Source organism: Mauremys reevesii, linkage group 4 (genome assembly GCF_016161935.1).
Source record: "Mauremys reevesii isolate NIE-2019 linkage group 4, ASM1616193v1, whole genome shotgun sequence".
In the NCBI taxonomy this organism is placed as follows: Eukaryota; Metazoa; Chordata; order Testudines; family Geoemydidae; genus Mauremys; species Mauremys reevesii.
The window spans coordinates 67463972-67707764 of record NC_052626.1 but is presented as its reverse complement, the minus strand read 5'-3'; the positions used below and the strand labels follow the sequence as shown (position 1 = coordinate 67707764).

The following is a 243793-nucleotide window of genomic DNA, read 5'->3' as shown; positions in this document are numbered from 1 at the left end:
CCAGGAGTCCTAGCAGAAAAAGGAGATGCACCAGGACATAATGGGGCTTCTCCAGCAGCAAAACACAGATGCTGCAGAATCTTGTGGACTTACTGGTTCAACAATTACAGCTTGGACGACTCCATTTTTTAGCACCTACCTGTATCCTGCCCTCCTCAACATTCCAGATGGTTTCAGGGACCGCATTCCTACCCCTACTACACCATACCAAGGGACAGAAAGGACAACCACAGCTTCACATATGCTGACCTGTGAGAGCCACGGTTGCTGTAGGTGTAGCCAAAATTGACGTGAATGTTCTTTCCCTTTAAGTTCTGTTCCATTAGTTTTTAATTTGCTTTTAACTTGCACAGATGTATTTTTTGTAGTGGTTTATTATTATTTTTTTTTAAATAATCTTTGAGTTCAACATATGCTGCAGAATACCTAGTGGTACTGAAAGCACCCACTTATTTGCTATTGTATAGTGTGACAACTCTCAGGATCAGTGACCAACACAGAGTAATAATCATAAATATGCAAAAAGAACAGGAGTACGTGTGGCACCTTAGAGACAAACATTTATTTGAGCATAAGCTTTTGTGGGCTACAGCCCACTTCATAGGATGCATAGACTGTCTATTCCCACGAAAGCTTATGCTCAAATAAATGTGTTTGTCTCTAAGGTGTCACAAGTACTCCTGTTCTTTTTGTGGATACAGACTAACACGTCTGCTACTCCGAAACCTGTCATAAATATACAGCAAGCACCACAAAATAGGTGCACTGACAGTGTTTTATTCAAACATACACCCAGCACCACACAATTCTTAACAGGCCCCAAAACTGTCAGGCCAGATAGAGCACAGTCCACAATGCTTTACCATGGCTCACTGTTACAGTGATCTTTCAGGGCATCCCTGAGTTGTATAGTTCTGCATTGAGCTCTTCTGATAGTCCTTGAGTCAGTTGGTCTCAGCAGACAGCCACAGCAACTTTTCCCCTTTTGCTTTACAGCTATTATGCAGGACACAGCAGGCATTTATAACCATTGGGATTTTTTTTCCACCGATATCCAATCTTGTAAGTAAACAACGCCAACGTCCCCTTCAATCTACCAAAAGAGCATTCAACGGTCATTCTACACCTGTGGATCCAGTTGTTGAATCTTTCCTTGGTGCTGGTGAGGTGGCTAATGTTCAGCATTATGAGTCAGAGAAGCAAGGGATAAGCTGGGTCCCCCAGGATCACTATTGGCATTTTAACATCATCAATGGTAATCCACTGGTTCAGAAAGTCAGTCCCGCTTGTAGCTTTCTGAACAGTCCTGTGTTCTTAAACAGTCCTGTGACATCATCATGTATCTTCCCTGACCAGTCACCATTAGTGTTGGTAAAGCATCCCTGGTGATCCACCAATGCTTGAACAGCGATAGAAAAATAGCCCTTTCTATTGCTGTACTCTGGGGCGAGGTGGGCTGGTGCCAAATTAGGGATATGCATGCCATTTATCACACCACATCACAGTTTGGGAACCCCATTGCCAAGAGTCACAGTCCTATGTAGCAGGAGACAATTAATGGCTCTGCACATTTACATGACAATGGCCTCCCACAGTGGATTTTCCAACTCTAAAATGATTTCCCATTGCAGATTTCCCCCGTGCGATCACCACTCACTTCTCCACTGTCAGTGCAGCTTTCAGGGGTAAACTCGACACACAGATCCAAGAACACAGCCTTGCACATCTGAAATTTCTGCAGACACTGCTTGTTGTTCCAAACCTGCAGTATGATGCAATCCCATCGAGTCAGTGCTTGGGCCCAGAAGCAGCGCTCCACCATCATCAGCTACTCTGTGAATGCCATCAATAACCTTGAATTCAATTTGTCTGTGTACCACAGCAATCTGTCCTCCACAAAATCATCATGTTCCCCCTGATTTGGTTCTTCTTGTGACTTTGTAAATACCGGAGGATCATGAGCCCTGCGCTTGCATCACTCATGAACATATTGCAGAGCTGTGCAGATTCCATGCTTCCATCAGAGATGGCAGACAGTGAGTAGGGCGGCCCAAGTTCATGTTTTTTTCAAAAAGATGTGAAAATGATGGGATATGGATGAGATTATGGGGATGGAGAAAGTTGCATGCTGGGAAGTTGACTCCTTGCTCCCAGTCACCCCGGTATGACTTTTCTGCCCTACTCAGCCTTGCCAAAATACAGTGCGCTGGATGGTGAACTGCACACTGGGATACCTACCCATGGTGCACCGCACCATGCATTGACAAAAGCACTCCATGGTAAGTGCAGTGCCGATGCAAGAAGCCAGGTATGCACACACAATATACTAACTGCAGCAGCTTTATGACAATGTAATTTGCATTAACCAAAGTTGGTAGACATGGCCTTAGAGAAAGTTAAACTTCACTGGTACTTTTCTTTGTTAGTTTGACAACTAGGTTAGCTTTGGCGCTAAAGCTGTGAAAGGGGAAGTCTGAAGATGGCAAACGTAACCTGTGGATTCATAGATGAGCGTCAGGAGGTCACCCATTAGAGAAGATTACACTATGAGGAGATAGAAAAGGGGATTCCTTTTTCTCACCCCCCCATGAAGATTCTTGGAGACAAAATGTAGCTAACTGAATAGCAAAAAGTGAAGGGTAGTAGTTGCTAACAAGGTAAAAAAATATTGATGTAGCACCTTTTATCCCAAAGCACACAGTAGAGCTGACTAGAAAAGATGTAAAATCTTTAGATGAAAATGTTTTAAGTTACATTTTCATAAAGATTTTCCATTTTACACTAAAAATAGGATAAAATGCTCTTGAACAGGTCTCTCATATACATAGTACAGCACTAAAATTCTGGGGTGCAGGGCAGAAGTCAGGGATGCAGCAAACCAATGTAGGCTCTGAGACCGGCCTCTGACAGAAAGTGTTTTATTTGTTAATGTCCATGCAGAGCAGACAGGACCTGGATTTTTTTAAAAAAGGTCTTGGCCAGGAAATGCACCATCCTGGTAGTAAAATATATCCCGCTTGGAAGGATGGAGAGCTGAACTGATTATACTGGATTTGAAGGTGTGGTCCTAATGAACAGCCATGCTATCTAATCCCTGGTGAACAAGGGGTTAAATCTCAGCCTAATTTCCCCCTCCCCTAGAGCAAGTGCTCAGATGAAGGGCTGAACGTGTGAAGGTTAGGGAATCATTGGACAGTGCACATCTTTGGGAAGATGTAGTGAGTCCCCATGGAGTGAAGTTATAAGACAGCTGAACTTCAAGCCCTGGGAAGCTTTTCTTCTGTTTATAGTAAGAAAATAAATTAGAAAGTAACACACTAAGCATTCAAAGAAAAGACCTTCCTTATTGTAATACTTTTCAGCGGAGTATTTGGTCAGGAATTCCAGGTATTTCATAGCACATGCACAGGAGGGGGAAAAAAGTGACTATAAAAGGATAAAAAAAAGTTTCCAATTTAATGAACTTTAAAAGATAGATTTTTTGCTTTTGCAACCTTAAGATTTGGGCTTACAAAACCAGGATTTACAACAGTTTTTTTTTTTAAAGTATAAACAAAGACACTCTAAGAAGCCATCTCGATTACAGCAATCTGAGTCCCACTATTACAGAAATGTTTTTCCACTGGTAAGATAGCAAAATATTAACACTTCCTTGTTGCTACTTACACTTGTTTTGAAAACATTTTCCCCCTCCAACCTTCTTACATGCTCGCTAAATATTGTATCACTCACCGTTGGAGTTTTCCCTTAGAAAAGCAGACTCTGACCGGGAGAGAGGAAATCTATGGCACGTCATTGCTCTCTCCTCCTAATTCGTCAAGGTTTTTCAGTTCCCACAAGGGTAACACATTCTTCTCCTGTCTCCTTCCCTCTCTCCTCTTTCCTTTCATCATCCTTTCAAAGCTCTCTACGTCTTTCATTTTCTTTTTTCAGGGCATTTTACCTGTCCCCCAGGTACAGTGTATCTGTGAGGCAGTTATACTGAAACCAATGCTGAACCACAAGCTGAACAGAATGGTTGAGATTGCAAAAAATGTCTTCCCAGGCAGAGTTCCTTATTCCTGAAAAATCAGGCAGCCTTTGCTAGCACTTTCTAGCAACTACTAGATTCAGCACAAGCATTTTTCTTTTATCAATACTATCAGAACCAAACAAGTAATTTTTAGTCTCTATGTATCTGTTTTCTCTTTCCTCCCTAGATTCCTCTCATCTAATTGTGTGGGCAATAGTACCACTGCCCCAAAACACCTAGTGTGTCAGGGCTGTTGGACTACTGCACTCTAGTAAAAACAGGGCCCAGCCAACATTACCCATCATTCCAGGATGATATACCAGCGTCACAGCGACAAGCCGCAAAGGCACCCTTCTCTGACACAAGACACCTCCTAAGTTTCAGTGTAGCCATATTTAGGGTAAATAGCTCATACATAGAAATACTTGTTGAGCTGGAAACCACAGGTCCAGTTGCAATTTCAATATTGCTGCATGGCAGAGGGGAAAAAAAAACAAACAAAAAAACCAACCATGTAGTCTAATACCAGCCTATTTGCACAAGCTCCCTAGTGTGATGAATAGGACCAATTTTGATACAAATGAACAGCAAAATTGGAAAGGCTTGAAAAGCTGTGTCAGATACCTTATACATCCTTCCCTCCCTCTCATCTATAATCAATAACCATCTTCTTTCTTTAACGGATTGCCTCTTGTAAGTATGCACACAGAAGGTAATGCTTTTGTTACACATCGCTGCATTCAGGGTCACGTTCCAGTGACAATGAACCAAAGTATGCCAGGCACATTCAAGGATATATTTCTGTGCCATATCTGAATGGCCTTTGACTGGAGCTGGGTCTACATCAATTCACACTTCTAAACACCAAACATCAATATTTCAGCATAACGATGCAACTGTATTAACTTTTTTTTAAAAAGCTAAAAGGTATCATAGGAACAGCCTCAGCTGATTTTGGAAAGTGGCCTGTTTCCTACACTTTTGTATTCATATTAAAATGACTTCACTGAAGTACATCAACGTAAGTGCTTTATGACGTATCTCCACATACATAAACAAGGAGGATATTTTCAAAACATATCTGACACTTCTTTACTTTCTGAAGTAGAATACAGGGCCAGAGCGCTTCTTCCCATTTGCTCCCATTTTCCTTAAAGAACACACTGCACAGCACTATCAGTGTGGTCTAATTCAATCATTCTTCATGAGACTGTAAAGCCTGCAATGTAGAATAACTATCAGTATGCAAAAACTCCTCTTCAGCAGAATAATTACATTAACACCAGTCATATTAGGTGGCTGGCTGAACAAACAACACACGTTCACACAAGAATAAGTCAACCGTCTTAATAAGGATTTACTTTAACAGACCCTTGAAGGGTACACTCTACTCAGTCTCATTATCAGAGTTGATTGGATTTTTATACAGCACAAGCCATAGGCAATCTAAAATAGACCCACTGAAGAATGGAATGGAGAGTCAGAAAAGCAACATTTTAGACCCCCGGCTCTAGGTGCCTTTAATACTTCCTGTTCATCTTTTGTTAAGGGGAGAGCGAGCACGCACGCAAGAGAGAGAGAGAGTGCGCTAAACAGATATTTTCATTTATCATGTTTTTAACTTCTTTTCTGATGAAGAATTCTCTGAATCTGTGTCTTCAAACTCTGCTCTGTGCCTTTTCAGTCCTCCAAGAGCTTGAGAGCTCTCACTGTCTGTCAGATGCAAGTTGCTGATATCCTCTTTCGTACCTACACTGTAACTGTTGGAGTCCATTTCAGACAGGCAACAGTCTTTGTGCAAGGTCACACCTGTCTGTACAACGTTGCCATTATCAGCATTTAAGTGTGATTGTAGTCCTTGGGTTACAGTCTCCTGCTCAACAATGGACAGAGATTTGGAGAAGTATGAAGGGCAAGGATGTAAGTGGCCATTATTGTGATTTACACAGGATGTCTCAAGGTTCCTGTCCTCACTGTCATCAGTTTGGTTTCTGGAGTAATTACCAGATCCACTGCAGATGGCGGCAGCAGAGAGTGAATCCTTGGAAATAGCCAGTAAGTGGTTGCTTGATGCTGGTTGACAGTTCTGGCTGTTTTTCTGTTCTAGAAGTCCTGCAGTTTGAGTGCATGGCTCTTCGGTACGACTACTTAGCCCTTTGCAGATGGCTTTTCCATTGAGCTTTTTTGTATCAAAAGAATGTTCTACAGACCCACTGCTGGTGTCTTGGGATGTGCTTTCTTGATCCTCCGTCCGTCGCTGATTGTCGTGTTCATGATCTTGACCATTACTAGAGTTTTCTACCGTACCATATTCCTTTAAAGTTTCTTTGCTGGGGCTTTCAGTAGAAATATCTTGGGCACCTTGAGGAACTAATAAACTCAAGTTACTAGCATCTTCCTTATTTAATGAGGGTGCTGTACCGTGTCTTCCACTAGTTCCTGGTCTCCCCTCATCATTCTCCCCCTCTTCATGAGAGGATTCACCATCTTTACCAGTTGAATAGGATATATAAGAATACTGAAGCCATTTGTAAGCCTTGTAAATCTTTCTCTCTACTGATTCACTATCTGAGCAAGGAGAGGCCCTTTCTTTGAGGACTTCCATATTAGTGGAACTTCTTCCAGGTGAAGAAGCTGGAGAAGAAGAAAGGTCATCTACTTTGATCTGTGGGTAATCATAGATATCCTCACCTATGTAGGTGCTCACATTTTCTGGATTTGTACTAGTCCTCTCTTCCCTTTGCATTTTCTGTCGTCGTCTCAATGCATTGCGTTGACGTGTCGATGCACGTCGTTCATTCAATTCCTCTTCATCATCTGTGCTGCTGCTACTGCTAGAACTGCTAGATTCATTCTCCCCAGGACTTGGGGACCTTGGCCGTGGGAAAAGGTCTGTGTCCAGTTCTGCCTCACAGGTATTCTCATCAGAATCAGACTCATTGGAAAGAGCCAGGAGACGTTTATCCTGATATCTTCTAAGCGCAGATAGCCTCTGTTGACGAGAAGCCACATCTTCTCTTGCTGGCGGAGATTCTGTTGATCTTAAGGTCCCTAAGTTATAGGCTGTTTCGTCTGATTCTTCTGCCATTTGCGGTGGGGAGTGATGCAGAGAGGCAGAGGACTCTGATTCACTATACCCGGAGCGTTCACTTACTCCAGCATGGAGCTGCAAGATGGTGCTTTCACTAAGGTCGCTGTCGGAGTCAGAACTCCAGCCTTCAATCTCCCGGCGCACGAGGGAGTCAAAGAATGCCATCATTCGTGGATCTTCCTGGACAGACTGGTTGGCATAATCATGGGACAGACCACTGCCACTGTTCAGCACAAGACTAATGTACTCTTCATGAGTGTAGAGGCAACGTGAATCATCCTCAATTCTACCATCCAGATCTCCTGTGCAGTCAGGCTGCTTATAAGGACTCCAGATCTGCAAGAGTAAAACAGAAGAATACATTGCTTTTTATATATACAATGTGTAACACACACTTTTAAATGTATACTATTTAAAAGCAGTTCAAATACTATAGCAATACAAATGCAAAGATTATCTATAAAAGGCCATGTTTTAGACATAACTGCCCCCCACCTCCCAAACAAGAACTTATAGTACTTGGAGAACTGTTCCTTTCACCCCATTCCAGATTTTTTTTAAAGGAGTATTTCTCCTCCCTTGGCGGCTCACATCACAAATCTCCAATAGTTTCAGTATTTCAGACTGTAATATTTCTTGCAAATATCAGTGTTCTATTTTTGTATAAATAGGTGTTGCTTACTCACTATGGGTAAGAATAGTTTGTTGCCTACAGTACAGTCTAAACAATAATGAAGGCACTTGTTTCCCAGGAAACTAGGATCACTTGTAATGATGATGTGCAGTCCAGTTGCGCATTATATATTATATATCTTCTCAGTGATCAGGATGCTGAATGCATGCAGGTAAAAAGTTGGATATTACTAGTACATCTGCTAAACAGTCCTGAATTAAAAAGGTTATGTGAGAGATTGACTTCCCCGTACCTTGATGCACCTGATGTCAAGGGACTGCAGTAGATCTAATCAAAAAGATCCCCCACTCCTGCATTCCCATGAAAGAGAGGGAAGTAAGAATGTTTAGATATTTATTTATGCTGCTACTTTTGAAGGGGAGCTGGGCAGTGATGTTGGGAAATTGAGTCAGTCAATGTCAACAGTCTTGGCTATGCTACTGATGCAGAGCCCAGTGCTGCTAGAGGTTTCTCGATGAAAGAACAAAATACCAATGCTCTGTAGGGATCATGGGATGCACTAGCTAATGCAATACTTAGATCCTCTTTATTTTATTTCCAGATGGCCTCTGGGAACTATCCCAGAGTACTCCATTGTGACTGCTCTGGACAGCACTTTGAACTTCGATGCACTAGTCAGGTATACAGGAAAAGCCCCAGGAACTTTTGAATTTCATTTACTGTTTGGTCAGCATGGCAAACTCAGCAGCACAGGTTACCATACAGTCCCCCCAGAATCGTAGAATGTTTCTACGCTCCTCCTATCATCTCCGTCCCTGAGGTTATCGCAGATTAGAAGGCAGAGAAAAAAAACCACACTCGCGATGACATGTTTTCCAAGCTCATGCAGTCCTCCTGCACTGATAAGGCACAGCTTAATGCATGGAGGCATTCAGTGGCAGAGTCCAGGAAAGAATTAAGTGAGCGCGGAGGCAGGATGCGATGCTGAGGCTAATGGGGGGAGCAAACAGACATGATGAAGCGTCTGTTGGGGGAGTAAATGGACATGATGAAGCACCTGTTGGAGCGGCAGGAAAGCCAAAAAGAGCACAGACCCCCCCCCCACTGCATCCACTGTATAACCACCTACCCTCCTCCCCATGTTCCATAGCCTCCTCACCCAGATGCCCAAGAACGCCGGGGGGTGGAGGGGGAAGGCTCTGGGCGCCCTGCCACTCCACTCCAGAGGATGGCCCAAGCAACAGAAGGCTGTCATTCGAGCAGTTTGATTTTTAGTGTGGCTACAATAAGCAATGTGGCCTTGTCCTCCTCCTCAACCCCACCCAGGCTACCTTGTCCATTATCTCATTTAAAAAAAAATTTAAATAAAGAAAGAATGCATGGTTTCAAAACAATAGTTACTTTATTTCGAAGGGGGGAGGGTGTTTGGCTTACAGGGTATTAAAATCAACAAAGAGGCCAGGTTTGCATCAAGGAGAAACACACAACTGTCACACCGAAGCCTGGCCAGTCATGAAACTGGTTTTCAAAGCCTCTCTGATGTGCAGCGCGCCTTGCTGTGATCTTCTAATCACCCTGGTGTCTGGCTGCTCAAAATCGGACACCAGGCGATTTGCCTCAACCTCCCACCCCACCATAAATGTCTCCCCCTTACTCTCACAGATATTATGGAGCACACAGCAAGCAGCAATAACAATGGGAACGTTGGTTGTGCTGAGGTCTGACTTAGTCAGCAAACAGCGCTAGCAAACTTTTAAATGTACAAAGGCACATTCTACCACCATTCTGCACTTGCTCAGCCTATAGTTGAACTGCTCCATACTACTGTCCAGGCTTCATGAGCCATGGGAGCAAGGGGTAGGCCGGGGTAGGTGTGACCATGCGGTGCTGCCGGCTGGGAGAGCAGCCTGAGGCAGAAGCCTTCAGCTTGCATGATATTCCAGGCAGGACTGAATCTCCATGAGAAGAAACTTAAAGAAGAGAATAACCTGGAGTCTCTGGCTCCCATTCGGTGCTCTAAGAGGAGGATAGCTATGTCTGTCCAGACGCCCCGATCGACCTCACCGAGGTCTGCCAGGAGCACCCAGGAGATGACTATCAGTCCTATTGCACCATCTGCCACAAAGGCAAGGAGCTGCTGTGGTGTAACAATGCAGTACTGCATCTGCCAGCAGCACCCAGAAGACGTACGGTGATGGTGAGCTGAGCGGGCTCCATGCTTGCTGTGGTAAGGCATCTGCATGGGTAACCCAGGAAAAAAGGTGCAAAATGATTGTCTGCCGTTGCTTTCACGGAGGGAGGCCTGACGACATGTACCCAAAACCAATCGTGACAATGTTTTTGCCCCATCAGGCATTGGGAGCTTAACCCAGAATTCCAATGGGCAGTGGAGACTGCGGGAACTGTGGGATAGCTACCCACAGTGCACCGCTTTGTAAGTCAATGCTAGCCACGGTAGCGAGGACGCACTCCGCCGACTTAATGCGCTTAGCGTGGACATACGCAATCGACTGTATAAAATCGGTTTCTAAAAATTGACTTCTATAAAATCAACCTAATTTCGTAGTGTAGACATACCCTCAGGGTTGCCAAATGCTTCCATTATAAAGACCCAATTTTCAGTCCCTTAGAACGTTGCCAAACTAATTATTGGGGCTGCAAGTTTCCATGCTGGGTGTCTGCCTCAGACTGACTTTATAGGAGTTATAAGAAAAAATGGGTGAGCCATTTCCCAGAAAGAACAGAAAAAACTATACTGGTTTTGCCCATGTTAAAAAAAATGTTTACAACCATAATTTCATTGAGAAACTTGGGAGTCTACATGCTTAGCAGCAAGAATTTTAAATTTGTCAAGGAGGGAGGCTCCGTCAGGGATGTGCCTTTTGCTGTTCCTGTGAAAAGTGTCCAAATTTGGCCAAGTTATGAGCTTTTGAAATATTTCAGTTTGTAAATGCTCAGTAGAGACTAGTTAGAATTTGGCTGCTAAATTCTCTGCAGAGTCCATCTGTACTAAGCATGTTCCATCCTGTCTCACATGCCTACTGGAGTGCCATGGGCATTGGGTGTCAGAGGCTGGGGGAGGCTGTGCCTCCCCAAACAGCGTGACCCTGCCCACACTCTGCCCCCAGGCCTTCCCCCTCCTGCTTCCCATTCTGCATGGCTCCAGTCTCCCTGTGTGGTAGTCCTGGCTTGGGCCACGTCACCTGCCTTCCCTCCCGGTGCTCTGGGACTGAGGGGCCTGGGACCATGCTGACAACTCTCCTGGCACTCCTTGGATGGGGCCACGCCACCCCCCTCCCAGGGCTAGGGGCGTTAGCCTGGGGCAGGGCCTGCAGCCACAGTGAAAAGGACTCTGGGCTCCAGCGGGGGGATTGGGGGAAACACAGAAGGGGCAGGGCCTTGGGTGCAAGGGATGGGGCTGAGGGCTAACCTCCCCCAGCTGGCGGTTCACATGCCACCCATGCAAACTGCATATGTGCCATTCCACATAGAGCAACTGAGCATCCAAGAACTGCTTCTCCTAGCAGGCAAGGGCCACTGGAACTGGCAGCAGGGAGACTGAGGGTATGTCTACACAGCAAAAAAAACCCTGCAGTTGGCCCATGCCAGCCAACTTGGGTTCGCATGGCTCGGGCTGTGGGACTGCTTCACTGCTGTGTAGACTTCCGGGCTTAGGCTGGAGCTGGGGTTCTCTAGGACCTCCCAGAGCCTGGGCTCCTGCCTGAGCCCAGAAGGCTACACAGCAATGACACAGCACTATAGTTTTGAATTTTTGTATTTCTTCCCCAAAAATATGCCTGATTGTAAAGAACAGGAACTAGGTCCCAAGCACTGAAAGAAAACTGATCTGGCCTGCTCCTGTGAAAGCATCTCTGGAGGAGTCTCTCCTGGTTTGGGAGCAACTGGGGCAGTTTCCCTTGGAGGAACCTGAACTGGGTTTCTTCATAAACAAAATGTCTTGGCCTTTTGCCTGTCCTGTCTGGGTGACCACCACACTGAGGGATGTGGAACAAATGGAGATAATAAGCTTGGTAGCTAACAATCCCTAAAATAATTCATCTCCTGGTAGAAAGAGGAGAGGCGACAAACACTACTTCCACTTGTCCCAAATTCTGGTTTTATAACCTGGGATGGCAACAGATATCTGCGTGCAGAATTATCTGCCTGGTCAGAGACAAGGATGCTTGGATGATCATGCAAGTGAGTTGCCTTTGTAATTCACAGGAAGAGAAATGCAGCCCCAAGTGTCTCAGACTTGGGGAGAGGTCATAATCCAGGAAAATCCATGAGGTACTGCACATAATTTATATACCATGTCAAAATAACTGAAAAAAAGTTATGCTCTCAATGTAAGTGAAAATAATTAGAGCCACCTGACTACATCAGATTATCCTGCCAAGCAGCAGCAGATAGCCCATGTAGACATTGTCTTGTCACCATAGAAACAAGGGTGAAATTTTTTTCCTATATTTGATACACTGGTAATTTTCAAACAAATGGAACAACATCACTCATCTTCAAACTCCAAAGCTGCTATTCATTTTAGAATTTAATGCAAAATGGCTTTCATTCTTAAAACTCTCCCTGGACTTGCTTTAGTTTGTGTCCTATGAACATGCTCTCTGTACTCTCAGCATCCCCTGCCCAGATGCACAGACCTCTCTCTGTGTAAGACAATTATTTCATTCTATCATTTAATTGTAAAAGATTTTGCAATGCAGTTTGTAGGAAAGATGTTAAACTAAATAAAACTGCAAAGGGCAGCTATGACACCAGTACCTTAACTCACTTCTAAAGGTAATAAAGGTAATAATTGGAGATATACCAATCTCCTAGAACTGGAAGGGACCTTGAAAGGTCATCTAGTCCAGCCCCCTGCCTTCACTAGCAGGACCAATTTTTGCCCCAGATCCCTAAGTGGTCTCCTCAAGGATTGAACTCACAACCCTGGGTTTAGCAGGCCAATGCTCAAACCATTGAGCTATCCCACCCCCATTGAGCTATCCCACCCCCATTGAGCTATCCCACTTCTACACTCTTCAAAACCATGTCCTCCTTTCAGAAGCCTGCACTTGGAAAGAGAGAGCGAGCTATACCCGGGGTTAATGCATCCAACATTTCCTCTCTGGTAATATGGATTCAAACACACTTTAATCCTGAGCAAAATGAGCATGATGGGGCTCAATGTTTGAAGTACTCTGGGTTTAACTATACCCTCAAAATAAACATCCAGATTTGAATTTAAAGCTTCTCACATGCCATGTTTTCAGGTCTGGTGAACATCAGAAGTCCAAGCCAATGAGATATATTCATGTGGGTTCATTTTAAAAATCAAAGGCCAAAGCCACCCCTGGAGTAAGACCACTGATTTTATTAGAGTTAAGCCAGAGATTAATTTCATCTTAATTTGGGACCCAGCACTAAAATAGCAAGTGTGTTGACAGAAGTGCGTGGGAATTTCAAATAGCTTGTCTGTTTTATACCTAGATGTTGGTGCTAGCAGTGTCTGTCTTCAATAAGTGCTAAATTTAGTAAAGCTAGTCTAAAAATTAAAACCCAAACAATTGCTTGTATCCACACTTTTAGCTCATCACAGACCTCGTATAGCTGAGGAAATGGAACACTAGTCAATAGCTGAATGGTTGTCTTTATATCTTCATTTAAAAAAAATAAAAAGGATTTTTTCGAGTGGCAGTAAAGGGAAGATGAGAGCTTTTAAGAAAGTGATTTGAAAACTAGCTGTAGAGGTCCATTGTGCATCTCCCCTCTCACTTACAATATCATGACATCCCTGGGGCAGCTACAGCAATTGCTTACATGAAAAAGCTACATTAGGAAAGGATATACATTTTGAGAGGCTTTAATGCAATAAAAAGCCATCTCCTGTTGCTCTTCATCTCATCTTTTCCGTCCACCTGTTCTGTCTCCGGCTGCCCTCCACATGCATCTCTGCCACCTGGTCCTTTTCTTCCTCTTTTCCATGGACATCATTCCCTCTCATACTTCCTGAATCCTCTCATCCAAATACATAGCATGGACCCTGAGCAGAGGCAGCTAACTTCTACCTTCTTACAAGCAGCTGCTTTTATTGGCCGCCAGACTTTTCCTTGCAATGAAGAGCACTGGACACTTGTAACAGGAACTGCAAACGAAGAGAAGCAGCCAGCACCATGTAACCTACCTACTTCCCATGACGAGCAATTGCTCTGCAGATCAGTTTGGTAACTGCTGCTATTCAAGATGGTACCTCTAATAGGTTAGGAACCTTCACCTGCAGTACTGCAGTGCAGAGCTCAACACTGGAAATGAGCTCAAATGCTGGCAACAGACTTGAACTCAAGACATGCTGGCCCCTAAATGAGAAGCATAATTAGCTGAGCCAGACCGATGATGTACAACAACCAAAGGGCAAGAAGTTCTGCCACTTTCATGTGTGGAGTTGCCTGGATTTTATTAAATTTTTCCCCCCACTGATTTGTTTCCAGCTTGTGATCTTGAAGACTTCAGTTGTTTCAAAGCAGATAAGCAAGTTCCATCACACACACTGAGACAACAGAAATTGTCTTTTAAAGGAAGCGCTGGAGCAGAGTGGTTTTCAAAAGTTACACAACCTATGAATGAACACTTAACTGAACCAAGCTTTTAATCATTAGACAAAGAGGAAAAGAAAAAAAAATAAAGAGTACACAAAAGCAACACAGGGGATGTGTTTATGCCAAAGTTAATCCAACAGACTAAGCACAGTCATGCAGGAAGGATTCACAGGGTAAAGGGTCAATATAACCAAAATCCAAAGAGAGAGACTTTAGACTGCATGAATTAAGTTCACAGAGCCAAAAATTCCTCTGGCAGAATTGTATTTAAATAGAAACAGGCAGTCTGTTAGAAATTGAAAGTCAATAAGCTTCTAAAGACTATACAACACACTTTGTCAAAATCCATACTTAGGATGATGCAAGCCAGATATTTTCTTTTGTTTTAAAAACATACACAAGACTCTTGGGAGAATATAAATGAAAATGGAAAGAAAGAAGAGGAAGAAAGTGGAGATGCAAAACTAATGTGTCAGAGGAAGACTCGAAGAAGAAAGTGGAACTAGGATAATATTCTAAAGGCTGTTAATAGTTGGAATGTGAATGAAGCAGATGGGCATTGGGCCATGTTCCCAAGGATTTGGGCCACGTCTCATCCCTAAGTTGCAGACTATTAAAACATTCCTTGGCAGGGTAAAGGTCAATTTCTAACTGACTAAAAGCATTTAGTTATACTCAAACAACATCCTTTACAGCCATGTGCACTCAAGAATCTTACAAAGCCATTCAAGCAAATGGTTTGAAGCAGGATCAGTTTTCATGGTTAGAAATTTGGTCAGTCTAGGTCTGTCAACAGGAACAGTGAAACAGAATTACTTATTTCCGTTGCAGTGGCATGCAAAGCATGGTAGGTGCTGTACAAACACCTAGGACAACTCAGGAACAGAAGCCAACTCATCTTACGCCCTCAAGAGAAGTACTTGATAGCAAAATAGGATATACCTCTGCATTCCATGTAGTTTCTGGTAGTCACTGGTCTTCTGAAAATTCTGCACATTTTAAAATGCAGAATACAGAGAAGAGACAATTCTGACATCTAGCAATGTCCATCCCCTCTTGAATACATACAAAGATATGGTAACTTATACAGCTCCACTTATTCACGTCGTCATGTACAAGCATCTTAATACGCTTTTGTGAAAAATTAGAAATGGACCCAGGAGGTAGTACTTGGGTCAGGTATAGGCTAAGGTTCAGTTGTACTGAAGTCTTCCAGGATGTTTCAGCCCAAAATGTCAGAAATCACATGAGATAACTGTCAGAGGGGTAGCCGTGTTAGTCTGGATCTGTAAAAGCAGCAAAGAGTCTTGTGGCACCTTATAGACGTTTTGGAGCATGAGCTTTCGTGGGTGAATACCCACTTCATCGGATGCATGAGATAACTGATCTTACTACATTTCCGCCAGTTCGGGCCAAAATCTCATGAGACTTTAGATATGCTCAAAATGAAACTGGAAAACAGGTTCCTTTTCCTTCAGGCCCAAGCAGGAAACAAACCATGGGGAAGATTCAAATCCACAAAATTCAGATCTGACCGTATGCCCCCACACCATTTGAAATTCAAAGGGGTTTAGATTGAAAATTCTACTTTTGCCAAACACTATATTTAACTGAAAAAATCTGCTATTAAAAATGTATATATATAAAAAGGGAAAAACGTCTAACATCAGGAACATGGCACTGGTGTAATATGGATTCAAATATATGGAAAAAATAGGTTGCCCAAATTAAAGAGTTGGGTAAGAGACAAATGATGTCCACTTGATAGGCTAGCGGCTAGCCAACTTGAGCCACTGCCGTCAGAATACTGCTGCCAAACAGCAGCACTTGCTGATGATCAGTTAAGGGCTGCAGGTCATGTGGTGCTAACTCTTAGCATCTGGATACAGAACAAATTAAATTATATATTAAAAAAAAAAAAAAGCTAAAAAACCACACAGACATTTTCCTAATGTTACTTTTCTATGTATGCAATTTCTGTTGTTGCCACAGGAATATGATTGCAAATGGTAGGGTATTATGAAAGGGAGAGAGTGTCTACAAGACATACATTAAAAACATAGTCCATACTATGAGAGACTATGCTGCTATGAAGTCATGACAACTCATGGGACACACACCCTGTTTGGGGCCAGACAGATAAAAGGGACTAGCCCCCTTGGCATCAAACCATTTTTTTGGGGGGTGGGGTGGGGAAGTGAGTCATTAACAAAACAAAGGTGCTGTTTCAATATCAGTTGTTAAAGGAAAAATGTATTTATGACAATGATTGTTCTCTTACCTTTATAATCTTTTCAACGCCAGAGGAGCAAATCATGTAGGTATGGGGATTAAACCGAACCTGGTTTACAATTGACCGATGACCTTTCAACACCATAAAGGCACCATTAACAACCCTGCCGATCCCACCTAGGCAAACAGAAGAAAGAAGAAGGGAACTGAATTGTAGCATACTATATTTAACAGTACATCTTAACTACATTCTGTAACTCCTGTGTTGACAATAGAATATCAAATATGCACATAAAATTACTACAGAAAGAATGCAGCTCCGATGAGGACTATACCTCCAGCGAATCTGTACTTGGAGACTACACACTTCAACCTCCTAAATAAAAACATAGGCAGTTTTAGAACCCCGGGATAAGTGATAAACGTATGCATCTCATAAAATAACAGCAACATATTTAATTGAACTGCAAGTGAAGCTGGCTTGTTTGAAGCAGAAGACCTACTAGAGTCTAAATTTGAGGCAGAGAAATTCACAGGTTGGTTCCCCAATCATTGTGGCTTCCTTTATCAGGGGTAAAGATTGCAAGATAATTTGTGGGTAATGAAATGTAGCAAAAGAGCATTGTTCCATGGGGTGTGATTCCTTGTCACGAGGCAAAGGCAGTAATCCACACTGTATATATAAAGGGGAGTGCCAGAAAACAATGGTAGTACCTGTAAGGCCCTGCATTAGTGACTCCAATTTAAGTGTGAGAAGCTCTCTGTATTTTATTAGGTCTATTTCCCAATGACAACTTTTCACACAATTGATTCTTCAATGTATTTATATGCAAGTACAATTTGTTTGAGAACATGCACTTGCATGTTTAAATAAGGAAACATCATAATGAAGAATGTGAGCAAAAACAGCACTGTTCTTTAAAAGTCAAAAATGAAAACAACTACAGAGGAAGGAAAATGATCTATCAAAATATAACTCCTGAGGTCAAAATACATCTTTTAGAAAGCTGAAGGCGGTTTACTGAGCTATGCTGCCTGCAGCAATCCTAAACTTAAAAAAAAAAAAAAACACCACACCACACAAAGCTTGCTTGTTAGGTTAAACTGAACTGCTTTTCCCCCAAGTGGCTCTGCTCATCAGGTTTCATTCCCCCTTTGTCCCCATACTTGAGCTACTTCAGAACAAAGATGGTACTGTAGTTCGATTCCTATGTTGTCCTAATTAACTAGCAACATTTTCTCCTGAAATGGAGAGCAGTGAAATTTCCATCAAATGGCCATTTCCTGTAGGAAAAGCTGCACTGACACTAAATGACAGCCGGGTAAGGGGAAAAAATACCAAAAACCGAAACCAGACGTCTCAAATACAGCTTTTATAGCAGCCTTCCTTTGTAGCTCACATGAATAGCGTGAAACATGTAATCTACCAATTCCTCAACCTTTCTCCCTTAGTGAAAGCTTTCATCAGCTGATTTCTACTCCACTCCTCTACCCCTGAAAGCTCACCTCTCAACCTGGCAATGCATAAATGAGGGACACAATGTGTGACAAGAACCCAAAATGAGAGGGACACAAATTTACTTGATTTAAAATGTAGGACTTCTTCCTTTTATGTAAATAACTCTTTCCAGAACTTCAGTTTCATGGTACTTTATTTCTGGCAGAAGGACTTTTCAATGGTAAAAGAGAAGGGATGCTAAATCTGCATGGGACACAACTAACTTTGGGACTTGAATGAACATACCACATTTGAGATGTATGCATGAAAGAAAGAGGGAAGAGAGGAGGCCATAAATTATATTATAAAAAAAAAAAAAAAAGGCAAAACAGCAAGGGAGAGAGAGCCTGGCCAAATGCTTCAAAAACTAACAAAATGAAAAGACCCCCAGTAACCTCTGAGAAATTTGGGAAGTTCTTTTCCCTCTCCTACATCTCTTCTTGGGCAGTAACCAAGATTGAACCAGGTGACAATTTCAACTAATTTGGGCAAGTCTCCACCAAAAATGCCAGTTATACAAATGGAATCCCACTGGCTAAGTGGGGTTGGTACGGGTATAACTGGAAGCAGAACAGGACCTAAATCCTTAATTTCACACCAGAGTTTGACTCCTCACCTTTTCATGCTATTGTCCATGCTAAACGTTCATGATCACATTCATTCATGGCAACTTGCCTTACTTCTACGGCATTCTTTCCAACCAAATCACAACTGTCAATTAGCAGCATGCATCAGGCCAACTGTGCAAGGTTACACCAAATGCATTTCTTGAAGTTCTTTTCTTAGCTTGGTGGAGAAACATTCCAGGAAAAAGCCTTAGGAGTAAGAAGGCAGAAGCTGTTCAGTAAATGTTTCCAATACAAGTGATGCCTGGAAGGCAAGTTTTAAACCATCCACTGATTCTACACACTGGCTATTTGAACACACTGTAGTACAAGACTCAGGTCTGATATTGGGATGGAATGCTCCTAAGAGTCAGGCACTAGAAATAAAATGGGAAAAAGAAGGATGATCTTGTGGTTAAAGCACAGGCTTACAAGTCAGACACCTTGGGCTCTATTCCCAGATTTGTCACAGGCTTCTTGCATGCCCTTGAGCAAGGCACTTCACCATGAGCCCCAGTTTCCTCATCTGTAATATGGTTATAACAGTTATTTACCTCAGAGTTATCCTGAAGATTAGTATTTGTAAAGTACATTGAGAGCTCTGGATAGAGAACAACATGTAAATGCAAAAGATCTTAAATACGTGGGCATCCAGAACTTCACAGCTGTCACTATGCTGCAAAGTGTGGCCACTCAGAAATTCAGCGACAATGGGAAAGGATCTCCAAACATTCTGCTCCAAAACTGGAGGTTCTTATCATTTCAGCTAACAGAGACTCCACTTGCCGGACCAGACTCATCCGGCTAATCTAGTCCAGTATCCTGTGGCCAGTATCAAATGCTTCAGAGGAAGATGAAAGAAAACCTAAAATGGACAATTACAGAAAAATCTCCCTATAAGCAGGTTATTCTAACCCTATCAGTTAATGGTGATCTTATGCTTCCAAACACAAGTGTTTATATCCCTTACAGTAATTTTTTTATACTCTCTAATGTTACTGATGAGATTCTTACCCCTTGTGACTTATGTGGCTAGCCAAAAATTCAGGGTCTTTTAGGTTGTTCCAGTTAGGGTGAGACATTGGTAAGAGTCATGTATTTCTTTGATGCAATTTTAATTTATTTACAAAAAAATATACATAAAGTACTGTTTCTCTGAATACAGGAGAAATCAAACAAGAGAATAGCGAACTGTCTAAGCCTTCCTTTCCAAAAAGGGTGACATTATCAAGACTTTTGTTACTGTTTGCTTGGGTTTCTCTCTGCTTCTCTCACTGTTCTGTTTTTCAATCTCACGTACACACACTTACTCAAACAATGCCTAGCTGAGCTCCTACCCATATAATTCAAATTCTTGAGTGGCCTTGGATGTGCCTTCATTTTGACAGGAGACATGGGCCTGTGTTTCGGGTAGTGGCCACTTAACGGTTTCAGTCACCTGATTACAATGGCTTCTTCACATTTGTCCTGAATGTAAAATGGCGGTTATACTGGACCCATAACAAGGTTTAATTCAACCCATAAGAATAGCCATACTGCGTCAGACCAAAGGTCCATCTAGCCCAGTATCCTGTCTTTGACAGTGGCCTATGCCAGGGCCACAGAGGGAATGAACAGAACAGGTAACCATCAAGTGATCCATTCCTAGCTTCTGGCAAAACCCATAACAGTACGACAAGTAAATGGATGAGAATACATGTCAGTTTGCTCCGGCACTTTGTTTTCAGACACCTCAGTCTCTGACAGTGGTGAAGGCTAATGCAAACAAGTTATTTAGCTTTACTGTAATGTGCTAATGCTCTAACCACTTACTCCATAGTGATCTGGCAGACTCATTCTAATAGGGTTTCATCTTCCAATATATTTAGATTTTGGGAGGTTTTGGTGATTAGTGGTTCAAATTCCTAAGTCCATCTTCAGTTTTATTTGCCATAGTTTGCTTCTTTCTATTGGCTTCACTTAGACTGAACTTCCATTTTATGGAGGACAACTGTTTGGCCAGAATAATCTCTTGTATTAGGCCATTTGACTACACAGATTTTATTTTTTCCCTTGCTGCCCTTTTTTTTTTTTTGTTCACTTTTGACTTTAGGGTATTTTTGATTAGCTGCTGCTTTTTTTTTTAAATCCTCTTTTCCGAAAGTTTAGAATCAAAAAGTTTATTTAAACTTACTTTTTATATGATTCTTCCCATGAAGACAGTAAGTTTAGTTGTACTGTCATCACTGTTACTCAGTGGCTTAACAGGGGTGGTAGCTACTTTTTGATCTACTTCTACTTCCTACATGTTGCTCAAAAATCGAGACCATAATAGGTCTCCTTTTGTATGCACCAAAACTAGCTGCTCCAAAGGAAGAAATGTTTAATGTGTTTTATGATTAATTATTATTTGTATTAGCATAGCACCTAGGAGCTACAGTGTCCCAACATATCTGACTCATTTCTGAGAGTGGTGCAAGTACAGGGCTTATGAGACAGAGCTAGGTATTTCCGATTACATCCAGCAGAAAGCAGAGGCAAATGGACTAACCTGTTTGGTTTAATTTTACATTATTATAGCAGAGTCTAATTCTTCTAGCATTGAGTTAATTTCTCTATGCTAGAGATCCTGGATTACAAATCTGAACAAAACAAAATTCCACAGGCTAATTATAGTTGTATTTAAATATCTTCAATTTCCTAGACTGTTTTTAAATGGCTAACACAATAATAGTTTATGAAATAGGTCTGGACTCTAGTTGTAGACAAAAGGTAATGATAACCTGCAATGTTAAGATGTAGGTGTCTAACACCACAACAAAGGGGTTAGAATTAGGCCTGTTTTTATAATCTGTACTAATTATCTGGAAGCAGGGGTTTAACAGTAGGGAAATAAAATCCACTGATAATAAATTATGCAGTGCTGCAAATATCAGTTTGGACAGAACCACCACAAACAGGGCATGAAATACCAAAGTGAGATTACACTTAGAAACATGCATGCCAATACATTCAGGAAATGCTGTTAAACATATTGAAGGGAAGAGCTATACTTGGACAGCAGTAATGCCAACCAAGATCTACAGGTGGTAGTACCCAGCCAATTAGATAGGAGTTTGAAATGCCACATAGCATTGGGAGGGAATTAAGATTTTTGGACCACACAACCAGAGGTATCACTGAGGAATTCTGGAATGGAGAGGAGTTGCTCAGGTGTAATGGGATGAATATAAATAACAGATTGTCTGATTAGCTGGAAAAATGCCCTAGTGTTGGAAGTCTACTGAGATGTGGAATAGTCTGAAAAGTAATGGAAGCCTCATTACTCAAATCATTTAAAATTGGACAAGGCTCTGGAGAACTTACTGCAGGGAACAATCCTCCACTGGCCTCCTGAGGACAAACTGAGTGACCTAACAAAGTCTCTTCCATCTAAAAGTTCAAAAATAAATAAATAAAAAAATCCACTCATTCATATAAGGTAGTGGAAGTTTCAGAGACAAACATGTAACTTCATACAAGCCTTGTGAATTATTCAAAGTGCTGAAAACTAGTGAGAAGGGCCAGATGTTCACAGCTGCTGCCAGTTTGACACAAAACACCATTAATCTGTAATACATGGCACTGCAGTAGCAAGCCAATTTAAATTAATTTGTTTTTCCATTAATAATATTCTGGGCCACGTAGTGCCTTTAGGGCACAGCCCTGTATTTGAGTTGTATAATGCTAGGGGGAATCCATGGAGGGCTTGTACCTCAGGAAAGTCATGTGGTGTGGGGAATGGTGATGGTAATGAAAGACCATGGCCTTGCCTCAATTCCTCCCCATGAATAAGTAGGACACAGGTAATGAGATTAAACATGTTTCCTACAAGGGGGGAGAAGAGAAGTCCAGGTAAAACATCCTAAATTCTTCCTTCTCCCCACTCCTTTGTGCACCCATGCAAAGGACAGGCACAGTCTGGCTCTCTGTATGTTAGCAAACACCTCTGTTTCTAGTTTTTAAAATACATGGCTTCCCATTTGTAAAAAAAACCCAAGCAAACACACACAAACAAACAACAAACAAACCACAGATACACACAGCATGGACCAGACCCTTAAACAAACAAACAAACATACAACCCAAAACCAGACCACCACACAAAGCTAAAGTTAAGCAAAAAACTGGGGTTTCTATTCTATCCCTTCTAGAGAGTGGGGTTGAATAGTCTATAATGTGGACAAAGTGGAGGCCTGGAGATGTTTTGAAATCCACAAGGAAATCTCAGACTGAAACATCCATAGAGAGTGGAGGCTTCTGCACAGAGGGTCAGTCCCTGTGTAATACTGTACCCTGCCGTGGGAGCAGGGTTTCCTCTGGGATATTGGTGCTGGAGGCTCCCCACCAGTCTTTGAACATCTAACCCACCCCCCAACAAACCACATGCTTGACAGTCTGCAGGTGCAGAGCAGGACTTGAAGGAACGAACGCTGACAGTCAATGTTAATTCCTTGGGATATTTCCTCATGGGTTTGCCAGGGGGACTGACATGTGGAGCAGCCCCCCCCCCCCCATCACTAGAATACCAAAACATCTAAATTGCACTTGCCATACCTGGGATGGGGAGGGGGAGTATGATGCTACATAAGATCAGCTTCTCCCTCCAACAAATTTTATGGCCAATTATTCAAGATTTCTACACATTTTATCCCCTCCGTAGGGGAAGTTGCAGGTGATAACATGGACCTAGCATGAGTTGTAAGTATCTCTTGGGAACAGCTCTTGTGAAACAAGCAAACATTAATAGGTTTTGTTTTTTTTACTGATTAGTGTGACTGGAATGTAGGTGGGATGGATAATTTGATGATGAAAATTCTTACTTGAAATGTCCCGGGGGGGGGAGTAAGTTCCACCCTAAATGATCCAACATTCTTCATTAATGCAATTAGCAATTTTCATTTTAAATGGTTAAGTCGCTGAAATCACTTCCTAGACTCTAGGGGAAGGGCCATGCCTATGAATCAAGATATGCTAGAAAGTTAACTTTCTATAGCACAATGGAATTTGATTTAAGTACCAAGGAGTTACTGTCGGCCTCTTACTGTCAAATTGATTGAGAAACTCCAGCATCACTTGCCAGCAAAAACATGTGATTTAAAAATGTTACAGTAAAAATCACTGTCTAAATTCAGGGCTGTCTACCTCAGGATTCTTTGTTGCTAAAAGCTGTCAGCGCCTCATCTACCCTAGCCTCTTGTTGCTATACTGGTGGAGTTGAACAAGCAGACAAGGCCAGAGTAACTACTGAAATAAATTGGAAACAATTTGGAAAAACAACACACCCTTTACATTTACTCTTCTCTTCTGTCAGGAGAAACACCGTCTGCTGGTGCTTTTAGCTATACAGTTCTCAAAAAAGTGTCTAGCACATTGTTGGCACCATAAAATTTAACAATGATCAATAGTCCTCCAGGATGCTCTTCCCAAAGTTAAAGGAACAAATCTTGTGATGTTATAAGGTGGAAAATAAATTATTTTTCTTGGATGTGGACGTGCCAAAGACTCTGAGCATTAAGGCAAATGGACATATTACAGCCACACATAGTAGTTGCCAAAGAATTCAGCACAATGAAGAGAAAAGGACAGGAGACTGAATACTGGGGCAACCAAAATGGTCATTGTTGGGTATTTATGTTTCTTTTCCCTTTCTGTTCTCAGCGTTATCCCCACTTTTGAAAATATGCATTAAAATTATTTTAATGCTGGTGAAAGGACCTAGAATGACAATCCTGGATGCTGAAACTTAGAATCATAGAATATCAGGGTTGGAAGAGTCCTCAGGATGTCATCTAATCCAACCACCTGCTCAAAGCAGGACCAATCCCCAACTAAATCACCGCAGCCAGGGCTTCATCATGCCTGACCTTAAAAGCTCTAAGGAAGGAGATTCCACCACCTCCCTAGGTAACCCATTCCAGTGCTTCACCACCCTCCTAGTGAAGTTTTTCCTAATATTCAACCTAAACCTCCCACACTGCAACTTGAGACCATTACTCCTTGTTCTGTCATCAGGTACCACTGAGAACAGTCTGAGAACACTCTTTGGAACCCCCTTTCAGGTAGTTGAAAGCAGCTATCAAATCCCCCCTCATTCTTCTCTTCTGCAGACTAAACAATCCCAGTTCCCTCAGCTTCTCCTCATAAGTCATGTGCTCCAGCCCCCTAATCATTTTTATTGCCCTCCACTGGACTCTTTCCAATTTTTCCACATCCTTCTTGTAGTGTGGGGCCCAAAACTGGACACAGTACTCCAGATGAGGCCTCACCAATGCCGAATAGAGACTGAATCAATGCCCTCGATCTGCTGGCAATGCCCCTACTTATACAGCCCAAAACGCCGTTAGCCTTCTTGGCAACAAGGGCACACTGTTGACTCATATCCAGCTTCTCATCCACTGTAACCCCTAGGTCCTTTTCTGCAGAACTGCTGCCTAGCCACTCAGTCCCTAGCATGTAGCAGTGCATGGGATTCTTCCTTCCTAAGTGCAGGAGTCTGCACTTGTCTTTGTTGAACCTCATCAGATTTCTTTTTGCCCACTCCTCTAATTTGTCTAGGTTCCTCTGTATCCTATCCCTACCCTCCAGAGTATCTACCACTCCTCCCAGTGTAGCGTCATCTGCAAACTTGCTGAGGGTGCAGTCCACGCCATCCTCCAGATCATTAATGAAGATATTGAACAAAACCGGCCCCAGGACCGACCCTTGGGGCACTCCGCTTGATACTGGTTGCCAACTAGACATGGAGCCATTGATCACTACTCATTGGGCCTGAAGATCTAGCCAGCTTTCTATCCACCTTATACTCCATTCATCCAGCCCATACTTCTTTAATTTGCAGGCAAGAATACTGTGGGAGACCATATCAAAAGCTTTGCTAAAGTCAAGAAATAACACATCCACTGCTTTCCCCTCATCCACAGAGCCAGTTATCTCCTCATAGAAGGCAATTAGGTTAGTCAGGCATGACTTTCCCTTGGTGAATCCATGCTGACTGTTCCTGATCATTTTCCTCTCCTCTAAGTGTATCAGAATTGATTCCTTGAGGACCTGCTCCATGATTTTTCCAGGGACTGAGGTGAGGCTGTTTGGCCTGTAGTTCCACGGATCCTCCTTCTTCCCTTTTTTAAAGATGGGCACTACATTAACTTCTATTGGATACAGCAGTACAAGCTGCCCAACAATGCCTCCACTCTGGAGGATGTCCTCTCTGCATAGCATCTGCCTTCACAGCCCACTCAGGCTTTGCCTTTTCTCCCAAGAAAGCCAACAAGGACTTGTTAATGGTAGTTGAGGTGGTAGTTTGTGCAATATGGACAAGTTTTGGTCACTAGTGACCTTAGGTGGATTCGAACCAGGGTTCTAGAAATGAAGGGATTTATATCCCATCACCAGTCATCTGAGACACAACAGACTTTTTAAGTTTAAAGTGTTCCAGAGTACATTCCCACTGAATTAGATCACTTTCCCCCCAAAAATAAAAATAAAAAAATAAAGCTCCACTAATCATGTTGGGACTTTAAGCTCTCAAAGTACAAACTTGTCTCCAACGCAATAAAATCTTGCCATCTAATACTTCAAGCATGAAGAGCTGTTTGCATTTGCAATGATATTGCAAAAAAGGGAAGAAAAATTGCATAAGTCATGCTGAAAATTGCCATAATTAATTTAGTAACTGGACCACAATGACAGGCCTGTTACTGCCAGCTGTTACAGAGTTACAGTCAAAAGATGGTATTAAGAGAGATTTGGAAATGCAGTTTGCTGTTCTGATTTATTAAGCAGCTCAAAAGTCTGGCAACAGTAATTTCAATTAAATAACTCAGTGATCATCTGATCACCTTCTCCAACCACAAAATAATAATAAAATTCCTGTTGCTAAAACAGCTTCTTGGAGTGATATTTAACACACACACACACACACACACACACACACACACACCTCTCCCACTGTGGTTTTGGTAAATTCTGTTGAAAAACCACGAACAGTTAAACAAGGTTCTAACAGTTTTGCTGAGCAGTATGGGTGGGGCCTACATCTCATCTCACTTCAGCCTTCCTCACTGCCAACAGAAACTTGTAGAAATACTGGATTTGGTTACCCAAACATGACCAATGTCCTTGCCTGGTGCTAGGGTGCCCTGTGCTGCAGGAAATGCTATCCATCAGAAGATAGATAACAGTCTCTGTCCACTTCTACCCTTTGATGAGGAGTCCATAGCTTTAATGAGGGAATTAGCTAAAAAACTCACCAAGCCATTGATGATTTCTGAAAAGTAACAGAACTGGATAGGAACTGGGGATGTGGGGGAAGCATGGGAACAAATGTTCCACCATCTTCAAGGAGGGAGGGAAAAGGGTGAAGGAAGTGTGATCGCTGGCACTTATACATGTATATTACATTATCCCTATTAAAAATAATCAAACATATGGAGAAAGTTGGAAAAACGCTTCTAAGCTTCCTAGCTTTTAAAGAAATATTCTATTGTGACATAAGTTTCTCAAGGTAAGCAATGAAAGCCCCGTTGTGTGGGACATTTAAAACTAGGCTGAACAAATCACTGGAGAGCTTACTGTGGAGTGGGGAATGACCCAGCCTACCCACTGGGAGAATCTCTCTAAACTACAATTATTTGCAAGACAAGCAGAGTTTGTTCCAGAGTCCTGGAAAGATGCCAACACAAGTAGTTACATTCCACATACAGTAGAATCTCAGAATTACAAACACAGGTGGAATTGAGATTGTTTGTAACTGAAATGTTTGTAACTCTGAACAAAACGTTATGGTTGTTCTTTCAAAAGTTTACAACTGAACATTGACTCAATACAGCTCTGAAACTTTACTATGCAGAAGAAAAATGCTCCTTTTAAGCATCTTAATTTAAATGAAACAAACATAGAAAGTTTCCTTAGTTTACAAAAATTTGACAAGGTTTCCCTCCCCCCCGTCCTTTTTTTTTTTAAAAAAAGTAGTTTTACTATTGTTGGTTTTTCTGTTTTTTTTGTTTGTTTGTTTCTGCTGCTTCCCTACTGCGGTTCACCAGTCAGTTCCTAACTCTGAGGTTCTACTGTATGTAAATACAGTTCTATTTGAACAGTGTATCCTTTACTGCCTCCTCTAATTTGTTGTGGGGTGATGCTGTGAGCTGTTAAACAGCTATCATCACTTTCCACCATTGATGTGGCTACATTTTGGTAATGAGTGAAGTTCTCCTTACCTAGTAATTCTGTAAAGCAATTTCAGGCTTGCAAGAAAAAGGTACCATATCATACACAAATCATCAGTACTGTTCCCTTGAATGTGTGTTAATAGAAATATTATGTCTCAAATCAATTGAAGAGGGCTCATAACTCAGCTGTAGTCTTTACTAAAAATACCATTAATTAGAACAGTACAGCACATTATTTGTAAAACTTTAGTTCAGAATATTTATGATCGCCCTCACTCTACCTTATTGGATCATGGGCATACAGACACTTCTTAAGACTCGTATTGGAGGCCAGAAACTGAGCATGAGGGAATTTCCTGTATGAGCTGAGGTGGGGTGAGGTGAAAAAGGCCTCAGCACGCCTGTGGAAGGAGATTTTTTTTAAATGTAAATATCGATAATTTTTGTAGTCAAACCCCACTCACTGGGTTGAAGAAACTGCCTTTCATCACAATAAAGAAGGCTACATAAATTCTGGAGAATTCCCCCACTCCCTCTTCGGTTGGAAGAAGAGGTGAGTGAAGAAAACATAACTACAGATCAGTTCATCCTAGATGAACTGGATGGCTGGCAAATTAGTTATCACAGAAGCCAATATCCATAAAGTGTATAATGGTCCCATTATTACTAATGAAAATCTTGAAGAGTCATTCTCAGATCAAATTCTGGAAATGTTCACTGGGTACATTAAAATGCTTTGGAGTTTAAAAATAGATTAGCTACACAGGATAGTTAAATTGGGCCTCCTCAAGGGAGTGGCAGAATATCAGCAAATAAAGTGATGCCTATATGAGATAGGAATGGTTTACCAGCAAGAGTATGAGCTCAGCTAAATTCTTCCAGAAAGATTACAGGAGATCAAGACATACATACTCTATCTCGTGATTTTTTGATCATTACTGCATTTGACATTAAGCAATTCATTTTGTAACTGAAGTGTTGAAATCTTGTACTACTCCCACCCTCAAGTTCAGTAAGACTGGTCAGGAAAATGTTGACTAACATGACATGTTAATTTGTGCTAACTCTAGGTATCAGTCCTTGTGCACAAGTGCTCATCTGCTCAGCACCAAGTTCAGAATTGCATGGTTCACAGCCAACAGCTGAAGACAACTGACAGAGGGATGGATCCTCTAGATATTAGGGCCATCAGCATCCATTGCCAGATAAATGAAATAGCCTGAATCCAGGAACTGACTGATAAGTAAAGGAAGAGTATACGAACAAGCCTATTTTAGAATATAAAAGTGTAATTTAGAATCTACACATTTTCTCTTACAAATATCAAATAGCCGTTTTAAACCAAAAAGTTACACAGGAAATTGAGGAGAGTGATCTCCTAGAGAAAGGATGAAAAAGTCAAAGGGAAAGGCAGGACAAATCCATACAATCCTGGTAAAGAGATGTTAATGTCTTTAAATTTCTATAGTCTAAAACATAGTCGTCAGTTTTGTATCCCAATAAAATAGATTATTATACAGAATCAAGTTTAATAACCAGTCCAAAATTAAGAGGCCTCATTTTCCCCAAGGTTCTCCAGTTTGCTGAGCCTTTTATGACCTACTCTCCCAACAGCAGCTAGCTCTCATAATTCACTGTACCTGACCAGTTTTTAAGAATAAAATAAAAACTTGGCACTTTATTTTTAAGGCAAGTTATCTGATGCATTACTAGGTAACTGTAGCACAGGAAGTCTTCTTACTAGCGGATGTGCGACGTGTCTCAGGTGGCACGTGACCAGGATTCATCACCGAATTTGGTTCACTGGTTGAATCATTAGCTTCCCCAGCTTGGGTCAAGTACTGACAGGGAGTGCGAGTGAATGCTGATCCGTGTCCCCCAGCACAACAGGTCATACTTAATTGTATTCAGTACAAATAAGGTACACACACATTTTCAACAGCGAGGGTTACTAACTGAAGCAGTTTAATCAAAGGAAGTGGTATATTCTCCAAACACTTGATGTCTTTAAATCAAGAGTCAATATCTTTCCAAAAAAGTTATGTTCTAGATTAAGCACAAGTCATTGGAATCAATGCAATGGAGAGACTGGGTGAAGTTCTAGGGCCTGCATTATGCAGAAGGTCAGGCTAGAACAGAGTATATGAGGGTCCCTTCTGGCCTCAATCTATAATACAGTATGATATTGTGCGATACTTTGAGAGGTAACTAGTATTTAACACTAGTATTCGTCAGATTCCACATATAAACGTACCTGCTTCTGGATCTGGAGGAATTCTCCACATGTATAAGTTGAAGTCGTCAGAGCCAGAGAGGATGTACTATTAGAAATAAAAATAAATAAAGCAAGTTACAGGTGAGGCATCACTTGAATTAGGTTCTCTCTTAAAAGTGAATTGAGAGAATTCCAGCTGTTTGGTCATGACTTTTAGAACTTCTAAGTTTTACTTCTCTGTGTGTCTGGACAGGCTGCTGCCCCAGCTAGGGATCTCAGAACTCTGGACACAAAAGGATGAGAGTTCCAAGCAAGCGTCCGCTGTCCGTGTTTTATTTTTGGTCTGCGATGCAATCTAGCCTCCAAAGCAGAGATGGATCCAGACCAAAATCCCAGACCCAACCACCCTGAACTTTGAGCTCTCACCCTTTCCTAAACTCAAAATTGTTCATCCTCAGATACCACAAGCATCTAGAATGTGGCAGATATTCAACCACCCCTGCACCACTGATACCTTTATGAAGATTACCATGGAAAGTCACTCACTGTTGCCAAGAATCATCTTGCTATTATTCAGCAGAAGGAAAATGACCAAATCTAGCTCTCTCTTCTTAAATTTCAGGCAACGCCGCAAATACGAGTTTATCATACTTTTTTTTAAGCTTATAGTTTTGCTGGGGAGGTGGTTACAAACAGCCCCTCCTTTCAGCATAATGGATGAACAAATGCTTTATATGTACACAAAGGCACAATGCACATTACTTTATGTATTCCCTACTTTGCATAGTGCAGTATGACTGACGTTTCACTCCATATTCTTTATGAAAATATGCTTATGATATGAATAGGACATAACAGATATACTTTATGCAAGATGGCTCATGTGAGATATCATTGGAAAGGTTATAATTTATTGAATGTGATTATCCAGTTTGTATGCCTGTATCATTTCTGTATCTGAAGTTACATAATTAATATTCCTATCTGTATTTCAAATGTGTTACTTTAGGTGTCAACCCCAATTAGCCCTTCAGGTACAACAATGGAAAAGCCAGACAGGGCTAATGGGCCATTAGCAGAGACAACGGACTGTGAAAGAGCTTAGCCTTCCTGCGGACACTCCAGACAGCCTACAAGTAATGGCGGCCACAGCTCTGCAGAGACATGGGCCTGAGTCACCTAGTACTGGACCCACCCTTTGGAATACCAGTGTTCTTCCACTGGGAGACAAAAGGGTTCCCACCATACACAAGAGCTATATAAGGCCGGGGAGTGACATCGAGGTTCTCCTCTGCCTCCTCACCCTAAGAGGCACTGAAAAAGACCTGGAAGCAAGAACTGAACTGAGGGGGAGAAGGGTTGAGCCCAAGCTGGAAGGGAACCCAGCTTATGAGTAATACTAACTGAGGTTTCAAGCTGGAGACCAGTGTGGCTGTCTTTCAAGACTTTCTGTAATCTGCCTGCAACAAAATCTAGGGGAAGAAATTACTATTTATAACAAATTTCTTTAGTGAAACAAGCTTAGTTTGTGTGTTTGGTTTTATATGTTTAGTATTCTGCTTTGTTCTGTTTGCTATCCCTTTAACCACTTAAAATCTGCCTTTTATAGTTAATAAATTTTGTTTTGTTTCTTATTAAACCCAGTTTCTGTAATTTCTAACTGAGGGAAGGGGGCAAGGAGTTATGCATACCTTCCTCCATACTGAGGGAGGAGGTGAATTTCATAATATACCTTTGGGTCTGCACCCCAAGAGAGGTGGACACCTGAGTGCTGGGGCAAGTCCCTTAAACTGAGCATTTCCAGAACTGATCTCAGTGTCTGTTTCATCCTGCAGTTGGGTGTGGCCCTTCCTGTGTGTTGGCTGGAGGAGGCTTAATAGCCTGGCTCAGCAACACAGGTAAAAAGGGTCCCAGGCTGGCATAACAGGTGGGCTCAGTGATATCTCAACACATCAGGTGGCATCCTAAGGAGTCCAACCCAACACAGTGACAAGGGGACATTTGAACAAGAGAACATTTCACTGCCTTCCAGTTGCCAGGGGACACAAAAACTACCTCTTACCATATCTTCCAACAATCTGCTCTGTGACTCATTTACCTTAATCTCAGATAATGGACAACAGGGCATGTAAACTAAGGACAAAGGGGCAGATTCTGATCTCAGTTAGCTTGATGTAAACTGAAAGTTACTCTGTTGGGTCTACTGATTTACGAATCATTTAAATTGGTGAAAATCTGATTAATCTAGCCCCAAAAATCAAACTTTTTTTGTGAGTGAGAGAAAAAGAAAATTTGGCCTTTTCTTGACCCCTGACAGAAGATAAGCTCTACTTGTCTGGCTTGAGTTTAACTGGTTTCCATTCTCCAGGGATAAACAAACTCATCAGGCAGAGTGATAGCAGGCTGTGAAGAGACAGGTCCTGTGATCTTAACACAGGACTAAGAAACAAAAATAAAGCCAAACTACATGGAGAAACACACAACCTTGTAAAAAATTTTAAACAATATGCTAGTTATTTTACAGGTAAAATATGTGCTGCCACAATAATGCAACATCAGACCTCTGGAATCCCCTCAAAGTCCCCACCCACCGACAATGCAACCAACTATTCTTTTCTCCTCACAGCTCCAATTTTAAAACTATATGGGTATGAGTAAGCATCTACAAATGCAAATTGCCTCTTTACTGATGTGAAGGAGCATGGATCAAACACCAGTTGCTTTACAAAACTTGTGTGCACTAGTTCTGTATTGCTTAGAAACCCTTCCTTTCAGTGCCAAGCACTCCAAAGAGTAATTCCTGCAAGCCAACATGTTCAGGCACTTAGGCAGCTTACTAATGCCAAAATGACCTAGTGGTGCCAGGAATATAAGCGGTTCCCTTTCATATGGCAGCTTACAAGTGCTAGCCCACAGCAGGCTAGGCAACTGTGCAGATCTACATGAATTAGGGCTTATGCAGGCAGCCTCCCAAACAAAAACAGTTCAAGAAACAAAGCAGTTCTGCAAATGGTATTTGTTACACAAGAAAAGGCTACATGGAAAGTTTTGTTGTTGTTTTTGTAGTTGTTGTTTGAATTATACAAAGGGTTGCCATCTTATCAAGATTTGCTACCCAGAAGTAATCAAAGTAGAAACTGCTCAGCACAGGGCAAAGATGGCCCTAGTTTGAAAATAAAATGACAAAATATCCCTGAAAATGGTCTAAGAGAAAGTTAAACAAATACTTCTATTAGGAAACATCTGATGCTGGACAATAATGCCCCAAGTTTCCCTCTCTACCAAAATCATTGTCATATCCAGCACCTCATGTCTTGCTTTAGATCATATATTTACTACAAAAGAATAACCAGAAGGAATTAGTTTCAGATTTTTTTTTTTTTTAAAAAGGGGAAAGGGGAAAAAGTAATCAAAAGAAAAACCATTTGTAAAGAATAGAACAGATGCATACAGCCCGCCTGGAAACTTCAAAATGCATCAGGCTGCAGCTATGCTAAGAGTCTGGTTTGGGAGCAAACCTCTTTGGGAACCTAGTAACAAAGAGAAAAACTGAGGCTACGTATGTGGTGGTGGTTAGTTGCACTTTAGTAAGTGGGTGTACATAGGTCTAGCAGTCCAAGTTTTAGGGAGTCTAACTTGCCATAACTTGCATGCCAAGGAGCTGGAAGAGGAAGTTAAAGCTCCACTCCTACTTTTTAAAGTTACTCTTTTTTGAAAAAAACAACAAAACTTTCCCTCTAATCATTCACTTCATGCTACAGTCCTTTCTCCCATTGATGACGCTGCACAAGCTTAAACTTACTTTAGAGTCAGTGGGCCAAATTCCAACGTGAGGCATGTGGGTGCATACATGGTATGATGTAGCCTGTAGCTGCAGAATTTGCCACAGAATTCACTTCTTGCCACAGACATATGTACCCAAGTCCCAGTTTTCATTTTAAATAGTGAGCTGTGCCTAGCGATAGCTGTCAAAAGCTGTTAGTAGGGTAAACTGAGGAGTCACCTGCACAAGTCTGCAGACAGCTTGAACCAATAACTCAGTGATGGGAGATCAGAACCCCATGGACTTTGGGTAGGAGTAAAAAAACCACATTCACATCAACCTCACAGAATTTGCCATTTTGCTGCCATCAAAGCCAGTAACCAACGTTCCCACCTCCCCCTCCTATGGTGACAAGACGTCCTGATAAAATCAGGACTGTCCCAATATTTAGGCGTTTGTCCCTCGTCCCTGACCAATATTTTGCACTTGGGTGTTTAGTTGTTTTTTTTCCCTTTTACTCCGCCGGCGAGCCCCCATATTTTCTTCCTCTCAATTGGTCACCCTACCCCCTCCATATCTCCCTTCCCTGACAGGATCTCCCTGTACTTGTCTCTTGTTTTCCAGCTTTCCTCACAACAGCAGTTAACTGGATTACAGAGCATGCTCCCTGCACTGTTGCATGGAGCCATGTAGCAGGGGTCAGGGAACCAGAACTGGAGTCCATTTTACAGTCACGGACTGGGGAGCAGCCAGGAGTGTAGGCGTGTGAGCTGCACTGGCTGAACAATGCAGCAACTGAAGCTTAAAAAGGAAGATGAGCTGCTGAAGCCATCTACAATCTCCCCGTGTCCCTGGCACATTCAGAGAGGAAAGGAGGTTCTGATCTGTGCCGTCTGTACAAGAGCATTGGCGCCAAAGCCTGGGGCGTGTAAATGGGCCACCTGTCCAGGATTGTTTAGACATCCATTTTTGAAAATAATTTATTTTACTTCAGTTAGTATTTCAATGAACCATAGCTGCATGTGGTATTGGGGGATAGGAATAGGAATGAAGTACATTTCAGGACAGAATGAATTAATACTGTTGTAGAATTTAAAATGTTGTTGCCATGGAGCACAGAGTGCCATGGTTATATGTTGGTAAGTGTCAGAATGCCACTAAGCTGGTTTCAAGAAAGGCACCTATTGAAGGAGCCATATAAGGAATGTTATGTCAGCTTAGACTCCACTTTATATGTGGTTCAAGGATCTTAGGTTGTAAGGGAATGTGCAAGACTAACTCCTAACAGAGTATCTTCTACCAGCTGATTTGTAGAGTAACACTGATGAGGATCATGGAGGTAAGCCAGCAGTGATGAATCATAAGGGTGGTAGGAAATAGTGAAAGGATAAATGGTGGGCTCCCAAACAGAGGATTGGTGAAATAGTGGCGACTTTTGAATCAGGCCAGACACTGAGGGAAGAGCTCAGATGTTTGGGAGGAGAAGACTCCACCAATGTTAAAAACACCTGCTTCATAGTCTGCATTTTTTGCTGCAGTAGCTGATCACTACGGTAGATATTAACATGCAGAATGATCACATGTGCCATTAACAGAAAAGTATTTGCTAAGAATCAGCACATAATTATTTCATTCTATTAAAGGGAATCATTAGGAAAAGAATAGATAATAAGCCAGAAAAATCATATTGCCTCTATATAAATCCATGGTAAGCCCATATCTTGAATACTGTGTGCAGATCTGGTCCCCGCATCTCAAAAAGGATATATTGGAACTGGAAAGTTGCAGAAAAGGGCAACAAAAATGATTAGTGGTATGGAATAGCTTCCATATGTGGAAAGATTAATAAGATTGGGACTTTTCAGCTTGGAAAAGAGCTGACTAAGGTGGGATATGATAGAGGTCTATAAAATCATGACTGGTGTGGAGAAAGTAAATAAGGAAGTGTATTTACTCCTTCTCATAACACAAACTAGAGGTTGACAAATGAAATGAACAGGCACCTGGAATAGGAAGTATTTCTTCACACAACACACAGTCAACTTGTCGAACTCTTTGCCAAAGGATGTTGTGAAGGCCAAAACCATAACAGGGTTCAAAAAATAACTCAATAAATTCATGGAGGATAGGTCCATCAAAGGGTATTAGCCAGAATGGGCAAGGATGTTTGCCAGAAGCTGGAAATGAGCGACGGGGAAAATTGATCACTTGATGATTACCAGTTCTGTTCATTCCCTCTGAAGAACCTGGCATCGGCCACTGTCCTGAAAGACAGGATACTAGGCTAGACTGACCGTTGTTCTGACCCAGTATAGATGTTCTTATGAAGGATCAGCTCCATCTATGCTCTTAGCAACAACAAGAGGAAAAGGCTTCCAGATGACTACATGTTGCTGATTCAGAAGTTCCCTTAGAAGGAAGAAAACTCTCAGGTGTGGTTAATATCTGCTGCTGAAGAACACATGGATTAATTCTCAGAGCTGTAAGTATGCATAAAATGCTTGGAATTAACAATGACTAGGACTTTAGTAGAGTTACTTTTAGACTTGTGTGTTCCTCTTTTGGTCGATTGCAGCTCCTCCCATTGCCTCCACCCCCTACCTCCCTTACTCTCCCTACCTCTCCCAAAGGAAATTACCACAGGCGATACACACAAGTTGAGATCTGATCTGTTGCTGCTGCAGTCACACAACAACAAACATTAGCACATTCTGGAATCCTACTGCCTTCAGGTCTTTATTTTCCTATTGTTGTCTGTTGGAAAGCTCTCAGCATCTTGCAATCTACATTTCCTACATGAAGAATTTGAGAATTCCACTTTCTCTTATCCCCATGAAATGGTTATTCAGCTATACCGATTAAAGCAAAGTATGTGTGTAAGGAAGGCTCACTTGATAAGCAGAATTCTATATCCATCTGAACTCACTTTTTTTTTTGTTAGAACAAAGGAAGATATTTTTCATATGGAGAATATTAATTGACTGACATCTACTTTACAATTTCACTGGAATTATTGTAATAATTCCATGTTTCTTGTGTGTAAAAATATATGCACATGTGCAAGCAACAAGATAATTTGTTATTTATCAAGGACCTGTTTTTTTCAGTACTGTATCATTGTTATGTTAGCAGAATGCCCACTGGCCACAGCTGAGACAAAAATAAGGACATGTCTATGGAAGAAGTTGGGGGAAAATGTCTCCAAAAAAAATAAATGAAAAAAGTAAAACCCTCAGCAAAATACCACTGCCTGACAGGAAAAACAGTTCATATTCTAGGCTCCCCTCTTTCCCTGGAAGACAAGACAAGACCAGACCAGACCAGTTTGTTGACCAAGCCTTCCCTTCCACACACAAGACCGTTGTCTCCATGCCTGGCTGTAGTCCCCAATCCTGTGAACCCAGCTCCCTTTAAGCCTCTCAACATGGCGTTTTCCTCATCAGGGCAGCCACTTCTGAGGCCTCCCTCCTCATAACTGTTCCCTCCCTATTACTAACTCCAGCCAAAGGGCCTGGCTTGACACTTATGATTGTGCAGTAGAGCTGATTTAATACCTGTATCCAGGGCACACTATTAACCCCTTCTTACCCTGGCTCAGTGGGGAGTTCGTATACCCAATCAAAAGTATGGCGAGAGGCGGGTGGAAATTATTCCTAGAAGTATTTGTTAAAATTAGAACAACTTATGAATAGAAATGCTATATGTAGTGTTGTAGCCATGTCAGTCCCAGGATATTTGAAAGACAAGGTGGGTGAGGTAATATCTTTTGTTGGACCAACTTACGTTGGTAAAAGGGACTAGCTTTCCAGCTTATAAAGAGCTCTTCTTCAGGTCTGGGACATGTACTCAGTGCCATAGCTAAAGGCCAGGTCTACACTACACACTTACTTCAGTATAGTTACGTCATTCAGGGGTGTGAAAAACAGTGAGTTATACGAATAGTTATACTGATCTTAACCCCCCATGGGGATTTATACAAGTTTCAGTTCCCAGTCAAGTGAACATTTGTACGTTTTCTACTTAATTAAACTTATCTGTACTCCTGAGGTAACAAGTGCCTTTCTCCCAGCTTCACCATCTCTTTCCTTGAGTCCAGATATCAAATCTACCTTTCCCTCTGGAAGATCAAACAAAAGGAAACCAAGCCATTCTACGTAAAAAGCATATAAACAAACCAAAATAAAAATCATGACTAAGACTAAAAAGACTACAAGCCTGATGACTCTTCCGTGGAGATTTTTGCCTTCCAAGACTCACTTTAGAAAGCAAGACCCTGCCTTTATGAATAAGATATGTAGGATTTATGCAACACACCTATTCTGCCTTTGAAAATTCACAAGCCCCTACTGCCCCCAATCTACTGTACAAGTTTGCCTTGCATCCTAAAATGGCTTTTAATTTTGTTTGGTTAATGTTGAAAATCAATTCCATTAACATGGCTGTGCCACGGGTGTAGACAAGGCACAAGACATACTAAAAATCCTGCAGGCCTATGTAGTGTGACCAAGAGGAGAGAGAGATTTTCAACACACAAATTTGATGATTGTAACCCCCAAGGAGATTACATAGATTCCTGGGATTCTGTCTGCTGGCAGCTCATGGAGGGGGAGCCAAGGCAGACTCAGAGTCCACCCAGCAACCAATAGGGAGGGACAGGCCCTCCCAGGGAGAAGCCATTTTGTAGTCAGCCTGGAGCCAGCCAGGAAAAAAGGGCAGGACTGGTGGAGAGCTGGTGAGTCCCAGGCCTGCAAGCAGGGTTCCCCCTGAGAACAGGCCTCTAGGGACCTGACAGCAGATCCCTCAGCTGGGTTTTTCCTTCCCCACTGATGATTCCCAATTTGTAGCGTTTGCTGGGAAATTTCCCCAGCCAGGCTGGGTTTGCCCTCCAGCTCCCTAGGTGAGACCAGTCACCACATAGTCAGCTCTGCTAGTCCAGGGAAGCTGCCTGCTGAGTGTGTGACTGGAGGCTAGGCTAGGAGGCTACAGTTTGGATGTTAGTGTAGTTGTATAACCTACACCTTGAGCCCTGCATCTCTTTGTGGTGAGGGGAAATCCTGGGACCCAGGCAGCCTCCTTCCTGCTTGAGGAGGATCCCTGCCAGCAGACAGCAACCCCTCTGCAATGACTGAGGAATCCAGCATCATCTTTGAACCTGAGGATCATTCATGGAGTTTGTGAGTGCACCATCTTTTAGTTAGTTGATCAGGGAATGTGTTTTGGGGACCCTCTACTCCCTGAACCGTGTCCTCAAGCCAGGGGGTAAGGGTTTGAGGATTTTATTACCTGCTGCATATTACAACTATGAAGGGATTTACCACCTTCTCCCACTTGTGAGCCCTTTGGGCTGTACTGAACCCAGTCCGCCACACTGCTAAACCACTGCAGAGAAGAATTTTGTGGTTATAGGTCATCAAGGCCCCCAGCAAAGTACGCATACCAACGGGACACTAATTTTACATTTGCTACATCAAGTCATGGGTATTTTCAGTGTGGGCACCGGTGACCCTAAAAATAGTGTTTCACCCTATGATGATGTATTTGTCTCCTGTTTATTGTGTTGAATATATTGTATGTGTCTGTAGTTAGAATTTTCCGCCCAAGGTGCCCTGGTGTCCCTGCCAGGAAGGAGCGAGGGGGGTGGAGGCACCGCCAAATAATTTCATAGAAAAAATAAAGAAGATTCACCCTGCTGAGTGGGTGGCGGGATCCAAAAGAACCCAGACCTGTCCATCAAAACCTGTAAGAAGATTGGCATTAAAGGAGGTAAGCAGGTGGAGAGGGGTGCTACACTATGATTAGGCCGTTGGTGCACAAGACCCACTACTCATAAAGCTGGCCAATATAGTCTTATTGGGTCCTTGTACGCCCCCCATCAATCTGTTTGTATCCATCTGTTGTCTTGTTTCATACTTAGATTGTAAACTTTTAGGGACAGGTACATGTTTTTGTTCAGTGTCCGTATAGTGCCCACCACAGTGCGGCTCCTAAGTGTTATGGTAACAACAAAAACACTGGCTTAAAAGAAAAAAAAGTTATCCTTTTTCACACTAATCAGCACAATTCTATTAACCTGAAACTGTTTTCCAGGCTGGTTCTTTATGCTACAATTTGAGCCACGTTAAGTAATTAAACAGGACTTAAAACCTCCCTTTATCCTCAAGAAGCAAGTCAAGGGCAGAGAAGAATCTTCTCCATTTATAACATTTACATAAATGTTTACAAAGCATACAATGTTTGTCCAATTAAACCTGTTGGAGAAGAAAACATTCATCATCAACTATTGTTGTTAACCATGTGCTGATCAACTTACACAGATCCCCAAAGGCTTTCTCTGCAGTAATTGATCAATTGTTGCCCGGTAAGAGACATGCTGGTCTAATTAACTGTACCGATTGAACAAGAAAAGCCAGATGGCTGTGTAACAGACTAAAGAACTGCACTGAAAATTCAAATCAAACCACTACTCTCACTCCCAACACACACCCCAATCTTAAAAGCAACGGAGTGTCCAAGGGGCAATTTTAAAGACCTGTCATACAAAACTGTCATCAAAACCTATCAATCAATGTTTTGCAGACTCACTGCATAGTAAAACTGAATTTTTAATCACTGGGAGAAGAAAATGAAAATCTATGACTGCAGATTTCTGCAGCAAGGAAAATATTTTCACTACGTTCCAAAGAAAACAAAGACAACGTTTCTATGTACGCAGAGAGGAAGAGGAGTAGATGTAGACTATTTCTGAACATTGCTACAGCTGCAGGCATCCTGCATGCTTTTCCTGCTCTCTTGAACCCACTGAATAGAAAATTCTATTAATTATGAGAATACAAAATTCCTAGCCTTCTTATCACTATCTGTCTAGAAAAGAGCAGATTTTAAGCTTGATTCTGAACACAGTTTGTCAGAGGGTGGAGATGGATGGCAGGAGAGAGATCACTTGATCATTGCCTGTTGGGTTCACTCCCTCTGGAGCACCTGGCATTGGCCACTGTCAGTAGGCAGGATATTGGGCTAGATGGACCTTTGGTCTGACCCAGTACAGCCATTCTTATGTTCTTGTCTACACTTGCAGTTAAACAGCATTCAGTACCAGTTCAGCTGTACCCATTGCTGGCCCCTATTTTGTTAGCAACAGGTCATTATTATTATTATTATTTTTAAATCATAGACCAGACCACACCCATCATCCTGAAGAGACAAGTCCTTACACTGCAGATTTCCTAAAGTGCACATAAAAGAAGCCCCAATTCTGCAAACCTCTGAAAGTACTCAAAATCAGGGCTCCTTGCCTGCAGAGCCTAAAAGTAGCAAAAGGACTACAGCTCCTTTTGTGCTGACCTCAATGTCCGGAGGACTAAAGCTCTCCTACAAAGGTCTGCAGGAAATGAGGGAGAAGAAATGTTCAGGACAGGAGGGTTGCGGGGAGATGAGGGGGAGTCAGCAGAATCAAAGGGGGCATTCTCTATCACTTCTGCTGTGACTCAGATCCCATGAAGTTTCTTTTGGGATGGGATGGGAGGAGGGGAAGGGAAGACAAACACTGAAAGTGAATGTTTGGCGATGGAATTGGATTTCTTCAACTTCTATACTCAAAGCTCAGTTCCAACTGCATTCTTTTAAAATAAATAGATAAAATAAATAAATCGATCTTATTAATGAAGACCAGCCATTGAGCAAGCTGACAGACACCAATTTTATCTCTGTAAAATATATGAGACACTAAATTCTTTTTTATGTAAGGAATTGTCCTAACCCCCACCCCTCCCCCCCCCAAAACAAAAAAACATATTTGCACACTGAGTTCTTTACATTTCAAGACCTGACGTGAGCTACCATTCATACTCCGGCATCCTTTCGCACAGGAAAAGCATACATGTACTCTTTAGAGAGGAAAACTCCCCTTTAATTTTTAAAGAATTAGACACTGATAAGTACCACTGCCTCAAAAAATGTCCTTTTAACTAGAACGCATGCAGGGAAGTACAACAAAAGTTATATTTCCATACCACAGCAACTCCCCCCATTTATGGGGCTTAGCAACCATATAACTAACCCTGTTTGGAAGAAAGCAGTACTGATGTTTTGATTAGTTGATGGGCATAAATCATATTATCCCTAACCAGAGTTTAGTGTGCAGAGTTAAACATAACGAAAGCTGTAACTTTATAGGGAGTTTGAACAGTCTGCAGTACAGCAAGTTGTGCATTCCTGAAACTCCCCTTCGGTGTAATGTCAACAGAAGAGGCTGAGTGGTGATGTAATGTCTGAGGGCATGCCATAGATTCAAGACACTTTTTGTTCTATTCACAGGAAACAAATTAACCCTTTTATTGAAGCAAGCAACAACCAGCTGTATTTTATTACCACAGGCCCTGGAGTGGTTCAAAACATATATAGTGTGGAATAAAAGCTGGTGATTGGTATTCTGTTCATTTGCACCACATATAGCTGGGAATCATGAGCAGGAAGTTTATCTATCTTCAGGTTTTATACCATCACCCAACACTAAGATACAAATGCCTTCCACTAAGGGCTAGTCTACACTTACCTGCCGGGTCGACGCGGTGAGTTCGACTTCTTGGAGTTCGAACTATCGCGTCTAATCTGGACGCGATAGTTCGAACTCCCCGCGCGCTCCGGTCGACTCCGGAACTCCACCACTGCAAACGGTGGTGGCAGCGGAGTCAACCTTGGAGCCGCGGAGTTCGATCCCGCGGCGTCTGAACGGGTAAGTAGTTCGAACTAGGGTACTTCGAGTTCAGCTACGCTATTCACGTAGCTGAACTTGCGTACCCTAGTTCGACCCCCGCCCTTAGTGTAGGCCTGCCCTAAGTGTATATGTACTGGGACAAAGTGTGCTCTTCATTTAAACCCAGGCAGTCCCTCTAAAGTTGATAGGGTGCATTCGTGTAACTAAGGCCAAAGTTGTGCCTGTTCAATCTGCCTTCCCCACATCCCTTATTTTCTTCTGTGGGTGTGTGAGCAGCTAGGCTAGGCTGAGTTGAGCTCCTAATTAAGGCAAACAAGACACTTATATTGTGTTCATTCACTGATCAAGATCAGAGCTCCTGTAAAAGGAAGAGAGGCTTCTTAGTAAGTGGCATGTGAACAGTGTATTCATATTTAATACCTAGGACAAGGGCAGAATTTTGTGTGGATCCAAACGATAAAAGTTTTCATTTGTACTTTGGTCACCATAAGAATCTAGGTATTTGAAGAAGAGTAATACACCACTCAACATGAGTAAGGGTAGCAGAATCTGGCCCTAATATCATTATCAGTTATAATCCAAATAAATGGAAATTCATTATGGATTGATTAAAAAAAAAACTAAAAAGAATGCAGCTATTTAGAGCAAACTAGATTGAGGGTCTGGCATTTCGGGGGAAAATCTTGCATATTCTGTTTATTATTTCAACAGGTTTGTAAGGACAACGGTTATGTTAGTGTTCAGACTTGAATGATTCAGATGCTTTCATAGGAACACAAAGGCCAGTAACCAAGGGCATAGAAAGAAGTACGGCTAGCTAGCCTCTGCCCAACAAAAGGGATATGTTCTTGTCACAGCCTACGTGCCCAAAATATCTGCAAGTCCAAAAGGAACGCAAACCAGTGAAGCACTTTTATAACCTTTCTCTCGATTTCATTAATGATTGAGGTTCAGTTTATATTTTGTATGATTTTTAGTTCAGCAATTTCATAGTGAGGCTAAAGAATGAACATTTCTACTTTTTACAGCTTCAAGGAACAATGATACTAACTCATTGACATTAGGCTTTTATTTTACTAGCAGCAGGCCTGCTTTAATATCATTTGCCTGCATGCAAATCACTTGCAGCAGGTTCCCAGTCTCAATTACAAATATTACAGCATTTTCTATCTCTGTTCCATGGGATGGTTAACAGAGTCTATCAGAGAGAGAGGGATTCCAGAGCTCAAAGCCCTATAAAGAGAGAAATGCAAGAACACCTGTACAGCCTGATGGCCATAAAACTCAAGAGTCTCTATCTTCATCACTGTCTGGACAAATAATCATCTACAAGTTCTGTTAGCCAAAACTACATTCTTAGCAATGTTGGTTATTTAGGACTTTTGCCATACAATGAAGAGTGTATTTTATGCTCTCTAGTGGGAATTAACTTTTATATTCAGCTATCAGCCCAATATATATGTAAAACTAAGCTAAGTAGTGAATAATATAAAGGAGGACAAAGACATGGAAATCTACCTCTTCCCCTATCCCTAAACATTCAATAAAATTTGCCATCCAGGAAATTTACTTTTCTTCCTCCATGTTTTTTCCTGATCACTTGCTAATATGTTTATGACTTGTTCCGTAACTCATGCTTCATCTTTGAGACCCCTTAGAATGGTCTCTTTCCTGCCCCAGCTCCCAAAGACGAAATAAATTTAAAAAGTCACTAGTTTAGTTGACAGAACTCATTTTTCAAGTACAGCCCCCTCAACACAACCCCATCCCATGCCCAACTGAGGTATGCCTTTGGTAACCACGTTTTACATTTAGGAGTATAACTTTTAAATCAAATACAACTTTGTCAGGTGGTCTCAACTTCTGTACAATACTCAGTATTTTTAATTGAAAATTGGAATAGAATATAAGGTATTAATCGCTAGGTCCAATGTAAAATATTAAATCTTGAGTTACTTCCTGAAGATGTCTGGAACATAAAATTAAAAACGAGGCCTGAATCATACATATTGTCTGCTTAGCACATACCAGAAGACAAGAAACGAGAGCTGCAGCCGGAGAACGCCTTTCTATCTTAAGTGACACTCACAAATTTAACATCCCTTTTATTTCCAAGCCCTTCCTCACATCTTCCTACCTCCAAAAACAACCCCTCACCTAAAGCAGAGTTCTGACCCCATAAAGGGAAAAGGTGTCAGACTCCACAAAGCTCATTAGGGACTTTGCTACTGATTTTATGTGGAAGGCACTAAGGTACTACAGTAATTGGATGCAGCATAACACTCCAAGATAAACAGAGGGGAGCAAATTTCCAAGCTCTTTTTCTGTAAATTCTGTAATTTTTCTGGTTTCAAGAATGGACACATATCACACACAAAAAATAAAGAACTCCAACACACCCGCCAAAGTACAGAATTTGTCTTACAAAGAACTGCAGAAGTCTCCTGTCCTGTATCCTTTGTGGATTTGGCTGCAGGTTCCAGCTCTTATCTTCATGTCTAGATATGCCCTACCAGGATGCAATTCCTGTTGGAAGTGACAGCCCCTACATGTCCAATTCCTATCACTGGATATTTTAAAACATATCGAGTTAGTTACTTTTAACTATTGCTGTGTAGTTTCTTGAACTTTCATATTCCAATTCATTATTTTTGGAGTCCTCTAAATCAGTGGTGAAAAAAAGTCATTGCAGTTTTCCTTTAGTTTGGTTGACTGATGTACTAGGTGTGATTAGTATGCTGTTATATTTGACATTTCTGCAGTTAACAGACTTCCCCACACCAAAGATTAAGTTACATGTACATGTTTTGGCACCAGTGAAAGGTTTTACGTAACACCCTAAAATAAGTTTGCCATTTTGGAAGACTGCCCCAATTGTCTCTTGATGTTCCATTTTATGTCTCAGCTTCCCTCTTTCCTTCCCTGCTCTAAATTTCATCAGGAAGTGCATCTCCCATTGCTCAGAGATTCCACATTGTATGTAATGCTTATATAACAGCTTCCTAACTGAACCAGATAACCTGTGTCTATCGGGTTTTTCAAAAAGCAAAGAACAGGCCCAGTGAAGAATGCCCACATTCTTCCCATAAAGTAATGCATGTATCCACCACCCCCCCACCCCGCAAAAACAAACAAACAAACAAAAAGTATAAAAAGCATAATGCTAAAAGGTCTATCTGGGTCCTGATTGTAGTTCTACTCTGACCTCTAGAGGAAAAAGACTAGTGTCATCTTTAGGTTTGTTCATTATGGACCCATAAGTAGTGGCATGTTTCCAAACATATAACGGGTTAATTTGCTTCTGTAATATATTTCTTTGTCCTTTTTAAGTTTCCTTGGGGCAAACTCCTCTAATTTTTAAATTGCCTTCAGTACTGCTTCTGTGCACTCTGATTAGAAATGCACAAACATACCTACTCCCTATGCTTTTTAGTCATATCTACTTACTTCAGTAACAGAAATATGTTTTCATGCCCGAGCCCTTATAGTTACAAGAGGCTCTATTCTATCTCCTGCATGGGAAATTTAAGTTCTGATTACAAAATCTTTATTATTGATATCAGGGGAAATCTCACATGCTGGGCAGGTTTTGTGGTTCCAGTAGTTGTAAACATTTGTTTTTACTTGTAAAATAATGAAATTTGACATGTAAGTTGAGAAAAAAGAAATTTTAAATACCCACAATGTTTGATTTTACCGGCCTGTTTCTCTGGCTTTAAATAAGTAGTTTAATTTTCTGACCTAGACAATATTGTCTAATTCACAGGTGTGAAAACTGATCAAATGGACCTTTCAGAGAGCTAATTTACAAGTTTCCTTTGAAAACACATTTTCTAATTTTAGATTACTTTATTCAGATGTAGTAATGCATTATTTTTCACTTACAATTGTGTAGTATTGCAACAGGAAGAAATTAAGGACAACTCCTCCTCCCTCCCCTCCCCCCGTGTTCTGGATTCAGTAATATCCCCCAAATCAGAGAAGGCTCTTAAAAGTTGTTTTCAAATGCTCACGAAAGCCTCTACTTTTGCACAGAGTAATTAACACATGAGCTTGGGAGGGCACCACTTGCCCGTTACCTGGTCACGGTCGCCTGCAAAACAGCAGCTCTTCATGGTACACGAGTTGAAGTAACCTTGGTTGTCAAATTGGAAGACAGGCAGTCGGGAGTGGATATCGTAGAGGACTGGTGGAAGACGCCGACGCAGTGCCAGCAGCTGGGTTCCATTGCTGTTGAATCGGACACTCATGGCACTTTGAAGGGACAGATTTCCACCATAGCGGAGCAGTGAACTAGGAAAGTAAAGAGAGAATAAGTCAGGCAGGCTGCCCGAAATTTGAAGTGTACATAAAAAGTGAAACACAGTTGATACTCTTAAAATATATATGTGATCTCCCAGTGTAGTTATCAGAGTTTTAAAGAGAAGAGGAAATTCTGCAGAATGATCTTTGTTCCAGGTGTTGTCATTTTCATTATGCTGCAGTATAAAATTGTTTATATATCTGAATAAAGTCTCTCTGCCCAATTTCTGCAGAAAAACCATTCAAAGCACCCATTCCCAAGCAAATTTGAGTCAAAGCTTGAATGACAAGCTATAAAAAGTGCTCAGTTTAGAAAGGTGCCTGGAGATAGAGGCTAGTGCTGCTTGATTAATTGACAGAGATTTTATTCTCCTTCCTACCCCCATGTGCAGCAGATAGAATTTGTCCCATGCAGGGAATTCTAAGACACAGATGATTACAATTGTTAATTTAAAAAAAAAAAAAACAAAAAACCTACTGTTGAAGGGGTTGGGCTATTTGCCTTTACACTACCAGCACTCAGATCTTTTGGTTCATCCAGTGCCTTAACTAGTGTGGGCTAATACTTTTCTGCTACCATGTTGGAGGATGGAGGCTGCAGCTCTTTCTCAGACCATTCCCTCATTCCAGCTTCCATTTACAGTTTACATCTCTACAGCACATCAGGTAATGTTTGTGTTGACTGCTAGTGAGAACAATCAGCTCTAGGTATCTTAAATAAAAGACTACTTTAAAGTTAAGTTATTATGAGAAAGCATAAGATAAGAGTTAGCCAATCGCAAACATGCACCACCAACAAATACTGCTAAGTAGACAAAGCTTATATTATATATATGACACTATTGCCTAAAAGTCTTACATGGTAGAAGTCCATAGCCTCACCCAGCATGCTGACAGTAACCAGTGTATCTATGTCAACTCTTGGTCACGTGTCCAAGACAAAAGTGAATGTTGGTGTTCCCAGACCCTAAAAATTCTTCTTTACAGGAAAGCCAAGCTCTTTGCCTCCCTCAGGTGCCCAGGATTATAGAAACTTGGTTGAAATCCAGTTTGTGAGGCTTGGGTTCCTTTGTACTTCAAAATGCATCCTTACGAATGGGGAAAAATCTTTTGTTTGCTCTGTGTCTGGTTTTAAGGGATTTAATGACTCCAGCCACAACATCTGAGATAGACCTTTTCATTCATGGGTTTGGGGGAGTCCTCACCAGCTGATTTGTACACAGCTGTGAAATCTTGTCCACCTCAGTAGCTAACAGGCATGTGCGTACAGATGTCACATATTTTCAGAGGAAGTTGACTCATAGGTTTTAATGCATCATATTTTCAGATATAGTTCTCTGCCCAAAGCTTTTATAAAAGTGAGTCACTCCCCATGGAAGGGAATCTGCATTCCACAAAGGTTTAAGCATGTCTTGTTTCATGACGTATACTGTAAAACTGAACAGATACTTGCTCTTTGGTTAGAGTCAAGAAGAACCTATTAATGTGTTTTAAATGGGCTCAGTTTTTTCCCCTCCTCAGTGGCCAGAACTGGACTTCCATGAAGAAACTAGAGGCGTTTTTCAAGTGACTAATGACTCTCACATTGGACACCCAAGGTGCTTAAAAGGATCTGATTTTCAGAGAACAGGTGCTCAGCATTTTCTGAAAATCAGCCCCCTGCCCCATAAGATATCAATTTAAGCACCCAAAATCACCAGTCCCTTCTGAAAATTTATCCTGGGTTTTACTCCTAAATATTAAACCTACAAACCCTTGAAAGCCTCCTTTGTAAATGACTTCTTTATGAAGTCTGAGACAATGGTAGTATGGAAACCTAATATCAGAGGCTGAAACCATTTCCAACCTATTTTGAAGGGAACAAATGTGACGGGGGAAAGTTGTTTTTTTAAAAGACAAAAGTACCTAGAAGTGTTACAAGTAACACTTGTAACTATATTCTTGAATTCACTGAGGCCAGGTCTACATTTGGAAGGCTTTGCTCATATAGCTATACCATTATACTGTATCAGCAAAGAGCTCGTAGGCCTGGGTCTACACAGAGATTTTGTACTGGTATAATGTCACTTATGGGTGTGATTTTTTTTTAAACTAATATAGTTATACCAGTGCGGACACAGTTATACTGGTACAAAAATGCCTTATGCCGGTATAGCTTATCCTCCTTTCTGTAAGGGAACAGATATACTGGCATAACTGTGTTCACACTAAGGGGAGTTGTACTGCTTTATCTATGCCAGTATCATTAAAGTGGCACAACTTTCTAGTGTAGACAAGCCCCTAAGGTAGATGCAGTTATACTGGCAAAGCTGTGCTTTTGCCAGTGTAGCTTATCCAAGCCACACATATCACAGAAAAAAAAAAAGCTGTATCTGCAAAAGTGCAGTTTTGCCAGTGTAACTGTGTGTATAATAGGGTTTTTTACCAGCGTAGTTATGTTGGTCACAGATCTTGCCTTGTCATACCCCTAACCAAGATAGCTATGCTGGTAAAAGTCTGTAGCCTAGACCTGGCCTAGCAATGAAAAAGGGTAGGAGGGAGAAAAAAAATGCCTCCCTCCATTTGTTAGTACTGCTTCCCCTGTATAGTCAGTCACCCTTGTTGTTTGTGGGATTGTATTCCCCTCCCTCCACCCCAATAAACTAACTGGGGAGAAAAAAAAATAGATCTCTTGGAAATGGGGGGAGGGGGAAGTAACAGCTTTAAAAAAACCCAACACTCTGACTAGATTTCAAGCTGCATGTGTATGTCAGTGCTAGTTTAAGAAGGAAGAGGGAAAAAAGAGCAGGTTGAGAAATGGGGTGTGTCTGTTTGGTGAAAAATTGCATGAAAATGAGGGGGGAAAAAAAGTCAGCATTTTCTGTAGGAAATTTCAACATTTTGTGGAAAAACTGAAAAATGTTCACCAAAAACCTGAAAAAGAGGTGTTTATTTTTTAAATGAAAACTTGAAATCTACAAAAAGCAGCTCTCTCTCACTCATACACAATCACAAAAGAAAACTGTTGTGTTTTCTTTTTACTAACTAGCCCCAGAAGAAACCTTCATGTTTAAACAGTGTTTTATTGTTAAACATTAAAAGTTTACAAGGCCATTCCATCCATCGTCATGAGGTCATCTCGCCACATCCTCCATTTCATCAGTTCTGGCCATCTCTCTCACTATATCTGTTCCCCCTTACAATCCACACACTCCCTTTTCCCTCTCCCCCTCTTTGATGAGCACAGATGATTCCCCTACACCAGCTCTTTGAACTTTCTCCTTGCATCACTACTGATTTTTTTTTTAAAGAATGTTGCTCAAAACCAACTTCTGTACAACCTAGAAATAATAGTGCCCACCAGTGCCCCATGCCAATACTCATTATCATCAGCCCACTACAATTCTCCCAGTCTACTGTCCCCACCTGTTCTCTTATAGTAACCTTTCCATGGCTGTGACTGCTATGCACTGACAGCTGTATGAAAGACACATTCTAAAAATGCCATTTTATAGTAGTAACGTAACATTAAAGCAGATGGAAACTGGTTTACAGACCTTTGCATTAGTCTCCCATAGTGGTCGCAACATTATTTGACAAAAAACAAAAACAAAAAACTTTGTTAGATTTAATGTTGTGAACGGTTTAGTAACTTCGAGGAAACAAAACTTTAAAAGAATATTTTATCTCAAATGCAAGTCAAGCCCAAAAGAAATTCAGAGTTAAGGTTATACTTAAAAAGAAGTCTGAAGCTATGGAAATGTATATTTAAGGCCCCTCAAAAGCACCAAGCCTCTGCCCTCACATTCCCCCATAATGCAAGCTAACCTTTTAATGTAAATACAGCTCTGATCAGTAGAGTCCCATGTATTCTGCAATTCCATTGCCGTGCAATTGTACTCTAGAATCTCAGTTTTCATTAAGTTTCTCTGGTTGCAGTGAAGCTCAAACACATGAGCTGAATGTAAACTGATTGAATGTTATCTTTCCAAGACTGTCGACAGCTAGAAAAGTACTCAATGGTCCAATCTACCCCATTTCATCTCAATCAGGGCTCCCTGGACTCAGACTTCATGGCCATAGAATTCATTATTTTGTTGCACCAGTTACCTGACATTTTGTTTCTGTCTTCCTGCCAGGACATGCCTGCATCAGATTCTTTGCTCTCCAGCTCCCCACTGCAAGGGTGATTTAATTAGATTACACTGCATACTCCCTGCACAATTCCATGAAGCAAAGCAGCAGGTGGTTGGGGAGTCAAGGGTGGGGGGAGGAGGGAAGAAAGAGGTAAAAGCAGAGATGGCAGAAGTGAGTTAGTGCTTTATAGCCAAATGGGGACCATGTTTGATAATTGTATATAGAAAGTTGGATGGGGATGGACAGGAGTATGCATGGTAAGAGGAGAACTTTTATAGAAGACTCACATAGGGAAGGGTGAAGAAGAGGGTCTGATGGTTAAGGAAGCAGCTGAGGCATACGTCATAGCAGGTGTAGGTAGCGACATCTAAAATCTTGCATACCTTTTTGATTCAACTGTCGACTTTCTAAATGATGCTCAATATGTGGATGATATAAGCCCCTAAAGATTTTGCATAGCCTTGGCCCAAACTTATTGAACAACTCCAAACCTACTAGAACCTTCCCAAGACAGTAAAAGGTATTCCGGAGGGGGAGGGGGGGCTCCCAAGAAGTACAATAAACCAAGTTTGGAATCTCTAGGTCAAACTATTTTAAAGTTATGATGTGGCAAATAGATAAAAGTGTGGTTTTTCAAACTGTCGTAACTGTCACTTTCAGTTTTTGGGACAGGAACAGTGTCTTTCTCCATCAGCTGTGAAGTACACAGCACATCTTTAGTACTAATAATCTGACTAATCACACTGTCTAGATTACTCCCAAAACTTTCCCCAGTTAAAAGTCTCTTCTGGTAGAAAAGCACAAAAAAAATTCAGGTGGTCTAGTTTATAGTGCAAAGCTAGTTAGAATCTTAACTACCTGGTGACTAACAGGTCTTCCAGTAATCTCACTTTTCAGCATTATGGCTGCCCCATGAAGAAAGTTCATAAATGCATATTGAGTTTTTTATTCCAATAATTCAAGATAAAAGGGCTCTTGCTTCTCAGACTTAGATTGCTGGGCTATGAAAAAAATAGGTACAGTTTTCTTTTAAACTTTGATGTTGGGAGATTAGAATTTTCCCTTGTACCATCTGAACTTATACCATAAGGTGCCCCCAATGCCCAGTCCCACAAGGATATACTTGCAATACAAAAACAAAATAGTAGCCATCACATACACAACACCTTTACATATTTTACATATGCAAAAGATAAGTAGTGGGTAAAATGGACTACCAAATACAGCAAGAGAAGCTGCAACCATGAATGCATTCAAAGGAGTTGGATAAATGTTAAACCCTCTGTGCGCTAGAAGATGGAACATTTGTTTTAAAATAGTTTTCAAAACACAGCTCCCTACCCACAAACTTTAAACATTTAGCCAGCAGGAGTAGATCTAGCCAAATCGCAATAGCCACCAGATTTAGAAATAGTAATTCAGTCCTGTAGAAGCAGATTTCAGGTAGGCTTTCTGAGCTGAATACTGCATACTGTTTGGTCCACAAACCTGTATTACATTTGGTTTTGGAGAATATGGGAAAGTGAGGAAAATGCATTTGCAGACTTTTCGGACAGGACCCCATTTTCTGCTATACACAGGGCTTAAGAGGGGGAAAAGGAACATAATGGTACAAACCATAGCTAGGTAATGAATGGATCTAGAGAAGCTGTGAGAAATCCACCATCTGAAGTTCATTTCAACTTTGAAAAGTGACTATAAGAATAGCATCTTCTTACTAAATAGATCAGATTCTTAGCTACTGTATTTAGTGACTAAAAATCAAAGTTGTCACTGTTTTTAATCCTGAAGAACTGAGACAATGAAGAGAGTGATGCACAAGCTGGAATACAATCCCATCTCAATCACATTGTTTACTAAATTCCAATCAGTTACACCTGTGCAAATCCACTGAGACAATGGGGCACCCTAGAACCTTTACTACAGGTGGCGGGGATATTGGAAGAACACAGCTTGCCTCACAAACAAATTTGCAGGACTGGCAGTTAGTGAGAAAAAATATCTGTTTTTACTTGTATGCTATTACATTTGTCCTGGAGTTAGTGAGAGATATCAGTCTTTTAGAGTCACATTTCAGAAAGGAAATCTTAGAGAAGATTTTTTTAGGTGGTTATCGTTGCTGACAAAAGGCCATTCTGTTACTCTGAATTTCCCTCACTTGTTATTTATCACGTCACCTTCTCTGTAGCTAGAAGAGCAGACAAAAAAGTCTCTCTCCAAAACTGGGCAGATGACAATATACCCTCATGGGCCTTTTTATTTTTCCCCTGTGTGAGCCACCAAGTAATAGGAACATAAAACTTTATTCGCTTGTACTCAGTGAAGAGGTGTCACTTCCCTATATATACACACACTGGTGTTGGGGGCAGGGTGAAGAAGTAGAGAACAACAGAGTTATGTGCAATACGGTCATTGCCGTAGCTGGATGCACTGTGTACAGGCAGCACTTACATGTTAACCAAACATGTAGCTCAGATGAAAAATATAAGGCTTTCAATCCAAGATCAGCACCATTAGTGCAAATAAACCAATTTCTGCTGGAAGCTGGGGGGAGGGGGGAGAGAGGAGAACCACAACAGCCAGTATTTGCATCAGCTCAAGGCTTCCTTTCCAGGGAAGGGGGGCAGGGGGAAGGGAGGGGGGAGGGACCACTTGTGCCTGAAACAAAAACCTGCCTTTTTAGAAAAAAGCTGGTTAAATAAACATTCCAAAAAAAGATGGAATGTTTAACATTTGGTTGGTCAGCTAAGCTTGCCTGAGTTGTTCATAAGTTAGCTTAGCCACACTTAGTAGCCACCGACACAGAGAGAATAGCATAGGACCTTGGAGGAAGTTTAAAAAACAAAAAGTGCACCAGGATAGCATTCAATACACATTCCTTTTGATAAGCAACAAACGTTGCACAGTGAAATGTATTACAGTCAATGTCTTTAGGAAATGAGAGTCATTTGTGGGGGACGGAAGGAAGGAAGGGAGAGAAAGTGTTGATAATTTCAAGCAGGGCTGTTTACAATATAATGCAATAAAGAAGACTGACCTTAAAAGGAAAAAAAAATTGAATGCTTGTAACCAATATGAAAACAAAATGCTTAATACACATGATCACATGCCAGCAGGTTTGTCAACATCTCTGTAACCACTAAACTGAGGCACTTCTAACAGTGCAAAAAGAATTTGTATTGGGATAAAACCTGGCAAAAAGAATCTAAGCTTGGGAAAACAGAGAAGGAGAGTTGAACAGATCAGTTAGGCTTTGAAAGAAGGTTGTTTTCAATAGACAAACAAGAAGTTCTCATTTATTATAGATCACCCCCATAGGGGCTGAAAATATTAATGGTATAGAAGAAAACACAAGATGACAGTCTTGGCTTTTGAGACCAGTGGACTTCTCTACTGTATTTACAAAGCCAAAACAAACCTGCTATACATCCAACCTGCTTTGAAAACGTAAGCACGGCCATAGGGAGTCAGACCAGTGGTTCATCTAGCCCAGTACTCTGTCTTCAGACAGTGGCCAGTTCCAGATGCTTCAGAGGGCATGACTAGAACAGGGCAATTATCAAGTGATCTATACTCTGTTGTCCAGTCCCAGCTTCTGGCAGCAGCCAAAGGCTTAGGGACACAGAGCATGGGGTTGTGTCCCTGACCATCTTGGCTAGCCGCCACTGATGGACCTAACTTCATTTTTTTGTTTTTTTAAAACCAGTTATACTTTTGGCCTTCACAACATGCCCTGGAAACAAGTTTCACAGGATGACTGAGTTGTGTGAAGAAGTACTTCCTTATGTTTGTTTTAAACCTGCTATTAATTTCATTGGGTGACCCCTGGTTCTTGTGTTATGTGAAGGGGTAAATAACTTTCTTATTTACTTTCTTGACATCATTCATGATTTCACAGATCTATCCTCTCCACCCTAGTTGTCTCTTTTCTAAGCTGAAAAGTCCCAGTGCTTTAAATTTCTGCTGTTCCTGTCCCTCAATATTTTTTTGTTGCCTTTCTTTGTAAATTTTTTCTAATTCTAATTTTTTTTTTGAGATGGGGCAACCAGACCTGTACGCAATATTCCAGGTGTGAGCGTACAATGGATTTACATAGTGGCATTATGATATTTTCCCTCCTATTATTGATCCTTTTTTTCATGGTGCCTAACAGTTTGCTTTTTTTGACTGCTGCTGCACATTGAGCAGATGTTTTCAGAGAATTATCCATAATAGCTACAAGATCTCTTTCTTGAGTGGTAACAGCTAATTTAGACCCCATAATTTTGTATATATATAATTGAGATGACTTTTCCATTGTGTATTACTTTGCATTTTTCAGCACTGAATTTAATCTATTTGGGTACCCAGTTACCCAGTTTTGTGAGATCCCTTTGTAACTTTTCACAGTCAGCTTTGAACTTAACTATCTTGAGTAGTTTTGTTGTGGCTGTAAACTTGACCATCTCACCCTTTACCCCTTTTTTCAGATCATTTATGAGTAGATGGAACAGCACTGGTCCAAGTACAGAGCTTTGGGGGACCCTGCTATTTACCTCCCTCCATTCTGAGCGCTGACCATTTATTCCTACCTTTTGTTACCTTTCTTGTAACCAGTTATTGATCCATGAGAGGACCTTCCCTCTTATCCCATGACTGCTTACTTGACTTAAGAGCCTCTGGTGAGGGACCTTGTCAAATGCTTTCTGAAAGTCCAAGAAAGCTATATCCACTGGATCACATTTGTCCATGTTTGTTGACAGCCTCAAAGGATTCTAGCACATTGGTGAGGCATAATTTCTCTTTATAAAAGCCATGTTGGCGTTCCCTCAATGTATGTTCATCAGTGTCTGATGATTCCATTTTTTACTATAGTTGCAATGAATTTGCCTGATACTCAAGTTAGGCTTAAATAGCCTGTAATTGCCAGGATCGCCTCTGGAGGAAGCCCCCCTCCCCCTCCTTTTCCTTTTCCTTTAAATAGGCATTACATTAGCTGTCCTCCAGTCATCTGGTACAGGGACTGATTTAAGCAATAGGTTACATACCGCAATTAGTAGTTCTGCAATTTCATATCTGAGTTCCTTCAGAAGTCTTGGGTGAATACCATCTGGTCCTGGTGAATTATTATTGTTTAATCAGTTTCTTAAAAAAAACCTCCTCTACTGACACCTCAACCTGGGATAGTTCCTCAGATTTGCCACCTAAAAAGAATGTCTCAGGTGTGGAAATCTCACTCACATCCTCTGCAGTGAACAGCAATGCAAAGAATTCATTTAGCTTCTCCGCAAGGGCCTTATCTTCCTTGAGTGCGCCTTATGTAGTTCGATCAGCCAGAGGCCCCACTGATTGTTTGGCAGGCTTCCTGCTTATGATGTACTTAGTTTTTGAGTCTTTTGCTAGTTGCTCTTCAAATTATTTTCTGGCCTGCCTAATTATACCTGTACACTTGACTTGGCAGAGTTTATGCTCCTTTCTATTTTCCTCAGTAGGATCTGACTTCCTATTTTTAATAGATGTCTTTTCGTCTCTAACTGCCTCTTACTCTGTTTAGCCATGGTAGCATTTTTTGGACCTTTTTTTTTTTAATTTAGGGGTATACATTTAGTTTGAACTTCTACTACGGTGTTTTAAAGCAATTTCTATGCAGCTTAGAGGCATTTCATTCTTGTGACTGTTCCTTTTAAATTTCTGTTTAACTAGCTTCCTCATTTTTGTGTAGTTCCGCTTTTTGAAGGCAAGCTATTGTGGTTGGTTACTTTGGTATTTCCCTGAAACATATAAAGGGAGGTGAAAACAGCCCATCAGCGTATACAGTACAAAAATTAATCTACACATACAAGATGGTCCTAAGAAGTCTAATATAATTTAATAGTATGTGCACAATGTTCTGAACGCCCTTTAGTATTTCTAATCATAGCAATACTTTGTACTGGTAATTCCTGTAGGACTACACTACCCAGAATCCTTCACAGGAAATTGGGAGTCTTTGTTGGGAGAGTGAAAAAACAAAGCTTGGGCAAAAATTAAGCTTCCAGGTCTGTCTTCCCTTATAAAATTAACCCCACATAAGTATAATACACTACATCCTTCCAGACTGGATAAAGCATGGAGAAATTTAGGGTAAACAGTACTGCAAATCCCAAACATTAAAAAAATAAAAATAAATAATAATAATAAAATCACATGTACTCCTCCCCCACACCAAAATATGTTTTAAAATCATGAGGTTAAATTTTATATTTATAAAATATGACAGGGGGGTGGAGGGGTTGGCTTTCCGGTTCTTGTAGGATTAATTTACGTCTCATTTTCAAGTTTTTCCACCCCAACCAGGAAGGCTAAAAACTTTCATTAAAACAAAACAAAAAACAAAACAAAAAAGTAAATTGAGATTCTCATGTGATAATTGACTTCAGGAGCTAGGACTTTAAAATAAATATCACAAGACTTGTGATAAATTTGTAAGAGTTGGCAAAACTGGGTAAATATCAGGAAGCGTTTCCCTGGGGTTAGATCTGCCCTATCTTCCAGCTCTATTATCTAAAATGGCCATTGAATGATGCCTTTGCCCTGCCAATGAATTCAGCCTTTCATCCTTCTTCAAACCCCTCCTTCAAACTCACCTCCACCATTATGACTACAGAACACAGCCAGATGACAACAGTTAGGCAGCTGAGTCAAGACTACTGCTGATTTTGCAAAATCATGCTTATTTTACTGTTAACTAATCCTCCTCCTATCCCCTCTCCATTTGCTTGTTTCATCCACCAGTCTTCTCATAAACCTGTCCCAGAGAGCTCAACCTCTGAATCATCTTCATGACATATCTGTATAGCACCTAGCAGAATGGAGCCCTGATCCCTCTTTAGGTCCCCTAAGAGCCACTGTACATCTAAATAATAAGTGAGATCTACCAGACTGTAAAATGGTTTTTCAACAGAAACAGAAGACCTTTTGTTTGATTTAAAAAGCCAAGTGGAGAATACAATTTAAAAAAGAATCCTGCTATGACCACAGGGAATGATCTGAATCACCTCATAGACCTCTTCCATCTCTAAATTATCTGATTTAGGATTTTATTATTTAAATTGATCAAAAGTAGCAGTTGTACAGTAAGGTGACGGTGTGTGAAGGGAATATACGTAAGCAGGATTCAAAGTAAAAACAAAAAACAGCAGATTCCACCAGATAGCCAGACTGATGAGACACCAGATATGCCATAGGAAGGCGACCTTCAGACAAAAACAAAGGCACAAATTATTGTTTCTGAAATGAAGCCGATTTAACATCAGTAAAAAGCAAGGTATACAGCTCCCAGGGAAGGCAATGTGTTACTCTGGAAAGGTAATTCATTATGAATTACAAACTGCTGCACTTGAAAAGTGATTCTGTTACTTTAGCAGTTGAGCCAGAGTCAGACTGCAAGGCTATCATGATGTTGGACACACACACACAGAGCTAAGTAAATGAAACAAAGTGCAGCCACACCCCTCTTTGGTATCAAAAGTAATCCCAACTTTCTTAAGTAAGAAGTGATGGAAAGAATAAATCAATCTGATTATGGGGGTAGCATTTTGCTGCTATATTAGTCCTTCCATTAGAGAATCTCAAAGCAGGGATTTACAACTAGCCAACCAGTTAAGCATCACATGCTTTCCTGTAAATGGGTAAACTGAGGTACAGAAAGACAGCGAGATTTGTCCAGCTGACACCATGATAGAGTTGAAAATAGAAGTCAGGTTTTCTGACTCCCAGTCTGTTATGTGAAGATACTTTTATTCTTGGGGGGGGGTGGGGGGGGGGCGGAAACAAGAAAACCCTCTCTCTAAATATCCTTTCAAGGTCCCATTTATTGACTGTTCCATAAAGGATTTCGTGATGCAGTTTTAATGAAAGCTGCTATATAAAAATGAAGCTGAGTAGTACTGAACCAAGGCAGGAAAATATGTATGTTGGAAAGGTCAGACCTTTCACAAAGGCCTTGTACCTATTCACTGCTAACACTATTCTGGAATCAAAGCAGCATTTAATATATAACTGCTGAAAGTGTTACAGGTACCCTTTCACAAAAGATACTCCTAGCACAGGTCACTACCGTTGTAGTACAGAGTGCAGCCCTTTTCTTATGAGAATGCGCTTTGCGTCCCTTCTCAAAACACACCATCCTTACTCAGCCCATCCCTCTGCTGCTTTCCTCAAGCACATGAGAAATGAATATGCACAAGAGAAACACATAATCAAAGCAGTAGATCACTCCACTCCTTTTACACCACCACCACCATGTGACACAGAGGCCCATTGGGTGCCAGCTGCAAAGGGTTTACTATTCTGTAACAGCAGTTTGTAACAGCAGTTCCTAACAGACCTGAAATTCACAACCCATAGCACACCACTTCCAGGGTATTTATCCATAAAGAAGATCATGTGAGGTTTAGACTAAAAGCTGTAAAATGTATGTATTGCGACTAGATACTGGAAATGTGTTCTTATAGCTTGCAACAAAGTGTTAATTCCAGGCAAAAGTGAAAAACTGGTTTCTTGCCAGACCAGATATGTTTACCCATCTATCTGCTGAAATGTAAATTGAGTGTTATCTCATTCACAATCACCTTTATGCAGATGAAGGATTGTGCAATTTATCAGGAAGAACAGAACAGCAAAGGAAAGAGCCTTATCTGGGGGTGCACTTCAAAGGATTACTGGACTAGCTGAGGGACAAGGAAAGCACCTATTATCCTACATCTATGAAGTAAACGAACACTGTTTACACTCATGAAAATGGGATCAAAACCCGCCTTGGCTGGAAATGCTGCAAAAAGCATTGGGGGAGATAAGCCTACTCTAGACAAAAGGTTAGCTTGTTACATTTAGTCTAGTCTCTAGAAATTGTGTATTTTCTTTTATATGTAACCCTTCTGCTTCCCTTATCCTTAACTTACTCTCTCTTGAATCTTGATATTTGATTAGAAACTTATTCTTGCTTTCACTATAGATATATCTCAGGACTGCGGTATTGTACCAGCTATTGATCCTGAGTTGAATCATACAAGCTGGTGTGTACTGTTCCCTTAGGGTACGGCTACACTACCCGCCAGATCAGCGGGTAGCGATTGATCTATCAGGGATCGATTTATCACATGTAGTGTAGACGCGATAAATTGATCCCCGACTGCTTCTGCCTCTCGCCGAGCTGGAGTTGAGCAGTCAACGGGAGAACAAAAGTTGATGGAGGAGCCGCGGCAATTGACCCCGCACTGTGAGGATGCGAGGCAAGTCGAACTAAGATACATCGACTTCAGCTACACTATTCTTTCTCATAGCTGAAGTTGCGTCTCTTAGGTCGATCCCCCACCCCCCACAGTGTAGACCAGGCCTTAGGGACAGCATATCTGGTATTACTAGGAGCATTCAGTGGATAAACCACTGAACACTACAGGGGAATGCTTCAAAAGGGCTCAGGGACCAGGGAGCACCTACTGTTAATCTGCAAGGCAAAGTACGGGCTGGCATAGCCCAGACAAGATTGTTTGGGTGGCTAACATGCTGGAGGAGTCAGGGAGCTGACACAGTTAAGCACACACACGTCTCCCCCCTGCTGGAGGCACAAGTAACAAGGTGACTCTCAGACTTGGGCACCTTGAGAACTGTCAAAGCACCGAACTAAAAACAAACAAGTTCATTAACTATTCACCTGAGTTTCAAGGACAAAGGAAAATAAATCCCTTATAAAAGGACAAGTTATTTTTGAGCCCTTTGAGACAAGGCTGAGACACAAAGGTGCCATTTCACAGCTATCACAAAGCAATAGCTTGTCTAAGGAAGAAATATATCTAGCAAGTGCACTACAGCCATCTTAGGACACACCCCTATGCCAATGAATAGCTCTATTCCCCCCTCCCCTTCCCTCTTGCTTGGCTCATGGCCTGTGTTTTTATGAGTGATTTAGTCTTTGTTCTGCAGGTGTTAAAAACCCTCATTACACACAGACATGGAGGTCATATTTTTACCTATAAACAGAGTTTTTTTATTCCACCTCATTTAACTATGCTTCCGATAGCCAGTCAAAAAGCATTTGCCTTCCTATTTGCAATTGAGAGATCACAGATTGTGTTCACTGCAGTTATTGATGCAAACAATCAGTAACTTCCTTTTAGAGCTCCTTCCCCCAAAAGGCTAGCAGCTCCCTCGCAAGGGGACCCAAAAACAACCCCTTGTGAATAAAGTCCATTCTCTTCTCTCAGACTGAAGAGTTTGTTTTTCCAGACTAGTTCAGCATTGTTATATATATGTATACCTGAATCCCCTAATTTATCTAAGTATTAGAAATATTCATTTTGATACACTTACCTCTGTCACATGGAAACTGAACAGGTCTTAATATCTGTAAAAAGCTTTAAGATCCTTAGCTAAAAGGATCCTTAGCTAAAAGGTTTTGTTACTAATGAGAAGCCATTCAACTCAAAAAAACCCATCAGACTCCTCCCAAGTTTCACTTTGGAGATGGGCCACTATCCCTATTCCATTCCCTTGCCACACTCTCCTCTCCACCCAAAAAAAAGTCGAAGAAGATTCAAATTAAAGAGCAGCCTTGCCTCTTAGACCTGGCACTCCTACATAGAAGAATATGAAGAACCTGCTCAGTGTAAGGTCCAACCACAATTTCTGAATGTGTGTTGGAAATTGTTTGGTCCTGTCTATATTTTAGATTAGTCTGTTTTCACTGCCTCCCTGCAACCATTGAGGACACCAGTTATCAATACCTGGTAAGATTTTTTAGTGTCCACAAGTTGTCTCCTAGCTCTCGGAGCCCATATTAACGTGAAGGAATGGAGGTGGGGGAAGTGACACAACTACAAACATATTGTGCCATTCTCCTTTTGGGCAACTAAAACAGTTTACCACAGTAAGACTTCAGCAGTATCAGCCAGTGCCTATTTCTTGTCAGCTCTGGACCCTCTGACCTGCAGCAGAGCTCAGGCTGCTACAGGTCTCAGGCTTGGGTTCAGAAGACTATGGTCTGGAGCAGGCCAGACCCTACTGGGAGTTTGAGAACACACACTTCAGTGGGAAGGAGGTGCAGCAGCACAGAGCTCAACACAGAAGCTTGTTGCTAATGGACACAGACTGCATAGTTAACTCAAGTGATTGGTACCCAGGTTAGCCTAGCCCAGGTGTGAGCAGCAACATGGTAAAGCCATCCTCAAGTAACTGTGCCCACACTGTTGCCATCCTCACTCATTAGGACTTCTGTGATCAAATTCCATGGTTCTCAGTGCTGCAGTAAGCAGAGATTAGCACTTCAGCGGTTTAGCCTGCAGTCAGACTGCAAAGTGGGCCAGTTACCAGCCCGAGCATAAGCAGCACTCTGGCTTTAGCCTATAACCCAAGACAGACCAACTAGCTCAGGTGTAAAGCACCACCATACTCTGATGAGAGGTTTTTCCATAGACAAAAGCCAGGTTAGAGGCAACATTAAGTAAGATTCTGAGTCCATTGCAAAGTTAAGACAAGCTTTAAAAAGGCAGGGAGTCCAAAGAGAGATGACAGTACCAACCTCAAAAAGCTTGATTTACCTACCAGGTTGTATCCAGCAGAGACTCTTTGGTTATGTCTACACTGCAGCTAGAGGTGCAATTCCCATTGTGGGTAGACAGACTGGTACTACCTCAGCTTGAGATAGCACACTAAAAATAGTAGCATGAACATTACAGCACAGGCTAGCCACTCAAGCTCAGACCATGAGTCTGGTGGGCTTGGACTCACTCAAGCAGCTAGCTAACCCAAGTTGTTACCAGTGTTGCAACATCCACACAGCTCTAGCTCACTAAAAATAGCAAAGTGAAGGAGACTCAGGCTGTCTACCCGGGCTGGGAATCATACTTTCCAGTTGCAGCATAGACATACCTAGTGATAAGCATCTTTAGAAATACCTTAGTAAGTGTGTATGGGTATCTACACCAGCAAATTAGAAAAAAGTGTTCATCTCAGGAATACAAATATTTGGCAACAAATACACCAGCAGTTTGCTGTGCAAATTTTACAGATTTAAGAAGTACCTCTGCTTTTAAACCACTGGAGCACTGCATTTTTCCAAAAACTACCACCAAAGATTAGATGTGCACGTAAAACTTTAGGAAAGAAATGTTCAGCCCTGCAGAAAACAGGATTCAAGGTAAAGTGGTGGATAAAGTCTAAATGAAGTCACAATATCTTCAATACCTGATCCATTTCCAAAACAGTAATTATGCTGAAGGCTCTAAAACCCTCAAAAATAGAACTACCACCACACACACACACACACACACACACACACACACCCTCATCCTACAAAATCTGGAATAGTACCAAAGATCTCCACAAATTCAATGGGCTTCCACTATCAGTTTACTGCATTACTTTTCACAGTGGTAAAAAGCTGTCTTCAGACACAACTGGAAATAAATGCACAGATCTCAATTTAGCATCTAGGCATGTAGGGCATTTGTACTGAATTATGCATTGCCAGGAGGAGCCCAGGAGTGGAACAATAGCCAGTAGTGCAGGTTAAGTGTGAGGTGTGTCAGTTGAGCTGCATGGCAGCACAGAACTAGAGTAAGAGGATGCTACAACTTAGGTCTGAGATGCATTTGTAGAACTGTGGGAGAGGACTGCAAGTCAGATTTGAGGTGCTTTGGTAGAGCTGTGGTGGCAGGAGTTCACACTGCATCTATTTGTCCTGTGCCCGTACTAGCTATCACCAGTAATTTCAACAAGTACAAAATTAGTCAAACTCGCATCAAAAGGCAAAAATGATGGGGAAGTGGAAATGAGTTGACAAAAATGCTGATGAGTAATAGTTGACAAAAATGCATTTATTTATTTTTTGCTGCACACAGCAGCACAACTTTCATTTAGGAAAAAGGCTGGTAGATGTCCCAACACACACACACAAATTATATATATATATATATATATATATATATATATATATCTATCTCGCATATAATTTTACTGTACTGAACTAATTAAACAGTTAGTGCTTTTATAGAGCCAAGCAAAGGGGTGTGGTTTCTTGGCCATTTGAAGGGACTTCTGCAATCCCAAAGCTTGTGAATTAGCATTTATTTGCTTGACCACATTGTCTGCTCTTGAGATTACTAATTTCTTTCTCCCTATTTGAATACCACAGCTCTTATCGCTTGACACTATGGAACATGAGGCTGGTGCCACAACATGGCCACAGAGAAGCACTAACAAACCCCCACAGTTCCTGTACCTCAGAATAGGTCCTTTTATGAACAGAGCTCCACTTAAAGCACAGTCATAAGATCAGACTATGTGCAGATCTTTTACTTCCACAACGAAGGGAGAGCACATTACAGTTGCTGTTTATTTAAGGTTGTCTCGATCCAGCACCAATGCTTAACTAACATTCAAACTCATAAGTGCCCTTTCACAATGGAGGTTTGTGTTACTCACAGCAGGGGGAGAAAAAAAGTACTAGAGAGCCACTGGGAAGTATTATATGAATAAATAGCACCCCATTAATTTTAACTAGGAGAAAAGTCGGTACAGTCCAGACTAGATTTTTTCCTTAAGAATCTAAATTATCCTTACATCTCACTTACATAAGGGATGGGATTCAAATCAAAGGTTCCATAGTAGGCTTATTTGCCAGGTGGGACGGGGGGGGGGGGGGGGGAATGTTGCATTGAATAGCAGAGTGCAGAGGCCTTACATTGGATCCAGCATCATGGAAGTTAACTCTTCAAGTTTCCATTAGCTCACACCCACACAGGTAGGCAGGACTGAGGCAATAAAGGAAAACCAGTCAGGAGTTAAGGGGCTTGGATTTTCATTGGTGCAGACCACCTGAAGTTCCCATCCATTTCACTTGGTGGTGCTGTTGCTCAGCACTTGGAGACGGCAGTTACATTATGTGTGTACCATTGTGAAAGCTTGCAGACAACCAACCAAAGCTTGCCTCAAATAGTGCTTTTCTGGCAAGCTTGTTAAAGATGCTGATTGGGCTACAATAAGAACCAGTCGATATTAACCCAATGTATCTCACACGCACAACTTCCAAACTCTTTGACTTCATTCACAGGAACACCTTGACATGTTAACACCCTGACTGTCAGTATGACACAGTGAGAGCTCTTCCCCAAACCATCTTAGTAGCTTAACTAAGCTACTGCAGAGAAGAAACAGTCTGACTTACTACTTTAGTGCCTTAGTATGTACAAATGATACCTTGCAAAGGTGCATATCTACAGCCGAATGCCATGTGTACCAGTTCACTGAAATCCAGTTGCTTGTAATAGCAAGGGGTTAAGTGGGTCAAGGAGACTACAATATTCTCCTTACTCCCACTAATACATTTAGGATGAGTCCATTCTGTGACTACAGAGGATTCTTTACAAGCTGTTCCACCTTGAGCTACAGAGCCACCTTTCAGTACTTTCTTTGGGGAGACAGGGTAAGAAATGCTCTCTTTTTGACTTTACTGGAGTCTTGAAGACACACTGAATTTTACCCCACTTTACATTTTCCATATGATAGCCCCCACCTTTCCAGGACATTCAGACAGGAAGGAACATCCTTAAAGTCCAAAGGATCTGCTCTTTAATTGGTGGGAAGGTTCACTACTGAACCAAGTGAGGCAATCCCTACCTTACAGAGCTGGAACTTGCTTCCTTAGCTTGGCATACGAGAGAGGCAGTAAGACCAGGCTTCAAACTCAAGATGCTAATATGGATATGATTCATTAGGCCAGCCCTCTTAGCTTTAGTTTTTGTAAGTTCTGTATGAATAGTACTGCATCTTAGGCTCAGCTAAATTTTAGACAATTTATGCAAATAGCTTTTTCTTATCAGAAGAGGCAATATACACTGGAGTACTGTTCTCTTAGCTGAGGAAAGAAGTTCTACAAGACAACTAAGAGCTGATTTGATTTTAGGAGTTGCTTGTTTTGTTTTTAAGAGGTGGTGAAAGCTACTGTCTTAACCTGAACACCCAGCTACTTGAAAGCAGACTGACTTATGTGACAATGGCTAGAAGTCATAGTACGGCCATCAGATGGTAACTTTTGGTTACTACAAATCTTAGTTGGATTTGAAGCAGCTCTCTTATAGGTGAGGAGTTCCGTATCTCACTACCAATCCTCTACGGAAACTATTCAGTTTCTCCCCCTTTCACTCAACCAAACAAGACACTTGTTCCTGGACAGCATTTAACACCTTCACCCTTCAAGAACGAGGCATAATGGTGCAAGCTCAGCATCCCCATCATGAACAGCAGTCACAAAGCACTAATGGGAGTTCATGGGAATGTTTTGTTTGCTGACCATTTCAAAAGTGGAAGATGGTCAAAAAACAAGAGACACCTAAATCCATTCTGATCAAGTGATTTCCAGATTAGTTGACATCGGTAAGAATAAACCTCATCTGACTTTGTTAAAGGGAGAGAACTGAGATGGAGAAAGAATATCCTTTAACAGGTTCCAAGTTTAAAAAAAAAATGGAAAACTTGAGAACTTAAAAATACTGTGTAATTAGACATGTCCAAAGGAGAAAATATGTAATCTGCCTTATTTATTTACTCCAGGCAGTTCTGTACAATACATTCTTCACTCTTGTAAGCAAAGATAATTTTCAAGACACGCACAAACATGTTTTTTGGGTTCACAATATGGATTCTAGACACCATCTAGTGGCACAAAAGTCTTATGACAGCTCAGTCTGAACAGTCATCCTCAAGGATTTGCAAAAGCAGTGTAGCATTTTCCCTATAGAACTCACTAAACTTGGTACTAAGGTATTATTAAAGAAAGGAGGAAAATAAGTAAGGCCTATATGATTTTGGAGATCTGTTTCTTTCGACAAAACAACCTTATGCCCCAGCTAGGCTTCATACAGCGCTGTTTGTGTTTGATCAGCACTTCACATGTTAGCACTCAGGAGCCAAAGCACCATACTCAAGATTCCCAAAATATCAATGCAACAGAAAAATGCACTTGCTGTGTTTCAAAGCCCGGGACAAGTTGTACTCACACAGCAAGAACAAAAATTGAAAACTAGTTTACAGTTTTTAATGGTTAAATTAGAAGAGGTGAGGAGTGCTGCTTCTTATAGTGTCATGGCTGCTAATCTTTAGTGGCTGATGAACAGAAGGTATAAAAGCCTCATTACTGATAGAAATTCTCCTTAGCGCAAATGGCAAAGACATTTGTATTTTGGAACAAAATACAGGTCTGTCGCATCTTAGGTGCATTTAACATGTGTGATTTCAGCTTTACACGGTCGGCAAAAACAAGAAAAAAAAATCACAATTTAAATACTATTCCTATAGTGTTGGCGATTCCGCCCACCATTACACTCAATGTAATTTTGACTATACGCGATTTTCGCTTTACGTGCTGACTGCGGAACGTAACCCCAGGGTAAAATGAGACAGACCTGTAACCTGGGATTACAAGCCAGTTAATTCATAGGGTATAAGGCTAGAAGGGACCACCGATCATCTAGTCTTTCCTCCTGCATAACACAGACCATAGAATTTTTCCAAAATAATTCCTGTTTGAACTAGAGCATATATTTTAAAATCACCAGATATAGGGAAGCCACCACCACAACGTTCTTCCAATGGTTAGTTATCTTCACTGTTAAAAAAAAATTATGCCTTATTTCCAGTCTGAAATTGCCTAGGTTCAACTTCCAGCCTTTGGACTTTGTGATACTTTTGTCTGCTAGACCGTCAAATTTTTGTTCCCCTGTAAGTACTTATAGACTGTGATCAAGTCAGCCCTCAATCTTCTCTGTAAACTAAACAGATGGAGCTCTTTGAGTATCACTATAAGGCAGATGTTTCAATCCTTTCATCATTCTCATGGCTCTTCTATGAACCTTCTCCAGTTTATCAACAGCTTTCTTGAATTGTTGACACCAAAACTGGATGCAGTATTCCAGTGGCAGTCACATTAGTGAAACACATAGGAGGTAATGTAACCACTCTATTCCTTCCCCTGAAACTTTTCCCCTGTTTCTACCTCCAAAGATGACATTAGCCCTTTTGGCCACAGCATCACACTGAGTTCATGTTCAGCTGATTGAAGAAATCTGGGGGGTGATGGTGGATAGAGTCACTGCTTCCCAGGATAGAGTCCCTCACTCTGTATGGCCTACATTCTTTATTCCTAGATGTATATGTTTACAGTCTATTTTGACCCCTTCTCACCATCTTGGGGAGTGGGGGCTGCTATATCACATAACATCCTCCAGTGTACAAGACTAGAACAGCTGAGTCATACTTCTGAAAGTACACAAAAGCCTTGTCTAGATCAGAGTTTAAAGAGGTGATGTTAAGGTGGTTAGCAAGTTGGCCAACACAGCTGAAGAGAGTCTAGTGTAGACAAGGCATCCGGCCTTTAACACATGCTTAACTCATTGAGCTGCTTTAACTTGACCAGTTTAACATGTGCTAAAGGCAGAGTACCTTGTCTACACACTACTCTTAAAATATGCAAGTCTTTGCCAACATATTCCAGTCCAGTCAAAGCCTCAGTGGACTAATCCTGCAGCCCTTAGTCAGTGAAGAAGAACAAAAAACAACTCACAGAAGTCAATTATGGGACTTTTTCCCTTGAGTAAGAGATGCAGAATCTTGCCCTAAATGAGGATTTCATGCATCTGAGATTCAACTTCTCCCTGCAAAGTTTATTATTTTGTTCAACAATAAACCTGTTAAATCCAGAACAATATAAATAGCAGCCAAAAGACAGAACATACTCAGATTGGTGTCTCTTTTTAAAGTGACAATTTTGGGTATCAGCAAGAACAAAGCTATACAAGTATGGATTAAATTAGTGCCCTCTGAAATAATAAGCAAAGTTGGTTATTCCTCCCTTCCGTGCCCCGAGCTCTCCATTCTGCAGTAAGTTACTGCTTACTAAGGCTAAGCAATGGGGCAGAACAGCCCATCCATCTATCTGGGAGAGCACATTTCACTCTATTCTGGCTCATCCAGGAATTTGGTAACTAAGGGCTTATCTACACGGAGCAATTTTCTGGCATAACTATACTGCTGTAACTCCCCATGTGGACACTTATTCTGGAATAGAGAGCTGTGTCATGACACAAGTTAAACTGGAAAAAGGCACTCATTCTGCAATAAGTGTCCATACTGAGAGAGTTATAGCAGTAGAGTTATGCCAGTAAATTTCCCTGCATAGACAAGCCCTGAGTTGCAACCATGGAAGCTTTATTACCACTGATAGGGGTGAGCCAGAAACAAAGAGCCCAGATTGTGTAGAAAAGCCCTAAATAACTACTAACAGTTTAATTGTAGAATTCTGTGTCCCAGTTTCACTGATACAATCAGGTTCCCAGTTCAGTTTTTCCTTTGTCAATACTATAATATATTTTATAGTATTGACAAAGGAAAAACTGAACTGGGAACCTGATTGTATCAGTGAAACTGGGACACAGAATTCTACAATTAAACTGTTAGTAGTTATTTAGGGCTTTTCTACACAAACAGTACACTGCAACCTGGAGTGTAAACATAGTACACAGCAAGCTAGTACAGGGTAAGTGTCCATGTGGATCCTGCTCATGTGCACGAAGAGTTCCCTACTGCACTTTGATCTATTCTGGAAAGCATACTACAGAATTTGTACTGTATGGCAGCAGGATCCACCCAGACACTTAGTGGGCATCAGACTGGTGCAGAGGTGATTTAGACCCTAGCTTGCCTCAAAAAAGAGTGTTTGCATAGAGAAGCCCTTAAACTAGAACTTCATATTAAAAGGATGAGCAAGGACAATAATGCTCATTAAGGGCTAAATAAGTCTCAGTAACTATCAGAAAAGTTACAGTTAGCTTAGCGTTGAAAGTATGGAAAAGATCAGGTAAGGCAATTTAGATACAGATTCTAACTACCCTTTTAGTTCACCCTCTCAACATTTAGATGGTTGACGTGTAACATTACAAGGCAGCCAGTGAGGGACTCTCACAGATCTTCCAAGTGAGAGAGTTCCACAGCCAAGGACCCAGAGCTGGGAAATCCTGACCAAAGCTAGGTACCAAAAAACAAAATCAAGCCATTCAACAATTCACAGTTTAAATAAATCGGAGTCCATCATTCTGTCATCAGTACAATGGATGTCTTAACAGGTTTAAATGAGTTTTCTATAAAAGCCAGTACTAATCTAACTCCATTAGATGAAGATTGGTCTGCCCTACCAGTGGATAAGTAATAAATGCAAGTGCGATGTTGTCTGAGTAAAACTGTAAATCTGGGGCTATGGGCAGTATAAATCACTGTAAATTCATTGTCTTGGAATTCTCTCTTTTCATTTATCTGCAGGTGCCAATTTTCTTTAGTCTCACTGTAATTACATTTGTATATTTCCAATTACAAAACAAGAAAAAACAAAAAGGGAAAATTTGTACATTTACTTGAACAGCCCAAAAGAATTCTCAGATTATGCTGATCAAGAGAGAATTAAATTTAGTTCTAAAGTTAAATTTGTAAAAGGGGAGAAAGAAGAACATTCCTTCCCAAAAAAGCAGCTCCAACAGAAAAAGCCTAAGTGCACATACCACACTCAGATGTTGCACATTAGGGATGTCCTTCATTTTAAAAGGAAGTACATCTCCCCCTCATACTGTGATCTTACTCTCTCATTTTTAAATTGTACATTTTTGCCAGAAAGCAGAATAATGAAGTTGAATTAGACAACAGAAGTCTCACTAGCTATAGGACTTTTTGAATTTCTGAAATCCTTGGATAACTGGGAGTTGCTGCTGAGTCAGCTCACCCAAGGCACACAGACTTTGAAGACTGATGGCTTTTCCTCCAGTTACTCAAAAACAGCTAGCTTCCACTAAGGTTGCGCACTCTACCAGTATTTCAGTGCATCAGTACTGGGTGTAAAGTTAAGATGCAGTGATAATAGCCTGGTGAGCCTTTCAGCTTTCCAAAACTCCTGGGGAGATGAAGCTCCATTATGAATAAAAGGGTTTTTTGTATAAATCAAGGTTCTACTATATACACTAAAAAAAATTAATCCTCCATTATTGCAAAACTTTGAGCCCTAAAATTTTGTATTGTGCCTCTCATTCAGATCCTCTCTCACCACCCCACATTTGGACCACAGCTAGTTGAATGGCATGCCAGCACCTATGAAAAAGAAGATTAGACAACATAATACTCTATATGAATAAAGACAACCAGCTCGTACCTCTGTGGTTTGCGAATATCCCAAAGTCCCACACCCTCTTTAGAGTTGGCAGTAGCCAGTAATCTGGGTTCTACTGGATTAAACATCACACTATGAAAGGCTGACGGGTAGTTTGCCAAGCAGAAGGGCTCTGTTGAAGAAAAAAAAAAATGAAGATTTCAGACATAAGAACAAACAATGCATGCAACTGTTCTGATGCAATGATTTTGCAACTCACTATACTGTTTCCATATAGTGATCTGAAAATACAGACACATTTCCCCGCAGATTCTTAAGTTAAACATGTTCCAAACAACATAACTGATGTTTTGAAATCCACCCACATATATCATCTTTCCCCAGTGTGGAAAAACCCATATATGGGAGTTTATTGTCCACACAAAAGCTTAACAGAAGAGTTTAAGGCCATTACATTATACAGATCCAAAATTTCAATCTCATTAAGATAGAAGGCAAAAGCTGATCAGAGGAATGAATTCCTAAGTCAGTGGGTTCTTAAATCAGAGGTTCTCAAAGTTTCATAGTGCAAACCACATATTTACTAAAGGAATAAATTTCATGGAGCCCTCCCCATTCATACAAGGCAGCTGCAGTACTTGCTTACATGGAAAAGTAACATTACTTAATGAAATTTGGCAGCTAGAAACAAGGGGGAAGAGTCAGAACCATGTGAGAAGCCATCTCTTCACAAATCACTAGCTCACAAATCACTGCAGATCACAAATGCTCTAAAGATCAGTATCAGAGAACCATTGGCTGTTAATTCTAACTGTTATTCAATAGTTTTGTGATTCACAGAGATGTGCTGATGTAGGGATATTAAAGAAGGTTTATATTAAACATGGATTATATGAGAAATGATTTATTGATTTATTGTTAATTAATACTTTATAACTTAAGATTTATGTTAAAAGTAAATTTGTAATTCCCAGCATTTAGCCTCTAACCTGCAAGCCACCAGCTGTGTCTGTGTAAAGCCTGCTCAAAGAGATACTTGGTATAAAACTTGCTAAACATTAATTAACTCTAAGTAAGCCAAAACAGTAGCTGTTATAGTGTATAGAGACCCCCACCCTCTGTAAGTTTTCATCTCACTTTATCTTTGCTTGTTAAAAGACAGGGAGTCTCACATAAATTGGTAACACCCCAAAAAGTAAAGAGACAGTAAAATAGATGTGATTAAGATAGAGAATGTATGTGAATGAATGGTTAGGGAGTCACCAGCCTGAAGAATTCAGTGTCGGCTGAAGAAGGAAGGAAAAACAAAGCATCTGACAACATGGAGCCAGCCACCTGATGATTGATTTAGCAACAGCAAAATGAAGAAACTCTCATGAACTGACATAGGAATAAATTCCTATAAAACTGGACTCTAAAGACTGAGGACTTTGAGTCTATGGTTCTGCTGCCAGCCTCCAGGAGCATTAGATGCATCTGACACAGACTCGGCTCCATCCTCATGGCCAAGATACCTGGCCAGTAACTTGGCATGAGCAACATCTAGGCTGGTAACTATAACATCTATACAGAACCTGAATGAATGATTGTGTGAATGAGAGAGAGAGAGAGAGAGTGTAAAGAATAAGTAGTAATAGAAACAAGTAGAAAAACATTGTTTTTTGTTTTGTTATGGTATTTACAATAAATGTGGCATCTTTGCCTTATCCCTCTTAATAAGATTCTGCTGGTTTTTATTATATTGGTATTACACTGAAGTTCAGAAGAAACATACCTGGTACACGTAACATCACATGTAGGTAAGTTACTTGGTTAAGCATGTTTAAGATTCCAATAGCATAATCTGCATCAGCTTTTTATTCAGTGGACATGAAAAAATTAGTGTAAGTTACATCAATTTTATGTTCTGTGGTGACCGCAATCAGCCCTGGCTGAATATGGGCACAACTCCTATTAAAAATTGTTGGCTAAAGTTCAGACTACCCAGCAGAAGTAGTGTATTACCATGGAGTCATAGTGACAAGAGTACTCTAATTACTTACATTTATTTTTGTAATCACTAAAACTATCTTCAAGTCTTATATACAGAACAATAAAATAAAACCAAATAAAAATACATAAAAACTTTTTAAAGAGAAAGACATGCAACTAACATGACATGTGCCTGCCATCATCTCCATTCTTCTACTTGTATATTACATGTTTTTCTGCCACATTTTTTTGACTCAGCTCTTCAGAGCAAGGACTTTTTCCTTAAATGTCTGTATAGTACCTACTACAAATGTGGCACCTATCCAGTTTGGGACCTCTGAGCAGTGAAGCATTTAAAAGAAACATGATGATCTGCTATCCAGTTTGAAGAGGGGCTACTCTACGATTAGAAGTCACCGGAAATGGAAGAGTAAGTTGTTTTAAACTGACTGACTTTTGGGTCCCACATTTGCAAGCATCCAACATTTTGGAGATCTATAAATATCAGGGCTATTTTCAAGGAAGAGGGGTGGTTTGTTTTTCTTTTAAAAAAGAAGTTTCATGATCTAGTCATTAGAGAGATTGCCTGGACATCATTAACTGATCACTAGGTTTGAGAAGTTATCCCTGTGATTTCCTCCCAAATGATCCCATTATTCATAGTCTACCACAGGGGTTGGCAATCTTTCAGAAGTGGTGTGCCCGAGTCGTCATTTATTTACTCTAATTTAAGGTTTTGCGTGCCAATAATACATTTTAACGTTTTTAGAAGGTCTCTTTCCCTAAGTCTATAATATATAACTAAACTATCGTATGTAAAGTAAATAAGGTTTTTACAATGTTTAAGAAGATTCATTTAAAAATTAAATTAAAATGCAAAGCCCCCTGGACCGGTGGCCAGGACCCGGGCAGCGTGAGTGCCACTGAAAATCAGCTCATGTGCCGTCTTTGGCACGCGTGCCATAGGTTGCCAACCCGTGGTCTACCCTATAGCTACCCATGACTGGCTTTTGGTGCTCGTGAAATTGACTTTTTGGGGGGAATACTTTTAACCAATTTGCAACCCAAGAGGGCTCAATGGTTGCCATTGATGGCACATATCAAATGCCTACAGCTGAGCCAAGTACCTCCACTGAATAGCTAGTGTGACCTCTAACTATATGAAGGGGAAAAGGCGAATAGAAGGCAAATTCATTGAGCACAGGTCAGATAAAGGGACCCTGTGTTTTAATAGAGTCTCCCTTTGTAGCTTTGGTCAGTCTCAGCCTCCAACTGATCTCAGTTTTACAGACAGGGAAACATTTCTATTTTATAGTGCTGTTCTGGTGATTAAAGTTTATGAAAAGCTATTACAAGTGATAAAATTTATTGGAAGGCACACACAACCCTCCAGCGACTGCAGGAGTAACAGCTCCTAAAGCTGAGGTCTAGAGAGCTGTCCCTTAAAACACACTTACCGGGTGACAGCTAGGCACAGGCCCCAACCCACGCAGCAGGCCTAAATTTCTCCCTCCCATTTTTACAGCAGATCAGTTAAATCTGGAGTACCCAAAACTGTCCTATGTGTAGTACTGTGATCAGGAGGGGCAAACATTTGTTTGGCAAGCCCACCCAAAAGCACTAAGGCTGGCTCTAGTCACCAGGCAGTTGCAAAAGCAGACCAACGGGTAGAGCTGATCCTTTCAGTTTATATCATCAAATCAGGTCCCTGCTGGGACATAAATGCTGTATCATTAAAACAGCAGCCCTTGCTGAGAAACACAGACCCCATTCAGCGAATGGAGATACTGGAACAGTGACAGATTGCCAAATGAAGGGTTTTTTTATTTAGTAAATATTCACTTGGCAGAGTTACTGTAACTAAATTGCTGGAGTTTCACCTGCATTAAAGACACACCTACCTTTCAAAGTACAGCACGGTACTTTTCTCCTAATTTACGAAAGTCTGACAACTTGTTTAATTAAAAACAGATTATACCATCCAAATTAGTCAATTTAATTAAGGGATTTAATTTGGTTATTGTTCTCTTCTGCTTTATTTCACACTTGCAGCTCTCACACATAGCAATATGAAAAGGTTTGTTTCTTACAAGAGACGTTCAATACCATCCCTCCCAAAGCTTGAGAAAACAAGTTTTTAAAAGGGAAAGGCTATGCAAGAGATTGAGGGCTTGGGGGAAATGAATTCCACTCTATGGCTGTTAGTTAAAATAGAATATATAATAGCAGCTTATATATGAGATTTGATATTTTAAAAGGAGTTTGCCAGACATTAAGGATTTTGACCCTGCATACATTTACTAGTAGGCATAGTGCTCACTACCACAAATAGTCCCATTGAAATCAGTGAGATTACTTACCGGTACTTACAGTGGTGAGCACTACATCTTGTAGCAAAATGATTACAAGCTTGGGAGTTAAATGTTGAACTGGAGCCGCCATACATATTTGTTTCTATTTAATCACTAGAAAACATGCAGACTTCATACTGAAACCCAATAACCCCTAGACAAAAGGCCATCCTTATCAACCAACCTCTTAAGAAGCTGCCCCAGAACCGTCTCAAATGTATCGAGTGCAATCCTGCTCCACGTTAAGGCCATCTCTTAAATGAGTGTCAGTAACAAGAAGAGCTGAAGCAGTGACAAATATGGTTTAATTGCAAGTATAGGTAAATATAAATGATTTCAGAAGCCTTAGTTAAACCTGAGTGTAGCCATATGATGCTAAATACAGTTTCATCTTTTGCACACTTGCCGATAAACAGTGCTCAGCTCTACTGGTTGCTCACTCCCGTTGTCAGCAACAGGTAGTTTTCCCAGTACAAACAAGGCTTTACAGTCAGTCTTGTCAGAAAGAGACATTAAAGAAGGGTAGGTTTTGTTTGGTTGTTTTTTTTAAGAAAAAACTATTCAGAGACCTACCTGTTTAGTTAGGTGTTCACTCAATATGGTGTATTTTAATAAACCTAATTGTGTACTTACCCAACAGTGGGACTATTAGCGATACACTCTCAAGTAGTTTAGTTCAAAAATTGAGGATTTAAAAAAAAAAAAAAAAGTTTTGCATAGGGCTGTCACTTAATCGCAGCTAACTCACATGATTAACTCAAAAAAAGTAATCATGATTAAAAATATTAATCGCAGTTTTAATCACACTGCTAAACAATACCAATTGAAATTTATTAAATTTCTTGGATGTTTTTCTACATTTTCAATTATATTGATTTTTATTACAACACAAAAAGTGTACAAGTGCTCACTTTATATGATTTTTTATTACAAATATTTGCACTGTAAAAAATGATAAATAGTATTTTTCAAGTCACCTCATACAAGTACTATAGTGTAATCTCTTTGTCCTGAAAGTGCAACTTACAAATGTAGATTTATTTTTTGTCACAACTGCACTCAAAACCAAAACTTTGTAACACTTCAGAGAGACTACAAGTCCACTCAGTCCTACTTCTCCTGCAGCCAATTGTTAAGACAAACAAGTTTGTTTACATTTACAGGAGATACTGCTGCCTGCTTCTTATTTACAATATCACCTGAAAATGAGAACAGGCATTCTCATGGCACTTTTGTAGCCAACATTGCAAGGTATTTGCATGCCAGATATGCTAAACATTCGTATGCCCCTTCCTTCTTTGGCCACCATTCCAGAGGACATGCTTCCATGCTGATGATGCTCGTTAAAAAAATAATGTGTTAATTATATCTGTGACTAAACTCTTTGGGGAAGAATTCTATGTCTCCTGTTCTGTTTTATCAACATTCTGCCATATATTTCATGTTACAGCAGTCTCGGATGATGACCCAGCATATGTTCATTTTAAGAACACTTTCACAGAAGATTTGACAAAAACGCAAAAGGTACCAATGTGAGATTTTTCAAAATAGCTACAGCACTTGACCCAAAGTTTAAGGATCTGAAGTGCCATACAAAATCTGAGAGGGACGAGGTGTGGAGCATGCTTTCAGAAGTCTTAAAAGAGCAACACTCAGATACGGAAACTACAGAACCCGAACCACCAAAAAGGAAAATCAACCTTCTGCTGGTAGCATCTGACTCAGATGATGAAAATGAACATGCGTCGGTCCACTCTGCTTTGGATAGTTATCAAGGAAATCCATCATCAGCATGGACGCAGGTCCTCTGGAATGGTGCTTAAAGCATGAAGGGACATATGAATCTTTAGAGTATCTGGCACGTAAATATCTTGCGACTCCGGCTACAACAGCATCATGCAAACACCTGTTCTCACTTTCAGGTGACATTGTAAACAAGAAGCAGGCAGCATTATCTCCTGCAAACTGTAACCAAACTTGTTTGTCTGAGCAATTGGCTGAACTAGGACTGAGTGGACTTGTAGGCTCTAAAGTTTTACATTGCACTGAAAAATAAAACAAACCATTATTTTTTTGTACATAATTCTACATTTGTAAGTTCAACTTTCATGATAAAGAGACTGCACGACAGTACTTGTATTAGGTGAATTGAAAAATATTATTTCTTTTGTTTTTTTACAGTGCAAATATTTGTAATAAAAATATAAAGTGAGCATTGTACACTTTGTATTCTGTGTTGTAATTGAAATCAATCTATTTGAAAATGTAGAAAACATTCAAAAACAATAAATGATATTCTGTTACTGTTTAACAGCACGATTAATCGAGATTAATTTTTTAAATCTCAACAGCCCTCGTTTTGCGAAATGCAGTAGAAATGTTTTATTAAACTTCACTCTTTCCCCTCCCTTAGACAACATACAAAAGCAGCTTGAGAACTGAACCAAGCCTGGAACGAAATGTTAGATTTCACCACTAACCAAGCTGTGTAGAGCACTCGGCATACACGTCACAGAACATTGTTATATTTGTGTTTGTCTGTCTCTATTCAAACTTCCAAGAAGGATGCTGCCAGTTCCAGGTTCTCTTTCTATACTACAGAATGTACCACCACTGGACATCACAGCTACCCGAGAATTTCTGTTGTAGCCCACAAACAGCAGGGTTCAGAAAAGCTGTGGATTTATTTTAATTAGAGGATGGTTTATTTTTATTGTTTTGCAAAGAATTAAAAGAGAGAAACCCTGTTAAAAAGTACTACATTAAGGCACTTAGTTTCCATATACAGAAAAGAACAAATTTTTCCAGGCAACTAATAAATGTATTTGCCTTCTGTCACATTAATTTAATAGATCACGAAAGAACCTGAACACAAAGTAAGTGCACACCCAAAAAACTCTCCTCATCACATAGAAGAGAGTGTAAATACAGGAGCCGAAAATTTTATAGGAGCCAAATTAATGAATCAGTAACCTCAAAGGTAAATTTTTAATTCATGTTGCATACAGAAACTGGATTTATTATAGGTACTTTTGATGGTCTTTCATGTCTAGTTCAAGAACTCAGTTCATTCTAGGGCCTGAAAATGCAGGCTAGAGGGGTAGTGCCTGCAACCCTGCTAATCACAGACAGCTGCACTAACCCCAGAAGTGGGTGGCACTGACATGTTAGTGGGCAGAGCCAGGACTCCTAGCAGATGACTAATTCAGTGAGGAACCAAAATACTGTGGTTCCAAACAGCAGCTTTATGCCAAATAAAATGTTATATTAGAGGGCAATAAGATGAAACTGATGTAAAGTCAGGGAGGAGAGAGAACGGAAATAATTACTGCAGTGACATGATGAATGTTCTGAATTAAATGTCCAAACAGAAACTATTTTAAAATGGAGTTAAGGGGGAGAATACATACCAGTCATTTAGAGTGATATACTACAGGATATTGTAATTATCTCCAAAATAATCTTTATAATCCCAGGAAATTCAGATTTAAGATATGGAAATGCACAGTTAGGGCACCTAAACAACCTTAACTCTGCTCTATAATGAAACCATACAATAGCCATATGATTATGGATTAAGGCATTTTAATCTCAGACTAGAGTAAATTGAACTTTAGAAGACACTTCTTTTTCTAATGTGTCTTCAAAAAGGGACAAAAGGAGAAAAAGGAGAGCTTAGACACACCAACTGTTAGGAAATGGGATAGGCTTCCTGAATATATGTATGCAGAAAAATGTACATTTAAAACTAAATATGATCTTTGGGGTCTGATATTTGAAGCCATGTAGGCTGGCAATCCTGTGCTATTACTAGGGTTGCCACCTTTCTAATGGCTGGTAACCGGACCCCGAGACCCCATCCCTTCTCCACCTCTTCCCCCAAGTCTCTGCCCCCATCGCAGGCAGGGTCTTCACCTGCACAGCCGAGGCCACCTTACCCACCACCTGTGGGCTGCACAGGGCCTCACAAGCAGCCTGGCCCCAGAGGCAGCTGCAGCAGCTGCTGCACTGCCTCCTCCTTTCTGCTTAGGATTGCAACATTTGCCACAGATAAAAAACAAAAACAAAAAAAACACAGCACCCAGACAGACACACAAGCTGAGTGAAAACAAGATGGGTGGCAACCCTATTACCACAATCCAACGTTAGTACAAGATAGCAAATCACCACCCACAGGAATCATGCACCATACTCCTTCCCCATCCCTCAAATCTACCCCAATAAAGAGCTCTCTCTACATTAATACTCTTTTCTGCCTACAGCTCTCACCTCCATGGGGAGACTCTCGGATATCCCAAATGAGAACCCGGCCATCGTCGGATGAACTGGCAAAGACGTTATCATTCACTGGACTCACTGAAAGGCCATACACTGCATCTTCATGTGCAAACACATCCAAGGTCTCACTGCTGCAAGACAAACATGTATTATTTCCCCTCTTTTTGGTGTACATTGTTTCAGGAGGCAATTGATAGCCATAGTTTTGTCACCTGGCAGTACTGAGAGACAAGATTAACACCGCTCAGACTAGATATGAACAGGGGCGGCTCTACAAATTTGGCCGCCCCAAGCAATCATGCCCGGGAGGCGCCCCCGAGCCGCGGGAGCAGCGGACCTGCCGCGGGCATGACTGCGGAGGGTCCGCTGGTCGCGCGGCTCAGCTGGACCTCCCGCAGCTGCGGACGGTTCGCTGGTCCGGCGGCTCCGGTTGAGCTGCCGCAGTCATGCCTGCGGGAGGTCCAGCCAAGCCGCGGGACCAGCGAACCGTCCGCAGTCATGCCTGCGGTAGGTCCGGTCGTCCCGGGGCTCCGGTGGACCTCCCGCAGGCATGACTGCGGCAGATCCGCCGGCCCAGCCTGCCGCCCCCCTGGGAAAGGGCCACCCCAGGCAGGTGCTTGCCCCGCTGGGCTCTAGAGCCGCCCCTGGATATGAAGTTCTTGTTATGGAGTTAAAAAACAATATTTGCTAACTAGACACCTACATATCTATCACAAAAAGCTTCCAAAGTGTGAAGGTGGTTACAAGAGTGAATTTGCATTAGATAAGTTTTGCAATAAGTGAGCTAGGTTAGTTCCTCTTTCTTTTCAGTCTTTTAAAGGTTACAAGCTACTACTATACTAGTAATTGTAAACAGAATTAATATAAAATAAACAGTTATTCAACTGTGACTTTTTAAGGAAGGGAACATAAGTAAAGTAAGGGGGTAAATTCATATACAACACACCAGGAATGAGTTTGGCCCAACATTGTGCTACTAACAGCACTGAAGCTTATAAAATTGCAAGAACTTCATGAAAGGTGGAGCCAGCAACTTTGACAATAATAGTAAGGGAAAATACATTTTGGGGGTCATATCTGTTTTAAAGAAGCAATGTAACCTTGCTTACATTGTGCTTGTGCTTTTTATTTTATTTGCATTTCTTTAGAGAGTAAAAAAGGTGGTCTCAAAGGGTTCTGATTTTAGTGAAAGTTTTTGTTTGCTTGCTTGTTTTTTTACCTTGAAAGTATTATGAATGTTAACCCTGATTTCCTGTGTTTGAGAGGGGTCTTCCTGGGGCCCTAACAATGGCTAGCTTTCATTTCTTAATTAAAAAGGAACAAGGAGGTGGGAGTGTTGATTCTTTAATATAAGAATTCTTTCACCTAGAGGTTTGCCAATCATTGGAGTTAACTGTTAAAAGAACAACAGTTTTAAGAAGTCCCAGCTACTCAGCTTTCTTCTTGGGATGTCATTTCATTAGTTCTCCAGTCAGTGTCTTCCAGGATAGACCACACCTGAATTTCTAATGCGGAAAACAAGCTGAGAAGTCCCCCCCGCAACCTCCTTTCCTCACATGTAATCTTTATCCAACATACAGCAGCAAAACAATGGTTCAAGCCCAGTTTCCACTCTCCTCCCATTTTTGTAGGTCACTTTGAAAAGGAGCAAGAAAGGAAGAATGCCAAGAAATGACAGGCCATCATGACTACTTTAAGGCTAGACCATCCAGTGTGAGGCTCCTAAATTTGCTGTGTTTCTTGGGAAACAACCTAGATGCACAGTCTGTCTAGCAAAAACTCCAGGATACAGCAAGTCCTTCAAGGAAATCCTGTCTGAAATTAATGCAAGTTTTAGCAATGCCCATGCTAAAACTGCTGATCTAGGAGAGAGATTGAGTAACTGTCTCAGGTGGTGACTAACTTGGAAACCAGTTTTGATAATATAAAGGCTAGAATAGCAGCAGCAGAAAAGTCCCACTTGAGCATATGAAAAAAAAAAAGAATTTGATGGAACTAGTTTACATACAGCCATCATTAAAACATAAAATGTTAAACAGAGTGAAATTTTAGAAAATTAAAATTGAATTCAAAATATCACACTGACTGGGTTCCCCACAGAAGATGGTGCAAACAAGTATTGCAGTATTAGAGGAATGGGACAAATGTGCTGCAATTGGACAGAATAGATCTAAAAATCCAGTATGTAACAAAAGCACATGCCAAAACAAAATCAAAGGAAGGACTGTGCTTAAAACACTCAAGTAAGATATATGGCGAACAATCACTTTCTGTAAAAGATGCCAGTGATAAAGACTTCTTGTCAAATGGGGGTGGGGGAGAGGAGATAAAACAAAACCGTGTACGGTTTTTGTTTTGATTTACATTCCCAGGTGTAAGCCAGAGAACACCTGGCAAGGATTTGTTCTTACTAAGAATGAGTGTGAAGAGCAAGACATACAGTGGTTATATTTTCTCTTCAGTCAAATGTCAGGTCAGACACTCAGGTGAAACATTTATTTTGGGACTTTTATTCAGCATAAAGAGTTTTCAACACGCTTAGCAACAGAGATCCTTCCAAATTATGCTAACCAGGCATCAAGCAACACAGAGATTTAAGGTTTATATTTCTCACTATTCTTACACCCGTTCCTGCCTTGTCTGACTTCGTATTCATTTTTCATTAGTGCACATTACTTAATCTTTATTATTTAACAGTTTGTGGGAGCTAAGCAGCATGTACAGACCAAAACATTAGCCTATAAAGATTACACTCCAGAAATCAAATCCAGATAAGAAGAAACAGTATCCTGATTGTTCAACTCTGATATTTAGACAGGGTAACACTATGATGTTAAATATATTTTGGATAACCTTTCTACCCATGTTATCTCACAATATAACTTCTAGGGCACAATTCCCCACAGCCTCATACTTCTGGTATAAGTGGGTGTAAAATCCTACAGGTGTGAATGACCACTGCCTTGCACCTTGTGTTGTTATTTGTACCTGTAGGATTTCACACTCACTTTGTACCAAAACTGCAAGGCTTTGGGGAATTGGGCCCTTGGAGCCAGATTTTTAAAAAGTATTTAGGCACTTAATTCCCACTGAAGTCAAGGGGAGTTAGGTCTGTAGGTGCTTTTGAAAATCCCACTAGGGCCTCGATACCTTTAAAAATGTGGCCCTTCAACTTTATAATTCCCCATTTGCAACATACTACTGTCTTCATGAGAGTACCTATTCCCCCACCCCAAAATAACAACATGAAACCAAAGGGAAAACCTCCCCACAATGTAATATTTTTACTTCAAAATGTCACTTTTATTAAAAAAAAAAGACAGTACATTTTGGGCTAAAATGTTCTAGAAGAAAAAGTAAAGACCATCAGTTTGGACACCTCCAGTAACTAAGGTTATGAAGCTGAAGCAGCAGTGGAAACAAACTATGCATTTACCTTTCAACATCATGGAGTATAACTTGCTCATCATTGCCTATAAAGAGAAATATAAACACTTAAAATCATGTACTGGTCATTAAGACTTTATAGTGAAGAAAAAAGTTTTTGCAATTTCCATTTTGAAAACAAAAGCATTGTGGAGCGATGACCAGCCTGGTTGCCCAGTGGCGAGCACTCTGCTCGTCTACACAGAGGCTCTGGGTCAATTTCTGGTTGTTGTCTAAGCACCAAGCCTTACAGGAGTGAAGAGTTCTATAGAGGCAGTAAGTCTTAAATAAGGTACGTCTCACATTGCTCAGATACTTCAGTTAATTAAGGAGTGTTGCTGATAATGCTCTGACCAGTCTCAGCCAAAATTTTAGTGCATGCCTGGGTGGAGAAGGTGATGATGAGAAGTTTCAGGTCTCCTACAGAGACACCTATACCCACTGCAATTCACAAGGAAAGGTGTAACTGCTTAAGCTGTTACAACAGAGGAAGGGCAAACTAGATGCTATCATAGTTTTAGCATTTGAATTGTGAGCCCAGTGCACTCTGCATGTTAGAACAACAATGCTCAGTACTGCTGCAGTGACAGCATATTGGGCTACAATCACTGTTATGCAGGTGTGCACTCACTACTGTGACCACAATTATTTTCATATTAAAAATCAGATAGCCTCCCTTGATCATGTTCGTTAAATGCAAGTCAAACTGTCCATATGAATGCAGGCGAAGGGGACTGCATCCATAAAAAATATCCTGGTCCCTCCATGTATCCCCAATCTCTTGTAGCGAAGGTTGTTCCCCCTCCCTCATTCTCTGTACTAAACACTAGCAAATATAGGTTTAGCTTCTTCGGTTTCTGAAAGATTCAACACAGCATTGTGCATGCAGTTACCATTCATTTGCAGTGGAATGAAGAAAGGATACAAAAAAACCCCAAAGAACCTCATCCTTAGTCTAAGTGCATCTATCCATCCCGTAAATATGATGCCAGCTATCAAGTATGTGATGTTCAGGAGAATGAACAAGGGTTCAGAAGGAGCAAGAATCCGTTTATTGATATGCATTTTAAATGTAAAGAGGACTCCAAATTTTGGTTTATCTTGCACATGTTTAAATCTGTTTGCTCCATGGAATAAACATGAGAAATAAGTTTCCATGTAGCTAAGTGGAGGCAAGAAGTGTTTTCCTATGTCTACAAACTCGCTTTAGAGGCTCCTGGCAAATGAGGACACAGAGCAACCATTACTGTGCCAGCATTAGGCTACGTCTACACTTCAGTTTATGCCAGCACAATGTGTGTTGCTCAGGGGTGTGAATAAACAGCCTGTTTAAGCATCATAAGTTACACCGACATCAGCGCTTGTGTGCACAGCGCTATGTCAGCTGGAGAGTTTCTCCTACCAACACGGCTTCTGCCATTCGCAGAGTTGGTGCAGCGTTGTAGATGTAGACACACCCTTAGATTACTGTGTAGCGGCTCTTTTCCATGGTCCCTTAATCAAGCCATTTACACAAAGTGCCTAGTTTAGATCCAATAAAGCCACATTGATTTCTTTGAAATTACACCAATGATGAATCTGGCCTAGTTTTTCCCAAGGACTTCGAACTCCACCCAATATACACAGATGAACTGGAGAGGAAGCCATCACATCAGGCTGACTTCAATCTTCTACCTATTAAGGAACCTGCTTTCCCCTCCCACCACAAGCTGCAGGAGCAGAGTGAGGAAGAAGAGAGAAGTGGGGTGGGAAGGGGAGAATACAAAGTGGCCACGACTTGCCTCTATGTCTGGTTCTATCACTGTGGTGGGAGGAAAAGATAGGGATGTGGCCAGGACCATAAATTGACTGGGTTACACATGGCACCCTAGTAGTTGCTTGCTGTTAAAAGTGTCTCCACCATTCAGGTAAGTAGGGTTCACAATAACTTGACTCTACTGTGATATTTAAAGAAAATTCATACCAAATTATTCTCCACAAATGGTATGAATTGTGTGTGTAACTCTTCCACTTCATTTAGAACATCTCCCCTTTTATACTGGTTATGACAATGAAAGACCAGAAAATGCCCACTATTCTATTCAATTACACTTCTGGGGATGGAATAAAGCATATACAGAAGGGGGTTTGGTAGTCAAAGCCCCAGATTTGTAATAGTGGGACTCCATGGAACCACAAGTTCAGTTCAGCTTTTCATTCACTCAAAGTATGAAGTTGAGTTCAATACAGTTTACTATGAGTATTTAAAAACCATTCATGTTCTCTGTGTTCACTGAACATTAAAGGCTCCATGGCACTCTTCGTAGGAGCAGGGTTTGCCTGGTGTCTTTGGCCAAAGTTTCCCTTCCAAAGTTTGTTCTGCAGAGCACTGTCTACCCAGCTGCTGTCCTCCGCTCTAGAAGTAGCTTCATACAATAAACTTTACCTGTATACATACACACAAAATGCTTTGAGATCTTTTGGACAGAAGACTATATATTTATTTATTTTCACTTTATACTTGTTTTAGGCAACCTGCCTCAATCCATAACAAACACACTATCAAACATTTTCATGATAAGAAGGAATAGTTCTTTCGCTGTTGGTATGAACTAACAGTTCCACTCACTTAATCAAGTTTCCATATTTTAGTTTTTCAACTGCAAAAATAATCTGATTTTCTGTGGTTGAACTTCAACTCAATTCAAATTGCAATATTATACAGGACAGGGAAAAACCCTGACACTTGCACTTCTATCATACCTTTCAAGGATGTCAGACCACTTTATAAAGTATATTTAGCCCCCTTTTATAAAGGGAAATAAAATAGAGAAGGTAAGAGACTTAGTTTACAGCACTGACTATGAAGTTCACAAAGTCTCAGTGGGAGAAGGAAATCAAGAGCTCCAAAAATGTGCTAAAAATAAACAGCAAAGAATCCTGTGGCACCTTATAGACTAACAGACATTTTGCAGCATGAGCTTTCGTGGGTGAATACCCACTTCTTCGGATGCAAGTGGACAACAACTATATATAAACTAAACTAAACTAAACAACTATATCATAGGGTGGGCAGATGAAGGATACATATTTCTTTCCCTTCTTGACTGGTCTCATTAGACTGTAGAAGGAATGCTCTGCATGGATTTTGATACATATGCAAATATTCATTCATTAAACATGTTTCTCCCCCCCCCTTCTCTGAACAAAGTTTCAATACATAAAAAAGGGGGGGGGGAAGAGGAGGGAAATCTAGTACTGATGAAAGGTATCAGACCAAAAATTTTAGAGACCGCAGTCCTCTATACATTTCTCCAGAGCAAGTACATGTTTCTGCCACATAGCTTCTGTCCCAATACCTCAATCCTGAATTTTAAGAATTTAAGTTATTCAGTTTTAACAGCCAGTTTACTACCCAAGTGAAGTAAGACTATCAGCAAGTGGGCCAATCAGTGCCAAGTGTCTGCCCACTGAAATCTGGAATGAGATCCCAAGCTCATTTCAGAGACCACTGAACAGCCATCAGATGGTAACAGCATTTGATCACTACCAACCTGTTCTAAATTTGAACTGGCAACCTATAGCGAAAGCTCTGTATTCCATACATACTTGTGGAACTGTCAGAGATGATTCTGTTGGAGGGTCTGCTCCTTAGCTGAGCCAGAGCTCAAGGAAGGACAAAGGTGGCTTTTAGCCATCTATCCACTTCTTCAATCTCCAAAGGCTGATTTGGATCCAGTGATATCGTTCAGAAGCCTCAGAGTGCTAGGCTGCCTATGCCAGGCTGGGGAGGGGTCAGGAGCAATGGCATAGAGCAGACTATGCCAGCTCAGCAACATTCAAATTTTTTTTTCCCATTTCAGGGGACTTCTCAAGGGCCAAGTTGGAGCAGTTTTGTGCAGGATAGGATCTGCACATTGGATTATAAACTCTTTAGAATAAAAACAGTCTCCTTAAATCAAGTTTCTTTTCCTCCCTTACCTCCAGAGAACACTTTTGTGTTACCACTGTTGAAAGCCAGGCAGAAGATGTTAGAATGATGCTCCCCTTTCAGCTGCACTGGTTTGACTCTGGAGTGGATGGCTTGTTCCATATGCCAAAGCAGGACCCGGCGGTCATCCCCTCCTACAAAAAAAGGAAAGGAAGCCTGTGTGACAGACTGAACTAAATGTCAGCCAGTGGAAGAGAGAGTAAGGTATTTTACATTGTCAACATTCACACAGGCTTTGTTGGGATCCAGATTAATTTACCACACAGCCCCTTCCACCTCCATTGGTTTGGATATGCTAATGGTTATGAACAAAATTATTCACATCAAGAGATAACCAAATGTCCAGGTGTTATTTATGAAATGCAGAGAAGACAGCAGGTTAAGTCTAAAAGATTAACTACTTTCTTTTTGAAAACAAAAAAAACCAAACGTTCTTTCAGCATATACAGACACAATCAGCCTGCAGGGACCAAAAGAACCTACCATAAATTGGGCTGGCTACAGGACAGGGTGTTAAGTATCAAGATTTTAATACAGATGCATCAGCATCAGCATGCCCTCTCAACTACTGTTAAATTAAAGACGTGTAAAGGGTAAAAAATGTATTTCTGTGGTGAATATCTGTCACAGGCCAGTTAATAGTCGCAATCAACAGAGCAATATGGGCTTAAATCCATTTTTTTTTAAATTTGCAGCTCATTGTACTTTTGACCATTAACCTGGTCACCATTTTGAAAGGCAGTAAGCCATCCATAAAATATACTCAAATATTTGCCAGACAGATAAGGCAAAAGTTGGCTAGGAAAGAAATTAGCTGATTTTCAAGCTTCTAAAAACAGTATTAAAACAGCAACAAAGTATTAAAACAGTTATTAGACTTAGGCAGAATAGCATTTGACAATGCCCTTTGAACATAGAGTGCTTTTGAAAAGTACATGTTTGAAGATTTGGATAAGAAAGTATTTTTTTTAAGGAACAGCCAAATAAGTTAGGCTCAAAATAAATGTAGTTGGTAATTTTTATACGTGAACAACAAATTATATTGGAGATAAGACGAGTCATTGCATAGAGAAAAGTTTCAGTTAAAACATTTTAACATTTCCTTGCACAACTGGAAGCCCAAAACAGAGCAAACTTGGGCCAAAAGTGAAACTGACTACAACCAAAATGAAGCTGATTGCTTGGATAATAAAAAAGTCAAACCAAAAAGTCAACTGCATAGAGTTAAAAAAAACCAAAACAAAAAAAACCCCCCACACAATAAAAAGGTTAAATATAATAAGATTTGTTAAAACTTTTTTAGTAACAGAGAAGGGAATTTTTTCATGGAATTGAGTTATATTGAATGTGCCTTAAGTAACCAGTTTCTCAGCTAAGTCAAGTGTTTTGAGGCAATCCTTCTAAAATCTGTTAAACAGCACAGCAGTACTCAAACACTTCTTATACAATAAATTCTTTGGGACAGGGACCATCCCTTCTTCTACTTTTGTACTGCACAGTGCAAGCTGATGATATATGATAGACTTGTAATATGTTTGATAATCACTAGGAATAGAGATGCCAAATAAGTGACATGTCCAGATTAATTATAAATGAACTTCAGTTTATTGGAAACTGATGTGAGCTTGGCTTTCTTGCTGGCTGGAAATGTGGCACAGGAAGTTCACATGTACACTCCAGCTGTTTTAGATGAGTGAGTAATTAATAAGTGAAGGTTTCAGATAAATGCAAGAGGCAGTCATTGAAATACATTAAATTAAGTCTTTAAGCTGAAGAAACCTGGCAGACACTGACACTTTTAATTGGTTACTTTTCAGAGATCAGAGTTATTGTCAAAGTATCAACCTGCTTGTGACAATCATGTCTTTTAGTTGTCACCAGCCAGCAACACCAGCAGTTTAGGCTCAAGCCTTCAATATGTAGGGGAGGTGATCAGCAACATTACTGTACTTCTATCAGATATGTCTTGAGATGTACATTGTAAGAGGGCTTTTTATATAGAGTCAAAATATAATTTAATATTCTATTGTGGGAATAGCATAAGACTGTAAAACCATCACCACATGCCTACATTACCCTAATGCTCCTAGTTCTCAAATGTGACTACCATCAACTAGGATTCCCACAAACTCTGTTAATTCTGTAAAAAGTGCATTTCCTGTCAATGCAATCTTGAAGAGTTAAGGAAGTCACCAAGTAAGGCAACATTTACACCCCCATCAACCTCAGTGCACATTTTACCACCTGAACGACACAATATCCAGGGACACTCAGAATGCTCATCTGTAAAATAAATTCCCTTTGACTTCCAACAGCCATTCAGTCCTGCTCTGACAGAAGTTACGAAGGTTACCCAAGCAAGCATAAGCATTGCACAGCAGGGTTTCCCTGATGCAGAACTTTGTACATTTAGTGCATGTGTTCAGAAGAGGAGGAATTACAATTTGGATGGGATATGCAGTGGGAAAGTCTTATACATGTTACAATTTAACACTTTCAAGTACTGAGAGTGCAACATAGATTCCCTCTCCCTGTCGCCTCTATGCATCCCCTTCTCTTTAATGGGCTCCTGTTCCCTGCAACTCCCCTTTATACCTCCGAGATATATGCAACACTCCCCTGCAAACCTCTGAATAGCCTTTCTGGGCATCCACCCCATCCACAGCCACCTGCAGACTAGCTAAAGTCTGGTACAGAGAGTAGGGATTACCTAGTAGGGTTCAGACTGACGTGCCAGTCTGGAGAGCCATGATCATGGAGGTATGGTCTCCATTTGGCCAACTACAAGCTCCACTTCTCAGGAAAAAAGTGCAACTCCTCCCTATTTCCTGCCCACTCCATGCATCTTATTGCTAATATCTTAGGTATATATATGGCTACTCCATTATGGCACCATTTGAGCATCTCATTATCTGTAATATATACTTATCCTCATATCAACCCTGTAAGATGGAGATAATAGCAATTCTCTATTTTATAGATGGGGACTGAAGCACTGAAAGACTAAGGCCTAGTCTACAATGAAAAATTTTGCTGGAACAGTTATGCCAACTAGCAGGGAAGAGTAATAACAAAAATCGGCACGCCTAACCAGCATCTCTCCGCCTGCAAAAACCCTAGTGTAGAGGCAGCTATACTGCCAAAAAAGTCATTTTGCTGTAGAGCTTATTTCATTCAGGAAACTGTTACAAGCTATACCAGCAAGAGAACTCTTTCGGCAGTACAAGTTGTATCTCCACTAGGAGCGTTTATTAGCAAAGCTATACCCAGAAACCCTTTCTAGTATAGACAAGGCCTAAGAAATTTGTCCACAGGTCATACAAAGTCTTTGGCAGACCCGGGCACTGAATCCAGGTCTCTGAATCATAGGCTAGCACCCGACCCGCTGGACCATCCTTTCTCTAGGACATGGTGGAAGAAGGCAAAGGGATTTTAGATTTGCAGGAAAAGCTGCCTGAGAAGTACAGCTTGTAGCTCCTCTGTGAAGGCAAAGCTCTCATGGCTCACTACAAGAAAGTCCAAGAGTCCCAATCCTTTTGGACTACCACTACCAAAGTTTAAAGTCCAAAAGAACCTATGGTGGCACAGCTGGATGGATGTAGGGGCAGCATAGAGGAAGCTAAAGTGTGAAGTTTGTGTATTACTGACCCCATCCCATCTAGAATGGTGGTTAGAATAACTAGTAGGTGTATCACTGGCAGTGCTTTACAGTGTCATGGTAGCATTAGAGACAAGATTTGAATGACCCATGAAAATTTTTTTGATGAAAATTCCTTCTGAGTTGATATTTGCTATGCTGCTTCTCAGACAGAAAATGAATGGTTCTGAAGTTTTATTTTTTAATAAAATCCATTGCGTCATAATCTGTTGACAATTCCTTGCATTATGATTTTTCCCAGTACTGATAATAAGCTTAGACCTCTATATTACTTGCATCGGCAGGATATCCTTTCTTCAGGATTGGTACAATTATTGCCTTTAATCAGGGGGAAATAATAATGAAAGTAATTTTCAACAGAACAAGTCTAGTTTTAGAGAAACTAGTAGGCACAGAACAATGAGACTTCAAACCAGGCCAAAGTTACACTGATCAAGATATTCACACTCAGAGTTGACAAACGGGGGGGGGAGGGGGGGAAGAGAATGGGGATTAAAGATGTTTGCTGTTTTCATCAACTTGAAGAAGGCATTTGATTTGGTTTGGAGGAAAGCATTAAGAAAAGTAGTAAAATCAAATGGATTTCCAGATAGGATAACTGCAATTGTAAAAGAAAATTATGTACTGAGGCTCCTGCTGTGCCGTAAAAATTGGTGGAAAATTAAGCAACTGGTTCAAGTCAAAATTTAGTGTGAGGCATGGAATCCCCATCGCTCTTCATCATGTTCTTAAATGGGATGTCAGGAATGGTAAACAAGTTGGAGGGCATGGCACTCTAATCTAGAGTTAAGCTATTTACTTATTCCGATGACATCATACAACTGGCAAAGATGTTTGAATTAGTGAGTATACTCTTTGCTACTTTGGAAAATCGGTGTAGTCAATTTGGAATTACAATAAATGCCAAGAAGATGAAGGGGTTTTAATTTTGGAAAAGGGACAATACATAAAGCATTGAAATGCAGCTGCAGTGAAGTTGAAGAACAAGTAAAAATCACACGTGTACCCAGGAAGCTTGATGAGTGCTGATGGTTCCATCAAGGAAGAGGTTAAATGGAGATGCACTTTAGCTACAAGTGCTGCACAGAAGTTGATGAAACCATGAACTGATAAAAACAGTATGTTTGGTACCAAAGTGATAATTCACCAAACATGCATACTACCAGCATTACTCTATGGTCCAGAAGCAGCTGCATTAAATGAAACTATTATCAGAAGGCTGGAGACAGGAGAGATGAGAATTCTTCAGAAGATGGCAGGTGTAAAGTGGAATGATTTTAAGATAAATGAAGTTAGGTGGAGAGCAGATGAGAAATCATGGTGCTGGATTGGCTGCAATAGAAAATATTACAATGGTAGGGAAGAGTGTAGAAGACAAACAGATGACAGGATGCCAAAGAAAATAATGCAAACACAACAGAGGTCAGTTTGACCTAGAGGCTAACCACCAACTAGATGGTGGGACATCGCATGCAGGGACATTATCAGGCTGGACTTAATGGGGGAACAAGCCATGGACAGGAACGAATGGCGACACTTGTACTGCACGTGTAAAGATGCTTTGGGATGAGAAGAGGAGTCATATAAAGGTACATAATGACCCCTCCTCTAAAATGTTGCATCCACTTTCTTTACTCCTACAAATCAGATGGCTCTTGGCCCAAAGTATAGTTTTACTCATAGAAGTAACTATATCAAGATAGCACATTCCTTCTCAAGAGAACTTCTCTCCTTGAGTGTACTCGGATATCCCATCTATTTAGTTTAAATTAGTACCAGCATTTTGGTCATATCAGCACTTGCTGAACCAGTACAGCTAAGATCCACAAGAAGTAAGGGAAATCCAGTGTAACAAAACTGTTTACTAAAATCCCAATCAGTTATACCTGTGCCACTGTAGACAGAGGCATTGAACAGGTGTCAGAGACCTAATTTGGACTGATGAACTTTTATTAATAGTAATGAAGTGCAAAATGGGAAGAACTCAGTTTAACTCACAGATCCTGGATTATGTTTGCAAGATTGACAGTTTGAAAATTGCAAATTGAGCATGAAACCCCACAATGCCATTTTTAGTCATTTTTCAGATAGAATCACATTTTAAAGGCTTTAAACTTGTCCTCATTGAAGACTAAAGTACTTGACAAGGGCCTTTATTCATTATGGGTCAAACTCTGGCTTCTTGCTTCAGCCCCCCATACGAAGCCTTCAGCCATGTAGAGAAATATGCCAAAGAAAAATCCACCTCCAGGACAATCTGGGAAGTGGCCACCCTTTCTACAATCCCAATTCCTCTATATCCACAGTATAAAACAGAACCCCCACATCAGTCGGTATGTTCTCCTTACTCTAAGGCTGCAGTGACTCTAGCACTGGGGAGAGGGATAGGTAGCATTCCTGTGCTCTACTCAAAGGTGTTATACTAAGTAGCATCTACACTAGGTAACTTAACCATTTCCTAGCAGAATTGCAGGACCATATGTTTAAGCAGAAACCATTCACTGCCTTCACGTTAGCCATACTGAACCATTGCAGTTTTGCCCCACATACATTAGTGCTCCCCTGAACTGCTTCAGCTGATGCCTTCTGAGTAGGTACCTATCCAACAGGTCTCAGCATTATGGATTCTGGGCGATGAAAAGCCACTATGCGACAGTAGCAGGAAGGCCATCTAAAATCTTTCAGTACTGTCCACACTAGCCCTAAAATGATCCAGACTGACCCAGTATTTAGCCTTGCTGAAAGCAAATCTACTCTCAACATTTGCCAGGCATTGTAAACCACCTGGATCACTTACGTATGGACACAGAAGTATTATAAAAGCATGCTAGGAAGGACTAAGCAGCTCTTCGCACAGAGTTCCTCTAATGTATACAAAGCCTAAGTGAGCTCCCTGATCCTCTCTACTTCTGGTACACACCAGGACCAATCATTGAGGAACCAGTATCCCAGGGAGGTGACACCCCCAATCCCAATTGCCAAAACCTATTGATCCAACCATTTAGAGCAGAGTGTCCCCATATTTGCAAGGGAATTGCACGCACTTATGCCAGGACTGAATTTGGCCCTTTTTAAATGTACTTAGTAACATGGTAATACTTCACTACTGTTGCTAAGGTCATCTCATTACCCTGCTTCTGATCCACACTCCTTTGGACTTGCCTGGCAACAGAATGAGAGGTGCATTACCAAACACTCTCTCTTATCCCTACAAGCTTCCAATTAAAACTTACGATCATAGGTAGGCCACTTAAATATTATTTGGTGAAGGGAAGAGCAGCAGAGAGGGAAAAAAGAGCAGGAAAATGCAAACAAATATTAAGGAAACCTAGGACCATAATATCCTCCAGAAATTCTCTTGATGATGCAGTTTAAACCAGAAGAAACTATGAGGCACTGATAAACACATACTTGTGTTTATCAAAGATAACATGGACACATGGGGGGAGATGGGCAAATGCACAAACAAGAAAACATACCCAAAAGCAAGGCTTGAAAACACATTATGTAACACCTACTAGCCCAAGAATAAAAGTTCATTAGGATTCCTCTACCACCTCACCTCTTTAAAGCCACACCCTCCAGAAACCTCACCCCTGTAATTTAAAGGAATCAAATAGTTGAGTATAATTTACTGTGTGCTACACTTAACTCTTACATATAGTCAATCAATCTCAATTTTTAAAATGCAACTTGCTCTCAAGAATGGTGGAAAAGCAGGGGGGGGAAATTGTTGAATAAGCTTGCAAACTTTCACATTTATTTGTCCAATAATATATCTACCAAATAATATCTGATGAGCTACAGAGAAAGCAGCCCGCACCACTTCCCACAGCCCCCATTGGCCTGGAGCAGCAAACCGCGGCCAGTGAGAGCTGCGATCGGCCAAACCTGCAGACGCGTCACGTAAACAAACTGGCCCGGCCCGCCAGGGTGCTTACCCCGGCGAGCCGCATGCCAAAGGTTGCCGATCCCTGCACTAGGCCCTGGCCTAGGCAAACATACACTTTTCCTGGTGCAGTGTGGAAGGGAGGTGCGTTGGAGAGTTAGCCTGCCAGCAGTGGTTCCCGTCCCACAGTGCTGGGCCCAGCTCCGAGCATTGTAATGCCATTCACTCAAATTTGGCCCAGGCACCCCTGACAGAGGGGCAGATGGCGAAATCTAAGGCTACGTCTACACTATAGTGGCACAGTTGCACCGCTACAAGATCTCTTGTGTAGCCACTCTATGACAGTGGGAGAGAGCTCTCCCACTGGCATAATTAAACCAAAGAGCGGCAGTAGCTATGTTGGCAGGAAATGCTCTCCAGCCAACATAGCAGCAGCACTTTTGTCAATGAAACTTATGTCGATCAAGGGGGATGTTTTCTTCATACCGTGACCAACAAAAGTGCTAGTGTAGACAAAGCCTGAATGATTAGTGTTGAGAGTCCGTGCGCCAGATCACAATAACTACAGTGAGGAGCCAGGCCAGCCTCACAGGGCAGGAGCCACTGCTTTGGGGTGAACGCGGGGCAGGCTCACCCTCCAGTGCATCCCACCCCTCTGAGCTTCTCCTCCTCACCAGACCATGATTAGGGTTATGACAACAGGGTGAAGGGTACATATATGTAACAGTGAGTTTAAAAAAAAAAATGCAGTTAGTGGGTTGCCTTAGTAAAAAGTGTGGGAATCAATATCTTAAGGCTTTTCCAAGCAGCAGCAATGTGAAACTAACATGATTCGTGTCAGTTTCTCTTGCTACCTACAGGCTTGGTAATAGCAGCAAAACACTCTGGTCATTTGTGTCTCTGCCACAGATTAGGAAAGCTAAGAGCAGCAGCAAAGGCACTTGAGCTGTTGGTGGATTTAGGACTTGTCTACACAGAGACATTTACAAGCAAAACTATATCGCTATAACTGGCCACATGGACACCCTTACTCCAGGGAAAATGTCCACATGAGGAGTTACCATGGTATTATAGCGGTATAGTTATGCTCCTAAATTTCCTTGTGTAGACAAGGAAGGCTCATTGTTCATATTTAGGTTTTCTTTTCTAACCATTATGAATAGAATCAGAGAGGTAGCCATGTTAGTCTGGATCTGTAAAAAGCAACAAAGAGTCCTGTGGCACCTTATAGACTGACAGACGTATTACAGGAGCATAAGCTTTTGTGGGTGAATACCCACTTCTACATGTGTCTGATGAAGTGGGTATTCACCCACAAAAGCTTATGCTTCAATACGTCTGTTAGTCTATAAGATGCCACAGGACTCTTTGTCGCTTTTTACATTATGAACAGAATTTTTCAATTAGTTTCCACAGCAGCTGATGGCATTTGCCTGGGAAAGATTCTTAGTCAGCCCAGTCAAATGGGTTTTTCAAGCACAAGTGTTGCTACCATATACTATGGCTAGGCAAAAAGCACCCATTATGCCCCCTTTCCCCCCCTCTGTGTCTCCAATTACTGTTCACAGCATATCAGATAGTCCCCAGGCAAAACCCTGAACATTTCTCCTGTTTGGAGTATGTTGACTCTTACAAATGAGAATCCATTCTTAAAGCAAAGGCTGCAAGACACACAAATCCCAACGATGTGCATTAGTATATGTGATTATTGCTAGCAGAAGGCCAGAGAGGCAGGAAAAGTCAGTTTCTCTCTTTACCCCATTTTGGAGAAGAGGTATAATCCCCTTTTCCAACCCTATGGGGTGGAGGACCTTTTGCAACACACACACACACACACACGTTTGGAAAACCATGACTGTCAGTAAGGGGAAGTGACACTCCTCTCCTGTCTCTCATAACCCCATTTTGGGAAGCTTGGGGGGTGGGGAAGGAGCTGGGATCCTCCTCCCACACACAGGGAGACAGGTTTAGGTGGGGGTCTGTGACACACTCCAGTCTGGAGAGTCTTGGCGTTCAGTGATCCCTTCCCATCCACCCTTAGTCGGGGGCCCCTGGCTCGGGGGAGGGGGGAACTGCAGGCAGCCCTTTCCTTACATCGGACTGGCGCTGGATCTCCTCCCCAAGGGGTGCTGTGACCCTCCCCCGGGTTGGGAGTCTCGGGCTAGGTAGAGGGAACTGCAACCCCTAGCCCCAACAGGGAGGATCTGGGCGAGCCTGCTCCGGCCTCCCCTCCCCTGGGCGGAATAGGCCATCGATTCCCCGGCCTGTCGCTATGAGGAGCCCAGGAGAGCGAGGCCTGCAGCTCCCAGCAAAGCCCCGGCCTGGAGTTTGCTCCCTGCCCCTCCGCGCGGAAGGGGAGCGAGGCGTGAAGCACCGCAGGGGAAAAGGCACCTGCGGCAGCCCCGGGGGGACCCGGCCCGGCGCCCCGCGGCCGCTCTCCCCCCTCCCCAGGGTAGCGGGTAACGTCAAGCCAGCGCCCCCGGCTACCTGACAGCGCCTGCGCCCCAGCCCGGTACGGGCACCACCACCCGCCCGCGGGGAGATCCACCCAGCGGCTCCATCCCCCTCAGCGCGGCCCAGGAGCGACCCGAGCCTCCCGCACCCGCCCGCCCGAGCAAGGTCCCGCACCACAGCCCCCCACCCCAGCGCACACAGCGTGTACATGGCCCCCAGTAGCCCCCCGCCCTCCCCAGCCCGTGACCCGCTCCACAGCGCCTCCCGGCTCGCCCCGGCCCCGGCTGTTCACTGGGACATGTCACCGGGCTCTGCCAATTTCAGCCCAGCTGGCTCCCAACGCCTTCGCCGCGCAATAAACCCCCTGCACCGCCCCCCCCCCCGTGCCAAACACTTTCCTGCAAACTTTGTTGGGGAGTCACGCCCCCCCCCCCAGAATACAAAAAAAAATGGGATGCGAACCTGTCAACCATTTTAGATCCCTCCTTGGGGAACACTAGTCCCGGGGGGGGGGGGGGAATGGAAACGCCACCACAATCCCTCCCCCCTTCCCTGGGTGAGCGGGGTGGGGGGTGGAGGCGAGATGCTGGGGGGGAGGAAGGATCTTTGCTTTACCTGAGACCAGCCACTGGCCTCCATTGTTGGAGAATTCAATGGCATTGACACAGCCGAAGTGGCCCAGTAGGTCCTTCTTGTAGAGGTTTCTGCAGCCCCGCAGGCGTCTCCTCTGAAAGTCCTGGGTGAGCAGGGGGTCCCCCTGCAAGCCCCGCTGGGACAAGAAGCCCACCACCGACCTCATGCTGCCCCCCGGCCCAGGTCTCCTCTTCATGCTGCTGCCTCTGCTGCTGCTGCTCCCCACCGCCCCCCTCACTCTCTGCCTTCTCCCCTCCCCCCCTTGTTATGGTTATGATGATTTTTCTTTAGCCAGCCATAGCAGAGAGAGGTGTTAGACACTCCGTTGCTTCCTGATCCCCCTTAAACTCCTCCCCCTCCTCCCCCCAGCAGCTGATGCACAGCTGCAGCCTTGTCCTTAATGCAATTCTTCTGCTGCCTGGGTTTGTTTGAATGTTGGTGGTGGTGGCAACGCATTTGGATGTTTAATGGCTAACGCTGGTGTATAATACCTCGCAGACTTACTTAGGAAGGCATCTTGTTTTTGCTCCAGAACTTATTTCAAACACCCTTCCCCCCCCCCGCCCTCCAGAAAATCGCTGCGGAAGTACTTTCTTCTCCCTTTACGGTCGGATCAAGGTGTCGTATCGTTTCCCATTTGAAGGGGGGTTGCCGTGTGAAGGCACTACTAGGTCTTTTGGATGGGGAGGTCAGGAGTGTGTGAGAGGGATGTAAAAGGGGACAGCAGCGCTATGCCTGACGTTGTTATCTGTTGCTTCTCACATGAAGCGTGGTTGCTGATCCTCAGAAAACACTACATTTGCTGAAGTCGAACGTATGTAATAAACCCAGTTGATTTAAAGGTCCCTGGAATTCGTTCCCCTTTGCAGTGACTAGTAGGGGCTTTCTTCTCCATGCAGTTCCTAGTAGTGGGAAATTGCCGAAATACAGCTAATTTTGGGGGTGGGGAAGATAACACCATGGCAATTTCCTGGGTGTCAACACAGCTTCTTCAGGGCTTGGATGGCCCTAAAAAAAAAAGCATTGGGGTTACTCCAAAATGAGCCTGGAGGGAAAAGAATGTTTCTCCAGCAAAGCTGCAAAATAACGCCTTGAGACAGACATCATTACCATTAATGGGGATGCTTTCATAGAAGTTCATCTTGAAGAAAAGGGGGGGGGGGGGAAGTGCCCACTTTCTTTTAAATCTCAAAAAATCTTGAAACTATGGGATTTGAGTATAAGGAATGGGGTTTTTCTAAAGTGGGTTCCAGCCTATTCTGATACTTGCTAAGAACTTGAGATGCAAATGCTGGGACATGTAACCCAGTAACTGGGAAGAAAATGTTTTTTTTGGGGGGGGGGGGGAGGGAGGGGATTGACAGCACCTGTGAAATTTGTACTGGAAAATGCTGGTGAATTTCTGCAGGATTTCCACATGCACCCTTCCCCCACCTCTCAAAATGGTGAAATTCTACAGGACTTTCTTTTATCCATGAATGGTGATTTGGGGGGGGTGTGCCCCTTTTCCTCCTCTTGTCTGCCCTGAAAACTGATGAATTTCTGCAAGGTTTCCCATTTCTAATCTAGTTGATTGCTGTGGATCTATCCTCATGAGATGTGAAATTCGGCAGGATTTCTTTCCCAAATCTGGTGTATCACCTTGCTATGCTGCAGTATGTGTGTGTGCAGGGGGAGAAAACTATTTTTATTTTCTGTTCTACAGAGCCATATTCTTAAATTTTAACACCAGATTACCATTGTAAGACAAAAGGAAAATCATTCTAAAAGCAATTAAAGTACAATATAGACATTCTCTATGGCCCCCATTTTGCAAAGACACACATACACTCAATTTTATACATTGTAAGTAGCCTTAGGATTTTTAGATGCAAAATTCCTAATAGGTACAGGTTAACTCATAGTAGTAGTACCTGTGGACGTTGTAGTTTAGGCAAGGCTCAGAGGGTGGGAAACATCCCTGACCCAGTCTTATCTTTGTAAAGATGCCCATGTTGGGAATTGTGAGTCCCCCAAAACCTAGTGTAGACAAGATAAAAGTTTTGTTTTTCTTTACTTCATGACCAAAACTGTTGTGTAGCATTATTGTGTACTCTTAAATAGCTGCCATGTTCCACCTCAGAGGTGACTGCTTTGCTGTAGAAGATGAAATGATTTTGTTCTATAAAGTCAGTAAAATCTTTGGGATTCTTCTTGGCTAAGATTTATAGAAAGACCATAAAATCCAATAAATCACACTTTTTAGCCAACAACTCTATAAACGCTATTTTAGGTAGCAAACCTTTCAATTATATTAAAAATAAAAATCTGAGATTTGGCTATTTAAAGTGTGCAGCTTTTGTTTCAGACAGCATTCTTTCAAATGAATGAAATGTCAGTATGTGAAAATGTCTCCAAATACACTGTTTAAACCCAAAAGATAATAAATGCATAATAGTAATTTGACAAGAACATCCAACCACAGTGCGTTAGTTGGATGTTACTGCTACAATGCTCACCTTAACAATATTAATATTGAGACAATATATCGGGTTTCATATTTAACACCTGACATTTCTTAGGCCTTGTCTATGCCAAGGATTTGCCCTGTTTGCAGCCATGAGTGGCCAGCCATTAGTGCACTGTACTCGTGCAAATTCCTAGTGTAGACAGACAAACCTGCTAAAAGTCATGATTTGCATGAGTGAAAATAACCCTAGTTTCACAGACATGGGTAAACTGCACTGGTGAAAATGATGGTTTATTGCAGTTTTGCCAGTGTACACTAGAGGCACCTTTTACAGTTGAACTGATGGCTGGTCACTGATGGCTAAAATTCCCTGAGTAGGCAAGACCTTAGTGACATTATTTCAGTCTGTCTGTAGATTCAAAACTGTCCTCATCAGTTTACATTCTATTCTATTGTATTCCATGTTGTTTTTTATACTGCCATCATCATTAGCATCTGATGTTAAACAACATGATTAACTTCTGCACGTATGGTTCATTTTCTGTCTCATCCTCTTCCTAAAGGGGAAATTATGTGGTAAGAGTAAAGTATTGCTAGCTTTTTAGTTTTTTTAAATAAATATGTACATGTACCTTGCATTTGGAGAGGAAGGTGGTGAGGTTTATGGTAGTTCTTAGTTTGTTCCACAGTCTGGGACCAGTCCTGAGAAAAATCTTTGTCCTCTGTACAGATAACGTGTATAAAGGCTATCTTCAAAACCAAAAGTTCCAGAACTTTTTCGTACTACTTAATGGAAGTTTTGATTTGGAGAAAACAATCAGATCTGTGAGTGAAGAGAGGGAAAACATTACATCATAAGAACGTGTGGGTTTCTATTGTCTTTGAAAGAAAAATGATGGCAGAGTTGCACATAAGTGTGACTAAAGGTCATTTTTCACAAAGTCTAAATGCATTATCTATTTGATAAAAATGCTGGTAAAAATGTTAATGAATGTTTTTTTCACCCTGTTTGCTCTTTCTGAATTATTTTACAGATAGAATTATAATCCCTAAATCAATTATCATTACTTATGCCGCTGAGTAGGAGCTGGGCACATTTTGTTTTTTTAAGAAGACTATTCTGCTGTATTTACTCCTGAGTACATCAGTCTGATCAATACAAATATATTACAGGGCTTAATTGTGCAAGCCCCCTAAGAATGGAGCATCTGTTGACTTTAATGGGAGTTCTATGGCATGGGGTTGGGGAGGAGGGGAAACTTCTTGAATCAGGCCCACTGAATTTTATTAGGTTAACATTTTAAGCATTTGAAGAGACAGTGTTTTGGTTTGGGGCTTTTCCTTTCTATTCTCCCTCACCATAACAGACAAACCAATCTTTTTGAGAACTGAAGACTTGAAATATTGTGTAAAAAGAACAAGGAGTACTTGTGGCACCTTAGAAACTAACATATTTATTTGGGCATAAGCTTTCGTGGGCTAAAACCCACTTCATCGGATGCATGCAGTGGAAAATACAATAGGAAGATATATATACACAGAGAACATGAAAAAATGGGTGTTGCCATACCAACTCTAATGAGACTAATCAATTAAGGTGGGCTATTATCAGCAAGAGAAAAAAAAACTTTTGTAGTGATAATCAGGATGGCCCATTTCAAACAGTTGACGAAGGTATGAGTAACTGTAGGGGAAAAATTGGCATGGGGAAATAGTTTATGTAAATTCATCAAATCCCTACACTAGGGAATTAGTGGCAGCTAACATAATGAAGATAGAATGTAATGTTTTCTGCGGGGAAGATTCTTTTTGTGTATTTTGGGCCTGCTCCGGCGGCCAGTGGTCAATGGCACAACTCTCAGTGGCTTAAATAGGTCCAAGTTTGCAGAGATGCCAAGGGTTGACTGTCCTTAAGAATGAGATTTACAGCCTCAAAGGGTACGTCCAGACTACCCGCTGGATCAGCAGGTAGCGATTGATCTATCAGGGATCGATATATCGCATCTTGTAGACGCGATATATCGATCCCCAAACGCGCTCCCGTCGACTCTGGAACTCCACCAGAGCAAGCATCGAAAGCGGAGTCGATGTGGGAGCCACGGCCATCAATCCCATGCTGTGAGGACAGGAGGTAAGTCGAAATAAGATACATCTACTTCCTATTCCCGTAGCTGAAGTTGCATATCTCACATCGACATCCCCCTCCTCCTCCCCCCCCCCAGTGTAGACCAGGCCCAAGAGTGAGATTCAAGGTCAAAGAGTGAGAGTTTCCAGGTGGTGTGTTAAGTGATTGCTTAAGACAGGGACTCTTACCTTTGGTCCTTGGCGACATCCAATAGTCCAGGTTTTTAATCCCAGCAGCACTTATTAGTTTCTTTTAAAATGTACGCTGCTTAATATTGCATATGAAATGCTTAAGTGTCCTAATTCATGCTAAAGTCTAGGGCACGTGAAAATTCTATATGCAATGCAAACCAGTGGATTTTAATAAAAACAATTATTTGCTGGTTGGAACAAAAACCTGTATGGGTGGTGATCCCTGGGGACCAGAGTTAATAATCCCTGGTTTAGGCACACCATCAGTGGACAGAAAAAGAGAGATATTCAATAATAAACTCTTTTTATATAAACCTAACAAAAAAGAAAACTGTTTTATCAATACAACAATGTTTATTTTGCATATCACCTTGTCATAGTGATCATCCATTTGAAAAATACTTTACCGTACAAATATTATTTGATTTGTATATTGTTGCTAACATTATATTTACAGCAAACTAAAATAATCAGATTCCAAAATAAATACATGCAAAATAAATTAAAATAAAATAACTAAAATGAAACACAAACAATACATTAAATGTATGTAAAAATAAAGTAATTAAATTTAATTTTATTAATTTGAAGCTAACAAACCATAGATAAAGGATTCAGATTCCACATTTCTTTTAATATCTAATTTGATTTCACATTTTATTCATGTGCTTTGTTATATTGTCATGTGGCTGCCTTTGCTGTTTTTATAACTTCTTTTGGTGGCTCAAACTTGAATCATAGCTCAGGATTTGCCAACTTCACTTGGATAATAGAGGACAATGTCCCGTATAGCCCAAGGTTAGGTCTGAATGGTGTCTTATTCTTTTGAACAAGACTGAACACTTTCTCTTCTCCTGTATTTGAGGGGGGTAAAACTAAGACAAGCCTGGCAACCCTGGACAGTAATGGGAACTTGAAAAGACCACATTTTAAAAAAAGAAGTCTTACTTGCCACTGGGATGATGACAGGCCATGAATTTGTCCAGTGTGGTTTAATTTCTGAACTGTATTTTGCAGTACTGCAAACTTTCAATCAACTCCTGCTCGTTTTTTGGGCAAACTCATATTTTTTTGACCATCAAGTATTCATACACACACACGAAAAACCTGCATATCCTCCTCTCTTCTCTCCCGCAGGTATAGAACTGTGGGTCTGTAATCTCCATGGTTACCACAGTACCCAAGCTTGGAAAGCGGCTTTCCGAGCTCTAAGCCAGTGGTCCCCAAACTTTTCAGGGTCATGCCTTCCTTATCTGCCCCCCCATTGCCCCTGTCCATGCCCCTCCCCTCGGAATTGGGGCCATGGCTCCTGGGGAGGGGGGCGGACAGGGGCAAGAGGGCCAAGGCTGGGATCACGGCTGGGTGCACAGTTGGGGCCGGGTGCAGAGCCACAGCCAGGCTGCAGTTGAGGGCCGAGGCTGGAGGCGGGACCGGGAGCCAGGGCTGCAGCTGGGTGAGGAGCCAGAGCAGAGCTGGGAGTGGAGCAGGGCTGGGTGGCACTCCCTCCCCGCCCCCCATGGAGGCTGGCCTGGCCCCTGCTGTGCCCCCGCTGAACATTCCTCTGCGTCCCTCTAGGATGGCGCGCCTCACCTTTTGGGGACATCTGCTCTAAGCCCTGTGCCTGAGGCCCTGGATGTATTGTTGTCTCTTTCAGGCACCTGAGTAAAAATATTTTAAATCTTTATATATTTACTAAAAATTAGCGAGAGATGTATATGATTGTGTGAGATAGCATGCTAATGAGTGAGTCTCGCACCCAATAAGTGACACTTGACATGTCTGAGTTTGGGGGCCTTAATGCCTAGAGAATTATAGTTCAAGTGGGGAAGGGTGGATAGTTGGTTAGCTTACTACTAGCCTTTTACTTTTGGAGACCTGGATTTAGATTCATTGGATGATCCTGGCCCCACTGAAATCACAGGCATAGCTCCTATTGATTTCAATGGGGACAGGATTTCACCCGTTACACCTATGTCCACTGCCTAGCACAATGGGAAGCAAATCCCTGATTTACTTTTTAGACCACTGTGATTGAATTGCTTACTCTTCTCTTTCTTATAATTAATGTTTTACTGACAAAATGTATTGTTATACTGTATTATAAATTCTGTAATATTTGGATGAACATATATCATTTCTATACCTTGTATGTAACTAAGCAAAACAATAAAAATAACTCAGAACAACTTTTTAAACAAAAAGCTTTCTTTTAAACATAGCTCCATTCAGAAAAGTGACTGCAAAAATGGCATAGTGAGGTTTTATTCCAGTCTAGTTTATTCAGGTTTTTCATTACCGCAGTATCAGAACACTTTCCAGAAATGCGTTAAGCAATGTGACTAACATTGGCCATGTTTATTATTTCTCTATTATCGCATATCAAATTTGCTCAATTTAGCAGCTAAAGGATTTTTTTCCTAATGGTTCATGGACAGGAAAAAAACCCAGTTTAACTTTTAGATCCCTAGATCACACTTAGACATTTTAAAGTAGGAGATCATTCTAATAATTGCAATTGCACCTATTTCAATGTCAAGAGCAGTCTGAGTACCACACAGCACATTTATATGCCCCTAAGTAATTTTGAATTTATTCTGACCCAGAACCTCTTTCTCCCCACCTGTTTGGGCAATGGAAAAATCCTTTTACTTCTTCCTCCTCCACATCATACAAAAGATCCACCACTTCCTTTCCATCCTGACAGCTGAACAGCTAGGGTTGTGAACCCTCCAGGATTGGCCTGGAGTATCCAGGAATTAAAGATTAATCTTTAATTAAAGATTATGTCATGTGATGAAATTTCCAAGAATACAGCCAACCAAAATTGGCAACTCCTATGAACAGCTTCTCCATATTATTCCATACACTGCCCACAACCCAAGTTGTTGGCATATGAAGCCCCACCCATTTGAAATGCCAGAACAAGATGTCACTCACAGTAGATTGTGCAGATGTTGAAAATATGATAACACATTCTGTGCTAGGTTCTTCCATCTTAGCTTCCTCTTTGGGTATGTCTACACTACAAGAGTAGTTCGATTTAACTTAGGTCGAATTTGTGGATTCGACCTTATGAATTCGAATTTGTGTATCCACACTAAGGACACTAATTCGACTTTGTGAGTCCACACTAACGGGGCAAGCGTCGACATTGGAAGTGGTGCATTCTGGGCAGCTATCCCACAGTTCCCGCAGTCCCCGCTTCCCATTGGAATGCTGGGTAGAGCCCCCAATGCCTGCTGGGGGAAAAATGTGTCGAGGGTGGTTTTGGGTAACTGTTGTCATTCAACCGTCACTCCCACCCTCTCTCCCTGAAAGCGCCGGCGGGAAATCTGTTACCGCACTTTTCTGGTCAGTGACAGCACGGACGCCACAGCACTGCGAGCATGGAGCCCGCTGCAATCATCACTGCACTTATGGCCGTTGTCAACTCCTCACACCTTATCGTCCACCTCTTCCACAGTCAGCTGCTGAGAAATCGGGCGAGGAGGCTCCGGCAGCGCGGTGAGGACATGAAGGGTCAGAGTGGCACAGACCTCTCACAAAGCACGGGATCCCGCGCGGAGATCATGGTGGCAATGGGTCACGTTCATGCTATGGGACGGCGATTCTGGGCCCGGGAAACAAGCACGGACTGGTGGGACCGCATAGTGCTGCAGGTCTGGGATGAATCACAGTGGCTGCGAAACTTCAGGATGCGTAAGGGCACTTTCCTTGAACTGTGTGACGTGCTGGCCCCTGCCCTGAAGCGCCAGGACACCCGGATGCGAGCAGCCCTGACTGTGCAGAAGCGAGTGGCCATAGCCCTCTGGAAACTTGCCACGCCAGACAGCTACCGGTCAGTAGCGAACCACTTTGGCGTGGGCAAATCTACCGTGGGGGTTGCTGTGATGCAAGTAGCCCACGCAATCGTTGACCTACTGCTCTCAAAGGTAGTGACCCTGGGAAACGTCCAGGTCGTCATAGATGGCTTCGCCGTGATGGGATTCCCAAACTGCGGTGGGGCTATAGATGGCACTCACATCCCTATCCTGGGACCGGCCCACCAGGCCAGCCAGTATATTAACCGAAAGGGCTACTTTTCAATGGTGCTGCAAGCACTGGTGGACCATAGGGGACGTTTTACCAACATCTACGTCGGGTGGCCGGGCAAGGTTCATGACGCGCGTGTTTTCAGGAACTCTGGTCTGTTTAGACGCCTGCAGGAAGGTATTTCTTCCCGGACCACAAAGTAAGTGTTGGGAATGTGGAGATGCCTACAGTGATCCTCGGGGACCCAGCCTACCCGCTAATGCCCTGGCTCATGAAGCCCTATACAGGCGCCCTGGACAGTGACAAGGAGCTCTTCAACTACCAGCTGAGCAAGTGCAGAATGGTGGTGGAGTGTGCTTTCGGACGTCTCAAGGGGAGATGGAGGAGCTTACTGACTCGCTCGGATCTCAGCGAAACCAATATCCCCATTGTTATTGCAGCTTGCTGTGTGCTCCACAATCTCTGTGAGAGCAAGGGGGAGACCTTTATGGCGGGATGGGAGGTTGAGGCAAATCGCCTGGCTGCTGATTACGCTCAGCCAGACACCCGTGCGATTAGAAGAGCCCAGCGGGAAGCGCTGTGCATCCGGGAGGCTTTGAAAGCTAGGTTCCTCAGAGAGCAGGGTAACCTATGACTGTCCAGTCTCTTTACACAGAAGCTGAACCTGCCCCTGTTTCAGTTACTATTCACTTTTTTCAGCGGTTACATACCCCGTTCACCGGGTTTCCCCCCTTCCAACAGACGTTTAAAAATAAAGTTATTGGAACATTTTTAATTAACAAAGTTTTCTTTACTAACGAATTCGCGTTCAAGGGTTCAAACAGGGACGCAGACTGTGGTGGGTACGGTGTGCAGTGATGTACAGACCGCTTCTACACTCGAGGACTGACAGGCTCCTGCTCCTACAGCGGTCTCTCGGGAGAGGACGGTTACAGGAGGGTGTGCAGGAAGGGGTGAGGGGTGTGTGGGAAGGGTGAGTAGGTGTGGGGGGATGATGGCTCTGGCTGGGGCTCAGGGCATCGGAGAGGTTCATGGCTAGGGTGGAAGGGCATGGTAAGGGCAGCCTGCCTTGCCATTTGTGGATGCCAGGCGCTCGGACTCTGGGGCAACATACACCTCCCAGACTGACCTGGGGCAGCAGACACCTCGCAGAGTGACCCGGGTGCTTAGTGACTGCACTCTGTGTGTGACCTGCTGTTGATCCTGCCCCCATGTCTGTACCCTGTTAATGGTGGCTGTCCTATGCAATTAACAAACCCCTATCTCCCCTTCACACAAAGTCTTCTGCAAAGAAACATGACGGAAACAGTAATGAACAGCAAACTATTTTTAATACTCAACTACACAGTTGGGGGATGAAACTGGGATTTGGGATCGGGTGAGCCAGGAAGGGAAGCAATTCTCATACTTTAGGGAATGAGAGCTGTTTGGTACATGAGCGCTCTGCTGGGGTGGAGTGACAGTTTTCGCGGTTGCAGATACAGTTCAGGGGGGCTCTCTGCTCCTGCCTGCGGTCCTGCAGAACATCCACAAGGCGCCGGAGCATGTCCGTTTGCTCCCTCATTAGTCCAAGCAGCATTTGAGTCTCCTGCTGGTCTTCCTGCCACCACCTGTCCTCCCGTTCGCTGTGTGAGCACTGCTGCTGAGAGAGGGTCTCCCTCCACTGGCTCTGCTGGGCCGCCTCGGCTCTGGAGCAGGCCATCAGTTCAGCGAACATCTCGTCCCAAGTCTTTTTCTTTCGCCGCCTAATCTGCGCCAGCCTCTGTGAGGGGGATGCCGGGGCAGTTCGGGAAAGAGCCGCAGCTGTGTGATGGGAAAAAGGAAGTGATTTCCTTGCAAAGATACATGTTTGCGAACACTGAACACAGTTTACTCAGTTTCTGTGAACAAGACCATACAGGGCACCTAATCTCATGTGCTCTCAGGACAAGTTCGAATTTTCGGCATTCGCTTTCATTGCCTGGGGTCTTGCACTGGAGATCGGACAAGCGGGGCAGGACAGCAGAATCCGTGTAGCAGCCAGGCCTGGTAAGCTGTAAACTTTAGGCTGCTTAACAGTTAATGGATAGCAGTGCCCTCCTGCTGCAGGCAATCTGGAAAGCATAAAGTCTGACCCTGTTCCAGCCCCTCGCGGCTGTCCCCGGGAAAGATCCCTGTATGCTTTTCCTCTGCAGCCTCCAACACGTGGCTGTTAAACAACGGTCATTGTTATGCAAAGGAAAAGTCAAGCATTCACAATAGTAACATTAAAGTAATTCCCCTAATTAGATGCAGCAGTCGCTGAGCGAGATCACCCTGAGGCGGGTCACCAGGAGAAACAGAGAGCGCATGCTGCGTGAATCCCTGCACTGACCAGGGCCCTATGCTGCCATGCTGGTCGAGGCAATGCTCCCACTATACCTCAGGATGGCCTGGCGCGGAAGAGTGTGCTTCCACGGAGCACCCAATAAGGCACCTCTCCCCAGGAACCTCCTGCGGAGGCTTTTCGAGTACCTCTCCGAGAGCTTCGTGGAACTGTCCCAAGAGGATTTCTGTTCGATCCCTATATGCATTGACCTTCTTTTCATATAGTTTTTATTCCTGTTTTTTAAAAAATAAATGTTTACATGTTTATAGCACTTACCGACTGATCCTTCCCCTGATTCAGAGTCCGGGTTAACGGCCAGGGAGGGTTGGTAGGGGATCTCTGTGAGGGTGATGAAGAGATCCTGGCTGTCGGGGAAAGCAGTATTGTAAGCGCTGTCGCCTGCCTCGTCCTCCACAAACCCTTCCTCATCTTCCCCATCGGCGAACATCACCGAGAAACTGCCCGTCGACACTATCCCATCCTCAGAGTCCACGGTCACTGGTGGGGCAGTGGTGGCAGACCCACCGAGAATGGCATGCAGTGCCTCGTAGAAGTGGCATGTCTGGGGCTGGGCTCTGGAGCGTCCGTTTGCCGCTTTGAATTTTTGGTAGCCTTGTCTCAGGTCCTTGATTTTCACGTGGCACTGCGTTGCATCCCAGCTGTATCCTCTGAGTGCCATGGCTTTGGAGACCTTCTCGTAGGTCTTTGCATTCCGTTTTTTGGAGCGCAGCTCCGAAAGCACAGACTCATCGCCCCACACAGCGATCAGATCCAAGACTTCCCGGTCAGTCCATGCTGGGGCCCTCTTTCTACTCTGAGATTGCATGGACTCCTCTGCTGGAGAGCTCTGCATCGCTGCCAGTGCTGCTGAGCTCGCCCCGATGTCCAACCAGGAATTGAGATTCAAACTGGCCAGACAGGAAAAGGAATTCAAATTTTCCCGGGGCTTTTCCTGTATGACTGATCAGAACATCTGAGCTCAGACTGCTGTCCAGAGCGTTAATACAGTGGTGCACTGTGGGATAGCTCCCGGAGCTACTAAGTTCGATTTGCATCCACACCTAGCCTAATTCGACATAGCCATGTCAAATTTAGCGCTACTCCCCTCGTCGGGGTGGAGTACTGAATTCGAACTAAAGAGCCCTCTAGGTTGAATTAAATGGCTTCCTGGTGTGGACGGGTGCGCGGTTAATTCGAATTAACGCTGCTAAATTCGAATTAAAGTCCTAGTGTAGACCAGGCCTTGGTGTGGTTCAGATATCCTACTAGGCTTTTCTGGGTTCACCTCCTCTTGGTGGGTTTACACAATTTTGGATACAACAGGAGATTAACTGAAAACATAAAAAAATCACTAAGATTCCAAACAGGTCGTATATACACACAACATTCTTTTCGATGGAGTGCACAGGTCCTCCTTTGGGCCCAGCACTACTATGTCCATGCCTTGATTTTTTGAAGGGCCACCCTGTCGGACGCCTCTGTTCTTTGGCCAGAGTTTTTAAACTTTCTTTCATTTGCCATTTTATCAACTACTGCTTGTAACCTCTTGTTGCTTTTGCATGGTTTTACGATGTGGCTGCAGACCCAGCATTTAGAAATATTAAGGTCTGAGCTATCCACACTTGCTGCTGGATAAAAAGATTGTCATTTGTGACTCCCCCAGACCTTCAGACACCAACAGCCGAGGAACAGCCATGTTGGATGCCAGACAGTTTAACAGCAATCTGGGTAGTAAGCAGTGCCTGATGATTCTTTGATACTTCCTTATCTTTTCTGATGCATTTCATTCAACAAGATGAGAATACAAAACAGTGTATATTATATAGAGCAAAAAAAATTGCAAATTGAACTCATAAGTTTAAGTTTTACAAATAATAACAACAACAATTTACATTGAGACAGGCCTTCAAATGTTCTCTCTAATTAACAACACATAGAAGAGAATCCTGTCTCTACTACTACTAAATCTTAAAAAAAAAAAGAGGAGAGAGGGCCCAATTTGTAATGCATATGAAAAACAGAATCTTCTTATAGTCCCAGAGGGTCATTTCTTTCTGCTATTCAAAAAGGGGCTGGTAGGATGAAATCAAATTATACATTCCAGCAACATTAGCCATATCAATTTTTACATACGATGTAACTGTTTTTTTCTTACAGAGTTTTCATGTACCTTTCAAAAAGTGACAGTCTGATTACACAGAGCTATTTTAAGGCTCAATGTTTTAACATTGCTTTTTTTTTAAAAAAAACAACCAAACAAAACAAAAGACTAGAATCTCTCTCTATTCTCCTGATTTTTTGACCTATATTGCAGCCATGACTTTTTTTTTTAAAAAAAAATTTTTTTTTTTTATAAAGAAGAAAGTTACTTAAGGGTTAAATGCTAAAAAAAAAAAAAAAAACAACACTAATTACCTGTGTCTTGCAAAAGGTCTGGTCAGTTTGCAACTTTTGATGAATTAAGAAATGAATTTTTAGTGGCATTAAAAAAAACAAAAACAAAACCAATTTATCTTTACACAAACAGGAGTTTTACAAAGCAGATGTGCTGCTGGCAGCTTTAGAACTTTACATATTTTTTTCACAGACAAATAGATACATCATTTTCTATTCCTTTACACTGCTTGTTTTTTATAGCTCTATATATATTTGGATTATATTTAGGCACTCTTGGAAAAAAAAGGGCCCATTTCCTTCAGAGAATGGAAAAAAAGATTCTCTTCTCTCTCTCTCTTCTTTTTTTTCCTTTTTACATTTTAACAAAGTTTAACTTCTTAATTTTCTTTTTGCCTTTTTTCACTCTTTTTTTAAATCACCTCAAATCATCCCAAAATAACACCTTATCATCTCAGATTTCACCATTTTTTCACATTTTAAGTATTGTTCCAGGGGCTGCCTTACTTACTTCTTACTTGCAACCACTATGCCTCCTTATGCCCCAACCTTTTTTTTCAGTTTTTTTATTTCTCTTTGCCTGCTTTTGCTGCTTTTCTGGGCTGTTTTTCTTTTTGAACTGTTTGTGAGTGATTGTGTATGACATTTTGAAAGGGACCAGGATGTTTAAGGAAAGGGGAGGGGAGTGACCAGGAAGGGTGAGGGCTGAACCTCAGCCAACCCTCCTTGCTGAATTGGTAGTGGAACTGGAAGAATCAGTTTTTCACAGCAGGAACAAAACAAGGGGGAACAAGGGGAGACTTGGATGCCTCATTGAGCTGTGTGGGACTGACTCTTCTTCAAAGGGGCTTGAATATCCCTCTGGGTTTTCTGGGACAGATTTCCCCTTTAATAGGGTTCACAGGGCTGGCCTTACTATGAGGCTAACTGAGGCAGCCGCCTCAGGTGCCAGACTGTGTGTGTGTGTGTGGTGGGGGGGTGCCACTAGGACCCAGAGTGTAGAAAATTGTGTCTGGTGCTGGTGCATATGTATTCTCTTTGCTCTAGATGCACAGAGATGGTGGAGTGCTGTGCTGGAGGAAGGAGGGCACAAGAGACATAACAGACAGGCAGGAGAAAAGGTGAGAGGGAATAACAGAAAGCAGCAGGAGCTGCAGGGAGAAAGAGGAGGAGGAGCCTCTTATGTCCCTCTCTAGCACCCCCAGGAGCCTGGACTGACTAACACCAGCTTTTCAGGGAGCTTCCTGTTTCCTGCTGCTTCCTTGAACCCACTCGAGGAGAACAGGCAGTCAACTGAAGTAGTAGGAGCCAGTTAGGCCCTTAAGACGCTGATATCTTCCCTCACTCGGGCCCTGCTACCAGCTTGCTTATTTGTCCCCTTCAACTGAATGTTGAGAGCCATTACAGCTGGCACAGAACAGCAGTCATGAGTGAAAGAAGAAAACGCCCCTCTGGGGCAGCATTCAGAAAAAGAAAGAAAGCAAAGGAAGCTTTTCTATCTAAGCAGGAAGGAGCTCTCCTGAGATACATAGACACAAATGTTCACGGTGAGCCTTCCGGCCCCAGTGAGGATGTGAGTGGTGAGGAGATGCCTGATCTTCCAGTTAGTCGGAGTGCAGGTGACCTGGCAGCTACTGCAGCATCCATATCGCCATCTCAAATGGATATAATCATGCACATTCCTGAACAAAAGTGTACATCAGAGAAGAGTGTGCTAGAGGCATAAGAAACAGCTGCTGCTGAGTTTAGTTCCTTAAGTCTAGATAATCTAGGACTGTGTACCCACTTGAGCAGTAGCCTGAGGAACTTCCTTGTACTGCATGGGCCACAGCAAGTGAAAAGTTTCATGTTCCCCAAAGTCAATGAAAATAGAAATTTCCATCCAATACATTACTGGCGTGAAATCCCCAATGGTGACAAAGTGGAGAAGCCATGACTTATGTACTCAAAAACCCAGAATTCTGCATACTGTTTGTGTTGCAAACTCTTCCAGTCTAATGTTCCAGCCACATTGGGTTCTACAGGAACAAAGGACTGGAAAAATCAGGCTAGAAATCTGGCATGCCATGAGAAAGCAGCAAATCACCTGAGAGCATTCCATAGGTAGAAAGAGCTTGAGATGAGACTAAGGTTAAAGGCCTTGAGTGGGGAGAGATAGCTCAGTGGTTTGAGCATTGGCCTGCTAAACCCAGGGTTGTGAGTTCAATCCTTGAGGGGGCCACTTAGGGATCTGGGGCAAAAATTGGTCCTGCTAGTGAAGGCAGGGGGCTGGACTCAATGACCTTTCAAGGTCCCTTCCAGTTCTAGGAGATTGGTATATCTCCAATTATTACCTTGCCACCATAGATGATCAGCATCAAGAGAAGATTGCATCAGAGTCTCTTTACTGACAAAATGTTCTGAAAAGGCTCATTGCCATTGTGAGAATGCTTGCTACCCAAAACCTAGCACTGGGTGGCACTTCAGATCAGCTGTATGTGCCAAACAATGGAAACTTCCTTAAAAACATGGAGCTGATGGCTGAGTTTGATGCTGTACTCCAGGAGCATCTAAGAAGAGTCCTCACCCAAGAAATGTTCAGACACCACTACCTTGGAAAAACCATTCAAAATGAGATCATACAGTTACTGGCAACAAAAGTCAAACAGAAGATTGTGGCAGATCTGAAGTCAGCAAGATATTACTCTGTTATTCTGGACTGCACACCTGACATTGGCCATGCAGAACAAATGACTTTAATGGTGCGTTTTGTAACAACAACAGAACCTAGTGAAAATGTCCCTGCAATGGTGACTGTAAGGGAGCATTTTCTAGAATGTATTGACATTGATGATACTACAGGAGCTGGTATGATAAATGTGCTTCTTAAAAAGCTGGATGATACGGGAATTGCGATAGCCGACATGAGAGGTCAGGGCTACGATAATGGTGCCAACATGAGAGAAAAGAACAGAGGAGTGCAGACATGGATCTGAGAGTTAAACCCTCGAGCTTTTTTTGTCCCATGCAGTTCTCATTCACTGAACTTGGTGGTCCGTGATGCAGCTTCTAGTGAGGCTGCTGAATTTTTTAATGTAATTTAAAGCATCTATGTATTTTTCTCTGCATCAACTCATCGAAGGCAAATTTTGAAGCAACATCTGTGAACATCCTCTCTGACACTGAAACCACTGAGTGCCACGCAATGGGAAAGTCAAGTGGAAGCAATAACACCAAATTGGGAAGATAGATGATGCCATAGTTGCCATTATGGAGGATAATGCTATGACAGGAACTGTTTGTGGGAGAACAGCAGCAGAGAGAAATGGACTCACCAGAAACATACATAACTTCAAATTTTTGTGTGGCTTAGTGTTGTGGCATGACATACTGTTTGAAATAAATGTTGTAAGCAAGAGACTCCAAGATGTTGACCTTGATATATCTGGAGCAATGAAACAACTGGACAAAGTAAAGTCATACCTACAGTCTTACTAGTCAGATGAGGGATTTCAAAACGTTCTGAAGAGTGCACAGAAGTTGGCAGAGGAACTTCACATTGAAGCTATTTTCCCACCCATTCAAGAATAGAAGAGTCACAGATGAAGAAGACATTTTGATTATGGGGCACGGGATAATTCCATAAGAGACCCCAAACAACAATTCAAAGTTGAATTCTTTAACCAGGTGCTAGATTATGCAATACTGTCAGTTGAAGAACGTTTCATGCAGCTCAAGGAACATTTGGGATGTATATTTGGGAATGTTGTATGATATTCCAAAACTCCTCACTATACCTGAAGACCTACACCACAAATGCAGGGCACTAGAAACAGTGTTGACGCATGATGATATGCGTGATATTGCAGATCTTCATAAAATGTCCAACCCTCTCATTTCGTACGTGTGCAATTAAATAGTTAACAATGCTGACATTTCAGTAATCCTGAGTGAGATGAATAGGGCACATTTTAGAGCTATTATATTTTCTCTTTAAATCCCAGGCAGACATCACTGCATTAATCACACTCGGTTTACATTTTGACTTAAAAAGCAAGTTACAGTTAACTTAAAATGAGATTTTGGCTTGCATGTGGAGTGCATGATTGGGCCCCAAGCAATATGTATTTTAATTATTGGTGGGCCAGTGGGGGCCACATGTGGCTTTTTGTTCATTGTCTTCTAACAGCACTTTATAACTCTGGATTTGAGTCTCTTCTTTTTGATTATTGGTTACCACTGATTTTCCTTTGAATATTGAGTTGAAATGAGCTAATACTATTATTTAAAAAATTGGGATCTTTGGCTGAAACCTTTGCACAGATATCTCAAATCAAACTACTGAGAGATAGTCCCCTTTAGCTAACTAGGCAGCCCTACTGCTTCCAGATGCAAAGGTTCCCTGTTAACTGCTGAAACAGGTTTCTCATAAATAAGAATGTGTACATTTAATGTTTACTCATTTGGTTACTTTCTCATATTTGACAGCATCCCTGTCAGGCTTTTGTAATCTGTATTTTTGTCAAAATGTACTCATGCAGCAGGTGCTTTCATTTATTTTTAATTTGCCCCTTTTATGTGAATAAACTGCTCTGTAGATGGTTAGATGAGGCGTCAAAGAGAATTGCCATTTACTGGACAATGCTTGTGCAAGTGACAACAGGAAAAATAAAGACTTCAAATTCACTAGATGATATGATTCTGTTCTGGTGGTGAAACTACATTCAGAGCAGACATGGGATTTCCATTATTCTTTACCTCTCTCTACAAATTATCCTCTTTGTAAAAAATATATATTTTTTTTACTTTTAATTTTTTTGAACAAAACTCCAATTGCTTTAGAGAGCCAAATAAACACTTTAAAAGAGAAACTGTCTGTTCCAACCTAGCCAAGTCCCTGTCTCTGAACAGACACTAGTCTGTAGTGATTAGATTCAACCACTGAATCCCATGTGTTTCTAAGCCCCCTAGTAGAGTGACTGATTCTTAGCTCTAGCTCTCCCATTCCTAGGGACAGATTTTGTCTCTGACACCCTTCTTGGGCAGTGGTGCCTCATAGCCTAGCTGCCTTGGACCCCAAAACCCAGTTCCACAACCCTCCTGAGCCCCCAGCTGCTTAGGCACATTCCCCCAAAGTCCACCTCACTGTGGAAGCTCAGGTTTCTCAATTAACCTCTCCAGGGACTACATGGCAGTAGAGCAAGGAACACAGGCTTAGCAAAGGAATGTCTTAATCACAAACACATTACTCTTAAAAAAATAAAATTACAGATCTATGGAAAATGACAAACTCCCAATGCAATTCCCCTTAGTCTGACCTCACCACTTCTGGGATCACTGGTATTGGTCTGAGTCCTTAGGCCAGGCAGCCCTTCCAGCCCTCTTGGCCTGGCCATCTTATTTCTAGTGGTGGAATGGCTTCCCTTGCTTAGAGAAGCACCTTTTTTAAAACCAACTCAGTCCTTACTCCCTAGCTTGCAGGCAGCACCTCAGGAAATGCAGGACAATGTTCCAAGCCTGTCCTCCTTTAGCTTCTGTGTAGAGGGACATTCAAAGTCAATGGCCCCGTGGCGATAGAAAAAAAACGTTGTTCTAGTAACAAAGCATAGTTCAATGTTGATGGCTCTGTCACAGCTTCTCAAGGACAATCTATCCACTATGTCTCACGCCTCTGCCACAAAATGGATGCTCTAATCTACAACGAAAGTTACAATCCCAAATGGTAAAAACAAAATGAAATTCACGTGACAACACATCCCCAAACTGTCACAACGTCAAAGCAATTTTAAGCAACAACTGTCATTGTTTCAGTGTCTCCATACACTGAATGCAGATAGTTGAGATTTTAACCATATAAAAGTTTGGAAATATAAAGCTGAGATTTTCAAAAAAGTTTAAAGAAGTTAGGTGCCCAAATCCTATTGAATTCCAATGGATTTTGGTCACCTACCTTGTTTAGGCCTCTTTGGAAAATCCAGTGGACAACTTAAAGTTCTCACTAAACAACCAGAACTCTGTCCCCTGGCATGTATATATATAGCAGCATTGTCTAATGGTCCCAACCTCATTGTATTGGAGTCTCGTTTTTATTATATATCAGTACTTGTTCCCACCATGTACCCTCTTGCCATGCCTGGGTATGGTTGCTGCTTCTCAATTGGTTTTTGTCCTTTTTCTTTCCTGAGTTTGTCTGTCTCTATCTTTTTTCCAGGTTGTCTCTTAATTTTATATTTATTTTGGGAAGGGTAGAGGTTATTTTCCATTTTATACTTTTCTTCTTGTTCTTTATTTTGTGTTTTTCCCATTGCCTTTTTTTTCTGTCTCATAGTTCCTTCTTTGACTTCCCAATTTTCATCCTACGTTTGCTACGTTTATGTTCCTTTCTACTGGCTTCAGTGGGGATGGATTTCCATTTAATGAAGGATGCCTGTTTGGCTCAGATAAACTTTTGCAGGCTCCATTTAACAGACTGTATTTTGTCTTGCCTTCCTGCTTTCATTTTAGTTTAAGGGTATACATGACTTCTGTTAACCCTGTTGTGGTTTCAAGTAGCCTCCATGCTGAATGTAAATATTTTAATGTCCTCACTTTAAACTTTAGGATCTTTTTAAATAACTTCATTTATTTTAAAAAATCCCCCTTTCTAAAGTTTGGTGTCATTAATTTTTGGTATAATCCCTCCCCCGAGGATGTTGAATTTAATTATGCTGTGATGACTATTGCTTAATGACTCAACTATGGTTACAACTTTTTTTTTAAAGAAAGAAACTTCTCTTTGTTACTTAGTAGTAGGTTGAGAGTATCCTCTCCTCTTCTGTGCTGCAGAACTAACTTTTCCAAGAAACAATAATTTTAAGTGTCAAGAAACTGCCTCTTTTAACCTTGTGACATATGACTAGTTTATATGCAGGCAGCTGACGTCATCCATTTATGCAGGCAGCTGACATCTCCCTCAAGATTTAACACTTGTTATCTTTTTCTTGACCTGGAGGCAGGTAATATAACCATATTGGTATATTAACATTTGTATGAATTTGGATTTGTATCCATACAGATTCTAGTATATGGTCTTCTATACACAGCAATGTTTTTCATAGGTTTCCATGAAATCTTTCAAGTGTAGTGTGATTTTCCAATTTCTACTATGTAATCTATTTTCTCTGTATAGTTTCTACCCAACTAATACAGAATATAGTTTATTTTCCATCATTCCACCATATTTCAAAAATGTTTGTTATGTCAAGGTCCTCTCCAATTACCAGGTACTGTAATTCACCAATTTTTGCTCCTAATTTCTCACACTGGTGTGCAGACATTTATAATGTTTAGTTTTGACTGTGTGCCTAATTTTAAAACAATTGTATATGCCTTCGTGTTCTTCCTCTAATTTATTAACTAGGAAAAAGAAATGAGAGTTATTTAAAGCATGTAAAATACACACAAATGTGTTAGAGTCAGAGATTCCAAAAGGAAACAGGGGCAGCTATATATGCAAGCTTTATATGTCCTGAAGGACTAACCCAAACTAAGCAGTTTGAAGTGCTCAGCAGTTCTGACATCAACAAATTACCTCTTACTGCACAGTGTCACACAATTCATAGAATCATTCAGAAACAAAAGGAATAGGTGCACTGACAATGTTATATTCCTACAGCAGTCACCATATGATTCCTTCCTGATCACAAAAGAGCAGGGCCAGGTAGAGCACACTTTGACAACACACATTACTCTGGTCTCTATTAAAATGGTCTTTCAAAGTCATTCATTGCTGCATTGAGCTCTTCTAATAAACTTATATCCGGTAGTTCAAATTCAGCAGACAGCCGGAGCACCTCTGCCCTCTGCCCCGGTGGCAACTTTTCCCACTTTGTTTCAGAGATGTTGTACAGGACAGAGCAGGCAGTTATAACCACTGGGATTCCCACCAGGCCAGTAGCAATCTGGCATTGCAAGTTTCCACAGTACAATCGCCACTCGCTTCTCCACTGTCAGTGCAGCTCTCATTTTGGTGTCCCTAAGGTGGAGGGCTGGGGCAGGCTCAGCGCACAGATCCAAGAATGTGGCCTTGCACATCTGAAAGTTCTGCAGCCATTGCTTGTCATTCCAAACCTGCATTACAAAGCAACCCAACCAGTCAATGCTTATTTCTTGGGTCCAGAAGCAGCGCTGCACCATCTGCAGCTGCTCTGTGAATGCCACCAACAACCTTGAATTTGTTCTTGCTATGTCCTATGGCAATCTGTCCTCCATGGAATCATCATGTTTCCCACTCATTCGGTTCTTCTTGCAGTTCTGCAAATACTCCAGGATCATAAGATACCTTTTTACTGATATAACTGATCTACGCTAGTGCCGATATAGCTACTGCTGCTCATTGGAGGTGGTTTAATTATGGTTTAATAATTATGTTGATGGCATAGAGTGGCTACTGGAGTGATCTTACTGCAGTATAGATGTGTGGCTCTAAGCTCACTAGTGTAGACATGGCCCTAGCCAGCCCTACATGTAGAACTGGAGGTATTTCAGACAAAGTTACTGTGGAGACCAAGGATTTATGCATTTCACCTAATAATCTCAATTTAGCTTCCACAACCTGGATTCTCTCTTTGACCCCCTATAGATTTGGTACGAACATCCCCACAACCACAGGCTGCTCTCCAGCATAGACAGCAAATGTGAAAAATCAGGACAGGGGGTTGAGGGTAATTAGGGTGACCAGACAGCAAGTGTGAAAAATCGGGACAGGGGGTGGAGGGTAATAGGAGCCTGTATAAGAAAAAGACCCAAAAATCAGGACTGTCCCTATAAAATTGGGACATCTGATCACCTTTCTCCAACATGAACTAGAAAGTTTATCTAGATGTCTTATGACGTGCACGGAGCTTTGCAGCACTGATTTAACCACAGAACAGATATTAACCCGAGCCCCTAGGATAACTGGACTCAGCGCAGCCCCGGCCCAGCCCTACCCAGCCGGACCGCGCTTGCCGTACAAGATGGCCGCGCCCACAGGCCGAGAAGAACGCCAGGCTACACGGGAGGCTCCACCCCAGAGGAGCAGGAGACCGGAAGTGTCCGTCACTGCGGGTGCTCCGGGTGTGTGCCCGCCGGAAGCGTCTGTCGGTGCAGCAGGGTGCGGGGGCTGCAGCGCGGCGGGTTCCTGCTGCCGCAGAGAAGCCAGCGTTCCGCTGCGGGCCCAGGCGCAGACAGGTGGGGGGCAGGGAGGTGGCTGCGGAACCCGGCGCGCGGTTCTCTGTACGGGGGCGGGGGGCTGCTGGAACATGGGGCTGCTGCTGCTTCCCTGCCGCGCCCGGCTGCCGATGGCGCCTCCTCGAGCGCCCAGCCCAGGCAACCCACCGTTGCAGACCCCAAATGTGGCCCCGCCCCAGGAATCTCCGCGGGGGGGTCTCCCCGCGCCCCGCCAGGTGTGCGCGGTGGGGTCGTGCTGCTCCCGGGCTGCGGCAGTGCCGGGCTGGCCGGCTGCCAAGGACAGGGTTTACAAGGGGATGTTTACTCCTCCTGCTTGTGGGGTCTAGAGCAGCCTGCGGGGTGTCTCATGTTGGTCTCTCCATGCTGATGTGTGCAGCTGGTCCCCGGATCTGGGATGGGGGTGGGGTATGGTGCTGCCTGGCTCCTCCCACATGGTTCGGCTTGCAGTATCGGGGCCACAGGCCTCAGTCCTGCAAACAGTTAGACGCGTGTAACCGTGCAGGACGTGAGTCCTTCCAGTGAAGTCAGTGCTGCTCACATCTGCAGGTACTCGCGTGCTTGAAACTGTTTGCAGGACTGGAGTATTAGAACCCCATCCTGCAAATGAGTGGCTTTCCAGGTTTAGCTTTGCACACTCATGGACATAGGACTGGAAGGGACCCTGTGTCATTGCATTCAACCCCTGCCATTATAGGCGGCATCATCAGATGGTCTCATTCATCAAACTCCACCTGAAAATTAGGTTATTTACACTGGAGGACATTGAAGTGAGTGGGGCTACACATGGGTGCATGATTGCCTTGTACTATCAGGACTATATTACCTACAGTTAAAATGCTGCATCGATGCAGCTGCACTGCTGTAGTGCTTAAGTGAAGACGTTCCTGTGCTGATGAGAGAGCTGCTTCTGTCAGTCTAGTTAATCCACCTCCATGACAGGTCGTAGTTGTGTTGACAGGAGAAGCTCTCCTGCCGACATAGCGCTGCCTACACTGGACATTAGGTTGTATAACTACATGACTCAGGTGTGGATTTTTCACACCCCTGACCAATGTAGTTATAAGGTATGCCTGCACATAATATGCTACAGCAATGCAGCTGTGCCACGGTAGCGCTTCAGTGTAGATACTACCTATGCTGACACAAGGGGTTCTCCCATTGGCTTAGGTGATCCACGTCCCTGAGAGTCAGTAACTAGGTTGATGAAAGAATTCTACATGGGGATTTAGGCTGGTTTAACAATGCCGCTCAGAGGTGTGAATTTTTCACATCCCTGAGCAATTTACTTAAACTGACCTAATTTTCTAGTGTAGATCAGGTGTTGGGATCCAAGGAATTACTGCTGTACAAGATCACAGAAGTACTTGTATTCACTGATGAAGTAGAAATAGATGTTCCCCAAGCACATACATTATGGCAGCACTTACCAAAGCTTTGGGCACATCCCTGTCTGTCTAGACCTCCCAGTTGTTTTTTGGAGTCTTCTCTTTGATTTTAAAAACAGGTCAAAGGTGTGAACCTCCCCAATCATTTTAATGGGTGATATACATAGATGCTGGTGTTGAGGCTTTAAATGTCAACTTTGTGAACTATTATGTTGCTCATCACAATAGAAGAATATCATGAGAATTTCAGTTGCTTGGGTCTTTAGCAGCACTTGTTGGGGTTGAAGGAGTGAGACGTGAGCTTTCAGAAGTTTGAGAAATACTGGATTCTGGACCAAATTCTTTTCTTAGTTACACTGATGTAAATGAGTGGAATTACTCTAGATTTTGGTGTAATTAGTGTAACCAAGACCTGAATTTAGACTCATTAGCATTTAACACACCCATGCTCCAGGTTATGTCATTTGCTTTGATTCCTGATTTACTCCTAAACAGAATCCAGTACATTTTAAAAATTCCATAAAAGCAGCAAAGAATCCTGTGGCACCTTATAGACTAACAGACCTTTTGCAGCATGAGCTTTCGTGGGTGAATGCCCACTTCGTCGGATGCAAGCTTTTACAGAACCAGACTAACATGGCTACCTCTCTGATAAAAAATTCCATGTTGCTTTATGATCCTGAGCTGTACTTCGATCTTTGTCTGAATAGTGGCAGTTTGATTTTCTTAATTTTATATTAAAGAAATTTTGAATAAATTCTTAAACATCTATTCATCTGTCCTGCTTTTTTCATTGCAGTCTATAAGAAAATTCTGCAGTGCCATTTTGAGTGGGTGAAGCGGAGGAGGATGAAAAATGCCCAGACAAAGAGCAGTGACAGTTACTGTGGCCACCCTGTTGGGCATTGCAGTAGGGGGTCTGGTTTTGTGGAAAGTAAGCCAGCGTTGGAAAGAAAGGGTCTGTCGTGGTCGTAACCAAGTTGGAGCTCTGAAAAGGTCAGAAGATGAGGAACTGACGGAAGTGGAGGAGAAGGAGTTACATTCATGTGTTAGTTTTTCCACCATTTCCTGGGTAGAAAAGATCCTTGGTGCAGAAATAGTGATAGTTTCAGAGGCAGAGGAGTGGGATCGAGTGGAACCATTACTGAAGAAGGAGTTGCAGAGCTGGCCAGTCCTTGGGATTGACTGCGAGTGGGTAAGTGTTTGATCAAGGAAAATCTGTTCTCCAGCCTCCTAGGGCAAAGGCAGAGAATTGATGAGGCTTTGAATATTTCTTGTGCCAACACCATTGGGTTACCTAGGGAGGTGGAGGAATCTCCTTCCTTAGAGGTTTTTAAGGTCAGGCTTGACAAAGCCCTGGATGGGATGATTTAGTTGGGGATTGGTTCTGCTTTGAGCAGGGGGTTGGACTAGATGACCTCCTGAGGTCCCTTCCAACCCTGATATTCTATGATTCATTTCTGGTTTAAGTAGTTAGAATGGACACACCAGAAATGACTCTTGAAATTGACTGTGCAGTTATCACCAGGGAACCCAATAAAGGTCTATTGATTTTGATTTTAATAAAAACTTAAATTAACTGAGCATGGATTTAAAGTTTATTGAGATCATCATTTGTTAAACTTTTGGAATAACTCTTAACATATTCTATTGATGGAATTATAACTGGTTTTGATTGACTAGATACTATATATTTGTACAGTGTTTCCTTCAAGTTAACTTACTAGAATTGTATTAATTTAGCCTTATATTTTTAAGGAGCTTACATATTTTAAAAACTATAACTAATTAAAAATAAACTAAAAGAGGAGAAATTGCAGTTATTTATAATTGAACATGTAAAATATTGGACCTAACAGAATGTGAAATTCCCAGAAGAGGGCCAGCACAAGCCTATTTAACTGTTCACAACTGGGTTTCAGTGGGGGCCCTCTTCTGAAGGGTGAATTTCACCTACACTGCATACATTAACTAAGCTAAGGGGGAAAAAAGGACCGAATGGTGAAATCTGTTAGGCTGTGAAATAGTCACCCAAGGAAAATGGGGGAAGCCATATTGCTTGTGTCTCTTAAAATTAGACTTGATAATGCACTAGAGAATATACTGTATGAAACAATGCTACAGTGGACGGGTTCTCAGGACAAATTATTTGGTGGCCTCAGAGTGCAGCCACCAACTCTTGCTGGTGGACGCTCTCACACTTTTCTCTAACATACTTAGTTAGCTTTAGGAAAAACAAATAAATATGCACCTATACACATCCAAATCATTGTAATTTATTTATTGCTAGCTAGTAAGTCTCTTGTGAAAAGTGATATTAACAAACATACAAATCCGCTGAGAAAAGTGAGACTTACTCAGCCCCGGCAAGCCTGGGGACGAATTAAGCCCTGGATGGGGGCCAGGGGAGGCAGTAAGTGGGTTGGAGCCTGAAGCCCGGTGTCCAGAGAATGGGGCCTGCTGCTACGCGGCTGGAGCCTGTAGCCCCATGGCCTAAGCCTTACTGCCCCTGGGAAGGTGGGGAACTCACTGGCTGCCTGCTCCTCCAGCATTCTGCCCCAGGTGTCTCCAGAGTTGGGCAGGGCCCAGCCTCAGCAGCCAACACCAAGGCGGTGCATACAGGAGCACCAAGGAGAAGGAGGGGCCACTACTTTGCCCCCTCCCAGTCACAGCCCAGCATGCTGTGGCCGCAAGAAAAGGCTCTGGTGGCCGCATTTGAGATACGCTGGACTAGATCACTTAATAGGTCTTTTCTATCTGTAATGCCTATGATTCTGTTGTGGCTTGTTCTGTACCCAGACACTAATACTCTAACGCCAGTGCTGTTTGGTTCTTTGGTTTCAGGTGTCAGTGGAAGGAAAGGCCAGTCCTGTATCCCTCTTACAGATGGCCTCTTCCAGTGGCTTTTGCATTCTTGTTCGATTGCCCAGGTTGGTCAGCAATGGACAGACTGTCCCAAAGTCTTTACTGAACATCTTGGCAGATAGCACTATATTAAAAGTTGGGGTCGGATGTTGGGAAGATTCTTGCAAGCTACTTCAGGACTATGGCCTTGCCGTCAAAGGGAGCATAGACCTCCGGTACCTCGCAATGAGACAGAGGTGTGTATCCATACACAACAGCAGTGTACTTGAGGTGTACAATTTTAACTGGAAATCTTAAAAAATGAATTTGATTCTGATGAAGGATGCTACATTGGTAGTCCTGGATTTGTCCTCAGAACAGTTATGGCCCGGGTAGCAGTAGTGCAAGCCTCCTCTTTTTTCCCCCTCCCCCCCCCCCCCCCCTTGCAGTATGCCTCAAACTATGACCCAGGCAGACCAACTCTTCCAGGGACAAGGGGGTAGAGTCTCCATGGCCTGTTCAGTCCTTGCACTCTGTGCTGAGGCTGTGAGTATGGAAGCCGAGTAGTGCCATTTGTAGTGGTGGTTTTTGTAATGAGGGCATCTATTAGGAACTCAACTAATACTTCCAAGCAGGGTGTATATATTGTAACTTCTACCCAGTGGCTCACAATTTCAAACTAAACTAGTATTGAATTGTAAGAGAGTCTTGATAATTAAGACAAAGACTTTAAAGAGGCAGAAAGGGAAACACACCTGGTCTCCATATACAGTAGACTGTTTTTTCTCTCCATCTTCTAGGGTGTACTACTCATTTTGTCCTCTCGGAAAGGATCTTGCAGAACCATTCTGAGTGCTTATGGGCTGTTCACCATGGAAAACACTGGTTATATCATAATCAGGTGAACAGCCTTCTCAGACTGGCTCCATATCTAACAGTCAGGATTTGAAACATTGCCTGTCACCATTTACACCATGTACATAAACACAGCAACTTAACTGTTCATTTATCTGCATGGTGACTGGTGAAAGGAAAGTTAAACTTCAAATATTGGAGACCCTATTTTCCTTCCTCCCACCTAAATATTTGGATTTGGCCTACATTGCTTTTGGAGGAGAGGCGGGCAAACTGACATGCATATTGGATATAGTGCTCAGTGATCAAGGAAGACCCACAAACAAATTCTAACTATGTAAATTGAGTGGTCAGCGGATGAGTGGAAAGAGATCATTGTCAGACTTCTTGAGAAATGTACAAAATTAATCAGCTTTTAATTTTCTCCTTTAATAATTCTGTTTCCAGTGAAACATTAAAGATACAACAATATTTTCTAATGCTACTTTCATGTTAAAGAAATAAAGTTATAACCTTTTGCCTAGAAACACTCCTCAATTGCAATATTTTACAGGCCTTTGTCCTGTGTAACTGATTTGGGATGTAGGTCTGTTGACCTTGTGCCACCTCTTTAGCAACTATGATTATTAGAGAACATGGAATCCTTGAGTCTTTCATTGGGCAGTTGAAATGTGTATTTTATGATTCTTCTCCTCTAAAGCAGTGACTGGATCTCTCATTTCTGAGCAAAATGTTGCCCATTCCTGGCCATTTGGTCTAGTGGCATTTCAATTCCATACAACAAGCTTGCCTGTTACTGTAGGATATCTCTCCTTTTCATTCAGAGGCAGACAGCTGATGGAAAGATCCCCACTCTTTCTCTCAAAAAGAAATTCTTAGATTCTGTAATGATCTACTGTCTGTATTATGTGAAAGAGCTTCAAGAGGGAATTGGTAACATTCATGCTGGAGATCTTCTGCTCTAGAACTAACCAGTGACCTAAAGAACCAAGAGCTATGCTAGCTTAGCCAGTAAAGCTTATAGATGAGCAGGTGTCCTGTTCCTATAGTGGTCACTGACACATACATCATCTAATCACACACTTCAGTAGTTCCTCTTGTTCAAATAGATTCGGGGTGGATGCAAACATTTTTCAATTTGATTGGTGCTTTTATCCATGTATTTGCTTTTGTTTGTTAAACTGAAGGAAGGATCTGCTCTGTAGTGGACTCAGCCTCAAATCTCTAGCTGAGAATGTCCTAAACTGCCCTCTCGACAAATCTCTTCACTTGCGCTGCAGCAACTGGGAGGCAGAAGAACTGACTCAAGACCAGGTGTGTCTTCTGATTGTAGTTATTCTTTTGTGAGGAGGAATAGTCTTGTGGCTAAAGGACAGGATTTGGAGTCAAGAGATCTGGGGTCTGTTCCAGCTCTGCCACAAGCTCAGTGTGTGACTGGTCCAGATGTTTCATCTCTCTCTGCCTCAGTTTCCCTCTCTTTAAATGGGGATAATTTCCTGTCTTGGGGGGGGGGGGGAGGGTTTGACATATTTAGATGTAAGAGGATTGAAGTGCCAGGTATTATCTCTGTTCATAGGCAAGCGCCAGGGACCTGGTGATAGTTGATCTGTGAGGGTTTTGTGAGTGGTCTGTATCTGGTTTGGGGGTTGAGCCTTGAAGGTGCTGAGCACGCTCATCCTGATTCAGCAAAGTCCTTGAGCACCTGCTTAACTTCAAGCACATGAGTAATCACATAGACTTGACTGGAAGCACTCATGCTTAACTTTAAGCAGATGCTCAAGGACTTTGCTTGACAAGAGCCTGTGTGCTCAGCCCCTTCAGGACCGAGCCTATAATGAGCAGATTATCATTGAGCTTTTGGAGAGCAGGGAGGTCACTATATAAAGGTGTGTCTACCTTTGAAGTCAGTCTGTCTGTGTGATCATTTTGAGTGGTGTACAACAGACAGGATTACAGTGAGCATATGTTAATATTGTCTTTTGAGCTCTGCTTGTCCTTTACTCTTAACTTGCCTTTGTAGCAATCTACAATATAATACCTTCTGGCTCCCTCTAGGGGTCAGCTGGCTACACTGTAGATTACTGGAAGGGCTTCAGATTGCATAATGAAGAGGAGGGTCTGTGGTTCTAGGTAGGGAACACTAGAGGCTCCCAGACCCTTACTTCAGTGCTGGAACTCAGTGTAAGTTCCTAAGTCAAATAAATGCTGCTCCCTCTTTACCTAGAAATGATGTTTCACATTTGCTGTGTTGGGGGATCTTGTCTCAGTTCCTCACAAGGCGTTAGCCCTCCTTCTGCGCAGTAACACAGAGCTCTGGCTCTTTTCCCCAGGTCACTTATGCTGCCAAGGATGCCCAGGTCTCAATGGCTCTATTTCTCCATCTGCTGGGATTTTTCTTCATCCCTGCTGCATCTGGAGGTGAAAATGCTGTTGTTGCTTGGCAAAAAGTACTGGGCAAGTGCCAGGGCTTGATGGATGTCCCATTCAGAGGAAGAAGTAGCAGCAGTCTAGGAGATGATGGAAATGGAGAGGTGGACTCCCAGCAGAAACCAAGGAATCGGAAGTCTGCAACTAATGGCCAGTCCCCAGTAAATCAACAAGTGAAGGATCCCCGCAAACAGAAGCGAAAGCCCCTCGGTGTGGGATATTCTGCAAGGTAATTGCATGAGCCTTTTTTACTATATGCACTTTAACTAAACTTGCAAGGACAGGATTTTGATTGATACTTCCAGCCCTGCTTATTATGGTTATGCACATTCACTATTGCTGGTGTTCAATAGCTAACCCTGAGAGTTAAATGCAAGATATAAGTGATGGAAAAAATGAGTAAGATACATTTACCAAAGGCTAAAAGAAAACTCAAGATTGTTCTGATGCTATAGAGGTCCTAACCCACTGAGCGCACCTCAGAGCAATAGGACATTTGCCATTCTGCTTTCTAAAATAGGGATATAATCAGGTATAATTTGACTGCCTCAGAGCTCAGGAAGGAAAATCTCTGGCCTGCACCTAAGCAGAGCATTTCACAGTTGGCCAGGCAGGATGGATAATGCTAGACTGAGGGTGTCCTTTTCTTCCCAGGTACCAGCTGTTAACTGTTGCTGGAGGCAGGATATGAGACTTCAACCAATGGTCTGATCTGATCAGGCAAATCCTAAATTCTTATGTAACAATGGAATCTGACAGTCTGAAACTTCAGTTATTTTATTTACAATGTTTTAAAATTAAAAGAAGTTAGATAAACCGTCTTAATCTGAATCCAGCAAGGGGAGATGCAGAATTGATATGCCTGTTTTTAAATTTAATTTGATTATATCAGATTTTATATACACAAACATGGGGAGTTAAACAACTTCAGTCATAGCCAGATGAAAAGGAAAAATAGACATTTCAACATTAACTTTCTCCTTTAAGATTCTCAGGTTAGCTGTGGGGGGAGATAATTTAATGGAGCCGGAAAACTGATTCATTAGTATTTTTTAACAATTAAAATAGAAATAACAGTGTTCTGTTACTTATGGGTGATTTTCTCTGGTCACTTCATATTTTCAGGAAACATTTTGAGCCAACATCAAACAGTCCAAGAAGGGCTCAGCCCCCTAGGAAAAACTAAATAGCTGATCAAACAGAATTCTAAGCTAAATCCAGGCTGTTGTCTGTATTTGATCATCTATTTCAAAACAAAACAAAACAAAACAAGAAGCTCTTTCATTAGAGAGACTTAAAACTAGTCAAGACAAAGTGCTGGAGAACATATTGTAGGGAATAATCCTTCCCTGGTCTCTAGGGTTAGATTAGATGTGATCAAAATGTTTTTTTCTGTTGCTGATTTCTAGGAGAATGTTTGTTTTAATTTGAAGAAAAAAAAAAAAAAAGGATCCATAAATCACTCAGATGACACCTTTGACTGAGCTATTACACCTGCCTCTCCGTTTATTTTCTGTATCCTCTATCCTGGCTGGCCAGGCTAAACAATGTCGCCTTTACTACAAAAAATTCCCACCAGTGCTTACTACCAGTTCACCTGAACTGCTGATAATCACCGATAGGAGCCTTAGAATAGACAAATCCAGTGTCTTCCTGTGGTTTTTTTTTATCACCATGCACTAGTGGGAATATTTTTTCAAATTCCCTGCTGTAGAGACGGTATGAATTACTGAATAATTTAAATTTGTGCAAGAGTTCTTGGCGTGATGCTTCTTGCGGTAGCAGTTCAACTCAGGGAATTCTTGCTGCTGTGATCACACTGTGAGGGGAAGGAGCACTTTGCACTACAACAGTAGCTGTCTATCCCTGCTCCTGAGCAATTACCTAGCTTTGTTGCTGCCGTTCTGCTCAGGGCCTCCTGGCTGGAAGATGCAGCCATCTTCCTCCTCAGGCATTTAGTTTTGTTAAAGGGGTGCTGTCAAAGTAAAGATATTGTTTGGAAAAAAAATAATTCCTTCCCTGTATTGATGAAAACACCGGAGAGCATCCGAACCAGATTTTAAACATATAGGTTACTTTTCACCATTGAGAGTTGCTCACTTTTAATTCTGAAATGTAAGCAAGCCTATTGTCAATGATAGCATCAACAGAGGGTTCAACGTTCCCAGCTTCACGGGTACTGGCTGCTGATCTGGGAAACAGATCCTTCACAGCCAGTAGTTGTAGCCAGAACAGTCAGTCACTAAGGAGTTTGCTGCCCTCCGTGACAGCCTGTTCTGCCAGTATGGTGCTTGGCCCATAAATACAGGTTGCTGAAGGCTAGAAGTGTGTGTACACCTGGGGTCACTCATCTGACGTAAAGGATGCTGCGTGTATGCCCCATGAAATATGTAGATACATAGAGCTCAGTTTCTGGGGGTCCTGTTTATTTTAATTGTCATGATGTTCACCCTGTTTCACAGAAAATCTCCCCTGTATGATAACTGCTTCCTGCATGCACCAGATGGACAGCCTCTGTGCACTTGTGATCGCAAAAAGGCCCAGTGGTACCTGGACAAGGGCATTGGAGGTACGTATGCCAGTCCTCATATTAGTCTGTATCTAGGAAAGAGATCTTTTCTTTGCCATGATATTGTTGGGTGAGAAATGATACTTTTGAGAAGGGGCCCAGGTCTGAACAGAGATCCAATTACTGGAGATGTTGGGGGAAGGAATAAACAGGATGTGTCCGCCGACTTTGTGCATAATTCATTTAGCTTTCCACATGCAACTGTTAAAGGCCTCCCTCTCTGCCTTCACCCTTCCAGAGTTGGTGAGCACAGATCCATTTGTTGTGAAGCTGCAGTTCGAGCCTTCAGGACGTCCTGAGTCACAAGTCGATTACTATCTGACAGTCAAGGAGAACCTGTGCGTGGTGTGTGGCAAGAGAGAGTCCTACATCCGGTGAGTTTTTACACAGTGCAGGGAAGAAAAATACATCTGGTAGAGTAAGACCCAGACCCTGATCAAGTTCAGTCTCTAACATAACTTTGTGTTATTTACCAGTGGGAGGTAAACTGGGACACAGTCATGCTTGTGTAGAATTCAGTGTGTATATCTCGGGTAGGCCATAGCCATTCGAGGCCCACATGATCCTATGTAAGGGCTATGTTTTAGTCACGGGTATTTTTAGTAAACGTCATGGACAGGTTAGTAAACAAAAATTCACGACCTGTGACCTGTCCATGACTTGTACTATATACCCCTAACTAGAACTTGGGCCAGGGCACCACAGGTGCTCCAGGGGAGTGTGGGGGCAGGGCAGGGCGCTGCGGGTGCGCCGTGGGGGAGGGGAGGGGAAGAGAGGGTGGGCTGGGGCGCTGCGGGTGCGCCATGGTGGGAGGAGAGAGGGTGGGCCGGGACGCCGTGGGCGCTCCTTCGGGGGGAGGAGAGGAGAGGATGGGCTGGGGCACCGCAGGTGCTCCATGGGAGGGGAGTGAGGGCGGGCCAGTGTGCAGAGAGGGTGCTCCTTGGGGGGGTTGGGGGAGGAGGAGGGCTGGCAGGCTCCCTACCTGGCTCTGCGCAGCTCCCTGGAACCAGCCAGCATGTCCCAGGAGGTCCTAGGGGGAGGGAAGGCCGGGGGGCTGCGTGTGCTGCCCCCACCACAAGCGCTGGCTCCGCAGCTCCCATTGGCTGGGAACGCGCAGGCAGGGGCAGTGCACGGAGCCCCCTGGTCCCTCCGCCTAGGAACTGCAGGGACATGCCAGCCGCTTCTGGGGAGCCCCCCGAGGTAAGCGCCGCCCCCCACCCTAAACCTCTGCCCCAGCCCTGAGCCCCCTCTCACACCCAAACTACTGCTGCTGCTGGGGCAGGAAGGGAGGGGGACACGGTGGCCCGAGACTTCCCCAGCAGTGGCCGGTGTGGCTGGCCCAGGGGCTGCCCAAGCTGCTCAGGAAGCCCCAGAACCAGCCACACTGGCCTCTGCAAAAGTCATGGAATCCGTGGCAGACTCGCAGCCTTAATCGTATGTCTCTGGACAAGATTGACATGGGAGAGGTTGACATTCCTTCCAGTAGAGAGCAGTTGTGTGTACTCTCACTAGAGAACAAGCTGTGTTCAAACACAGAGTGCAGGCTGCAGTCCAGCCTGGACAGGCTAGTGGTACGCATACCTCCCCAGTTTAACTTTTTTCTCAATGAAAGAGAAGAAAAAACCCTGTGTGATGTTTTGGGAACAACCAAGACCAGTAAGGGGTTCTGTCACTGCCCGTCCTTTAACTTTGGAGGCCTTCGTGCTGTGCAGCTGTGGTTCAGATCCCTGACACCAGTAGCCAGCCCACAAGTGCATACTGTCACCAGTCTAGTTACTCCTTGGAGTGTGACACCAACAGCCCTTCCAGTTCCGACTCTCCCCAAATCTCTACTTCCCGAGTTCTTAACTACCAGATATGCTGACTTTCCGGTTTGTCACCTGAGAAGGTGTAAAACCAGCCCCCTAGATACTTTGGCATGCACATTCCCCACAGCTTGCATGCGAGAGACTTGCTTGTGGTAAAAATAAACAAAAAGTTTATTTAATAACAAAACCACAGATTCGAAGATAAGAATAAGGGAACGCAAACCTATACAGGTGACACAGCAAATAAACATAAAAACAACCTCAGGCTTTTACACTTCCATATTAGATAAAATCCCTTTTATGATATAAGTTACCTTTTGCCATAAGACAGTTTCTCAGCATACGCACTACCTAGAGGTGGGATCCAGCAGCGTTCATGGAGAGCGTCTCACCACAAGCCTGTCCCTCAAGTCTGAATAAAAATCCTGAGTCCCAAGCCTGTTTTTAAAGGCTTTCCATTCCCCTCCCCATCCCCCATCTATGGTGACTCATGTTTATTCAGAATGGGGAAATTCCCTCTTGACTTGATAGCCCGGGTGTCTCAATGTCTTTCTGTTAACTCTAGTGGCCCATCATTGTCTTTCCTGGGCTGGACAATGTATCATGTAAACTTCCAGTTTGAGCGGTGCCCCTCTTTGCTTCACTGCTTAGCCCCCGCTGGGAGGTGTAGCTGAAGCTGTAGTATGGATTATTAACACAGTTTTCTGTATTCACAGATACGTAGCTCCATAACCAGAGTCTGTACACACGTCTCGTAATAACCATCAAGTTCAGAATATTACAAGCTTTCATAAAAGACCTTATTCATTATACTTTTATAGTCGCAATATGCAATCATTTGGTTTAACTGATCATTTTGGGGATTTAAACCATCTGGTTTCCCTGTTGGTGTCCGGACCCTGACTGTCTCACTTTTCTGTATTTAATCCTGTTGTTAGCATTTAAATGGCCCAGGTGAGCTGTGACACCTACATATCCATAAAGCTAATTGGTGTGGAGGAGGGTGAGTTCTAGTCTTTACAGCTGCTATTGTTTAGCTGGGAGCAGTGTCCTGCAAGGCTACATGAACTGACCAGCAGCACAGTCACTTTATAGTGTAGGGTGACCAGATGTCCCAATTTTATAGAGACAGTCTCGACTTTTGGGTCTCTTTCTTATATTGGCTCCTATTACCCCCCCCCCCCCCGTCCCGATTTTTCACACTTGCTGTCTGGTCTCCCTATTATAGTGGGACAGCTGTGCCTTTGTAGCAGAAAAAGACAGACATATTTATTGTTAAATGAAAGCTTCCATTTTCTGAAAAATTCATCCAAATGCATCAGAAACTGTGGAGAGAATCTAAAACCCTTTGTGTGACCGTGGGGCTGTCTGGCTGCAGATTTCTTCTGGGTTAAGGGTGCTTTCTTCATAGATTTTCTGGGAAAGGATGTTGGAATGTTTTTACAGAGGCCTGTACAATCTTGTTGCAAACTTTCCCAGTGGCTTTCCCTCTCCCTTGCAGCCTCCTGAGCCTAGGCCAAGCAGGGCGCATGCACAGTTCTTTTCATCCCTTCAGATGTCATATGAGAGCCCAGGGCTTCATCAGCTTGATAAAAATCCTCATATGTCTACTAAGGCTATGTTTACACTGCCACTTTCAGGGCTAAAACTTTAGTCATTCAGGGGTGTGAAAAAACACCCTCGAGCGACAAAAGTTTTAGCGCTGAAAAGCGCCAGTATAAACAGCACTTTATCGCTGGGAGCTCCTGGCAATAAAGCTACCGCCGCTCATTCAGGGAAGCTCTCCCCCGGCAATAAACCATGACTACACTGGCCAGGTCACAGTGCTGCCGCACTGTAATGTGGGCGGTATAGACATACCCTTGGTGTGCTCAGTAGTGATTTTGCAGTTGCTCATAACTTTATAAAATTTCATTCCACCCCGATGCCCTCATTGAGGGTAACATGCCACAGATTAAGGTTTTGATTAGACATTTTCATAATATTAAAATGACCCAGTATGGCCGTTCTTATGAATTTACACATTTTTGTCTTTAACTATGAATCAGCTCTGAAAAATACCTCTAAAATGGCACTGTGGGGTCATTTTGGTTTGTGGGGTGGGTTGCGATTAATTTTCATTTATTTTTTTTTATATGAAGAAAACAAACAACAGAAAGATAATTGACTTACAGCTTGTATATGTTTCAGTATACTGCATGCTTTATGGGATTGCCCGTAGAATTCTGCAGTCTTACTACTCGTCAGGTCTATGTCTTGCAGATCTAACACATTAGGGTGAGGGTTAGAGAAGTAAAATAGGAGAAGACATGTAACTAGGAAAGGGAGCATTTAGGTGGAATGGAGGTTTGGCTTTCTTTGAATAGTCTCAACATTTTTTATCCAAATGTATCTAAAAGCATGGCCCAAATTTCTTTGACTTCTTACACAGGGTTCCCTGTTGATTGTCTTTCAGTAGCTTCCAGAGAAAACGTACCTAGGTTACAAAGGAGTTTTTTCTAATTGCCCTGCCTGCAAGACTCATGCTGGGATCTGAAGGTCAAGCTGGGCTGCCTCTTACTTGTTCATTATCACAAGTAATAAAGATTCTGTCGGCCATACTTGGCAGTTAGTTACAACTGTGCAATTCCTTTGTGCCCTCTGGGGATGCACAGTGTAGCTGAGGGTAGAATTTGGTCCTGCATTTGGAATTGGGCCCAGTCCTGCAAGCACTGAGGCATGTGCTTTACTTCACACATGAATAGTCCCTTTGAGGTTAATGGGAGCACTCCTAGGAGTATCGTTGAACATATGCATAAGTACATGCGGGATTGGGGCTTTTATTAGGAATTCTTTTGATGCACTGGCCAGGACAGAATCTAGTGATGTCTCTGCAGGGCTAGCAGAAGTAGAAAGCAAAAATACATTTCTGTCAATAAGATTGGCCGTGGAGTACACACAGAGAACTGATCCAATGCTGTCTTTACAGGCGATTTTCTGACTCTCTTAAAAAAAAGCACAGTACACTCCTGAGCTAAGACCAAATGTGGAAAGCTCCAGCTTCTGGAGGGGTTCCTTTTCTATATCAGTCTTCCATCAGGCGTGTAAGTAGTAGTTGATGGCAGCAGCCATCTGAAATCTTAGTTAAGACTGTTGCTATTTCCTTCCCAGGAAGAACATCGTACCTCATGAGTACAGGAGACACTTCCCCATCCAGATGAAGGACCACAACTCCCATGACGTTCTACTGCTTTGCACTTCCTGCCATGCCATCTCCAATTATTACGACAATCATCTCAAGCAGCAGCTGGCCGAGGAGTTTGGTGCCCCCATTGGCTGCGAGGAAGGGGTGCGCCTGCTGGAGGACCCCCTGCGAAGGCAGGTCCGGTCAGGGGCCAGGGCTTTGCTGAATGCAGACAGCTTGCCTGACACCAGGAGGGAGGAGCTGCTGCAAGGAATCAAGGACTTCTTTAACACAGAGACCATTACTTCAGAGATGCTCCAGGAAGCAGCAGGCCTGGAAACCAGGTATTACAAGAGCCCAGTGACTAGGTCTAATGTTTTAGCCGTCTGTGTGCGCACATGTGTATATTTATGTATTTAGACTTCAGTTACAGAAAAAGACACCTAGCCAAGGCCCTAGGTGCCCTGATACATAAATAGTACAACAGCAACAAAAATCCCAGCAGCATTGGTAGAGCTAAGTAATAGGCCTACTTTCCCCCCCGAGCTCCTTTAAAAGTACCTCCTGTTGTTTTAATCTCCCTGTAAAACCAGGGCCGGAGTTTAACAAACTGGATGTTTACACAGTGCGTTACAAACACAGTGCTGCAGAGCTCCGTGCAGGCACAGGGAACCCCCAGCACCGATACACTTGTGAGATTGGGGCTATAGATTACGTGTTTCCTGCAGTGAGACACGTACAGTCTTTCAGGTTATTACTCTGCTACGGGTGTGGGGAGTAGTCGGGTGGACAACTCTGTTGGCCCAGCCTGCCTAGTTGAGCCTTGTGTTTGTCAAGTGCTTTGGGTGTGAGGGCACCCAGCACGTCACGGTATTGGGAGACCGAGAGTCCCATAATGGGCTTGTGTGAAACCAACCCCCCTTGTGTCTTGGCAGGATTTGTAATGAGAGCTACATGCCGCATGGGCTGAAGGTGGTGCAGTGCTTCGCCAAAGGGGGGCTGCGCTCACTCATGGAGCTGGAGAGGCGCTGGCGGCAGCACTTTCTGGACACCATGCAACCGAAGCATCTTCCAAAGCGGTGGTCAGTCAACCACAATCATGGGAAGCTGATTCGAAAATATGGGGAGGACCTTCGGATCGAGCTGTCGTGAAAGTGACTCCAGATAGCGACTGGAAGGACTATTTGACTTTCATCTCCCTGTTGGAACTGCAAGCTCCTGGGTGCAGGATGGCCCAGGGAGACTCCCGTTGTCAGCAGTGGTTCTGCTGGGACTCAACAACTCTACCAATGGTTAAATCATGTGACTTCAATGTTAAAAGATGGTTGGAATTTTTAACCATAGTCTGAATGGAGCTGCTTGGTTCTTCACCATCTTGTTCTACAGAGATGGAGTCCTCATGTATGCAGACATGAGCTCCTCCACTTTTATTAGACTGTTTCAATCCACAGGGGATGTGCTAAGGAGACTTCTCTGCTCAAAGTGACCATACAAAAATTGGCACTTTCCTAAGTGTTCTGACCCCTCTGCCATCTTTGGTGAGAGATGAACAGGGCAGATTCTGCCAGAGAGAGGTTATATCAGCATGAATTTGTGATGACTGGCATCCCCTGAGAGGTGTTTTACATCCAGTTCGTCCACCTAAGCACCATGGAGGGCTTCTTCACATGGGATATGAACCTTTTTGTTGTTTCCAAGCGCTAGTGTGGACCAATCCCCCTCATCCCATGGCTGCACCTCCAAATTAATCCACAATTCCACCCCCACCCCTTGCTTTTGGTGCAGGCCAGCTGCACCCGGGTTAGCTTTTCTTGGAGGAAACCTTCTGTAATGATGCAGGGACTCACCCCTGTGGCACTTCCTGGTGGTCGTCTTAGGAATTAGCTCTCCCACTGCTGCTTGGCCCCCATGTCCCTCCCTGGACTCGGTGCCCCTTATGTTTGGGGTGCTGCCCTCTGGCAATACCCCTGCAGTCTCAGGGTCTCCCCACCCAGGGGAACCCCCACCCCCTATTCCTACCTTGCCTCAGTCATGGGCTAGTGCCAGTCACCATATAGCCCCCTTTCACTGGGGCCAACTGCAGTCTATATAAGCCAGTCAACATAGGCAAGGGAGGTTTTGATCTGCTGCCATTCCCTGCAACCCAGTACCTCCAGGGGCCTTGTACAAGGCCATGCAGCTGGGGAGTTGCTGGCCCAGAGCTCCCCAACTCCTCTGGCTTTCCCCAGCCCTGCTTCACTCCAGGACCTGTTAGCACTCAGGCAGCTAGGTCCATCTCCCTCCCCAGCTAGAGGGAGACTGCTTGCTCCTGGCCCACTGCCCTCTTATAAGGGCCAGCTGGGCCCTCATTAAGCCAGCTACAGCTGTGGCTGCTTTCCCAATCAGCCCAGCATTCCGAACTGCAGCCCTCTCCAGGGCTGCTTTTACCCTTCCAGGGCCGGAGCGGGGTGATTACCCCCCACTACACCTTCCCTAAAGAGACATTCCTGTTTCATGGACAGGATCCCAGTGTGAAGAAACAGCACTTCTGTCTTATTGAGAACTGGGTTAGAATTGCAGACAGATCTCTCAGCCTTCTGATGGCTGCTACTGCATCTTGAGGAAAAGTGACATCATTTGTGACTCTGTCACTGTGGGAGCACGAACAGTCAGAAATCTATTTAAAAACAAAACACCTTTCAGACACACAGCATGTGTCTATAAAAATGTTACTTACCAATTCAATCTTCCTGTGTAGACACTGTGATGAATAGCTTTTGGCAAGCACCCTCTCACATCATTCTGAAATGGGGTCAGCTGTCTAACAGAGGACATGGAGAGAAGAAAAGGCTTTTTCAGAGAAGCAGTATTTTCTAGGCATCTGTGCACATAATTGGAAGCCATGAGCCCCAGAGCACTAATCCTGGCTCTGACACTGACTTGCTGTGTGGCCTTGAACAAGTCACATAACTTATCTGTGCCTCAGTTTCCCATCTGTAAAATGGGGCTAATAATACTTACCTACCTCACAGGGATGTTGAGGCTTAATTCATTAATGTTTGTAAAATGCTTTGAAAATGTAATCTACATCTCTACCCGGATATAACGCGACCCGATATAACACAAATTCGGATATAATGCGGTAAAGCAGTGCTCCAGGGCGGGGGGGAGGGGGGCTGCACACTACGGTGGATCAAAGCAAGTTCGATGTAATGCGGTTTCATCTATAACACGGTAAGATTTTTTGGCTCCCGAGGACAGCATTATATTGAGGTAGAGGTGTATTATGTGAGGGTTAATTATTGCTGTTGATATTTAAATGTTCTTGGCTGTTTCTGTTCAGCATTCATGTTTCTGCCTGGTGCTAGATTTTAGATGTATTTAACTTTTTAAATAAAAAACCCTTTTTCTTAACTGTTCTGACTCCTCTGCTATCTTTGGTGAGAGATGAACAGGGCACATTCTGCCAGAGAGAGGTTATATCAGCATGAATTTGTGATGACCGTGTTTCTCACAAGTGGTGAAGTCCTGCTTGAATTACACAGGTCCTTTCAAACAAGTTTTAATAAAACCTTTATACTGCACCACATTTTTCTGCATATGACCCGCTTCTTGCAGAAAACTAGTCTGGAAAAGTCTGAGGATTTTATTTTTTTTAAGGAGTAAAATCCTGGCCCCATTTAAATCAATGACAAACCTTTAACGGAGACAGGATTTCACCCTCCAGTGGGAGCACTTTATGTAGTAATTCTCCTGTAGGAAGGATGCCCTAGTGGACAGAGCACGACACAGGAGACCATAGTTCAAATCTTGGCTCAGGTACAGGTTTCTTGTGTAACTTGTACAAGTCTCTTAATTTCTCCATCTCTGTTCCCCATCTGTAAAATGGTGATAGTGCTACTTCCCTACCTCACAGGCTCTTTTGAGATTAAGAAATCTTGAATGATGGTGAGGTGCTCAGACACGATGAGGGTAAAGTCAAGCTTCCTTGGTATTGTGTGTTCAACTGTACAGGCCTTGGTGGGAGAGTTAGAACAATAGCTCCAACATTCCAGAGCGAATAGAAGGCTGTATGCCAGTGGAAAGGGGGATTCTTGATGTGAAGTTCCTGCTTCTTGCCCTGATGGGTCATGTGATATTCAATTGTAAACCAGTCATTGGTCCAGAAATTAACATTGTTCATCCCACAACTCAGACTAGTAATTTTGGGAAGAAATTCCACAGTTGAGGGAAAGAAGGAAATATTTCTGGAGCAGGTTGTTTGCAATAAATTGCAATTGCTGAGGTATGGAATGTCAGTAGTAATCCCTGGGGAGCATGGGTGGCAAGTTTGTAGAAATTTTGGTGGTGCCCAGAACCCGCCCCCCAACTCCGCCCCCACCTGCCTAAGGCTCTGGGAGGGGGCTCGGGGGGGGGGAGGTCTGCGGTGAAGATCCTGGGCTGAGGATTAGGGTGCGGGGGAGAGGGGGGTGAAGGGTGCAGGCTTTGGGATGGAGTTGGGTTGGGAAGGGGTGTGTGGGAAGGGGGAGGGGGTGCACCTTCTGGGGAGGGAGTTTGGGGATAGGAGGGAGTACAGGGGTGAGGGCTGTGGGGCTGTGGTGGTGGGCTGCCTGAGGCTGGTGGGGGCTCAGGGCTGGGGCAGAGGTTTAGGGTGCAGGGGGATGAGAGCTCTGGCTGGTGCTGAGGGGTTCATGATGCAGGAGGGGGCTCAGGGCAGAAGGGAGGGGTGTGGGGTGAGGGTTGTGGGGCTGAGGATGAGCGGTTCATGATGAGGGGGGGCTCAGGGCTGGGGCAGAGGATTAGGGTGCGAGGGGATGAGGGTTCAGGCTGGGGATGAGGGGTTCATGATTCATTGGGGGCTCAGGGCTGGGGCAGAGGATTAGGGTGCAGAGGATGAGGTTGGGGCTGAGGATAAGGGGTTAATGATGCGGGGGCTCAGGGCTGAGGAATAGGGTGCAGGAGATGAGGGGTTCATGCTGTGCGGGGGCTCAGGGCTGGGGCAGAGGATTAAGGTGCAGGGGAATGAGGGCTCTGGCTGGGGATGAGGGTTTGGAGCTTTGGAGGCTCAGGGCTAGGGCAGGGTAAGGGCATCCTGCCTTGCCATTAGTGGAGGGCATCCTGCCTTGCCATTAGTGGAGGGCAGCCTGCCTAGCCATTATTTGAGCGCAGGCACTAGGACCCTGCGGCAGCAGACAGCAGTTCTGCGGAGAGCTGATCTCTGCCAGCAGAAGCCGGCAGGGAAGAGGCTCGCGCTGCTTTCTGTCAGTCAGGGACGCGGCGTGGCGGGGGGGGGGGCGACACGAGGGGGTGTGTGTGGCTACAGGTGGGGGCTGAGACCTGCTCCAGGCAGGGATGCGGCGGGGGGGAGGCCCGCGGGGGCCGGGGCCCGATCCTGGCAGGGCCGGGGGAGAGACCCAGCTCCAACTATTGCTGGAGCAGGGCACCTGGTCCTGAATATTCCTAGAGCCCGGGCACCGCAGTTGTATATAACCTGCCGCCCATGCTGGGGAGATGGATTAGTAGGCGGAGGGCAGTCAAAGGTACAGCATAATGCAATTTATCAAAGGGCTGCTAATGAGAGACCTTTGCCATTATAAACCTCATTTTGTGCCTCCCCTATCCCAATCTACAAAGATTAAGATCTCACCAAAAGCTGAGGGGGAAGTGCTAGAGCCCATGGGTTATGTCTCCATCCCCTTTCATAGATCTAATTGTAATATCAATAACCAACCTCCTGTACATAGTGACAGCCCAGGATATGGCCTTGGCCTTGGCCTTGTCCTTTTGTGACATAGACGTGCCCAGGCATGTGTATTATTACCCCTGTGTCCAGCCATCTTCTCAATATTTCACCACAAGGGGTCATATGCGATCTCTGCTGAAAGCTAAGGACTAGCGGACTGTTAGATTTATTGCAAGTTGATTGTATGGGAAGTAGTTTAAGAAATATGTAGACTATTGGGTTTATAGCTGTTGAAACGCAGACACGTCACCTGAGGTGAGGCCTTGGCGAAGTCTTTGAGATTTCTCAGTCAATGCTGAGAACAATGGACATCTGAGGAGAGAGTCTGTGTTTACTGTCTGAGGCGGGTGAAGGCTTAAGGATTTACAAAAACAAAAGAACCCCAAGAAAAGTGTCTGAATAGGGGCCCCCCTGAGGTAAGAAACAATGGTCTGCAGCTGTGTAAGAAAATTGGAAAGGGCACAAGATTTTATCCATTATGGAGGAGGAACTCTGCCAGCAGGGATGTCTCATGGAAGATGGATCCCAGCTCTTGGAACTAGAAGACCACTGCTGCAAGGACTGACCTTTGGGTGAGGGTACAGGAAAGCAGATAAGAAAGTAACTTGTTAATAAGTATAGGCTATAGTTTGCCTCTTATGTTTTCTTTTACCTGTAACTGTATGTTTCCAAACCCTAATACAGTCGAACCCATTTATCTCGACCTCGGTTAACTTGCCAATCGTATTAAGTCGACGTTTTAGAAGTGGAACCGCCAAACTCCCTCTTTGTCTTATCGGTTTCTCATCGGTTATGTCGATTCTTTAATCTCGCCGAACCCTAATATCTCGAGCACAGAAGAGCGCCGAATTTGCCACTTACCGGTAAACTACTAACTCCGGCGGCGGCCCTGCCTGGCTCCTGCCGCATCCCTCCCCGGCCACGCGACTCCTGCCCTGGCCCCGCGTCCCCAGCCGCGCGACTCCTGCCCTGGCCCCGCGTCCCCGGCCGCCCGGCTCCCCGCGTCCCCGACCCCCCAGCTCCCCAGCCCCAGCCGCCCAGCTCCCCGCGTCCCCAGCCGCCCGCTCACCGGCCGCCCAGCCCTGCGTCCCCAGCCCCCGGCCCCCCGGCCCCGGCTCCCCGCGTCCCCGACCCACCGCGTCCCCAGCCGCCCGCTCCCTGCGTCCCGCCGCCGCCCGCCCGCCCGGCCCGCTTCCCGCCCGCCCGGCCCGCTTCCCGGTCCCGCCCGCCCGGCCCGCTTCCCGGTCCCGCTTTGCCTGCCGCCCGCCCGCCTGGCCCGCATACCCGGTCCCGCCTGCCGCCCGCCCGCCCGCTTCCCCATCCGCCCGCTCCCGGCTCCCCCGCCCCGCGTCCCCCGCCCCGGTTCCCAGCGTACCTGCCCGCCCGGCCCGCTTCCCGGTCCCGCCGCGCCCGGCCCGCTTCCCGGTCCCGGCCGCCCGCCTGGCCCGCCGCGCCCGCCCGGCCCTTCGTCCCCGCCGCGCCCACCCGTCCCGCTTCCCGGTCCCGCCGCGCCCGCCCGTCCGCCCGTCCCGCTTCCCCTGTGCCCGCCCGCCCGGCCCGCATACCCGGTCCCGCCGCCGCCCGACCCGCTTCCCGCTCCCGCCGCCTGCCGCCGGCCCGCTTACGGGTCCGCTTCTTTGGCTGCCCGGCTCTGGGTCCCGTCCACGGCCGCCCGGCCCGCTTCCCGTCCCGCCGCGGATCCAGCCACGTGCAGGCAGCGCGGTAAGGGGGCAGGGAGGGTGTTGGAGAGAGGACAGGGAGTTCAGGGGTGGGGGTGTGGGTAGGGGTTAGGGGGGTCAGAAGGCAGGGAACAGGGGGCTTATTCCGTGTATAAGACGGTTATCTCGATTCACTGCGCATGTGCTGAGTTCACATAGCACGTGATCACGGTCCGTATGGTCGTTCACTCCCATGCCAGTTCACTCATTCTTGTTGATCTTGTCTGAAGGATAACATGCTGTAGCTATTCTGTTTATTTTTTCCCTTCTAAAAATGTCTGGAGGTGTTAAGAGAAAACTGGACAATCAGTCAATAGAGAAAAAGTATGAAATCATACTGCAGCTAGAAAAAGGAAAAAAACCGGCAGACCTTAGTCGTCAGCATGGCATTCCAGCAAACACCATTTCAGGATGGAAAAAGAAGGCCGACGTGATAAAGCAAATGTATGAGAAGTCTGTCTTTGATCCAGCAAGAAAAAAACTTAGAGTGGCTGAGCACAAAGATGTCGACGATGCACTGTTTCAATGGTTCACAAATACGCGAGCAACAAAGCTTCCCATCAATGGTCCCTTGCTGATGGAGAAGGCGGACATCCTTGCTGCAAAGCTAGGACACCCTGACTTTAAAGGAAGTCAGGGGTGGGTGGATCGTTTCAAAAATCAAGCGGCGGGAAAATCAAGCCTTACAGATGCTGTCTTGGAAGAGGAGGCACAGGAGTTAGCCATCACTGTCCAGGAATTCTGAGATTACATAGAAATCGACAAAGACGTCGTTACTGATGGTGTGATCACCGATGAAGACATTGTATCAAGTGTGCGGTCAGCACAGGCAAGCACATCTGCATGCGGCAATGACAAAGAAGATGAAGAAGATGCGGACGAAGATTTGGAACCAATTCCCTCAGCTGGTGAGGTGGTAGAAATGCTACAGAAAATTCGACGGTATGGTTCTTTTGTAGGAGATGAAACTGTTTTAGACAGCATAAATAATATTGAAGCATTTGTTTTCAAGCAGACTGTTAAAGGCAAAAAGCAACAAAGCATTTTAGACTTTGTAAAGAAACCATAGTAACCGCGTGTACGATACTTTTCAGAGCTGTGTCAGAGTGAAATGACTCGCAAATTTAATTTTGACACTGGTTAGCTTTTTGTAAAAACGAACTACACCCCGCACGTTTTTTGTGATTTTGTGATTTTGTGAGCGATCTTTGTGTTTGCAGTGTTGGAGAATATAATAAAGGTTTGTATCGAGAATCGACGGTGGTTTGTATTGTATACTGGTAAACAAAAAAACTGCGCTCCAAAAAAACTGAATGCAAAGACCTACGAGAAGGTCTCCAAAGCCATGATACAGACATGTAAACTTTTATTCTTAATATACTGGTAAATCTCTGCTGTTAGTTGGTGCACATATGCCTTTTGTTGTTAGCAAACATGTCTGTACATTTTTATAGCATGCCGATCGCTTCATCAAAGAAATCGCGGCAACGCTGTTGTGTAAAAAAACCTCCAAAAACATGTGCATGTACATTCTCATTTATTAACGCACATCATGTACATAAAGAAATTTCAAGCACATGTTAATGTATTGCCGCCATATTGGTTTTTGTCTCATCCTGTCCCCCACACCTACCCATCCCAGCCCTGTACACCTTACAGCGCTCTCCCACCCATCCTCTCCACCTCCCAGAGCCGCCACCCCCATGTCCCTCACCCCCCGTGCCCTGCACCCCATTCACCTCCGTACACTGCTGCACTCCCATTATGTCCCTATACACTCCTGTGCCCCCCCACCACATCCTCATGTACCTGTAGCCTTCTGCCTTCCCCTGTATATGCATCCACCCCACATACCTCCTCTCCTTCACTGCCCCCCCTCACCCCACCCTGCTCTCGTCCTTGGCCTCTTTCCCTCCCCATCCTCTCTCCTCCACCCCACCCCCCATCTTTTCCCCTCCAGCCCACCCTCCTCCCTTCCCAGCTGAGTGATTTAGGCAGCCCCTGGAAGAGTGGAGTCCTCCCAGGCACCATCGTAACCAGAAAGAGAAAATAAAAAGCCAATAAAATCAGACAATAAAACTCAGCCAGCAGCCCGGGGCCCAGGCAGAGCAGAGCCCCCTCAGTGCCAGGCAGCCAGCCTCCGCCCCCTTCACTCTGGGGCCTAACCTTCATGCCGGGCACGGCAGCACTGCAGCCCCCTGGACGAAGGGCCCACACTTAGGCAGCAGCCGGCAGCAGCAGAGGCAAGGGAGAGAGACACGCTGTCTGCTTCAGGCAGGGAAGCTCCAGCCTCCGGGGTGGGGAGGAGAGGAGGAGAGGGCTGCCGAGCAGGGCCCCCCCCCTCCCCTCCGAGATGCTACAGTCAGCAACAGCAGCTTGCACTCACTGCTGTTATGCTAGGCAGCGGCGGCAAGGAAGAGAGACACGCTGCGTTCAGGCAGGGAAGCTCTGGGGCCGGGCGGGGAGGGGAGGGGGGAAGCTCCAGCCCTGGCGGCGGCGGGGGGGCGCTCCAAGCAGGGGAGAAAACATTGGAGGAGCAGAGCCCCTGCTTGGGAATATTCCTGGGGCTAAAGCCCCAGGGAGCCCATATAAGTTGGCACCTATGTCAGTGATGATGGTGGGGGAGCCAGTTGGCTTATAGCCAGAAGGCAGCAAATCTGAACCTTCAGCTACAGGACTCCATCCATATTCAGCTGCCCTGTGTTCCCAGCAAACGGCACCTTGAAGAGGACTTAAGGCTCTTGGTCTCAATTCAAAGTGAGACTGGAATCCTTCCTTTGGCCTGACTATTTCAATGCAAGTTCTTTAGGGCAGTGTATCTATTGGGTTTCTGGGAAACTGGGTGGGCGGAAGCCCGCCCACTGCTAAGTGATCCCTTTAGGGCAGTGTAGTGGGGTGGTCCCCTACTCCTGTCTGGGAGGGCTGCAGTGGTAAAAGGAAGTGGCCGCAGCTGGGCCATACCCCATCAGGCCACAGCTGGCCTGTACAAAAAGGCTGGGAACCAGAAGCTCAGATACTCTCCTCTGCATTCAGAGAGAGGGAGCCTGGCTGCAGGGAGCTAGACACAGGGTACCTGAGTGGAGCAGGGCTGGGGAAAGGGAGAGGAGCCAGGCGCTCCTGCCTGGAAAGCCCCAGGCTGCGGCCAGCAACAGGCCAATAGGTACTGGGGGTTGCAGAGGGCAGCCCAGGGGTAGGCAAGGCAGCAGGTCCAAACCCAACCTTGCCAGTGATGAGTAGGCTGATACTGCAGTCTGCCCCAGGGGCTAGACAATGACTGGCAGTAGCCTTATACAGAAGCGAGGTGGGAATAATGGGTGGGGTTCCCGGGCGGGGAGACCCTAAGACTGAGGGGTTACTGCCACAGGGCAGCGCCCACATAACAGGGCACCGGGTCCAGGAGGGACATGGGGGGCCAAGTGGCAGGTGGATCACCGGCCTGCAGAGGGCGCTCCGGGCTGGAAATCGAGCTAATTCCCAAGGACAACCAACAGGAGGTGCCGCAGGGATGAGTCCGCACAGTTACAGGCAGGGACTGTGTTTTACTGTGTTCGCTCAGCAACTGGCACGGTGGGGGCCTGAGTGCAGCGAACTAATTAACTAATAACGCCACTCCTCTGCTGAGCAGGAGCGGGTATCAGACCCTACAGGTTGATTTCTCCTCCAGTAGGAAGCCAGTGATATGGAGTCAGGGTACTGGCTTAGTGCCGCTTGTTTAGTTGCTGTGTATAAACCAGTCCTGGGACAGCGGGGGTCAGACCGCAATCAGAATCCTCAGGCCAGACACCAATGCCTACTTCCCAGGGAGCAACTTCGCTCCAAAGAACTGACTCCAGTTAGAGACATTCAAGGCAGAGAAACAACTCTCCTGCTGCTTGCAACAGCTCCCCCATGAAAGAACCCACATCCCAAAGCTAACCAGGACTTCCTAAGCGTGTCTTCCAAGACTGTGTGCCACTCACACCCCAAGAAAAGGGATATCTAGGTCTGTGTATAACAGCACCACCTGCCAGAACAATAAGCCTGGGCTGGCTCTGCTGCAGCATGCCACACAAGGCCAAATTGCCCATCCGGCCTCTTATGGTTTGGGTTGATTTGGGCCAGCTGGGTCACGGCTGGTTAGAATTTGGACTCAGAAACTTTTCCTGGTTTAATCTCCAAGCCATTTCTCGGAGGCGGCAGGGGCAGCCAGGCATTCAGGGCATGGGTGCCAGCTGGGCACAAGGCTGTGAAGGGACAGGATGGGAGTCAGGTCCCTTGTAGGTTGAAGCTGCAGCACAAGGTGTGAGTGGCAGCTATTTCCCTAGACCACAGCAACTTGCTTAATAACTCCAGGGTGAACAGCCACAAGGAGATGAGGAAGGAAACCCACATGAAATGGCTGTGACAGCTCCCCCTTCCAACCTTCCAGCCACAGGCCGGGATTGCAGAGCTCTGGCTCACTCCCCAAACCAACCTGGCCACAAGAATGCCGGGCTTCCCAGCTCCCACCCCAAACCCTCCTCTGAATTTCTACAGTTAGGGGGGAGGGATAGCTCAGTGGTTTGAGCATTAGCTTGCTAAACCCAGCATTGTGAGTTCAATCTTTGAGGGGGCCATTTAGGGATTGGGGGCAAAAATCTGTCTGGGGATTGGTCCTGCTTTGAGCAGGGGGTTGGACCAGATGACCTCCTAAGGTCCCTTCCAACTCTGATATTCTATGATTCTGTCCACTTTCTCCTCCTGATGTCCTGCTCCAGACAGATCTCCTTGATGCCACAGGGATGGAGAGGATCCTCTAAATCATAATATATGGAGATATACCTATCTCATAGAACTGGAAGGGACCCCAAAAGATCATCAAGTCCTGCCTTCACTAGCAGGACCAAGTACTGATTTTGCCCCAGATCCATAAGTGGCCTCCTCAAGGATTGAACTCAGAACCCTGGGTGTAGCAGGCCAATGCTCACTGCCCACTCATCTCCCCTCCATTCCCAGCTCACCCTGAGTCTGGGAGCCTATGACTGGGCTTCACAACATCTCCATAAAGCTGATCGTTGAGTAGAGGACCCCAACCCCAGCCCTAGGTGCGCCACAGAGCCCAGTGGGTGAGCCTCTGCAGGACCCAGCTACCCTGTGCCTTCCAGGGTCACTCGCCCCATGCGGATCTCTCTCTGCAGCCTCCTACCTGGAAGGGAAGTAGCCTCCAACAGCTCTTTTGTTGTAAGTGGCTTCCCAGAGGCCTGGCCAAGTCCTGGCTGCCCCTGTCCAGTGCTGAATCAGTGGAGCATCCCCATCCATGGAGGCAGGTGCAGAGAGCACATGTTTGAGCAGGGGGGTGGGAAATAATCAGCCAATCATGTGGGAACCTGTCTTCAGCATAACCCAAGGGCCAGCCCCATCCCTGGCATTGGTTGGCGAGAAGAGGTGGCGAGGGAGCCCTTGTGAATGAAGCCCCCACACCAGCCTGCATCGATGTGCCTCAGCTCTGAGCCACTGAGACCCACTACTGAGGTCCCAGGGCAGTTCAGTCTCCACAGTCCATGGGTCTCTCTGGTCACAATGCCAACTGGGGTGTGGGGCGAATTAGCACCAGTGGGAGCGTGTAGGGGAGGAAGCTACGCTCCAGCCACCCACACCCTGGGATCCAGGCTGAGCCCCCAGCATCCAGCTGTGCAAAGCCTGGGGGACACCCCATGAAATCACCCCCTGCCCCCCACCTCCACCATTTCATTTCAGGCCTCTTGTAATGATGCTTTCCCCACCCAGCAAGAAGAAGGCCCCCCCATCCACAGCCTAGTCCTTATCGCTGGAGCCCATCTCTAGTCAAGCCCCTCTGCTGGCTCATAGACTGAGCGTTTTACTGCAGAGACGTGGGCAGCAGGCAGGCTCATGGGTGCTTAGGGCAGGGGGTGCCAGGCTACAGGACCTTTGTGGGTCAAAGCAGCAGCAGCGCAAGACCATGCAAGTCAAGGGAGGCTGCTAAGCTGGCACCGAATGCGTGCCTCTGATATTGCCCAACCTCTCCGAAAGAGGCTGTTGCACAAAGCATTGGTTAAATATCACTAGACCCAAGGAAAACATTGCCTAAGAGCCCCAGGCACACGTCCAAAGGATCAGATCATCACAGGCAGTTAGCTGCCCAGAAGGATGCCTCAGCATATCCTGGATCCATCCCCATGTGAATTCCAGCACCATTTGCTTCCCCGCCGGCCTGGTGAATTGGCCAGCATGCTCAGATATTGCAGAGGATCCCCAGACTGGCAATAGCCAGCGTTCTCTTCCCAGTACTGGCCTCCCTACATGCACCGTGCTCCCCCCTCTCACACCACCTGATCCCCAAGGCCCAGAGAGAATGAAAGGGGGAGACAGTTACCAGGCTGAGCAAGCATCACCTCAACCAGCTCTCTCAGCCCAGCTCTGCTGATTCCCCAAAAGCACGACCCATCACCCACTGCTATTCCAACCTGGGTTCCACCCCAACTGTCCACCCCACCCCCTGAGCTCTGCCCATGCCCCTCAATCCCTACCCACACCACAGCCCCAGATTCTCCCGCCGCCATCCCTCAGCTCTGGCAATGCACCCACATCCTGACTCCATTGTCCCAGGGCCAGCTCTATGCAACCATTCCCCAGCCCATTCCCATCCCTGTCTCCCTAAACTGTCCCTCCTGGGTCCATTGATCCTTGTTTCACCACAGTCCACCTTGCCTTAGGAGTCAGTAATGCTCTGAAGTGACCAGGATGTCGTCACAGTGCTGGATAGGCAATGGAAATGCCTGTGGATCCCTGGTAGGACAAGCCAAGACCCCATCACTTGCCAAGGAGGGCAGGTAACCCAAACTCTAGCATGCAGCAGGGAAACAGAAAACAAGTGTCCCTAGAGATAGATACAGGACAGGCCCAACAAGGAAAATATCAGAACACCACTGGCCATCACATACAGCCCCCAGCTAAAACCTCTCCAGCACATCATCAATGATCTACAACTCATCCTGGAAAACGATCCCTCACTCTCATAGACCCGGGAGGGCAGGCAGGCCAGTCCTCACTTACAGACAGCCCCCCAACCTGAAGCAAATACTCACTGCAACACAGAAACACTAACCCAGGAACCATTCCCTATAACAAACCTTGTTGCCTACTCTGCCCCCATATCTACTCTAGCGACACCATCATAGGACCCAACCACATCAGCCGCACCATCAGGGACTCATTCACCTGCACATCTATTAAGACGATATATGCCATCAGGGGCCAGCAATGCCCCTCTGCCATGTACATTGGCCAAACCGGACAGTCTCTATGTAAAAGAATAAATGGACACAAATCGGATATCAGGAATAGTAACATACAAAAGCCAGTAGGAGAGCACTTCAGTCTCCTGGACATTCTATAACAGATTTAAAAGTAGCCATCCTTCAACACAAAAAACTTTAGAAACAGACTTCAAAGAGAAACTGCAGAACTAAAATTCATTTGCAAATTTAACACCATAATTTGGGCTTGAATAGGGACTGGAAGTGGCTAGCTCATTACAAAAGCAACTTTCCCTTCTCCTGGAATTGATACCTCCCCATCAATTATTGGGAGTGGACCACATCCACCTTGATTGTATTGGCCTTGTTAACACTGGTTCTCCACTTGTAAGGTAACTCCCTTCTCTTCATGTGTCAGTATATTTATGTCTGCATCTGTAATTTTCACTCCATGCATCTGAAGAAGTGGGTTTTTTATCCAAGAAAGTTTATGCGCAAATAAATCTGTTAGTCTTTAAGGTGCCACCGGACTCCTCGTGTCATCCCTGGAGCTTCTGGCCATGTGACTGGCAAGTGCAATGGGGACAGATGGAATGGGTCACTCATCACAAGGAGGTTTGCTTTGGTAGAACATCCCATCCAGCCCATGTCCTTCCATGGGTGTTAAGAAGTAAAGATTAGACCCCCCAGCGGGTGTAATTTAAAGTAGCTCAGCTGCCTTCCATGGAGCTTCCCCAGTTGAGGGTCTGGCCATTGGATGCAGTCCTTCATCCCTCTCCTGGAGAAGGCCATCACTTCCAAACGCCTGAATGCCACAGAAGCACATGGCTTGAGGAACCACCAATAGTCTGTGGAGCCTTTTGCCCCAGGTTAGGAGGTACCAGAAGTTGCAACTTTGTGGTGACCCATACCTGAAATGAATTTGGTAGGACTCAGTGCAGTGGCCAGGCATCCCCACCATGGACCCACCTTCCAGAGAGGCCATGGAAAATGGGCCGTGAAACGTGAACTCCCCTTTCAAGCCCAGCTGTGGGCTCTCCAGGCTAGGGCTGAGGTACCTGGGGAGAAGAGGTGAGGCCAGCCCAGTGTCCCTGCCAGGCCAAGCTGTGGAAGACCAGGAGCTTTGGTCTCCAGGACTCTCACCCAGTTCCTTTTACCAGTCCTAGAGCCACTTCATTAAAAGCTGCCTCCCCCCCGCCCCCCAGCCCTCAGATCCCAAGTGCGGAGGAGTCTGTGGCCTGGAGACAGTGCGGGGTGTGGGAGGGAGGATCCAGAGGCTGCAGTACTGATGCGGTCAGGGAGGGAGAGGAGGGCGCCGAGGCTCTGGCATGTGGTGACGGAAAAAAGAGTTTGCGAGACCATCACTGAGGATGGAAATAGTCAGTCGCTCATTCTGGGTAAGAGAAGGAGGAATCCAGGTACCAGCCTGCCAACAGAGGGGTCATCAGCGGTCCTTTGAGCTCATAGCCACAGCGGAGCCATGCTGTCCGGAGAGGAGTCAGCTCCGGCACCTCCTTCGCTCCAGAGGACGGTCTCATTGGTGGAGCCACTGCTCTGGGATGTGGAGGCAGGGGAGGGAGGATGCATGGGCCCAAATGGGGAACATCAATTCTGCCTTTACATCATGAAGCCCAGCTGCCTCCCAGGGTGGTTCAAGGAACCGCAGCTGCCCTTGCCTGGGACATCATGCAGGGTCAGATGCATGGTGTAGATCAGCCTTTCTTCCCCAGGATCCTTTCCCAGCCACTAGCTGGGTTCAGCAGGACTTAGCAGGTGCTGTGGGAGGGGAGATAGCTCAGTGGTTTGAGCATCGGCCTGCTATATCCAGGGTTGCGTGTTCAATTCTTGAGGGGACCACCTCGGGATCTGGGGCAAAAATCAGTACTTGGTCCTGCTAGTGAAGGCAGGGGGCTGGACTCAACAACCTTTCAAGGTCTCTTCCAGTTCTAGGAGATAGGACATGTCTGTTAATTTAAATCTATGATGGCTGACAGGAGTAATGGAGTCACCTCTCTGACTCACCCATGGATTGCAAACGCCTGGCTATGTATAACACCCTCTGGTGCATCCTTCTCTCTGACTCCCACTACTGCAGCCTCTGAGCACTTCCCAGGCAGCTAAAGATAGCACAGTGACAGCCTTCCTTTCTCCATTCCCAGCCCAGAGAGAGGAGGAGCCAGAGTCCTTAACAGAGTTCTGCTGGAAGGCATAAATGGTCCCATCAACCAGTTCTTTGATCTCTAGACAATTGCAGCGATATTGGAGGCTGGGGCTGCGCCAAAGAGCTAGTAGAGGCTCCTTGACCTCCATTTCCTCCCTTTCAGTTTTCTGATTTCCCCCTAGGTCAATCAGGTTCTGGCTGTGGCTGCCTGGAACATTCCTCAGAATGTGGGAATTGATTGGACATGGTGATCCAAATGCCCTCTGTCTGCTGAACAACCAGAGACCATTTTGGGTGAGTCAGGGGCTCTATTTTACTTTATCGCAGTGCAATGCCTTGCCGTTAAATACCAGCGAGGCTGGGAGTGCAGTGAGATTCAGGAAAGGATCCTTCTGCTTGATTCAGGGCATGAGCCGCCTTCTATCAGACAGGAACAGTGGTGGTAGTTGAGGATTCTTAGAGTCACTAGCCGGGGTCTTTCCTTGAACCCATCGCTCACACCGTGCAGCGATTCAGAGACCCAGCACACACAGGGTGGGGTGAAAGCGAATGCCAACTTGGCTTTCTGCTCACATAGACCCTTACTGTTGTGTATTTGGTTGTCATGGTTTTTGGTTCCTATGGTAACTGAGTTAGATTATTAGGGGATAGCTCAGCCAGCTTCAGCCGGCTGGGTGAGTTCTCTGAGTCTGTAAATAAAATGGTGGTTTTGTTAGCTGTCTGCTGTCTGGCCTCAAGTGATTTCTTCCTAAACCGGCTGCCCCCAAGGATATAACACTTACCTCCTTGCTCTATGCCTCCACGGTTAGCTTGGTCAGGCCCCCAGAGCAGCCTCCGTGCACCAGGTACCTACGTGAGGGTGCAGACGCACTTGGCCGAGTCCCGGAGGTCCCACACCTTGATGTAGGAGGTTGAGACGGTGAACACCAGCCCCGAGTGGTTGCAGTACTTGATGGACACCACATTGTTGGGGTGGCCCTTCAGCGAGGCGATTTCCTGGCCCGTCACCAGGTTCCACATTTTGCAGCTCCAGTCTGGGAGAGGAAGCAGGAGCACATGACACTGCAGGACCTTTCTGTCCTCAGCACAGGAACCCCACAGCTCCCCCCATCACTGCCTCCCCCTGCTCCCAGGGGCGAGAGGGGAGCTCAGTCCCCGTGGGCCACCCAGCCCCTGGCACCTGCGCCGGACCTGCCAACGGAGGGAGGGTCTATCAGTGCCAGGTAAACACCTGCCCACTAGAGGCTGGGCAGAGGCCCCAACAACTGGCTTCAGGGATGTCACCACACAGCTGTTCAGCCTAATGACTCATGCAGCATGGCTGCCCTCTGCTGGGGGGAGCCAGAACTGCACCGGCCCGTTGTGGGGCTTGGGGCTCTCAGGCAGGCCGGCGCTGTCCGAGCAGGAGGCTCGTGTCCTGTCCCTGCAGTTCAGGGCGGCTCAGGCACTCCTGGGGTAACAGGCTCACTCCCCAGCGATCACACCCAGAGCTCAGCAGCCAGCCCGCCCCGAGGCGCACCTTTGGATCTGGAGAAGAGCAGCTCGTCAGTGGCATCCACACAGAGAATGGGCTTGGAGTGTCCCTCCGCCAGGAACTGCACTGCAGGGGTCGTCCAGGCACTCCTGGCACCGCCCACGGGGTTAATGAGGCCCCTTCCGTGGGAGAGAAAGGGTGTCAGCAGGGGTCGCTGGCTGGGTGACCCAGGACAAAGCCAGATCCCACCCCGTGAGGCTGCCAGGACCTGCTAGTGGGGCTCCATAAGACCATAAGAACGGCCGTGCAGGTCAGACCAAAGGTCCATCTAGCCCAGTATCTGTCTACTGACAGTGGCCAATGCCAGGTGCCCCAGAGGGAGTGAACCTAACAGGCTATGATCAAGTGATCTCTCTCCTGCCATCCATCTCCATCCTCTGACGAACAGAGGCTAGGGACACCATTCTTACCCATCCTAGCTAATAGCCATTTATGGACTTAGCCACCATGAATTTATCCAGTCCCCTTTTAAACATTGTTATAGTCCTCGCCTTAACAACCTCCTCAGGTAAGGAGTTCCACAAGTTGACTGTGCGCTGCGTGAAGAAGAACTTCCTTTTATTTGTTTTAAACCTGCTGCCTAATAATTTCATTTGGTGACCCCTAGTTCTTGTATTATGGGAATAAGTAAATAACTTTTCCTTATCCACTTTCTCAACATCACTCATGATTTTATATACCTCTATCATATCCCCCCCTTAGTCTTCTCTTTTCCAAGCTGAAGAGTCCTAACTAACCTCTTTAATCTTTCCTCATATGGGACCCTCTCTAAACCCCTAATCATTTTAGTTGCCCTTTTCTGAACCTTTTCTAGTGCTAGAATATCTTTTTTGAGGTGAGGAGACCACATCTGTAAACAGTATTCGAGATGTGGGCGTACCATGGATTTATATAAGGGAAATAATATATTCTCAGTCTTGTTTTCTATCCCCTTTTTAATGATTCCTAACATCCTGTTTGCTTTTTTGACTGCCTTTGCACACTGCGTGGACATCTTCAGAGAACTATCCACGATGACTCCAAGATCTTTTTCCTGACTCGTTGTAGCTAAATTAGCCCCCATCATGTTGTATGTATAGTTGGGGTTATTTTTTCCAATGTGCATTACTTTACATTTATCCACATTAAATTTTGTTGCCCAATCACTTAGTTTTGTGAAATCTTTTTGAAGTTCTTCACAATCTGCTTTGGACTTAACTATCTTGAGCAGTTTAGTATCATCTGCAAACTTTGCCACCTCATTGTTTACCCCTTTCTCCAGATCATTTATGAATAAATTGAATAGGATTGGTCCCAGGACTGACCCTTGGGGAACACCACTAGTTAACCCTCTCCATTCTGAGAATTTACCATTAATTCCTACCCTTTGTTCCCTGTCTTTTAACCAGTTCTCAATCCATGAAAGGACCTTCCCTTTTATCCCATGACAGCTTAATTTACGTAACAGCCTTTGGTGAGGGACCTTGTCAAAGGCTTTCTGGAAATCTAAGTACACTATGTCCACCGGATCCCCCTTGTCCACATGTTTGTTGACCCCTTCAAAGAACTCTAATAGATTAGTAAGACACGATTTCCCTTTACAGAAACCATGTTGACTACTGCTCAACGGTTTATGTTTTCCTATGTGTCTGACAATTTTATTCTTAACTATTGTTTTGACTAATTTGCCCGGTACCGATGTTAGACTTACCGGTCTGTAATTGCCGGGATCACCTCTAGAGCCCTTTTTAAATATTGGCGTTACATTAGGTAACTTCCAGTCATTGGGTACCGATGCCGATTTAAAGGACAGGTTACAAACCTTAGATAATAGTTCCGCAACTTCACATTTGAGTTCTTTCAGAACTCTTGGGTGAATGCCATCTGGTCCCGGTGACTTGTTAATGTTGAGTTTATCAATTAATTCCAAAACCTCCTCTAGTGACACTTCAATCTGTGACAGTTCCTCAGATTTGTCACCTACAAAAGCCAGCTCAGGTTTGGGAATCTCCCTAACATCCTCAGCCGTGAAGACTGAAGCAAAGAATCCATTTAGTTTCTTCGCAATGACTTTATCGTCTTTAAGTGCTCCTTTTGTATTTCGATCGTCAAGGGGCCCCACTGGTTGTTTAGCAGGCTTCCTGCTTCTGATGTACTTAAAAAACATTTTGTTATTACCTTTGGAGTTTTTGGCTAGCCGTTCTTCAAACTCTTCTTTGGCTTTCTTATTACACTCTTGCACTTAAGTTGGCAGTGTTTGTGCTCCTTTCTATTTGCCTCACTAGGATTTGACTTCCACTTTTTAAAGGAAGTCTTTTTATCTCTCACTGCTTCTTTTACATGGTTGTTAAGCCACGGTGGCTCTTTTTTAGTTCTTTTACTGTTTTTCTTAATTTGGGATATACATTGAAGTTGGGCCTCTATTATGGTGTCTTTAAAAAGGGCCCATGCAACTTGCAGGGATTTCACTTTAGTCACTGTACCTTTTAACTTTTGTCTAACTAACCCCCTCATTTTTGTATAGTTCCCCCTTTTGAAATTAAATGCCACAGTGTTGGGCAGTTGAGGTGTTCTTCCCACCACAGGGATGTTGAATGCAATTGTATTATGGTCACTATTTCCAAGCGGTCCTGCTATAGTTACCTCTTGGACCAGCTCCTGCGCTCCAGAGCAAAGCAAACCACAGACAGTGGCTGTGGGGAAGCTGGCTCCCCAGACAGGCACCCCGGGGGCAGGTCACACCCTGTTGGTGCTAATGGCTCAGGGGGTGCAGACCCTACCTTGGCTGGGGGCAGAGGGGGGCGGGTGAGAGCCCAGCTGGGACTGCCGGGACCTAGGGCAGGGTGGGGATGGTAGAGGGGGCATCGAAGGCCCAGCTGGGACTGCCAGCTCTGGGGCCATTCCCGGCGCCAGCCATGGGAGTCACTGTCTGCCATTCACTGCTCTTGGGGCTGGGCTCCCTGGAGATTCACCCAGGGCCGGCTCTAGGCACCAGCAAACCAAGCAAGTGCTTGGGGCGGCACATTTTCAGGGGCGGCATTCTGGACAGCTTTTTTTTCCTGCTTCAGGCGGCAAAAGCCTAGAGCCGGCCCTGGCAGCAGCAGCAGCGCATCGTGCGCAGGGGGTGCCCTGGGGCCGCTGCGGTTCGCGCCTTGGGGGAGCAGCACCCACACCTTGTGGCTGGGCCGGGTGGGCTCCAAGCAGGGGACACTCAGGCTGGGGGCTGCCCTGCGGGCGCACGGAGCCGCCTGCAGGTGCCACAGGCGGCCACCCCCAGCGCCGCAGCCGGAGCTGAGTGAAGCGGCCCGAGCCACCCAGGGACTGCGGCAGGGCAGCCAGAAGCAGCAGGGACGTAGAGGGCAGGGCGCTGCCATGCGGGGCCCACATCCCGCTCTCTGGGGCTCTGCTCTCTGGGGCTACCCTGCCCTGGTTCCTCAGCCCCCTGCCGGGGCGGTCCCCACGCTCTGCCCTCCTGGGTCCCGGCCGGTCCTGGAGGCGGGAGCCCTGGCTGGAGGGACCCTGGGCTGAGGCACAGCCCGGGAGCCCCACTGCATCCCTCGACCCTGCCAGCGCCAGGCCGGCTGGAGCCGAGGGAGGAGAGAGTGGAGTCAGCACTGGTGGTGGAGAGCCCAGGGCTGGGGCGGCAGGGAGTGCGGGTGGGGTGAGGTAGGGGGGATGGGGAGACCCCAGGGCTGGGGCAGCAAGAGGTGCGGGGGGGGGGGGAGAGCCCAGCGCGGGTGCAGAAGGGGGTGTGGATAGGGTGGGGTAGGGGAACAGGGAGAGCCCAACGCTGGGGCAGAAGGGGGTGCATGTAGGGGGGGGAGAGCCCAGGGCTGGGACGGGGGCAGCCAAATTCTTTTTTCCTTGAGGCGGCAAAAAACCTAGAGCCGGCCCTGGATTCACCTTCCCACCCGCTCCTTCCCCCGTGAGGCTCTTACTTGTCCAGCGCGGAGCCCTGGCTCTGGTTGCTGGTGAGGCGAGAGAAGACGTTGTGGTTGTTGCACGGCCTGGTGGGAAAGGATGAGGGAGATGTGAAGCCAACGTCCGAAGTCCTGAACCGGGGTGTTCAGAAAGAGACCCAGGATTACAAGCCTGGTCCAGGGATCTACTACCTGCCCCGCACCTCCACTCAGCACAGGGAGGCCTGCAGTGCTAGCCCATGGCACAGCTGGATCCAGCCCCGGGCACTATACCTGGGCACCGCTGATTGCACAGGCTGATCCCCCCATGGGGCTAGGCCCATGTGCTCTCCAGCCTCTCCCCAGCTCACCTGCATTAGGGGGTGCTGTGCCCTGTGTGTCGAACTGGGAATGTTCTTAATGTGTTCTTTGAATGCTGAGTGGGGAGTGTTGGCCTGGGAAGGTTGCAGGGGAGTTTTGCTGGGACTGTCTGCATTGGGGGATGGGAGACTTTCCTTGAGGGAGGATACCTGAGCAGGTAACATGAGAACCCTGGAAGGGGGTTGGAGGCCAGGTGACACCTCTGCCCGGGAACTGGACAAAGGGTGGGAGAGGAGCCGGGGGGGAGGCTAAGTGAGAGGCTGGAGGGAGTTTCAGTTTGGAGCTGGCTGGGAAAATGGAGAGGAGTCCAGATGGGGCTCTGATCTCCCAACGGGGCTCTGGCCTCCCTGCCCCCGCCCCGCAAGACGGACCTAACTGAGGGGATTCTGTTGTCTGAACCTGCAAGACCTGTCTTGGACTGTGTTCCTGTCGTCTAAATAAACCTTCTGTTTTACTGGCTGGCTGAGAGTCATGGTGAATCACAGGAAGCCTGAGGTGCAGGGCCTTGTCTCCCCCACACTCCGTGGCACTCAGTACCCTACCCATCCTCAGCCTGAGCCCCCCGGCCCAGCGTTAGCGGGCACTGTGCTCTGTACCCTACACCCCGTATCTCCCAGCCCTGCTGCCCAGCATTAGAGGCGCTGTGCTCTGTACCCTACACCCCGCATCTCCCAACCCTGCTGCCCAGCATTAGAGGCGCTGTGCTCTGTACCCTACACCCCGCATCTCCCAGCCCTGCTGCCCAGCATTAGAGGCGCTGTGCTCTGTACCCTACACCGCGCATCTCCCAGCCCTGCTGCCCAGAATTAGGCGCTGTGCTCTGTACCCTACCCCCCGCATCTCCCAGCCCTGCTGCCCAGCATTAGAGGCGCTGTGCTCTGTACCCTACACCCCACATCTCCCAGCCCTGCTGCCCAGCATTAGAGGCGCTGTGCTCTGTACCCTACACCCCGCATCTCCCAGCCCTGCTGCCCAGCATTAGAGGCGCTGTGCTCTGTACCCTACACCGCGCATCTCCCAGCCCTGCTGCCCAGCATTAGAGGCGCTGTGCTCTGTACCCTACACCCCGCATCTCCCAGCCCTGCTGCCCAGCATTAGAGGCGCTGTGCTCTGTACCCTACACCCCGCATCTCCCAGCCCTGCTGCCCAGTATTAGGGGGTGCTGCACTCCATACCTGACACATCACCAGCCCCAACCCCCCTGCCCGGCATTAGGGGTGCTGTGCTCTGTACCCTACACATCTCCCAGCCCCAGACCCCTGCCCGGTGTTAGGCAGTTTCTAGTGTCTGCTCGGAGGCCCAATTCTGCCATTCTGTCCAGCCACATCTCCTCTCATGAGGCTGAATCCTCCCATCTCCCCAGACTCACCATAGCCCAGGACTTGGGGGACACCTGCTGGCAAAGTGGCCTCAATCCCCACCACGCAGGCAGGGGTCATTCAGCCGGCGATAGCCCTTCTCTCGAGCCCTGAGTGCCTGTGTGTCATGGCTGCCTGCAGGGGTTCAGGGCCAGCAACTGCTTCGGGGGAGAGAACAGGGCCTGGCTAGGTAGGGGCTCAAACCGATGAGTGTCAGTTTGGATCCTCAGCGAGCCGTAAGGGTGCAACGCGGGACGGGGGGGCAGGGTGGTCAACCCCAGCCAGTTCATCATAGACCTTGTCCCTGAGGCCTCAGTAGAAATGGGGATGTTCACCTGGCTGCACGCAGATGCGAAGGACTGGAGAGGGAGGTGGCGGACGTGCCCTTTTGATGCCTGTGCCTGAGCACATGGGGAGAGCGGGGGCGCAGGCATCGCTCCATGGTACTGCTGGCAAATGTCTGTGACTCAAGTGCCCTGGGTGCACATGCCCCTACGGTGGAAGATCTACAGGCACGGGATGGTGCCTAAGGGGAGCTACAGAGCCAGTGGTGAGAGGCTTTGGCCTTTGACAGTCTGCTCTGGGTGCCTGGGCTGTCAGATCCCAGCCAGCCACTGGCATTGCCAGACCTCCCTGATCTATGGTGCTGCTGCTCTCCCTGCTTCTAGGAGTCACTGCCTCCCCCTGGGCCAAGATGTGACAGTGCTGCCCGTGGGAGACAGCTGAGGTCACTCAATTAGGGTGAACTGCAAACAGAACGGGGCAGACAAACCCCAGAAGCTGGTGGTTATTCCAATACTTAGATTTACCAAGCCAGCACAGAACAGCTTCTACCATACCCCACTGGTTACTCAGAAGTTCAAACACTGCAGTTCCCTTAAAGTGACCAACCTCAAGCCTCCATCCAGACACACATCAGATATGATGATGATTACTGAAAATCTTATCTCATCATACAAAAGAAAAGGTTCTTCCAATCTCAAAGGATCAGCCACATACCCAGGTCCAATTATAACTAGATCTTACCTAAAATACACGCTATAGCCAATTCTTATTAACTAAGCTAAAGTTTATTACAAAAGAAAAGCGAGAGAGTGTTGGTTAAAAGACCAATATACATACAGACTTGAATTCAGTTCTTGAGGTTCAGATACATAGTAGAGGTGAGCTTGTAGTTGCCAAAAGTCCTTTTAGAAATAGTCCATAGGTTATGGTCCAATGTCCATATTCAGGGTGACTCCAGTCAGTGACTGGGGATCTCAATCCTTATGGCTTAAGGTTCCCCCCTCTTGAAACCCAAAGCAGATCTGAGATGAAGTAGGATCATGTCCTAGGGTTCTTATACATTTCCAGCAGCCTTTTGGCTTGAGAAAACAATAGGCCTAATGCTCCTTCTCCCAAACATCCTGGCAATTAACACAGGGTAATTTAGCCATTAAATAGTTCAGATACAGGTTACCACAACCTTCAAAGAGACACATAGAAAATAATACTATTTCACTCAAGCATCTTCCTAAATGTTAATATTCCTTTTTTGATCTTTAAATTAAAGCCATAGCAATAAACAAGTCTTGTTTGCTTACATCACAAGACCTGAGCAAACACCTACCCTTCTACCTCTAACAATGCAGACCTGCATTTCAAAGCTCTATTCATTTACACATCTTCCTAACCAGTTTCTAAAGTTCAGCCCTGGGTCAGGTTAGTCTGCGAGTTAATTAACTCTTTCTGGCCCTGTTTTTCTTCAGTGAGATATTAGATCAGACTCATAATGTCACACAAGACCCCGCAGCAATCATCTCCTGGGGCTGCCGAGGCACTGAGCAGCTAGCAAGGCCTGAGACTCAGCTGGTGGGGAGGGTAGGAGGCTGCTCTTAAAGCAGCTTGTGCGTTGTTGCCGTGGTGGAAGGGAAGCAGAGATGGGGCCGTTTACATCCCATGGCCAAGGCACCCAGCAGCTTGGGCAGGTGCAAAGAGCCGCCCGCGTGAGCTGGGAATGGGAGCTGGGGGTAAGGAGAGTTCAAGAACCCCCATTCTGCGCTGTCACAAGGAGGAGGAGCCAGGATGGAACTGATGCTCCCACTCGGGGATCTGGGGAACCCCCTGGCTCCAGCTGCATAGATACAAGGAGGGCTCTGGCCTGGGGTCTGCACGAGCTGGGACTAGATGAGCCCAGTGGTCCCTTCTGGCCTAACGTCTGTGACTGTGGGAGAGGAAGGTCCTGTGACGGTACCTCCCATAAGTCTTTATGAAAATAGGACATAGCTGGAATATGTTTTGTGCTGCCTGTGCCATGTAACATATCTCTGTAAAGGTTATGGTCTACTATATCTAGTCATCCTATTTGTACACATCTATCATTTTCTACTTGAGGTTAAGAATATTGGCTGTATACTTGCTTGATTTCTAAGTAAGCTTTGTGAGGCATTTGGTCAGCTTCTTTAGGAAGGAATTCGCAAGGCTAAGTACCCGATCAGGAAACACTTGGGGAACAATGCCTCTTGGAATGCTCCAGTCCACATAAGAAGTCTTCCTGGAGACATACACGATATCACGTGGACAATGGCTTCTACCTGTAAAGACTGTGAGTCATGCATGGACATGTGACTTGCCCAGGTGACTCCAGGACTCCATCTTGGAGCTGGACTTTCCATAGGAGTGAGGAGGGGGATCTCCACCCACAAGAGAAAGTCTATTTAAACCCCTGGGAGACCCCTCCATTTTGTCTTCAGCTGGCTAAAGAGAGCCTCCCCACCCCCAGGATATTTGGACGAAACTGCAACAAAGGGGTGTGAGTGATTGCTGGACCCAGGCTAAAAGGAGATTAGTCTGTAAAAGGGTGCCTTCCGGAACTGGTGAGGATCTTATCAGTATTCAGTGTTTGATTAGACATAGATTTGCGCATTTTATTTTATTTTGCTTGGTGACTTACTTTGTTCTGTCTGTTACTACTTGGAACCACTTAAACCTACTTTCTGTGTTTAATAAAATCACTTTTTACTTATTAATTAACTCAGAGTATGTATTAATACCTGGGGGAGCAAAGAACTGCGCATCTCTCTCTATCAGTGTTATAGAGGGTGAACAATTTATGAGTTTACCCTGCATAAGCTTTATACAAGGTAAAACGGATTTATTTGGGTTTAGACGCCATTGGGAGTTGGGCATCTGAGTGCTAAAGACAAACACACTTCTGTGAGCTGTTTTCAGGTAAACCTGCAGCTTTGGGGCAAGTAATTCAGACCCTGGGTCTTTGTTGGAGCAGACGGGAGTGTCTGGCTTAGCAAGACAGGGTGCTGGAGTCCTGAGCTGGCAGGGAAAACAGGAGCAGAGGTAGTCTTGGCACATCAGGTGGCAGCTCCCGGGGTTTCTGTGATCCAACCCGTCACAGGTCCTCCCATGACCCGGTGGGGAAGGACAGGCTCTTAAACCCTGCGAGGCCAGAACCAGTCTGGGCTGGGGCATCCCATGGCTGGGAGTCACACACTGGCTGGCTTGTGACTCGCCTACCCATTGTGACATGCCCCCTGCTGGCTGGCACAGCCTCATCCCCTCACTGTCAGGCTTGGCTCTGGCAGAGCGAGTGCTTTCACGTGCTGCTGAGAAACGCTGAGCCAGCCGTTTCAGCTCTGCCACCGGCAGCAGAAAGTGGGTGGACCATATACACACCGGCTTTTGCCCACTCCTGACTCCAGGTAGGAGAATCTTCTATTGCCCACCTCTGCTTTTCCATTGCATCGCCAGCCACACCGAGCCTTCTGCGAGCTCCTGGCTGCCAAGTGCCCTGGTGCTGGCTGTCTAGCCCGGTGCCAGTGAGGAAGTGGGCAGCGGCATGTGCACAGGAAGGAGTCTGGGGTGGCTAAACAGAAGGGGTCGCACCAGTCAAGCCCAGAGGGGATGGAGACAAGGAGGAGGGTTTAGCGGGGCTGGTGGCAAGGCACGGGAAGGCGGCACAGGCTGGTAGATGAGGCATTGGGCTGGGACTCTGCTGTAAGTCTTCTGAGTGAGATCAGGTGAGTCCCTGACACTCTGGGCCTGAGCAAAGTAGGGAGAGCAAATCCCTGCTCCATGGTGGGGGGTTTGAGATGCTAAATACAACAACACCCGCATGCTCAGCTGCTGCTGTGATGGGGCCAGGTAAGTGTCCAGATAGGGAGGTAGCTGGTGGCCAACATGGGCCATGTGGGGGTGATGAAAGGCAAATGGGAAGAAGCATAAGAGGTGTGTGTCATGGAGTCCCTGGGCAATACTCTGGAGCTGCTCCCTATGAAGCCAGTCAGGACTCTGGTGAAGTCTCCTCTCTGTGAGCAGGCTCTTCTGGGCCAGAAGCTCACAGGGCTTCCAGCTTCCTGGGTCTGACCTTGGAGCATTCAGCATCCTCTGCCCCTCCTTGCGCTTCCCACAGTGAGTCTGCCCAGGCAGGGTCCTAGAGAAGCCAGAGGGTCCTGCACCCCCACTTCGCAGTCAGACGTGACTCTTAGCCAGCCAGGAAAATAGAGGTTTATTAGATGACAGGAACACGGTCTAAAACAGAGCTTGTAGGTCCAGAGAACAGGACCCCTCAGCCGGGTCCATTTTGGGGGGTAGTGAGCCAGACACCCATGTCTGCACTTCACTCCTCATCCCCAGCCAGCTCCAAAGTGAAACTCTCCAGCCCCTGCTCTCTGGCCTTTGTCTCTTTCCCGAGCCAGGAAGTCACCTGATGCCTTTGTTCTCCAACACCTTTAGCTATCCTCTTGCAGGAGGAAGGGCCCGGCCATTAGCTGCCCGGAAACAGTGTCAGCCATTTATGCACACTGGCCTTTATCCCACCACCTAGAGACTTAAGAAATGCATAGGGGAAACTGAGGCACCCCTACAGTATTCAGAGGCAACATTAAGAACAGTCCCACTTTGTCACAGTGAGGGAGTTGGAGAGTCTGTGGGAAGCCCACTCTCTTGTGAAATCCACCACCCCCAGACAGTGTGGGTCCTTCGCAGGCCTGAGGGTGCTGATCTGGGCTTTGCGCGCTACCCAGGGCTCTAATCCTGGCTCATTCCCAGGAAGCTGGGAATGTGAGTGCTGGAGCTGCCAGCTCTGGGCATCTCCCTTCCCAGCACGAGATTGCCTTGTGGCGGGGGGTAAGCCCACCCCAGGAGCTGGCATTTGTTGGCCTCTTCCACAGAGCACTGGAGTCTCAGCCGCTCCAGATTGGGGGGAGGGGCCAGCTGTGAATTTGGAGCCAGATCCGGGTTTGGATCTGAATCCGCCGGTGCTGCGGAGCGTTCAGATGTGGGGAGCTAGCTCCTGCCCACGCCATAGCACAACGTGCCACTTCAGCCAGCCACCTGCCAGGCTCTGGCAGCGCCCAGTGTGGAACTGCAGCTGGGCCCTCCAGAGCCGAGCTGCTGCTCCTCCTCTCTGCTGGCCAGCCAGCCGCAGCTCCTCAGCACCTGCCCGCTCAGCCCCACCTCAGTGCGCCTGCCTCCCCAATCTCCTCCCTGGCGCTGAACCTCGCCCCCGGCACCTGGCATGTCAGTACCCAGCGGGGCCGGGAGCCAAGCGTCCTGGGAGCCATCTGTAAGGGGCTGAGTCCCTCCTGTGCTGGGCTCCAGCCAATCCACAAGCCAGGAACTGGCCTTGTGACTCCCAGAGCAGCTATATCAGTCTCACAGCAGCAGCTCAGTCTGCTCAACATCACTCCAGGGCCAGGAACTTGCTCCTGCCTGACAAAGGCAAGAGTCTGAGCCTGCTCCAGCCTTGTTCCTAGTCCTACTCCAGTCCTGGTCTCCCTCCAGTCCCCATTCAGGAGACGCAGCGTGGGGGGAATCGGGCTGTGTCTGTACAATGTCTAGCACCGCGGGGCCCTGATCCCGGACTGAGCCCTCTGGGCACTACAGAAATACAAAGGAGAACAGCAGGGCTGGAGGATTTACAGGCTCCTTGTGAGGAGGGCTGGTTGGGTTGAGCCCGCAGTGAGTCCACAGTAACACAGAGCTGTGCTAGTGATGGAAGATCTATTTCATCTTCCCTACCTAGCACAGTTCATAACTTAGCACTGACCAGCTGCAAGGATCATGGTGGGCCCTGGTATGGCTGTAGCAGCAGATTCAATGTTCGGGAAAAGCAAGATCTGTGCAATAGGCAACGTTGTTCCATCTGGGCACCAGCCAGCTCCTGTGCCCCAGAGAGCTCCCACAGCTCACACTGAACCAGGGACAAAGCGGGCAGGAGGTTGGAAGAGACCCAGGAGACCCATGGTCATTTCCCAGCTCTGACACAGATATTCTGCGTGGCCTCGGGCAAGTCCCTTATTCCCTCTGTGCCACAGTTCCCTGTCTGTTCAGTGGGGGGTAGCAGCCAGGCCCTGCCCTGCAGGGGGTGGTTAGATTAAATGCAATCGAGGTTGGGCAGTGCTCTGATGCCATGGGGATGAGGGCCAGGATGGTGCCTAAGACAGACCAAAAGCAAGGGGGAGCTACAGAGCCGGTGGTGAGAGGGTTTTGGCCTTTGACAATCTGCTCTGGGTGCCTGGGCTGTCAGACCCCAGCCAGCCACTGGCATTGCCAGACTTCCCTGAGCTATGGTGCTGCTGCTTTCCCTGCTTCTAGGAGTCACTGCCTTCCCTGGGCTGAGACCCCCGCAACAATCATCTCCTGGGGCTGCTGTGGCACTGAGTGGCTAGCAAGGCCTGAGACTCAGTTGGGCGGGGGGCGGGGGCTGCTCTTAAAGCATGGGCTGGGAGCTGGAGGAGGAGAGAGTTCGGGAACCCCCGTTCTGTACTGTCACGAGGAGGAGGAGCCGGGATGGAAGTGATTCTCCCACTCAGGGATCCATCCGGCAACCTCCTGGCTTCAGCTGCATGGACGCAGGGAGGGGCTCTGGCTTGGGGTCTGCAGGAGCTGGGACTAGACAAGTCCAGCAGTCCCTTCCAGCCGAACGTCTGTGACTGTGGGGAGTGGAAGGTCCCTCCCATGACCCTGGTGGGAAGGACATGCTCTTAATCCCTGCGAGGCCAGAACTAGTCTGGGCTGGGGCATCCCATGGCTGGGGAGTCACACACTGGCTGGCTTGTGACTCACCTGCCCATTGTGACATGTCCCCTGCTGGCTGGCACAGCCTCATCCCCTCACTGCCAGGCTTGGCTCTGGCAGAGCGAGTGCTTTCACGTGCTGCTGAGGAACGCTGAGCCAGCCGTTTCAGCTCTGCCACCGGCAGCAGAAAGTGGGTGGACCATATACACACCAGCTTTTGCCCACTCCTGACTCCAGGTAGGAGAATCTTCTATTGGCCACCTCTGCTCAGCCACTGCCATGATGGGGCCAGGTAAGTGTCCAGACAGGGAGGCAGCTGGTGGCCAACTTGGTCCATGTGGCAGTGATGAAAGGCAAATGGGAAGAAGCATGAGAGGTGAGGGAGCTGGAGAGTCTGTGGGAAGCTCCCTTTCTGGTGAAATCAACCACCCCCAGACGGTGCAGGTCCCTTGCAGGCCTGGGGGTGCTGATCCGGGCTTTGCGTGCTATCCGATGCTCTGATCCTGGCTCATTCCCAGGCAGCTGGGAGCGTGAGTGGTGGAGCTGCCGGCTCTAGGCATCTCCCTTCCCAGCACGAGATTGTCTCTGGGGGAAGCCCACCCCAGGATTTGGCATTTGTTGGTCTCTTCCACAGAGCGCTGGAGTCTCAGCTGCTCCAGATCAGGGGGAGGGGCCCTCTGTGAATTTGGAGCCTGATCTAGGTTTGGATCTGAATCCGCCAGTGTTGCGGAGTGTTCAGATGTGGGGAGCTAGTTCCCGCCCGCGCCACATCACAATGTGCCACTCCTGCCTCCCCAATCTCCTCCCTGGCTCTGCACCTCGCCCCCTGCACCTGGAATGTCATTAGCGAGCTAGGCCTGACCACCTCCATCACCTTTGCTGACCCCATCACTTCCATAGGGAATGGCACTGAGGATGCCAGGGGAACTGGCATTCTCAGGTTGCCAGGAGCCATTGTTCTATTTACCAAGACAGTCCGATGCCAGGACAGTGCCCCTGAGCACTGGACAGGGCTAGCGCTGCATTAGGACACCTGCCGTGCAGCTGCTGTAGAGTCAGCAGGAGACATTGAGTGAGGAATGGAGCCCCCCAGAGCAGGGGCCATTCAGGACACCCATCATGGGGGGAATCAGGCCTGGGATGCTCTCCAGCGGCTGCTGCCACACAGGCCTTGGAGAGATGATCCGTGAAACCCCCAGAAAGCGCGGCCCCTGGCACACAGCTTTGTAGCACTGGGACCCCATACACATAAGCCGCCATCCAGCAGGGCCTTGGGCCAGCCCCACCCTCTCCCACTGCCCCACTCTGGGAGGCCAGGGAACAGTTCACAACTTTGCAATGACCAGCTGCAGGGATCCTGGCGGGCCCTGGTATGGTTTTAGCAGCATTTTCAATGTTCGGGAAAAGTGAGATCTGTGCAATAGGCAACGTTGTTCCATCTGGGCACAAGCCAGCTCCTGTGCCCCAGAGAGCTCCCACAGCTCACACTGAACCAGGGACAAAGGGGGCAGGAGGTTGGAAGAGAAGGTGCCAGCCTGGGACCCAGGAGACCCATGGCCATTTCCCAGCTCTGCCAGAGATAGTCTGCGTAGCCTTGGGCAAGTCCCTTATTCCCTCTGTGCCACAGTTCCCTGTCTGTTCAGTGGGGGTAGCAGCCAGGCCCTGCCCTGCAGGGGGTGGTCAGGATAAAAGCAATTGAGGTTGGGCACGTTGGAAGAGAAGGTACCAGCCTCTCTGCTGCTCTCCCACCTTCTGCTCCTGCCCTTTCACGGGGGGGTGTGAGCAACTCCTGCTGCTCACGAGCCCGCCCCAGCTGCCCCACCCCCCTGGCCTCGCCCACCTGGGAACTGCCATGGCCCCAATATTCCTGGAGGAAGGGATTAGGGTAATTTCCCTGGGCAGGAAGAATCCTGAGTGGCTGGATCCAGCCTGTCTGCTGTGCAGCTTGTGAACCAGCAGAAGGAGAGGTGGGAGTGACACAGGGAGGCCGTTTGGCCTGCGGGATGGGGTGCTGGCTGGGCATAAGGAGACCTGGGTTCTAATCCTGCCTGTCCTGCTGACTGGCTGGGTGACTTTGAGCACATCCCTTCACTTGTTTCTCTGCTGGCTGCCTTGGCTAGTTAGAGTCTGAGCCCTACAGCCCAGCGATTGTCTGCAGCACCTGGTGCAACAGGGCCCTGATCTCAGCTGGCATCTGTAGGCGCTGGTGGAACAGAAATAATTGGGCTGGCCCTGATGCTGAACGGGGCAGTCACCTCTCGTCACTCACAAGCAATGCTTTGTCCTGGCTTCTTGCAGGATGGCTGAAGAAGCCCCCAAGGACCCCTCAAAGCCCATCGGTGCCTGGGAGGAGACGAAACCTCCCCAATGGAAGAGTTGGCAAAAGAGCCCACAGCAGAAGCAGGAGCTGTGTGTGCCTCAGCCCTTCCATGCCGGTGAGTGGGTACCTCCTGCGTGGGCGGAGGGGGCTGCAGAAATGGCCGGGGCCATGGCCCTGCATTGCGGTGGGGCTTGGCCCCTCTGGGGGTTGGGTGGCAGGACTAGGGTGTCACTGGGGGGAGAAGACTCCATAGACCTTGTATTGCTCTGAGCTGCCATGAGATGGAGAGACAGGAAAACCCCGGCAGGGGGGAATGGCCCCTCCTGCTGGCAGCAGCTGCAGCCTCTAGAGCTGATTGGGGCATTAGAAATGGCAGCCGAAGCATGGGGTGGAGACTGACTGAATCGCCCACCCTTATCTGTCACGCTGCAGGGTTGGAAGATATTTTCCACCCATCGAAGGGGCTGCTTGGTGCAGGGTGGGTTGTTAAAGCCTAGGATTGCAGGGCACCGGCCAGAGCATAAGATGCCCCCTGGTGTTGCAGCCCCATCTGCTGGCTCCTTTGTTGCATGTCCCAGCACAGGGCATTTGGGGGGGAGTGTTGACGATGGGAGCCCAGTGCCTGCCCAGGTTACACCCGATGGCTCTGGCTGGCTGTTGGTGGCAGGAGAGGCAGTCAGAACAAGCAGAACGGGCAGGCTCAGGGTCCCCATCTCTCACACAGACTGGGCAACTGTTCCCTCTCCTACACGAGGACCAGACCAATTCACTGCCAGTCCCTCTGCCCCCTCCAGCAATGGCCTGGAGAGTTGGGACACCACTCATGGCCTGACATCATCCCTCCTTCCAGATGTGACGCTCTCCAAATCCCCAGACTGAGCCTGCATGCTGGGCGGGGAAGTGGGGTGGCTGTTGGGAACCAGGGCTCTGACTGGATCTTTGCTGGGCTGGGCAGCAAAGAGGTGAGGAATCCAGGAATCGCTGTGCCAGACCCTGCTGTGCATCGGGGCTGCTCCCCTGCTGGGGCGGAAGTGAGGGGTAAGGGTTTTCTCTAAGATCTCTGTCACCCAGCCTGCAGCTTGGTAGACCCAGGTATTACCACCGCTCTGTCTTTGATCAGATTCACCAGCCTACTGTAACGCCTGCTTGATGAGGCTAGACTCGGAGGAGAAAGAGGCTCTGGATTACATCGAAGCCTTTCTCACGAGCAATGAACAGGTACTAAGAGCCCTCCTCTGACCTGTCAGCTAGTGCCCTGTCCACATGCACCATCCGCCCTTCTCCGGGAGACGCATGGATTCTAAGGCCAGATGGGACCACTGTGACCTCCTGTATAACACAGGCCAGAGACCAGCCCCCGAATAATTCCTGTTTAAACTAAAGCATCTTAAAAATCTCCTGTCTTGAGTTACAAAAGGTCACCCACCATGCCACTTGCTCAGTTGTTCCAATGGTCTATTACTTTCTCAGTTAAAAACGTACATTTCCAGTTTGAATTTGTCTACTTTCAATTTCCAGCCCCTTTGAGGTGCCACCTGATGTATCGGGATACCACTGAGCCCGCCTGTTCTGCCAGCCTGGGCCCCCTTTACCTTGTCTTGCTGGGCTTGGGCAGGGCCACCCAGAGGGGGGGAAAAGTGGGGCAATTTGCACCAGGCCCCGGGCCACGCAGAGGCCCCCACGAGAATGCCGGAGGCTCCCTCCGCCTGCCCCCATCCCCCGGCGCCTCAGCGCACTGCCTCCAGGAGTGGCCCTGGACAGAGCTAAAGCAGCGTGGCTTGGGCGGGGCCTGAGCTCCTCCCACTTGGAGCCACGTGGTAAAGGGGCGGGGCCAGAGCGCCTCCCGCTTGAGCTGCATGGTAAGGGGGCGGGGCCTGAGCACCTCCTGCTCAGAGCCGCATGGTAAGGGGGCGGGGCCTGAGCACCTCCTGCTTGAGCTGCATGGTAAGGGGGCATGGCCTGAGCACCTCCTGCTTGAGCTGCCTGGTAAGGGGGCGGGGCTGAGCTCCTCCCACTCAGAGCTGCGTGGTAAGGAGGCATGGCCTGAGCACCTCCTGCTCAGAACCACATGGTAAGGGGGCGGGGCTGTGAGCTCAGGTCCCGATGGAGCCAGGCTGCTGCAGTGCTGTCCAGGGGCCAGGAAAGCTCCTGGACGCGGCGCGCTCTGAGGCTCTGGGAGAGTGGGGAGGTGGGAGTAAGCAGCATGGTAAGCCCCTCTGAGCTGGACACCCTCCTGACAGGCCCCCCCAGCCCTGAGCCCAGCTCCCCACCCAGCCCTGGGCAACAGCAGCGCCACCCCCAGGCAGCGCCGGCCCATTGGCACCAACCATCACCATCACCCAGCGACAGCCCATTATGTAATTGCAAATGTATACATACTGTCAAGGTTCCTTCCCTACTCTGAACTTTAGGGTACAGATGTGGGGACCTGCATGAACACCTCTAAGCTTAACTATCAGCTTAGATCTGGTTTTGCTGCCACCACTCCTAAATACTAACTCCCTTCCCTAGATAGTCTTGAGAGACTTCTTCACCAAGTCCCTGGTGAACACCGATCCAACCCCTTGGATCTTAACACAAGGAGAATTTAACCATCCCCCCTCCTTTCCCCCACCAATTCCTGGTGAGTCCAGATCCAATCCCCTTGGATCTTAAAACAAGGAAAAATCAATCAGGTTCTTAAAAAGAAGGCTTTTAATTAAAGAAAGAAAGGTAAAACTCATCTCTGTAAAATCAGGATGGAAAATAACTTTACAGGGTAATCAGATTCATAGAGCCCAGAGGAACCCCCTCTAGCCTTAGGTTCAAAGTTACAGCAAACAGAGGTAAATCCTCTTAGCAAAAAGGAACATTTACAAGTTGAGAAAACAAAGTTAAACCTAACACGCCTTGCCTGGCTGTTACTTACAAGTTTGAAATATGAGAGACTTGTTCAGAAAGATTTGGAGAACATGGATTGATGTCCGGTCCCTCTTAGTCCAAAGAGCGAACACCACCAAAACAAAGGGCACAAACAAAAGCCTCCTCCCCGCCGCCAAGATTTGAAAGTATCTTGTCTCCTTATTGGTCCTTTGGGTCAGGTGTCAGCCAGGTTACCTGAGCTTCTTAACCCTTTACAGGTAAAAGGATTTTAGTGTCTCTGCCGAGGAGGGATTTTATAGTATTGTACACAGGAGGGCAGTTCCCTTCCCTTTATAGTTATGACACACACATTAAAGCATTGAATGTTTTAAAATCATGTATTTCGTGTATACCTCTACCCCGATATAACACTACCCAATATAACACGAATTCGGATGTAACGCGGTAAAGCAGTGCTCTGCGGGGGGTGGGGCTGCGCACTCCAGTGGATCAAAGCAAGTTCGATATAATACGGTTTCACCTATAATGCGGTAAGACTTTTTGGCTCCACAGGACAGCGTTATATCGAGGTAGAGGTGTATTTTCAAATTATTAAAAATTATTTTTTGAATGTATTTCACTGGTTATTTTTTACATTTCCAAATACATGACACTATAGTATTGCAACTATTTTTTTATGGAAGGGGCTCCTGAAATTGCTTTGCCCCAGCCCCCCGAATCCTCTGGGCGGCCCTGGGCTTGGCTCACAAGCCACTTTCAGCCATACACTCAGGCAGGGCCATGCCCAGCTGCAGAAAGACACAGACCCTGAGATCAGCTCTGGGAAGACTCAGCTGAAGGGGCTTGTCCCAGTACTCTGGTGCCCACCTCCTTTGGAGTACAGACCCAAAGGTTTTATGAAATTTGCCTCCTCCCTTGATGTGGAGAGAGGCATGCCCAACTCTTTGCCCTCCCCAGTTACTAATTGTACAAACTGGGTTATGGTACAAACAAGAAATAAGATTCTTAACTACAAGAGGTAGATTTTAAGTGGTTCTAAGAGATAGCAAACAGAACAAGACAGATTACCTTAGTAAATAAACACAACATACAAACTAAGCTTTCCACACTAGATAGATAGGATCTACACTAGCAAATTCTCAGGCTGGCAGATTCTTAAGATTCTTTGCTGTGCAGCTTGGATTTCCCAGGTTTTCTTACACAGGTTAGGAATCTCTCTCCAGCCTGAGACCATCACTTCTCATAGTTCAATCTTTGTCCCTCAGGTGTTTCCAGGTGTCTTATTGCAGGGAGCGTGAGGTCCCCGATGTCATTGTTCCCTTTATCTCCTCTTCCCACCTGCTGGAAAACTCTTTTGCTGCGACCTGGGTCCAACAGTTCCCACTGTGTAGCGTTATCTCGAAGAGGTTTCTATGCTGTTTGTGTGCATTTCCTCAAGAAGCCATTGTTTGGCATTTTTACTGTTGTACCTGAAAGGTTGTTTTGAACCTCACAACGTGTTTCAGGAACACATACATAGCTGAACTTCATAACTGCACATACAGCGATAGCACATACAATCCAATGAGACATTAATGTCTAGCAGATAAAGACTTTTACAATACCTTACAATATGTACTTTGTACAAAACATATCCTAATGACATGAGAGTGGTGAATATTGGGGTGTCAGGGTATCCCACCCAGATGTTCCTCCCACTCTGTCAAGCCCCTGCTAACACTGTCTGGCTGCTTAGCTGCCATGTTGCAGTTCCTCTCTGGACACCTACCCTGTGAGATCTGCTCCCTCTCTGGTCCGGTTTCATACAGAGCTGCCCTGCCCTCCCCAGATAGTCACTCCTGTTGCCGGATGAATGGCCTTCGGCCATTTGGCATATCAAAGCCTGAGCAGCACTGGGGGGAAGCTTTCTGACATCTCTCCCACTGGCAGCTCCTTTCCACGCTAACCTTCCTGTTTGTGTCTAATCTCTGCGGGGCGTAGGACGAGGCCAAGAAACTCAAGTTCTTGGATTCCATCAGCACCCTCAGAAGCCTGCCTGCTTTTATGAACAAAGCCCTGCTAATGGAGAAGATAAAGGTGAGTAAAACACACACTGGGGCTGTGTTACTTGGCGGGTTTAGTGATTGTCCTGGAGATCTTTGCAGATTTGTCGAACTTCAGCTGCCAATCATTGGATCGAGTCAGACTGAAGAGCCCATTATCCAGTATTTGCTTCCCTTGTAGGTACTTACAGACTGTCATCAAGTCACCCTGTAACTTTCTCTTTGTTAAGCTGAACTGATTGAGCTCCTTGAGTCTCTCACTATCAGGCATGTTTCCCAGTCCTTCAGTCACTCTTGGGGCTGTTCTCTAACCCCCCTCCAATTTATCAACATTCTCCTTGAATTGTGGGCCCCGGACCTGGACACAGGATCCCAGCAGCGGTCGCACCAGTGCCAAATACAGAGGGAAAATAACCTCTCTAACAACTGGAGATTGCCCTGTTTGTACATCCTGGGATGGCATTAGCCCTTTTGGCCCCAACTTCGCACTGGGCGCTCATGGGCAGCTGATTACCATGACTGCCAAGTCTTTTCCAGAGTCACCGCTTCCCAGGTTAGGACCCCCCATGCTGTGGGTGTGACCTGCCGTCTTTGTTCCTAAACATATAACTGTATTGAAACGTAGATTGTTCCCTTGCACCCAGCTTCCCAAGTCACCGGGTCGCTCTGTGTACGCCAGTCTCCCTGCCCAGAGCCCCAACACTCTGCAGTCAGTGCCCACTAGGGAACTAGCAACAAATCTGCTCCGTAGATTTGGAAAGTCTTTGCTCTCCAGCGCTGCAGAAAGCTTTCCAGAGCTAACCTCCCTTCCCTGAACGTGGGACAGCGTGGGCTGGTGGGTGGTCCAGTGGGCTGGGGCTCAACACACCGGGGTTCTACTCCCAGTTCTGCAGTAAGACCTTGGGCAAGTCACTTCCCCCTCTGTGCCTCAATTTCCCTCCCATGCCTTGTCTCGTCTAGTTAGCTCGTGAGCTCTCTGGGGCAGGGACTGGCTCTCACTGTGTGTGTGCAGCACCGGGCACAAGGGGGCCTGATCTCAGGTGGAGTCCTTGGGTGCTAATGCTGATGGAGCCTTTGCAGAGCACTGGCGCGTGACACTGGGACACTGAGCACAGGCCCTGCACTGCGCTCCCCGGCTGGAGCCCTGCACACCATCAAGCCTGCAGTAGGACGACCTGGCTGCCGAGCCCACGTGTTGCAGGCCCTGCGCTTTGATCCCCTGTCGGAGCCTTGCAGGAGCTTGGAGCCCAGCTGGCATTTCCCCACATTGTCTCCTCAGGAGCTGATTGATCACGAGTCCGTCGACTCCCTGACCGGCGTGATGCGTCAGCAAGCTATGCTCGCCATCATGAAGCTGAGGTACCCAGCCTGCCCGGCCCAGCCCCAGCCAGTGCTACGTGCAGCCAGACACGCCAGCCTCTTGGCATGGCCAGTTTTCCAGGGCATTTCCCCCTCTGCTCCTCCCCCATCTTCTGATTCCCCCAGGAAATGTGGCACCAGATGATGGTGCTGGTGCATGTGGACTGGCACCAGTGGGTAGGTGGTGGAGGATCCTTCGGTGCCTGGTGACCTCTCCACGTGGCCTTATGAAGATATGGTGGAGGGGCGTGGGAGGCAGGACCAGTCCTCTGGGGGAGAGGGGCAGTTAGGTGCTGCTGGAGCGGAGCGACTGGAGTCGGTGCCAGCTGTGCCAGCTGCGTCACACTGGCAGCTCAGCGACTCCCAGTGGCTGAGAGGCTGGGCAGGCTGAGCCCTGGCACTTGGCACTGCCTGTGCCATGGGGGGCTCTCTCTCAGTGCCACTAGCGCCCTGCTCTGAGCTTCCCCTGTCCATCAGGCGTCTGGAAGGTGATGGATGCTGCGGGCTGGAGCTGGGCTCTCGCTGTTGGCTCGATAGGTTTGTGACGGAGCGATTCTGGCGGGACCCAACTGAGAGTGCCAAATCAGGACCAATTGCTCAAACAGGGCAGTTACAGCCCTAGGCTGGGGTTTTTCCACCTCTAAGGCAAACCAAACCAGCCAGACAAAAAGGACTTTGGTCTCACCCCACTGGCTAACCACAAGTCACACAAGCAATTTCCTTAGACACTCCAGTCTCCCAGTATCACCACCAGTGCACTCGTCCTGGGGATGAATGGTTATGAAAACCAACACCCCAATAAAAGAAAAAGGTTCCCTCGATCCCAAAGGACCAAGCCCCAGACCCAGGTCAATATACACATCAGATCTTACCCACAAATCACGCTGTTGCCAATCCTTTAGAATCTAAAATCTAAAGGTTTATTTACAAAGGGAAAAAGGTAGAGATGAGAGGTAGAATTGGTTAAATGCAATCAGTTACATACAGTAATGGCAAAGTTCTTAGTTCAGGCTTGCAGCAGTGATGGCATAAACTGCAGGTTCAAAATTGAGTCTCTGGAAAACATCCCCCACTGGGATGGGTCCTTCAGTCCTTTGTGCAGAGCTTCAGTTTGTAGCAAAGTCCCTCCAGAGGTCAGAAGCAGGATTGAAGACCAGATGGAGATGAGGCCTTAGCCTTATATAGACTTTTCCAGGTGTAAGAATCCCTTTGTCTTCACTGTGGAAATTTACAGCAAAAATATGGAGTCTGGAGTCACATGGGCCCGTCCCTGCATACTTTGCTGAGTCACAAGGCGTGTCTGCCTTCTCTCCATGGGTCAATTGTGTAGCTGATGGCTCTTTAATGGGCCATCAACCCAGCTATGCAGGGCTGACATCAGCTTGTCTGGGACACTTCCCAGAGGCAGAGCATAAAACAAAGTATAGACATTACAGAGCCAATACTTATAACTTCAACTACAAAATTATACACAGACATACAGACAGCATAATCATAACCAGCAACCCAGAACCTGGTCTTAGACACCTTATATGACCCCCTTTACTTAGGATTTGGTGCCACTACAGGACCTTGGTTGCAACCCATGTTCTATATGGTCCCCATTTATATCAATAACGTCACACCCCAACGCAAAATTGATGCAGGAAGGGATGACAAAACATCGCTGACTGCATCCCAAGAGCCCCTTTCCTTGGGTCTGTCTCACTACAGCTAGTGTTGGGCTAGAGGCCGTACCAGCGTATAACCGAAATGGTTTATCAAAGTCATGTTCAATAACATGAATGGATCTCTTTACAAACTTAAGGTATAACTTGGTTAGCTTTTGCAGCATGGTTCCTGTATGTTTCATGTGATCTTGCCAAGAGCTAAAGAAAATAGCTACTTTATCCATACCAGTTCTGGCCAATATTTTGAACCCAAATAACATTAAACCAATGTAGATATAGAGGTTGTTCATAGTACAGGAATCTTGGCCTTTAGCCATGAAAGCAATATGGTAGTGTGCCTCAGTTTCCCCTTTCATACAGCACATCAGGTTTGGAATGTATTTTCCCCTGTGAAAAGTTCCAACACTGTTTACATGCATTAACTGTGAAACATCAGTATAGCAAGGCCCTTTAACATAAAGTGTGTTTTCATGTATTCCTTTCAACATGTTTAAGGGATTTTCCAAAAGATTAGGCACATTGTACATTGTTACAGTTCTTGGCCATAGCAACACATTAGTTACAAAAATTAGCATTAGCAATAACAACAAATTCATTGCAAGTGTCCATTTACAATCATGTTTGTCATGCCACACCCTTGGCTCAATACCATTGGAATTTGGGCATTTTAGGGTTAACCTGTGGGTTCCCTTTGCAAAATTCAGTCTTCTCTTTCCTTCTTGTTCTTCCGGACTAAACCCTGATTTCTCTTGCTTAACAGAGATCATGGGCTGATGGGGTGGGCCCTCTGTGCTAACAGCTATTAGCAAGTCTTTCTTCTCCCTGCCAGCCAAGTAATTCGCATCAACACAGACACTCGCTTTTAACTTCTTAGCTGCTATGGATTCCACGGCTGGACTTTGTCTTACAGAGATACCACACAAATCCAAAGAGTCTGAGGGTGAGAGCTGGCTTGCTCTCCCTGCCTCCTCAAGCATTTAGCCATACAACTGTTCTGCCCTGAAACACCAGTAACTGAATCTGTCCTCAGATCCTGAAGCACAGACTGCTCACTTACAGATTCAGCATGGAGACATTCCTGTCCCAACAGCATTGTCTCCCCACCAACAAGCTGGCCACACACAGCCAGGTGGTTATGGGGCTGCTCAACTTCCTTAACAGCTTCTACTCCACCTGAGACCTTTTCAAAGCTGCCCACACTGGATCTCTCAAAAGGAAAGTCAGTGGATCCATTCACAACAGAAAATTTCTGGCTGTTAGGAACTGAAACTTTCTTGATTAAATCACTTTTACACCCTTCAGTTGCAGTAAACTGCTTGCACAGGCTACCATGAGGATTCCTTTCCCTAGGAGCTTCTCTAAGCAGCAATTCACCCTCTCAGAAATTCTGCCCTTCCCTCTTCACCTAGGGCTTGCTCTAAAGGAACACTTCCTGAGCAACCACAGATGCTACAGACTTTCTAGATAACAGGTCAGAAGTAGTCTCCTTCCCTTGGCCATGAACAAGTTCAGGAATCTTTTCCTTCTTGCTACAAGTTGTCAAACTGTCAGTCGGTAACACAATTAAATCACCTTTATGCTCTCCTTGTGCCCTGGCTGGGGTATCACCCTGATCAGACAGAGTTGCTGCACCCTTTTCCAACCACACATTAGCAACTGGCAAACTACAAGCACCAGAATTGTCTGTTCTCTGGGATTTTGCTATGACACTAACTGGATGCAACCTAGTCACAGTGCCATTCCCCCCAGCAGACACAAACTCAGGACCATTCCCTTCCTGGGCTTTAGCTGTATTTACAACCAACTTTGAGACAACTGAATCACCCTCAACCATTACAGGCTGACAGGCACCTTCTATCTGCTCCACAGACACAGAAGAGCCGGAGACACATTCTCCTTTACCAGACACACAGCTTGGGATTTTACTTCCCTTGTCCCAGCACACAGGGCTGTTCACAGACAACTGCTTGGAGACTGGAGTAGCTTCCTTTATAGGCAAGTCAATACTCCTGACAGACACAGGCACATTCCCTCCACTGTCACATTTCTCCACACAGGAAACAGGCAAGGGATATGGACACTCATCTTCCACTATCCCTCCCTTCCCAAATTGCTGATTAGACAAAGCCATCAGCTCACAAGGCTGCCTAGTCTCCTGCAAACTTTCCCTACCAGGCACATTGCCTCTCCCAACAGATAAGCTGCTGCTCTTTTCACTACACTGAGCTACTTTTAGCAAATCACAGTTACCCATTTCAGGTTTACTTCTACAAGCTGCACTAGCCACCAATCCATTACCCATTACAAATTTACCCTCTCCTTCCTCAGTTAGGGATTTAACCTGACCATCTACTTTAATCTGCTCCTGAGAAACATTTTCCTCACCAATGAGATCTTTCTGCTCTTGATCTAACTCCAGATTCACTTCTGAGACATCAGACAGACATTCAGAAACTTCATTCCCAGAAATACTGCTTTTTTGCACAGACAAACCTTTGGAGCAACCCTCCTCAGGCAAATCATTGCCCACAATAGACACAGGTTTAAGATCATTCCTCTCCTGTAACTGGCTACCTGGACTGAACAAAGCTGTAACATTTTCCCCAATTAAAATATCTTTAGGCAATAACTTCCTGACGCCAGCTATCACTTCATGTTGAGCCCCATTCCACTCAAGGTGGATTCTGGCTAAAGGCACACGGACAGTAAACTCACAGAGGATCACAACATTCACACTCTGATTTGGTAAATAATCTTCCTCTTTGACCAGATCTGCTCTAACAAGAGTGATGTTAGAAGCCATAGTTTGCCCTAAACAGCTTTTACCATTGACTTTTACACTCTCATACATAGCACTGCCACAATTTATGGGGCCACCCCCCACTGAACCCACAGTAACAGCATTGACATAAAAGGTGGCATTGTTGGGGTACATGTGGTTACCCCCAGACAACTGCTCAGAGTGATACAACATACCAACATTGTTACAAACTGGACTTTCAAGAGGATACAGTCTCTGCTGTTCTTCCATTGCTTTTTTGACTTGGAGTTGGAGTCTAGCTGTCTCCTGTTGCACCTTGTGAGTCTCCTCCTCAGCAGCCAGCAGCTCCAGACGCCCCTTACGAGCTTTTTCTTCCCTCTTAGCAGCCTCTTTCGCTCTCTCAGCTGCCTCTCTCTTTCTCTTAGCCGCCTCTTTCTCCAGCTGGGCCAAGACTTGCTTCTCTTCCATTCGAATTTTTGCCAGTTCTTGCGCATAATCAAACTGCAGGCTGTCTCTCTGTCTCATGGTCACTGATCTTTAACCAACCAAACTCTCAATCCCAAAGTTAAAATTTGGATAGCGTGGGGTTCTGACCCAAAGCTTAATTGACCTGGTTCTGTGGATCCAAGCACGACTACGCCACTGTGATGGAGCGATTCTGGCGGGACCCAACTGAGAGTGCCAAATCAGGACCAATTGCTCAAACAGGGCAGTTACAGCCCTAGGCTGGGGTTTTTCCACCTCTAAGGCAAACCAAACCAGCCAGACAAAAGGACTTTGGTCTCACCCCACTGGCTAACCACAAGTCACACAAGCAATTTCCTTAGACACTCCAGTCTCCCAGTATCACCACCAGTGCACTCGTCCTGGGGATGAATGGTTATGAAAACCAACACCCCAATAAAAGAAAAAGGTTCCCTCGATCCCAAAGGACCAAGCCCCAGACCCAGGTCAATATACACATCAGATCTTACCCACAAATCACGCTGTTGCCAATCCTTTAGAATCTAAAATCTAAAGGTTTATTTACAAAGGGAAAAAGGTAGAGATGAGAGGTAGAATTGGTTAAATGCAATCAGTTACATACAGTAATGGCAAAGTTCTTAGTTCAGGCTTGCAGCAGTGATGGCATAAACTGCAGGTTCAAAATTGAGTCTCTGGAAAACATCCCCCACTGGGATGGGTCCTTCAGTCCTTTGTGCAGAGCTTCAGTTTGTAGCAAAGTCCCTCCAGAGGTCAGAAGCAGGATTGAAGACCAGATGGAGATGAGGCCTTAGCCTTATATAGACTTTTCCAGGTGTAAGAATCCCTTTGTCTTCACTGTGGAAATTTACAGCAAAAATATGGAGTCTGGAGTCACATGGGCCCGTCCCTGCATACTTTGCTGAGTCACAAGGCGTGTCTGCCTTCTCTCCATGGGTCAATTGTGTAGCTGATGGCTCTTTAATGGGCCATCAACCCAGCTATGCAGGGCTGACATCAGCTTGTCTGGGACACTTCCCAGAGGCAGAGCATAAAACAAAGTATAGACATTACAGAGCCAATACTTATAACTTCAACTACAAAATTATACACAGACATACAGACAGCATAATCATAACCAGCAACCCAGAACCTGGTCTTAGACACCTTATATGACCCCCTTTACTTAGGATTTGGTGCCACTACAGGACCTTGGTTGCAACCCATGTTCTATATGGTCCCCATTTATATCAATAACGTCACAAGGTTCCCCAGGAATGGGAAGAGGAGGCGGGGCAGGAGCTGGAGCAGCTCTCCCCACTGCACACTGGCTTCCTGACAATGGGGCAGGCGATGGCATTGGCCATGATTGCGTCTCTGCGGGGGTGAGAGGGGGAGGGATTTGCGTCAGCAGTGGGCGTAGCTGTTCCTCACTGGCTGCCGCCTGCCACGAGGGGCGCGGCTGCAGGGGCAGCTCAAGTAGTCACCTGGCACCTCATTGCATGTGCTGGGGCCATGCTCTGGCAGTGGGGGTGAAGAGGTTAATGCTGTCTGGGCTGTCCCCACCTTCCTGCCCCCCTGCACACAGCTGTGTGCCCTGTCCAGCAGGCTGAGAGCAATGGGCAGGGGCAGGGCTTAGATCTCTGCTTCGGTTCTGCCCGGCTGCAGGTTGATGCAGCATCTCGGTGCTGGCCTGGACTGTGCAGCCGCAGTGCAGACGGCTGTGGTGGGAGGGTCTCTTGCCCCCAGCGGGGCAGGACTGGCAGGCTCCTCTGCACTGTGGCCGCTGGGTTCAGAGGCGCTTTGGTGCCAGCAGGCTCTAGTCTCCCGTCCATGCCATTTGCAGGATGTTGTTTCTCGGTGAAGCGCAGCGATCTCTGCCCCAGCCGGTGAGTGCTGGTGGGGTCACAGCAGACAGCTGCAGGCTACACTAAGTCCCTGCCTGCTGGTATGGGAGAAGGCAGCACCAACTCCTTCCACCACCCCCTGGCCTGTTCTCATCTGCCACCCGCCAGCTGGAGCCCCCGCAGGTGTTTCCATGTCCTGGGAGCCTGAGGGCAATATTAGCACATCAGTCCCGCCTCAGACCCCAAATCCTCATGTGTCTCTTCTCTTAGCAAAATGAAGCTACCGGTGCGGATCCTGACACAACCCAGCCTGCTCGCCACCTGCTTCTCCAGCATCTTCTCCCTGCCTCCAGCACACACCATGGAGGAGGTGGAGGCTGCTCTCTACACCAAAGTAAGCCCCAAACCGGCCATGTTGAGCTGTCCCAAACTGAGTGGGAATCCTGCCACTTGCTCGTGTACTGTCCCCTGGGTTACCTGGCACTGGCATAAGAGTGTAATGATCACAGCTCCCCGACAGGACTTCAGCTCAGGACCTGCAGCACCAAAGCACAGGCCCCAAAGCACAGGCCCAGATAAAGGAGTAACTCCCTCCTAGGGTAGCAGTAGTAGGCATTTATCCTTCACATGCACTGACAATTAGTGGGGAACAGACACTCCCTTCACAAGCACATTCATCCCCCATGCGTGGCTGGGGGCACAGGCCTGAGATCGGCTGCTTCAGGTGCACATAGGCCAGGGGAGCCGAAACTTGCCTGGAAATCTGCCCTCCAAATGTGGAGTCCTGTCTGACTCTCCCAGTGGGATAGACTGTGTGCAGTGGGCTTTTTGGGGAGAGCAAAGACAGGTGGGGTCCTGTTGCCAAGAGGAGTTTGTAGTAGGTCCCCTGCGGATACAAGTGAGTGGGTGAGCTGTAATACCAGGGGCTGCTATGACCTGGGGGGTGTCACACGCCAGGGCATTGGTTCATCACCTGGCTGGGTAACTCCACTTGCTCTGGTTTCTCCTCTGCTCTGCATGCAGACTTTGAAAACCATGGATGAGATGCTGAAGGCCTTGGTGTGCGAGGATCAGGAGCCCAACCTTCTGGTGCTGCAAATCATCTTGAAGGTCTGGAGGCGTGGGGGCAGGAAGGGGACTAGTCCTGTAGCTGGGGTGGGGCTCAGGGACCAAGGCTCTGTTTAATCCCAAGCATGGGATACCCCCGTGCCTTCGGCTCCTCAGAGTACGTTCTCTACAAAGGTTCTTGGGCTGGAGGGCCAAGTGCCCCCACTATATCTGAAAAAGTCTGTATGGGGTGGGGTGGTGGAGCGTGGGCGGGATCTGCTGTGTTCTCCACTGAGCCCTCATGTGAACCTGGCATTCCTTTGTGTTCACCATGGGCCCCACCAACCTGGCCAAAGCCCGGAGCTAGATTCCCCCAACATTCTAGTTCTGGGGCCACAGGAAGTAGATTCTGTGGGTGGTTTGTGCTCCCAAAAGAGGGAAATGTCCTTAACAGAGATTCGGTCTCCTCGATCCCAGAACCTGGGAAGAGGGAATCACAGAAGTGCAGGGCTGGAAGGGATCTCAAGAGGTCATCTACTCCACCCCCTGCACTGAGGTAGGGCCAAGCATTCCTAGACTGTCCCTGTTGAGTGTTTGTCCAGCCTGTTTTTTAAAACCTCCATGATGGGGAGTCCACCACTTCCCTAGGTCACCTGTCCCAGTGCTTAGCCACCCTTAGACTTTTCCTAATATTTAACTTAAATCTCCCTTGCTGCAGATTAAGCTCATTACTTCTTGTCCTACCTCCAGGGGACATGGAGAACAATTTGTCACCATCCTCTGTATAACAGCCCTTAACGTATTTGAAGACTGTTACAGGTGCCCCCTCCGTCTTCTCAAGATGAAACATGCCCAATTCCTTCAACCTTTCTTCACAGGTCAGGTTTTCTAAACTGCTGATCATTTTTGTCGCTGTCCTCTGGACTGGCCCCAGTTTGTTCACATCTTTCTTAAAGCGTGGTGCCTGCAACTGGACACAGAGCTCCAAGCTAACACAATTCAGAATGGCATTTCCCTTTTTCACAACAGCATCACACTGTTGATTCATATTCAGTGTGAGATCCATGATAAGCCCCAGATCCTTTTCTGCAGTACTGCCACCTAGCCGGTTATCCCCCACTTTGTTTTTATGCATTTTTCCTTCCTAAGTGTGTTACGTCACATTTGTTTTGACTGAATTTTATCTTGTTGACTTCAGACCAACTCTCCAATTTAGCAAGCTGATTTTGAATTCTAATCTGTCCTCCAAAGTGCTTGCAACCGCTCCCAGCTTGGTGTCATCCGCAAACTTTACAAGCATCCTTTCTTTTCCGTTAACCAAGTTCTTAATGAAAATATTGATTAGTACTGACCAGGCACCCCTGGGGACCTCACTTGAGACACCCTCCCACTTTGCCAGCGAGTCAGTGATAACTCCTCTTTGAGTACGATCTTTCCATCAGTTGGGCGCCCACCTTATAGTAATCTCATCTGGATCAGACTGGCTTAGTTTGCTTAGGAGAATGTCTTGTGGGACTGTGTCAAAAGCCTTACTAAACTTCATATACATCATCATATACTGCCTGCCTCCATCCACTAGGCAAGAAACCCTGTCAAAGAAGGAAATTAGATTGGTTTGGCATGGTGCTATTTGTTATTACCCTATTATCTCCTCTAGATTCTTACAAACTGTTTAATAACTTGTTCAGTATCTTTCTGGGTACCAAAGTTAGGCTGACAGGTCTATAATTCCTTGGGGCCTCCTTGTTCCCCTTTCTGAAGACAGGTTCTGTGTCTGCCCTTCTCCAGTCCTTTGGGACCTCAACCCTCCTAAAGGTTCAGCGATTTCTTTGCCTAGCTCCATCTAGGGTGAATATCATGAGGCTCTGCCAACTTGAATACATCTAACTGACCTCAATTGTCTTTTACCTGTTCTCTCCCTAGTCTAGCCTGTATTCCTGCCCCCTTGTTGTTAATATTGTGTTAAGCATCTAGTCGTCATTAACCTTTTTAGTGAAAACTAAAGCAAAAAAGGCATTAAACACCTTGGCTTTGTCTGTGTCATCCATTCTTTGCTCTCCTTCCCTGCTGAGTAGTAGCTCCACACTTTCCTTTGTCTTTCTCTTGCTCCTAATGCATTTATAGAGCTGCTTCTGATTGTCTTTTATGTCCCCTGACAGTTAGAACTCATTTCTGCCTTTGCCTTGCTGATTTTCTCCCTATGTGCTTGGACTATTTTTTGGTACTTCTCCTTAGCAATTTGTCCCAATTTGTTTCTCTCAGGTCCTGCTCCCTTGGACCACATCCAGGGAGGTACATGAGCGGCTGAGGGCAGTGGGAAGGATCAGGTGGCTGATGGAATTCATGGGGTCTCAGTGCAAATTCCAGGTGAGCAGCCTGTGACCCTGGCCACCTCCTAACTACACTGAACAGCCTTGCGGTGCAGCATGCCCTGGCATGGAAAATGCAGGCCTAGAATAGTGACTCAGCAAGATCCTCAGTAGGAGTCCAATCTAACGAGCCCTGATGTCGATGGGTCTTTCCTCTGACTCCAGTGGGCTTTGGGTCGAGTTCCATCATTCTGTCTCTAAGGACTCTCCCCGCTGTTCCCCTAGCACCAAAGTCTGCTCTGCAGGGTCAATGCATTTACACAGGATTGCCCTGACAGCAGCCTCCGAACCCAGGTGTCTGTTCACCCCCTTTGTCAGACGCCTGTGGGATGCCTTGGCATCAGCTTCTGCCAGGCTGCCAGATGAACGCCCCTTGCTCTGCATGCTCAGGGCCATTGAGCTGCTCCAGATGCTCCATCCCCCCTATGGAAGGGCCTCCCCTCCGGCAGCTGGACGGGGGCGCTCGGATGATGTGCCCCCAGAGGCTGGGGCAGCAGAACAGAAGGAGGGAGGTGGGAGGGGACACAGTGAAAGGGATGGGCGGGGCCAAAGGCAGCCAGAGAACTGGGGAGTGGGAGTGGGGAGGCTGTGCAGACCCCGGGAGAGGAGGGCAAGGGGCTTGGTGCCAGGTGGGGAAGAGCAGGGAGCCAGTGCAGGGGCTGCAGGATGGGAGACGAGAGGACAAGGCTGCAGGAGAGAGCCGGCAGGAGAGAGCAGGCAGGCTGGGGGCGGCGCGGAAAGGGAGGGCTCTGGGGAGCTCCAGGATGGAGTGAGAGAGGCAGGAGGCAGAGCAGAGGAGTCCAAGGTGACTCCAAGCTCCTGGGCCTGAGGTCAAAGAAGGGAGGGGGATGGGAGAAGGGGCTGGGATTAGGAACTTGCCCTTGAGATGGAGACTGGACGTTAGTTCATTCGTTACCTGGGTCCCCACTCGGGGGTAACGTTTGCTGACTTTGCTGCCCAGATTTCTCCGTCCCTGCTGAGCTTTCCTCAGCCCCTGGTGATGGGCCCCACAGCTCCTCCTGCTCTCATTGTCCCCAGTCTCTCTGCGGTGGCCTCTGCCTCCCCCTGTTCTAACCCACTGCTAGGGCAATGCCAGGGGGACTCACTGCGCTAGGTCTGCAGGGGCGAGTGACTCCCTTTGCTCCTTCTCTCCGTCAGGAAGTGGAGGAGTTCAGAGTCCTGGGCCAGCTGGTGGGGTGTCTCACTCTGTGCTGTGTGGAGCAGGAGCAGGAGATCTGGCAATCGGCTGTGGAGGGACTTCACCACCTCTTCTCCTTCATGCAGCTGCTAAAATGTAAGAGCACTGGAGACCCTTGTCCTTCCTAAATACACTGACATGGGGTTTCCAACATGGAAAACATATTTATTGAACACTTCCACCTTTTCTGCAACCTTTTAAACAGTCTCCATCTAGTAATGAGCCTACACCACTGCTACGATTTCTTTTGTTCCTAATTCACTTTTTTTAAAGAAACCCTCCTTAGTCCTGCAAGCCATGGAGTTTCCCCCGATGTCTTTAGCTTCCTCTATCTGTATTCTACTCTTCATAACTCACATAAGAATGGACATACTGAGTCAGACCAATGGTTCATCTAGCCCAATATTGTGTCTTCAGATAGTGGCCAGTGCTTCATGTTTCAGAGGGAATGAACTGAAGAGGGAAATTCTGAGTGATCCATCCCCTGACATGCAGTCCCAGTTTCTGGTAGTCAGAGGTTTAGGGACATGCAGAGTATGGGGTTACATGCCCTGATTATCTTGAATCCAATTATAATTTTAGCCTTCACAACATCCCACGGCAACAATTTCCACAGGTTGCCTGTGCATTGTGTGCACAGATACCTTCTTTTGTTTGTTTTTAACTTGCTGCCTATTCATTTCATAAAGTGACCCCTAGTTCTCCTGTTATGTGCAGGAGTAAATAACACTTCCCTAGTCACTTTCTTCATACCAGTCATGATTTTATAGACTTCTATCATATCCCCCCTTAGTCATCTCTTGTCTAAACGAAATAGTCCCAGGTCTCTACTACAGACCTATATTGTTATAACTATATTGCTCAGGGGTGTGAAAAATCCACACCCCTGTCGGCAGGAGCACCTCTCCCACTCACCTAGCCAGCGCCTCTCGGGGAGGTGGATTAAGAGCTTCTTTGCATAGGAGCATCTTCACTTAAACGCTACAGCGCCAGTGCAGCTACGGCGATACAGTGTTTGAAGTGTACCCTTGTCCCCCATCTTTTTTATCTCTCCTCATATGGAAGCTGTTCCATCCCCCTAATCATTTTTGTTGCCCTTCTCTGCACCTTTTACAATTCTGGTATATCTGTTTTGAGATGGGGCGACCAGAACTGCAGGCAGTATTCAAGGTTTCGGCGCATCATAGATTTATATAGAACCAGTGATGAGCTGCCAAAATCTTAACAACCGGTTCCCTATAAAAAGTTCTGATTTAAGGGAGGGAAGCAGAGGAGAGTCTGGGGGCCCCTGCAGGGCCTGGGGCAAATTGCCCCACTTGCCCTCCCCCCCGCAGCCCTGGAGCTCGTAGTCTCCCCCGTACCTTACCTTGCCGGCATCTCAAAGCAGCAGGACGACTCAGGAGCTCAGCTGAGCTGCCCAGCTGCTGGCCACGCTGAAGCTCTGCAGGGGGCCGGGAGGAGACATCCTCGTGGGGCCGGGAGGAGACATCCTCGTGGGGCCAGGGGGCCGTGGCAAATTGCCCCACTTGCCGCCCCGGAGCTCGCAGCCCCCCGCCCCTTACCTTGCTGGCAGCCCAGAGCTCAGCTGAGCTGCACAGCTGCTGGCCATGCTGCGGCTCTGCGAGGTGGGGGAAGCGGGGGAGAGCCCGGGGGAGACATCCTCGTGGGGCCGAGGGGCCGGGGCAAATTTCCCTACTTGCCCCACCCTGCAGCCCCGGAGCTCGCAGCCCCCCGTCCCCTTACCTTGCCGGCAGCCCAGAGCTCAGCTGAGCTGCCCAGCTGCTGGCCATGCTGCGGCTCTGCGGGGTGGGGGAAGCGGGGGAGAGCCCGGGGGAGACATCCTCGTGGGGCCGGGGGCCCCTGCAGGGCCTGGGCCAATTGCCCCACTTGCCCCTTCCCCTTCCCTCCCCTCTGGCTAGCCCTGGAGCTTGCAGCAGCCCCCTCTCCCATCCCACTTGCCGGGCTACTCAAAAAGCGGCAGCAGGACGACTCCCAAGCTCAGCTGAGCTGCCCAGCTGGCGCCGGCAGCTGGCCACGCTGCAGCTGGGGGGAAGCGGGGGAGGGTCCAGGGGAACCTCAGCCTCCCCAGCTGGGAATCCTGGGAGCAACAGGATGGTCCCGCCCATGGACCGGAGTTCTTTGCCCACCCCCTGGCCCTTTAACAACCGGTTCTCCACGGAGGTCTAATTTTAGCAACCGGTTCTTGGGAACCTGTGGGAAACGGCTCCAGCTCACCACTGTATAGAACCATTATGATATTTTTCTGTTTTATTATCTATCCTTTTCCTAATGGTTCCCAACATTCTGTTTGCTTTTTTAACTGCCGCTGCACATTGACTGGATGTTTTCAGAGAACTATTTACGATAACTCCAAAATCTCTTTCTTGAGTGGTCATTTCAACCCCATAATTTTGTATGTATAGTTGGGATTATGATTTCCAATGTGCATTACTTTGCATTTATCAATATTGAATTTCATCTGCCATTTTCTTGCCCAGTCCTCATTTTTTTAGATCCCTTTGTAGCTCTTCGCAGGCTGCTTTGGATTTAACTATCTTGAGTCATTTTGTATCATCTGCAAATTTTGCCACCTCACTGGTTACCCCTTTTTCTGGATCATTTATGACTATGTTGAACTACACTGGTCTCAACACAGATCCTTGGGGGACCACGTTATTTACCTCTCTCCACTGTGAAAACTGGCCATTTATTCCTGTCCTTTGCTTCCTATCTTTTAACCACTGACTCATGAAAGAACCTCCCCTCTTATCCCGTGACAGCTTCCTTAGGTTAAGAGCCTTTGGTGAGGGACCCTGTCAAAGGCTTTCTGAAAGTCCAAGTACACTATATCCATTGGATCACCCTTCTCCACATCCTTGTTGACCCCTTCAAAGAATTCTAGTAGACTGGTGAGGCATGATTTCCCTTTATAAAAGGCATGTTGGCTCTGCCTCAACAAATTGTGTTCACCGACGCATCTGATAATTCTGTTCTTTCCTATAGTTTCAACAATTTGCCTGGTACTGAAGTCAGGCTTACCAGGGATCACATCTGGAGACTTTTTTAAAATTCACTCTCACATTAGCTATCTCATACAGAGGCCGATTTAAACGCTAGGTTACATACCACAGCACTGCACATAAGTCTGTCTGGATGTCTCGTGATAGCTGCAACCTTTGCACCAGGCAGGCAATTTACCATGCGGTTCTCCCAGTCATCACAAACCCAACTGTTTATGTGTCTATTGATTGAATCCCCCATTGCTATTTCCTGGCTTCTCTTTGTAAGTGGGATTCCCACCTCAGGAGGGGTAGCCTCAGTGTGAGAGGACATTATGACTTCATCTGGAAGGTGGGTCCCAACTATGGGATCGTCTCCCTCTGCCCCAGCTCGATGTTCTCCTTCCCCGAAACTTTCACCCTCCTCAGCAGCACAGAGGCTGTCAGACTGGGAGTGGGACTACTCTACTGCATCCCTAAAAGTCTCCTCTATGTACCTCACTGTCTCCCTTGGCTCCACCAGTTCAGCCCCTCTGGTCTCCTGGTCTCCGAGGGCCAGTAGCTCCTTGGGCCAAATGCCCACATATGCTACCTACCCACAGGGCTGGTAATCGTACATGCTGCATTCAGTGCAATCAACTGGAGAGCCCCACGCTGCTGCTGCCCTTCTGCCTGATTTATTTTTACTCTTCCAGGGAGGTTAGTTTGTTTAGTTTGGGGGAGGGATGGGGGAACAGGTTATTGGCCTGAGTTTACAGTATGTTTGTTAGATGTACTTGTCTCTCACACACCCTCTCTAAACTTCCTTGCAAAACTCCCGTTTGCTAACCGAAGGTCTGATTTATATTGCCTGTTGTCTGTTTCCCCTCCCTGGGTCAGCCAAAATGCTGGTGAAGCACGGCGCAGAGTATCGGCAGATCCTCAAGGACAGTCAAACTGAGAGAGCCTTCTGGGTCACCAACATCAGCAATATCACATCGGTAACTACAGTCAGTGCTTCCTGGGATTGTTGTGCCCAGAGTTATCAGGAGTCAGAAATTAACACCCTAGGAGTCAGGGGGAAGGGACAGACCCAGGATGTGACTAACCCCATCCAGCTGGGACAGAGACCTGCCTATGGCCCACTCCACCTCAAAGAATAATAGACCTCAGGAAATTATCTAGTCCAACCCCTTACTCAAAGCAGGACCAACCCAACTAAATCATCCCAGCCAGGGCTTTGTCAAGCCTGACCTTAAAAACCTCTAAGGATGGAGATTCCACCACCTTCCTAGGTAACCCATTCCAGTGCTTCACCACCCTCCTAGTGAAATAGTGTTTCCTAATATCCAACCTAAACCTCCCCCACTGCAACTTGAGACCATTGCTCCTTGTTCTCTCATCTGCCACCACTGAGAACAGCCGAGCTCCATCCTCTTTGGAACCCCCCTGCAGGTAGTGAAGGCTGCTATCAAGTCATGTGCCCCAGCCCCCGCATCATTTTCCTTGCCCTCTGCTGGACTCTCTCTGATTTGTCCACATCCTTTCTCTTGTATGGGGCCCAAAACTGGACGCAATACTCCAGATGTGACCTCACCAGTGCCCAATAGAGGGGAATAATCACTTCCCTCCATCTGCAGGCAATGCTTCTACTAATGCAGCCCAATATTCCTGCCTACATGACACACCGCAAGATGCACTGGGGCTCATCCAAACCTGATCCCAGCTCCTTGTCAGGTTTGCTGGGAGCTTCCTCAGAGATTAATGCAATAAAAGGCATCATTGCATCTGCGTACGAGCACCAGCCCCTGCTGAGCACTAGAGAGTGTATCCGTGCTGCGCAGTATTGTGCCCCCGTGCACTGCCACGCTGGCCTCTGCCATGCATGACAGCTTCCAATTGCTGGCTGGGTACTGTGCTGCCCAGGTGCAGTAAGCCAGGCCTGTCCCGGTAGAGTGGGGTTTGCCTGCACTCCTGGCCGGGCCAGTCCTGGCTGCTTGGCCGCTGACCAGATCCGCGCTGGGCAGCAAAAGGGGTTTCACTAGCAGTTTGTTTCAGCTGTTTGGGAAGTACTTCAACCCATCCGAGAGCATGGACTTCCTCCTCGTTGCTATCGACGGCGTGAGAGACTCCAGCGTCCATGACACAGTGACGGCCAGGAACATGCTGCATAAGATCCTGGAGGTTCCCGGCCTAGGCTTGGTGAGGGTAAGAGCTGCAGTGAGAACACCGTGCTGGGGGAGCCCATCCGTGGGAGACTCTGTCTCTGGGTGCTAGGCATTATTGGGGGCAGTTCTCTGAACTGTGAAATGCAGGGGTCAGTCTAGGTCAGGGGTCAACAACCTTTCAGAAGTGGTGTGCGAGTCTTCCTTTATTCACTCTAATTTAAGGTTTCACGTGTCAGTCATACATTTTAATGTTTGTAGAAAATCTCTTTCTATAAGTCTATAATAAATAACTAAATATTGTTGTATATAAAGTAAATAAGTTTTTTAAATTTTTAGAAGCTTCATTTAAAATGAAATTAAAATGCAGATCTCCCTGGACCGGTGGCCAGGCCCGGCAGTGTGAGTGCCACTGAAAATCAGCTCACGTGCCACCTTCAGCACACATGCCATAGGTTGCCTACCCTGGTCTAGGTGATCACCATGACCGCTTGTGGCCTTGCAGTCTATGAATCGATAGGCTGGGAACTGGTGCTGTGTTCTAGGCCTGGGGCTGGTGAAGAGGTTCTGGGAGGGCAGATGTCTCTCAGGTGCAGCAGGTCCTTGGCTCCCCAATCAATAGCCGTGCGAGAAGCCAAGGCCCCACCTCCCCATTTTCCTTCCAGGTGTCAGAGGCTGTGAGGAGCATTCATAAGCACCTGGACTCCATCAGCGAGCCACTTGCCCGGCAGGAGCTGCTCAGGGCCCTTCTCCTGCTGGGTTCCCAGTTCAGCGAGGAGGTGGTCGGAACCCTGCTGGGCTGCTCACTGTCATGTGACAGGTACGGGCTGCGGCTACCACCACTTGCACTCTGGGTCCCCGGACTGGTCCCGCTGCCAGAGACAGGGGAGTGCAGAACCCTCCAGAGATCTCCTGCTCCCTGCAGAGCTACTGCTTCTCCTGGAGGGTTTTGCAGGCTGGCTTGCCCTGGACACAGGCCAATCTGCAAAACCCTGTACGGCATCCCTCGGCCTCTCCTGTGGCTGACACTCAGACCTGGCTCCATGTAGCCTGCACCAGCCAACGGGGTCCTTGCAGGAGCAGGAGGGCAACAAAGGGCCGGCCGGTGAGGGGAGACCCAGCAGGCGTGCCAGTGCTGAGGGGTGCAGGAGGCTGGCAGGGCTCTGATCGGGTGCCACTGGCTCTCTCCCTTTGCAGTGTTGCTGCGGAGATGTGGAAGATGCTGACATCCCAGCCCAAGAGCACAGAAAAGATCCTTAGGGAGCTGGTCAGCAGGCTGCAGGGGCAGGCTCCACGACGGCATCAGCTCTCTCAGAGACCGGCCGGCGTCGCCTCCTTGGCCGTAAGTACCAGCCCCTGCAGCAAGGGAAGGAGTGCTGTGTGTCCCCATCATGGCCTGAGGGGGTCTCTCAGTCTCCCACGGGGTATAGTCATTGGGCCAAAGAGAGAGAGAGTGTGACTTTAGCCAGTGCTATATTCGAGCTGGAACACGCCGAAACGCTCTCCTGGTGCTATTCAGCAGCACTCATAGAATCACAGGGTGAGAAGGGATCGCAAAGTCAGCTCGTCCAGCCCCCTGCAACAATGCAGGACTTCTTGTTTCTAACCCACCCTGGACAGATGGCTCCAGCCTTCTTCTGAAAACCTCCAGCGAAAGAGTTTCCACAAGCTCCCTAGGCATCTTTCCCATCGTCCTACTCTTCTTACAGTTAGGAAGTTTTTCCTGAGGCTTAATCTACATCTGCTGTGCTGTAGTTTGACCCCATCACCTCCTGTCCTACCCTCCGTAGCAAGAGAGAACAACTTTTCTCTATCTTTTTTTATGGCAGCCTTCCAAGTATCTGAAGACCATTATCTAGTCCCCCCTTAATCTCCTCCTTTCCAAACAAAACATAGCCAGTTCCTTCAGCCTTTTTTTCTTATGGCTTGTGTTCCATCCCTCTAATCACCTTTGTCACTCGCCTCTGGATCCTTTCCAGTTTCTCCACATCCTTTCTAGACATTGGTGACCAAAACTGGACACCGTACTCCAGCTGAGGCCTAAGCAGCACTGAGTAGAGTGGTACTATCGCCTCCCATGACTTGCATGCTATACCCAGGGGCGGCTCTAGTAATTTCGCTGCCCCAAGCAGGGCGGCACGCCGCGGGGGGCGCTCTGGCGGTCGCTGGTCCGCGGCTCCAGTGGACCTGCTGCAGACGTGCCTGCGGAGGGTCCGCTGGTCCCGCGGCTCCAGTGGAGCGACCCCCGCCCTGCCAGCGGGAGGTCCACCCGAGCCGCGGGACCAGCGGACCCTCCGCAGGCACTCCTGTGGGAGGTCCACCGGAGCTGCCTGCTGCCCTCCCGGCGACAGGCAGAGTGCCCCCGCCCCCCGCGCGGCTCTCATTGCCGCCCTAAGCGCGCGCTTGGCACGCTGGCGTCTGGAGCCGGCCCTGGCTATACCTCTGTTAATGCAACCTAAAATTGCATTTGCTTTTTTTGCAACAGCATCGCATTGCTGACTCATGCTGAGGTTGTGATCCACCACAGCTCCCAGATCCTTCTCAGCTGGTTATCCTCCATTCTGTATCTGTGCATTTGCTTTTTCTTCTCTAAATGTAGCACCTCACATTTGTCTTTGGTGAATTTCATTTTGTTATCTATAGCCCTGTGACGCTGTAGGGAGAGGGATGGATTGATCTGGAAATGGTGTTTAGTTTTACTGGGACTGTCTGCATGGGGGATGGGAGAGCAGGGGATGACTTTAGGTGAGGGTCAGTACCTGAGGCTGTAACCTGAGCCAGAAAAGGGGGTGGGATGAGTCGATACTGCGTACTAAGGTTATTCCCTGTTTACACTGGTGCCCCAGCGCAGCAGCAGCAGCAGCGCAATCCTCTTTATTTCTCTCAAGGAGGTGGAGTACAAGCAGTGCTGTAGCCAGGGAGATACAGCGCTGTATGTGCCTTGCCAGTGTGGACGGGGAGTGAGTTACAGCGCTGTTGGTGGCTTTATTGTGCTGTAACTCTCAAGTGTAGCCAAGGCCTAAATCCACGTTCACACTCAGCCATGCTGCATGAAATCACACACGTGGAGCTGAGCAGTGGTTTCAGCTCAGCTGGCACTTCTGACCAGTATAATCAAGAAAGTCATGCTAGGCATTGACAATTTCTGTCAGTGACAGACCAGATTGGTTACACAGCTGCCCTACCTCCTTTTCACTTTATCTAAGGCCTTGGCTACACTTGAGAGTTACAGCACAATAAAGCCACCAACAGTGCTGTAACTCACTCCCAGTCCACACTGGCAAGGCACATACAGCGCTGTACCTCCCTGGCTACAGCGCTGCTTGTACTCCACCTCCCCGAGAGGAATAAAGAGTATTGTGCTGCTGCTGCTGCTGCTGCTGCGCTGGGGCACCAGTGTAAATAGGGAATAACCTTAGTACGCAGTGACTGATCTCCGGAAGCTTCCCATAATCCTTTTAAGTGAAGGTTCCGCTCTTTGTTTTGTTGCAAACTCTGGGCTCCGGGAGCTGCTTATTAAAAAAAAACAAACACAGCTCCTGTTTGCTGTAAATGAGCAGAGGCAGAGGGCTCCCTTTGGAAGGCCCACAGCTAGTGTTTGCTTGAATAGAGGGGGAGGGAGGAGGGTCCGTTTCGACGAGCGGCTGCTTATCTGGTCTGTGAGGAAAAAGACAAAGAGGTGCTGTTCACTTTCAGTGAGTCAGAGAGGGCTAGGGGAGGGGGTTGGAACTTGCAAGGCAGCTGCTGACACAGTGTTGGCTCCAAAAATCCACTCTCTCTCTCCCCCACGCTCCCTGTCACACTCCACCCCCCATTTTGAAAAGCACGTTGCAGCCACTTGGAACGCTGGGATAGCTGACCATAATGCACTGCTCCCAATGCCGCTGCAGATGCTGCAAATGTGGCCACGACAGCGCACTGGCAACTGTCAGTGTGGACAGACTGCAGTGCTTTCCCTACTCAGCTGTACGAAGACAGCTTTAACTCCCAGTGCTGTACAGCTGCAAGTGTAGCCATACCCTCAGCCACATGACTATGATTGTGAATGGAAATGTAGCAAGGGGCTTATTCCGCATACATCATCACTCACGTTTAGCAAGCTACATGGCCCTTCATTTTCCATGTGGCATCCTCTCAGCTGTGCCAGAACTTGGCTCAGACATCCTTGTTCTCCCTCTGATTCACAGACACAGAAAATACAATATGGAGAAAGACGCTTTGTGGAAATACTTGTAAAAATTAGATCAATGCATTACAGCAGGCCTTTGCTACTCCAGTCCGTTATGCCTTGATGTATTTTGTGTTACTTGTGTAGCCTACTAGCTACATTTAAAATAAACTTTTATTATTTCAGCCTGATACAGTAATGTCTGTAGTGCAGCAGCATGATTTATTTTCTATTTTCATTAGCCTATAGGCTAAAGTAAAAAGAAAACGTGCTACGCATTCATTGGGTTTTTACCACTGTACTGTACACTACTGTCTAGAGTTATATCTTTTACATATTCTATTGTAGACACAGTAATGGCATTTCTATTGTATTCTATTGCATACACAGTAATGGCATTTCAGCACAATGATTTCAACATTTAAAATAAATTGAATAGCTACTATGGGGGGGGGTGTACAATTAAAAAAAAATCCAATACCTTGTTATTTTGGACAGCTGGCCTGTCTCCAGCCATGCCTGGTTTAGCCCAGGATTACTGTACCAGAAATTCAGTAGACAAATAAAATGTGAATTTCTATAATTCATATTGAAGAAAATCAGTATTTTAGTGGCATTCCAGGACCTTCATATTTTCGACTACACCACTGTCTCTAGCCCAGTGGTTAGGGTACCAACTGGGAGACCTGGGGTCAAAACTCTGCTCCAATGACTATTTAAGTGTTCCCAAGTAGAGATAGATACCAAATTCCCTTTAGGGGTGGGGCTTAGGCCACATCCCTCTCCGCATTTCCTATTGGTTGGTTTAGGCAGCTCCTCACTCTTAGCTTCATAGAGTTCAAGGCCAGAAGGGACCTCTGCGATCATCTAGTCAGATCCCTGCCTGACACAAGCCAGAGAACTGCCCCCAGATCATTCCTAGAGCAGGTCTTTGAAGAAAAACATCCCGTCGTGGTTCAAAAACAGTCAGTGATGGAGAATCTATCACCACCCTGGGTAAATTCTTCCAATGATTAATTACTCTCACTGTGACGTTTATGCCTTATTTCCAGTCTGAATGTCTACCTTCAACTTCCAGCCACTGGATCATGATAGACCTTTCTCTGCAAGACTGAAAAGCCAATTACTAAATATTTGTTTCCCAGGGAGATACCTATAGACTGTAATCAAGTCACTCCTCAACCCTCTCTTTGTTAAGATGAATAGATCGAGCTTCTTGAGTCTCTCACTATATCTCTCACCAGAGGTCCTGATTTTTATAGGGACAGTCCTGATTTTAGGGTCTTTTCCTTATATAGGCTCCTATTACCCCCAACCCCTGTCCTGTCTGGTCACCCTATCACTATAAGACATGGTTTCTAGTCCTTTAATCATTCTCATGGCTCTTCTCTGAACCCTCTGCAATTCATCAACATTCTTTTTGCATTGGGGCACCGGAACTGGACCCAGGATCCCAGCAGTTGTCACACCAGTGCCAAATACTCCCACTCTAGATTCTTCTGTTTATTTATCCCAGGATCACATGAGCTGATTATCCACCAGGACTCCCAAGTCCTTTACAGAGTCTCTGCTTCCCAGGATAGAGTCCCTCATCCTGTTCCTAGATGTATTCATTTACAATGAGCCATATTAAAACACATACTGTTTGATTGCTCCCCAGTTTACCAAGTGATTCAGATCGCTCTGTATCAGTGACTTATCCTCTTCATTATTTACCACTCACCCAATTCTTGTGTCATCTGCAAACTTTATCAGTGACGATTTGATGTTTTCTTCCAGGTCATTGATGAAAATGTTAAATCGCTTAGGGCCAAGACCCGATCCCTGCAAGGACCATCCTGGAAACACACCTGTGCAATGCTGATTCCCAGTTTACAATTACATTTTGAGACCTATCAGCCACTTTATAATCCAATTCAAGTGTGCCACGTTACTTTTGTATCTTCTAGGTTTCCGATCAAACTGGAGTGCAGCGCCAACTCAAGCGCCTTACAGAAGTCTACATACATTATGTCAATACCATTTCCTTTATCTACCAAACTTGTAATCTCATCAAAAAATTGTTGATTTGCATTAAATAAATTATCCTCTTTAATTCTTTATTAATTGAATCTTATACCAGCTGCTCCATTATCTTGCCTGGGATCGATGTCAGGCTGACAGGCCTGAAATTACCCAGGCCATCCCTTTCACCCGCTTTAACAATTGGCCCAACTGACTCTCTCTCTGGAGCATATACGGAGCCTGGGCACTTAACCCAGGGCTGTGAGTCCACTGGGCAGCAGGGCACATGAAGCTGGGCATGGCCACGCTGGGCCGAAGTCCCTTGTGTGGTTCTAGCCAAGGTCTCACAGGCTAGGAATTGAACCCAGCATCCCAGGCCTTAGCCCCCAGCCCAGCCCACCCCTCTAGGTGCCCTGGGGGAGCGTGGGAAGGACGAAATCCCTGCAGCAATGTCTGTCTCCTGTTCTTATCTGCAGGCCACAAGAGCCCTATATGTGATCCTGCAGGAGCAGGCCTGCAGGCAGGAAGTGAAGGACCTCTTCCCTCAGCTCTACGTCGCACTGCTCTTCCACGTCACCCACACAGTGCAGCACACTGCTTTGCAGGAGAGGGAGCATAACCAGGAGGACACGGCCGCACCCCTCAGCCCCGTCAGGTACCGCCAGCCCGACACCCAGCCTGGGTTCTGCAGCGTCGCCCGCAGGCACGCGGCAGGGCCTGGCCTGGGCTCACTCAGTAACAAGAGGCTCGCTCTGCACACAGGTTCGCGGTGAAGGCCATGGAAGCTTTGCTTCTATGCGCTGGCTACAAGGAGCAGGCCACCTTCATGATGAAGCATGGCCGCTGGGACCTGCTCATGAGCTCCGACACGCACCACAAAGGTGTCTGCCTGCTTGCCCGGTGAGTGCTGCCCAGAACCGATCACAGCAGCAGCTCCCCTCCCTGGCCCAGGACACGGCCACATTGCCTTCCCTGCTGGGTGAGACGCGGCTCCCAATCGCCTGCATGGAACAGGCCGCAGCCTCTGTGCTGTTGGCCAAGGGGTCAGTCGGCTACTTCTCCACCCTGCGCTGTCTGGCGTAAACCGCTTCCTGCATGGCTCTGGCAGGCATGGCTGGGCAAAGACAGCCTCCGCCATGTCTTTCCGCAGCGTTGGTGTAGCCCTGTCAGACCCAGCACATGAGAGAGACAAGGTGGGGGAGGGAATGTCTTTGGTTGGCCCAGTGACTGTGGGTGAGAGAGAAGCTAACACAGAAAGCTCCAGCGCTTGTCTTGGGTGAATCTAAGATATTCTCTCACCCACCCTTCTGTCTCTCATCACCCAATATCTGGGCACATGAGGAAGACCACCGACCCCACCAACACCCTTCTTTGTCTGCAGTTCTCTTGAAGCCCCAGCACTACGTGCTCAGAGCTGGCCTCATGGAAGGGCTCCCTGTCGAGTGATTAAGGGTTTGGGTCTCTAGCACATAAGCCGCTGGGCATTTTAAGCCAGCAGGAACTAGTCTGTACCAGCTGCGCGTGACTAGTCGCCCGGGATCCCCTGTCCTGTGGCACTGGTCTGGTTAGATTCGTAAATGGAGGACCAGTCCTTGCCCACCTTGATGATGTGGTGTTTGTGTTTCCTATGCCAGGGCCATGGTTTCGCTCAATGTCGAGGAGCGAAACTGGATTTTCCACCATGTCATGGCCATCCTCAACGATCGGGATGATAGGCGGTACGTCCCGGCCGTGGCGCTCTTCATTCAGGTGAGCCTCACCAGTGGGTGAAGGTCGTGAGAAGCGCCCCGGCCCAGCGGTGACTGGGGCATGGGGCTGACCTATGGCCAGGGACGGCAGATTTGTAGAAATTTTGGTGGTGCTCAGCAGAACCTGCCCCTCCAAACTCTGCCCCCCTAAACTCTGCCCCCCACCTGCCTAAGTCTCTGGGAGGGAGTTTGGGTGGGGGAGGGGGCCTGGGGTGCAGGCTCTGGGATGGGTCAGAGGGTGGGAGTGCAGGAGAGGGTGGGGATGCAGGCTCTGGGCGGGAGTTTGGGGACAGGAGGGGGTGCAGGCTCTGGGAAGGAGTTTGGGGGCCAGAGTGGAGTGCAGGAAAGGGGTGGGGGGGCAGGCTCTGGGAGGAGTTGGGAGGGTGCGGCGCTTATCTGGGGCCAATGGGCCAATGGAACTTGCCGCTCATGCGTATGGCCAGGAGAGGGGTGGCCCTGAAGGCCCTGGGGGTGGGTGGGTGAGCAGGGGCAGGGAAAGCTCCTACAACCCTAGGGGTGGAGTCACTCAGTCTGGGCATTGTTACCTGTCCCAGCTGGTGTCACGGGGCTGGAGCAAGGCCCAGGGTCAGGTGTCTCTTGTTCCCCAAGACTCAGTTCCATAGAATGGTCCCTTGTGTGACCTCGGCCCTCGAGCCCCCTCTGACATCCGTGTGCCATGTGCAGGCCGGGCAGCTGCCTGCCCATTCATGGCCAGTTCACCTGCCCCCCGCAGACCGGGCGACCCTTTGGAGCACAAGGCTGCAGCCCATGCCGGGCCTTGGCCAGTGGAGCTTAGGGCCCCGTGGCAGAGATGAGTCGCGAGAGGCCAGCCCCGTTCTCTAGCTTGATTTGCTGTTGGTGTGTTAGCTCCTCAAGTGCCCTGACCTTGGCAGCGAGCTGGAAGACGCCATCGTGGAGGAGATGAGCGGGCTGCTGAGAGACCCCAAGACCGTGGTGCGCTGGTTGGCGCTCAAAGGCCTCCTCAATCTGGCCCTTCACCCAGAGAAGGTGAGAGGGGAGGAGGGCTGGGGGATAAACCCAGAACCGCAGGGAGCTGCTGCAGGGCTGGGGTCATTGAAACCTTCCCTGGGGGTATGGCCCTGGCCTGGAGTCAGGAGCCCTGGCTTCTATTCCTGGCTCTGCCACTGACCTGCGGGGTGCCCTTGGGCAAGCCCCTGCCTGGCCTTTGTCTGCTGTTCTGCAGGGCAGGGCCTGGCTCCTGCAGGGTGCGTCTCTAGGTGTGTGGAGCATCTGGCACAGCTGGGCCTGATTGTGTCTGGGGTCTCTGTGATCCAAAGAACCCTAGCACTAGAGTAGCAGCAGAGCTGCAGACTCTAGACCCCCAGGGAATGCTGGCGACCCCAGTGATCAGGGACGCTTGGATAGAGCCATTTCACTACAATTAGGAACCATTTTTTCCTACAAATCCCTTTTAAAGCCTCATAGGTTTTAACTGTTGACGTCACGGCTCTGTCCTGCAGCACTCGCTCCTCTGAAGAGCTCTGGAAGGGCCTTTTGCTGCTAAGATCTCATAACAAGTTTGATACCCACAATATAGTGAAGGCAGAGAAAGCCCTTGGGACTTAAATACACAGATCTGACAGCCTGGTAAAGAGGAGACAATCTGAAGGCAACTCTCGTTAATGATAATTTACTTCGCCTGAGAATAGGGGGGTCAGTCCGGTTTATTAAACCCGGACTATGACTAGATCAGACATGGAGAGGGCGTGACTGTAATTCTCTTTGTTATACACCATTCCCATCGTTCCATGCACTTCAGCCTGGTTTTCACTTGCTTGTGGTTCATTTTCCTTTCCGGAACCGGTTAGCCTGTATATGACCTATTTTTTCCCTGATGCCGGTTGAGATTTTGTGGGGCTGTCTTTGAAAGGTTGAAAAACCAAACACAGAAATGACTGAATCTGGCTTTTAGTAACAGCCTAACCCTAGAACTAGTGTGCAAAATCGACTCCCTCCCCTAGGCTGGGCTGTAAGGACCAGGATTCAGGAGAACCCAGGTTCGGTTCCTGGCTCTGCCAGACTCCCTAAGTGACTGTGGGCGAGTCCCGTAACCTCTCTGTGCCCGAGTTCCATGTCTGTACAATGGGGATAGAAATCCTGCCTTCGTGTGTCTAGCCTGTAAGCTCCAGGGCAGGGACCGTCTCTTCCTGTGCCTGGAAAGCCCCCAGCACAAGCCCTCATTGCAGACAGGCCCTCGAGGTGCTATTCGAACAATAATACACTTGATTTATTTGGGGTCAACGTGTTGTGTAGAGAACTTTCCACGGATGATATCTGCTAATAAAAACCATCCCCTGAGATCTGGAGTACAAGGAAGCAGCTGCTTATGTTGCAGGTTGCCGGACCCACTGCCCGTGATCTTAGCTGGCTGTGCAAAGGCTTTGAGGCTGTAATATGTCTCTGGAGGCAGGGGCGCTGGAAGACTTTTTATAGTGGAGGTGCTGCACACACACCCCCTTACCCCTGTCCACACACCCCTCCACCACTAGAGCTTTGGTCAGGAGCAGGGCCATGGCTCCAGGAGGCGGGGGCGGGGGGTGGATGGGGCAAGGGGACCAAGGCTGGGGCCATAGCTGGGGGTTGGCACAGGGCCGGCAGCTGGGACCCTGTGTGTGGGGCCAGGAGCAGAGCCCTGCGTAAAACCTGGGAGTGCTGCAGCACCCCCAGCACTCCTAGCTCCCATGCCTCTGTCTGCAGGGGAGGCAGACATTGTTTTGGAAATGGCTTGTTGGGTCACTGGGGGGTGTTTCGTAAAGCAGCTCCTTGTTTCACACAGGTGGGGAAACTCCAGCATCTGCTGCCAGATGTCCTGGAGCGACTCCAGGAGGTAGACAGAGACCTCATCCGCAAGGCCATCGCCGTGCTGAAACACCTCCTCGCCGGCATGGACAGGCAGAGCGCCAGCTGCGCGGCTGTGCAAGTGGCTGCGCAACTCCTGCCGTTGTTTCATGATGTAAGGCCTGGCAGCTCACAGGAGATCCCATCAAACTGCAGACATGTGAGTGGGGGCTAGGGGGTGGGCTAGCAAGGCCTGTGCTATGGTCCTAGCCAGAAAACGGATTGTCATAAATCATGAGCCCATTCCCGCCTTCCTCTCACTCTCCATGAGAGCACATGGCAGAAAGGATGGGAACCCTGGTGTCCCGCAGGCCTACTGACAAGGATGAGGGCAGCCTGGGGACGAGGCTCCCCTTGGGGAAGGACGTGCATTCCTGAGCCTGCATGCAGCGAGGGGGCCTCTGCAGCACAGGGTGCTGCAATGCTCTTGCTGGCTTCCAGGGTGACAAGTGATGGTACCTTGGTGAAAATCTGCCCCTCCTTTCCCTGGCCAGGAATCCTACAGCTGGCCTGTCAGCTCCATAAGGAAATGGCTCTGTCTGTAGGTTCTACAGCTACCGCCCTTTCCTCTCCTCTTCGTTCTCATGGCAGGGCAGCGTCAAAGGAGGGGAAAGTTCTCCTCAGATCTTTTGTACCCACAAACTAGCCCCCGCTGGCGCATTCACCAAACTGATGTTCAGTCCCACACTGGGTGGCGAGATCCAGCAAGCGGGCAGGAGAAAGGGGCCCATCCATTACTGCCTTCCAGGGGTAATGCCCCAGTGGGGGCTCCTGGAGGGACTCCCCAGCTCTCATAATGGTAAATCCTACTCTCAGCCCTCCCGAATTCTGCTGGGACCGTGCCGCTCTTTATTTAGTAGTGGCACAGGCCTGGCTAAAGCTGTTCCCAGGGTCTCCTGGATCCCCAGCTGGCCAAAGGGACAGGGCAGCCTGGACCAAGGATGCAGGATCTCGCCCTGGGGTGAGCCCTTTAAACCAAACCCCTCTCAGGCCCGGGGGGAACAGAACAGGTTATTTATGGGGCAGGGGTTATATCCAAATAGTGTTAATGAACACAACGCCCATTGTTGTCAGAAGTGTGTTGTCAGAGTGCTACCGGTGTGGTGCTCTGCTTTCTCCTTGTTGATATCACTCGGCTGCGTGCGAGTGTTCCCTCTGTGTGCTACCCCAGCTCTGCAGATAGCTGACACAGCAGACCCGACGACAACCCCCAATAACCACAGAGTCCAGTAAGATGCAAAGCCACGTCGGCTAGGTTTATTGCGACCTCGGACACAATTGCAGTTCCCTGTAGGTTTCTTAGCCTAATTCAGGGCATACTACGAGAAAGTGCCTCTTGGCAATGGACCCGGCTCAGTGGCGGGACTTTCCACTGCCCCCTCGGCCGGACAAAGGCACCGCCCCAGGGATGCATTCTTATACACAGACACAAACAAGTTACACATCACACCTGACCTATGAGGTACAACCCCTCCACGTAGCACGGTACAACCTTTCTACGTATTTAGGTGCCACCTTCTACCATGTACATGTTGGTTCGATCAAAACTACTCTATCCATCATTTTACCCTTTTGCCCCTGTCATTGGGATGGGCCAGCCTGTTCTTTGTTATCTGTGTGGAATGTGCAAGTATGTGAATGTTCAGTACCTTTTAGGTACGTATCAGCCCTTTCCTTGCCAGCTTCTGTGAGCAGGGCCTGCCTCTGGCTCACAGCTTACCTTTGCTTTATGTTAGCAAAGTCTTGTTCATTACTTTAGTTCAGGCCTCAGGCCTCATACTGGGCCTTTATCATGGCCTGCACTTACTACACCCATCACCAGGGAAAGGCAAACAGGCCTCAATAACTGGAGGGAAGACCAGAGAGGTGCCAGTTCAACATCTGCCTGTGCCCACTGCAGTGCAGCCCTGATGCCCCCATACCCCTCCCACGTGTTTTGTACAGAGCCTGCCCAGCTGACCAGCTCAGCTGACCATCTGACCATCTGGGCTCAGCTGCCCAGCTGACCATCTGAGCTGACCCCTCACCCCACCCCAAACCCCTGGAGGCTGGGTGGCTTCCAGTCATGGCATCCAAGGCCCCCTATCTGGGAGCTCCTGCACATTTACCACCCCTTGGCCCTGGTTAAATTTACCCCAGGTCCCTGAGCATGGCCCAAACAAACACCAATGGTAGGAATTTGCCCCCTATGCCTGGCCTCCTTGGCCCGGCTAGAGGACTGCTGTGGGTCAACACCAGTGTGAGCTGGGCCTGCAAAGCGGGTGGACAAACTACACCCCCCCTTCGCTCTTTGAATCTTTCCTCATCGCTCCCTCTCTGCCGCCCCTGTCCTGGCGCTGCTCCACCCTGAATGTTTCCCCTTGGCTGACACAGGCGGGTGCTGATGTCAGTGCACCCAGAGCTGGCTGTGAGCCCAGGGCAGTCTCACCCCAGCTTACTGCTCTCCCTGGCCAAGAAGTTACCAGGCCAGCCCCTCAGCTGGTGGAAATCTGCATCTCTATTGCCTTCAATGGCGCTATGCCCATGAGACTCTGGCCCCAGCTGTGGCTGTATGGCTGGGGTGAGTTACCAATACCCCCTGCAGGGCAGACATCTCTGGCACAGTGTGCGCTTGCCCCGCTGGATGAGAATGACTGTCACAGTGTCTCCTCCCCTCCCTATATCATCTCTTGCAGGTGACCAGCAAGCTCCAGGTGCTCTCCATCACCCTTTTTAAAGACCTGCTGGAGCTTGTAAGGGGCCCAACCGGAGGCAGATGAAGGAGCATGTGCTCCAGAGCCTGGTCCCACTGCTCCTCCTTGTGCATGATGAGCGTCCCAACGTGTCCCAGGTGAGGCCACGGGTGGAGTCTGCGTCTGAGATAGTTACAGAGCGACCATTTGTTTGGGGGGGGGCAACATGTGACACCCCCCTTTAAAGGGTCTGGCCGGTAGAGGGCAGGTGCTCAGAGCTGTGACAATCAGGCACTCAAAATCACTTGAATGTTGAGTCCAGTAGTGCCATGACCATGGCACCCCACCCAACTGCTGAGTCTTCTCTGCATCCTCTGAGCTCAACACCCCCCTGCAGCCAGGCTGAGAGATTGGGTGGGGCGAGTGGTCGCCTCACCACTCCTACAGCCACTGGCCTCCGCACACTCCCCTGGCTGTGCTGGTGGGAAGAGCACAACCCTGGCCGTATCCCTACCAGGAGCAGGGCTACTCAGCCTCCAAATGGTGCACAGGACCCAATGTGCCCTTAGCCAAGCGGCCCGTACAGCCCGTACTAGCCATGACATGCCCAAGCCCCTCCCCCCCATGCCTCTGCACATGCTAGTGCTCATGGCCCCCATCACTTGGGACACAAATGCCACCAGCACTAATGAATTCACCCCATGAGGTGGGGAACTGAGGCGCAGCCTCAAAAATATTGAACCCTCATGGGCATTAGGCACCTAAATCCCTTTGCAGCCCTGGGCCTAAGCAACTTGCCTGAGTTCCTGCACAGAGAGCTGGGAATTGAGTCAGGTCTCCAGCCATTGCCTTAGCCACACCACCGCCCTTCCGTGAGCAGCCAGGGCAAGGAAGCGTTCAGCACGCACGGCCTCCCTGGCCTCCGGTAACTAGGCTAGTGGCTTCCAGCTCCCATAACTGTGTCCGGCTCGCCCCGGCCCCTCTTGTTTTGCAGGTGTGTTGGGACACCCTCAGCAGTGCCGCCCAATTCCTGAGGTGGCACCAGCTCAGTGGCCTCATCCAGCACAAGGAAACCTGGCGAAGCTGTGACTGCCTGGTGAGGGAGCCCTCTGGCCATTCACTGCACAGCCCTCACTGGCAGAAGTGGAGGAATCAGTGGATAGGGCACCCCCAATTGCCTGGCTCTGTGCCCACACTGAGCCCCAGCCCTGGGACCACACCTGGCCCTGGGTGTGGTCCCTCTGCGTGATCCTCCCAGCACAGGAAGGAGGGGAAAAAACAGGACGTGCGCTCCACACACCTGCAAGCTGGCCTGTGGGACGGAAAGGCCTTTAATAATCTTGTGCTCCTTTGTTCTGGCTCCTAGGTGATCCACTACAAGGAGAGAGCTGATGACTTCCTGGGCCAGACCATGGCCTTCCTGCAGAACCCACAGACTCCAGTTAGGGAAGCAGCCATCAGGTTCCTAGGTAACCACAGAGCAGAGGGGTCCCTTTAGCAGAGGGGTTGGATCTGGTCCCAGGCTCTCCTCAGTCCCTGCCAGCAGCGAGAAGTGATCCCTGGGCTCCTGATTCCCTAATGAAGGCGAAGGGGTGTCAGAAACCCGCAGGAGCAAGCTCACCCCAAACTGCCCTGATCGGCTGATGGGACCCCTCTAAGCCCACTGCTCCTCATGCAGTCCCCATTCTCCACCCCCACCCCACCATGGGCTCTTGGTAGTGGACCTTCAAGGCGCTGTGCTCTCCTTTGGCAACCAGCCCTGTAGCCATCTCTGGGGACTCGCCCTTTCCCCTGGGGATTCAGGAGCGTGTCCTGGCCAGTGAGGGGCGGGGGAAAGCCGCGGTGCTTGGAGGGTGACAGGCTCTTTAACACCCTTGCTGGGGATGCGGGGATGTGATGAGCTGTTTGTGTGTGTAGGGCTCACTGCCCGGAAGCTGGACCAGGGGAGCCAGGACAAACTGGACGCCATCTGCGACAGTGAGTGGTCCCGCTTTGAGTACTGAGCACTAGGGGGATGAATGGCCCAGGGCTGCAGGGTGGGTTCAATCTCCAATGGCAGCAACGTGGTCACAGGCGAGAGCCACAAGGGGATGCAAAATGTCAATCCCCAACCCCCTGATCAGCTGCCCCCTCACCCTGTCGTGTCTGCTGGTTGGCATGTGCCCAGGCACTTAGCCCTGACCTCAGAGCTGTGGCCTGGTAGATCCCCAAACTGGGCCTGAGCTGGCTGGCCTTCGCAGATGATTGTCCCCCACAAACACAGCCAAAGTGGGGTGCTGCCTCCCCCCTTGCACTCACTAGCCCAGTGTTTGGAGCAGTCACCTCCACGTGGGACACCTGGGGTCAAGCCACTGCTCCAAATGAGGCTGAAGTGACGTCCAGTCACCTACCTCCCTGCTGCGTGTCTGGACTTCTGGGCAGCACAGGGCAGAGCAGCATCTCCACCACATTTGTTCGGGAAAAGGGAAGGGTGGGTGACATAGCTCAGACTCCTCACTCCCAGAGCAAATTCACAGCTGGGCCTCCCAACCGGAGCTAGAGAATGGCTGAGCTCCCTCCTCGGCATTTCCTGGAGGGCAGCAGAGCACCTGAAGTTAGGCGCCTAACAATGCCCAAGCCCCTTTGTGACTCTCCCCTCTCTAGGCCTAAGTGCCCATCTATGCATTGGGGGGGAAGGGGGAGGGTAAATACAGGCAGGGATGAGGCTCTCAGATACTGCAGGGAGGAGGCAGTCCTAGAAATAGTGAGTGAATGGGGTTCATTGGGACTTCTTGCCTGTGTCTGGAGGCTCCCAGCTGTGGAGGGCGGGGATGTTTAGTGAGGGTTGCTGGTTGTTCCCGCTAGTCCCCTGCCTCCTGCCACCTGGCCTGCTGCCTCCTTGTTGTGGGCCGAGAGGTACAGAGCTGGCTTGGCCTGCCGGGGCTCTCCAGAGTGCCATGGCTCTGACCTCCATTTCCTTCCTTTCAATCTTAGACCTCAAAGGCTTGCAGCAGGACAGCAAGTCCTCAGTCCGATGCCTGGCTTCTCAGACCATCTTCATCCTGGAGGCCTTCAAGAACCAGCCTCCAGCCTGCTGCAGCCTATGGACATTGGTCCATAGGATAAGAACAATGTGCACTGCGGAGAGCCAGCTCATTGAAGCTGCCCAGCTGCCCTAGGTCTGGGAAAAGCCAGCCTCCCTTCTCTGGGGGCTTGGTGCATCAGAGCCCACCTGGAGCAAGGTGGAACACATGGCTTCTTCCCAACTGGCTGCCTGCCCTGCCCAGCCATGTGAGTAGTTAACTGCTCGATAGCTTTCATCATCATGTACTTTTGGACAGGTTTCCATGCACCGTGTTGCATTTACGTCCTGCCCTCCGTCCCCATTTCCAGTCGTGTACGTTTTTGATGCCGTCGGCCATTTTGAAAATTTATTTTGTATTATTTTTCTGTGTTTGGCCGGGGGAAGGTTGTGTGCTTGTGTTTTGACATATTTAGAGAAAAAGTACGAATGAGTAGAAAGAGAGGCTGTAAAGGGTTTGCAGTCCCCCCCCCAGGCCCCACCGTCCGTCCATCTGGGTGGGAGACCACACCCCTTGCTATGATACTTCCGGGTACGGTGGTTCAGGGGAAAATTAGCTCAGTGTTAATGGCTCTAGCCTGCAGTCAGGCCAAGTAACGGTAGAGAGTCTGTTTGCCCGGGGCCCTCAATCAGGGCAGGGCGTCAGTCGAGAAGGGGATCTGGCCTACAGTCAGGCAGGCAGAGCAGCAGGAGGTCCATTTGCCTGGCCCTTGATCAGGGTAGGGCAGCAGTCAAGTAGGGGGGCTCTGGCCTACAGTCCGGCAAAGCTGTCGCAGTCTAGGGGAGGTTAGCTCTCTGGTGGGAATGTCAGGACAACCATCTGGCATCTGGATTCAGGTGGGTGCCAGACCAATTCAGGCCTCCTGACAACCAGGGGGGAGGCTGCCACTCCTGACGTTGAGGTGGTAGGGGCAGAGGAACTCAGGTCCTCCCATTCCACTGCATCCCAGCCCAGGACCCTAACAGCAGTGGAGTTGTCCGCCACTGGGTCAGCGGGGAAAGTCCAGCCGCCACACGCTGGCTGGCTTGTAGTCAATAACACAGCCAAACCTAATTCTGCTTCCCTTGGCTCCATCCGACACACCCATTCCGTGTGTACATGGGTTCCAGGGTTGTTGTTCGCTTCGCTGGGATAGACAGCTAGTGGCAGCCCCCCCAGCTCCTCGGAGATCCTGGCATCTGGCAGCTTTGTCAGCACCTCTGGGTCTCTGTCAGGAGAGCGGTCTCCGTTAGGTCTGGGCTCACGCAACGGGGAAGAGACGTCCTGCTCCTCAGGCAGCCCTCCCCCGACTGAGCTGGAGGACCAGCCTTTTATAGTTCCGCTTCCTGTCCCACCCCTCTGCTTCCAGCGGGGAGGCCATGCAAGTCCCCGTTCTACCCACCAGGGGGGCGTTCACGGATCCCTCCCTGTCTGTCAGGACAGGAGACTATGCCATCTCGCTACAGAGGCCTTAAAGAAAAGGAGTTTTAAAAAAAGAAAGATTGCTTAGGCTTAGAGGAAAAAAGGAAAGAAATGTTATCTTAAATAGAAGAAAGAGGGGAAACTAGAGAAAGCAACAAGAGAGAGGAGTTTGTAAGAACGTGGTAAAAGGTTATTTTTGTTGGGACTAAAAAATTATAAGAGTAAAAAAAATTGAACTCAATTTAAAAAACCAAAGGCTAATTAAATAGAATAGGAAATATAAAGGAAGGTTGAGAAGGTCGGGTGAAAGAACTCACGTGGCAGAATAATCGTCAACCGAGCAGCACAGCTTCCGCTGCAAACTCTGCTCTCCCATTCTTGCATCAGTAGCAAATTTCTCCATGTTGTCGGTGCTGGGCTCCACTGAAAGCTACAGAAGGAAACCATTTCCCGCCTTTTATCAGCCATCTTGAACCGAACAGCTCTCCTACGTTTCATGCCATTTTTCCAGGATTACCCATGCAGGCACCATAGCGCGGCAAGTATGTAGCCCACTCAGATCTCTGCTGCAGTCTTGACCATTGTAAATGCCTCACGCATTATCCAGCAGTATGTGAAGTTTCTGCAAAATGGGCGAGGAAGCGACGACAGAGCGATTACTGTACTGATGAGGACATGGACACCTCTGTTCCTAGAAGCACAGCATGCAGCGATTGGGAGATCATGGTGGTGTTGGGCCAGGTTCATGCCGTGGAACGCCAATTTTGGGCCCAGGAAACAAGCACAGACTGGTGGGACCACATAGTTTTGCAGATCTGGGATGATTCCCAGTGGCTGCGAAACTTTCGTATGTGAGGGCCACTTTCAGGGAACTTTGTGACTTGCTGTTCCCTGCCCTGAAGCACAGACAGCAAAATGAGAGCAGCCCTCACAGTTGAGAAGTGCGTGGCCATAGCACTGTGGAAGCTTGCAATGCCCAACAGCTACCAGTCAGTCAGGAATCAGTTTGGAGTGGGCAAATCTACCATAGGGGCTGCTGTGCTGCAAGTAGCCAATGCAATCATTGACCAGTTGCTATCAAGGGTAGTGACTTTGGAAAATGTGCAGACCATTGTGGATGGCTTTAATGCACTGGGGTTCCCTAACTGCAGTGGGGCGATAGACAGAACGCATATCCCTATCTTGGCCCCGGCACACCGGGGCGGCCAATATGTAAACTGTAAGGGGTACGTTTCCATGGTGCTGCAAGCACTGGTGGATCACAAAGGACATTTCACTGACATCAAGGTGGGATGGCCGGGAAAGTGCATGACACTCGCAACTTCAGGAACTCTGGTCTGTTGGAACAGCTGCAGGAAGGGACTTACTTCCCAGACAAGAAAATTACTGTTGGGGATGTGGAAATGCCTATAGTTATCCTGGGGGACCCAGCCTACCCCTTAATGCCATGGCTCATGAAGTCGTACACAGGCACCCTGGACAGTAGTAAGGAGCAGTTCAACTATAGGCTAAGCAAATGCAGGATGGTGGTCGAATGTGCTTTTGGACGTTTGAAAGAGCGCTGGCACAGTTTACTGACTTGGTTAGATCTCAGCACAACCAATACTCCAATTGTAATTGCTGCTTGTTGTGTGCTCCACAATATCTGTGAGAGTAAGGGGGAGACGTTTATGGCGGAATGGGAGGTTGAGGCAACTTGCCTGGTGGCCAATTTCGCACAGCCAGAGAACAAGGCGATTAGAAGAGTACAGCAGGGTGTGCTGTGCATCAGAGAAGCTTTGAAAGACAGTTTCATGATTGGCCAGGGTACAGTGTGACACTTGTGTTTGTTTATCTTGAAGTTACCCCTATATATATGAAAGGAAATAAAGTCACAATTGTTTAAAAACCATTCTTTAGTATTCATTGCACAACACATGGAGAGAAATCAGAAGGTAAATGGGGGGAGGAGGGTTTGGGTTATGGGGGTGGAGAAGAAGGGAAGGAGAAGTCCAGAAACCAAATCAAAAGTTCACATATGCCAACTTTCTGCTGCTTGGGTGAGCCTCTGGGGTTGAGTGTGTGAGTCCCCTTAGACCTCCCCCGTCGTGTTCTTGGGCGTCTGGGTGAGGAGGCTATGGAACTTGGGGAGGAGGAGGGCAGTTATACAGGGCAGCAGCGGCAATCTGTGATCTTTCTGCCTTTCCTGCATTAGATCCACCATACAGGGCAGCATGTCAGTTTGCTCCCCCATGAGCTCGACCATAGTGTCCTGCCTGCTCTCATCGCGCGCGTCCCTCCTCTCTTCGTGTTCCTGTAATGCATTACGTGACTGCGCAATTGTTTACCACCACGCATTCAGTGGGGCCCTATCAGCGCTGGAGGACTGCATGAGCTCGGCGAATATGTCGTCCCGAGTTCCTTTTTTCTGCCTTCTAATCTGGACCAGCCTCTTGGATGGAGTAGATTGGGGCTGCGTTGAAACATTTGCACCTGCAGGAGGAGAAAAAGGAAGAGTAGTATTTTAAAAGATACATTTCAGAGAACAAAGGACACACTGTTTCTCAGTGAAACAGGCAATTCATAGTACACAGCACATCACACACAGCCGGGCAACAGAATTCAGCTTGCAGCCAGCCATGGTAAGCCCTAGGGGCACACGGGGTTCTGTTTCTTCCGCATTCATTTCAATACTTTCAAACTGCTGGGCCCCCTTACTCATAGCAAGCAATGCCTGGTAGGTTTGCAGTATAAAAGGAGGTCCTGCAGGCTCTCTGGGATGATTGCTTCACACAACACACACACACAGACTCGCACCCACTGCGTGGCTCCGATGAGGCTCTGAGCAGGGATGAGCCCTTTAAACTAAACGCAAACAGTCCAACGTGGCTGTGTTTTATCCACCCCCCACCCCGCCACCGCATGGCTCCGATCAGGCTCACTCGCCAGAAGTACCTTCTCCAGGATCATGGAAGTGGGGGTGGGGGCTATTGGCTCCTGCATTAAGAATAGTTCCTGGCTAGGGATGAAAATGGATTCCCCACTTACCGCCTGTGCACTGTCCTCCTCCTCCTCCTCTTCGTCCTCCAATAACTCATCCTCCTCGCTCCGTTCAACTTCCTCCTTGGAGATATCCACGGACAGTGGTGGGGTAGTGGTGTCGTCACCCCCATAACTGCATGCAGCTCACGGTAGAAGCGGCATGTATGCGGCTGTGACCCACAACGCCCATTTGCCTCCCTGGCATTTTGGTATGCTTGCCTGAGCTCCCTGATTTTTGTACAACACTGCTCTGTGTCCCTGGAGTAGCCTCTTTCCGTCATGGCCCTGGAGACTTTAGCGTACGTATTTGCGTTCTTTTCTTTTTAACGTAGTTCTGCCATAACAGATTTTTCTCCCCAACATTCGATGAAATCCAGTACCTCCCATTCGGACCATTCTGGAGCTCATCTGCGAATCCGGGACTGCGTGGTCTCTTGTGATGGTGCTCTCTGCATGATTGCCTATGATAGTGGACTGTGCTGCTGGTCACCTGTGCTGCTGGTGACCAAACAGGAAATGAAATTCAAAAGTTCCTGGGGCTTTTCCTGCCCACCTGGCTAGTGCATCAGAGTTGAGAGTGTTGTCCACAGCAGTCACAAGGAAACATTCTGGGATACTTCCCGGAAGCCAATAACTTTGAATTGCGTCCACACTACTTTTAATCCGGGATTGCGATCTCGATTTAAGCGCTACTCTACTTGCCGAGGTGGAGTACAGAAATTGGATTAAAGAGCCCTTTAAATCGAAGAAACCAGTTTGGTCATGTGGAAGGAATGATTTTTTTCCCTCCAAATTAACTCGGCTAATTCCGAAATAAATGAGTAGTGTAGACCAGGCTTGAGAGAGGGAGAGTATAGAAAACAGCAAGAGATCGTTTTTGGTTAGTGAGAGAAGGACAGTATAGAAAGCTGCAGGGAGGGGACACGGGGGAAGAGAGAACTTACCCTTGTGGCTGCCTCTGGGAAAAGAGGCTCACAGCCGCCAGCATGGTTATCTCCGCCTCTCGGGCGGACCAATCAGAAACTGTTCTACAGCTGCGTCATAGAATTAATTTCTCTGAACCAAACCTATCAATCCAAGATTTTTAAACAATAGCCCTCTCCTCCCCTCCCTCACGACCCACCCCCTTTAACTGCCTTATTCTTATCTAAAAAAACAGGCCCAAAGTATCTTTCCTGAGATGAGAGAGAGAGATGTGGTGTATGGAGATAGATAGATAGATAGATAGATAGATAGCCCTATTGGCTTTACGCCCTTTTACATTTTATGTGATTTTTCTCTAATCTCAGCTCCTTGAACTTTTTCATGGTCCAAAGCGAACAACAACCCTGGAACCCATGCACACATGGAATTGGCGTGTAGGAAGGAGCCCAGGGAAGCTGAACTGGGTTCAGATGTGTTATTGACTACAAGCCAGCCAGCGTGTTATGGTTGGACTTTCCCTGCTGACCCAGTGGCGGACCACTCCACCGCTGTTAGGGCCCTGAGCTGGGATGCAGTGGAACGAGAGGGCCTGGGTTCCTCTAACCCTACCACCCCAACGTCAGGAGCGGCAGCCTCCCCACCTGGTTGTCAGGAGGCCTGAATTGGTCTGGCACCCACCTGAATCCGGATGCCAGACGGTTGTGCTGACTCTCCCACCAGAGAGCTAACCTCTCCTGGACTGTGACAGCTCTGCTGGACTGTAGGCCAGAGCCCCCCTACTTGACTGCTGCCCTACCCTGATCAAGGGCCAGGCAAATGGACCTCCTGCTGCTCTGCCTGCCTGACTGTAGGCCAGAGCCCTTTCTTGATTGACGCCCTGCCCTGATTGAGGGCCCCGGGCAAACAGACTCTCTACCGTTACTTGGTCTGACTGCAGGCTAAAGCCATTAACACTGAGCTAATTGTCCCCTGAACCAAGGTACCCCCGGAAGTATCGTAGCGAGGGGCATGGTCAAAGGGCTGACGGCGCCAGAAATGGGGATGGGGTGTGAAACCTGCCAAAACTGTATGGTGATGAAAGCTATCAAATGGTTAACTACTCTGTAACGGGCCGGTGTGGCTCCTCCTCCCCTGGGAGGTTGAGCCCGGACACCGGAAGGGGCGGGCTACAGAACAGTGAGCCCGCCCCTCAGCGGGACACGCGCCGACCCAGAAGTACAAACGCCGGCCATCCGCGCTCCGTCCGAGCCCAGGCACCGCTGGGAGCAGACCTGCCCGAGGAGCTCGTGACTGGGAAGCCACTGGGGCCCAGAGCAGTTGCCCGGACTGGCGGAGCTTCCCCTCACTCGCTACCGGGAGGACCCGCCAGAGCTTCCCGTGCCACCTCGACGAGGAGCCACCGGAGACTTCCTCTCCACTGTTGTTACCCGAGGAACCCCGAGCAGCACTGGCCGGACTTCCCGAGGAACTGCGGATCTACCCCCACCGGGCTGCGAGGAGCCCATGCTGTGGGACTTCCCAGGAGTGGACGCCGCGGACCAGGTAGGCCCAGAGGGGAAATTGGAAGTGGCCGGGGCAGCCGACCCTAGTCAGGCTGCAGATCAACCCATACCCATGTCAGTGTGTTGCGGTCAGGATCCCCACTGACCGTGAGCCGTGGTAGCCGCTGCCTAGGACCCGGGCCGGGGCGCAGTGGAGTGAATGGGCCTGCGTCCCCACTGCCACCCCACTGATGGGTGGCAGTTTTCCCTCACCTAAAGTGACCATACGTACTGGTTTTACCAGTACAGTACTGGTTTTTTGGACAGTGGTCTGGTTAGTCGTGAGATGTAACCAGTACAGTTTAGGACTACAAAATCAAAAATTATTAATTTATCAAAAGATTGAGTACATCAAATCAATCCTTGATAAACCAGCCTAAATCAATTTTATTAATTTATCCTAGTTTTAGTTTTATTTTACACGACGGTTCTTGTCGTTGGATCTCGGCAATACTCAGCATTCAGCACACGCACTCTCACTATATTGTGGCCGCGGCGACTCTTCGATAATACTCCTGCGCATTACATACAGCCCAACCGTGGGAACTCGATGATGATGTCATCACACAGAGCCCGCCAAAATCGACCAATTCGGTGTTAGCTTCGGACTATAAAAGGCCCTCCGCAGCACAAGACAGGCACCAGTGATCTGGCATCTTCGGACCGTGACACTGGCCCTCAGAGCTCCGCGCTCTCTCGGTTACTAGAGCTTTTCACTCCGCCGTTTTCACGGCGCATCTCGCTGATTCGCCAGTACCCGATGACTTCGCCCCTTTGGACCAGGACCGGCGTCTTCGCCCCCCTCAATCCTGGACCGGTGACTTCACCCCCTCGGACCAAGACCGACATCCGACGAAGTTTGTAATAATTGTTTATTTTTGGACACCCCTGGCGCCAAAGCAGCGAAAGTCGTCTTCAATGACAAGTTAAAATCGAAATATACATTCATCAAAGCAAGTACTAATAATGACAATAGTGAGGTGGAATGTGTAAAATGCAGAAGTATATTTTCTATTGCAAACAGTGGAAAAACCGACATTGAAAACCACATACAAACAGTCAAACATAAACGGGCCGTGTCTGCAGCAATTGCAAGTACGAGTGTGACATCATATTTTAAGAAAAAAACAATTTGAAGATGCTGAAAGAAAACTAGCTGCAGCTGAAGGTTGATGGCGTACCACACAGTAATGCATAATCACTCATTCCGATCAATGGATTGTACCTGCAAACTGATTAAAACATGTTTTGATGCCAGGTTTACATGTTCTAGAACAAAATGCGAGGCAATAGTTACCGATGTGCTGGTGCCTTATGCGAAACAGTTATTGGAAGAGGATTTAGATGCTGCAAATTTTATTTCTATTTATTCGGATGCATCAAACCACAAGGAAGTAAAGTTGATTCCCATAATAAGAAGATATTTTTCATACCAGTCTGGAATACACGTCAAAATTTTGGAAGTAAGAGATTTGCCAGGCGAAACATCTGACATAGTTACTGATTATATTTTGGAAGTGTTAAAAAAGTATCGTTTAGATACCAAGGTACTTGGATTTTGTGCTGACAACACCAATACTAACTTTGAAGGAATGCGAAGAAGTGGGAAAAATAACATTTTTACCAAGCTGAAATCAAATTTGGGTGGAAGAGAGCTTGTGGGAATTGGTTGTGCCGCTCATATTTTGAACAATGCTATACAAACTACAGGCGACTGTGTACCAATTGATGTGCAAACTTTCATCACCAAGTTTTATTCATACTTTTATATATATACAGTGCGCGTTAATGAATTGAAAGAATTTTGTGAATTCGTGGACATCGAATATAAGAAAGTCTTGGGATACAGTGTCACATGATGGTTGGCGTTACGACCGCGATTGAGCGCGTCCTACAAATATATCCTGCCCATAAATCATATTTTGCCTCAAACGAGAAGAGCCCCACAATTATCACAAATTATTTTGATAATTCAGAGACAGAGTCTTGGCTTTACTTTTTGCATAACGTGTCATCAATGTTCCACAATGCTATTTTGAAAATAGAAGGACAGGAGATTTCTATTATAGAAACTAGCAATATTTACAGTGACTTAAAAACAAAATTAGCTGACAGAAAAGCCAACATTTTCTTGCCGTTACAGGTGCGGCAAAATTTGAAGCAGCTTGAGGAAGAAGGCATATTAAAACCTGCTATTTTCAAAGAAAAAGTGGTAGAATTTTATGACACATGTATTCAATATCTAGAGGAATGGGAAGGACCTATTAAGCATACCGAAAAATTCAATTGGGTTTTGTTAAACACTAAACTCACCCATGACAACATTCAAGTTTGCAGTGATTACATTCTTCAGTATTTTTCTGAAATCAATTTAGTAGACGATGAACTGTTTGATGAAACCTGCTTTGTCCTGCGCTACATTACAGATGAAAAAATTACTCACTGGAGACAAAATTCTGTACCACTATTGAACAGATGGATTGAAATATTCAAAGCCTTCAGTGAAAATGATGTTTCCTACAAAAATATTGGCAAATTGGTAGAATATTGTCTCTGTTTACCAGGAACCAATGCACCTGCCGAACGTCTTTTTTCTTAGATGAACAATATCTGGTCCAGTGATAACACTCAAGTACATGTTGAAACTTTGAAATGTTTGCTAATTACTAAATATAATTTTAACGAAACTTGCATGGAATTTTATAAAAACATCCAGGAAAACAAATTATTATTAAAATCAATCCACTCTTCACAAAAATATAAGAAGCAAAATTAGGAATGTAGATTAAGTACTTTTGTACCATTTTTTATTAAAACCATTTTGTTTTACTGCTACACTTGTTTCTTTATTACTTGGATCCCAAAATCCTAAGTATACAATTATGTACTAATCTACCCATATCAAATATTTTTTTCGCAAAATTACTTTCATAATATATAATATAAATAAAAGAAGTACATTTTATTGTATTCTTTCACTTAAAGAAAAAAAAAGATAAGCATACTCCGCAATATTTTTTCAATTTATATTCTACGACAGCGACTATTACTCATGCTGGCTGAGCTATTTTAAATGTCCTGGTTTTAAATTTGAAAAAAATGGTCACCTTACCCTAACTAGAACTTGGGCCAGGGCACCACAGGTGCTCCAGGGGAGTGTGGGGGCAGGGCAGGGCGCCGCGGGTGCGCCGTGGGAGAGGGGAGGGGAGGGGAAGAGAGGGTGGGCTGGGGCGCTGCAGGTGCGCCATGGTGGGAGGAGAGAGGGTGGGCCGGGACACCGTGGGCGCTCCTCGGGGGGAGGAGAGGAGAGGATGGGCTGGGGCACCGCGGGTGCTCCATGGGAGGGGAGAGAGGGCGGGCCCCAGTGTGCAGAGAGGGTGCTCCTTGGGGGGGGTTGGGGGAGGAGGAGGGCTGGCAGGCTCCCTACCTGGCTCTGCGCAGCTCCCTGGAACCAGCCAGCATGTCCCAGGAGGTCCTAGGGGGAGGGAAGGCCAGGGGGCTGCGTGTGCTGCCCCCACCACAAGCGCTGGCTCCGCAGCTCCCATTGGCTGGGAACGCGCAGGCAGGGGCAGTGCACGGAGCCCCCTGGTTCCTCCGCCTAGGAACTGCAGGGACATGCCAGCCGCTTCTGGGGAGCCCCCCGAGGTAAGCGCCGCCCCCCACCCTAAACCTCTGCCCCAGCCCTGAGCCTCCTCTCACACCCAAACTACTGCTGCTGCTGGGGCAGGAAGGGAGGGGGACACGGTGGCCTGAGACTTCCCTAGCAGTGGCCGGTGTGGCTGGCCCAGGGGCTGCCCAAGCTGCTCAGGAAGCCCCAGAACCAGCCACACTGGCCTCTGCAAAAGTCATGGAATCCGTGGCAGACTCGCAGCCTTAATCGTATGTCTCTGGACAAGATTGACATGGGAGAGGTTGACATTCCTTCCAGTAGAGAGCAGTTGTGTGTACTCTCACTAGAGAACAAGCTGTGTTCAAACACAGAGTGCAGGCTGCAGTCCAGCCTGGACAGGCTAGTGGTACGCATACCTCCCCAGTTTAACTTTTTTCTCAATGAAAGAGAAGAAAAAACCCTGTGTGATGTTTTGGGAACAACCAAGACCAGTAAGGGGTTCTGTCACTGCCATGGGCGCCAGCTTATATGGGCTCCTGGGGCTTTAGCCCCAGGAATATTCACAGACAGGGGCTCTGCTCCAGCAATATTTGGAGCTAGGTTTCTCCCCTGCTCTGCGCTGCTGGCAGCCTAGAGCCCTTTAAATCCCAGCTGCGGCCAGGAGTCAGAGGGCTCTGGGCTGCCCGCTGCGGCGGGGAGCCCAGAGCCCTTTAAATCTCAGCCGCGGCCGGGAATCAGAGGGCTCTGGGCTGCCTGCAACCGCGGGGAGCCCAGAGCCTTTTAAATCCCAGCCGCGGCCGGGAATCAGAGAGCTCTGGGCTTCCCGCTGCGGCGGGGAGCCCAGAGCCCTCTGATTCCCAGCCGCGGCTGGGATTTAAAAGGCTCTGGGCTTCCCGCTGCAGCGGGCCGCCCGGAGCCCTCTGATTCCCGGCCGCGGCTGGGATTTAAAAGGCTCTGGGCTTCCCACTGCAGCGGGCAGCCCAGAGCCCTCTGATTCCTCGCCGTGGCTGGGATTTAAAAGGCTCTGGGCTCCCCGCCGCAGCGGGCAGCCCAGAGCCCTCTGATTCCCGGCCGCGGCTGGGATTTAAAAGGCTCTGGGCTCCCTGCCGCAGCGGGCAGCCCAGAGCCCTCTGATTCCCAGCCGCGGCTGGGATTTAAAAGGCTCTGGGCTCCCCGCGGTTGCAGGCAGCCCAGAGCCCTTTAAATCCCAGCCGCGGCTGGGATTTAAAAGGCTCTGAGCTCCCCGCGGTTGCAGGCAGCCCAGAGCCCTTTAAATCCCAGCCGCGGCTGAGATTTAAAGGGCTCTGGGATCCCCGCGGCTGCCAGCAGCCCAGAGCCCTTTGAATCCCAGCCCCTGGCCACTGATTGCCCCCTCCCCAGACCCCTGCCCCAACTGCCCCCCAGGACCTCCACCCCCTATCTAAGCACCACTGGTCCTTGTTCCCCGATTACCCCTCCCGAGACCCCTGCCCCTAACTGCCCCTTAGGACCTCAGCCCCTATCTAAGCCTCCCTTCTCCTTGTCCCCAACTGCCCCTCCTGGGACCCCACCCAACTTCCCCCCTAGGACCGCACCCCCGACCTGTCCCCTGATAAACCTCCTGGACTCCCATGCCTATCCAGTTGCTGCCTGTCCCCTGACTGCCCCTTCGAACCTCTGCCCCATCCAACCCCCCCTGCTCCTTGTCCCTTGACTGCCCCCCGGAACTCCCTACCTCTTCTCCAACCCCCAAACTGCTTACTGTGCCATTCAGACCAGCGTGTCTGGCTCCGTGCAGCTCCAGACAGTTGCTGCCATGCTCCCCCATGGAGCCCACAGCCCTCTCCCACCCCCAGCGCCTGCCTTCTGGATTTGAACACCTCAAAATTCAGGAGTGCTCAAGCTCGGTTTGGGCAGCTTTTACTTCATTTCTCCCAAATCAGTTTCCCCTGCAAGGTACCAACTGAAGGTGTTGGAGAACAGAGAGATCGGGTGGCCTCCTAATGCCTGGAAAAGAGACAAAGGCCGGAGGAGGGAGTGTCAGTGCTTGTGCGGACTTCTGGGAAGTGCACGGTGTGGAAGGGGATGCTGTGATGCTTTGGAACAACTCCATACAAAGCCAGTCAGGACTCTGGGGGAGCCTCCTCTCTCGGAGCAGACTGTCTCCAGGGCAAGAAGCTTACACCTTCCTGGGTCTGACCTCGGAGCATTCAGCTTGCCCTTCCACATCATGCACTTTCCACAGCGAGTCTGCCCAGGCTGGTCCTGGGGCAACCAGAGGTCCCTGCACCCCAACTCCGCAGTCAGATGTGACTCTCAGCCAGACAGTAAAACAGAAGGTTTATTAGATGACGGGAACACAGTTTAAACAGAGCTTGTTGGTACAGAAAACAGAACCCCTCTGTCAGGTCCATCTTGGGGGGTGGGGAGCCCAGAACCAAGTTCTGGGTCTCTCCCCATTTCCCCAGCCAGCTCCAAACTGACACTCCCTCCTCTGGCCTCTGTGTCTCTTCCGGACAAGGAGGCCACCTGATCTCTTTGTCCCCAACACCTTCAGTTGGCATCTTGCAGGGGAAACTGAGGCACCCACACAGTATTCAGAGAAAATATTAAGAACATTCCCACTTCATCACAACAGGTGCAACAAAATATAATACTGTATATTGAAGTAGGCAAGTGCTGCTTCTGACTTTCCACTTTTAATTGACCCTTGTAATCTTGTGGCACTGACGCGTTGTAGCTTCATTTTATATCAGTTTACAGGGTGGGAGTGGGGGGGCACCACCAAAATTTATACAAACCTGCCGCCTATGGTCACTGCCCGTCCTTTAACTTTGGAGGCCTTAGTGCTGTGCAGCTGTGGTTCAGATCCCTGACACCAGTAGCCAGCCCACAAGTGCATACTGTCACCAGTCTAGTTACTCCTTGGAGTGTGACACCAACAGCCCTTCCAGTTCCGACTCTCCCCAAATCTCTACTTCCCGAGTTCTTAACTACCAGATACGCTGACTTTCCGGTTTGTCACCTGAGAAGGTGTAAAACCAGCCCCCTAGATACTTTGGCATGCACATTCCCCACAGCTTGCATGCGAGAGACTTGCTTGTGGTAAAAATAAACAAAAAGTTTATTTAATAACAAAACCACAGATTCGAAGATAAGAATAAGGGAACGCAAACCTATACAGGTGACACAGCAAATAAACATAAAAACAACCTCAGGCTTTTACACGTCCATATTAGATAAAATCCCTTTTATGATATAAGTTACCTTTTGCCATAAGACAGTTTCTCAGCATACGCACTACCTAGAGGTGGGATCCAGCAGCGTTCATGGAGAGCGTCTCACCACAAGCCTGTCCCTCAAGTCTGAATAAAAAACCTGAGTCCCAAGCCTGTTTTTAAAGGCTTTCCATTCCCCTCCCCACCCCCCATCTATGGTGACTCACGTTTATTCAGAATGGGGAAATTCCCTCTTGACTTGATAGCCCGGGTGTCTCAATGTCTTTCTGTTAACTCTAGTGGCCCATCATTGTCTTTCCTGGGCTGGACAATGTATCATGTAAACTTCCAGTTTGAGCGGTGCCCCTCTTTGCTTCACTGCTTAGCCCCCGCTGGGAGGTGTAGCTGAAGCTGTAGTATGGATTATTAACACAGTTTTCTGTATTCACAGATACGTAGCTCCATAACCAGAGTCTGTACACACGTCTCGTAATAACCATCAAGTTCAGAATATTACAAGCTTTTGTTGAGTCTGAACTCTTTATGAACTGAAACTTAACTCAGACTACATGTCTCTGTCTGAAACTTTTAATCAAAAGCTTTGACCTGCGAACTACTCATGACCCTTCCCCTCCCAATAAGTAGCCATCTCCCCTTTTTGTCTTCTCCAATTTGCATTTTAACCTGTTTTATCCTGTAGAATCTTGATTGATTATGCATGACCATTATGATCTGTTAATCACTTTGTTTACTTCTGTGTATAAACATTGATGCTCACCCCTAATAAACTTGCCACACTTACTCCAAAGCTTGGCTCTTAAGCTAAGGATGGTGTGAGCCCGTTGATCAACGAATTGTTGTCTGGTCTCTGACAGATCTCTGAGCCTTATACCAACTCCGCACAAACTCGGGTGCTGGAGAGGTGAGTAGGACTTGCTTTTTACCTAACAATTTGGGGGCTCGTCCGGGATTCCTTCTGGTGCGGTGCCTCTGTCCAGTGGTCAGACCACTCATATACGAATTGGCAGGCGCCACGGGAGATTTCTCCCAGCCAATTCAATATTGAGGGGTCGTGTACTGGACAGCAGGATAAACGCCAGTTGGAGGGCTCCTGTCAGACACCATGGGTCAAGGGACTAGCGTGCCTCTTGAGAGTCCGCTGGGGATTGTAAATAAGTTATGGAATGAAGGAAACTCCCAGTACAGACAGGAATGTCTAGGAGGAAGTTGTACACACTGTGTGTAAGGAATTGGACTGGGTATACCGCGGTATTGGCCGACCCGGAGATGAGGTGGCCTTCGTATGGCTCTTTCGAACAGGCTGCCTTAAGAGGAGTAAGGAGCCAGATCGAAAAAGACCATCCGGGACAGTTATGTTACTGGTTTTGTTGGGACACAGCAGCAGAGCTGTGGAAATCTTTAAAGATTATGGCAGTCAGGTATTCTTCCGAGTGAACCCCCTCCATGTTATTTCGATGAAGGGTGTAAACCACGGCGTGTTTTAACTCGTCAGTTGGTCCCCACTGCACCTGCCCCTATTCCTCAGCGAGGGGACTCTCTCCAGGGCGCAGAGGGGAATCTGCAGGACTCCAAATTGGAATCTCTGCAGGGTGATAAGGAGGAAATGGAGGAGCACACCCCGGGAGGAGTAGTTACTAGGCAAAAGATCAAGCAGATGCAGCAGAGTGCACACCCCTCTCCTGAGGATAGTCAAGAGGCTGCCCCTGCCAAAACTTTTGTGAGTAGAGAAATGCCTTTACAGGTGCACGACCAACCTTTTGTGAACAATAATGGTGAGATACAACATACCAATATTGTGGAATATAAAGGATGGCTAGAATGGGACTTGAAAGAATGGGGACGGTTGTCAGGGTCCTTTGGGGAAAATCCCCGAAAGATCATTGAACTTTTAGAAAGATTGTTTTTAAGTCATAATCCTACTTATACGGATGTAGATCAGTTGTTAAGCAGAGTTTTGACCGGAGAGGAACGTAGTAGATTGTGGATGGCAGAAAGGACATGGGGGGATAGCAATGTGGTTAATACCACTTGGATGGATAGGCGGGATCAAGCCGCTGGCTGGAATCCCCTAGACTGGAATCAGCCAAGGCTGAATCAGCTGCGGATAGATCGAGAGCGATTGTTAGAGAGACTCAAAGAAATGGCTCGCCGCTCGCCTAATCAGGCTAAGTTCATGCAGATTCGGCAGGAATCTGATGAGCCACCCAGAAAGTTCTGGTCGAGGCTATTGGAGGGGGCCCGAATGTTCACTCAGATGGATCCTGAGAGAGAAGCAGACCACCCTACTCTTATTTCGTTTTTTGTGAATCAGTCAGTAACCCCTGTAAGGGATTATTACAGTTTCGCCCTGGTTGGGGAGGTGAGTCAGTCACTTCAGTGTTGGATGTAGCTGATTTTGCATGGGAGAAAGGAAGGGAAAGCAGCAGAAAGAAAGAGAAAAAGGAAGAATATAAGTTGATGGCTTTAGCTTTTCGTGGTGGTATTCGAGGCAGAAGCCGTGGCCGTGGCAGGGGATCTCAGGGTGCTCGGGGGAGAGGGTCCTGGCAACCCCAGCCACCAGGAAATTGTTTTCAGTGCGGACAACCCGGTCACTTTAAACGTGAATGCCCCTGGGGACGCCCAGAGGGTCCGGTCGCATCCGCAGATACTTACACCAGGGACGAATACACTCCTGCACCACCAGCCCAGACCGTTCCTCAGGCCTGGATCAACTACGGGCAACAGCAGCAGCTGCAGCGAACTCAGCCTTCTCAATGACGGTACCCCGGGGGCGAAGGCAAACAATGTGATGGTCTTATTTCCTTAATGTCTTTAGCCGGCTCTTTCCTCACTTTCTCCCCTCCCAGCAAAGAGCCTCATCTAACCCTTTCAGTCCAGGGACTGCCTGTCTGTTTCCTCATTGATACTGGAGCTACTTTCTCTCTTTTAAATCATGCCCCCTCTCCCTGGCTATCCTCTGAGGTAAAAACTGCAACTGGGGTGGAAGGCAATCCACAGTCTCTGGGACTCACTTTGCCTCTAAATGTTATTTATGCTGATAAATGTTTTTCTCACCATTTTCTTTTTTCCCCAGCTTGTCCGATCCCTTTGATGGGCCGGGATTTACTCTGTAAGCTTGAGGCTACTTTAACCTGCACTCCTGAAGGGGTAGGATTATTGATGACAGTGTTAGGAGATTCGGCCCTAACTCAGGGTAATTGGGAAACCCCCTCTCTCCCCTGACCTCACTGACTTGCCTTCAACCCTCTGGGGAATTTCTGACACTGATGTTGGCCTGCTCCTTTCAGCAGAGCCAGTAAGGATTCAAGTGAAGCCCTCCTTAGCCCCCCCGTCAGTTCCCCAATACCCCCTGTCGCTGGAAGCTCGGGAAGGCATCCGCCCCATTGTCGAGGGATTCATTGCACAAAAGCTAGTCCGCCCTCAGCGCACTCCCTGTAATACCCCTATACTGCCTGTAAAAAAGCCTCCTAAAAAGGACGGAGACCCTATTCGTTGGCGCTTTGTACAGGATCTACGGGTTATTAATCAGTATGTGGTCCCTCTTCATGCAGTAGTTCCTGATCCAGCTACTATCATCAGCCAAATCCCCTGGGATGCTGAATGGTTCACTGTTATTGACTTAAAATCAGCCTTTTTCAGCATTCCTGTACACCCAGACTCTCAATATCTCTTTGGTTTCACCTGGGAGGGACAAAGTTATGTCTGGCAACGACTTCCTCAAGGCTACAGAGACAGCCCCACGATTTTCAGCCAATGCCTCCGCCACGACTTGGAAGGCTTCACCAGTCCGCAGGGATCCACGTTAGTCCTATACGTAGATGACATCCTACTAGGTAACCGAAGAAGCCGCCCTCCGCATCGATGGTAAGGCACTTTTATTATACCTACACACCAGAGGCCACAAGGTAGACCCTAACAAGATTCAGTGGGTCTCACAGAAGGTCCGATATCTGGGCTTCCTGTTAACCCCAGAGGGGAGACAAATGGACCCAGTCCGCATAAAGACTATCCAAAACTGCCCTCTGCCAAACACCAAGAAACAACTTCGAGGTTTCTTAGGATTAATTGGCTTCTGTCGACCTTGGTTGCCGTCCTGCGGGGAGTTGAGCAAACCGCTCCACCGACTGACTGCTAACCTTGCTCCTGACCCTTTGCAGTGGTCCCCAGACACGATTCAAGCCTTTCAATTACTCAAGGACAGTGTGGCCTCCTCCATGTCTCTCCGCCCCCCCAATTACAGCAAACCCTTTCACCTTTTTGTCCACGAGAGGGGCGGAATTGCTAGTGGCGTCCTTACACAGCTGAGCGGGCCCCACCATTTCCCGCTTGCTTTTTACTCCCAGCAGATCGACCCTGTCACTCAGGGAACCCCATCCTGCACCCGGACTCTGGCAGCAGCTGCCCTGCTGATCACAAAGGCAAAGAGCCTGACCCTTGGTCATTTTACCACGGTCTGGACCTCTCATGCTTTGTCAGCCCTTCTGCGTAGGGGCACAACCCAAGTCTTTTCGGCCCATCGTCAGCAGCAGCTAGAGGCCGAACTCCTAGAAGACACTAACCTAATTTTTGAAAGGTGTGGGCCCCTTAATCCAGCTACCTTGCTTCCTGATCTGCCAGTCCTCCAGGATCAGCACGACTGTGTGGAAGTAGTTCATAGCATCTTACAGATAAGGAACAACCTGTTTGACGTGCCACTGGACAACCCTGATTGCATCCTCTTCTCGGACGGAAGCTCCTTCTATGTTGATGGCAAGCGTTTCACCGGTTATGCAGTCACCTCTGAATGGGACATTCAAGAGGCCGCCTCACTGCCAGGCAACTGGGGAGCCCAAGCCGCCGAACTCTATGCCCTGGCCCGAGCCTGCCAGTTGGCCGCTGGTAAGACCGTTACCATTTTTACTGATAGCAAGTATGCTTTTGGAGTTGTGCATTGTCACATCCACCTCTGGAAGTTTCGAGGTTTCCAGACAGCTGCCGGTAAACCCATTCAGCACCTCCCCCTCATCCACAAGCTTTTGGATGCCCTCCAAGAACCCTCGGTCCTGGCTGTAGTTCATTGCCGGGCCCATACTAAAGATGATAGCCCCGTCACCCGTGGGAATGCCCTGGCTGACGCCTCCGCCAAGGCGGCTGCCGTCTTACCCTTAGCCATGCCCACGTTGGCTATTGTGACCTCCTCCTTTACTCCACCGCACCCCGTACCGGTACCTGCTGCTGAACTACAGTCGTGGGAGAGCCTCGGAGCCACTCTGGTCAAAGGGACCTGGCTTATGCCGGATGGCCGAGCCTGCCTCCCTCGCTCCACATACCCCGTGGCAGTTCGCTGGCACCATGATAAGGGGGGTCACTACGGCACGCACGCCCTTGTGGACACCATCGCTCGCTTTTGGTATGCTCCAGGCATTCAACCCTACTGCCTGTCAATAGTGAAAGCATGCAGCACATGTCAGCGAAATGGACCTGCTCCGCCTCTTAACAAAATTAAGGGTGGAAGACCTCCGCCTGCTGCCCCATTTCAACATCTTCAAATTGACTTTGCAGATATGCCAAAGGCTTTTGGGAAAAAGCACCTCCTTGTTTTGGTTTGCCCTCTGACTTCATGGGTCGAAGCTTTTCCTACTGCTAATTGTACTGCTGCCACAGTGGCGAAGATCCTCCTTAGAGACATTGTACCCCGTTTTGGCATCCCTCTCATACTTGATTCAGATCGCGGACCCCACTTTACTGGTAATGTCCTTGGCCATTTAGAACAAGGACTGGGCATTTCACACTCCTTTCATACACCCTACCACCCCCAGTCTAGCGGGAAAGTTGAGCGTATGAATAGGGAGCTTAAGCTTACATTGGCTAAATACTGTCAGGAAACAGGGTTAAAGTGGCCTCAGGTACTTCCCTTGGTCCTGTTTCACCTTCGCACTCGCCCAACCGTGTATTGGGATTATCCCCCTTTGAACTGCTCTATGGACATCAAAGGCGGGGTGCTACCACGTGCTGATGTTTCACTATTGGGAGGGGATCATATGACCGCGTGCCAGTTTCTCTCCCTACAGGCTCGCCTCCGTACCCTTTGGAAAGCCTCACAGTTTTCCCAGACCGTGCTGCTGGAAGAACAGATCCACCCGTTCCAACCAGGGGACTTCGTCTGGGCCAAAAAGTTCATTCGTGGCGACGCCCTCCAGCCGAGGTTTACTGGACCCCACCAGGTTCTTTTAACAACCCAGACTGCAGTGTTCCTGGAAGGACGCAAATCCTGGATCCACCACTCCCACGTCAAGCCAGCCGTAGTGGACCACAGTGACGGACCAGCAGCTCTTGCCACCACTGAGGACACTGCCTCTGACCAGTGGACCAGCTTACCTCTTTCAGACATCAGACTTAAATTGACTCGGAAAAAATGAGAGGACCTTTTATTCTGACAACTGTATGTTTTTTATTATGCCTTTTTAGTTTATTTTCTGCTTATGAAGATAATGCTTTTATTAGATATTCCCACGAGGTTAAAACTCGTATTTTAGGAAATAGAAGTAATTGCTGGGTATGTACTCAATTTCCAGTAAATGCAGAACAGGGACTCCCCTTCACACCCATTCCCCTGACCACTGCTAATATGACTTGGATGCCACCGGCTAGAATAAAAGATCCAGTCCAACACAATCTTACATGGGACAAAACAGGAGTGCCAATTAACAGATATCTCAGGGTAACAAATCAGACAGGATCACTGTGTTTTGTTAAAGAAAAAGGGTCAACTTTTGTGGGAACCAGTAAATGCAACATGTATTTTAATGGCACCGCCTTTAGTAAAAACCTTGGCTTCAAGCCTTGCGCATCCCACTTATCCCATATGTGGATCCCTCACAAGCCTTCTGAGTCAGCTTTTAAGAAACCCTGCTCAGATCACGAGGGTGTCCAACTAATTGCTAAGGGATATACGATTGCCTTCTACAACTGCTCAAGCAGTACTACACTGCTCTTTGAAAACACCACTACCAAATTGTGCCTCTGCGGTTCACACAACGACCCCTCTGCATTACCAGGGGAACAGTGGTCCTACGGGTGGTGGGTTACCTCCTACTTTGAGAAATGGAATACCCGAAACGCAATGTATGGAACATACTGGGTGTGCGGGCCCAAAGCTTATTACTTTCTCTCCCCTGATTGGGCAGGGTCATGTTATTTAGCATGGCTCACACCACCTTCTCGCATCTCCCTCACCCCCCCCCATTTTCCCCACGTTCGTAACATCCGTGAAACCTTCAGAGATATTAATATCCGTGATGGTTTGTCGTGGCAGCGGTGGGCTGGTCTTATTAGCTTGAGGGGTGGTGTCATCCGTCTACAGGGACTACTAGAATCTTTAACCAATGAGACTGCGACCCTATTTGGGAATCAGGCCGGGGAAATGTCCCAGCTGCGCCAGTTAGCTTTGCAAAACCGAATGGCTTTAGACATAATGTTAGCAGCCCAAGGAGGGACTTGTGCCCTCATAAATGAAGAATGCTGTGTTTTTGTAAACGACACCTACCCTGACACTTTTCAACGTACCAAACATCTAAGGGAAATGGCTAAGAACTACTCCTCTGGCCAGCCACCTTATGATTGGTGGGGAGCCTTATGGAATTGGTTGCCTGGATTTGGGTGGGTTAAAAACCTCTTGGTGGGTATTGTTGGGGCCATAGTAATCCTTATAATACTGTGTTGCTGTATTCAGTGTGTTCCCTCCCTCATAAACTCATGTGGGTCAGTTTATTCTTTTTCTACTTCAGCCAAAGGCCTTACTCTCTTCGAGTTGGCCCAGGCTGAAATTATAGCTGCCCTTGGCTCCTTAAAATGGGGTGTAGCTGTTGGTAAATAGTTATCCCAATAGCTACAAATGGAGGAATGTTGAGTCTGAACTCTTTATGAACTGAAACTTAACTCAGACTACATGTCTCTGTCTGAAACTTTTAATCAAAAGCTTTGACCTGCGAACTACTCATGACCCTTCCCCTCCCAATAAGTAGCCATCTCCCCTTTTTGTCTTCTCCAATTTGCATTTTAACCTGTTTTATCCTGTAGAATCTTGATTGATTATGCATGACCATTATGATCTGTTAATCACTTTGTTTACTTCTGTGTATAAACATTGATGCTCACCCCTAATAAACTTGCCACACTTACTCCAAAGCTTGGCTCTTAAGCTAAGGATGGTGTGAGCCCGTTGATCAACGAATTGTTGTCTGGTCTCTGACAGATCTCTGAGCCTTATACCAACTCCGCACAAACTCGGGTGCTGGAGAGGTGAGTAGGACTTGCTTTTTACCTAACACTTTCATAAAAGACCTTATTCATTATACTTTTATAGTCGCAATATGCAATCATTTGGTTTAACTGATCATTTTGGGGATTTAAACCATCTGGTTTCCCTGTTGGTGTCCGGACCCTGACTGTCTCACTTTTCTGTATTTAATCCTGTTGTTAGCATTTAAATGGCCCAGGTGAGCTGTGACACCTACATATCCATAAAGCTAATTGGTGTGGAGGAGGGTGAGTTCTAGTCTTTACAGCTGCTATTGTTTAGCTGGGAGCAGTGTCCTGCAAGGCTACATGAACTGACCAGCAGCACAGTCACTTTATAGTGTAGGGTGACCAGATGTCCCAATTTTATAGAGACAGTCTTGACTTTTGGGTCTCTTTCTTATATTGGCTCCTATTACCCCCACCCCGGCCCGATTTTTCACACTTGCTGTCTGGTCTCCCTATTATAGTGGGACAGCTGTGCCTTTGTAGCAGAAAAAGACAGACATATTTATTGTTAAATGAAAGCTTCCATTTTCTGAAAAATTCATCCAAATGCATCAGAAACTGTGGAGAGAATCTAAAACCCTTTGTGTGACCGTGGGGCTGTCTGGCTGCAGATTTCTTCTGGGTTAAGGGTGCTTTCTTCATAGATTTTCTGGGAAAGGATGTTGGAATGTTTTTACAGAGGCCTGTACAATCTTGTTGCAAACTTTCCCAGTGGCTTTCCCTCTCCCTTGCAGCCTCCTGAGCCTAGGCCAAGCAGGGCGCATGCACAGTTCTTTTCATCCCTTCAGATGTCATATGAGAGCCCAGGGCTTCATCAGCTTGATAAAAATCCTCATATGTCTACTAAGGCTGTGTTTACACTGCCACTTTCAGGGCTAAAACTTTAGTCATTCAGGGGTGTGAAAAAACACCCTCGAGCGACAAAAGTTTTAGCGCTGAAAAGCGCCAGTATAAACAGCACTTTATCGCTGGGAGCTCCTGGCAATAAAGCTACCGCCGCTCATTCAGGGAGGTTATTTTTTATCACCAGGAGAGCTCTCCCCCGGCAATAAACCATGACTACACTGGCCAGGTCACAGTGCTGCCGCACTGTAATGTGGGCGGTATAGACATACCCTTGGTGTGCTCAGTAGTGATTTTGCAGTTGCTCATAGAATCACAGAATTCAAGATCAGAAGGGACCATTATGATCATCTAGTCTGACCTCCTGCAAGATGCAGGCCACATAAGCCGATCCACCCACTCCTTAGCAAGCGACCCCTGCCCCATGCTTCGGAGGAAGGCGAAAAACCTCCAGGGCCATTGCCAATCTTCCCTGGAGGAAAATTCCTTCCCAACCCCAAATATGGCGGTCAGTTGAACCCCGAGCATGCGGGCAAGACTCTCCAGCCAAACCCTCTGGAAAAGGTTATATCATACCATTGACCCATTGTACTATTTAACTTTATAAAATTTCATTCCACCCCGATGCCCTCATTGAGGGTAACATGCCACAGATTAAGGTTTTGATTAGACATTTTCATAATATTAAAATGACCCAGTATGGCCGTTCTTATGAATTTACACATTTTTTGTCTTTAACTATGAATCAGCTCTGAAAAATACCTCTAAAATGGCACTGTGGGGTCATTTTGGGTTGAAGGGTGGGTTGCGATTAATTTTCATTTATTTTTTTTTTATATGAAGAAAACAAACAACAGAAAGATAATTGACTTACAGCTTGTATATGTTTCAGTATACTGCATGCTTTATGGGATTGCCCGTAGAATTCTGCAGTCTTACTACTCGTCAGGTCTATGTCTTGCAGATCTAACACATTAGGGTGAGGGTTAGAGAAGTAAAATAGGAGAAGACATGTAACTAGGAAAGGGAGCATTTAGGTGGAATGGAGGTTTGGCTTTCTTTGAATAGTCTCAACATTTTTTATCCAAATGTATCTAAAAGCATGGCCCAAATTTCTTTGACTTCTTACACAGGGTTCCCTGTTGATTGTCTTTCAGTAGCTTCCAGAGAAAACGTACCTAGGTTACAAAGGAGTTTTTTTCTAATTGCCCTGCCTGCAAGACTCATGCTGGGATCTGAAGGTCAAGCTGGGCTGCCTCTTACTTGTTCATTATCACAAGTGCAGGATGGCCCAGGGAGACTCCCGTTGTCAGCAGTGGCTCTGCTGGGACTCAACAACATTACCAATGGTTAAATCATGTGACTTCAATGTTAAAAGATGGTTGGAATTTTTAACCATAGTCTGAATGGAGCTGCTTGGTTCTTCACCATCTTGTTCTACAGAGATGGAGTCCTCATGTATGCAGACATGAGCTCCTCCACTTTTATTAGACTGTTTCAATCCACAGGGGATGTGCTAAGGAGACTTCTCCTCTGCTCAAAGTGACCATACAAAAATTGGCACTTTCTTAAGTGTTCTGACCCCTCTGCCATCTTTGGTGAGAGATTAACAGGGCAGATTCTGCCAGAGAGAGGTTATATCAGCATGAATTTGTGATGACCGGCATCCCCTGAGAGGTGTTTTACATCCAGTTCGTCCACCTAAGCACCATGGAGGGCTTCTTCACATGGGATATGAACCTTTTTGTTGTTTCCAAGCGCTAGTGTGGACCAATCCCCCTCTTCCCATGGCTGCACCTCCAAATTAATCCACAATTCCACCCCCACCCCTTGCTTTTGGTGCAGGCCAGCTGCACCCGGGTTAGCTTTTCTTGGAGGAAACCTTCTGTAATGATGCAGGGACTCACCCCTGCGGCACTTCCTGGTGGTCATCTTGGGAATTAGCTCTCCCACTGCCGCTTGGCCCCCATGTCCCTCCCTGGACTCGGTGCCCCTTATGTTTGGGGTGCTGCCCCCTGGCAATACCCCTGCAGTCTCAGGGTCTCCCCACCCAGGGGAACCCCCACCCCCTATTCCTACCTTGCCTCAGTCATGGGCTAGTGCCAGTCACCATATAGCCCCCTTTCACTGGGGCCAACTGCAGTCTATATAAGCCAGTCATCATAAGCAAGGGAGGTTTTGATCTGCTGCCATTCCCTGCAACCCAGTACCTTCAGGGGCCTTGTACAAGGCCATGCAGCTGGGGAGTTGCTGGCCCAGAGCTCCCCAGCTCCTCTGGCTTTCCCTCCAGGACCTGTTAGCACTCAGGCAGATAGGTCCATCTCCCTCCCCAGCTAGAGGGAGACTGCTTGCTCCTGGCCCACTGCCCTTTTATAGGGGCCAGCTGGGCCCTCATTAAGCCAGCTACAGCTGTGGCTGCTTTCCCAATCAGCCCAGCATTCCGAACTGCAGCCCTTTCCAGGGCTGCTTTTACCCTTCCAGGGCCGGAGCGGGGTGATTACCCCCCACTACACCTTCCCTAAAGAGACATTCCTGTTTCCTGGACAGGATCCCAGTGTGAAGAAACAGCACTTCTGACTTATTGAGAACTGGGTTAGAATTGCAGACAGATCTCTCAGCCTTCTGATGGCTGCTGCTGCATCTTGAGGAAAAGTGACATCATTTGTGACTCTGTCAGTGTGGGAGCACGAACAGTCAGAAATGTATTTAAAAACAAAACACCTTTCAGACACGCAGCATGTGTCTATAAAAATGTTACTTACCAATTCAATCTTCCTGTGTAGACACTGTGATGAATAGCTTTTGGCAAGCACCCTCTCACATCATTCTGAAATGGGGTCAGCTGTCTAACAGAGGACATGGAGAGAAGAAAAGGCTTTTTCAGAGAAGCAGTATTTTCTAGGCATCCGTGCACATAATTGGAAGCCAGGAGCCCCAGAGCACTAATCCTGGCTCTGACACTGACTTGCTGTGTGGCCTTGAACAAGTCACATAACTTATCTGTGCCTCAGTTTCCCATCTGTAAAATGGGGCTAATAATACTTACCTACCTCACAGGGATGTTGAGGCTTAATTCATTAATGTTTGTAAAATGCTTTGAAAATGTAATCTACACCTCTACCCGGATATAACGCGACCCGATATAACACAAATTCGGATATAATGCGGTAAAGCAATGCTCCAGGGCCGGGGGGAGGGGGGCTGCATGCTCCGGTGGATCAAAGCAAGTTCGATGCAATGCGGTTTCATCTATAACGCGGTAAGATTTTTTGGCTCCCGAGGATAGCATTATATTGAGGTAGAGGTGTATTATGTGAGGGTTAATTATTGCTTTTGATATTTAAATGTTCTTGACTGTTTCTGTTCAGCATTCATGTTTCTGCCTGGTGCTAGATTTTAGATGTATTTAACTTTTTAAATAAAAAACCCTTTTTCTTAACTGTTCTGACTCCTCTGCTATCTTTGGTGAGAGATGAACAGGGCACATTCTGCCAGAGAGAGGTTATATCAGCATGAATTTGTGATGACCGTGTTTCTCACAAGTGGTGAAGTCCTGCTTGAATTACACAGGTCCTTTCAAACAAGTTTTAATAAAACCTTTATACTGCACCACATTTTTCTGCATATGACCCGCTTCTTGCAGAAAACTAGTCTGGAAAAGTCTGAGGATTTTATTTTTTTTAATGAGTAAAATCCTGGCCCCATTTAAATCAATGACAAACCTTTAACGGAGACAGGATTTCACCCTCCAGTGGGAGCACTTTATGTAGTAATTCTCCTGTAGGAAGGATGCCCTAGTGGATAGAGCACGACACAGGAGACCATAGTTCAAATCTTGGCTCAGGTACAGGTTTCTTGTGTAACTTGTACAAGTCTCTTAATTTCTCCATCTCTGTTCCCCATCTGTAAAATGGTGATAGTGCTACTTCCCTACCTCACAGGCTCTTTTGAGATTAAGAAATCTTGAGTGATGATGAAGTGCTCAGACATGATGAGGGTAAAGTCAACTGTACAGGCCTTGGTGGGAGAGTTAGAACAATAGCTCCAACATTCCAGAGTAAGAGCGAATAGAAGGCTGTATGCCAGTGGAAAGGGGGATTCTTGATGTGAAGTTCCTGCTTCTTGCCCTGATGGGTCATGTGATATTCAATTGTAAACCAGTCATTGGTCCAGAAATTAACATTGTTCATCCCACAACTCAGACTAGTAATTTTGGGAAGAAATTCCACATTTGAGGGAAAGAAGGAAATATTTCTGGAGCAGGTTGTTTGCAATAAATTGCAATTGCTGAGGTATGGAATGTCAGTAGTAATCCCTGGGGAGCATGGGTGGCAAGTTTGTAGAAATTTTGGTGGTGCCCAGAACCCACCCCCCAACTCCGCCCCCACCTGCCTAAGGCTCTGGGAGGGGGCTCTGGGGGGGGGAAGTCTGCGGTGAAGATCCTGGGCTGAGGATTGGGGGAGGGGGGCGTGAAGGGTGCAGGCTTTGGGACGGAGTTTGGGGTTGGGAAGGGGTGTGTGGGGAGGGGGTGCACCTTCTGGGGAGGGAGTTTGGGGATAGGAGGGAGTACAGGGGTGAGGGCTGTGGGGCTGAGGATGAGGGATTCATGATGCAGGAGGGGGCTCAGGGCTGGGGCAGAGGATTAGGGTGCAGGGGGATGAGGGCTCTGGCTGGTGCTGAGGGGTTCATGATGCAGGAGGGGGCTCAGGGCAGAGGGTTGGGGTGTGGGGTGAGGGTTGTGGGGCTGAGGATGAGGGGTTCATGATGTGGGGGGGCTCAGGGCTGGGGCAGAGGATTAGGGTGCGAGGGGATGAGGGTTCTGGCTGGGGATGAGGGGTTCATGATGCGGGGGGGGGCTCAGGGCTGGGGCAGAGGATTAGGGTGCAGAGGGATGAGGGTTGGGGCTGAGGATAAGGGGTTAATGATGCGGGGGGGCTCAGGGCTGAGGAATAGGGTGCAGGGAGATGAGGGGTTCATGCTGTGCGGGGGGGCTCAGGGCTGGGGCAGAGGATTAAGGTGCAGGGGAATGAGGGCTCTGGCTGGGGATGAGGGTTTGGAGCTTTGGAGAGGCTCAGGGCTAGGGCAGGGTAAGGGCAGCCTGCCTTGCCATTAGTGGAGGGCAGCCTGCCTTGCCATTAGTGGAGGGCAGCCTGCCTTGCCATTAGTGGAGGGCAGGCACTAGGACCCTGGGGCAGCAGACAGCAGTTCTGCGGAGAGCTGATCTCTGCCAGCAGAAGCAGGCAGGGAAGAGGCTCGCGCTGCTTTCTGTCAGTCAGGGACGCGGCGTGGCGGGGACGACACGAGGGGGTGTGTGTGGCTACAGGGGGGGGCTGAGACCTGCTCCAGGCAGGGATGCGGCGGGGGGGAGGCCCGCGGGGGCCGGGGCCCGATCCTGGCAGGGCCGGGGGAGAGACCCAGCTCCAACTATTGCTGGAGCAGGGCACCTGGCCCTGAATATTCCTGGAGCCCGGGCACCGCAGATGTATATAACCTGCCGCCCATGCTGGGGAGATGGATTAGTAGGCGGAGGGCAGTCAAAGGTACAGCATAATGCAATTTATCAAAGGGCTGCTAATGAGAGACCTTTGCCATTATAAACCTCATTTTGTGCCTCCCCTATCCCAATCTACAAAGATTAAGATCTCACCAAAAGCTGAGGGGGAAGTGCTAGAGCCCATGGGTTATGTCTCCATCCCCTTTCATAGATCTAATTGTAATATCAATAACCAACCTCCTGTACATAGTGACAGCCCAGGATATGGCCTTGGCCTTGGCCTTGTCCTTTTGTGACATAGACGTGCCCAGGCATGTGTATTATTACCCCTGTGTCCAGCCATCTTCTCAATATTTCACCACAAGGGGTCATATGCGATCTCTGCTGAAAGCTAAGGACTAGCGGACTGTTAGATTTATTGCAAGTTGATTGTATGGGAAGTAGTTTAAGAAATATGTAGACTATTGGGTTTATAGCTGTTGAAACGCAGACACGTCACCTGAGTTGAGGCCTTGGCGAAGTCTTTGAGATTTCTCAGTCAATGCTGAGAACAATGGACATCTGAGGAGAGAGTCTGTGTTTACTGTCTGAGGCGGGTGAAGGCTTAAGGATTTACAAAAACAAAAGAACCCCAAGAAAAGTGTCTGAATAGGGGCCCCCCTGAGGTAAGAAACAATGGTCTGCAGCTGTGTAAGAAAATTGGAAAGGGCACAAGATTTTATCCATTATGGAGGAGGAACTCTGCCAGCAGGGATGTCTCATGGAAGATGGATCCCAGCTCTTGGAACTAGAAGACCACTGCTGCAAGGACTGACCTTTGGGTGAGGGTACAGGAAAGCAGATAAGAAAGTAACTTGTTAATAAGTATAGGCTATAGTTTGCCTCTTATGTTTTCTTTTACCTGTAACTGTATGTTTCCAAACCCTAATACAGTCGAACCCATTTATCTCGACCTCGGTTAACTTGCCAATCGTATTAAGTCGACGTTTTAGAAGTGGAACCGCCAAACTCCCTCTTTGTCTTATCGGTTTCTCATCGGTTATGTTGATTCTTTAATCTCGCCAACCCTAATATCTCGAGCACAGAAGAGCGCCGAATTTGCCACTTACCGGTAAACTACTAACTCCGGCGGCGGCCCTGCCTGGCTCCTGCCGCATCCCTCCCCGGCCACGCGACTCCTGCCCTGGCCCCGCGTCCCCAGCCGCGCGACTCCTGCCCTGGCCCCGCGTCCCCGGCCGCCCGGCTCCCCGCGTCCCCGACCCCCCCGCTCCCCCGCCCCAGCCGCCCAGCTCCCCGCGTCCCCCGCCGCCCGCTCACCGGCCGACCACCCCTGCGTCCCCAGCCGCCGGCCCCCCCGCCCCGGCTCCCGCGTCCCGACCCACCGCCTCCCCCGCCGCCCGCTCCCCGCGTCCCCAGCCGCCCGGCTCCCCGCGTCCCCGCTTCGCCGCCCGCCCGCCCGGCCCCGCTTCACCGCCCGCCCGCCCGGCCCCGCTTCCCGCTCCTGCTTGCCCGCCCGCCTGCCCGCTTCCTCGGTCCCGCCGCGCCCGCCCGCCCGGCCCGCTTCCCGGTCCTCGCCGCCGCCCGGCCCGCTTCCCGGTCCCGCCGCGCCCGCCCGCCCAGCCCCGCTTCCCGGTCCCGCCCGCCCGGCCCCACATACCAGGTCCCCGCTTCGCCGCCCGCCCGGCCCCGCTTCTCGTCCCGGTCCCGCCGCCCGGCCCCGCTTCCCGGTCCCGCCGCGCCCGCCTGGCCCGCCCGGCCCGCTTCCCGGTCCCGCCCGCCCGCCCGGCCCGCATACCCGGTCCCCGCTTCGCCGCCCGACCCCGCTTCCCCGCTCCCCGCTTCGCCTGCCGCCCGGCCCGCTTACCGGGTCCCGCTTCTTTGGCTGCCCGGCTCCGGGTCCCCGTCCACGGCCGCCCGGCCCCGCTTCCCCGTCCCGCTTCGCCGGATCCAGCCACGTGCAGGCAGCGCGGTAAGGGGGCAGGGAGGGGGTGTTGGAGAGAGGGCAGGGGAGTTCAGGGGTGGGGGGGTGGATAGGGGTTGGGGGGGTCAGAAGGCAGGGAACAGGGGGCTTATTCCGTGTATAAGACGGTTATCTCGATTCACTGCGCATGTGCTGAGTTCACGTAGCACGTGATCACGGTCCGTATGGTCGTTCACTCCCATGCCAGTTCACTCATTCTTGTTGATCTTGTCTGAAGGATAACATGCTGTAGCTATTCTGTTTATTTTTTCCCTTCTAAAAATGTCTGGAGGTGTTAAGAGAAAACTGGACAATCAGTCAATAGAGAAAAAATATGAAATCATACTGCAGCTAGAAAAAGGAACAAAACCGGCAGACCTTAGTCGTCAGCATGGCATTCCAGCAAACACCATTTCAGGATGGAAAAAGAAGGCCGACGTGATAAAGCAAATGTACGAGAAGTCTGTCTTTGATCCAGCAAGAAAAAAACTTAGAGTGGCTGAGCACAAAGATGTCGACGATGCACTGTTTCAATGGTTCACAAATACGCGAGCAACAAAGCTTCCCATCAATGGTCCCTTGCTGATGGAGAAGGCGGACATCCTTGCTGCAAAGCTAGGACACCCTGACTTTAAAGCAAGTCAGGGGTGGGTGGATCGTTTCAAAAATCAAGCGGCGGGAAAATCAAGCCTTACAGATGCTGTCTTGGAAGAGGAGGCACAGGAGTTAGCCATCACTGTCCAGGAATTCCGAGATTACATAGAAATCGACAAAGACGTCGTTACTGATGGTGTGATCACCGATGAAGACATTGTATCAAGTGTGCGGCCAGCACAGGCAAGCACATCTGCATGCGGCAATGACAAAGAAGATGAAGAAGATGCGGACGAAGATTTGGAACCAATTCCCTCAGCTGGTGAGGTGGTAGAAATGCTACAGAAAATTCGACGGTATGGTTCTTTTGTAGGAGATGAAACTGTTTTAGACAGCATAAATAATATTGAAGCATTTGTTTTCAAGCAGACTGTTAAAGGCAAAAAGCAACAAAGCATTTTAGACTTTGTAAAGAAACCATAGTAACCGCGTGTACGATACTTTTCAGAGCTGTGTCAGAGTGAATGACTCGCAAATTTAATTTTGACACTGGTTAGCTTTTTGTAAAAACGAACTACACCCCTCACGTTTTTTGTGATTTTGTGATTTTGTGAGCGATCTTTGTGTTTGCAGTGTTGGAGAATGTAATAAAGGTTTGTATCGAGAATCGACGGTGGTTTGTATTGTATACTGGTAAACAAAAAAACTGCGCTCCAAAAAAACTGAATGCAAAGACCTACGAGAAGGTCTCCAAAGCCATGATACAGACATGTAAACTTTTATTCTTAATATACTGGTAAATCTCTGCTGTTAGTTGGTGCACATATGCCTTTTGTTGTTAGCAAACATGTCTGTACATTTTTATAGCATGCCGATCGCTTCATCAAACAAATCGCGGCAACGCTGTTGTGTAAAAAAACCTCCAAAAACATGTGCATGTACATTCTCATTTATTAACGCACATCATGTACATAAAGAAATTTCAAGCACATGTTAATGTATTGCCACCATATTGGTTTTTGTTTATCTCGATCATCGGTTATCTCGACGCTTTTTGGCAACCCCCTAGGCCGGCGACATAACAGGGTTCAACTGTACTTGCTTTGATTTAAATCTTTATCTCAGTAAAGATAAACTTTAATTTGGTTTTACTATAAATCTAAGAGCCTCATGTTAAGGTGTTGAACTGAGGTGAAAACAGTGAACTGGGGTGCACTGTTTCTATGGAGGCAGCAGATCAGTGTACATTGTGGGTTCTCCAGAAGATAAAGGACTGGTACCTGAGGGTAACAAAGGGGGGGGGGGTGAGTAAATTGCTAGCCCGCAGGGAGCGAGAACGGGGCTCACATAGCCCAGAGCCATAAGTGCTGGAACTAGGGGTGCTGCCGCACCCCCTGGCTTGAAGTGGTTTCCATCATATACAGAGTTTACAGTTTGGTTCAATGGCTCTCAGCACCCCCGCTATACAGATTGTTCCAGCGCCCCTGCCTAGAACAGAGCGCTTGTGTTGCTTGCTGTAGGTAGTTGGGGAGGGTTTTCTCCAGTGGGCTCAGACAAGGCATTCACGCTGTAAGCAGGTGGTAGTGATTCATCCTGGACACTTGGGTAATCCTGAAAAGTCTCACTGTCCATAGCATTTTAAGGACTTGTTCAGGGTAGGTAATATAATCTTCTATTGTAGCATGCCCTGGATTGTGATATAGTCAGGTTATTTAGCACTTCTCACATAGCACAAAAGCTCCTTCCCAGCACTCAATAGTACAACCTGGTCATCCTTGCTTTTTTCTCCCCACTAGTCCAGCATTTGAGCAGCTGTCTGTATCGGAATACTATTATGGCCACTCCTGGCCTGTAACCACTGAGCTGACCTCAGGGTTTTGTGTTTTCTGCCTGTGTATCAGGATCTTGTGGAATGATCCGAGACAAGAACGAACCCAATCTGAATTTCTTATCCCTGGAGAAACTTATCTAACCAAGGAATTTTTATTTTCTTTCAGATCACTGGTCCAGAAACAGAAGTTGGAAAATTGTACTTGTCTTGTAAGCATTGCTGCTGCCAAAATGTTCTGTCCTGTGACATGAGATATTGGATCTTTAACTCACCTGAATTGTTATACCACATTGCTTTTCCCTCTTTCAGGTTAATTATTCATTGTGTGTTTTTTAAAAAGTATTTCCTTTTATTAGTTCTAAATGTGTTGCCTTTTAATGTCATGGATAATGAGAACACGTGCCGTTACATTGCATTAGCGGTGTCAAACTCATTTTGGAGGATAGGATGTGATTCCATGTTGAATTATGGTGTGTGAACCAGGCTATAAGTTCTGGACCTAATGTGCCCCGCCCACCTATGTCAGCTAATTATTTCATGTCCACTGCAAGTTTCTGGCACATTCTTCTTAAGCAACTCCTGGTTGAAAAGGGATCCTGGTGGCTCCGGTCAGCACCACTGACCAGGCCGTTGACTGTCCAGTTGGTGGCGCCGCGCAGTGGGGCTGGCAGGCTCCTTGCTAACCTCTGTGCCATGTGGCTCCCGGGAAGCAACCGGCACGTCCAACTCCTAGGCTTAGGGGTGGCCAGGGGGGTCCGCGTGCTGCCCAACCCCCCCGCCCACAGGCGCAGCTCCCATTGACCTGGCCAGGGCAGGGGACGAACTAGCATGACTCACGAGTGCTCAGCAGGCGGCTGTTGAGGGATCGCATGGTGTGCACCTCTCCCGCTAGTGCTGGCCCTCTTCTTCTTCTCGCGCTCCTCCTGTGGCTGGGCTCGAACTACAGCGTGTGCCCTGCAGCGAACTGCAGTCTGTCGCCTCTCGCCGGCACCCAGGAGTTGGAGGTATGTATCCCCATCTCCGAGTTCTGGGAATGGGGCTGCTGGAGGGAAGGGGAGAAGAACAAGATGAACTCAGAGCCCAGCCTGGCCCGGCCCCATCAGGGAGTTGGGGGAGGCCCAGCCTGGCAGCAGCACCATAGTACCAATTCCTCCCTGGCAGCACCCCCCTCCCCCGCCCCCGGCTTGGGACAGTCCTCCTGAGTCTGCCACTGGCCCCAGCAGTCCCAGGCTGTGGGCAACTTCTCCTGCCCAGCCCTGCACCCCCCTCACTGCATCCCTCCCCGTCCCAAACCCCCCACACCTCCATCCCCCTCACTGCATCCCTCCACTGTCTCATCCTGTCCCCCACACCTACCCATCCCAGCCCTGTACACCTTACAGCGCTCTCCCACCCATCCTCTCCACCTCCCAGAGCCGCCACCCCCATGTCCCTCACCCCCCGTGCCCTGCACCCCATTCACCTCCGTACACTGCTGCACTCCCATTATGTCCCTATACACTCCTGTGCCCCCCCACCACATCCTCATGTACCTGTAGCCTTCTGCCTTCCCCTGTATATGCACCCACCCCACATACCTCCTCTCCTTCACTGCCCCCCCTCACCCCACCCTGCTCTCGTCCTTGGCCTCTTTCCCTCCCCATCCTCTCTCCACCACCCCCCCCCCCAAAATTTCCCCTCCAGCCCACCCTCCTCCCTTCCCAGCTGGGTGATTTAGGCAGCCCCTGGAAGAGTGGAGTCCTCCCAGGCACCATCGTAACCAGAAAGAGAAAATAAAAAGCCAATAAAATCAGACAATAAAACTCAGCCAGCAGCCCGGGGCCCAGGCAGAGCAGAGCCCCCTCAGTGCCAGGCAGCCAGCCTCCGCCCCCTTCACTCTGGGGCCTAACCTTCATGCCGGGCACGGCAGCACTGCAGCCCCCTGGACGAAGGGCCCACAGTAAAGTGACCATACGTACTGGTTTTACCAGTACAGTACTGGTTTTTTGGACATTGGTCTGGTTAGTCGTGAGATGTAACCAGTACAGTTTAGGACTACAAAATCAAAAATTATTAATTTATCAAAAGATTGAGTACATCAAATCAATCCTTGATAAACCAGCCTAAATCAATTTCATTAATTTATCCTAGTTTTAGTTTTATTTTACACTACGGTTCTCGTCGTTGGATCTCGGCAATACTTGGCATTCAGCACACGCACTCTCACTATATTGTGGCCACGGCGACTCTTCAATAATACTCCCACGCATTACATACAGCCCGACCGTGGGAACTCGATGATGACGTCATCACACAGAGCCCACCAAAATCGACCAATTCGGTGTTAGCTTCGGACTATAAAAGGCCCTCCGCAGCACAGGACAGGCACCAGTGATCTGGCATCTTCGGACCATGACACTGGCCCTCAGAGCTCCGCGCTCTCTCGGTTACTCGAGCTTTTCGCTCCGCCGTTTTCACGGCGCACCTCGCTGATTCGCCAGGACCCGATGACTTCGCCCCCTTGGACCAGGATCGACGCCTTCGCCCCTTTGGACCAGGACCGGCGTCTTCGCCCCCCTCGATCCTGGACCAGTGACTTCTCCCCCTCGGACCAAGACCGACATCCGACGAAGTTTGTAATAATTGTTTATTTTTGGACACCCATGGCGCCAAAACGACGAAAGTGCGTCTTCAATGACGAGTTAAAATCGAAATATACATTCATCAAAGCAAGTACTAATAATGACAATAGTGAGGTGGAATGTGTAAAATGCAGAAGTATATTTTCTATTGCAAACAGTGGAAAAACTGACATTGAAAACCACATACAAACAGTCAAACATAAACGGGCCATGTCTGCAGCAATTGCAAGTATGAGTGTGACATCATATTTTAAGAAAAAACAATTTGAAGATGCTGAAAGAAAACTAGCTGCAGCTGAAGGTTTATGGGCGTACCACACAGTA

At 46.7% G+C, this 243793-nt stretch overlaps 3 protein-coding genes and 1 long non-coding RNA gene across 9 annotated transcripts; 2 read left to right on the top strand and 2 right to left on the bottom strand.

Annotated features, from left to right (window-relative positions):
- Nucleotides 1-3437: 3437 nt before the first annotated feature.
- On the bottom strand, nt 3438-97976 carry DCAF5 (DDB1 and CUL4 associated factor 5). Of its 2 annotated transcripts, none has more exons than XM_039535245.1 (9): nt 97736-97976; nt 87110-87253; nt 83160-83196; nt 79715-79854; nt 71166-71295; nt 46624-46837; nt 30108-30174; nt 16612-16739; nt 3438-7439 (listed from the first exon to the last, which is right to left on the bottom strand). In XM_039535245.1, the coding sequence occupies exons 1-9, from the start codon at nt 97947-97949 to the stop codon at nt 5622-5624; spliced, it is 2892 nt and encodes a 963-aa protein (XP_039391179.1). In that variant the 5' UTR covers nt 97950-97976; the 3' UTR covers nt 3438-5621. The 2 variants fall into 2 exon arrangements, with proteins under 2 accessions (XP_039391179.1, XP_039391180.1); XM_039535246.1 differs by lacking the exon at nt 97736-97976 and adding an exon at nt 97583-97598.
- Nucleotides 97977-99677: 1701 nt separating this feature from the next.
- On the bottom strand, nt 99678-141241 carry LOC120403724. Of its 2 annotated transcripts, XR_005597694.1 has the most exons (4): nt 141158-141241; nt 138248-138331; nt 100835-101025; nt 99678-99772 (listed from the first exon to the last, which is right to left on the bottom strand). It is a non-coding gene; the product is annotated as an uncharacterized LOC120403724 (long non-coding RNA). The 2 variants fall into 2 exon arrangements; XR_005597695.1 differs by lacking the exons at nt 99678-99772; nt 100835-101025 and adding an exon at nt 135660-135795.
- On the top strand, nt 120359-138529 carry EXD2 (exonuclease 3'-5' domain containing 2). 4 transcript variants are annotated; one of them, XM_039535248.1, is made up of 9 exons: nt 120359-120480; nt 122665-123060; nt 124710-124966; nt 126752-126878; nt 127895-128220; nt 130454-130560; nt 130799-130934; nt 135519-135875; nt 136467-138529. In XM_039535248.1, the coding sequence occupies exons 2-9, from the start codon at nt 122722-122724 to the stop codon at nt 136681-136683; spliced, it is 1866 nt and encodes a 621-aa protein (XP_039391182.1). In that variant the 5' UTR covers nt 120359-120480; nt 122665-122721; the 3' UTR covers nt 136684-138529. The 4 variants fall into 4 exon arrangements, with proteins under 4 accessions (XP_039391182.1, XP_039391185.1, XP_039391183.1 ...); XM_039535249.1 differs by lacking the exon at nt 120359-120480 and adding an exon at nt 120828-121026; XM_039535250.1 differs by lacking the exon at nt 120359-120480 and adding an exon at nt 122106-122161.
- Nucleotides 141242-167612: 26371 nt separating the features above from the next.
- LOC120403399 (maestro heat-like repeat-containing protein family member 7) lies at nt 167613-205150 on the top strand. Its single transcript, XM_039534444.1, has 19 exons — nt 167613-167902; nt 168831-168967; nt 169973-170070; nt 173695-173790; nt 175036-175115; nt 182126-182249; nt 182879-182965; nt 185165-185269; nt 186430-186565; nt 190348-190448; nt 191506-191655; nt 192278-192432; nt 192810-192954; nt 198261-198439; nt 198547-198684; nt 199419-199533; nt 200400-200540; nt 202330-202551; nt 205067-205150. The coding sequence occupies exons 1-19, from the start codon at nt 167871-167873 to the stop codon at nt 205148-205150; spliced, it is 2325 nt and encodes a 774-aa protein (XP_039390378.1). The 5' UTR covers nt 167613-167870.
- The last annotated feature ends 38643 nt before the right edge of the window (nt 205151-243793 follow it).

Bases quoted from the DNA above. Each gene is read 5' to 3' on its own strand.
- DCAF5 (XM_039535245.1), bottom strand. From the start codon at position 97,949: ATGAAGAGGAGACCTGGGCCGGGGGGCAGCATGAGGTCGGTGGTGGGC. The intron at 71,296-79,714 runs GTGAGAGCTGTA...TTTCTTCAACAG, and splicing joins CCGAGAGTCTCCCCATGGAG to AGCCCTTCTGCTTGGCAAAC. The intron at 30,175-46,623 runs GTAACGGGCAAG...TATTTCTAATAG, and splicing joins TTGCAGGCGACCGTGACCAG to TACATCCTCTCTGGCTCTGA.
- EXD2 (XM_039535248.1), top strand. From the start codon at position 122,722: ATGCCCAGACAAAGAGCAGTGACAGTTACTGTGGCCACCCTGTTGGGC. The intron at 123,061-124,709 runs GTAAGTGTTTGA...CTTTGGTTTCAG, and splicing joins TTGGGATTGACTGCGAGTGG to GTGTCAGTGGAAGGAAAGGC. The intron at 126,879-127,894 runs GTGTGTCTTCTG...TCTTTTCCCCAG, and splicing joins AAGAACTGACTCAAGACCAG to GTCACTTATGCTGCCAAGGA.
- LOC120403399 (XM_039534444.1), top strand. From the start codon at position 167,871: ATGACCAGCTGCAGGGATCCTGGCGGGCCCTG. The intron at 191,656-192,277 runs GTAAGAGCTGCA...TTTTCCTTCCAG, and splicing joins CCGGCCTAGGCTTGGTGAGG to GTGTCAGAGGCTGTGAGGAG. The intron at 202,552-205,066 runs GTGAGTGGGGGC...CATCTCTTGCAG, and splicing joins TCCCATCAAACTGCAGACAT to GTGACCAGCAAGCTCCAGGT.